Source organism: Lissotriton vulgaris, chromosome 2_1 (genome assembly GCF_964263255.1).
Source record: "Lissotriton vulgaris chromosome 2_1, aLisVul1.2, whole genome shotgun sequence".
NCBI lineage: Eukaryota > Metazoa > Chordata > Amphibia > Caudata > Salamandridae > Lissotriton > Lissotriton vulgaris.
In genome coordinates, this window is record NC_141687.1 from 2,011,591,026 (window position 1) to 2,011,879,383 (window position 288,358).

Here is a 288,358-nt window from a genome sequence, read left to right on the forward strand (position 1 = left end):
TCTAACATATAAATAATTCCCTCTTTGCCAGTTTTGCACTGTTTTTCTCCCACTTTTGAAAATTGCAACAGTAGAAATATTTGGCACTGTCAGGCCCAGGTGTTAGACTACATTGTAATCAGCGCGCACCGGACTTAGTATCCTTACATACTGTGAGGGGCCCATTTGGTTAGCGACAGTGTAAACGGCACGTACCATCTGAGCCCATTCTAAGATGGCCGCGCCGCGTTACGTGGGAGGCGGATTCACGCCCCCCCGGCTACTTCCAGTTCCTCCGAGCTATGCTGTGTGAGGACCGTCGGAAGTGCCGGAGGGACTCTGCAGCAGTAAGAGAGTGTGTTGGACCGAGTGATAGAGTGAATGAGGGACCCTCTTCCACTAGCTTATATAAGAATGAATGGTGTCCGAGTTGGAAGTCGACGGAGATACTTTTCATAAGCGACATGGGTGTATGCTGAACCGCGGTCTACGCGGTCTTTTACAGAAACGGCTGACAATAACTAGCTCCATATTGACTTCACTTTGGGGTCACAGGCAGTATTACATTTGCTCAAGCTTGTGCCCTGGTGAGTGAGAGCGAGCACTCGAAACTTGTTGAGAGCAAACATGACTGCATTCTGTAATTTGCAGTTAACGGAATGAGTGAGAGGGAGCATTGTCGTGTCCTGACTCGCAGGCTGGCGCAGGGGGCCACAGGTGTTTAAGAATGAGTGTGAGCCATGGTACATTTCGAAATCATCCTGACCATGTGATTTCCTGCCCTACTTTTACCAATATGTGCATGTAGGTGGCTGAGACAACTTCTAGCCATTACCGGACACGTGATCATGCGACACGGGGTCCAACAGAGGGGTGCCGGTACGTGCAGACTTGGCACCCTTAAGGTAAATACCACCTATTGGCATGTTGAAATGTGTGGTACACTGGTTACGTCCTTGAGATACCATTCATTTGAAGGGGTGCAGCTCAACCTCTACAGTGCTCTGGGTTTTTATTCACACAGGTCCTTGTTCTATTGAGAAGACTGAGGATAGATAACCCCTCGAATACCCTGATGAAATCGCTGAAAGTTGGAGCGATGAAACATGTCGGCTTGAGGATAAAATAACTATGGTATATAATTACCCATTTTTAAATGGCAGGTTTTGCAGCAACAGAATAAAAACGAAAAGCCAGCAAAACCTTGCCTTGTTTTACCAGTTTTTCTGGTTAGGGGTTTGTTTATGTATACAATATTTTACATCAGTGTTTATATGTTTGTCACTGGTCTCTTTTCACCACTATTCTCACGTGTGCACGACTATATGTTTTTGTGCACTTCTGTCTTTTCACATAGAGAGAGTGACCAGTGATGAGAAATGGGTATACCGGTAAATGCTAGCCGGGAACCCCCTCGGTGTGACTACCGTGAGGCACTCTCTCTATTTTCTACACCTTTTCTGGTTGTAGTGAATGTGGACCTGTGTGTTTTTACAGTGAACAATTACACATCTTGACCATAGGACTAGTGTTATTTGACACATCCAGGGGACTTATATTGAGAATAAGATATCGTACCCTGGTTTCTGGTTGTATATGTGGATGCGTCTCCGATTAGGTGAGGCTTTGGTTGATTAATCGTTACCGACCGGTATTAGGCTTCCGACATCTGGCCCTAACTCCCTAACTCTTGGCCAAAATGCTGCCTGCCCAAGGCCCAAAAATATTCTCCCACTAGGTAACGTTCGCACACTTTTCTCCTGAACATATTTAAGCTGCACAACATTCACAACACAATGTTATCTCGCAGATGTCAAAAATACAATATTTGAAGCCGTTTTAGCAGGTTGCTGAAGCGTCACGTAATTTTACTCGAGGGGCAGCCATGAAGAGGGCAGGGTAGCATAGTTGGTACACGCTGAAAAAGTGTGGGTGCAGTCTTCAGGTCAGATAGAGGTAGATGCTTAATGCATCATGGAGCGTCATGGTGGGCCGCAGTTGCCGAGTACATGCAAACCTGCTTTAGCATCATTATTAGGGTAATCTTAGGCAAAACACTTCACTCTTTTTGCTGCCTTTCGTTAACTGTCGATTTTTTAGAGCTACATATAAACTGGACATATCGGGCAAGATGTCGCCCATGGCGAGAGAACTTAAATACAGGAAAGAGTTAAAGCCGCTGTGAGATCGCGGGCGGGCAATGCTCAACGTCAGACTGGGAAGGTGGGCAGTAGGACGATCATGTGCCGGTGCTCGCGCAACACCCATTAGGCTCAAAGGGCTTCGCCCCCCTCCCTCCCCAACTCTTGTGTGTATCCTCCTGGGCTGAGACCGCTTCCGGGACACACAGAGACAGTTTTTGAGTACTTCACAGGTCTTTAAAAGACCATTTAATTGTTAACAAGGCTTTGTTGTTTTTTGACCCCTTCTTAGAGCCCCTGAATCTCCACTCTGCATATTGCTGGAAGAACTACCGCCCCCTCGTCCCTCTTAATTTTTGCCTGGACAGTGCACTGAGGCTGTTAGGCTGAGAAGTGGGTTGTTAAGAAAAGAAGCCTAGCTGGGAGCCAGGTGTGGTCACCTCTGCCCCAGTACCTTTCAGGCCTTGGTGGAGGGGTGTGTATGTATCCATAAGACTCGCTGTGAGTCTTATGGATACTTGATACAACTTTTATTGTTGCAAAAAAAAAAACAGAGAGGATGTGGCCTTAGGGTCATAGCTGCCGACTTTGAAACAAGGGAACTAGGTTGGAGTCCCAGCGTCCTCTTAACATCCTGTGATTCTGGGCAACTTATCTCTCTGTGCCTAAAATAACAAGCATTGGCATAGCTAATGGGTCTCGCCTTTGAGGCCTTATAAGTGTTTAATCATGCAACAGTAAATGTTGTTGCAACAAGGATATTGTGCTGCATACCTAATTACTTAGAAGGTCCCAAAAGCAAGACCTATTGGCTATGCCAATGCTTGTTTAGATACGCTATGGTGGATATGCTGCAAAAGATCTGCACATCAATATGTCTCCTACATGATATACACAGCAATATAGAAATGTCCTTATATTCAATTTTGGGTGCTCCCTTGGTGCCAAATAGTGCTTATCCTGTGTTGTGCTGTAATTTTCACCCCTGAAGCTTTGCCACGTTAACTCTCTCCCTCCCTTGCCTGAGGTGGGCCCCTGCACACGAAGACAAGCTGCACACACCCACCTTATCTTTCCTCATCCCCCTCTGTTGACGAGGTCACGAAGACGAGCTGCGCGCACCCACCTTATCTTCCCTCGTCCCTCTCTGTTGACTAGAACAACATGTGCGGGCAATCGATCTGTGGCTCCATGTGCGCCATAAGAAACGACCTCCAGCTTATTGCATTATCTGGACATTGCAGAGGCTCCTGAGTCATCTGCCTTACAGCCTTGAGAGACCACCCCCGGTTGATTGCATTATCTGGACAATGTCAGGAGCCCCTGAGTTATCTGCCTTGCAGCCTTGGCCCAACACAGCCAAAGACACAGTGACGCCTCAAACCTGATAAGGAGAACTCCACATCCTATAAAGACTGCTGCACCCCATGGAGAAAAAAACAGCTTCCGTAGACTCACCTAGGTGACTCTGGGACTCTGTCCGATAACTCGAGTTATACTCTGTATATTAAAATATCTTGTTTCCCTCCTCACTCTAGCGTCTGCCTCCCTTGTTTGGTAAAAGAAACTCCTGTGGACCCGTAGATTTTAGGTGAAGCCCTCCACTGCTGGGGGTCCCTTTGAAACCCAGTTCTACACTTGGCGCCCGAACCGGAACTCCATCAGAGGTCCGTGTGCAGCCCGGGAGGCTTCATGGAGGCAGCGAGTGGAACCACAAAGAGAGTGCACCTATGTAAATTTGAAGACCCTCGTCTGTATAGCCCGACTGACTTCTGAAGCTATTCCTCCTCCTGCTTCTGGGCCCTTCGATGCTGACCCTGACTGGAGTTCCAAGTTCTGGTTTCTAGATTCCTGTTATACAGAGGCAGATCTCCGTGTGAGAACGGACACGAATTATCTGGTAAGGTCGAACTTTCTACACCCATTTTTCTGTTAGCAGTAGTCAGTAATTCTGTATATTCGTTCTTTGCAAAGACCGAAGGTGGGTATATAGAATCAGTACTAAATTGTACATAGAATTATAAAGGTGCGATATTTCTCTGATGGTTTTCTGTCTTCAAAATGCCCGCTTTCAGTAAATTTAGAATGCTTTGTTGTTGTTGCTGTCGACCCGACCTCTATGCCTTGGCAGAAAGTCAGCCGGCTCCTCCGGAAGGTACCCCTTCTAAACAAATGTATGTTAAATATGGCCTGACAGCAGTAATGTTCAATTCCTAATGGCACCATTACACAAAAAAGGAAAAGGAACGGCAGTGGCCTGAGTGGGGCTCTTTTGAGCCCGCTAAACTCAAAGCCCTTGAGCGTAAATTAGACAAACATCATCCTCATGCTTCCATGTGGGAGGCTTTCAGTCTCTGGAAAAAAGAAATACAACAGAGAAAAAAAAGGAGGAAGCTAGGGAAAAAAAGCCTTAAAAACACTACCCACTCTGAAAAAAACGCATGAACTTCACCTCCAGGCCCACAAAACAAATGTAGAACGAGCTGATCGACAACATCATCTAAAAACGACGGGCCAGTATCCTGTCCTTCCTCCGAAAGACCCCCATGACTATCTAGATGATGAGCTACCCCTTTCCCGACCTAATTCACCACCTCCTTATCCATAGATGCTCTTATTACCCACCCCCGATCTAGACACCGGCTTCGAAGCATTTCCACTTCCTCCACCTCCAATCCCTGATCCATTTGAAGCGGCACCAGCCCAGGCTTCGGTCCCAACACTGACTGATAGCCAAACCCTCCACGCGTTACCTAGTTTTTCTCCCGAAGGCAGACTGCCCCGTCTAACGTCCACCGAAAAAACCCGTCTAGACCTAAAAGCCCAAACATTGACCATACCAAGTTTTACCAGAGCGGCCCTAATTAAGGCTTTAGGTAAGCAACCCATGCACCTCCACCACCATCTTCTTCAACAGGTTGCCTACCACACACTAGCCCGACTGGAAAAAGAAAGACCAGACCTTAGTAGACAGCGCCTTCAGACCCTTTTCACTAAATCGACACAGGATTCCTCCACTACAGTTGAACTAGAAAGCCTGTGTACATACTGTATCGACCAACTGCACCTTTTAGAACAGGATTCTCATCCTGGCCACGAGTCAGAGGATTCTGAAGACACAAAAAAGGGTTGTTCAGCAGCACTAACATGCCTGTACGCAAAGCTGCCCCTATCTATGTTCCGGCCAGGGGGGACGGTACGGGGACTGATGACGCTAATGCCCACGAAAAATGACAAAATAACTGGGTATATACCCCATGGACTCACGCTGAGGTCATGACCCTAAAGTCAGGGATCCCTGACCTCCGTACGAATCCAACAGGATTTTATAAAGAGATGCAACAAATACTGGACACCTACGACCTAACACTACAAGACACCCTACAGATATTTGGCAGTGTAATACCCCCCGAGATATGGAACTCAATTAGACACACAGACGATGCCCTAAACCTAGGAGATTCATGGACTAACTTGCGCACCCACAACACTGAGCGTAAACCAGGGGAAAAACCACACGCATTGGTTTTAGAATTACCAAACAAATTATTGACTAAATTAAAAAACAATTGTCCCTGAATGCAAGGTTGATTGGCATATGTTGACATCTTGCAAACAAAAGAGTGACGAGACTGTAGCCGTTTTTTTCTCTCGGTTAAATAAAGCTTTCTCTGATTACAGTGGCCAAGACATAATATCTGACACAAGTCGACATATTGTTAGTTCAAACCTTTGTTGACAACCTTTTGCCGACTATTCCAAATAAACTCCGGGCTAGCGAAAGTACCTGGCAGGCAGCAACTCCCCAGACTATTTTATTGACAGCCCAGTATTACGAGACCCTTAAGGACAAGGTCAAGGAAAATAAGGAAAAGCGCAGACAGGAGCTTAAGGAATCTGTTCTTCTCAGCCAAGCGGCAGACGCAAGGTACACTAATACCCGTGCCCCGCCCCATGTGCGCAGACCTGACCCTGGCCCAACACCGCCTCCCCAACACACTCGTCAGCAGTATGGAGATAACTGCAATTATTGTAAAAAGCCCGGCCACTACAAAAATGAGTGCCCTGTGCTAGCAGACAATATCTGTTCAGGAAAAACAATTCCCAGAGACAATTACAGGGGCCCCCAGAATCGCCCGGCACAACCATTCCAGCCCTGCTCTGCTAATACTTTTGATAATAGGCAACAGAATGTTCAAGACTTCACATCTGACTTCTCAGAGACCACGGACCGATTCTTTTCGTAAGGCTGTCAAGGGATGGGTTCCGGGCCACTTGAAGTACCTGTCGATCCTCTGGGTCCCTACGTATCCGCCTACTTGGCGGGCACCATGGTGACTTTCCTGGTTGACACTGGGCCTCTAGGAGCACCCTAGCGGGTAATTTGGTCCATCGGGCAGCTCCTTCTGGCAAAAGAATAACATCGACCGGTTTCGATGGTAAGCCCTCACTTTACGCTTTATCACTTCCAACTACGTTCACTCTGGGGGGAGACAGCACTGAATCTTCATTTCTCTTGCCCCCTGCCTGCCCCAACAATCTTCAAGGTATTGACCTTCTGAAACATTTTAGGGCCACTATTCGTTGTTCCCCTGATAATATTCAAGTGATTCTTTTTGACAATACAACGGGTACTAATCAACTGCCCGTCACCATCCAAGACTCCATTGACCATTCTGGCCTCCCGTCCTCCCTTTGGTCCCAAAGCGACACTGATGTTGGCACCATGAACATTGAACCGGTCCACATCACTGTCCGTCAAAACGCTCCCTTACCTCGCCTTCCACAATATAAAATATCCCATGAAGGAGAACAAGCACTATTGAACATCATAAATGACCTGATTGCAGTCGGAGTGGTTTAGCACTCCTCTAGCAACATCTATAACAGCCCTATCCTTCCTGTCCACAAGAAGGGTGCAAAGGGAGAAAAGATCTATCGATTTGTTATTGACCTTCGAGAAATTAACAAAATAGTTGTTCCCCAGTACCCAGAGGTCCCAGACATTACTACCATACTGACTATGATCCCACAAACGGCCTGTGTGTTTACAGTCAACAACTTGAAAATGCTTCCTTTTCTATCCCCATCCATCAGGACTCACGTTCCCTTTTCGGATTTACTATCCGGAATAAATCGTATCAATTCTGTCGGGCTCCTCAAGGTTACACCGAGAGCCCTAGCATCTACAGTCAGGCCCTCAAGAAAGAACTAGATGAGCACACTTTTCCCCTGGTGTGGCCCTTATCCAGTATGTAGATGATCTCCTCCTGGCCGCGGGTTCTATGCCTCTCTGTACCTCTGCCACTTTGTCCCTGCTACATTTCTTGGCCCTCAAGGGCCACAAGGTCTCCCGTTCTAAACTACAATGTTGTAGACCGCAGGTGACCTATTTGGGCCACCTGCTGTCTAAGGAAGGGCGATACTTGACACCTGACAGAATACACACTTTGCGCACTTCCCCTATATCACGCACACAGAAGGATGTCTGGGCTTTGGTGGGTCTCACTTCTTTTTACAGGCAATGGATCCCCGCCTTCTCCCAGCTCATCAAACCCCTCCTTTCTCTTCTCACAAATGGTACTCCCTACCCTCTCCCGTGGACAGGCTTGCACACCACGATTTTTCACACCCTCATTCAAGCCCTGTGCTCCGCCCCTGTTTAAGGAACCCCTGATTACACGAAACCCTTTTTTCTTTTTTGCCACGAACAAGGTGGTTGTGCCTCTTCCGTCCTTTGCCAGACGCACGGGCTCTCGAAAAGACCAGTGTGCCTACTTCTCTGCCATCCTTGACCCAGTCGCATGTGGTTTACCACCTTGTTTGCGCGCTGTGGCAGCTGCTGCTGTCTCCATTCGTTCCCCACTCTGTCGATATTCTACTTAACAGAACATGCACTCAACACCTCACTAGTGCCCGACTTACTGGATATGAGTTGACCCTCCTCTCTTCCCACATTACTATCAAACGATGCACTACCCTTAACCCTGCCACTCTGTTGCCACAACCTTCTGGGGAGAGTGACCCGCCCTTACAAGACTGCATTTTGCAAACTGAAGCTGACACCAAAAGCAGGGTTGATCTCACAGACACAGCCTTATCAGACACTGACGGCCAGCTCTGGGTCGACGGGTCCTGCTTGAAGAGACTGGACGGCACCGCTTCTGCTGCTTATGCTGTAACTACAACCACCAGAGTGATTGAAACGGCCCGGATTATACAGACTTCTACGCAAGCCACAGAACTTGTGGCTCTCACTAGAGCCTGCATCCTCGCTACAGATCTCAAGGTAAACATTTATATTGACAGTCAGTATGCTTTCAGAGTGGTCCACAGTTTTGGTAAACTGTGGAAGGAGAGAGGATTTCTTACTTCCCATGGTACGGCCATAAAACATGCTCCTCTTATATCTCAACTGTTGGAAGCCATTATACTCCCAAGCAAATTGGCAGTGATTAAGTGCGCCGCCCATAAACGAATTACTGATGATGTGAGCAAGGGCAATACTTTAGCAGACGAAACAGCCAGGCTCACCGCCATGACGGCTGAAGCCACTGTCTACGTCACCAGGTCACAGGCAGAAAATGGAGCGACAGCAGGTCACAGATTCGGGAGATGCAGAGCATGGCCACGAATGAGGAAAAACAAAGGTGGGAAAAGGAGGGGTTGAGAGACGAGGAGGGCTGCTGGCAGTCAAAGGACGGAACAAAATGGAAGTTACCAGCCACCTACTTCCTCCTGGTGGTACAATCAGTCCATTTGCCGGCCCATTTAGGTCCAGGTGCCATGATCTAAATTTTAACACCTGTGTGGGACAACCGTAAGTTACGATCAACAATGGAGCATTACACCGTAAACTGCCTGGTCTGCTTCCAACATAACATTGGAAAGGGAGTGAAATGTCCCCAGGCTGGTTTCACCACTCATGTGGCACCTTTTGAAGTCCTCCAAAAGGACTACATCCAGATGGAGAGGTGTTGAGGGATAAAGTACGTACTAGTGGTGGTATGTGCTTTCTCTCGTTGGATAGAAGCTTACCCTGTCAAAAACAATACTACCATCACCACAGCAAAAGTATTACTTGAGGAATTCTTTCCCCGGTTCGGGTTCTGCAAACTTCTGTGGAGCGACAGTGGGAGTCATTTTATCGGACAGGTCATCAAACACATTCTGGAAGGCCTGGGAGTTAAACAAAAATTCCATGCAGTTTTCCACCCACAGTCTGCCGGGTTGGTGGAACGCTACAATGGCATCCTCAAGAATAAAATAGCAAAAATAACTGATCACACTGGCCTCAAGTGGCCGGATGCCCTCCATCTAGCCCTGCTGTCAATCAGATCAGTTCCACATTCCCGAACTCAGCTTACTCCCTATGAGATAGTGTTCAGACGACCTATGAACATATGGCCTGAGAAATTAACAGATGTCCCAGAAGTTGTATTGAGCGATTATCTGAATGTTTTAACTCATACTCTTGCTTCTCTCCACGATCAGGTCTCTGCCGCCATCCCTGACAAATCAAATGGAGAAGTGTGGCTCAAATGGTTGGAGCGGCAGACCCTGATGCAGAGGTCTGGCCCGGGCCAGGGTTCAATTCCCCGCCTCGGCGGGTCTTGGGCTCAAATTTCCCCGGACCTGACAATTCTCGCCTCGGGGCCTATTCCAATCATGGAGTCCCACTCTGTAACTCTGGGCAATAGCTTGCTTAATCTCCACAACGGCCCCTCGCAGTGGGATGCCTGGCTTTCACCTTGGGGATGCCCAGTAATGGGTTATCTCGCAGGGGAATACCAGGACGGGTTCCCTAAGCAAGCACTGGGACGCTTCTGGGCAGCCATGCGCTCTACAAATCCAATTTCATTTCATTTCATTTCATCCGAAGGTCCGGGCCATGCCATCAGAGCCGGTCACTATGTCTTTGTGAAAAACTTCTCCAGGTGAGCGACACTCGAGCCAAGGTGGAAAGGGCCAGCTCTGGTGTTATTGATGACCCGCACTGCAGTTCGTGTGGAGGGAAGGAAGAATTGGATCCACATCCTGCACTGCAAAAGACCGTCCAAACTGAATGAAGATCAACTAAAAAGACATTCTGACCCTGGACAGGCCGGTCAAAGAGGAGGTGGATCCTGAACCACAACTGGACCTGATCAACGAACCAGAAAGGGTTTACAATCTCCGTCCCCGATTGAAGAAATAAACCTGACACTTTATCTTTAACCAACTCTTGGGACCCCCCATATTTTTTTCTTTTTTCGGCTGTAGGGCTGTGATATTGTCTGGACCAGCAGACCAGTGAAATGCCAATAGGGGTGCTGGAATCACTGGCCAGTGAAGCAACCACCAATCACAGACAGCACCTAGGGAGGGGGGTTCTCGTGGAGTACACAAACATGAGCACAATCAACAAGAAAATGGGACCAGCCGAAACACACAAGACACTTTGTGGTGGGCGGACCGTCCTGCTGCTCGTACTTTTGACAATTTCTTTCCTATCCACTATCATTTTTTGGACAATTGAGTTGACATCCCATGGGGCAATGCCACCTACAGTCTCCCCTATTGAACATGAATTTACTTCACTACCCCCGTATGTGCAGAATAGACGTAGGGAATTTTGGAACAATACCTTTGTGCAGCTGTTGCCTCAGCATCACCTGGCAATAAACACAACAAACTGTTGCATATGTGGCCTCATGCCTCATTCTGGGGAAAAAGCAATTCCTTTCATCCCCGTTCCATTTTCTGTTCACGGGTCATGCCTGGTCTGGAAGATGTTGATAACACAAGCACTCAATGACAATACCATTTCCGATGCCACTCACTCCAAATTTAATAACGAATTTTGGCGTAACAAGAGTGGAAATAACACTTATGCTTTCTGTCCACACGTGCTTATCAATGACACGTTAGAGCTAGACAACCCTGAGCAAGAACGAGAAAAAATGAGAACTTACAAAAAAAGTGGAAAAACCATATTCTCTCCACTAAAGACAAGAGTGACCGAAAGTGTCAGTCGTCAATGTCCATGGGCATGTCTGTGTGGAAGGTGAAGGTAGAAAGGACGTGGGCATCAGCCACTGCACCATCATCCGTGCTCTGAATAGCACCAGTCCACCGTCCCTTGTGGCCTCACTTAACACTTATTTTGTGTGTGGAACAAACGCCTATACTTGGTTACCAGCAGGATGGAGCGGGGTCTGCTACCTTGCCCTTATCTTGCCACTCACCTACACTGCTCACCCAAGGTCATCATCGAAGCAAAAGGTCACTGGAAGTGGACCAAGTAGACACTTTCACTGAGCAATTTCTGGACGCTATGAAGGGCGTAATTCCTCTGTGGAGCTCAATGATCAACAGCTGGGCTATCAGACACCTGTCCCGGGCTGTGGAAGCTACAATTAACATCTCCGCTGGCGTACTGACCAATAACACGGCTGAACTTCAAGCGGTCCGGTTGGTGATGCTCCAAAACCGGATGGTGCTGGACGTTGTCTTGGCAGACCGTGGAGGAGTGTGCCTGCCTGATCGGGGCCAGCTGCTGCATCTACATTCCTGACTATGCCCCGCAGTCTTCAAGGCTATCGAGCGCTTACACGAGTGTCCTCCGAGATCCACGAAGAAACAAGCAACTGGTCGCTTACCAACTGGTTTTGGGGCATGATGGCCACCTGGGGCTGGAAGATACTGGCTGGCCTCTGCATCATCACTGGTCTACTGTTCTCGTGCTGCCTTTGCATCCAATGTGGCCTGGCCCTCTGCTCCATGTGCCTGTCAGCCATTAGGCCAGTCTCAGTGACCCAACAGTTCGAGAACGAGAAAATAATGTTGCAAATAGAAATAGACTATATGATGAACATTGACATTGACTAAAAGAAACTGAGAAAGTTGCCATGGCAAAAGAAGGGACTGTTGTGCTGTAATTTTCACCCCTAAAGCCTTGCCACGTCAACTCTCTTCCTCCCTTGCCTGAGGTGGCCCCCTGCACACGAAGACAAGCTGCACACACCCACTTAATCTTCCCTCATGTGCGGACAATCGATCTGTGGCTCCATGTGTGTCATAAGAAACGATCTCCAGCTGATTGCATTATCTGGACATTGCAGAGGCTCCTGAGTCATCTGCCTTACAGCCTTGAGAGACCACCCCCAGTTTATTGCATTATCTGTACAATGTCAGAAGCCCCTGAGTCATCTGCCTTGCAGCCTTGGCCCACCACAGCCCAAGACACAGTGACGCCTCAAACCTGATTAGGAGAACTCCACATCCTATAAAGACTGCTGCTTGCCCTGGAGAAACAGACAGCCTCCGTAGACTCACCTAGGTGACTCTGGGACTCTGTCCGATAACTCGAGTTATACTCTGTATATTAAAATATCTTGTTTCCCTCCTCACTCTAGAGTCTGCCTCCCTTCTTTGGTAAGAGAAACTCCTGTGGACCCGTAGATTTTAGGTGAAGCCCTCAACTGCTGGGGGTCCCTTTGAAACCCAGTTCTACACCTGTCGTCTCCGATTTAAAAATAAGGTCCCAAACGCTAAATATATGATGTGTGTCATCTCTTCCGGTTTTGTTTACTTTTACTGAACATATTAAATTCCATCGTGTATCTCCGTAAGACCCACAAATGTGTCCACTCAACTGCTCCCTATTTCTCGAAATAGGGAGCGGTTGGCTCCACAGCTAACGGAACGACTGAGAGGGCAGGTCCCGCTCAGGAGTTTTGTTTCAATTATGCTGGCCTGGCAGATAGATTGTAACATTGTAGCACTATCTGAGCATGATAGGACCTTTAAAGTGTCTTCTGCTGGCAAGTCTGCGGGGAGCTGAGCAGCAGGCACACAGGTGTCAGAGGCCCCGTAGCGCGCGCTAGCACCCTGGCGTTACGTTGCCAGTTTCAACCGGCGCTGTCAGCAGAGTGCATTCAGTAACATTAAAATGCGTAACAATGCATTTCAGTGCGGTGATGCGGAACACCGCACTGAAATACGTTAGTGTCACATCAGTTGCGTGATACTTGGCAGTACTGCAATAGGCTTCACTAATGTGAAATCTATTAGCTTTGTCAAAAAAAATGTAATGTCGCACAGCAGGTGAGCTGCTGTGGAACATGGCTTAAAGTAAGTAAAAAACGCTATGTAGAATATGCACAAAGTACACCAACACGTTTTGCTTTGAATAAACTCTTTTATTCCCGGAGCGCCGGGAGCCGTGACTCTTTCCCTAGCGGTAGGCGCCACTGACAAGATGGCCGCCTTCTGCTTCCTGTCTACGCATTTCCTGTTCCGCGAGCGGAACACTAGAGCGTCACCACATATCTCCCCCCTTTTAATGCAATAACAAACCAATAACCGTAAAGTTCTTACTTCCAGTTCATGTCAAAGTCCTTGAACTTCTCAGGTACCTTTACCGTTCTTCCCACTCTGGTTTTCACCACTTCAATACCTCCTTCTTCTTCCGGTTCCTTTCTATCCAGCCTTCTCCCAGCGCCTTCTCTCTCTCTGTCCATCACTTCCTCGCTACTCTCTTCCTTGCACCAGGTCCTCGTTCCTCCGCTCGTACCTTCCTCTCCATCACTGTCTTCTACTTTCTGCGCTCCATCTTCTACCGTCTCGTTTCGCCTTCCACTACATTCTTCTTCACCTTCATCTCCTACATACTCTGCTCCTTCTTCTGTTTCATCTCCCCACTTCAGGATCTTGCTGCATTTGGCCATTCTGTCCTGTGACCACACTTTCCCATCGCTGAGCAGGGTAGACCGGGCATTGGGCTCCAGCACTTGCAAGGGTGGTGAGAATTTGCTTTCTCCCTTTTTCTTGAGGATAGCCAGCTTCACTCTTACCCAGTCGCCTTTCTCCAATTCTGCTCCTTGCACGTTGCGTCTCTTGTCGAAGTGTGTTGTGTATGTTTCTTGTGCTTTTTCCAGATTTCTTCTGACCACAGCTGGTGACCATTTGCTCTGCACCACTAGTTTTCTCCACGCTAAGTTGTCTCTAGTGAAGGCTTCTCTTCCTCTTAAAACTTTAAATGGGCTGTAACCCGTGCTCCCCGGGGTGATCCGATAGGCCCAGATCATCTTCTCCAGTTCTTTCTCCCAGTCCAATCCATCATTAATCGCCGCTTGGATGGTGCCCATGATCACCCGATTGAAATGCTCCACCTGACCGTTTCCTGCAGGGTGGTAGATGGGCGTATGTTTGACTTCTATTCCATTCCTGGCTGTGAAGGCAACCCATTTAGCGGAGGTGAATTGCGGCCCATTATCGCACGTGATGATCTTTGGGATTCCATCTCTGATAAATGTGGAGCGTAAGAAGTTCACCACTGCCTCCGTGTCAGCGTTCTCCGTCACCTCTCCCTCCGGCCACTTGGAATATCTATCGATGAGAACCATGGCATACTTCTGTGTTCCTGCTTTGTTGAGGATGGGGCCCATAATGTCTACTGATAGCATTTCCCACGGTCCATCCGGGACAGGGAATCTTCCCAGTGGTGGTCTTAGCATGCTCTGTGACTTGTCTGCCCTGGCACATGATTCGCATTGACGTACATATCGTTCTATCTGAGCATCAATGGCTGGCCACCAGTACGCTTGCCTAGCAAGGGCCTTGGTCTTTGTGATGCCCTGGTGCCCCTCATGCAGTAAAGACATCAAATGATCTAGTATGCCACGTGGTGGGATCACTTTGTCACCTCTCAATAGGAATGTTGGATTCTCTGCCAACGACAGTTCATCTCTTACTTCCCAGTATCTCCTAAGTTCTTCCTTGAGGTGCCTCTTTTCCGGCCACCCGTGGACCACGTACCCCTTGATGGCCTCCAAGTCACTGTCCTCTTTGTAGGCTTCTTCCCATTCCTGGGCACTGATTACGTTCTCGGCCTCCTGGATGGTGGCTACCACGTATCCTTCCCATCTATGGTTCTCGTGGTTATCTGCCTCTTCCATGGCTGCCGCTCTGCTGAGGAAGTCTTCCACCTTGTTCTGCGGTCCCGGGATGTGTTCCACATCATACACGAAGTCTAGTAGCCTAAGTGTCATTTTCGCGATTCTAGGGGTCGCATGAGCGTGGCCACTGGAAGTCAGCACTCTGACTAAAGGCTTGTGGTCCGTCCTCAGCAGGAATTTCGCTCCCCACAAGTACTGCCTGAATCTTTCCATGACCCAAACCACTGCCAGCATTTCTTTTTCTATTACGCTGAACTTTTCCTCGTTGGGAGCGAGTGACCTTGAGGCAAAGCTGACTGTCGACGTGTCACTGCTCAGACTGCTGCATAAGTACCGCTCCCAAGCCACGGTCACTGGCATCTGTTGTTAGGATTGATGCTGCTGTTGGGTCAAATCCTTTCAGCGTAATGGTGGCACCCATTTCCCGTTTGAGGGTGTCGAATTCTGTCTGTTCATCCTGGCTCCATATGAACTTGTTCTTTTCTTTCAGTAGCTGGCGCAGGAGATGTGTTTTTGTGGCGAAGTGAAGAATGAACTTGCTGTAGTACTCGGCCATTCCCAGGAATGACCGAACATCCTCTTTCTTGCTCAGAGTGGGGGCTTCCAGAATGGCTTTCATGTTGGCCCTCTTCGGTTCTATCCCTTTTTCGCTCACCTCGTGACCCAGGTAAGTGACGGACTGCACTCTGAACTTGCATTTTGTCCACTCCGCCGTCAGACCATTGTCCTGTAGTGTGCGCAGCACCTTGTGTAATTTCTCGTTGTGGTCCTGCTTGGTTCTTCCCATGACTAAAATGTCGTCTTGGAAGAACTGTACATCCTCAACGTTCTTCAGAATCCTGTGCATCATCTTCTGAAAGACTGCCGCCGCTGAGGCCAGGCCAAACGGCATTCTCACGAACTCGTAGCAGCCGAAAGGCGTGATGAAAGACGTGAGGTGGCAACATGATGGATGCAGTTTCACTTGGTGGTAGGCTGACGAAAAGTCCACTGTGGAGAACCACTTGATGTTTTTAGTTTTTGCCAGCATCTCATTTATGCGGGGCAGAGGGAATTTGTCGATCACGATGTTCTTGTTCAATTCCCTGAGATCGACGCACAGCCGCACCTTGCCATTGGGTTTCTGGGCTACCACCAGAGGTGAAAGCCATTCTGCACTCTCTATGGCTCTGATCACTCCTTCTTTCTCTAGACTGTCCAGCTCCTTCTGCACTGCTTCTCTGCAACGGAACGGAATGTTCCTCACCTTATGAACTATGGGTTTTGCTCCTTCTTTCAGTTTAATGAGGTGCTTGTACTTTGATAGTTCTCCGATTTGTCAGTTGAAGACTTTGGGGTATGCTCTGTGCCATGACTCTGCATCATCTTTCTCTTCCATGTCCATTAGTAGGATTTTTTCAATGCCACCTGGGATGAGTTGTATTCCCAACGCTCCTTGGTCCTTCCAGCTTAGCACTGAGGGGCCTCTCTCTGCGATGTATAGCTTGCAATTTGCGTGGCGGCCCCTGAACTCAAACAGGAGGGGGCAGTATCCCAACATGGGAATCTTCTGTCCAGTGTATGTGACCGGTCTTAAGTCCATTGGACGTAGTACCTCCTCAATGTTGGAGACAAATTTTTCCTCTCACACTTGTCTCTGTATGATGGAGATGGGAGCACCGCTGTCCGCAATCATCTCTATGGGTATCCCACCAATGTGCATGTCTAGTCTTGGCTTGTCTGACTCAGAACCATCCATCTCTAACACTTGAACATCGATGTAGAGGACCTCTTCTAGGTCATCATCTTCCTCTTGGTTGTCCACATTCTCTTGTTACTCTTGGTCGACATATCTGACCATCGCCCCTTTTGGCTTCCGCGGCACACTTTCTCGTAGTGCCCGAACACGTTGCAGTATGAGCATCTCGCCCTGAACGCCGGACACGCTTTGTCATTACCGAGATCCGATGTACTACCACACCTGTAGCAGCCTAGTCGCCCACCTTTGCTCGTTCTCTGGTCCGTTTGATTGGTTTGGGCTGGTCTTCGTCCATCTTGATTCTTCGGTTGGTCTCTCTTCCTCGGCCATTCACCTCTCCCCGGCGTCATAATCTTGCACACTGTTTGTGTTCCCCCTGTTTCCTTCTTGGCAGCTTGTGCACATCGTTTGGATAATTCAGCCTTTTTCACCATCGCCCAGATTTCTTTGAGGGGGCGTCCCCATTCACCCACAGTTTTTCCTGGACGTGGGTGCTGGATGTGTGCATGATGATTTGGTCCCTGATTAGGTCATCGTGTAGCGCGCCAAACTTACACGTGAGGGCTAACTTTTGTAGGGCCACAACATACTCGTACACCGACTCTCCGCTCTTCTGCTTCCTTTGAAAGAAGTTGTATCTGTCTATGGCGACGCACACAACCGGCCTGTAATGTGCATCAAGGTCCGCAATGGCGTGGCTGAAGACGTCTGTATCTGTGTCGTCCCTCACGCCCTTGACTATGGTATCGTACACTCTTAATCCTTCTGGGCCCAAGTTGTGTAACAGTATTTTCTTTCTTCTCTTGCTAGAGAACGGAGTATCACCTTCCTCTTCCAATGCATCGAGGTAGTTAAGGAAGTACCTTTTCCAGTCTTCCCATTGCATCTCCGGTTCTCCGCTCTTCGTCAGGAATGGCACTAGCTGAGTGAGGGAGGAGGACTGGGCCGCCATCTTGGGTCCACCTCTCTGGTTCATAGGAACCGGGATCGCTCGACTGGGTGGACTCCCTGGCGTGGGCTGCTCGGCTGCGTCCCCTTTGCCGCGATCACTGTCGCTTTCTTCACCTCCTTCCACCTCAGAGGGATCGGGCAACGCCTGCAGGCTGTTCCCCTTGGCTGGGTCTATAGAGCCAGGCACCTCTTAGCCCGATCGCCGCTCCGCCAGCTTTCCGGGCACACCTTCGCTTATGCCAGGGGTGAGGTGCCCTACTAGATGGGGCTAAGCTCCTCCTGCTGTTGCCCACTATGCTGCTCTGTGCCTGAGCTTGCTTGGCCCACCTTTGTTTATGCCAGGGATACGGTGCACCACTGCACTGCACTGTGCTTTCTTTGTTCCCTCCAAGCCTCTCCCCATAGAAAGGGTACAACCAGCTTACTTCTGGGACACTGTGTCTTGCTGGAGCGCTGGCTTGGTTTCGCGCTCTTTTTGCCGGTGCTCGTCGGGTCCTCTGCCACGCTCCGGGTATGGGCGGCGTTTCGTTGCGCCGTTGGTGCTGCACGCGTCGCTGGTGGTGCGCGGGTCTAAAGACCATCACTCGTCGCCATTGTAGAATATGCACAAAGTACACCAACACGTTTTGCTTTGAATAAACTCTTTTATTCCCGGAGCGCCGGGAGCCGTGACTCTTTCCCTAGCGGTAGGCGCCACTGACAAGATGGCTGCCTTCCGCTTCCTGTCTACGCATTTCCTGTTCCGCGAGCGGAACACTAGAGCATCACCACACGCTATAACAAAGTCAAAGCTGGCCACGTTAAAACCTTTTTTTTTTAAGCCATTCTGCAAAGCAGTAACATCACAAATATATAGCATTTCTCAATAAACAAATCTTAACAATTTAACGAAGTTTCCGTAACCTATATTGCACAACTGCTCACCGAGCTACAACTTATATAAAAAAAAGCTTACAATTAATCTCATAGGCGAAACCTATTGCATTTACCAACGCTTGCTGATTTATATATGATGGGCTTTTGGTTGTTAATATTACTGCATGGCTTATTCTTATGCAATCTTAAAGATATCTGTACTGTCAAAACTTCTTTGGCAGCGATGATTGTGGAATGTAGTAACTTGTATATTCGTCAGCATTAGAGTGATAAAAGAAGGACTAACGTGACTGACGTTTGCTGTCAATCTGAGACATTCCTGGGGGCCACCACAAACGGGTAATGCTGGTTCCGATTTTCATAACATTTTGAACTGTAACAAAAATTAACATACTAAAGCAGCGTTATCTCTTGTAAAATACATAGGTTTTAAATGAAGCGGTTAGATAGATGTTGTATTGTAACTAATACTGTGTAACAATATCTGCATATTTATTACATTTGGAAAATGGTCGAGAACCGCTTATGGTTTGCCCAATAGTACTCTTTTTTAAACGAAGCTATTTACTTTGCTTTCGTTATACAACAAGAATGCCACACCAATATGACCGCTGAGTTTGCGCAGCGCACAGGTCTGCTTGCTCTTTTCCAAGTATTTATTTGGTCGCGGTCGCCGAGCGTGTATCAATCTGCGACGCTCGACGTCACGTCCGGAGCGGTAGGTTTCCCTCATCCTGTCTTGACATATTGTAAACAGCAGCGAGAGTTGCTTTATACGTGGTGAGATGGGGGCTTTGCGGCTATCCTCCCGCGGCCAGGCATAGTTCAACTCTGCCATGGCCTCAGCGGGAGGGGCTGACGCTGCCTCCAATGCTGCCTCGGACGAGGAGGCGGCTAAGGGAGGTGGAGGAGGCGCCGCCGAGCCTCCCGGGCCCTACCACCGGCAGCCCATGTACAACTGGCAGGCTACCAAGAGTTCCCTGCAGGAGCGTTTCACCTTCCTGTTCAATAACGAGCTTTTGAGCGACGTGCGGTTCGTAGTGGGCAAGGATCGCACGGCTCAGCGCATCCCGGCGCACAGGTTCGTGTTGGCTGCTGGCAGTGCTGTTTTTGATGCCATGTTCAATGGGGGCATGGCCACCACCTCCGCTGAGATCGAACTGCCTGATGTGGAGCCCGCTGCCTTCCTTGCGCTGCTCAGGTATATGAATGTATAAGTGATTATAAAAAAAATCTATGTTTCGAGTATGATTTCCGAGTATCCATAGCCTTAATTAGTTAAATGGTAAAACAGTTACTTGAAGTGGCTCCCAGTATTCTGTTCTCTAAACGTGTGTAAACAAGTTGGTCTGGTGAGTTAATGCTTGTCACTGACATCTAATGTGATCAGCAAGTCTCAAGGATGCCTCCCTACAAGGCGAACTCCGTCTACCATCAGTTATCACAATTTAGATGCAAGGCAGGAACTGGTTGTTAGGTACACATTTAGAAATGGACAGAACATAGTCTTTTTTTGTTGTTGCTGTGGAGACGTGTGGCTCAATAGTTAGAGTGGCAGACCCTGATTCATAAGTCTGGCCCGGGACCAGGGTTCAATTCCCGCCTTGGCGGGTGTTGGGCTCAATTTCCTCGGACCTGGTGCCTATTCTAATCATGAGTCCCACTCTACAACTCTGGGCAATAGCTTGCTTAATCTCCACAACGGCCCCAACAACGCTAGGATGCCTGGCTTCACCTTGGGGGTGCCCAGGAGTGGGCACTTCACAGAGAAAGGCCAGGAAGGGTTCCTTAGCGGTATTCGTGCGCTATACAAATATGTAATTATCATTATTTTAAATTTATAAAGCTTTATATAGTGCGAACATGATCCCGAGGGATATCGGAGCGCATCACAATTACAGATGGTCAGGGTTAGGCAGGCGTCAAATACATATCAGAGGAGACCGTTACAAATGGTGCAACACAGCATCATAATGGTTGAAAAATAATAGCAGGACTGGGAGGGGAAGAAAAGATTAGGTAAGGGGATATAATACACCTGTTAAAGAGATAAGGGTGTACGTCCAGTATCTTCAAGCAAATGATTGGAGCCCAATTAGGATAAGAACTTGCATATAAGGAATAGTTTTACTTCCATTTTGAAGGCAACCGTGGAGGTGAGTCTGAGAATTTCAAGAGGGAGAGAGTTCCAGATCCGTGGAGCAGAGCAGGAGAAAGCTCTTTGACAAGTTCTCTTTTTGCAAAATATCTGTGGTTTCAGAAGGAAGGTGTTATCACTTCTTGAGGGTCTACCACCTCCAGATAGTTCCAGCTTTTTGCATAGGCACTTGGGGGTTTTGAGATGGAGAGCTTTGTGAGTCAGGCAGGCGATCTTTAGCTGTATTCTTGCTTCAAAAGGCAGCCAAATTAGAGATTTTAAAACTGGGTAAATGTGCTCAGATCCTTTTTGTGCCCGTGGTCAGACTGGCCGCCGCATTCATTACAGCCTTAAGTGGTATATTTCGGGAGGCCACATAGTGTAGCACTGCCATAGGCTACCCTTGGCAAAACCAGTTCTTGAACCTCCTGCTTGAAGTCACCTTGTGGGAGGAAAGGTTTGGGATTCCTGAGTAGTCTCATCTGGTAATTCGCTCCCTTGCAACCCTTACTAATGTGGTTCTTCAAATGTGTTTTGTCCAGGGTGATTCTGAGCGAATTGGCTGAATGAATAATGACTGGGGCAGTTGAAGACAGTGAGATGGTTCATCCAGAGGTCTACCTTCGGGTTATGTTTTGGACGAGAAATGAGCAAGAATTCGGTTTTGGAAGTGTTGAGTAGGAGGTGGTTCTCCGTTAGGCAGTTTTGAGTGTTCATGAGGGTAGTGTTGAGTGATGTGAGATTGTCCAGGGAGGAGATTTTCAGGTAAAGTTGCGTGTCTGCATACATGTGGAAGAGCATGTTTATTGAGTTTAGTGCATTTGCAAGTGGTTCCAAAAATAGGTTGAATAGTATGGGGGATAAGGCGGACCCTTGTGGGACCCCCATGGATACAGGAGTGGGCTGGGTTAGGGAGTGGTTCACCTTTATTCTTTGGGATCTGTGGTGGAGGAAGGACGAGAACCGTTGCAGCACCAAACCAGAGAGGCCCATCCTGTGTTCCAGAACTGTTAATAGGGTGTGTGATTTACAGTGTCAAATGCAGAGGAAAGGTCAAGGAGGATCAGGAGGCAGGATTCGTTGTGGTCGAGCATTTTTAAAATGTCATCGAAAACCTGAATGAGAGCAGATTAATTGCTGTGTCCGCTCCGAAAGCCAAATTGGTGATGGTCTAGGAGTTTGAAATTTTCAATGTCAGCACAAAGTTGAAATTGGACAAATTTTTCAAGGAGTTTGGCCTGAGTAGTGATGTTGGAGATAGGGCATTAGGTTTTTTTTAAAATAGGGGAAACCTGAGCTGCTTCTAGGTAGTCAGGGATCATACCTTGAGACAGCGAGACCGTGACCATCTTTGTCCAGAGGGGGGGGGGTGACTTACTTAATTTTATTGAAGACGGAGGGTGGTAGTGGGTCATTGAAGGGATTGGATGGGTTGAAACTCTGAAGAATTTTGTTAATGTCTCTTTCCCTAAAAGGGATTAAGGTGTCCCATGAGTCATTGTTTTTGGTGCTCAGACTAGCTGGTTCGGGCTTTTCAGTGGGGTATGGACCCCAAGCCAATAGAATGGTAGAGAGACCTTTTTAGATTCCAGTTCGATATGGATGAGTCGATTTCTTAGAGAAAAACGTAGCCAAAGCGTCTCATAGAGTGGGCTGTGTCCTTGGTCACACCGAGTGGGTGCGTCACACGATTGTTGTTTTACAATTTCAAAAAGTTTCCTGGGACGATTAGAAGCTTGGTTAAGTTGAGATCTGAAGTAGTTGGTCTTGGCGTTCTTGATTTGTTTGTTATAGGAGCTCCTTACGGTTCTGAGGACTTTTAGCTAATCCGAGGAAGGATTGGATTTCCAAGATCGTTCAGTTTCCCTTAGGTTGCTTCGCTCGAAGTTTAGGTTGTAGTGAAACCCTGATTTAGAGGTTTTTGTTGATGCATTTTTTTTGGATATGCATTGTAGTTTAACAGTCCTGAAGTGGTGTCTTGTAATGAATGGCTTCATTCGTATTAAGGGCATGATATTATTTGAAGAGCTCCAATTACTAGAACGGTGGTTGTCATTGCAGTATAGCTACATTTTTTAATCATCTTAGTCAATCTGCAAATGGTGGTTTTTAGATGCAGCGCTTAAGTGCTGTTTTCTCGACATGCTGTATTCACTCTGTGGGCTTAGACCCTGCCTCCGTCTTTTGATTGGCTTTTGTCAGTATCCTCTAAGAAACATTGCTTCTAATTCGATAATGTTTTGTCCTTGTCCCTTTCTGCAACTCATTGACTCCTTTTGCGATCTGTTCAGGAACTTTTAAAATATATTCTGAACAGCTCTTTACACATGTGATCCTATTTACTTGTGTGCCTTTATTTTGTTGTTTTTGTTTATTTCTGCTTGAACGCACTTTCCGTACAAATCAGGTTCACAGGACATGCGTTTTTTAAAAACGTTTTTCTGGTTTTGTATTTGCAGTCGCACTCTGTTACACTTGCCCCAGTGCGGCACCTTTACCCTTCTCCGCAACCTGCCTTCAATATCCCTCCCAGGTCACTGCTTGCCCATATATATAAATATGCAATGTTATTCATGCACAGTTTTCGTAAGACCTTACTATTCCGTTCAGGCAATCGCTACATATGAAGACTAGTATTCTGACAAAATACAATGCTCCTGTTTTTGCTAACTGTTCATATTCAAATATTTAAAATTAGTGTGTTGTATATTTAATGTATTGACATCAGTGGTTCTAATGTCCTGTTGCGCCCGAGTATGTAACGCAGATACAGTACTACTTTCATTACAGTTAAAGAGGAGGCTTTTGCAGCTGCCAGGCTCGTCTCCTGCTGCAGTAACCGCATCCCAACACTCAATCGGCCTCTCTTTCTGGAACCACCCAGCACTTGGTACAACCAAAATATGGTAAATATAGAGCTGGTGCTGGAGCAGCTAAAATTCAGCGATAAGAATGGAGGGCTGTGCTGAGGACTGCCTGAGCCAGGCCAGGGGTGACAGCCATGTTTATAGAGCCCATGTCCGGCTGTATATACTGCCCGTTGAACAGACTGTAACTGCTCCGATGTGCCACTTGCTTTAAAGTAATTCTAGGTTTGTCGAAGTATAAGAGGGGAGAGTTGTGCCCAAGAATTCAGTCACAATGTCTGGTAATAACATAATCCAAAATACATTCCCTGATTTGAATGTCCTTTATTTGCAGCAGATCCAAAGAACTTAAATCAAAAAGAAAGAACATGTTCTTTCTTTTTAAGTTCTTTGGTGAAGAGAACGAAGCGGGTTCATGTTTATTTCCATAACCAAAATTACTTGTGGCCAGTCAAGGTCAGCGGTAGCGAGTGTGAGTCTGAATACGGCAGCACCTTTTTCTGACCGCAGCTTCTTCCATAAGGTATCCTTGATGGCCACAGGGGTGTGGAATTTAATCAAATATCTACTTGTCCATGGGGCAGGTTGCTTTATTAATCTTCTAGTCCTAAAACAAAATTCACTTGTCCCTTTTGTGCATTGTAATGCAAAGAAAAATTATGGTAGCAATCTCATTATATAAGATCTCTGAAATAGCCTCTCTGATTATGCCAGGGCTCCTTCCAAAGTATGGTTTGAATACTGACAATTTCCTTATGTTTATATTTAACAAGGTTGGAGAGTTAAGGGATTTTATCCACTGGCGTGGATGGAAGGGTACTCCCAATCCCCTGGTAAGGTAACTATATAACAAAATTAAGGAGTATCACCAAAGATAATGCTGGACAGCCAATAATGGTGGAATGAGACACTAGTGTAAAAGAAGAAGTCCTCCTTTGTTTTTAAGGAACCCCTCACTCACCGACCTGGTCGGTGACATGCTTCATCATCGGGGCCACCTTGACAGCCGAGTGCCGCCAAGGTGTGCTGCGACACCTGAAATACAGTGGAGCGGGTATGTGGGTGATGAATGTGAAAAAAGAAAAAAAGTCAGTGAGTTAAAAAATTGTCCTGGTATGACTTATCCAAACATTATTTATTCTAAGACTACTGGACAATATTAAAAACAGTGTATGATACAATAAAGGCTTTAATAGGACCTAATGTATCTGTGGTATGTGTTGGGTCTACATGTTTCAAACCAAAATGGGAGTTACCGGTTTTTCTTCAGGACCAAAATGATGTAAAAGGAGTTGGGTGGTCAGGGTACACTAACACCCTGCCATACCTGCAACCCTTTCAGGACCCAAAAATAGCAAAATTGCTATGTGGGTAAAAATATTTGTAACACAAATGTGGTTACAAAAAATGCAAAAACTCCTCAATGGAGAAATGTTTGCTGCACGGGGATTGAAGGGAGGCTATACAGTTCAAAACGTATTAGTTTTCCTGATAGGAAGTCGGCAGATTACCTACTCCACTCCCATCAGGAAAACTAATACGTTTTGAACTGTATAGCCTCCCTTCAATCCCCGTGCGGCAAACATTTCTCCATTGAGGAGTTTTTGCATTTTTTGTAACCACATTTGTGTTACAAATATTTTTACCCACATAGCAATTTTGCTATTTTTGGGTCCTGAAAGGGTTGCAGGTATGGCAGGGTGTTAGTGTACCCTGACCACCCAACTCCTTTTACATCATTTTGGTCCTGAAGAAAAACCGGTAACTCCCATTTTGGTTTGAAACATGTAGACCCAACACATACCACAGATACATTAGGTCCTATTAAAGCCTTTATTGTATCATACACTGTTTTTAATATTGTCCAGTAGTCTTAGAATAAATAATGTTTGGATAAGTCGTACCAGGACAATTTTTTAACTCACTGACTTTTTTTCTTTTTTCACATTCATCACCCACATACCCGCTCCACTGTATTTCAGGTGTCGCAGCACACCTTGGCGGCACTCGGCTGTCAAGGTGGCCCCGATGATGAAGCATGTCACCGACCAGGTCGGTGAGTGAGGGGTTCCTTAAAAACAAAGGAGGACTTCTTCTTTTACACTAGTGTCTCATTCCACCATTATTGAATTTCCTTATGTTGCCACGTTTCAGTAGATCTACATACTGGGTCTGAAGGTAATTGTAAGCAATAGTTCCAGGGTTGGAAAGCACTTTTAAGTGTGTGCAAACCTACTAACTTGCATGTTTTAAGGGTTTTCACCAACTCTTCTCTAATCTTTTCCCATACTGAGAGAGTTTGGAAATTTACTCCTGACAGTGGCAGACATGCAGCTTCCTCCGGGGTTGGAAAAAAGTGGTTGGAGGGAAAGTGAACTTGCAAACACTCAGATTTTCGCATGAGCAAATCTGCGCCTCTCCTATATTTTCTAAGTACTATTTTTTGCCCTACTTCTCTAAAGTCTTGGGTGCATATTTGAGTCTTTATTTAGTAATTGGTCCACTAATTAGGTCTGGCGTTAACCATGACCTTTATTGTGTTTATTAAAATTCTCTCTCCCCCCCACCCCCCCCTCACCTCCTCTGCCCTCCCCTCCGCCTCCCTTTGCCAATGTTTGTTATTATGGTGATGGCCCGGCAGCCCCTACAACAAGCATCGGAAATGCAATAGGTCTCGCATTTGCTTGTGTTAGAGCTATTGGCGTTGTAAGTGGCAATGTCTTCTACCCTATAAATACACTTTTAATAACGTTTGTTTGAAAAACTACAGACATACATAGAAAAAGAAAATAAAGTTATGCTGTTTTGTATATGGGAGTAAAGCATTTTGCAACCCAAGAAAACAAAAGCTCAAAGGAGGGCTGGCAAGGAGATTGAATAGTGTTCACACCTGTTTTTATTTGTGAAAGACGAGCAAAGGGAGTGCAAAGGACAGGGGAGGGGTACAGTGAATACAAACCATGTGCAGAGTTTGGAGTAGTTGTCGGAAAAGCAGTGCTCGCAGGAGCCCACCGTGTGTGAGATGTAACCCCTGTGCGAAACATCAGCAGTGGGGAGAAGGACTATGGAAGTGGGGTTCACAGTAATGGGAGTTTAGCATCCCTATGGGCTTACGCAGAATAGGACACGGACAGCTCTGTTTCCAGGTGGGGGCGTGGGTGCATGGAGTAGAGAGGGATGCTGCGAGACTCTGCGTCCCCTCACTTCGTGGCTTAGCTGCTGCAGGAAGTGTGTGGGGCTGAAAATGACACATGGAACCTTTAGGAGCAACAAACCCGAGGCAGCAGCAGAGAGGGTGGTGCAGGTAGCTATGGCTTGGATTCCCATCTCTGACGCCTGTGCAAACTTAACCCCAATCCTGTGCAGTCCCCACGAGCTCCCCTAGTTCTGGCAATGTGAGCAATCAATAACAAGGTGTTTAAGTAATTACCACACACATACTGTACGGCTGCGCTTGGTCTGAAAGCAGGGTGGTTGAGAGGCCGGGGAGGGGGGTGGAACAAACTGAGTGAGAAGTTAAATGAAGGTGTGCAAAACAAAAGAAAGGTCGGCCGCCATAGTTGAAGATACAGTTGGGCATGCCCGCGATGCAATAAAAAATAATGCACACCCTCGTTTAAGAAATGTGTATGCACTCTGGTGCAGCACTGACCGAGTGCAGGCGGGTACATTAGTGCCATGGTGGGGTGGGGAGACCCCGTGGAGAGGAAGGAGGGCAGGCGGTGCAGCAAAAGCTGCGGGAGGAATGAGGATTTAAAAAGTGTTGGCGCTTCATTAAGGGAAAGGCTGTGGCCATTTGGAAGTAAAGCATGGCATTCTGCAAATAAGCAGCTCAAGTGGCGTGGCGTGGTGGGGAGCGGTGCAGGGGAGGCAAGGGGGAGAGGTGCAGAGGACGCCCCGCTGCTCGCTCCCACGGCAAAACACCAGGGGAGTGAACCTCTTAGAAGAGGTGGGACATGCACCCACCTTTATTCCTTTGCAGGCTTCGATTACAAAAAAAAAGCCAACCTAATGTGTGGGAGGAGTCAGACCCACACAGTAATTAAAAGAAGCCACGCGCGCTGCGCAAGGCTCAACCTAAACAGTACATCTTGACTTTGCTTTCCTATTTATGAAAACTGAAAAAAAAGTTTAATTTGTTGATGAAGACTGTCAATCACCTCTTTACTATAAACCATTCTCTGTCCGTGTGCTGCATTTAACACTTTTGATTACCCCCAAACTATCTTTAGATCACAGACTGGAGGGTGGGAACTAGTTTTCATGCGCTTTGTTTTCCAGACTCTAAACTCTACCAGCGGTTTTTGATAGCTTCCCAATATCTCTTTGGCTCACAGGTCTGCCAAATGAACACTCCCCTCAGCTTTCAATCTTCTAGACTTACGCACTAGATTTAGCACTGCAATGTTAGGCGCGAGGCCTAAAAACCATGCCAAAACAACTCGCACATTGACAAAAGAATACGGCTGACCAACAATTTCAGAGCTACCTGCTTTACTAATATTTTTGGGAAATACTGGCATACATAAACACATTTTACTAAATGATGCTGCAAAGAAATGGTACATAAAACTTTCCAGTAGTTAATTGAAATTTTTGCGTGAACATTTTATTTTGAAAGCAAAGCATCATCAATCTTGATTTCAAGCTTCTGCGAATATTTGCATCTAATCAGAGAGCATTCTGAGAATATTAGTCATAACCTCATATTGATAAACATTGAAAAACGTGTGTACACATTTTTATACTGGAACCACTGTCTGTAGTACAGTCTGAGCTTACAACATTTACTTAGAGTGCTCAGCTTAATAATAAAGACATTGCATTAATGAACCATGAATACAAGTTTGAACAGTATTAACACATGGATACAAATATTACCTTAACTGAAGGCAATGTTTTTCCCTTATCCATAATGTGGTACCGTAAACTGGCAGCCAAAGGGTTTGTGCTGTAGGGGGTTGGGCCTACTTGTCCCAAAAACAAATTACACATGAAAACTTGTTGCCCTTGACCCCAAACAATATGTCCCGGGCATCGGGCTATGGGAATTCCACATCCCTGCGGCCATTACCTTAGTTTTCTGAAAAAATGTAGTCTTCATTTGTGGGTTTATTTTCTAGATGAGCAAGACATTTTTCAGTACACTTGTAATAGAGAGTTTACTCTTATTTCATAAATTAGAAATGCCTTCTGCTTTACTGTCCTCAGTCTATGCACCCTCTTAGCACCTTGGAAAATTCCTTTCTTGTAGAACACTGACACCTCTCTTCTCTCTTGAAAGTTTGAAGACGTGAAAGGGAATCCTAAACATGCCTGATTAACTTCTGTATGATAAACCGAAGCCTGCAATAATCGTATATGTCGTTAATCACTATGTTACAACTTAACTGTCATCACTCCGGGTGTGACTTAAAAAATGACTTTGCCATTTACAAGGCCAATAGCGCTACCTTTCACAAATGCGAGACTGATTGAATTGAAAATGCTTCTTTAAAATATATCTTAATCTATAGGTTCATGAATTAGCTGTTGGCTGATTTCTGGACTCAAAAGCAACCATTTAAAGTTAGCCACCTCTAGCAAATAGTGGTGACTCTTGATTGGATCTTTTTTGTTACCTGCTTTGAGGAATAATAACTTATTTTTATGCAACCCTTCATGCTGCACGCCTGCCATTTCAAAGCACTGCATGTAAAATGTTACTCCAAAGGAAGAAAAGACACTTCCCTTAGTAAAGTTATAGCTTTTTGTCCTGATTTAATTCCGTTCAGGACTTTTTAGGTCGAGTGCAGCGCACATTCGCTGCTCTGCGAGGCTTCTTGTATCTACTCCGTGTGGGTCTTACTCCTCCAATGCGTTGGATTGGCTTTTGTGTGCGTCTTTTTAGAATCAAAGCCTGCAAATGGCTAAAGGTGGCTGCATGTACCACCTCTTCTGAAAGGTTCACTCCCACAGCGTTTTGCAGTGAGCAGCGGCTGGTAGGGCAGCAGCTGCAGTGCCTCCTTGTCTCGGCGTGCCCGCCCCCACCCCTTCTCTTTGTGTCCCTGTGCCCACCCCCACCCCTTCTCTTTGGCGGCAGAGGTCTGCGTGTGACCTTTAGGCTGCACGTGCCAATGTATGTAGGCTCACTCAGCCTGTGGTTCATAAATGGTTGTTTGCTCTCATTTGGCCAAAATCTCCTGTTCTTCTGAATGGTAAATTGGAGTTGTGGGTGTCTCAGATGACTGAGTTGTAAGCTATAGTGTGCTTTGGAGAATATGTTATCTTAAGTGTGTTACGTTGTGACATTTTAGGAGTATATACATTGTTTTCCGAGATCTAGTTTTGAAAGCAATATAGTTTGATGTTGGGTTGGTTTTTTGACTCAATGTTGGGTAGAGTTTGTTAGGTGTATTATGGTATTGGCTATTCGGGTAGAGTACTTTCCAGTGGTGTGATGAAGTACGATTCATTTTTGAAGTGAAGGTTGTGAGGGGTCTGGTGTTCTGTGGTATATCCTGTACAATGTTTTGTATGTGATTTGGTCCGCTTTAGTTGGAAAGTCCTTGGCGTGGAATTTACCCTTTGTAAGTCCATGTGGAGGCGCTCTTCTACAGATTAATTGGCCATCTGTTTGTTCCCATGGGGTTCAGTACTTTGTTAGCCAAGCATCATTCCTAATCTGAAACATTTAGAAGCGTCTTTGAGGGCCTGAGGTCTTTACTTGGTGGTTCATTTGTAATGTTGATTGGCGATGATGCATGTGATTACAGGCTGCTTTTTGCGCCTGCATAGAGACCACGTGTGGCTTTCATTGACAATGTCAAGGCAAAGCGTTACTGGCGCAATGACTTCTGATGTAGTAGTAGGTTAAGTGTTGCTGGGACAACAGTCGTTTTTATGATCCTTGGATGTGTGTTGCTGATTGGGTGAAGCATCAGTAAAATGTGTTTGCCTTGAGATTTGATGTGTATCTTGATGTAAGAGGTAGAGTATGCATTCCTGGGGTTTGCCAATACTGTAGAAGATTTGGTTGTGTAGGTGAATGAACAAGTGCCAGTTTGTATTGCCTTCTTTATATGGCCACTTCTAGGTTTGCGTTGATATTTATCTTTATGTGGTTGTTACTGGAATACTCTGAGTGAGTAGTGATTGAAGTACATGGTAGCCAGATCTCCCTTGAAGTCCTCCACCCCAAGGAGCCTGATTGCAGAGAGTAGTATTGATGGGCATTGTGGAGGTGATTTTTGGCTGGTCTGAACATTAGGTTTGTGGGTTGCAGGTGTGAACCTCCTGCAACTCATGCAAGAGGCTTGGAGGGATGAGTTGCAAGGAACAATGTGGCCTTGTAAGCAGCATGTTGAGAAACAAGAGTAGGGTTCGGAGGGAGGCTCTTGAAAGCAATAGTAGTTTTATCACTCAGGATGTATGATTTTTCATCGAAGACAATATGTTTAGTCTCTTTTTTAGGTCGAGCTGGAGAAAGCATGCAAAGCATGCTGGAGTCCAGCTCGACAACTATAGCCGCCCGTCTCCTGGGAATCTGAGACCGGGGTCGGGCACGAGCGTCGACTTCACCTCGTTGGCGCGCACGCCCAGCCCGGCGCCGTGCCCATCCCCTGCCTCAGATTCCCTGAGGTCCGCAAACACAGCCACACTCACGCACACACTGCATACACACACGCACCCCCCCTTAAACAGACACACACGCGCACACAGACAGACACACGCACAGGCACACTCAAACACACACAGACACATGCGCGTACACCCAACCCCCACCTTTCCCCCCCCCCCCCCCCCCCCCTCCCGCCCCCATTTACCGGGCTCTTTCCGCTTGTCCCTCGGCATCCAGCATTCAGCGTGCAGTGTTCCAGGACGTTCTCCCGGCAGTTCCTTCCTGTTTCTTTGCAGGCCCCGCCCACGTCCCAACGAAGGCTGCTTGACTTCCACTAGCACTCCTTGGCATGTTGCAAGGGACGGGTGCACTGCGCAATAATAGTGCAACTTTGTTTTAGATAGCACGTCATGCTACCGTTTCTGTGCGCTAATAAATTACAAGTGTCACCATTATTCATTTCCGTTCTTACTCCACCTAATCACTGCTTGGCGTGTTTAATGGGTGTAGTTCCATGTGTAGAGTATTTTCGATGGCCTTTTCCTTCGGTGAAAGTACCTCAGTTCTTGGTACTCCACGGAATCAATCTGTGTGCTCTGCGACAATGGTGCCGCAAACCAGGGCTCCCTCATCCGCAACTCCTGCACACACAGTGGGCCCTGCGGGACGCCTCTGCAGCCAGTGGCAGAGCGAGGATGCTATGGTCCCTTATGCAAGCAAATACAACGGGCATCCACCCACTGTTTAAATAGTGCAGCACAGATATATGTGGGTGCAGAGGGCCCTTCTGATCTCTCATCCCGGTGCAACTGTACTTGCTGCGCTATCAATAGCTACGCTTCTGTCTTCACTTATGGCTGACAGCTGTCGAGCTGCGATACGGGAGGCAGGATTAGTACTAACAAAGCTGCAATAACTTTACTTGTAGCATGACTGTCTTACACCGTATTTTCTAATGTTTACATTTTCAATGCAAGCCGCTTCTAAATGGAAGGTTCGGCACATGCTGCCAGTGCACTAACTGCGCTGGTGCACAAAAGACATTCCAATGAGTGTTTTAGTGTCCGCTTGTTTTTAGATTGCTTTGGTGCCACTGCATGGTGAGCACAAGGACACTGGCATCTGTGCGGCGATATCTCAGAGCTTTCTTCTCCGGTGTGTGTGTAGCTTTTGGTGGTGCAGCGAAAATACTTCACTTTATCACAAAGAAAATTCGAGCGCATGGAAAACAACATCTTACCCCTATAGGCATTGAATTTTTAAAGCTGCGCCAGTTATTGCCCCATCCCCACACACCTTAGTATAACAATAAACACACTTGCAAGAACAAGTTATAATGTAAAGATGTAAGGCGCAAGATACAGACTCGTATATGTGCATGCCGACTGGGTTGGTCATCCTTCAAATGTTACTAAAATTATGGGGATTTATTAAATACGGCAGTTTGTACCACTCTTTCACTTCGCTTTCGTTCTGTCTTTCCTTATGCTACACGTACAGTGTATCTTGATTTAATTATTGGGATATCGCTGATCACTTTCCCTCGACATATAGATCTGTCGTAGCTTTGTTTCACTGGACACTGCTATGCTTTTTACGGCCCCTTCTTTTCTAGCTTTAATTTTTCTTATGTGCATATGCAAGTGTCTCTTGATTTCATTACACTTGCAAGCACAAGTTGGAATGTAAATATGTACGGTGCAAGGCACAGGCTCATATACAAGTGTGCCCACTGGGTTGTTCAGCCTTCAAATGTTGGTAAAATTATGGGGATTTATAAAATACGGCAGCTTGTGCCACTCTCTCACTTCTTCCATTAATTCTCCCCTTCTGCTACACATACAGTTGCACACCCCTACATCTTCCTTTTTGTCCATTTGGGCGCCCACTCTGTGTATCAGCCTTCCAATGTCGATAAATATTTCACTTTGGCCCAAACAAAGTTCTAGCGTACAGAAAATAATCACTTTTCCCCTATAGGCAATGCATTTTTTAAAGCTGCGCGAGTTACTGCCCCATCGCAAGTATATCTCTTTTAAATTTTTTACTCATCTCATTTCCCGCACATTCTGTAATTTCATTCTTCCTTATCATTCTTCAGTTTCCCTCATCTCTCTGTCTTCTTGTCTCATTACGGCCCTCAAAATCTCACTCGCCTCTCATTGTTGATCACCTTTAACTCCCTCTTTCTCTCTCCATTTATCGTAATAATTCTGTTTTCTCGTTTTCTCGATCTGTTTATCTTTCATTTTTCTGTGCGTTTATCTTTCATTCCTCCTTTTTGTCTGTTTCGGCCTTTTTCGTTCTTTTATTTGCTTTTATTATAAAATAATCAATTCCAGTTTATCGTAGTATCCTTCTATTTATTTTTTTCAGCAGGGTGAATTGCAAATGTTAATTTCAAAATATGAAGATGCGGTGTTAGAAATACCGAAATATAGGTACTTGGCAACATGCTCGAAGTGCACACCGCACCAGTTAAGTGTGCAGACGAAAAGTTTTAGTGGATAGGTGAATGTATGGGTAGGTCAAACATAGTCTAGCACTCATAGCCTTTCAACTCAAGCCACGCTGCACCTCTACCCCCTTCTGCTCTCCGGCCCTCCCGTTCCCTGATTGCTCCTGTATATTCTTCTTCTTGAAGTTTTTCTTCTGCTTGCCCCTCCCCCACTGTATTCTTCCATTGCTTCACGTTCCTTCCCTTTGCGTCGCTCTTTGCTCATGTTCTGCCCACTCTCTACCACCACAGCACCACCACAGCACCACTCAGCACCACCACAGCACCACTCAGCACCACCACAGCATCACTCAGCGCAACCCCAGGTTATAGGTGTCAGATTTGCGAAAGTTAGAACTATTGACATTGTAAATGACAAAGCTATTAATTTAGCTATTTTCAAAACCAACACATAAATAAAAAAATTGTCATTTACAAGACCAATAGCTCAAACTTTCCTAATGCGAGACCTATTGCATTGCAAATGCTTGTTTTCTCTACTGTACAAGTAGACTCTAGCCTGGTTACAAATGGGCTGGAATACATCTTGTAAATTCTGCATGTTTTGATTTTTGTCAGGGTTCCCTGGCCGAAATGGAATCAGGGTCTTAGAAACCTATTCTATTCTCTAGCCACTTTTATAAAGGTAGTATGATCTCACAATTCAGCTCGGTAGCTGGCAACAGCAACTGACTTAGCATCATAAACAAATAGTGTTCGCTACCAAACAAAGGTCAAATTGTACTGCTGTAAGGGTCAAAGTCAGTTGATTTTTGACATTTGGGATTTACAACAGCCTGACACAGCAGTTCAGCGTATCAAAAAAGAATAGTCCAGTCTCTGCTATCAATTTGAAAAAGGCACCTTAGGATTATATTGGGTCCCATGGCTATTACTTTACATTTTTTTGAATTATTGACAAGTAATTTCTTTCAGAAGTCCTTTTCTTTTGATGAAATGGCTTCCAACAGTATATGCAAAGCATCGTCTGTGCTTCCAGTTTATATTGTAAAACCTACAAAGAGTTGGGTGGCAACTAGTGTATAGCTAACTATTGAAACGTCCATTTAAACTACTGCCAAAATCTCATAGAGGTCATTCATAAATACATTTACCAGCATCAGCAAAGCCAATAGGTTAAGCCTTTGAAAACTATTGGCTTTGCCAGCACATTTTAGCAATCCACTATGCTGTACAGCATGGTTAAATAAGAAAGAAAATTCCCCAAAACTTACGTGTGATTTTGTTGGTGCACTCACTGCCTGTGTGGTCCGCCTGCAAATTGACACGGCTACTTTGTTTTTTAGTTTTTTATTTGCCAATCCAACTCTGCTTCAAACATTAAACAAGCATTGGCATAGCCAATAGGTCTCGCTTTTGGGATCTTATAAGTATTTATTTATGAAGCACAATATCCTTGGTGCAACAACATTAACTGTTGCATGGTTAAACACTTATAAGGCCCCAAAGGCGAGACCTATTGGCTATGCCAATGCTTGTTTCTTTAGACATGGGTATATTAAGTGATTTGCCCAGAATGACAGGCTGTTGAGCTGATGCTGAAACTCAAACCTGGTTCCCCAGTTCCAAAGTGGGCAGCTTTATCCATAATGCCGCAACCTGGGTACAGCTTGGTTAGTTATAGGCTTGAGAATTCAACCGGTCATAGAACTCACCCAGAGCCAGACTTCAGACTCAAGTCTGGCTCGAACTTTCAATGGCTTGCTTACTTCTATTTGTTACTATTTGTCTACTTAAGGATTTTGGGGCACCAGGCAAGACATATTTTAGGGACCCATTATGTAAAAATTTGAATTTCATTACCCATTTACTAATTCATGAACACCCTATGCCAAACAATATTATATGTTAAACTTCAACTGAGTTACACAAACCTGCTGAAATATGTATGCCCATGAGCCCAAAATTCCTTAAGATGATGCTGGGTAGAGGTCTTTGCAGGAAGGTTTAGACAAAGAAACCGAATAGAGAGAAAGTTGTCATCTGTGCTCCTTGGAAGGAACGGGCCATGGGCAATTGTCCTTTTTCCCCATGCTTTAAATGTCTCTAATGATGCTCCACTGCCTGTTCTAATTTCTCATCAGTTATTCATGCTCTGCTTGCCAAGTATGTCTCTTTCTCTCTCTCTGTCTTTCTCTTCTCTGCTATCTGCCTACCCTCCATCTCTCTGCTGGTTCAGTAAGTTTAGTGGCTTGCAAGAAGGAACTGCCCTTAACACACAGTCATGCAATGCCTTTACTAAACAGATGCCTTTAACACGCTTGGTAAGGGTATAAGGTAAGTATGTACATGGATTCATTGAGTAAAAAAAAGTTAAAGTGACAGCTATAGTTAGGCATTCAAAGAAACCTTAAAAATTCACTGAACAATGCAAAGGTTAAAGGGACGTTATAAATAGGTGAACATGTCAGTTAAATAATACTATTTTAAAACAAAGAAAACCACTGAATTTCACCACTTACATTTATCTCAAGTAAATATAACTCACGCCCTAAATAACTTGGGCCCCGCCATGCAGAGTTGTTATCATTTATGTAATTTCGGACGTTGCAGTGATGCCAATCGTGACATAGAACATATAATTAGAGATTTTATAGAACATTATGTGAATACATGCTACATGGCAGTCAACCTCCTACCACACACCGTTCACCACCAATGTTGTGCCACACCATTTCAGACTTACTCCTACATGTTTCACTTCTTGCTAGCTTATATGCTATGCTTCAAATCTACCAGAAACACCAGGTTGTGGATAACACCTAGCGCTTTAAATGCAACTCCACTGCTTAATTTGAGCCAGTGGTTTCATGTTCTCCGCTCCAGCACTTAATTGTCAACACCGGTACTTGTGACCGTCTGCCACAGGGTGGGGCCTGATGTCTAATTTAGAGATCCGAACAACAACAGTTGTTTATTATTTCAATATACATAAAAATGACTAATACCGCCCACCCAAACCATTCTTATACTTTTTGGGGCCTGGAATGGTTTACAATGTTACACTTTTATGATGATTAGTAGTTGTGTTGGTACTGTCACAGGCAGCGCTGGTAGGGGCAATGGGTGGTGCAAGCTGCAGTGGCCTCCTGACAAGGGCCCTAGCACTTATTTGTTTACAAATTAAGCACTGTCAGTAAGTCACATTTCAGTTGGAGCATGGCATTGTACGAAGTTGTCGATTTGTGTTTAAAATGATTGGTTGATGGTACAGAGTCAAAGCAATTCTGAGCCATTGATGCAGAGCTCATGATAATACTCACTGATGGGAAGATAACAAGAGAAAGGATTTTCCCTGAGTATATAATAGTTAACGACATGCATCAAGTGGCTGCTGTTACATAGCACTATAGCACCCACGTTTAAAATGTAGAAATTGCAAAACACTATTATTTAAAAAAGAAAAACACCTTACCTGTATAATATTTGGTTAATAGTAAATGTAGTTTTCTTTAAACCCAAAGTAGTTTTATTCAACTGTACATTTAGCACATATTCTGGTGTCCGGATGTGACAGCATCATTGTGAATGCTGGTTAAAGGCTGGGTCACTGCTAAACATTGAACCACTACTAAAGGTGTTGTTGAACCACTCTTTATACTAAGCTTCATTATTATTATTATGAGCTTATGCAATAATTTATTTGACTGTCCTAGATGATACTAAGCTGTTCACGACATTTAGACGCAGATAATTTTGGCAATAATATTATCAAACAGAGTAACCATTATATCGCCCTAAGAGTATGGTTGAGCAGTGAACACGACACAATTTCCCCTGTTTCGGACAGCCGCTCTTGTGGGCAGACAAAAAGATACTGGGGCGCTATTACATACCCCTTTTATATCACACAGAGTGATCTCAAAACAGGGAACACAGAGGAGGTTGCAATGGAGGGTGAGCAGACCCTATGTATGCATTATATGAGTTGTTCTATATTGTTTGTAACAACTGAAGTAGATAGGAGGACAGACTTACTTGAACAACATGAGATCCTGGGGCATCACTTGCAGCCCTGACCAAATCCCTGGACCCTATGGGCTTATAAATAAGGACTGAAACATGTCGACTGAAAAGAGAGAGCAAGGTCATTATACCCCAACAAACATCCACTCAATGTTCTTTTTAGTCATACCATGAACACAGAACACTCCTTATTAAAAGGGATACCCGGTTGACTCGAGGTATTTTACCTTTTGAAAGACCCCAAAAGGGAAAATTATAAAAAATGTTGTCCCTACTTTACAGTTGGGCTCATCCTGGTTGTTAGGGACCAGAATGAGATCTGATGAAGAAGCATTCCACTGATATAGTGGGCGAGGGTCTAACAAAACAATCATTGGGGTTTCCCACGTGGGTCGCATTTTCCTTTCACACTGTTTGATCGGGCATGCAAAACATGTTCATGGACTTTAGGTTGTAGGATACCCACTTGTCTGGAAGAAACTGAGAGCTCAACAGAGCAAGTTCCCCATCATTTTCTGACAGCTGAGGAGGCTGAAAGGCATGTCCCCCCCCCCCCCCCCCCTCCCATTACGTTATATTGCATGTTAATAATATTGCGTATAGTACATTGAACTAACCGTTACATAGCAAGGTGTTCATAGGTGATGGTAAGAAAAGTAATTTACATACGTACTTCCCACATTAAGAACAGGTGATAAGAATAGTATTTACATACTTAATCTTTCAAGGTTAAGTATAGGTGGAGGTAAAAAGAGTAAGTATATACCTGCATTGAGAAGCAGTGGTAGTCGACACAGTGGATGAGATGATATTATGGTTCGATATTATCGACCTTGATAAAGTGTCATAGAACCTATTGGAGTTTTCTCCTACAAATAACTCTTCACTCCATTGAGTACAAAGAGTGAGGATCCCAAAGGGCCAAGACAGCGTGCTACCATACTAACAGCAGGCAGCCCTTTAGTAAAAGCATTGCAGGAGGCCTTCAAGATTCTGTTAAGCTTCAGGGGACGCGTGATCACATATACAGACATCACTGTTAACTGAAACAGGGAGGAGAATTAAAAGGCATCAAGTGAGCGGGAGTGCATAGAATGGAGGCCTCGAGTAGGAATTTAAAAGTGGGAACAAATGATTTGATTCTAAATTTACTGTAGCGTGTGCAAGTGGAGAGAAGTAAATAATTCATGGGACCGGAATTGAAACTGGCTGGCTTGGGGGTTCGAAGGTTTGTGGAGCACAGCCCTTGTGCTGTGACATAGACGTTTTTGAAGAGGTAGGGAGTGAGAGGCCAAATACAGCCTTGAGCCTTCCAGGCCCTGATTGTCCACCTAATGTCTAGTAGATGTTCACCAGCACTGACTGACCGTGGGTTTGGACGGTATGCACATGCGCAGCTTGCCGGGTTCCAAGAGGCCTTCCAGAAGCCTCTCTTTGGGTGACCCTTGCTCTAGGCAACCTTGGTGTCCTCTGCTTGGGTGGCCTTTGTTACTGTTTTGTCACAAGGCACGCAACCAGGCTCTACACCTACAAGCCCCTTGGCAGGCACACCTACCGCCTTTGGCTGTGCATCTTCCCAGGAGGAAAGGCTCTCTCATCTACTGACCAGTGAGTCTGGGAAAGGTCTACGAGATCGCACCCTCACCAGGAGCAAGGCACGATTCACAAATTCATTGTTGAATCCTCCACTGCCATTTGAGCAATATTCCACTGGTAGTAACACAGTCCAGGCCCAAGTACAGATGTCAGGTTTGTCCTTGCCAGCAGGAAACTTGTACTGAATTCTGCAAGTCACAACCCATGTGGCATTTGCCCCGCCTCGATAAGAAAACCCGAGGGAGTTGTGATAAAGTTTGTACTTTTTGAGCAACCTCAAAGAGGAGGGGCATGAGCTTTCTTTCTTCCAGATAGCAGGTTGCCGGTCTCATAATAGCCTTCAAATTTCCCAGTTCCATGCAAGAGTAGTATATCTACTAAAGAGGTTTTCTTTGAGTTCTTGGGCTAGTCATCTAGGTGCAATGATGGGTTGCATTGACTATAGAACCCAGAATGCATAAAAAAACTGGACTGGATGTTTTACACGTGGATCTGGGTAACTTGGGAGCTGTGAGTCAAGAGATGTGGTTGGAGTAATGTAATAATTAAGGATATGGACAGTAGGGTAACATTCTAATGATCGAGGCAAGTCTTTCTGTGGCAAGCATGTCACTTTTAGCCAGTCCTTCGTCCTACATCATTTGGCAAGCTGGGATTTATGAAAAGTTATTTAAAATGTTAAAAGTGAAACCACAAGTGTCAGACTGTAAGGGGCTGTGGCATAAGAAGGCAGGATTCGCTGAAGCTGTCACGTAATGCAGATTAAAAAATGGCAGTAAAATATAAATCCTAGGCAGAGTCTAATGATCCCTAAAATAGAAGACAAAGATAATGATTGAAGGTGAGCGCACGCCTTCCCTCCGCGTGCGGGCACCATTCCGCCTTGTTAATTTGATATCCGATAACTGCGTGAGAGTGCAGGAGGGAGCCTCGTCGGAGGGGAGTGCACATAAAAGGCACCTCAGCCAGGTCACGTGACAGGTGTCACTTCAGCGATGGCGCAGATGAAAGTCCCAGCTCCCTGGTCATGTGACGCAGCTTCATTATTGGCACAGCAGGTGGCCCGAGAGCCTGTCTCCCGCTTTCTGAACACCCCCACATGCCTCGACTGCAGCTGGGTGGCCCTTGATCAGATGTCTGACCAGAAAGTGGCATTTTATATCTGGAGAGTAAACGGCATGATGGCCTGTTGAAAATCATTTTCTGTTGCTGTTAACATTTCTTCCGGGGGTCGATTGAGCCATGTCGGGAAAGGTGCAGAAGACTGGAAGGAGAATTGTGGAAACCTGCGAATCTTAAAATGTCGCCATTGCTGCAATAACTAACGAGGGGAGGGACGTCAGTGTCTCAGTAGCGGTCGCGAAAGTGGAAAAAAAACAAGCACACGAGTCGTGCGTGCGTGCGTGCCCATAACGAGAGAGGAAAGCCAGATGGCGCCTCTGCTCGTGCCTGTACCGCACGCAGATTGCCACACAAAAAGCTGTGGTAGGACTTTTAAAAGCCCGCTAACTAAACGTCTTGCTAGTGCAGCGCATGCGCTGGCTAAGGCGAGACCTAAAAAAAACACAATAATGCATTTGTTTGGAAAGATAGGGGGAAGTAACTCTGACAAGGGTATGGAAACAACATGGGGACAAAGTGGGTGGGGGAAGCAACACCGGGTCCAGGTGGGTGCTGATTATAATGGGGGTTCAGTTGAGAGAATCAACAAGAAGGGAGGGGGAATCAAACGGATAAGAGCAAGAGCAATGTGGAATACGTGAGAAGAGCAAGATGGGCAGGAGGACGCACAAGGGCAAGCGCATCACAGCGGGTTGGGGGCTCACTGGGGAGAGAGGGAGTAGCTTGGAGCGGGAAGAGAATCACACTAGGAAGACAGCTGGTAAACGCATGCGGTATCTTAAAATGCTTTAAAAAAAAGGTTATGCCTAAGAAAACAAACAGGGCTAGGACACAGTAATGCATTCCTGCTGCAGGAGTGGGACAAAAACAAGAAAGAAAGCCCACACACACGAACGAATAACTAAAAAAATGAGCAACTAGCCAACCATTGCTATCTTCATGAATAACTGCTAGCAACCAAACCACATGCTTACTATTTCCGGCATTACAAAGTGAGTTGAATAAAAGTGGCCTGTTGGCAAAGTCAAAAGCCACTCTTAATTCAACAGATCCTTATAACCTTTCTTCAACTTACCATATTTCTGTGGGAATTTTTTTTTATAAGCGGTCTAGAATGTTTCCCCAGAATGACCTATCATTGAAAAGTCTTCTTTTCAAGCAGAAAAGTTGACAAGTCACATTCAGATTGTTCTGAATGTGACTTGTCAGCGTTTCCTATATACTTTTACCACAGCGTTTAGATATTGACCTGGAGTTGATTGGGAGACCTGGAACCTTTTTTTGAAAATTGCACTGGCATAGGGATTGTGATCCCGCTGTTATTAAATGCTGATCTGTATCTTTAAATCTAAACCCTATAAAGTCCTTTTTTAGGTCCAGCCTGTAGCAGCGCGCATGCGCTGCTCTGCCAGTCTTTATGTCGGGGATTCTGAAAGCTGACCACAGGCTCGTGCATGTGCTTTTGTTTTCGTCGGCTGCAATTGGCTTTTGCGCGCGTGTTTTCAAAAAAGACAGCACACAATTGGTGAAAGGCGGGTGTGCATGTCCCAGCTTCCTTTAGTAATGTAACCGCCCATGGCCTATTGGTGTCTGTTACACTCAGCAGTGGCATCTGGTTTTAATTATAAACATGTGTTTATAATTAACCTGCGTTTGCTTTGCTGCCGTGCTCCCCTGTGGTGCGCGCGCACCACTGGGTTCGATTTTGTGCTTTTTTTTTTTATATATATATGCCTCGGATTGCAGCAAACCTGAGCCTGGGAAGAGCGTAAGACACTGTGAAATCTGTTTTTTGTTTATTACTCGCATTATTTGCGCATACAGCTACAATAAATGGATTACGATAAATGTGGCGTTTTATAGTACGTTATAGTAAGAGATTGTGTATATTTTAATCTTTTGTTCAGGCGCCTTTATGTTCTCGTAGCCAGAGGCAGAATTGCCTGTCAGCTGTTAGCATAATCTAGCAGGCTACTAACCTCTATGGTCTGTAACTAAAGAGTACACCAGCTCGTTGCAATTTCTGCAGGCTCCTCCCAATATCACTCACCTTTAAACAGTAAGGAACACAATACTCTGTCAACAGACCACAAGAACTCCAGTCAACGACATTCCAGAACCACATATGATGCCCAGCTTCCAAAAGTACCGCGGAGCAATACAAGTGGCATGCCTGGGTACTTGAAATATTTTGGTGCAGAACATTTAGAGAAAAAGAACACATATAGCCCTTGCTTCGGGATTTTTCTATCATTTTGACACCTTATTAGGCTCCTATTGCTGAGTTAATTATTTCATGTGTTGATTTTGCCTCACGTGTGTTAAAACATTGACTCTTCCCAGCGCTTAGAGACAGCAACTGTGGGTTCATCACTTGCCAGCAACGCTAAATAAATAAAATGCCAGTTTTTCTAATGGAAGTGTTGGTTTGATACCAGACTGCTATGACGTTACATCTTAGTTTATCGAAGCCTTGACTGTTCGAGGCTGTTAGCTTGAATGGTTTTCTTAATGCTGACAGCGTAAGAGATGAGGAGAGGCTTTACACACAGATCATGTTTTCACTCACCTGGCGCTAACTGCATCGGATGAAGTGGACCGAGCTCTGGGATGCCCTCATGATGCTGATGTATTTAGTCCTAGGTTGAACCTGACACCTGAAAGGGTGAACTTGAAATTGAGTGTCGTTGATCCCTAAGTGATATTGGCAATTAAGCACGAAGGCACAAGACATTAAAAGGTCTGTCTTGCAATTTTCCACATGTTTAAAAGAAGCCGACCTTTATAATGTGCTGTTCCCCAACTTAAACGTACTCTCAATCTTGTGTAATTTCAACCTTTGTTCTGCAAACGATTGCTATTATGCCCCCTTGTTAATCTACTTGGGCCGCAAAATAACAAGCCCTTTTTGGTGTTTAGTATCTTGAGTCCTACTTAACTTTAGCAAAAGACTAAGCTAAGGATGGACACAACTGGAATTTCTCGATGCTAGGCAATCAGGTGATAGATGGGAATATTCTCCCTGACTTGAAACAGTGCTGTTATTTGTTCCTTCATCAAATGGGAAATGCTGCAGGGGATCAGACCTGTCTACATAGAAAAATACGCAGCTCCCATACTTACAACTTGAACATTAGATGAATTGATGAGACATAGCCTTCCTCAAGTAGGAGGTTGGGCCTTAAAGACCCCAAAACAACAGGAGAGAGTTGTTTCTGTGTTCAATTACAGTAACATCTATTCCTACACTCACTTCATACTTCTGTACCCACCTTTTTAACAAAGCTTATCTCACCCCTCTTCTCCTCCACTAATTTCTTCATCTGATAATCTTTCTTATCTCTGTGGTACTGCAGTTCAATTACTCCACTCTGCCCCGTTTTTACTGCCTACTTTTTTCTTCGCCACTTTGCCTATATAACTTTTGTGTGCGACCATGAAAATATTCACTATACAAATGCAAAATACATTTGCTTTGTCAGTGCTTGTTTAATAGTATCAAGATTGATGTAAAATAATATGCAGTTTCTAGTGGTGGTTTAAGGTTTGTGTACTTATGTGTTCATGCATTTTAGTTGAATGATTACTTGCCTCGCTTGGCTTGTTCATTTGTTTTCTTTTTCTCAAAGTAATTTAATTTGCTGTTTTTGTGGGACCTCTTTTTAAAAACGTTAGAGCTAACATTTTCTTTCAATATGGTAAAAATGTAAATAAAAAGTTGTGTACGTTGATCTGCGATTTTTGATAGTTCACCCCTGTTGTGATGGTGGCATTTTTTGTCTTGATAACTTGAGTTCCTCAACACCAGACTATCACTGGTAAAGACAATAGAGGTGCATTTTTAGGTTTCGCCTATGCAGCACGCCTGCACTGCACATGAGACCTTTAGCCGCCGTGCAGCTCTTTTTAGAAGCACATACTCGTGCTTGTGGCCGCATACACCTTGCAGGAGCACGCAGGGGCGCGCCAAAGCACGAGTATGTACTTCTAAAAAGAGCACGCACGCACCAACCACTTGCGGGCTTGTTCCTAAGGGGATTTTATTTGTTTTCTCTCACTCTGCATGTGCATTTCCTGTGACTTCTCGCCCAGTTTCGCGTTGTTCTCCTGGGTCTGCTGAAGCTTGTGGGTGGTGCTGAGGAGAACGTGGAACAGTTTGCGCTTCAGCCCCAAGCGTTCCTCCGTATCCCCCTTGTTAATTTCATTACAATTTGCATTTTTTATGTATTTCATTAGTTGAAAACTGCACGCATTGTTTGTTTTAATCACGACATGCACCCGTTTAAGAACAATGTTGGCTTGTGTGTTCGAATTATCACGTAGGTTGGCCGAATTTAATGCTTTCCCTCTTCTCCTCCACAGTGATTTTACGGTTTAGTAGGGGTCAGTCCCTCTCCATCACAAAAGTGCAGCCACAAATAGCTGACTCCGAGAGACTCGCTCACATTCTCACGAAAAAAGAAGTTCCATGATAAATCGAGAACACAAGCCAACATTGTTCTTAAACGGCTGCATGGCAGTTAAGCTCCGACTCAATCGTAAGCTATACATATTGAAAAGCACATGCACCACTCCACCTTCGAAATTAGATTGACTGCAAGCGTCTGACCTGAGACCACCAGTGCTCAAGGCGCTACTTCAAAATTCACCACACACCACTCAGCCATTTCTGCGGCAACTGTGTGTTCCTGCATTCTCTGCCGATATGTACTTAGGCTGTGCTCACTCAAGCCCTACCAGGTTGTTTAATGGCCACTCTTAAGAGGGAGGAACTTGACCAAAGCCAGCGCCTGGAAGTCTGTTCTGAAGAAAGGCGTGTGCATGCACTGCTGGCTGCTCTGCGGCTGCTTCCGACATTAAAGTAGTGTTGTTCTCAGATGTCTGCTAGGCTTCTCGTGCCAGCATCCTTGAAGGCAGTACGGAAAGCGCATAGCACACAAGAGTGTCCTGGTGCAAAGTTCATCAGGGCGATGTCAGAGGGAATATTGGGAAACAAACAGGGAGCTTTGCTTCATGCATTGAGGTACTCCGCTTTACTTGAAACCCCTAAATACAGCAGTCCTTAAGTCAGGGCTGAGTTCCCCTCAAAAACCAGCACACCGGGTGGGTCCAGCTCTAAAGTCCCCTCCTGGAAATTCAACTCCTTCAATGTTAGGTTTGTCAATTGTGCGGCTGGAATATTCATGATTCTGGAAATTGTAAGTACAACATGGTTTTGCGCCTCATCTTGTGATGTGTTTTGCTATGTTCGAGTGATCTAGGCTGAAAATATGTATTATTAAATTAATAGTAAAACATGTATGTGTTCAGACAACATTAGGACTCAGCCAGCCGTGTACAACAAGTATTTGCAATGCAATAGTTCTCGCATTCACGCAAGTTTGAGCTATTAATATTGTTATTGTCCATGCCTTTTATTTAAGTTTTAAAACCCAAAACCTAAATAAAAGGCATTGTCCTTTACAATGCTAACAACTTAAACTCGTGTGAATGCGAGACCTATTACATTGCAAATGCGTGTTCTGATTTGAAGAGCAAACTTCTGATGTCCGAAGGTATGCTTGAGCTACAATCTTTGGATGCACGCAAATGGATGCGTTTAGGTACTTTTATTTGTTTTACTTCTGTTTAGATACCATAGTATGACCCTGTATGCACAAACTTCAGAAGAAGACGTACTCTAAATTTTTAATAGAAACGTTTGTAATTGCATGGAATTATCTATTAGTATCTGTAAAAACAATGGTTCATTTCTAATTCTCAAAAAAAGACAAAGAAAAATCAACACAGAGGGCTACGGGGGAGACATTGCTAGGTATATTATGTTTCTCTCTATTGTTTTGCTTCCAAATTCTCAAATGTGAATAAACGTACAGTTTCATCACATCTTTTGGCACACTGACCTACACGCCATTAAAAAATTAACTATTTGTATATGACTGCTTTTTAGGTTTCTTTATTCTGATGAAGTACAGATTGGTCCTGAGACGGTGATGACAACTCTTTACACTGCTAAAAAATATGCAGTTCCGGCTCTAGAAGCACATTGTGTGGAGTTTCTGACAAAACATCTTCGAGCTGATAATGCCTTCATGCTTCTTACTCAGGTGAAAAAGAAAAATACTTTAATAGTGTAAAGGTTTGTGGCAGAGTAAAAAGGAAGAAACCACTCCTGAGTTTTATGTTTTTATTTTAACTATAATGTTTGTGAACATGTTTGCTATAATACATATTTTAAGTGACCAAAACATTTTTAACTAGCTCAGCTTAAAATGGAGAGAATGGCAATTCACCAATTGGCATACAGAGAGAAAGAATCTTGATTTCATGAAAGACAACGGAGACTACCATTATGCTTTTATTGCTGCCTCAACATGCAGTACTTTACATAAAATACACCGTAAACAAATAATTCCGGTTTCAGAACTTTCAAAACAATATATAACTCCATGTCTCGAAGCATAGTCTTTTTTTTAGGCTGTGACGAAAACAAAAGATGCTCTTTGGCTTGACTGACAGCTCATTGCATTAAGAAATGTATCTGAAAGACAGAAGAAACCAAGTGGTACCTTAAAACATTCTCAATGAAGGAAAACACTTCCTCTGTAAAATAATAACACATTAATGATCCAGTTACAATAAACCTGAGACTATTCCAACCAAACAAATTGGGAGTGGCGGGTGGGATAGTGTTAGCCTCTGTTGTCTTTAATGAAATCCAGATTCTCTCTGTTAGCTTATTGGAGTATCGGCATTACATTACAAGACCGGAGGCTATTATGATGAATGTTTCCAGCTCCCCAGCACCAGACTATTCTCATGCTCCACTGATTTAAGATAAAAGTTTACAAAAGTGCTAGCTCTTGACCAGTCTGCCACTTTAAGAATGTCTGCAAAAGTACCTCCTTCCCAAAACACCTTACTAGCCATCACGCCCCTAGAAGAGTGTGCCCTGAATCTGGACAAATCAATTCCTGCCTCGGACATCACTGCCCTTACCCTGCGAGAAATATTAATTGTTAAAACTACTTTATAGGGGTTTTACGTAGGAATATAACAACGGATCCTCACTATCTAGTCTACATTCCAGCATTCCTTCTCCATAAACTCTCATGCACCCCACCACGCAAATTTAATGCGTTCATTGAAAAATGGATTTACGTTTTTCAGGCATGGTTTTAGTCCTTTTCCAAATTTCAAAGTGCACCCCATCCGGGGTATATAATCTAATGCATACCTATAATGCTGTAGCGTCTGGTACTCTTCTAAAGGGGATTAGACAGAGCAAAGTCACTAACTTACGTGATTTGTGTCCAAGAAAGATAGGTATTTTTCAGGATAGGAGACAAAAAGGTCAAAAACAAAATTAGCCTTCCATAAGGAATCTTAACGAGCCCTAGGTAGTCTTATCCCCTTCATCACTCTGCGCATCAAAGGATCGCTGTCAACAGGAAAGTTATTCACCAAGGAATGTCCTTGTAATAGTTAACAGTTCTATAGGATAAGCCTGATTTGAACAACTTCTCAAGGTAATTTGTCACTTCTACTGCAGGAGCCTTCATGGATCCAAACTCCTCTTCAAGCACCCACTACACTACTTTCCCCATACTCTGCCTCACCCGAAAGGACAGACTATCTACCAGACCTCCTGAAATCCTCCATACAATAAGGTTTCAATTTCCTTCTATCATCTAAGGATTCTCCTCTACTTTCTACCCTTCCAAAAGGCCTAGACTACCTAGTAGTAAACTGGGAACCTCTACTGCTAGTTCCATTACTCCAGGGAGCCAAACTTGCAAATTCTAAAATGCAGCTTCGTTCTGGCAACTCCATCGTTCCCTTCGGACCTTTAATAACACCCTCTGGATTAGTGCAAATGGAGGGAACTCATAGCAATTCTCTCATTACAAGTCTACACAAAAGCGTCCACTGCCAATTCCCTGGGATCTTTCCTACAGCTGTAATACTGTTCTACCTGAAATGTCAATCTGCTGGCAAATAGGGCTACCTGAAGGGTCCCCCACAAATCCTGAATCTTCCTGAAATACACTGGACTCCACTTCTAGTTGCTGGTGTCCTGAACTTTGAGTTCCAGTCTGCTCTTGTTGTGATGACCTGGGATAAACTCTGTTTTCAAGAACATTTTCTGATCCCTACAAAAATACCAAATTTCCCTGGCTAGATCTGCAAGTTGTTTCGATCTATTTCTCCTCCTACACGATTGATGTAAGATACTGCCGTTCAATTGGTCCACTTGGCTCAACCGGCAATACTGTATGTGCGCTGGGCATGTCTATAAAAGTGGGCTTACAGCCCAAGGGAAAATGTCCATCTTTTAAAAGACACGCAGGCCCTTGATAAAGTGTTCGCAGGCCGCGGGGAACGCTCCGGGTCTGCGTTATGATAGCCTGGCAATAATGGATCCAGGCTATAGGAAACTAAGCTTTTTCCTGGTAGCTGTTCTGTCAAGCCAATCGTTAGCAAAGGGAAAGACGCCACATACTCCAGGAACTTAAAGACACAAAAACACAACCATAAATTTTACGGGTGATATGAAATACGGACATTCCTAAAGTAAGTAAAGGTGAATCCAAACCTGAAAAATGTTATACACATGATTTAAACAACATTGAAAGACCATACTTATCTTGTCAAGGAGCCGTGAATAAATAATATTCTAGGTGACCAACACATTTTTAACTATCTCATCTTAACATGGATAGAATTCATAACCACTTGCCAGGAGAGAGATTTTCAAAACCCAGTGTCAGTCACTTTTTTCTTTCTTAGTTTCTTTTTAAAGATGCCCAAGCCAAATTTACCAAAGGTACCCAGAGTCGTTTACCTTGATCTCGTTCTTTATAATAGACAAAACGTGTTTAAAAAAAAATGTTGAGCAGAGTTCTTTCCTTTCAAAGGGCTAAAAAAAATCTCCAAAATGCTGATCTCTGAACATTGAAATATACAGGTTACTTGGCTAACTTTTTAAGGTTTATTGTTACTTTCTATGGCTTCCACTTAGTTACTGAAAAGTGTAAGAAACAATGAATCTATAAGTGTACCCATTTCTAAGAGCTTGACAAAATTCTGAATTTAAGAAGTTGTGAATTAAGATTGCCTATACTCTCTTCCTACATTATTCCTATTACTGCCAAAAATAGAGCAAGTAAATTGAGAGTGATTATGGAAAGTGTCTTAATCTATTACCTACTCACTTCAAATTGTCCCTATAAAAACATTTACAGGGGTGGTTGTTTATCTACAAAAATAACACTATCCGAGTCTGGATTAAGACTATATTTCCTTTGCATGCCCATGCCATTCATCAGCTGTAATGAAAAATTTCCTAGCTATCGTAACAGAAAGTTTCAATTCTTTTAAGGACTCCGAAGCGAGGATTATGCTTTGCTTTTCTTTCCTCACTTTTATTTTCAGCAGCCACCTTAAAACCATACAAAAACACCATGGGAATTGGAAGAAACAAGGAACAGACAAAGTCCATGGCAGTCTTTGACCAGTCAGGAGCCAGGATGCAGCATATAGCCCTTTCTCAGTGTCCAGGTCCTCGTCTTACGTCGCGCCATTCGTCTTCTCCTACGACTCCTGTTTCCCCGAATCCCCTCGTGGAATCAAAGAAGTGCAATCAGTATCGTAAATACGACAATCAAACCATGCAAAATCAAGCACTTATTATTTAACTCCGAGGCAAGCATGCCTACGCATGAAACCAACAGTTGTTTTGAATAACCTTAGATTACCATATCCAAACATAACACATGTCATTACCTCAGGAACACTTTACTTACTCTCTACAGGCAGGCCATCCGGAGCACCTCCGTGGGCAGGATAATCCTCGCCTCCAAGTCCTTAATAGAATTTATTTATTTTTAAAGTTTTATATAGCGCGAACAAGATCTTTGCAGATATCAGAGCGCTTTACAGAAACAGTAGGTAGGATAAACAAGCCTCTTGAATCAATATGAGATTCCGTAGACAGTGAGTTGCAAAAATAGGGTATCAATCATACAAGAGTATACAGAGTAATAACAATCAAGAAACAATAATAATAATAATTTAAACTTTCTGTTTTCTGTTACGATAGCTAGGAAATTTTTCATTCTATGTCAGGACCGAAGGCTTCGGATTGTGCTAGTTTAAAAGTTACCACCAAATGATCCATGTCAATAATGGGCTTGAAGTCTGGCAATCTGCCTGAGAGGTACTCACTGTTTGACCCGCATGCTGCGAAGCTCGTGTCGTTTTTTAAACCTCTTGCTCGAAAGCAGACTGAGCGTAACCTCAATGGAGTCTGTAACGAACCCCCTAGAAAGTAGCCTTCTGAGCCGGGACCAGAAGGGATTTTTTGACATCGATGACAAAACCAAGCCCTTCTAACAGGTCGACCGCCTGTTGCAACCTCAGCCGTAACTGCTGTGGATCCTGCGCCAACAGAAGCATTTAGTTGAGGTAAACAATGAGGCGGCTTCCCCACGCTCTGAAGTGTTCTACATCCGTTCTGAGCACCTTTGTGAAACACCACGGAGTGGAATAAAGTTCGAAAGGCAGAGTGGTGAAATGGTATGTCTGGCGGCGCCAAAGAAACTGCAGTATCTTCCTGTGCGGTGGAAAAATTGGAATGGCCAAATATGCGTCTTTTAGGTGCAGACTGACCATCCAGTCATTTGTGCGTAACAAGTCCCGCAAGCGGTGAATCGCCTCCTTTTTGAAGTGGCGGCAGACCAACCACTCGTTGAACTCGCGCAGGTTCAACACCAGGCGTTCCCTCCATCCGCCTTGTCCACCAAAAACATATTGCTTAAAAAACCTGCAGGTGCAGCGTCGTGGGGCAGATGGCCCTTATCTCGAGGAGGGAGGCCATCTCTGCATCGATAAGCTCGATCTCCCGCTGTGTGAACTGGATGGGTCAGAGTCTTGCCCACTGGCGCAGGGAGCCACAGAACTCTGTTAAAACCTTGCACAGTTTGCAACACCCAAGCATCACTGGTAATCGTCTTCCTCCCATTCGTGCACATAACTGGCCAAACAGTCGCCCACTTGCAGAAGGGAAGCAGTAGACACCCTTACCGGAGTTTGAGGCATTGTCGCTTCCTCGGAAATCATGCCCTTTTCCTCGTCTGCCATGGGATGGGTTGAAGTTATTTTAGCGGGCCTGGTCTTGTCTGCTCCTGTTGCCTTGCCCTCTGGAGTTCTGGAAGGACTGGCCTACCTCGACTGGCCCCATGGAAAACCCGGGAGTAGAAAACCCGTTTCATGGATGACTGTGCTTTATCTAGGGATGTGAAAGTATTCTCAAATTTCCTGAGTTCCTTGATAAAAGGCATGCCGAACAGGCCACCTTGGGCGACCGCTCCAGCTTCCGAGACAGCCAGGTCCCCCAACTTTGGGTCCACCTTGATTGGTAAGAAGTGCCTACGCTCCGTAGAGAGCATGCAGTTGGCGTTGACTAAAAACACCACCGCTCGCTGAGCCCAACCAGATAGGGCCTCTGGAGATATGCCCCGAGGCTTTGGCCTCCTTCGCCTTGTCGAGAATCATTGTTATCGGGCCTAGAGCGTCCAGGAGCTCATCCTGGCATGCTCACCAGGATCTGTCTATCTTTTTTTGGGATCTTTCATAAACTTTGCCAGGAAGAGGGTCATTCTAGCATCTACGGGTCCAACATATCCGACGTGTCCTCCGACCCCTGAGGGCCAGTACACAGAGCTGGGGTCGTAATGCGCCATGGCCGAGAGGGGCAGGGCTCCTCAGCGGTGTCTCCATGTGCATCATCATCCCCCAGCTGAGCTGGGGTTGCCGGACGCAGAGTACTGGATACTGGGCGGGGGCCTGCGGCAATAGTCCAAGACTGGCTCTAGGCCAAGAAAGCCTCCCGCAGCAGCGCAAAGGCATCCTGATCCGCCCCATCTATCCTGGGGCGCGTAAATGGGGTGAGTTGCATATCCCCCTGCTCTGGCTGAGCTTTGCTAGGGTTCTTACCCGGTGTAGGGGCCCACTTAGTGCATTCACACGCTATCTGCTGTGCTAGTCTCTCCTCCATGGGTGTCATAACCTGTTCAACTGCCCTGTAGATAGACACATCCACAGCGTCATAAAGTTCATCATCCCAGGGGAGCTGGTCTAAGGGGTCCTCCTCCCTTTGCATATCTACCTGATCCTTCATATCACCTATGGTGAACTAGAGCTTCTGCCAGGGCTTTCCCTGCGCAATTTAAGCAGGACGGCGCAGGACCTCTCAGCAGCCTCCAAGAGCTGCAACGTAGGCGTTTGGGACCATCGAAAGGGTTTAAGATAGGGTGCAGCCCTACAATCAGGAGGGGTCTGGGCCCCAGGGAACACCACCCTGCCGCCTTGCAAGTTTATAGGCTTTCCCTATCCCCAGGAGCGTGTCCCCTGCAGGTTCTCACTGCCAACTGGCTTAATACAGACCCAGAGGGCGTCTTGGCACTCATTCGTGACTCCTACCCCAAGAGCCACAGGGTTTCTGATTCCAAGTAGGCTTCTCAGCCTGTACAGACCCTCGAGGAGGGTGTCGCACTCTAGGGGCTGGTAGAGGCTCTTGCAGGTGATGGGTGAAATCTGGATTCTGTCACGGCCATAGAGTATTTGCGCTCCCGCAGCGCCACCTAGTGGTCCAAGGTTCGCACTAAACTCTGCCACCAAGCAGGGATAAACATTACTCATGTAAAATCGCATAGGAATACAAAAGTGGTCCCGCGAGTCTTCTCACACCACCTACACCACACCGGTATACCAGTCCGTTAACAATTGAGAAAAAAACTGGAAAAGTGCTCCTCAGTGGATGCGATCAACGAAGAAAGAGGAGGACCTGGACACTGAGAAAGGGCTATATGCTGCATCCTGGCTCCGGATTGGTCAAAGACTGCCATGGACTTTGTTGTCCTTTGTTTCTTCCAATTTCCCTGGTGTTCTGGGAATTTTTTTATTTTATATGGTTTTAAAATGGCGGTTTAAAATAAGTGAGGAAAAAAAGCAAAGCATAATTCGAAGCCTCCGGTCCTGACCTTAGAATTGAGTTAGGCAGCATTATATTACAATTAAGCAGTATTTCCCAGGGAGTAGGCCACTTCCAGATAGTTGTCTTTGGTGGAGTTAGAGGGCCCAAGGTGAAACCAATGGCCCTCCTCCACCCACGTCAGTAACTCCCTGGAAGTGCTCTCCCCATTAGACAGTTTCTGTCATTGTAAATCCGATCCCTAAAATGTTGAGTGAAATTCACAAACCTATTTGTTGTATACAGTGTTTTTCGTTTTACCCTTTGGGGAGAATGTTACTTGAAGCATACATGTTGGAGTTTTTTTGCTAATCAGCCCCCACTATTTTGAGCATACAATAAGAGTGAAAACATATTTAAGTAGCATTATAAAGCTTTGGAGCTGTTAAACGAAATTCAGGAAGTTTGGTAAGTTCTATGGTGCTGGCACTCTGTCAAAAATGCTAATCTAATGCTGGGATTCAATGAACCAGCCTTAAGAGTGTTATTTAAAAAAATTATTTTTATTGCATGATTTCCAAGAAACCATACAACTAAGTTGAAAAGACACCTTGCTATGGTCCAAGAACAACTGGCCAGGCACAAAATTATGTCAAATAGATTACATTTCTCTGACAGTCAATCAGCGCAAAAAAGAAAAACAAAAAGCAAAAGAAAGCAGCAAGAGAGAAGGAAAAAGCAGTTTACTGGAGCAGCAGTTCAATAACCGAGGAAACTAGCAACAAATACAACCCAACGACCACTTAGTTGACCTCCGCAATACATTACTGGTGTACATTTATGCTTATTTCCTATAGCTACCGTGCCCAACAGCAAATTACTAGTCTCCGGTCCGGCTAAAGGTAATACACTACCTATATAGGGGGGATAATCATATCAATCGCCGTCAGTGAAGTTGGTTTGTAAATAATTTGTGAGTGGTTGCCAATAGTCACATGGACGGGAAGTGATAGTTAGAAGTGTGGCATATGTGTCCGCCATGGTATCACAGTAAGTGAGATCCCGGACCCAGTCTCGTATCTTGGTGCTCGCACTTAGCCCCCCCCCCCCCCCCCCCCCGCCCCCCACCACCCACCACCCCACCTTCCACATTTGTTGGAAACTGTAGGGTTCATTTTTGCTAGCAACTTAGGAGTGACGTACGCTCTTTGAAGATATTTAAAATGTTGTAATTTATGTCTGTAGTTTCCAGAAATGTAACGTGTTTGGGAACAACAATAATGCCAAATATTATCAGTAATGGGGAGTTCCAAGTCTCGCTCCCAGGTAATTTGTGCTTTAGCGCCCACTGGCGAACTAAGCGAACGCGATAAATGGTAGATACGAGCCACCAAATGAGTACTATCAGGTGATGTTATTAGTAATGTAAGTGGGGGAAATTTTTCTTTTTCAGTCAAGGCGTCCGGGAGAGTCTTCAACAAAGAACTACGTTTTCTATGTAATAAGAAACTATCCATGTATGTTGCAGTACCACATGAAGTCAGCTCAGCTATCGAGCAGGGTCTAGTATCATGGAATAAATCTCCTAGGTTGGTAAGTCTACGTGATTGCAGCATCCGATTAGTAAGCGCTTTCATGCAGGGGGAATCCATGGATTATCCTCTAAGGGTATATGTGGTGAATAGAAGGCCTTGTACTGCCAGTATCTCGGAAGTTTAGACCACGCCCAACATGTCGTGGAAACTGTTTGAATGTCCGCAAGGCAACGTGGAAGGCCCAATGGCAACGGCGACAACAACGGTCGGGGATGTACCTGTGAACCGTCAGGTTTGAGATATTGTAACCGGGTGTCGGGGTGGAACCAATAATACGTAAAGTGGACTTGGGCCACCAGAGGGTATAAATAAAAGTCGGGGACTCCAAATCCTCCCTGTTCAAATGGCATGGTCAGTGTGGTCCAATTCCCCTGCGGTTGTTTGCCGCCCAGACCAGTCGTATCAAGAGGGAGTAGAGTGTATTAAAAAAATATAGAATTAAAGGAATGGGGAAATTTAAAAAAAGATATAAAATTCATGGTAATATTACCTTTTTAATGATGGCAATTCTACCAGCGATGTATAGCGTAAGTTTTGTCCACTTATCAATTTGTGTCTCCAATCGACTAATTGCGGGTCCGTAATTAAGACTGATAACCTCTGGGGCACTGCAGTGTAAGTAGATGCCTAGATATTTAGGTGGGTCAGCGCACCACCTCAATGGGAATTCAAGGCCATTCGGAACCGTGGTAGGCGTCAATAGGAATATTTCAGACTTGGTCCAGTTCATGACCAGTCCAGAGTGTACTCCAAAGTGGACCACCTCTCGCAGGAGCGGGGATAAGTTGTCTTCCGGCTTACGGACAAATAGCATCACATCATCTGCATAGAATGATGCAACAAGTGGACCCGGGTGCCATTGCAGTCCACGATTCAAATGATGCTCCTGAATATGGCAAAACAATGGGTCCATTGCTTTACAAATAACAGGACTGACAGCGGGCACCCCTTCCTAGTCCCACGTGTTAGAGTAAATTGGGATGTAATCGTATCCTTTAATTTGAGGCGACCGGATTGGAATATAGTAAGCGGACAAGCTTCAGGAATCCAATAGGAGAGAGCGGTTTTTGTTAGGAGTTTTTCTTGGGAAGTATACTTATTGGTACAGAATCTAAAATAGGAACATATTGTCTTTACATTTGCAAATACATTTCTCATTCATGTGAGAAAAAAGTCTGACATGCTAAGTAAAATGTCGCAGAAGTCTGTCATTCAATTCCTGTGTTGTACCTCAACTTCACCAGCTTCTAATGATTAGTTGGAACAGATGGAAATGTGTGGTGGTGGCGGTTGCGGGGACAGCTGGGCTCAGATATACACAATCTTGTGGTTACGGAGGACTGCTCCTCAAACTCCCTTTTATGTAACCAGAATATTTCTTGTGATTGAAGCATCTGTTGTCTCCATAGTGTGTATGATTCCAGGGTAAATAGCGCCATCTCCCTGGGAGCTAAAACTGGCTAATGGAGCTGCCCAGAAGCATCTCAGCCTCCCTTTTCTGGTGTTTAGTGTTAGACACTTCCGTCAAGCATAGTTGGGGATAATCCCCTTCCCTTTCACCTTAGTGAATTTTAAATTGCGTACATCATTTACAGCTGTGTCATTGTCAAACTTTACCCCTTGACATGCATTTTCTTAAGTACAACATCCAGGGACCTCAGAAATTATTGTGGCATCATTGTCATCATAGATGTTTTAAGGTGTTGGGGTTAAGGGATCTGTTTGTGCGTAAACCATTGTCCGTATTAAGCTACCAATTACACTTGAATTCCGTCCTAAATGTCTTTTTGATTATGAGATATCCTCAGAACCTGCTTTTGCAGTCGGATACTGTTTTTCTTGTCTCCACCTAAAAAGAAATACATTTTAAAACCCTGTTAATTCAACTGGGATCTGGAGGAAAAGGACTAGAAAAGATAAGTTGTGTACCGCAAGTGCAATACATTGATCAAATACAGAACCTCATCCATGTAAGATGAGGTACAGCACCTCCAACATTGTCTACAGCCTCAGTCTCTTATGGTCTACACAAGGCCTTACATTGAGTTGGGCATCCCAGCTGAGATTGGAATTGAGCGAATACGTTTTATATTTCCATAAAAAAACCTGTTGCATTCCTCCTACGTTTTACACTATAAAACCTGTTCCATCTTCAGTGTACGCCCGTGGCATCATGTTACTGACTGCTGCCGATCATCACATTACATGCCAAGCTATAGCTGTCTGTACCTAGACCTAAAAACTGAATACTACTGTTTATGAACCTTCTGGGAGGACATGTGCCCTTTCTCAGCAATAAGTAATCATTAACACTTCAAGAGAGTACCCAAATCATGCATATGTTTCTTGCACATCAAAACAACATGAGTGAGCAGCAAGCAGACGGCCTGTTTCTCTTCCCAAGTAATCAGTACAATAACATTATGAGAATGGGTCTCAAAATCGATTTCACTCTTATACCTGTAACCTCCTATTTGTGTTTTTTTGGTTAGGTATACTGCCTAGGTACCCATTGGGTTTTTAACCCTTTCGATGCTGATGACGAGCTCAGCTCGTCATCACCCACGGGTGTCGTGTGCTGATGACGAGCTGAGCTCGTCATGATGCCACTAAAATTGCATTTTCCAGCACAGGGGGGGGAAAACGCCCAGCAGCCATGTGGTTAAAAGAACCCTCCCTCACCTACCTTGTAGATACCGTGCTTCAACATAGGGTTCCCACCCTGATAACCAAATGTTTCCAGGGTGTGCTATGACACCTGATTACAGTGGAGCTGGTTTTTGATTTTCCTAGGGTGAGATAGTGATGGTGTTTTAATTAGTGAAAATGGTGAAGTATTTAAAATTGGCTGAAGATCTCCAGTCCTTAGGGCATACATTTATTTTATTCAGGGAATGTAAATGTAAGTCCTGGTCCATATTAAAAATAAAAAGTGGAGGATATATGTCTGATATTAATTGGATCCAACTTATCCTAAAAACGGTCTTCATGTTTCAGCCTTCTTGCAATAGTGCATCAGGGTCAGAATGGCTTTCGTCAGGACCAAAAACAGCTCAGCATTCACGCAAAGGCAAGCAGAGATAGTGTGGGTGGATTGTATTTACAATCTACTGTTATGGCTGGAAAGTCACCGTTGTGTATTCCTTCCTGCAATAAGATTGTGAAAGGAAAAAATAAACAGAAAATACAGACAGTAGTCGTGAATAAGTGGAGTGAATAATGAGCCAGATGGTTACCTTCCCCTCTGATTTTTGTTTTTCCGTGACCATGTTGTCACCTTGTGTATCACATTTTTGTTTTCTAAGACAGACCACACAGACCGGTAGTATCATGATTTTGCATACGGATCTGGATCTGGACGTACCATCCATGCGTATTGTCCAATAAACCAGACAACCTGGTGGTATCACAAATCTACATAAAAAGTAGTCCTTTGACAGAAAGGACATACAGGCATTTACTACTTTTAAATTGGGCTTATTTTTGCTAATTCCGTTAGGGCTAATCACTGATTCAACCATGGATCTTATCGGAAACCGGTTAAATGCACCATGTTACATCTCTATGCTGTTAAAATCAAGTTACATGCTTTAATCCGTTACGTTTGTGCTCGTAAATGTTGTCGGTGTTCGGCGCTAGCGTACACAATTCGTCCGACAGCGCTTGACACCTCAATGTTATTAGGTGTTTCTCAAGATAATTACTTAGTGATTAAAAAGAATGGTGTTGCAAAGTAATCCTGTGCCCTGGGCACCCTCTTCCCCCCCCCCCCCCCCCCCCCAACGTTTTGCTAACGGATACTGTTGGTAACTGACTCTGACTGTCCCTGAGCTCTGCCCAACAACCCAGGGCCAGTGCTATGCTGAAAAACTCTTAGAATACAGTGAAAACACCTACATACACTAGGGTACACTATGGGTGAGGTACCCCTGTGATTGGCATGACCTGCCCTATAAGTTCATAGTGCATAATCGGTCAGGGGGATTGAAACTACCTCTCAGTCCCTAGTATATAATAGGGCATGGCAGTTTAGAGGCCAACAGCCCTCTCTGCATTTGCATAAGTGCACTACTGAGCTTGAGGTCAGTTTAAAAGTAGCCCTGTGTTCCAGGACTGCTTTTAAAAAGTAAATTGTGCCCAAACTTGACTTTGGTGTTTGGGGCACGTAAAAATTGATAACCTACAATGTTTGGGCATATTAGGTGCCCCCATGGTGTCCCCTAGGTGTCCCCGGAGTAAGGAGGGGTGGGGGGTTAGGTATCTATAAGGAGGTCCCTTATAAAATTAGTCTTCTATTCCGGGGTTAAGTGAAATTGCACATTCAGTCCCACATTGTGATAACATGCTTCACAAACTCGACTTTGGTGCTAGGAGCACTGTGGAGGGAGGATCTGCGATATTTCTGCATATTTAGAACCCCTAGGTATGCCAGGGGCCCTGTAGATAAAAGGCAGAGTACCCTCCACATAGGTTAACATGGCAAGAGGTTATTAACTAATAACTCTTGATAGAAGGCTAAAAGTACCATTCAAAGACTTCCCAGAATGGTATTAATAAACTCAACAATATGATATTGTTGAATGTCTCCTAAAATGTACATAACCTGTCCAGATTCAGCCTTTCAGTAGTCTGTCCAGATTGGTCAGAGTTAAGTGGATTAGCCAGGCTTCTTTGAAGAGGTGATAAAGAGCCCCTGGGGTTGACTAGCTCTGCTGGGAGATCAGTGTTCTGTTACACAGGAATGTCAGAGCAGGGGGAGGAGTTGTAAACAATGGACTTCAAGGGAAGGGGAAGCACCCGTGTCATTTACAACTCTACTCTTTTGAACCGAGCCAGATGCTAGGATTAAAGAAGGAATGAGCAGATGCAAGGGGGAGAGACTATGGAGATTAGCCATCCTAGGGTTGTGTTTAGCCAGCCCTTCTCTGAAAATCAGCCATTATGAATTTGGAAGAATTTGTGAACCCTGGGACAAAATAGTGCCACACTTGCAGGAAGTGTGTTAGACCTTTTGTGGTACCATGCAGCCCATCAGATAGGAGTGACCTCCTGCTTGACCCAGAGAACTTGGAATACGTATCTGAGTGGGGCAGAGCCTCTCAGATCTGCTGCTTGAAGTCTAAGAAAGCAAGACGGGCCATGCTGAGAAGTTTGATGTGCATTTTCTAAGGTTCTGCACTCTGAAGATTGCACCTTCTGCACCATCTGAAACTACAGCCAGTGGATTACCTTGCTGTAAAAGGGCTAAAGAGTGGACTCCCTGCAAGCTACAGGTTAACAGAGCTCACCTGGAACATTGCTACCAAGGATCCTCAACCTGGAGAGCTACCAGTGGATTTGTAAGGCTTTTGTCCAAGTGGATTGTGGGAACTGAAGTCCTCAACTTTCAACGACCATCTTGGAGATTCCAGATGCTTGAAGTGAGTTTGAGACACTTTGGGACCCTTTAGGGAACTTCAGTAAGAAGTTCCAGGAGTATGGAGAACTTTGGAGCAACTTTGGAAGAAAAGCTCCATAAGGGGACCGACACAACCTACTCTTTTGAACCGAGCCAGATGCTAGCACACGGGGTACAGATGTACAGAATACGAGCAAGCCACTGGTCACTTCATTAAACCGCAGTGCTATGTGTGCGCAATTATGTTCGCGCTATAGTATAGATATATACAAAATTTACAATACCACGCAGAGAACAGCCAGAGGCCACATCTGCCCGATAGTTCCCGGACGCTTCTGCAATGTTTTAGAGGCAGCAATGTAAAGAGGTGTGTGTTTATGTGCACCTGGTACGTGACTTTTTACATCTCCTTGGCTCTTTCACTTTACCAAACCGCGGCGCTAGCTGTGCGCAAAGATGTACATTGCGGCGCTTTATATTCTGGTTTGATAGCTGAGCTTACTAGGGTGCCTACCAACTGCAGGAATATGTGCCACACCCAATAGTCCCAGGCTCAAATTTGTGCTAGTCCTCTTGGTTTATTAGCCTCCCAATGTTGATAAATCATTTGTAATTAATTGGACACAGCACTTAATCTTCCAGTGCTCAACGCACATATATATCCTTTACACTTGCCATCTCGCCATTGTGTGTTTGTGTGCACCTCGTAAGTGACTTTTTACATCTCCTTGGCGCTTTCACTTTACGAAACCGCGGCGCTATGTGTGCGCAATGAACACTGCACTCAATGCAACATACACTCCAAACAGTACCACTCAGTGCCACATAATTACACACCAAACTATTACACTCTACTGAATACAACATACACTCCACACAATACCACTCAGTGCCACATAATTATATGCTACATAATTACACTGCGCTCATATGCAACATACACTCCAAATACCACTCAGCGCCACATAATTACATGCCACATAATTACAGTGCACTCAATGCAACATACACTCCAAATACCACTCTGTGTCACATAATTACACGTCACATAATTACATGCCACATAATTACACTGCACTCAATGCAACATTCACTCCAAATACCACTCAGTGCCACATAATTACACACCACATAATTACACTGCACTCAATGCAACATACACTCCAAATACCACTCAGTGCCACATAATTACATGCCACATAATTTCACTGCACTCAATGCAACATACACTCCAAATACCTCTCAGTGCCACATAATTACACACCACATAATTACACTGAACTCAATGCAACATACACTCCAAATACCACTCAGTGCCACATAATTAAATGCCACATAATTATACTCTACTGAATGCAACACACACTCCACACAATACCACTCAGTGCCACATATTTATATGCTACATAATTACACTGCACTCATTGCAACATACACTCCAAACAATACCACTCAGTGCCACATAATTACACATCACACAATTACACTCTACTGAATACAACATACACTCCACACAATACCGCTCAGTGCCACATAATTTTATGCTACATAATTACACTGCACTCAATGCAAAATACACTCCAAATACCACTCAGTGCCACATAATTAAATGCCACATAATTACTCCTGTCTATCGCCCTCCCTCTGTCTATCGCCCTCACTCGATCTGTCTATCTATCACTCTCACTCGATCTGTCTATCTATCGCCCTCACTCGATCTGTCTATCTATCTATCGCCCTCACTCGATCTGTCTATCTATCTATCGCCCTCACTCAATCTGTCTATCTATCGCCCTCACTCAATCTGTCTATCTATCGCCCTCACTCAATCTGTCTATGTATCTCCCTCACTCTATCTATCGCCCTCACTCGATCTATCTATCGCATCACCACAGCATCACTCGTCGCCACCACAACATCACTCGTCGCCACCACCACATCACTCGTCGCCACCACATCACTCGTCGCCACCACAACATCACTCGTCGCCACCACAACATCACTCGTCGCCACCACATCACTCGTCGCCACCACAACATCACTCGTCGCCACCACAACATAGCATCAATCTGTGCAACCATTCAACAACAACTGGTTCAAATATGTTCTCTCAATGTTTCAAGCTTTATTACAAATGTCACAAAAAGATGTTATATTTTACTTCTGTTCTTGGATTTTCTTCACAATAAAATATACTGAACATAATCTTCACAAAAGTTATTTACAGAAGTTTTTAAGCTATTGCCATTATAAATTACAATAACTTTTATGTATGTATTAATTATTTAAAAAAATTTAAAGCCATTGTTATTTGTAATATCAATACATCCGAGTCACATAAATGCAACACATATTGCATTGCAAACGCTATAGATTTCACATTTGCAAAAGTTATAACTATTGGCATTGTACATGACAAAGCTATTAATTTTGCTATTTTCAAAACCAACACATTAATAAAAAAAATTGTAATTTACAATACCAATAGCTCAAAGTTTCCTAATGCAAGATCTATTACATTGCAAATGCTTGTTTGATATAGGGACTATTACAGTGGTGAAACTAGTGTTGACACAGTGTTTCCAGAGCACGTCAAGGGAAAAACTTCAGGTTCAGGTACATTTAAGTTATATGTGTTGCCATAATGGCATGAATGTACTGTGAAACCTGAATCTGCTAAGTTGCCATGTGCCCCACCATCTTTGTGACTGAAACGTCCATTTCACCTCTGTTCCACTGACCACATACAGGTCGACCTGCACTCGAGCTGACCTTTTCCCCACACCCATGCTAAAAATGTTCCAGGAATTTTGAGATGCCAGATGACCTCACCCGGGTGTTTAATTCCTGTTCCAACTACTCGGCAAGAGGCAGGTGATGTGCCTAAGGCTTAGACTCCCCCATTCCTGCATCAAGCTCCGTGACAAAGGGCAAGTGATCTGCATCTCCATCTACGCAGCCACCTACTTAGGTGTTGAAATATGCTCAGATATTGATTCCATCACAGGATTAAATTACGAACCTTTATTAAAAGAAACTGCCATGCAACTTAAGAAATGGCATAAACTTCCTATTAATTTGATTGGTCGAATAAACTTAATAAAAATGAAAATTCTGCCTAAATTCTTGTATTTGTTTCGAACAATCCCTTTGCGGGTCAATAATTCCTTCTTCACCAGACTAGAAGGTATCATTGGCAGCTTTGTATGGGGATATAAAAAAGCTCGGCGTGCTGTATCACTGCTTAAACTTCCATTTAGTCAAGGAGGACTGCTTTTTCCGGACTTTAAATTTTACTACTGGTCAGCATTTATGACTCGGATCTGCAGTTTGGCAGTTCTGGATAAATGTTTATATTTTCACAAGTTTCTACTAGGATTAGATGTCAATATGTTTTTGTATAGGATGAATGACCCCAACTATTTTAAAAGGGTTAAATTTAAGACCATAAGGGACACTGTGAGTATCTGGCGATCTATTATGGCTAAATGCAATACATCTCTTTTTCACAGTCGAACACCTTTATGGGGCAATCCCGGCTTTCCTACTATTTTTCATGACACAGCCTGTCAAATGTTTTTAAACTCTGGTATTAGATTTCTGGGGGATTTATATGATCATCTTGGCTTTATGGCATTTGATAAAATGAAACTTTGCTACAACTTACCAGAAACAGCTAGGTTTAAATACTATCAGATTAGAGATTACTTAGTGAAAAAATTAGAACTCACTACAGTCTCAGAATCTGAGATATGGGACTGCATCTATAGGGATGCTGATAAATCTATCATAAGCCTGGGTTATAAGCTCTTTTCTGATCTCAAGACCGGGGATGTTACTATTTTAACAGAGAAATGGAATAGGAAACTGGCAATGAGTATTCCTAAAGATTTAATTGTTACTTCATTTAAAAGCCTAAATACATCAGTTCAATCCTCCAGCTTAAAATTGCAGATGTTTAAAACAATCTGCCAATTATATTACACGCCTGAAAGGATACTTAAATGGGCAACGAACAACATTCATTCAGATAAAACAAAATGCCCTAAATGTGATTTGAGTGGTGCGGACATTGTCCACATGTTTTTTACTTGCCCTCACCTCCAGGAATACTGGGAAGGAATAACTAAGGTTATCACTGAGAGGTTGGAGCAACCTTTCGTATTCTCAAATATTGATGTTTGCGTAGGCGTCAATGGGGGTGAAAGGTTTAAAGATCTGCTGAATATCCTAATCACTTGTGGAAGGTTAATTGTTGCCAGAGCATGGATTCAAAAGAACCCACCAATAGTTTTAGAATGGTGGAGTTTAGTAAAGGAGATCCATAGTATGGAAGCCGCTATTGCAGATTCAAGGGGATTGCAGGCCAGACGAAAAATCGACAGAATATGGGGGTTATTCATGTCTTAGCAAATATTTTTCAAAATACATGTTTATTGATTCTTAATTTTATGCTTTGCACTGTTTAAATAATGCTATTTATTTGTCTAAATGCAATTATGAAATACTGTCATTTTTGTTTCTTTTTTTTTTTTTTTTCTTGAAAAAATGATTTGTTTATTGCCTATGTGATTCTTTGATGCAAATAAAAAAACTTTGTAAAAAAAAAAAAGGTACATTTAAGTTATATGTGTTGCCATAATGGCATGAATGTACTGTGAAACCTGAATCTGCTAAGTTGCCATGTGCCCCACCATCTTTGTGACTGAAACGTCCATTTCACCTCTGTTCCACTGACCACATACAGGTCGACCTGCACTCGAGCTGACCTTTTCCCCACACCCATGCTAGAAATGTTCCAGGAATTTTGAGATGCCAGATGACCTCACCCGGGTGTTTAATTCCTGTTCCAACTACTCGGCAAGAGGCAGGTGATGTGCCTAAGGCTTAGACTCCCCCATTCCTGCATCAAGCTCCGTGACAAAGGGCAAGTGATCTGCATCTCCATCTACGCAGGCTATATGGACTTTGCAAGGGGAGTGACCACATCCTATAAAGGATGCTGCGTGCTCCTTGCAAGTCGAACAGTCTCCCATTACCTACCTCCAGTGGGTCACGGACACTTTTCCATCTCTAGAGATTCCTGTGTAAGATTAATAAACCTGTGTTTCTTCACTCCCAGTGGTGTGGTCTCCCATTTTCGAACGTACTTGGAGGAAGCTGTGGACTTGGGTGTTTCCTGCACCGGTGGGTGGTCTACTTCTAAGCCTCCCTGGTTCTACAATTGGCGCATCAACGCGGGGCACCATCAGAGACTCTGTGGTCTCAGCTTGACGACCCAGAGAGGAAAGGAAGATTGGTAACTGAGGAGTGCACCTGCGGAAAGCAGACTTGAGTCTCCGCAGCCAACGTTGCCTGGATCTTTTTCCCTCGACGATGTCCTTGACTACAGTGGCTCCAGTCCTGACTGGAATCCCTTTCTGGTCTGTCTAGCCTGTCTGGAGAATAAGGAGGAAAACCACCCGGGAGTGGAGAAACATTACCCACCTCCAGTGGGTCACTGACACTTTTCCATCTCTAGAGATTACTGTGTAAGATAAATAAACCTGTGTTTCTTCACTCCCAGTGGTGTGGTCTCCCATTTATTAACGTACTTGGAGGAAGCTGTGGACTTGGGTGTTTCCGGCACCGCTGGGTGGTCTACTTCTAAGACCTCCTGGTTCTACAGTACTTCAACGGAGAAATTAGTGCATTGTAATTATGTAGCTGTCTTGTATTGTTGTTGCACTTATATAACACTTCATCCCCCTGACACGGTGCCAAAGTGCATACTATAGTAAAGTCAAGCGTTCAATTCTTTGCTTGACCAATGACTGAGGTTGTTTTGCTGCAGTTCTTCTGGCGACCAACTTTCCACAATGAGTACCACAGGATCACATTTGCAGTCATTCTTCAGTACCCCATCAGAGTGTAATCAAGTTTGAGACTTCCAAGTGCCTTTATGTGGACACTTTACAATGTAGGGACACCATGCTGGGCCCATACACTCCCATGAACCACTGATGTCTATTACATACATACCAGCCCTGATGATGACCCAGGGATTCATTCAACTGAGTTGAAACATTGACATACCAAGGTTTAGGATTTTGCTCTTCAGTCTCATGTCATCAACAATTGTTTGTACCAACAATTTGCCAACTGTTTCCAACTCTGGATTGAAAACTGTCCCCTTGTTAAATGTGTCCCTGCACTATTGATTCTGTGTTTTCCCACACATGTGCACTGAGTACCTCACCGTTTAAATCCCTCAGCATGTTACACTATGTTATTATTTCCTTTTAATATATTCATTTGCTTAATGTTATGGGCTGTGCCATATGTTTCTATTAATCAATCTAAGCTTCCATGCTACTTTACTTGCAGTTTATATTATTCAACAAAATTAACCATTGTTGTCTATTACGTATAATCCAAGCCCACTGGAATTACGGGACAGAGAAGGACCAAATTACACCGCAGGGTTGGCAAAATGTAGCAAATATTTGTTATAATATTACTTCATTATAGTGCCATTTTTGCACTTTTTCACAATATCTAGCCAAGGTTTCACCTCATTAACACGAGTTTCCCACCTAAATACAGTAATAAGCAACTGAACACCGACTGCTCAATCTTTGCAGAGTGCCTTCCACAGTGTTGGAACACTTGTCTGTGTGTTTTTAGTAGTTCTTGATCCATTTGAGCTAGCAACATTTTTTGTTACAACCTGCATAGAAATGCATCGGATGTTGAATTATGTGGCAATGAGGCAATCAATAACTATGCGGAATACGCTGCAGCATCACATAATTCCAGGAGCCCTGATGTAATCACACAGGTTCCTTTATTACTGGGTTGTTGTTATACATTATTCTTGTATTGCAGTCTTTGCATAACACCCATCAAACCCCCGATGAGGATGGAAGTAGGAATAGCGGTGGGATTAGGGTAAGAAATGGGGTTATTTAGGGAGACATTTTAGATCAGCATTAGATTTACAGTGAGGGCTAAACCTTAGCAGTATTTAAACAGAATAGTTGAAACAGAAATATCGCGGGACAAATATTATGCCAAGAATATTGAGGACATAAATATCGTGAAGGTCGCCAGTAGGTAGTTATAGTTAGGAATGTTTTCTATAGGGAATCCGCAACATTCTATTGGGAATAACTTTGGCGTCGATTTGAGGGATCTGCCTGTAATTTTCCTTAAATTTGCCTCGCTGCGCTCCGCTCCTTCCCTGAAAGTTTGGGGGGATTCGTCAAGCGGGGGCCGAGATAAAAGGGGGGTCCCAAAACGTGTTTTCCACATGTTACTTTCCATAGGGCGGTTGGACTCACTTTTAGCCCGAACGGCTGAATGGATTTTCACCAAACTTGGCAAAATTGTAGGGACTGGTAGCCCGATGTGCCTTTGCTATGTCTCAAGATATGTGCTCCAATGGATTTTGAGTAATTTAGGTTAAAAAAAATATATATATCTATAAGCGCGCCCCGGTACGCGCGCTCCAGTGCGCTACGCAAGTTCGCGAGCGGAAAGCTGATTGGCTCTCGGGTGTCTGTCAACATTCCAAACAGTCCGGAGTGGCCGCCATCTTGTGTCTCGGTAGGATCGAGACACAAGAGGTGGCAAAAACAAAGGGGGAAATGACCAAAAGGGGGCAGGATAGACCCCCCCCTCCTGACCCCCTAGGTTTGATGTGGGGGCCATAAAAGGGCCCCGCGGGGCAAAAAATTTTTTTTTTTCGATTTGTGCGGTGGGAGTGCCCGGTACGCGCACAGCGGAGCATACCGGGGAGCGTACCATGGGGAAAAAAGAATGACAGAGTTTTTTAAAAATGTAGCCTTTTTTTATAAATAGGAGGTAGTTCTAAAAAGAACTGTTTGTTTTAATTCCTTTTGTTGTTTTATATTTTTTTATTGTTTTTTGGAACATTTTTTACTTTTTTTGGCTTTTATGAACAATTTTATATATTTTTTGTAGTTTTTATGGGGACAAACAAAAAACAAGGAATTGTAAACGGCTCAACTGGAGCAAAAAAAAAACAGGAAAAAATTAAGGTTTCTTTTTTACAGTTGTGGTTGTCTCCAGCACGGTTGATGAGTTTAACTTTGCTCTCCATAGTAAATTGTAGTCCCGCAAAATTTACAAACTATTTTAAAATCTCCAAACTGGGGTTGGATGTTTGGGACTATCTCCCTTGTCTCTGGACCCGATGGAGTGGGTTGTTTACTTTGGGAGGTGCTGGGAGAAGATTGGGGAGGGGTTCTGGTCAGTTCTCTGACCTCTGCCGCAGCATAGTTGTTTGGGTGCCGGCGTTGCATGTGGCGAATCATAGTGTTGTTGCCAAAAGAATACTTTTTGGCAGGGTTCCCCTTGGAAAGTACAGTGCCACAGATCAGACAAGTAACCTTTGGCGCATTAACTTTCTTGAGGCCCCTTGGGATTTTAAAAAACTCCCAGACAATGTGCTCCTTTGGATTATAGGGGGTAGTATCTTCAGGCAGGAACCACCTCTCCTCCTCCTCCTCCTCCTCCACCTCCTCCTCCTCCTCCTCTTCTCCACCACTGTGGTGTTGTGGTGGTCCTTGTAGTGGTGGTGGTGGTGGTGGTTGAGATGCTCCTGCTGCTGCTGCTACTGTAGCCATTTCTCAGTACAATAGGAACAAATAGATCTGCAAACAGGTCTTCCTCAGTCAAAGTACAAAGTGAGAATGAGGAAAAAAGATGGGGGCTTTCATCATTTGGAAAACAAAACTGTCCTGAACCAATGAAAAGTGTTATTTTCAGGTCACATGACCCGACGCGCTTACGCTACGCGCCCCGGGGCGCTTACGTAGCGCGATCATATGCGCTCGGGTGCGCTTACGCCGTGCGTATCACGCGGAAGCGGCTACGCGATACGTCACAATGATGTTTTCGTTCGCGGCAATAGCGCAAATGGGACGCTCACCGGGGCGCGCCGCAAAACTGCGCTTTCCGGTGCGCACACCGGTACGTGCACCGGGAGCGCTCTAGGGCAAAAAAAAATATATACATATAAAAAATAGTATTACATAAATATACAATATAGGATTCATTATAAAAAATATTATATTTGATAGCCATAGAAATTTGCTACTTAAAAAACCTTTGAAATTCACTGAAAAAAACATAGGTTTGAGGCCCTATATATAGTTAGGAATTAGCATTTAAAAAAACCTATGAAATTCACTGAAAAAAACATACGTTTCACACCAGTTATAGTTAGGAATTAGCACTTAAAAAAACCTAAGAAATTCACTGAAAAAAGCATGGGTTTGACACCAGTTATAGTTAGCTGGAAATTTTACTGACATAAAACCATTGAAATTCCCACGTTAAAGTTAGTTGGACTCACTGTAACTTGCGCGCCTGCAATGCACTGCTGATGACGTCACATATTACATCACTCATGACATGGTCAGTGACATCACTCATGACATCACTGATGACACCATCCTTGTGACAGAGCGACAGACCTCCTTTCAGTGTAATGTAATCCTTGAAACACATATTCAAAAATAGAAACTAACATTTTCAAAAAAATGGAGATACCCATACCAGTTACAACAACCAATTCAGTAAATCCACCATCTATATACACATCCACTCATTCACCAACAGTTCTATATAGTCACTCATACATATACACTCATCATATGTAGTGATACACCTATACATCATGTTACACACCGTCAGTCATCCAAAAGTTACTCACACATGCAAATAAACTATTGAACATCCATTTATTTGCATATACAGCTATACACACACTACCACCTTACTTCTAAGGAAACTTACACATACTTACTCTCTTAAACAATCACTTATAGAAACGCATACTTATTTAAACAGGAACTCTTACAATCTCTCACACATACACACTTGTATACATTAATACTCACATATACTAGATTAAAACATATGTAGTTACTGATAAAGACACTAGTGAGACAGTCATTCACTCACTAACACACACATATACACACTCATCCACCCATACAGTCCTGCACATATGCTGTCTTCAAAACACATACAAGCAGTGAGTCAGTCATTGATGCATCTATATGCTAAGTAATACCCCCACCAAACCATACAGACACTCATACTGATACTAAAACAAGCATTTACAATGCAATGGTCTCGGCATTATTAAAGGTAGAGCTATTGGCATTGCTCATGACCTTTTTTTATTTTTTTAAATCATAAATAAATGGCATTGTCATTTACACTGCCAATAGCTTAATCGCTCGCATATGCATGACCTTTTGCATTTACACACACAGTCACCCACACACACATACAGAGCCACCCACACAGTCATTCACATAGAGCCACCCACACACACAGAGCCACTTACACAGGGCCACCCTCACACAGACAGAGCCAGCCACACATAGAGCCACCTACAAAAAAAGCTATCTACACAGGAGGAAAAAGTAAGATGGGCAGCCCCTTATGCAGACCCCTGCCTATCAGTGGCTGTTCTGCTGGAACATCCGAATGCATAATTTACACACAAGTTATTTTTGAGCACATCTCTCACGCCTTCCTGCCCCCTGTTTCCACAGCATGGCTTCCTTTCCAAATGCAGTGTATTCCTACCCTTTGTTTGGGAATATTTACCAGCGCCCTCCAAAGCTTTCCACGACTCACAGGCAGTAAATACGAAGCACCTCGAGACGCCGCAAGTTTGGAGTGTCACTGCATCCAAGACTAATGTAGAGACTCTTTCCCTGACCCTGGGTTGTGGCTTTGTCAATAAGTTGGTTGCATATGGTAATAAGCAGCAACTGTAGCTTGTGAGTAAATTGGAAACTTTCCCTTGCAGCTCATTGACACACGACGCCTTACAGGCAAGCTGTCCGCCGTTTAAAACCACATTCCATTTCAATTATGAAGGCGGCTCGCCTGATGCTGTTACACCCAATATTGACAGGCTGGCCTGCAGCCTGCCTACCAGCTGCCTTAACAGTATAGGCTGCTCCGTGTCAATGTGACTTTACCATTTGTGTTGACAGGGCTCTATGTTCCTTGGCGACCTCACATACACTGCCCCATAAGTATAACAGCAGCAGGGGGGGAGCAGAACTCACAGAGTTGTACCTCAACCTGAGCGCATGCCGGAATATCAATCAACCGTCGCCAGACCCTTCTAACTATTACCAGAAATGTGAAACAACCCCCTGCCAGCTGGCCTCTGATCCTATTAAGACGCACGCTGTCTCTGCTAGGTAGCAAAAGACGCCTGTTTACTACCCAAAAGAAGAGAACATGTTTGATAACTCCAGGACCTTGTACTGAGTGACCTTCCGACGTGATCCCATGCTCACTCTGGGGCATTAAATTGAGTTAATTAAACTTCTGGCAAACAAACATGTCCCAGCTAACTCCTTGGCCGGCCCTGAAATGTTGCTGGGCCAGTATTCCCAAACACCCCAGCCTAGGCCGAAAGCGCCCGGCCTCCAATGTTGACGTGGAAGGGCGCGCTCCTGGCCCTGAGGCTGGTATGGTAACATCTTTAAAATGCACACCGAACGCCTTTTTTAGCATTGTGTTCCTCTGTCTCTCGACACTTTGCATAACCGGCCCCAACGCGCACTGTGCACTGCAAGGTCGGGGCCTAGCCTGTGCATGCTGTCCCGGTGTACGTGGCCTCCATTTACCCATAACCTTCTCCCCTGGTTGCTGAATGCTGTCCCCCACCAGAGTGGACAAACGGCGTGACGGGAAGGAGCAAAGGGGGGGTTGCGAAACTGCAGGCGATATTTGCAGCAGTCCACACGTGACAACTGTGGGGGGAGAGGGGGTAGGTGAGGCCCGGATGCCTCCTGTACATTTTGAAGGTCCTGCTCCTCCGTAGGCTGCCTGCGGTCTATCTAAATCGTGTGTCCTGCGACATATCTGGTCGATATGTCGCAGCCCTATTGAGGCAAAGTGAAAACCGCATCTACCCTTTATGCATGCTGCCCCACTTCTAATGTTGTGCAGTCAGTATGCCTCTTGGGAGTTTGATCGTCCCCGAGTCTGCCTCTGAATTCCTGCATGACCGGAGGGGCATATATTACACCCGCATTCTGTATTCTGACCCGTGCATGGATTCCATTGTCAAAATCATTAAAATGTGGAATGGACCAGCAGCGCTCATGTTTAAAAGAAAAACGCAGTTTCCCTAAGTAAATTAAAGTGACTGATGCTGCCAGACGTGCCTATCGCCCGGCCATAAACGCGTTCGGAATGCCTTGGCTTCCGCCAGAATCTTGGCACCTTTTTAACATCCAAGGGTTTGTGCCCCTTGCCACGAATGATACACATAAGCAGAAAGGTTACCCACGCCTGTAAATTCACTGATGGTAAAAGCACTCACTGACCCGGTCCCCAGTACCATTGCACTCGGGATTGCGCACTGTGCACTGCAAAGTCGGGGCCTAGCCGGTGCAAGCTGTCCCGGTGTACATGGCCTCCATTTACCCATAGCCCTCTCCCCTGGTTGCTGAATGCTGTCCCCCACCAGAGTGGACAAACGGCGTGACGGGAAGGAGCAAAGGGGGGGTTGCGAAACTGCAGGCGATATTTGCAGCAGTCCACACGTGACAACTGTGGGGGGAGAGGGGGTAGGTGAGGCCCGGATGCCTCCTGTACATTTTGAAGGTCCTGCTCCTCCGTAGGCTGCCTGCGGTCTATCTAAATCGTGTGTCCTGCGACATATCTGGTCGATATGTCGCAGCCCTGTGGAAGCAAAGTGAAAACCGTAACTACCCTTTATGCATGCTGCCCCACTTCTAATGTTGTGCAGTCAGTATGCCTCTTGGGAGTTTGATCGTCCCCGAGCCTGCCTCTGAATTCCTGCATGACCGGAGGGGCATATATTACACCCTCATTCTGTATTCTGGCCCGTGCATGGATTCCATTGTCAAAATCATTAAAATCTGGAATGGACCAGCAGCGCTCATGTTTAAAAGAAAAACACAGTTTCCCTGGCCATAAACGCGTTCGGAATGCTTTGGCTTCCACCAGAATCTTGGCACCTTTTTAACATCCAAGGGTTTGTGCCCCTTGCCACGAATGATACACATAAGCAGAAAGGTTACCCACGCCTGTAAATTCACTGATGGTAAAAGCACTCACTGACCTGGTCCCCAGTACCATTGCACTCGGGATCCCCGTTCCTGTGCATTGCGTCATAGCGCTTGTTCTACCACCGGAACACAATTGTAGAGTCTGCGGGAGGCAGAGGTGGGACATGCGACGCGAACTCCCTCTCCGAAGGGAGGCAGCACTGTTCTTATTGGCGCTAACCTCTAGACACTTGAACCCAGCACGGCAGAGTATGCCACAGGCTAGAGTTAAGAGCTCTCCAGAGACGCACTTTTACAAAGACATGCCACCTATATATTACCCCTGCTCCGGAAACTGCACTGAGCCTGCGTGACCGCAAGGATCTCCAAAAAACAGCCCGGGCTGAAATAACGAGTGACTGGAGGGAGGGAGGGGGAGGCAGAGGTGGGACATGCAACGCGAACTCCCTCTCCAAAGGGAGGCAGCACTGTGCAAGCTCAGTCTTTTTTTCCGGATTTGGGGGCGTGTTCGGTGGGCGTGGCTAAAAAGTGGAAAGAAGAACACCGAACACACCTCCAAATCCGAAAAGGACGGAGCCTATTTGAAGTGACGGCTCTCTCCTCCAACGGCAGGCCTCCGTTTAGGAAGCCAGCCAATGGGAGAGAGCCAAAATTAGAGGCGGGATAAAGAGCCCCTCTAAGAAACATAAGATCTCGCTACTTCTGGTTCTGCCTTCGGCAGAACCGGATAGTACCTCGACCTAAAAAACATCTAATAACCAATCAATTTTTTTTTTAAAAACATCCATTTAGACTTTTATTTAAACATTTATTCTTCCATCGACCTTTACATATACATATATAAAACATATTTATTTTTTCAGAAAGACACACATTCACTGGATGGTGTCATCAGTGATGTCATGAGTGATGTCACTGACCATGTCATGAGTGATGTAATATGTGACGTCATCAGCAGTGCATTGCAGGCGCGCAAGTTATAGTGAGTCCAACTAACTATAACGTGGGAATTTCAATGGTTTTATGTCAGTAAAATTTCCAGCTAACTATAACTGGTGTCAAACCTATGGTTTTTTATATATATATATATTCACAAAGCACCAAAGCGCCGCACTCCCAGGCGGGTGCAAATCAAATACTGCTCCACTTCCCCAAAAGCTAAATCTCCCGCAGGAAGAAGGGAGGCACTCACGGAGGTACATTTTCAGAATGTATTTACACAGCAAACTGACGCGTTTCGGTCGGAACCTTTCTCTAAGTTTACCGAACCGGCAGAGGCGTCGGCATTTAAATGAAACAGGGTCAAAAGCGCCATATTGGAGTGTATAAAATCACAGTCAATGACTGAGTCATTGACTGTGATTTTATACACTCCAATATGGCGCTTTTGTTCCTTGCCCCTCCCTTGAGGTATGTCCTATGTTTATTTTCATGACCCTGTTTCATTTAAATGCCGACGCCTCTGCCGGTTCGGTAAACTTAGAGAAAGGTTCCGACCGAAACGCGTCATATATATATATATATATATATCTCGCCGCTCCGTTGCACCAAAATTAACCGGGGCACTCGCAGACGGGTGCCTCTCGTGGTGGCGCTCCACGTCACAAATTACCCCTCCGATTGTCTCTCGTTTCCCAAGAAAGAAAATCCGGCACTCACAGGGGAAGTGTTCAGTTCAGTTTAATTCAAACACTCCGCTGTCTGCTGAGTGTTTGAATTAAACTGAACTGAACACTTCCCCTGTGAGTGCCGGATTTTCTTTCTTGGGAAACGAGAGACAATCGGAGCGGTAATATATCTATATATATATAATTGACTGTGATTTTATACACTCCAATATGGCGCTTTTGTTCCTTTCCCCTCCCTTGAGGTATGTCCTATGTTTATTTTCATGACCCTGTTTCATTTAAATGCCGACGCCTCTGCCGATTCGGTAAACTTAGAGAAAGGTTCCGACCGAAACGCGTCAGTATATATGTGTATGTGTATATGTGTGTATATATATATATATATATATATATATATATATATATATATATATATTCATCAAGGAACGTACTTGTGAAGTTAAGAATAGTAAATCTATTCTTGCCTACTTGCACTTGCCTTCTCTCTGATTTGGTCCTCAATATATTTGTCACGATATTCTGTTCACAAGATATTTTTGTTAACTATATTCAGTCAATGAGCAAACCTAGGGTCAAGAATCTGAATCTGGATCATTTCTGGTGACGTTATCATTTTGGCATTCATGATGACGATGGTTTGTCCTCACTGTCCATCTGACGTGAAAAAAATGGTTCTGGTGGGGGTCTTCACTCGTTTTCTCTTCACCACTCTCCTATTTTACCATCTTCATGCTTGTGATATTACAGCTTGGACTTCACAGGTGAAAGTCCCTATGGGGCTGGCTCAATGTTTCTTCTTTGAGAGGTGTGTATGCTGCATTGTCCAAGATAATAATTTCAGTTGGCAGTGCGCTAAAAGAGAATTCAGTTTGTGGGGTGTGCTGTATTAATTTTCAATAATTTAACCTGCAAATGCCATTGCAATAATACTAATTTTTGTCCACGCACCAAAACATTAAGCATGACCATGGCCCATGCAAGTGTTACTTGTAATATAGGTGCAGCACCGTTTTCTGAACTCTGTCCGCTGTCAGTGGGGCTATATGGCAACCCATTGCTAATAGCACCCTAGGCTGTGTGCCTACTATTGTCTTGTTGTAGAGTTAAGACTGGCCAAGATTTTTATCTTATGTTAGCAGAAACCTTCTAAAGTGCACATATACATTCAGAGTTTCTTGGCACCGGGCAGAAGACTGAAAAAGGTAAACATGACATCAGAGTTATCAATGGATTGTACAAAGTGTAATTGTGAGTATTAAAGTGTCCTAGTAACACAAGCATCTGTCTGGCTTGTATTTAGAGTAACCCTGGGCGGGTAACTCTGCTCGGCCAGACGCTTTTGCATCCTTCATTGAAAAAACCCGCTACGTTGTATGTCTTGCGAGTGCACTCGCAAGACTCCCAACGTAGTGTTTTTTTCAATGGAGGAGTCAGGAGGACGCAAGGCAGCTAGGAGCAGGGAGGAGAACTTGGCAGGGGAGGTGGCAGAAACACAGGTAAGTGCCTTCTTTTTATAATTTTAAAGCTTTTGGGAGGGGGGAGGGAGCGGAGTGGAGCGATGCGTAGCTCCACTGAGTTTTTTCAAACTCTGTGGAGCTAACCGTAGAGGCACTATGCCAGCTCTCCCGACTCTTACTTGAGAGTCCTGACTAAAATACTCTTTAAAAGCCTGCTGGATAGAACAAAAACAAAACCAACATGGACTACTTCCTCTATATAGTGTATGAGGTGAAGAATGTAATGTGCGATGATACAGTTCACTTACTTTGTAGAATAGCCTTGCATGCACTGCAATGTACGGTTGAACCATACTCCAAACAGCCAGTAGCATGAGGTGAGAGGATATTACTCATGTGGCACACAGAAAAAGCACACTCTATGTATGTGTTAAAGAACTGTTAACAATAGGTCATGAAGGCGGCTGAACTGTTATGCAAGACCTAAAGTAGGATTGCCAGCATCCATCGAATAGCAGCCTCGGATACTGGTGGTGGTTTCCGACAGATAATACAAATACGTGTAACACTGCTACTATTATGCACGTGGATCATGATGATAGACACAGATGGAAACAGTAGCGGCTGGAATGCTAGCGGGTGGGGTGGGAGCGTGAGGGGGTCGTGGGGAAATAATAAAAAAAGTATGAATTAAACTTACCTTTCCTCACTTACTGAAATTGTAAGTCGGCCTCAGCTGCAGGATCTCCTAAAGGTCTGTATCCTGGGAATGCGTGAGCTCGGGTAGAACCTGGAGCTGGCCTTTGTCTGACCAGGGATCCCGACATAACTAATTGATTATTTTTTTCACTGTGGAGGGTCGAACTCCTCCGTCCAAAGAGAAGGAAGTCCACCTGACTCCCCATACAAACCCTGGGTCCGGGGTGCTCCCCTGTGGCGGCCTGCAGCTGGCTGGCATACTGGCTACAGAACTGGGTGCAGCAGATTTTTCAATTTCAGAATGTCTAGAAATCAAGATTGATTTCAAGACAAGCTGTGCCTCGCGCCACTCTGCCACCCGGAAAGCAAAACCAGTCCAGTCCTTGGAGCCTCCCACACTGTCAAATCGCTGCCCCTGTGCAATACCAAAACAAATGCATTCATATATATGCTATGCCAATAAGGCTCCCACGCTATCTACTTCCGTATGGACATACTTTCATGGCCATACCTCTATCAATGCCTAGACTGCTGGCATGTTTGTAACTTGGTGTGCATAGTGACTATTCAAATGTTCCTCCGAGCACTCAATCAATAGAAAAAGTCTTATATGTAGTTTTCACTTGATAGTTTAATGTCCAAGCTTCCAAGATCATTCACATCATAGTTCCACCAATCTTTATGACGCAGCCAACACGTGTTTCGTCAAGTCCGTAAGACCAATGACTTCTTCAGGGCTGCAACCCAAATATGTACAGTCAATTACTAATCTACTATCCAGTAATCTCACTTAACACAGTAATCTTTCTCATTACATTTGTTGAGAAAAGAAAAGAAAAGGGATACACCCTCAAACCAATCAGTGTTGATAAGTTCAGCACCAGAAACTACATTGTAGGCATTAGAAAGAAGAAACATATTACACCAAATTTGTGTACACGTCTAAACTGCGTAGTAAAAAAACCTGTGTAAAATTAAATTTAATATAGAAATGTCTTTCTATATTTATTCACATAATGTGGCCATGGGTCAACACCAACCCCACAAGTATCCGAGTCGCGCACATGAAGTATTACTAACCATAGTAATTAACTCACCAATATAAATTAGAACTGTTGTCCTATTTGTTCCTGCAGGTCACTATATGTTATTCTGTAAATAAATAACATCCATATGTAGTACCATGTACTCATAATCCACTTCTCACTTAACTTAAATTCCATTAGACCTCACCTCAAAATCCAGTTGTCCAAACAGAGTTTAATTTGCATCTGGTCAGATCGTATATGCAGTATTCCTACAAATAAAATTCAAGTAGTGCTTATTACTCTGAGTGACTAGCGTCTGTAAAGTGCAGAGTAACATTCTGTCACTAAAGGTAATTATCTTAAGTCATTTCAACTCCTGTTTCCTGTTATCACCCCTTTACTGTTCCTCACCTTATAATCAGTCACAGTGGTTGAAATTCCATCAACCCTTTCGTTCTGTAAATCCTCGTATCATCTACCACGAGTACGTGTCTGTAAATCAATAAACGCACATTAGTGCTGAGCGTCACGTAACTAACAGCGTTTAGCTTTTAATTTAGTAAAGAGCGGAGCTCCCAAACGCATATCCGTGCTTACCGTAGACAGCAGGTCCACGAGTGTAGATTGGCGTTCTGCACCCGCGCCATCTTGTAATGGCTATTTATAGCGGGACTGCGTGCTGGTTCATTTTTACACCCGCGCCATCTTGTAATGGCTTTTCAAAGCGGGACCGCGTACCAATTCATTATGATAAGATGTGACCCGCACCTATATCTTCATGGGCTGAATATCTTTACTAAGGAAATTTATTTGCTATGCCAGTACAGACCTATGTCTACTAGTCATGATCGGTATTTAAACCGGAATCCCTAACAATCCTGTATCGCCGATTCTCAAAACATAAACCAGCGCCATCTTGAAACGGTCAAGGTGCTTGTGTATATCGAGTATACAAATAACGTTCTATTCTCTCCAATAAACTCTGTAATTCTGCAAAAGTTATTATGTCTAGTTATTTGTATTTAAGGAACAGATTAAAGGGGTGTTCACATAGTATAAATTTAGACAGACAGTCTAAACAGGCGCCATCTTGGGTGAGTTGCAAGTGGTCAGATCCTCCACTTGAATCTATAGAACATATTTCTCATTTCTGTTCACTGTGCATGAATACGGACACCCGCAGCGTCACCATTGAATCCATAACCAAATCCTGGCATTGTATCCCACTAATTCGCAAATTGATTCGAATAGGCAGTTATGCGGTGAAATGCAAGATCCAATACCATAATTCTATTGGGTATACTAGTATACATACATTGTACAATTGTAAACATTTCAAAGTTACTTTAACCTCTGTAGCAGCTATACAAGACATCTCTTCCTTAGTGCTGCTCACACAGGGAGACAAAACATTGTTTTATAAATTGTCAAATCCAATCTAGTTTCTCTTCAGAAAGGAGGAGAAGAGTGGGAGAGCAGGTCAAAAGAAGGGACAGAGGATATATATAATACAGCATGATCATCCGTCTATCTACAACAATCCTACTGGGAATAACATATATAGAGATGTTGTTACTGACCTAAATAATACTCATATTCATGATCAACATTAAGGCCACATTCCAGAGCTTTTAATTTAATCAGCCAAAGTACTTCCCTTTGCCTAAGTGCCAAAAGTCTGTTACCCCCACGGGGGTCAGGTTTAATATGGTCAATCCCATGATAGGAGAAAATATGCTGTCCTCTGTGCTCATCATTCTGTATCGAGTGTGATGCTATTGGATAACGTGTATCTCCATTTTTTAAGGCTCTGAAGTGCTCGGCCATTCTATCTCTAAGTCTCCTGATCGTGCTCCCCACATAGATCTTACCACAGGAACAAGCAATTTCATAGATCACATATGTCGCGTCACAATTTATAAACATTCCAATAGTATAATCAACTGAGTTATTGTAGTTGAACTGCAATACCTTGTTTTTTGCCCATCTACATGAAATGCATCTTCCACATTTGTAAAAGCCTTTGAAACTACTCGACCAATCAGTCCTGCTCGGTTTACCAGGGTAACTAGGACTCACTAAATTCCTCAGTGTAGTTCCTCTCTTGAAAGTCAGGCTCGGTCTGTTACATAAGTACGGTCTAAGATCCTCATCCATCAGTAGGAGGTGCCAGTGTTTATTCAGAATAGAAAATAGTCTAGAGCTACCTATCCCATAGTTGGTTATCAGTCTAATCTTGTTATCTCTTACTCTTGCGTCTTTGTCATTTCTAATTAGAGTAGATTTCCTTTTGACTTTCTTAACTCTAGATACTGCAGCTCCAACTACATCCTGGTTGTACCCTCGTTGCAAAAATCTGTCAGACATATCCATAAGGTTATGCTCGAAGTCACTATCTAGGGCGCAATTACATCGTGCCCTGATTAGCTCCCCATATGGTATAGCATTCTTCTGGCTGCTGGGGTGGCAGCTCCCCGCATGTAAAATCGCATTACAACTCGTAGGTTTCCTGTACATTCTGCTCCTAATCTTATCTCCCTCTATGAACAGCTCCACGTCCAAGAACGTGATGCACTGACTGTCATAGTAAGTAGTAAATTTAAGGTTATATGCATTGTCATTTAAGTAGTCAAAGAAACCTTTCAGTCTCTCTACCGTTCCTGTCCAGATTAATAGGCAGTCGTCAATAAATCTACCCCAATAGTGTATATAGGGTGTCCATTCTCCCCCATCGGGTCCCCAGATCCGCTCCGCCTCGAACCAACCCATAAATAGGTTAGCGAAAGACGGAGCAAATCGTGAACCCATAGCGGTTCCAAGACGCTGCCTGAACCAATGTCCATCAAATAGGAAGACATTATTCTTAAGAACCAATTCGGTCATTTGTAAAATCATCTGGGTATGGTCATAAAGTTCCGCCGGTCTACGGCTAAGAAAGTGATCTAGAGCATGTATACCAAGGTTGTGATCAATAACAGTATACAAAGACACGTCTAATGTAACCAGTATCATTCCATCTTCCCATACTATATCTTCCAGTAAATTTAAGACATGTTTTGTGTCCTCAATAAATGAGGGCAAATTGTATACATATTGCCTAAGAAAACAGTCAATGAACTCTGATAAGCGTTCTGTTGGACCACCTATGCCGGAGACGATTGGTCGCCCCGGCGGTTTGTCCCGGCATTTATGAACCTTGGGAAGAGTATACAAGCATGGTGATCTAGGTGTATTCAGTGACAGGTACAGATATTCATCATGATCTAAAAGAGACTGTTCATACCATGCTTTGATTTTGTCATTAATTTTAGTAATCAACTCATTCATTGGATTGGAAGTAAGTTTCTCATAGTATAAGGTATTGTTAAGCTGGGAGTGGACTTCATTGTTATAATCTGTTGTATTTAATACCACTATATTGCCACCTTTATCCGCACTGCGTATTATGATGGATTTATTGTTAGTAAGTTCATGTAAGGCCTCCCTCTCACCATTAGTTAGATTGTCCTGCCGTCTATTGAGCCTAGTCTTATGAGAGTTATCCATTTCTCTGTCTATGTCTCTGTTAACCATCTTATAGAACACATCAATCGTATTACCAGCAATCAATTGTGGAGTCCATTTTGATTTAACTCTGAGTCCACTCCCCTCCCTCTGAAATCTTTCAATTTCCAAATCATCAATGAGTTTTGACATAGTCACTGGATCATCTTCTCTCTGTCAGTGATAACAGAAGTTGTGTATCTTTCAATTCTTGAATTGTCATTTCACTCAACGTTTTATTCAAGGACTGTTTATTTTTATCTGGTACATGTGCAAAGTGTTTTTTCAACTTAAGATTTCTCACAAATTTAAACAGGTCTATTTTAGTCATACACCAATCTTGCTGTTTAGCAGGACAAAAGCCCAAGCCTTTCTTAAGTACAGAAATCATATTCGCAGATAATTTACATGAAGATAAATTGATCACTTCAATGTCACATGTAATAGAATCACCACTCATTGTTGTTGTTTCCATGACCTCAGGCTCCTTATCCTTGCGCCTGGATCGCTTTCCACCTCTCCTGCCTCTTCTTGTCTTTTTGCATTCATATCGCGATTCCTCATTTCTGAGTCTCGATTCCCTCTTCTCAATCTCTGAACCTCCTCTAAAAAATTGTTCTCAATAGTCGGGTCTATTTCTGGAGCATCTTCATTATCACTACTCGAGATAACTGAGGATGCATCAGTATCACTCACATGTGGGGTGCCGCCTCTCTTTTTGGGGACTGGGCTTTTCTTCACTAAATAATCGAATCTTTTAGCAAATGTATATACACGACCTGCACGATAGTCATTCTCATCACGTCTAAGTTTACGCGCCTTTCTTTTCTTAATATCCATTTGAAGTTCATTCAATTTTTCATCAAGAACAGTGTAATTCTTGACTGTTAGTTCAGGTAAGTTCATCTCTTTAGTCTCATCTTCTACCTTATTAATCTCAATGAGTAGTTTGGCTATCTTCCTTTCAGCATTGTCAATCAAAATCTGTATAAGGTTACGGGAGCTAGAATTTAATTCTTTTTCCCATGTAATGTACAGGTCAGGTTCAAGGTCTTCGTAAGTCGGTATTATCTGAGACCTCAGCCCACGTGGTATTCTATTCAAAACTAAGTATTGTTTAAGAGTGGCAGCATCCCACCATTTGTTCAACTCCAATCGTTTAAGCGATTCTAGCTTCACGAATTTGGCTCTCAGCCCTTCTTTCTTAGTCTCCTTAGGGGGACCAACAGCTGTTCCTATGGTTCCTCCTGCCACTAATTTGCTAAATAACATTTCAGCCTCTTTATCTCTATTCATTTTACAACCTCAGCGGCAGCTCACTTAACACAATAATTAGACAGAAACTGGTAACAGTCAATCGGAGCGCTCCGATTGACTGTTACCAGTTTCTGTCTATGCATAGTGACTATGCATTCCCTTTCTGGCTGCTAATTACTGATAGAACCGTACCCTTACATGTTTGCATATTTTGATCAAACTACACTTGCCGTCAGCTAGCAGTCACCTAGATCTTTTGCTGTTGTTTTTCAATGGCCTTACTTATGCCAATATGTATATTGTTTACAAAACATCACAAAAGGGTATCCTATGCCAGTATACCACCTGTGCTTGTGACTTTGAGGCTATAGTGTTTCATAAAAATAAAATACCTCTGGGACACCACCGTTTCCTTTTATATTGCATGTAGGAACAAAGCAGTGCCTAATAGGTAGAACGATAACACGCTACCCTTGGACTAAGTGTGACGACAGGGACACATTTTCCCCGTGCTTTCCTAAGATACAGCACCCTGAGACCAGCATTAAAAATGCAATAGGTCTCGCCTTTCATTAAGTTAAAGCCATTTGCTTTGCTGTACAATACCATTTAGCAAAGCAAATTGCTTTAACTTAATTAAAGGCGAGACCTATTGCATTTTCAATGCTTGTTTTCAGTTCCGGATAGGCACACTAACGACAAAAGTTTCCACCAAAACCTGGCTCCACTCTCAAAACAGCAAATGCTCATTTTGCCAGATAGCGGACGAAATAATTCCTCATATCCTGTTAGTTTGTCCTGCGTATAGCTCTCCACACAGCAAATGGCTCAAACCAATCTGTATGAATATGAGTAACAGGTCGAGTGCTACTGCTTTGTGAATATTAAAAACTAGCACCCAGGAGGTAATAGTGAGTGCCCTAGAAACGTTTTTAGGATGGCTGTGGAGAATTCGGCGCAAGACTGAAAGCAAGTAGACTGCGACAGTGACTATTCAAAGCACAGTCTTCGACTTAGCATTTTTCCGCAATGTTTTGTATTATATTTTTTTAGTAAGCATTAGGATACACGGGTCTAGGATTTTTAATTGAACTGCTATTAAATTTTATTCATTTTTCAAAAAAATTATTTCAAGTTAGAGAGCGCACATAGCTCATTTTATAGAATTATAAACTTGCTTGTATTTTTAAATATGGTTTACTATTCAGATCATGTATAGATTTGTTAAGTACTGGAGCCCATGTTTTATTATGGTAATTTTATTATTTATTATCTTTTATGATCAAATTGTCCGAAATAAAGACTTAATAAAGTGAATTGAATTTTTTGATTGAATTCATATATACATCTACAAAAAGAATAGAAGTAAATAAAGATGTTTTCATTAATATTCCATGACTCCTTTGTATTGCTAATGTACACTCCTGTAATTCGGGTTGAATAATTTATATATTTGGTCTATATTAATTATGATGTCTGGGCATCATCAATGATGGAAATGTGAAGTTTCTAAAAAAAGATTAATGATATTATCAATGATAACATGTGTAGATAATAGACACTCCTGTGTCCTATATGTGCTAAGTAGTTTTGTGTATTGATTCGTTGGCGGTAGAATCGCAAACAGTTGAGTGTCTGGGTTTAACTAATGAACTAATACAGATAAATACTAATGCGGCTGTCCTCTAGCCCTACTGCCTTTCTTTGTCTTATAAAACCTAGCAAATCGTCATTGCGTGCCCTCAACTTCTCTAATTATTTTTCTGGTCCTTGGAGAATTTAACAAGGAACACCACCATCCTTTGATCCAGACCTGGCATCTAGGAGACATTGCCATTCATCACGGGTCTAGGGCACTCTGCCCTTAGACAGTTTCTAACCTCCCTGTCCATTGGTTTCCTTAGTTTAGACTGCATGTATTGGCCCAGCTTCTAACACAGAAACTATTCAGTTGACTTCGAATGATACTGGTCATCTGGAATAAAGAGACAAAAATGCTTCTCAAAGAAATCTTCCTAATTTAAACTGTGTTTGGGAGAATCGGATTCATGGCCATTCTTCCTACTTTGATATTGAGGCCTCCTGTAGCAGAGACCGAATGAAAGCCTCCTACCTGATAAAGCTGTACTCTAATGTTTTACTATACTAATAGAGCCATCACCCTATATCTGTTTCACTAGCCAACACACTCCTCTTTCATTTACGGAGTACTTAAATAGATATGCCACATGTGCTGCTCTCCCTGAAGCCTCTCAAATCACTTCTGCACAAAATACTCCCAGAGCTACCCCTCATCCCCCCCGCCACCCCCATTCATGGGAGAGAAACGAATTCACTTCAGCACCCTCTCCAATAGTAGGTCTCACCCTTGTGATGTAATGTATTGTGAGATTGCATGTTCCAAATGAATAATTGTTTGGTTGTAAGTTGTAACATTCATATTCTAGTGTTCTCTGATATCGGATTGCTGATTCAGCAGAACCTGTTGGACAACCAGTAATGCCAAACCAGATTTCCGGAACAATTTAGTCTACATTTGAAATGCAGTTTGAAATTCATCAACTATATCTGATAATAGATTTCTCTCTTAGAGGTTGGGTGTATCATTATAGAAGGTTCTTGGTTTTCTCTCTGATGGAAAGTTTCTGCTTGAATCAAGAACATTAACATTAGAACTCGCTTTTTTCCATTTTGGTAGCAGGGAAGAATGTTCAGGTCAAAATGGGCAGTTTGATAACTTTGTTTACATTCAAACACAATAATGATCTCAATTCAGCAGTTCGTTGAAGGACTTAAGCCATCACATATTGATTGTATTTAACAATCACTTGCTGAATGTTTAGATTGTTAGAATAGATGCTTTCCACAAATAACTGCAGAATGATCGTGAGTGGAAGTTAAATTAAGAAGCGGTAGATTTGTTTTCTCAAAGTAGGAGCTGACTCTTATAAGGTTGTTCACAACAGAAAAAACAGCCTGTCAAAGCTTCACATATAGATCTGTGAGTGGACAATTGGGGATTAATTTGCTACAGAAAATGTTCGGACCTACCCAGTCTTTCCTTGGTACAAATATACAGCCTGATTCATGAACGGGCCGTTTTGCGAGGCTCAAATAGCGAATCATAAGGAATCGCTATTTGAGACTCGCAAAACGGTATTCATGTAGGAATCGCAATATTAATTGCGATTCCCACTGATTCCTTATTTGCGATTAGCTAATTGCTAATCGCAAATAAGGAATAACTCCCCATGCATTCCTATGGGCCAAAGGGCCATAGGAATGCATGGGGAGTCATTCCTCATTTGCGATTAGCAATTAGCTAATCGCAAATGAGATTGCGAGTACACGGGTGCCAGGGGTGTCCAAAGGACACCCTGTAGCACCCCTGCAATGGAAATTAACACAGGTGTTGCACACACACATGTCCAAAGGACATGTGTGTGTGTAACGTGCAACTCAGAAAAATGCATTTAAATGCATTTTTCTGAGTTTTCGCAATTTACCACGAGGTTTGACCTCGCGGTAAATTGCGGCCCGAAATTGCGATTTCGCAATTGTAAAATGGATGATGATTTACATTTAAGGAATCTCAAATGGAGATTCCTTAAATGTAAATCCTAGCAAATATGCGAATTAGCAAATAGCGATTTTTGCATTTGGGATGTTGAATCCCAAATGCAAAAATCGCACTCGCAAAGGGCCAGATTCTCAGAATCTGGCCCCTTGCGAGCGCTATTTTCATTGATGAATCGGGCGGATAGTTTGTTATGTTTGGGACAGAGTTCTTAACGCAACTCATCTTTTACATTAGTGAGATTGGAAGTCGTCGAACTTGGCAGTTAAGTGGTTCCTAAATTCAAAGACATGACCGATTATTGGGACTTAATAATTAGTGGTTATTTACCCCTTTCATTTGTAAAAGATATCCGTTTGGTGTATAGATAGAGTCTGATTCCCCTGAAAGTACGTCTGCATATGGTAATATTACCCAATTACTGACTTTAGCATCTTCGGAACTATATTCTAAAATTCAGATAAGTTTTCCAACTATTCAAAGATATTTTATGTTCTGTAGTCCACGTCCTTTCCAGTATGTTACAGCTATTGATGCGCCGCCTTAATACTAATTTATCAACATTGAAGGAAGCTTTTATTATGAAGCTTCCTCTTTCTTGGTCAAATAAGGTGTCTGGTTTTTGGGAGCCAGGCCTTCGCTTAAAATTGCTAGGCCCACAGTTTGAATCCGGGCATACTTGTTATGTTCATTATCTCTCTTCATATAGTGTTTAGGACTTCAACTAGAAAGGATAGAAATATTTTGGCTCTGTTCATTTATAGGCTTGTTATTTAAATACACTAGGATTGTTTCTGGCACTCATGCCCGTTTTCCTTGTGGTATATTCATGTGAACTAGATGATTATGCTTCCCGCTGTCTTTCTTATATCTGTTATGCAGAACTCTCACTACACTGTATCCTAAGGACACACTTTGATTAATGAGAGCCTACCAGTCAAGGATTGTGTGAAAGAAAAGCACTTGAGAAAAGAAAATCCTCTCCGTGGCCTAGGGCCTGGGAATGAAATGTTTGTTGACTTAAAGCAACCCGAAGGGCTGTGAACATTTGCCAGCAAAGACTGCCTAAATTAGAGCGAACTGTGTTCTAAATTCTAGTGGATTGAGATGCCTGGCCGGGGCAGGCAACCTGGAACCCCCTCCTGAACAAAGTGAGCATCCTCGGAGGGAAAGTAGTAAATGTATTCCAAGATGCTGATAGGTCCTCCCACTCCTCATTCCTAATTTCGATACAATTATTTCAAAATAAGTTTGATTGAATCGTGGTCTACTGCTTCAAAATCAGTTGAGGGATCGGGAAACCCACAGCTATCTTTCTAGCATGCTCATGGAATTGTTCACCACCCACCTTAAGTTATTGCTGCAACAGACTTGTGAGAATGGGTGATGGTTGGAAGTCAAATGTGCTTATGTTGTACACTGGACAGTGAGACAGAAAAGAAGTCCTAGGAATCTGGTAGAAACTTGCCAAGACACTTTAACTGGTTGATTTGGACTGACATATTGCGTTACTCGTAGACAAATGCTCAGGTTGCTACTTCAGTTTGTGCGACTAGAGTTTAAATAAATTTGCCTGGTCGGATAGGTTTAGAATGTTTTCTATTAAACATTGGTGAATAGCGACCCTCTGAATCCCACTTGCTGTATACCTAATTGCCACCAATGCCACAGAGAGAAGACTACCTATGCAATGTTCCTGAAGAATATTCTACTGATAGATTTGTGAGGCTGCTGTTGGATTATCACTACACACATTTGAAAATCACATTTAACTTCTTGCGTGCTGCTCACATTCCCCTGCTGTGCGGGCAAATTAATGAGTGGGCGGGGTTCAGAGAACCCCCGGTCGTCCTCCGCACAGGCACACTGTGACATCGGACGGCCAGGGGCCGTCCGAAGCACGCAAGGGGTTAAGTGATGCAAATCTGGAGCTGAAGCTTGGCCACAAGTGAAACGATTCAGGTAGGGCTGACCTAGTGTTTCATCTTAATATGCTCTGATGGCCTAGTAGTGGTTGTTTTCATTTGCTATCAAATGTTTAAATGATCCAGTGGTGCAGAAAAAAAGTTCTTTGCCGGAAGTGGGTCACTTTTAATAGATCCAATCTGCTAACAGAGAAGTGAAAACTGCTTTATCCACGGTAATGCCATTGCAGCACATTTCAACCTTGTTTTGATGATTTGTGGGTAATGTAAGTTTTTATGTTTATAGTCTTCCACAGTACTTATTTTAGCCAGATGGAAACATTTGTAGCTTGTTAAAACTACGTAAAATAACAAAAGAGAATTATTTTCATGTAGAATGGCTTATCTCTCGGACCATATAATGTTAAGAATGATTTAGGAGAACTGTATGGACATCAGATAATCCCTCAACCGCCCTGCTTGACATTCCTGGGTCAATGTGATTGTATATACATATAATATAGATAACTGTGTATATAATATTGCCATCAAGGGGTTCTGGTGACCGAAGCCATAAGGTTGCGGGCCGGGTGGTTTGTAAATGTTTCCATAAAACCAAAATCATCACTATAGTACAATGTTACACGGTACCCCTTATGTATATTTATATTACATGTTGATTTTGGCGTAGTTTGATTTTCTCTTCCTCAAACAGGGAAATGTTTACTGAAAACAGTAACTGAGTATAATGTGTGATTGACTGCAGTAAAAAAAAAAAAGAGAACCATACTTAATTTTGTAGTTGCGATGATAGAATTTTATTTTTTTTAAAACACCCTTACTAATTGTAATAAAATAGAGTGCATTAATGCTAAATGTACATTTTATAGGCACGAAGTACGAATGTGAAGTAACCCGCCCCCATTTTTTACCTTTTTCTTCACAATCTGTGCAAACATTGGAGAACATTTTTGACACAGAAATACATAGACACGACAGCAGTCAAAAAGTTATTATTCCAGCATATCATGCTTTTCTATTGTTTTATATTGATTTTACTGTACACTTAAACTTGTTAACAGGATGGTCATTGACAAGTAAGCAAGTTTCTCCTTTATCCTTAGGCTCGACTCTTTGATGAACCTCAACTGGCTACTCTTTGTCTAGAGACAATAGACAAAAGCACTTTGGATGCAATCAGTGCAGAAGGTTTTACTGATATTGACATAGGTATGCTTCTCATTTTAGTTTGAATGTTTACAGCTGCTTTGTAAGTAGTCTGCTGGCGTACGATAGCTATACTCCTCTCAAGCTTTCTGATTATGTTGGACTTCATTTAAGACAAAACATACAAACGTATGTCCTCAATGGAACAGGATTTGGGAAAAGATCTCTTAAAATCAACTATGTAAAGGGGTGCCCATTATTGACCTCAAGGGACAAGCATTGCCACATTGGCTGGATATCTAATGCAGATAAATTATTGTTCAGTGGTTCTAAATGGCCATAACTTAACCTAGATATTTGGCACAGGAATGACCCTCCTGGACAAATGTTTGACACCCCTGCTGTAACACTTTGTACTGTAGAAATCTGCACAGAGATTGTAGAGAGGAATTTATATTTTTGTGTTCACAGTAGATGGGGGTTTTGGACAGCAGCTATTTGCAACTAGAGTAGTTTTTCCACACGTGCATAACTTTACTGGTATAAAATCAAGATGGAACTTGTTGCGGATTTAACTGGCACTTGAAAACTATACTGTCTCTGTTTTCAGTTTTTGGCCAAGAGTACTGAAACCTGTTTGTGTTTCTCTGTATGTAATGTATGTAATTGTACCAAGGTGGAACTGGGATTCATGAGGTTTTGTTCACACTACATAAAACAATGAATGTTATTTAAAAAAAAGTTTGGGAACTGTATACTAAAGCGCTTACAAACATGTGCTTTTCAAAGTTAATAGATTATCCCATACATGTATGGAAATGATTGACAATGAGTTTTTTCCTGGCAGGAAAGGGGCACAGACTGGATGTGGTAGGCGACGAAGGTTTCAAGCTCTGATTTGAACTGGTTAAACATTCTTCTCTTGCCATTTATTATAATGGAAGTGAGAATGGGGTCTCCAAGCATTTTCCACACTGTGTTTATTATAAGAAGCTCTTTAGCTAATCCTTGGAGGTTCTTGTACATGCTTGGTTTAGACTTTCTTTCTAAATGGTTTTTTAGAAGCAGTGGACTTATTTCACACACAAGATTGAAAGTGGTAAAGACTCAACCAAAGTAACTGAGTTAACAACCAATCAAAACACCAAAAATACAAATGCCAATTAGCCCTTCTGTAATGCGCTACCAGGTTTCTTCTTCGAGAAAGTAGAAAAATTAACAAAAACTTTCCGGACTATCAAGCATGCAGAGAACCAACACTTGGAACAGAGGGATATTATGATCTTAATTTAACCAAGCCTCTGAGGAAATTTAGTCCACCATCAACAGAATACATTATAAAGCTAGTAAAAAGTTCCACCTCAGGCTCACCAGACGATCCATGCCTGCCTAATATAATAAAATTAGCAGCGGAAACCACTGCACCCAAACTAACGTCTATTTTCTAAAATATGTGTGAGGCAGGAACGCTTCCTAAAATACGAAAAAAACAGTTGCATCCCTCTCTTAAAGAAAGCTTCCCCTGATCAAAAGGATCCAGGCAATTACAGACCGATCTCCCGTCTTCCACTACCTGCGAAAAAAGCTGAAAAATTCTTGAATGAACAATTGGTCTCCTTTGTTGAGACAGACAAACTCTTAGATAACACACAGTTTAGCTCCAGCAGAGGCCACAGCACAGAAAAAGCATTGCTCAAGGCAACCGAAGAGATCAGGCAGGTTTTAGATCAGGGAAAAAGTGGTGCCCTGATCCTGCTTGATCTCTTGGTGGCTTTTGACACCGTCAACCACCAACTACTATTAAACTGCCTAAAGATGTGTAGAATCACAGGACAGGTGTGGAGACTGCTAAAATCCTACTTGGCAGATCAAGAACAAGTAGTGAAACAAGAGAACTTCACATCCCACTCTTTCTCCCTGCCTTGTGGAGTCCCACAGGGATCTTCACCGAGCCCCACCCTTTTTAATCTTAGTCTGTCCACTAGCAGAACTTTTAAGGAAGTTTGGTTTTAAACTCAAATCCTATGCTGACGACACTCAAATTGTCGTCTCCATAGAGAAAAATGATGAGAGTACTGGAAATAGATACCAGAACTGCATGATAGCTGTCCATAGCTGGATGCAGGGCAATTGCCTTAAGCTAAATGCTAAAAAAAAACGAGGTGATGCTGTAAGGTCCTGAATTACATTTTGGGGGCCCTGATATATGGCCAAACACGAAGTGCCAGGCCCACCTCCTCCCCCAGTAGATAAAGCACGAAACCTAGGAGTGATTATAGATTCACAACTCAACTTCACAAGACAAGTAAAGCTGTGGCTTCCTCCGCTTTTAATACCCACAGAATAATCAAGAAAGACCTACCTTTCATGCAAAATACACTAATTACAGCATTAGTCCTCTCTAAAAATAGATACTGCAAAAGTCTGCTTCTGACAACTCCAAAATATAATTTGAATAAACTCCAGGTACTACAGAATGCTGCAGCAAGACTCCTTCTAGAAATCCCTAAACATTGCTTAGCGGATCAGAGGCTAAAAGAACTACCTACATTGGATCCCCATTAAACAAACAATAAACTTTAAGTTACTTTGCCTAACCCATAATGCAATTCACAACTTGGGCCCAGCCTTTCTGAACCACAGTCTCAGGTAGTATGTTCGAGATAGGAAACTTAGTTTCGGCTAATTTATTGATACAGGCCAGTTTTAAGAAAGCTAGATGGGGTGAAAAGAGCATTGTGATGGAAGCGACCAAAATATGGAACACACTCCACCTAACCATTAAAAGTGAACCCAACCTTTTATCTTTTAGGAAAGCTTCAAAGACCTGGCTGTTTAAATCATGGTAACTCGGCTGGAAGTTGTGATCAAACTCGCAATCTGAAACAATCAGCGCTTAGACAACCCTGGGCATTAACAAGTTATATAAATAAAATTAACATAACGTAACAATCAAAGATTCATCAATCTAATGTGAATCTCATGACTTGAAAATAAAAAACATACATATTTGTGCCTTTTCTGAGGTAAAATAAAAGTATGTAGTAATCCCCATCCGCCATCAATAACACATCACTGACCTGCTAAGTCTGAGTTTCTTTCTCCTGGAAGTCCCCTCAAAACGTATTTTGGCAGGTGGATAGAGACTATCTTGCAGACCGTTAATGTCTGTTTCTATGTTTCTGATAGGGTTCTCCCTTTATGCATTTCCATATTCCATCACTATCACCTTTTACCCTCTGCTACTTGGTACAAAGCTCTGCCATCCATCTTCCCACTCCAAACATATTGGGCAAGAGAGCCACTGCTCTCTTTATGTCCTGAAACAAATAGTCCCGCTCACTCACTTATACTTAGTTTTACAGGTTAAAGTAAATATCATTCATGCCCCTTTTGGTGATAGTGTGGATGAACAGTTGAAGTTCTCGAGAAACACTAAATTCTTTCCTGTGGCTTTTTCTTCTTACAATATTGTTGTTGATTTTCACTGACTTAAGTTTAAAGAAAACTACAATACAAAACAAACACTTTACTTCAACGGATGTTACAATATGCCAAAAATGTTCGCATTTAACAAAGGTTGCTATTGTTATATTAAGAAACTACTCTTACCTGAATGTTAAATTCATCTTCAAGCACTCCTACTATGTTTTAAGGGAAAATCTGCACCAATGCTGATTTATTATCTTCATTATCGTAGTATAGTAAGATTATAATATGGTGTTCTATTTCTTTTCCATTTATTATACATGATTTAAAGTGCTAACATTTCTTATGAAGTTTCATAAATCTTATTTCATATGTTTATGTTGATAGAATTGTCAGTGCTAAAGTGTACTGTGTCAAATGGAGCAATAGCCTGGATAATAACTGTGAAAATGGTGATTTGTAACACCTAACACACTGAATAGCGCATAAAGTCTTCTGTGCCACAAAGTAGGCTAAGTCAGTATTCTAAATGTTCACACTGACTAAAGTACCAAGTCCTTTTACTGTGAAATCAAACACACATTAGATCTCCATGAAGGAGGGATATATTTTATTGGATATTGTTTACTTGACTGCTGTTGTCAAAATGAATCTGGGATGTTAATAAAGGATATTGAACAAAGCATTTATCAATGGTTTAAACCCTAGCATTATGCATGTAATGATAACATAGGAGTAGTGTTTTATTTACCAGGCCCCATGTGGGTATGTATGGGTTTATTAAAGTAACGAACGAGACCTCCAAGGTGCTGGACATCTATATATTGTTTCTCCCATTGACTTAAATGGTTTGTATTAATTTAAAACATATTTCATTTAATTTGGTAGAAAAAAGTATGTATGTGAAAAATGTTCCCATTGAAAATAAGTTTGCGCTGTGCTGTACCTGTTGTGAAAATATTTAGAAGTAGATTAAAACTGTCCCAAATCTTTAAAAATATTCTAATCATGAAAAAGGTAGTATGTTACAATACGTGCTTAACTGAAGCAGTTCAGTCAAAAATACAAATAGCTGATCCATTTTTAAAAGTACTAAATGTAGAACTATGTTGTTTTGTATATGTTTTGCAAAACACAGGACTCTTGGTAATCTCTATTTCTCTGGTATCATTTAGACACACTCTGTGCAGTTCTGGAAAGAGATACTCTTAGCATTCGAGAAAGCCGTCTCTTTGGAGCTGTTGTTCGATGGGCTGAAGCAGAGTGCCAAAGACAGCAACTCGTCGTAACTGTTGACAACAAACAGAAGGTGCTTGGGAAAGCTGTTTCCTTAATTCGTTTTCCTCTAATGACCATTGAGGAGTTTGCAGCTGGTATGTTGATAAACCAATTTCACTCTTCTATTGTGTACATAAAACATGCAAAATATAACAATTGAATACATTTTAGTGTTGTTGATATAGTTTGTTGCCTAAGATCTAGAAGGGAATGCACATTTAAACACAGGTTGTGAATACTTTTACAGAAACTACAGAAATTAACTCCAGGAAAGCAAAACATGAAAACCTATGTCACCACCTATGGGAACATGTAGGTCTCCTACATTGTGTTCCTTGACTGATACTAAGTTGGCAGACATTCTTAAGTGGTCTTCTTTTGACAAGGACCATCAAGCAGTTCAGACCTCTGTCCAAATCCTAAAATATATTGTAGGGCATTGGATTTTGTCCGTATCTCTAAGATTATGCATAAGAGTGTCCGTGACCTCTCTGGAGGGATTCCAGTCGTGTTGCAAACTAGTCAAGAAATCAAATTTAGGCTGTTCCCTTTAACCATGTAAAGAATATACTGCACAATGCCATGGCACCCTTTGTCATTTTTAGTTTGCATATGCGCACAATTTCTTATGTAGGACGCCAGTGACCTGAATGCAGTGTATTTTATATGCATTTTTCAGTATCCAAATTGAAATAAATCTCTAAATAACACTTTTATTTAATTATATATCCAAATGAAAACAATGCAAGAAATGCCCAAAATCTTTCAGCACTGTTGACAGTGTGTGGCTCTGGAAACATCTGTATCCAATATTGCTTTTGAAAAAAGTTTATTTTTCTAATGTGACAAAGCGGTTGGCAACAGAAACACTTGACAAAATAATGAATTAGTCACAAACATCCTAATTAAACTTGAACAGGAAGATACCTGAAGTCAAATTATCAACACAAATGATTACCTTGTTAAACCTCAGCTAGACCCTGGAGGTCTAGTACATTTTTAGAAGTTGTCCGATAGGGAACTAACATAGAGGTAGATCTTACTTTGCTTTGAAATGTACATGAGTCGCCACTGATAGCTCAACCAATCGAATGTCTTTTAGGAGACACTGGTTACTTACTGTATTTTAATACAACCTTTGTCACTATGCTCCTTGTCAAAAAGGTTTGGACCCTAGAACCTTGCCACACATTGGCCATATTGGATATTTATCTGGATCGCGGAAATTGTTATTAGACATTTTGTTTGAAGTGACACAAAACTAAATGTATTTAGAGGACCCTTTTTTAATATTGCTCATATTCGCATATTTCTCATAACTCAATCTAGGATGCTTATGTTTGCTCACATTTCATATATCCTAGAACCCATGAAGACCTGATCAATATCAAATCCTGTGTTCTCTGTCCTCTTTCTCCATACAGTTTAAATTGACTAACTTTATACCTCCCTCCCTTAAAAAAAAGTAAATACTCTCTACTGAAAGGTATTGCAACACTTTTGTGCTATTTATTGTTTTTCTTATAGTGCAGCAACTTGTCAACAATCATACTTTGCATCAAATACAGACCTTTATTTATGACCAATGGGAACATGTTAACTAACTTTGCAAGCTACACACCTAGAAACTCCATTTGCTGGTTTAAACTGCTTCACTAGATATAGCCTGAAGTAAAAGCAGACCTCCGCCCTCTTTATACGGGCCAGATTAAATTTCTTTTGCAGGTCCCAAATGCTGCCAGTAGATGAACAATGGAGCAAACCCATGGCACTGGCCTCCTTTCATCATACCTATGCACGCCCAGTTGGGTAATTTTTGACTTTATGCAATATCATCAGCAGATAAGCCAATGGCCATTTCACTACTTCTATAATTTTACTAACGTAATGTAAATCGCAAATAAAAATAGGTGACAAAAGCATACTTTGAGGACAGATTTAAAATGGTGTTGAGATCTTCCAGGAAGTAATGAATCATAGAGATTAGTCTGTGTATAATGGACTTTATAGTACATTTTCAAGTCACATTTGTCACTAACTGATTAGTTCAGTGGCTGTTCTGATAGTTGCCTAGTGCCACTGTTCATTTTAGAAGTACTTCTTTAATGTATCCATGATTTTAGTACAATTGCACTTCTGTATAATGTGGCACATTTATATTGGTCTCGATATCTTACCCTTGCGTTAGGGAGGTAGATATTTATTATGCTTGCACTAAATAGAAATCATTGTATGTATATTACATATTATGTACATGTATAGCTGGTGATTCGGAATTCTGTGAGTGAACTTGATGTGATAACTTTGGACTGTGCAGAACAGGAGCAGGTTTGTATTATTTTGCAATGGTTTCCTTGGAGGGGGTGAAAGGTTACAGAAAAGCCAATTTTGCTTACATGTTTTTTTTTAAAAATACAATTGCTATTTTTAATGATTGCTCCGTAAATCCTCTGCACGCACATCACTTTCACAGAAACTTGCCTTTCTCTCTGTCGTGGCAGGTCCTGCTCAGTCTGGAATTTTATCAGATCGGGAAGTGGTAAATCTCTTTCTACATTTTACAGTAAATCCTAAACCTCGTGTTGAATACATTGACCGGCCTCGGTGCTGCCTGAGAGGAAAAGAATGCAGCATTAACAGATTCCAACAAGTGGAGAGCCGCTGGGGTTACAGTGGAACGAGTGACCGAATCAGGTACTTGGATGCTGTGCTGCATACCCTCAATCAGAAAAGAGACCTCAAAGTGAACATAAGTTTGTTATGTTGTGCTTGAGTTTGCAAGTATGAGTTTACTCATGTTATATCCATACATAGTCCTCTAGTCATTTCCCCGTTCAAATTTATCAGTACTTCATATTTTCTAACATATTATGTTGGTATAAAATGCATCAAATGAGTTACACATGTCAACCTATGGAATACCTAATCAGTGAAATCATATGGATTGATAATGAAACCACAACACCCTTCTACTTTCTAACAATCCACAGAAATATCTCGACAGAGCCTATCGATTAACTGTTTTCTATAAATGCAACACAAACCAAGCCAATAAATACGACTGGGCTAGAACAACAACAAAATAAGATTTATTTTTTCTATATGTAACCATGCCCCACTACATTTCTGTCATACAGCTTGTTAAATTCTGACAGTATTTCCTCATGCCTCCTTACATATTTTTATTCCTGATCCTGTATTTGTTCTTATTTAGAAAATAGTACAAATCCAAAATGCAATTCTCTCAGCCTGTGGCTTCCTTCTTGACTTCCTGACCTTTGATGTATATGTTTTACTGAAAAAACAAAGTAATGTTCTAGCTAGGTGAAAATTCTGTGACAATCTAAAGTTTTAAATGAACAAAAACACCTAAATTAACCAGAAAGTGTATCTCAAATAGCTGTAACGTGTGCCCTAAGGTAACTATAACTCGTTAGGGCTGTAGCTGTGTCTAAAGTTTCTATGGAAAAATAAATGGGAAAAACACATTTTAGGAACACTGTCCCGCCACACTCCCTTTTTTTTTTGCCCCCGCTTGACAGATCACCCGGAAGCTTTCCATGCACGAACTAGGCAAAAAAGAACATGTTTTTGGGGAGTTGTGTCTAACGGCACTAAGTTTATTAGCAACACAACAAATGCATTTTCTATTGAAACCCAATCCTAACTATAACTACCCAGTGGCGACGACTTCTGGATTTTTTTTATTTATTACATTTCCCTTAAAGGTTTCTCAGTTGAAGAGCCAGCATGGTTACACTGAAATTCACCAGTTCTGTTGCGAAGCACAGCTAGAACACCTGCCTGTCTCTTCTACGACCATGCAGTTATCATTACCTCACCCAAGATATCACAGATTTAAACACAAATAACTCCATCCATCAATTACAGCATAGATGCTGTTATGGCCCATCACATAGTCCGTTATGTTATAAACAGTTGGGTTGGACCCATGTAGTCGGTGGGACCTGGGTAAGTAGTCGATATACATGTAAAGGGGTCCCAGACCAAGCACAGAATGAATTCTTAATGATCACAATATTTAGTTAGAATGATCCAAAACAAATGAGGGTGCACAGTGTTTTTATTTTCACCGCACCGTTATAACCATTCAATGGACAAAGAGTTGATAATGATACACACAAATTCAATGCACCCACAGGGAGAAGGGGGAAAGTGTAGGGAAAAAGGAACACATTTTTGATAGTTGTACATCACTAATCAAATTTACATATGCATAAATCCATAGATCAAAATCATAAATGTCGTTGATCCCCATATGAGAGGTCAAATAAAAAATGCATACATCAAAAACACTTTATGACAGAAGCTCCTAATCTGCTGTATATTTCAAGCTAATGTTAGGAGTTCGAAGTTGTAGATAAAAGTCTACGTTTCGACCCAGAAAATGTAGGACAGTAGATCCTTACTACGCGGGTCTTCGTCAGGACGTGAAGGGAGGTGGAGGGTAAGGTGGGGCTGATTCCTAAGCAAAAATAGAAGTGAAAGCTAATTACTTAATCCAGTCTCAAAAGAGTCCCGACACAGTAAATAACGGAAAGGCCCGTTACATTCAAGATTAAGGATTAGATTAGGTTAAATCTAGTAAAAGGTGGGAGGTTATACTGAGGATGGAGCCACATAATACATACTGAACATTGTTGTAATTACCTGGCGGGAAGACAGAAGCGGCCCGAAAAGACGTGGTCCGTGACCAGGCAGTGCCTTGTTCTGCACTGGATGCTATCCGTATCTAAAGGACCGTGATAAAGATATTGGTGCCAATCATTTATGTGATTGCCACAGGTATCACTTAGACCGTATACATTGTAAATACTATTATACAGCCTACCTTTTAGTGTCAGGATAGTGGGATTAACTGGTTATTGCTCCTCCGTCAGAACGGGTTTTTTTTCAAAAATCCTTAAAGTGAAAGGATCACTCATACACATCTGCAAAACCAAGGAGTAAAACGAGTCAGTTCTAGGGCCATCCCCTGGCGGCTAAATCAAAAAGGAACGCCCGCCGGTGCTGCCTACTCAGGACTTACCCGAAGGGATTGTCATTGTCAAGGGAGCGTGCGAGCCGGCGTCTCACCGCGTCTCCTGAAACCAGGAAGTGCTGCCCGGGTAACCTGAGAGGTTTACAAACCTCGGTGAAGAAAGACTGACTACCGTTGCTATGGTTACAGGGAAGCAAATGTCGCGAGTATTTTCACTAAACGGGGGAAGAAAGACTTACGGTGTCATAGTTAACAGAGAAGTATTATTAGATAAGGAAAATAGGTATTGCGGACCTGGTTAAACCCGCAGCCTCTATCTGTTTGGAAAACCTGGTATAGCTATTTTAAAACACCATTTAAACCACAGGGGCCTGCATCATGGGTGGCGCGGACCTGCTGAAACAAGGCGGTCTAGGCGCACAATGAATCCTGACAAGGCCAAGGTTGCATTTGAAAACCTTTTGGTACCGCCAGATATGCAAACGTTGGGCGAACGTCCCATTATTCAACAAAATAATAATGGGACGTTCGCCCATAAAATAGCTATACCAGGTTTTCCAAACAGATAGAGGCTGCGGGTTTAACCAGGTCCGCAATAACTATTTTCCTTATCTAATAATGCTTCTCTGTTAACTATGACACCGTAAGTCTTTCTTCCCCCGTTTAGTGAAAATACTCGCGACATTTGCTTCCCTGTAACCATAGCAACGGTAGTCAGTCTTTCTTCACCGGGGTTTGTAAACCTCTCAGGTTACCCGGGCAGCACTTCCTGGTTTCAGGAGACGCGGTGAGACGCCGGCTCGCACGCTCCCTTGACAATCACAATCCCTTCGGGTAAGTCCTGAGTAGGCGGCACCGGCGGGCGTTCCTTTTTGATTTAGCCGCCAGGGGATGGCCCTAGAACTGACTCGTTTTACTCCTTGGTTTTGCAGATGTGTATGAGTGATCCTTTCACTTTAAGGATTTTTGAAAAAAACCCCGTTCTGACGGAGGAGCAATAACCAGTTAATCCCACTATCCTGACACTAAAAGGTAGGCTGTATAATAGTATTTACAATGTATACGGTCTAAGTGATACCTGTGGCAATCACATAAATGATTGGCGCCAATATCTTTATCACGGTCCTTTAGATACGGATAGCATCCAGTGCAGAACAAGGCACTGCCTGGTCACGGACCACGTCTTTTCGGGCCGCTTCTGTCTTCCCGCCAGGTAATTACAACAATGTTCAGTATGTATTATGTGGCTCCATCCTCAGTATAACCTCCCACCTTTTACTAGATTTAACCTAATCTAATCCTTAATCTTGAATGTAACGGGCCTTTCCGTTATTTACTGTGTCGGGACTCTTTTGAGACTGGTTTAAGTAGTTAGCTTTCACTTCTATTTTTGCTTAGGAATCAGCCCCACCTTACCCTCCACCTCCCTTCACGTCCTGACGAAGACCCGCGTAGTAAGGATCTACTGTCCTACATTTTCTGGGTCGAAACGTAGACTTTTATCTACAACTTCGAACTCCTAACATTAGCTTGAAATATACAGCAGATTAGGAGCTTCTGTCATAAAGTGTTTTTGATGTATGCATTTTTTATTTGACCTCTCATATGGGGATCAACGACATTTATGATTTTGATCTATGACTTTATGCATATGTAAATTTGATTAGTGATGTACAACTATCAAAAATGTGTTCCTTTTTCCCTACACTTTCCCCCTTCTCCCTGTGGGTGCATTGAATTTGTGTGTATCATTATCAACTCTTTGTCCATTGAATGGTTCTAACGGTGAGGTGAAAATAAAAACACTGTGCACCCTCATTTGTTTTGGATCATTCTAACTAAATATTGTGATCATTAAGAATTCATTCTGTGCTTGGTCTGGGACCCCTTTACATGTATATCAACATCGCATAGTCCGGCAGAAAGTTAGGACCGATTATTAAAATGTACTGTTCACAGCTAAAGGATGGTTGTGGGGAAAGTTTTGCTAAGCATAGACTTGAGTGTAATACCTTCAACTTTGGCCCAGTGGGCATTGAAAGAATGATCTTAATTGCAGGGGATTGTAAGCACAATAGAAAATGATGTCCAGTAGATGTAGGGGTTGTAGTTTATTCATATTGACTGGCCAGAGTCAATACCCTGTGCCCAGAGTTTATTGGCCAGGGGTGCCGTGGACTCTAGGCCCAGCAATTGTTCACACCAACTAGTGCATGGTCAGTTCCTGCTCTGAGATTGTGCAGGGCACAGCCAAAGATTAACCCGGTAACCACATTTTCCATTCTGAGTCTCAAAGGAATGCTGTCCCCTACTGTTCAAACTGCTGGATGGAATTTTACCAGACTTGTCATGAAGTTCGAGCTTTACTGTCCTGGGTCCCTGTGGTTGTGTGGTTCTAATCCAAGGACCCGCCAAATTGTTCTTAGTCCACATGAGGCTTATGAGGTCTGCAAAATGGTTTGGGGTCTTTGAACCTGGCAAAAAAGGCTAGTTGTGATTTTGAGTCTTAGAGGTCCTTTTGTGCCAAAAGACAACTTGTCCTGTGGCTGCTGAGTCCCCAAAGCCCGGAAGACCCAACAGCACTTCACCCAGGAACCAAGAACTCCAGTGAAGCAGGAGACCTGCTTGCCTGCATCCTGCAGGCACCTAAAGAGACCTGGGAGGACTTCAAGATCAAGAAAACCAGACTCCTAAGGACACCACTGCACCCGTTGCTCCAGTCCAGAGTTGAAGTTGGCCAATGGTGCCAGCGTGGCCCTCCAGATCTTCAGATACAGTGTCCACTGTGGTTTCGCCTCTCGTGGACTCCCCAACTTTACCTACAACCTTCACACAGGTCCCATCTACAGCAACTGCTCCTGGTAAGAAAAAGCTAATGCCTAAAGACCCCTCTGCACCCTTTGCCCCTGGTCTGTGAAGAAGCGCACTGAAGGTGACCCTACGTCTCCGAGCATCGTGAGGCCCGAGTCCCCCATTGGTTCACCCCAACAATCCTGCAGCCTCTTAACATGTAGACTTATCTACATAGAACAACATTGGGCACCCAATAAATCTTATTTTTTTGCAGTTTTGCATCTGCTTCCGGCCACCTTAGTTCCGCTTCTGGTGTTTTGCTGGTCCTGCCTTGGACCTTGCCCACCACTCAACTTAACTCCTGGAGATTGATCCCGTAAGTTGCTGTACCTTACCTCAATGCCTTACTTGTTCTTCCTCCCATAGTATAACATTGCAGCTTCTGAAAATTGCACCATGTCTACTTTTTAAATGCGAAAGTATTTCTATTAAAAAGCACACTTCGATCGAACTGGTTCTAGTGCCTAAATATAACTAAAGATGCATGTTATTTTCATAAATGGTGTCTATCTCCTTTTTGAGTCATATGCATAATTTATTGACTATTGTGTGTATTTGCAGATGTCTTACACACCTCTCTGATAAGCCTAAGGCTGCTTGATCACACTACCCACTAGAAGACGCCTTGGGATTGCTAAAGCAAGCCCCGGTCCACTCACAAGGGACCCCAGGACTCTTTGCACAATATATCTCATTTTGATACATCCTTTAAAGAACCATCTTCCTACACTCGGTCGCTGTGAAAGATGTTTTTGGGAGATGAGCCAAATGTTTTAGGTTGAGGTACCAAATGTTAAGTGACACAACCTCCCAGAAGAGCTAAATGAAATTCACCTGTGGCAAATCAGATCTGTTCGTAAAATTAATTTGCACCCTAATTCCTCTGGGATATTCCTAGTTCCTTTTATCTGGTCTGAAGTAGGGCGGACTGTGAAGGATTCTGACCTTCCACTTCTCCAGGTGATACATTTTGGACATGCCGGAAGCTGATGAGTGGCAGAAGCAGAAACTTTAAAGGTTGGAAAACTATATAGGTATGTGTGCATGTATGGTTTGGTAGCTGTAGATGACGAGTCAAGCTTGAGAGCAACAGATCACTGAACAGGAGGCATGTCATCCGGGAAAAATAAATTATTGAATGGAAGGCCAGTGGTAAACTATCGGGTATGGGGCTCATACTTCTTAAAGAGGTGTCTTGAGCTTTTTTCTGAATTGTAGAAGGTTCAGTGCTGATCTAATGTCAATAGGGATACTGCTCCAGGTCAGGAGCATGAATAAAGTATGCTTTCCTTCTGGTTTTCTCTTCTTGTAATGTTTTGTCTCCAGTCTGATGGTGGCCAGGTTTGTGGTCTGGCATTATTCTCACCAGTTGTGTGTACTTTGTTTGCCAGGTAAGTTGTTGTATTGTTGAGGATTTAATAAGTTATGCAGCTGATTTAGAAGAGAATCTGTATTGGTAGGAAGTAGTCATTGTAGGTGTTTTGATGTGGAGGCAAAGTGGTTGAATTTCTTGGCTGCTGATTGTAGTATACATTTGAGGGGCGCTAAGGTGGCATTGGGAAGACCACTTAGTGCATTGCCTCCCTCCATATAGGAGAGGACTAAGGCTTGTGCAGTTTTTTCTGGTATTGTTTCTCAGGAGAAAGTGCTTCACTTTCTTCAAGCTGTCTCGTTCTCTCTAGCGGCATGTTGTATGAGGGGACTGCATTTAGGGTGAATCCCAGAGATTTTGCATGGTGTCAGCTGGAGAGTGAGGGGGTGAAGCCTGGAATGTTTACATTTGAGAGCTAAGCTTAAATCTGGAGTTTGCTGATGCTCTTTGCAAACGCGTAATTCAGTTTTTGTAGCATTTTGGCTTCAGAAAGTCAGTTGACATCCATTGTTGAATGAGGTTGAGGCAGGATTTGAGTCTCTGTATGTTGTTGGATGACAATTTTTTTGTTTTTAGGTAGACTTCATCATCATCTGCATATTGCTGGATCTTAATGCTGCTCTGTTCACGAATGGATCCAAGGGGTTCCATGTAAATGTCTTGACGATGAAACTACAAGGCTCAATCATATCTGAGATAGGTTTCCCAGAAGAGGAAGACATTACTGATCTAGTGTTGTGTAGTTCCACTAATTGTTTGATCTGCACATTGTTTGGACAAAATAAACTAAGGTGCTGGTGCCAAGACTGATTCCGGATACCCCTGCAGCATATGTTGGCCTGTAGACGAGCTAGCACACAGTGCCATCGTAAGCCCCCCTAACCTATCAGGGAGCGAATGGTTTCTGGCAAACACTGAATGTGACAACCCTGTTACCTCCGGCATCGTGGAATCAGTACAGAATTTTGCGCTCAGTCATTCGTGCTCACTTATTCTCAGAGGAATATACAGAGAATACACAATGGGCCATTTTCAATGTATTTATTGAACCAATGTAATTCTTTTTTAGGTCTTGCGACCTATCGATGTGCGCAAGCGCATCGAGCGGAGCGAGAATTCAAGTGGCGAAAACATCGTCAAACTAAGGGCTTTCAGCCCCGCGGTTTTCATGCAGTTCACGTGTACATGCACGCGCATCGCATGCAAGCCCAGCCTCTCGCATTCCCAGGCTTTCCCGCCCCCATCCGGCATCAGGCTTCTCCTCCCCTAGCAGCACTCCTCCCACACCAGCAACTCCCCCCTCCCACACCAGCACCTCCCCTCTCTCTCCACGCAATCACAGCCTTTCCCTAGCAGCACTCCTCCCACACCAGCACCTCCCCCTCCCACACCAGCACCTCCCCCCTCCCACACCAGCACTTCCCCTCTCTCTCCACGCAATCTCAGCCTTGCCGCACTGCCGAGCCTGTCCCAACAACACAACCCAGCTCCGTCACATGGCTTCTGCTTTGCTCTTCTTCCACCACCTCTCCTAACCACTGCTTCTTGGCGCTCGATACATCTCGCCACCCGACCTCCTCTCCTACCATTCCTAGCTACCCCACTTTCGCTCTCCTCGCACACCCCAACACTTCTCCAAACCCTGCCCCAAAACCACCGCTCCCACTTTCCACTAACCCCGCTCTCGTCTTCTCCTGCCCCCAGCGTCTCCCCACCACCGAAGCTCAAGTTCTCCCCTCACCCTCCAACGCTACTACTCACAGCCTACCAACGACCACCACAGCCATCTCAACAGCGCCACAGTCTCTGCCCCTAATCTCCAAAGGTCCTCGCACCTCAACTCGCACCTCCACCCACGGCACGCGCCGGCGCCATGTCAAGTGCCATACTCATGCCCGATTTATCAAAAGTCTCAAATTATCGACCGGGCATATCACTTTCCCCAGCAAAAGCATACCCCCCCCCCCAAACAGCCTTCATCACGCTCCAGGCTCCCCCCAACATAGCCAAAACCCAGGAGGTTAAACTAGGCCCGGGGGTGAGGCCGGCCGAGGAAGGGGCAAACAGTAAGGGGCCCCCACGCAGCACACACGCAATTAACACTGTGAGAAACGGAAGACTCAGTGGCCCCTCATCATAGTCAGCAGTGGGGGCAACGTTGTGCGTCATGCCACAGCCCCGCTTAATGCCGCCAGAATGTCTCTCGCCATCGCCACAGTGTTTGTCATCACCGCCTCCCTCGCCGACTCCCTACCTCCTCCACCCACAGTCTCTCGGGTCACTTTCGACAGCACCTCCCCCCTCCCACACCAGCACCTCCCCTCTCTCTCCACGCAATCACAGCCTTGCCCTAGTAGCACTCCTCCCACACCAGCACCTCCCCCTCCCACACCAGCACCTCCCCTCTCTCTCCACGCAATCACAGCCTTGCCGTCTGGTTTACTTCCATTTTATTTGCTTCGCAAACACAGGCTTGCCCTATCAGCACTCCTCCCACACCAGCACCTCCCCCCTCCCACACCAGCACCTCCCCTCTCTCTCCCCGCAAACACAGCCTTGTTTTCATTCTGTGCTATTCAAACAATGCACTGCAGCAGCCTCTCCCATTCCAACCCCGACCTCTCCTCTCATACACTGCCGAGCCTGTCCCAACAACACAACCCAGCTCCGTCACATGGCTTCTGCTTTGCTCTTCTTCCACCACCTCTCCTAACCACTGCTTCTTGGCGCTCGATACATCTCGCCACCCGACCCCCTCCCCTACCATTCCTAGCTACCCCACTTTCGCTCTTCTCGCACACCCCACCACTTCTCCAACCCCTGCCCCAAAACCACCGCTCCCACTTTCCACTAACCCCGCTCTAGTCTTCTCCTGCCCCCAGCGTCTCCCCACCACCGAAGCCCAAGTTCTCCCCTCACCCTTCAACGCTACTACTCACAGCCTACCCACGACCACCACAGCCATCTCAACAGCGCCACAGTCTCTGCCCCCAATCTCCAAAGGTCCTCGCACCTCAACTCGCACCTCCACCCATGCCGCCAGAATGTCTCTCGCCATCGCCACAGTGTTTGTCATCACAGCCTCCCTTGCCGACGCCCTACCTCCTCCACCCACAGTCTCTCGGGGTCACTTTCGAAAGCCTCTGTTCCACCAGCAATTTTGCAGCGCGATACAGCGCCCTGAATGGGACCTCTTGGTGCTATGGACCCCAACTAAGAAACAGGAGGGCAAACAAGAGTTGATTTAAGGTTGTTCGAAAATCTGAATTTTCACTTTCCTTTTTACATTTTGACAACCTCTCACCTTTTCAAATCCCGAGAGCCCCTCCCCGTCTGTGGCTGCTTTCAGCTAGAGTGGCCATTTACTCCAGCGTCAGAGTCAGACATCACTCACACCATCCATCTTTTCAAAGGCCACGCCCTCTCCGCACCATGCTACCCCTTGCCCTCTTTTCTAGAAGAACTGCCGAATTCCCACGACCCTCATCACGATGCACCACTGCCTCTGCAGTCACAGGGCTGAACCGCACCCACTGCGGACAGATGCACCCTTCCCAAACGCCCTCACGCCCCTTCCAAACCAGCTGTCTCCTTGCACAATCAGCAACCCGCTGAAAAAAACACAACCGGAGAAAAATCACACATTCCGTTCAAACGCGACTGTCCCCTTGAGATATAACACACTATACACACAAACATACACCATCTCTGCACTACAGTGGCGTATCAAATGTGCTATGGGCCCTGGTGCAAGGAAAGAAGGTATACAACTATCGCCATGGTTCAGCTAGGGTATAGCTATGGTTCAGTGGTCCCTTGGGTATCGGTGCCACAGCACCTGCTGCACTATTTGTAGCTACACCCCTGCTTCCCTATGCACAATAAATCAGTCTGTTCAAAAGCGATTAGAATGAAAAAAGGTTACCAGATGGGTAATATCACCATGGATGCCCGCTTCAAGTCCCGAGCCACCAGTAGTTTCAATTGGTTCAGTTGAAATTAACCAGCATTACAATGCCCAGAAACGCATTAGGTTGCTGGAGAAAAGCCCACACCCTGCAAATTGTGTCTTGATGACTAAGGACACACAACGCCACTCACACCCACGCAAACCCACTCTCACACACGCAACGCCACTCTCACACACGCAACGCCACTCTCACACACGCAACGCCACTCTCACCCATGCAACGCTACTCACCCACGCAACGCAACTCACACACGCAACGCAACTCACACACGCAACGCCACTCACACATGCAACGCCACTCACCCACGCAACTCACTCAAAGCCACTCACACACACGCAGTGCCACTTTCACCCACAATGTGCAGTGCACAATAGGTCTCGCAGTAGGAAAGTCGGAGCTATTGGTTTTGTAAATGACCAAGCCCTTTATGTTTTTAAAATGAAAAAAAAATAAAAGGCATTGTTATTTGCAATTGTAATAGCTCCAACTTTTCTACTGCGAGACCTATTGGCAACGCCAGTGCTTGTCAATCTTTTTTTTTATTAGCGCAGGAATAAAAACAGAGAAAAAACAATATACATTACATACTAATGCATTAAAAAAAAAATAGTACTCTAGATTAGCATCGAGGGTTTAAGAAATATGGGAAGGTGCATGCAAACTGTATTTTACAGTAACTTGTAATCCTTAATACCCTGTTTCTGCATGGTTGGCCCCCACAGCTCTAAAAATACCAAACACTATTGGCAACATTTTTAAAGTGCATGTGCAACTAGGAGTGATTATTTTAAAAATATAAAGGAAAACATTGCAGAGGAAGATAAAAAAGAATCACTGAAAACCATGCCAGTGCGAAAACAATACAAATATCCCAAAAAGTCTTTAAGGTGCAAATGCGACTGTCAACGTCGGTTTTTACTAAATAAAGTGCAAAAATTGATTACCAACTACAGAGAGGTCTTCAAACCTACTCTAACTCAGCTATACAGAATTTTTGCCAGATAGCTCTAATTCTTGCCGCTGCTCCTACGCTTTTTGCATAGGCCTCCTTGAATCTATAAGTCCTGCACATTTTACTGACCCATTGGTTAATCTTAGGTTGTTTACTAGTTTTCCAGTTTTGCGGAACTAGCAACAGATATAAAGATTATTACAACGTACTGTTGATTTTTTGTAAAACATTTCACCTCTGGCGATAACCCAAATAATACCAGCCTAGGTGATGGATCAATGGTTGACGACAAAAATTGAGAACTCATAATAAAAACATCCTTCCAAAATTGCTGCAATTTACTACATTCATAAAATGTGTGTACCCAGCCCCCTTCATCCTGTTTGTTGCATCTAAAACATTCATTCGAACTAGTAGGAAACATTTTATGCAATCTCGGGGGAGTATAATATGCTAGCGATTTGGATAAAAAATTAATTCTTTCATATTGAACTTGCAACCTGTCTGAGTAAATTTTCTGGAGTTCTTTAACAATAATCTCTTCACTATGAGCTTGCTGATGTAACAGCCAACACCAAACTCCCACTCCCATTATTTTGTACGACATTTGCTTAGTTATTTGACACTCTGCCTCGCTCAGCATGGTATGTTATGCTTAAGAAAATGCACGAGCTGAAGATAACTTAATGAAAAAGCAGTATTTAAATTGCCGAACTGCAGCCTTATCATTTCCCAAGTAATTAACGTATGATGATTATAAAAATCATCGAGCTGACCAAATCCTAATACTTGCCATTCATGGTAGAGCCATCTTGGCAGCATTAGACCTCCTACTCCACAATATTGGATGGGGGTATAATCATGATATGCTGGAATATTTTGGGATTTAAAAAAAAAACAATCCTAGTTGCCAATTCCAAAATGACCTTATACCTGGTCTTTTTAAGGAGTTTTGCTGATTGTAAAACAAATGGAAAGTTTTAGGACCCACTCCTTTAGCATTTGTGTTCAAACAAATTTTTGTCTCCTAGTTGTGATAGCAAATTAAGCAAAGAAGCCTGATAATAAGTTGGAAAATATGGGTGCGCTAAACCCCCCCCCCCCTCAATGCTACAGCCAGTTGTAATGTGGCTAGCTTAAGCCTGGGGTGTTTATTATTCTACACAAACTTCCGGATCATTTCGTCCATTTCCTTAAAATAGGCACTTGGAATTTTCAAGGGAAGATTGCTAAAGAGAAACTGAAACAGCGGCAGCACTGATATTTTAACCATCGACATCCGACCTAACAATGATAAATTCAGCAAAGTCCACTTTTCTAATAATTTTTTCTCTTGCCCTAGCATGGTGGTATAATTTGGAGAAAAGAATTGGCCATAAATGTTTGTAACATAAATACCTAGAGATCTGATTGGATGTGGCACTCTGGTCTGTAAGGATGCTGGAAGGTCAGAAGGGTTTGAATTGAATGTAAAAATTTCAGTTTTTGCTTAGTTACCTTTATATCCCCCTACTTTAGTAAATTTATGGATTTCCTCAATAGCATTCTGTATGCTAGACTTCAGCTTTAAGATATAGAATTATATCGTCTGCATACAACTTTATTTTGGGCATACTTTCTATAGGGGCACAATCAAAAAATATTACGGATTTTGACAACAAGGAGTTCTATAAACGGAAAACAAAAGAGGGGATAAAGGACAACCCTAACACGTGCCTCGTTTAATAATCTCCCTCCCGGCTTCAGCCCCATTGATGACAGTTTTAGCTTCTGCCTGTCTATATTACTTTTTTAACATTTATATCAACTGAACTGGAAAACCTAACTTATCCAAAATCGCAAATAAAGCACACCAATCCACCAAATCAAAAGCCTTTTCCGCGTCCATCAAGATGGCCACTTTAGTTTTATTAACTAAAAAATAATCGACTGCTTGCGTGCTTAAGTATGTTTTGGTGGCCATTAGCCCTCTCGGAAGGAAACCAATTTTCTGAATGGACTACTTGTTGGGCGAATGGAGCAATCCTTCTAGCCCAGATCTTCATGAACAGGTTGTAGTCTGTATTTATCAAACTGATAGGGCGATAGGTATTTGCATCGCGAGGATCTTTACCCTTTTTAAGGAAGATTGAGAGTACTGACTCATTAAAACTATTAGGGATATCCATCCCATCCTTGATTTGATTAAACATTTTAGTTAAAAAACGGGAGTAGTTCTTGAAATACCTTAAATACTTCAGCTGGTACTAGCCTTTGCATTGGGCATACTTTTTAATACTTCACAGATTTCTGACGTTTCTATTGTTCTATTGAGCGTCTCGGCAGGCTGCTGGAATATCTGGGGTATTCGAGATAGGATTGCAATTCTGATTCCTCGACTGCCAATGTATCTGCATACATTTGTTTTAAATGAGAAAGTAATACCTCTGATATTGCCTGTTTATCCTCTTCTAGCAAACTAGTAGAAGGATTTCTAACACGGCTGGTAGTTTGCGCCGCTTTCTTACTTATTGTAGTCCAGGCCTGGAATCTGCCAATATGCTTTCCTCATAATCCTTTTGTTGGTACGCCCTGCTTCCTGTGATCTTCTCTAGCAGAGAGAAATCTTTCAAGCGATCTTTTGCTTTTGACAGATCTTGTTGTAATGCTTTAAAGGTATGTTCTACAATTGCTATAGATTCTAGGTTTTGTCTAGCTTACTCTACTGCGGACTGTAACTCCGAGATCTTTTGCCTGCATTATTTATTTAACCTAAGCTTATAGGCTATCATCTGTCCTCTAAAGTTGGCTTTGAATGCCTCCCAAACCACAAATATTGGGGCAGTATTTACATTAAACTGAAAAAATACCCTGATAAAAATGTTAGATTCGGACACCTAGGTATTATCTTCCAGTTGGGATTTATCGAACTGCCATCTTGCTCGCTCTTTCAACTTATCGCTCAACCTTAACATAAAAGAAATTACAGAGTGATCAGAAAAGGAATTGGTCACTAGCTCTGATTTACCATTGACCAGCAGCTTATCTACAAGAAAAAAGTCCAAACGAAATTACGATCTATGTCTTGAGGAGTAACATGTAAATTGAGAGAAACCGGGGTAACCAATGTCATTCTTGCATAAAATATATATGCTGCAATATTTAATAGACCGAAGCAGATAAACGTGATTACGAGCACCAAATGCATAAATAGTGCCTATAGTTCTATCATGGTGCTAAAACAATGTATATATGCCGGCATATAAAACACGGCATTAATCAAGAGTACTCTTGCAATGCGAACCCTACTCTAAGTGTACCTAGAGTGTGCATATGTGTAGAGCCAAGAATTCCCCCAAGGGACGATCAAAACCCATTACCTGATGGGATGGAATGAAGGACCCCGTCTCGGTCAGAAACTGAACACCCCTTACGAGGTGCCAGACCGGAGTCTCCTGACTTGGGCGGACGAAGTTGACTGGGCTCTACACAGCTGATGGGGTGGGGCCACGTGGATGCAGGCTCCCTCCCTTCCTTCCACAACTAAAGGCCTGCTGTGTGCTGCTCGGTTCGGGGGCAGCCCATACAGGTTTCCTGACTCCTGCCACAACACTGGGAAGTACAACCTGTGGAAGAGTGACCAGCATTGGACTGCTAAGGGCTGGCAGCAGCGGCCTCGCACTGCTTGGAGGCCAGCGATGTGCTGCCATGGCTGGGGCCTGTGACTACTCTGTGGTATTTTCCTGTGGCCTGACGTGCAGGTGAGTGGTCCCCGGCTGGACAGCTGGGACTGGGGATCGGGCCGAAGCCTGCTGCGTACTGCTCAGCAGTGTCCAAGCCTAGGATGGGCCACAACAGACAGGGCTGTCCGCCTTTATCTGGCTGCAAGTAAGGCTGATCCCCGGATGAAGACTTGCCACAGAATCTGCCTTCCTCGCACTGCTGTCCAGGGGCGGAAGTGACGGCGCCTGGCCCCCCCAACACTGTACTGCAGAGTGTGGCCACCTGCCGGGAGACACAGTGAACCTGGACACATAGATGACGCCGTGCCCTTGGGGGGGGTCCTAATGCATGCAGCCACGATATTTGGACCGAGGGGGGAACACCCCCTCTCTTGAACTGCTGAAGGTCCGGCCTGCGGCTTCTCGGGGGTTGGGGGGGGCCTCCAGGGGGAAACTGTCTGCTGATCGACTCTTTTGATCACCAACGGGGTTTCCATTGACCTATTACAGTTGGCTCACCCTGCATGAGTTGGGCCTGCTTTTCCAGTGGCTGTAAAGCAGCGTTCCTATGACCCTGCACCCCTGTAGCCTGACTGCTGTTGGGTGGCCCGCTCGTCCAGATGTACTTAGCCTGGTCGCTGCTCTGGTCCACTGAACCCTGCTTGATCGTGGACCCTGCGGTTACGAGCCTTCACCACTGAAGTTACCCTACCACAGTGAGGGTGGAGCATCACAATGTCCTGTTATGCTTGTTGCCGTGGCTGGCCCTGCCAGGTGGGATTTGATATGATTTGGGGCTACTCCTCCCACTTTCCCGGGGGGTGGGGGGCCCATCTGCACTGAGCACCGGCACCGGTCTTGCCTCTCCTGCTTCCTTGGCCATCTCACGGCAGTGTGCTGGGTGAAGGCGGGGCCTGCTACGGCTACTGGGACCCCCTGCGGCCATCCTGGCACCTCTGTTGGACTGGACTATCATTCTTGGCGACCTCGGTGGCTGGGGGAACTACTGTTGTCCTCCTCCTGTCGGCTATGATAATGCTTGAAGGAAGCCCTCCTTGCGGCTGGCCTGGCCCGAGCCGTGGGCATTTGAGATGGGACTGGGGAAGGTCTTGCCGCAGTCATCTGGTCAGACAAAAGTGGACCGGTCCACTAACCCTCTAACCCACCAACACCCAAACCCCCCCCCCCCCGGCTTCCTCCTTTGACTGCACCTTGCGGCTCGGTAGAGAGCTTGCTGGACCAGAGACTTGGCGTGACGCAGCAGGGGGCCTACGGACCTAACCATGGTCCTCAAAGCCATACAGGATTTGAGGGTGTGGCTGTGGAGTCTAAAATTGACAGTCTCTGCATAGATTTAACGTTGCTATGGCAAGACCTGCGCAACGTGGTGGATAGGACCACGGAAGTTGAAAACTGGGTCTCCACCACTGAAGATGGCCTCTCCTCCCTCAAGACCCAAATGTTCAAATTGTCTGCCCTGACCGAGAGAGCTGAAGATGCAGAAAGCAGGGCACAGCGGAACAATCTTTGGGTATTCGGCCTGCCCGAATCCTTGTCGCAAAGGGGTCTGGCCAGGGTGTTTGAAGACTGTTTCAAAGTGTGGATAACGCACGACAAACTGTCTCCCTTTTTTGCTATTGAGCAGGCGCACCATTCTCTGGTTCCAAGACCTCCCCCTTGTGATCCCCTGCAGCCTGTGATCCTTAAGCTGCTCAACTTTAAAGACAGATAAATGATACTGTAGGAGACCCAGGCCCACCTTGACTTTCGGTTTGATAACTCAAAACTACTTTTGTTTGCAGACTACACCAAAGCGGTGCAGCAGCAGAGGCGCTCCTTCACCAAGGTGAAATGGAAGCTGCATGCTCTGGACTTGCGGTACATGCTCCTGTTCCGCGCCTACCTTAACATTTTCTCCCAGTCCCATACCCTCTTCTTGGATATGCCTGACCAGGCCTGCGAGTGAGCCACTGAAATCAGACTGTTACAGTGCCCCACCGCCCCTGAGAAGGGCCGACCACCAAGATGCAAGTGAGATTGCTTCCCTGTCACTGGAGGTTCCGAAGGAGCTCCCTGGGGGCCAGGCTGTGCATGGAGCCAGCAACAAGGGCCCTGACCGGAAGGCTCTGAAAGTGGTATTGCCTGCCTAGGGAGACACCGAGGACCTGTTGGTCACCCGACTGGTCTACAGATCCACAGATGATGGCCTGAGTTCTTTATTCCAGCTGTTGAATGTATCATGATCAAGCTGATCCTGCCATGCTTCTCTGACATTGGTTTTTGGTGGGAGATTTCAAAACTTGCTGGAGAGGGGTGACTGTGCCTCCGTTGGCTGAGGCAGGCATCAGCAATGTATGACATGCTTTTGTGTTTACTACTGCCTATGTGGAAGCCTAAGAGATGAATGTTCGAGGCATATGAGCTATAGATTGTATACTCTAGCATAGATCGCCATCTGGTGTTGGGCCTGGATGTTTGCAGTTTGTTTTTATCGAAGAAGTCTTTGTTAGTCATGAGACAGGTGACTCCTTCTTATGGTGACAGTGTGCATGGGCATCAACTCCATCCCCAGATTGTTTCTTTCTGCATTGGGTTCGGATGTGGCTTGCTGCACTCCGAGTCGGTGTCGTTATCGAAACCCCTTTTGGCGCGCAATTACTTACCACTCAACGGTATTGTCTCATTCGCGTTTCCCTTTTTTGACTAGCATCTTCTACAATCAAAAAACTTCAATAAACTTCGACGCGGGCCGTTGGGCCTACGCCGATCTCGACGGAAGTCAATGGAATGGACTCCCTTCAAGAATGTCCCCAGTATGGTGCTAAATTCCCACACTCGGACCTACACCCAGTGTGTGTGATCTTTGCCTCTCTCCAGAACACCGAGAGGATACCTGTGAGGCTTGTCTATCTTTCAAGTCCAAGAAAACCATTTGTGATCGTCAGGCTTGACGCCACAAAATGTCCTGAGGAAGCGGCTCCATTCCGGACATCTTCCATTCAGGCCCCGACAGCCTTCGGGAACAAGCCCAGGGGGAATAGGTCCCGCTCTCCGAAGCAGATGACTCCGACGTCTAAGGCGCAGTCACTCCAGCTCAGCGGACAGTGAGTACTGAGACCCTTGCCCCACCCAAGCCCATACTAATGACTCTGGTAACACCTTCGCCACAGGGCCCAGGTCCACACCGGTCGAACATTTCAAATGCCCCGCCCTCTGGTCCTGCTATGAAAATCAAAGGCAAGCCTTCAGGCTCAAGCCAACCACACTCTGGTCCCGAGAAAACACCTCCAGCATCGAAGTCCAAGCCCTCCAATATACCAAGCCCTCTTCCATCTGCACCGGAAAAACCTCTGGCGCCGAAACAGTTAAAGGATAAACCCTCTGAGTCGAAGAAAAAAGATAAAACTTTGACACCGAAAACCTCGGAGCCGAACCAATCCAAGAATGCACCTTCAACTCCTAAACAACCAAAACAAGATACTCCAGAGCCCAGACAACCAAATCTTCCAAACCAGACATTGTCCCTATACCTAAACAGTCTAAGACCTCCTCATAGGGAAAAAATCTTCGGCACCGAAAAAGAACACAGAATCCGTAGAACTTTTTATACCGGATCCAAACCAGAAACAATTTATATTCATCCGAAGACAGGTCATATCCTTTCCGCACAACCTAAAAAGAGGAAACTGGACCATTTGCAAAACTCGCCACTTCCTGCAAAAAAATGGACATGGGCACTAACACCTCTCCACCCCCTACACCTTCTCCTCCACTTATTGATCCCAATCTACTGATCTCTCCAGTACACTCTCCAGAACACACTTTTCCACGTTCACAACCAGAGGATAGTGATGATCGAGATGGGGACGGACAAGGGGATGATAATATAGTCCCACAAAAATATAATAATGATAATGATGATCCCCCACAGGAGCCAGATCCATGGTGAGACTAAAATACAGATCCTGACTTAACAGCCCCATATCTTCATCCCTCTAAGCCATCCCCACCACACAAGTACATTTACATTCAGACCCTGTAGAGGAGGATTTTCTCTTAGACACTTTAACTCAGCCACAAAAAACCTCACGTCCTACCAATGTTAAAACGTCTAATTAAACATGCACCTGAAGTGTTTAAAGACCCTGTTAGGACTAGGGTTCTTAACCCAAGGATAGACAAAAAATACAAAGCAGCTCTCCCAGTGACCCCATATACATTAAGGGTCAGCTTCCTTTGGATTCCTGTGTGGTAGCTAATGCACGTAAAACGGCCAACTCTCAGAGTTCAGGTGATACCCCGCCCCAGATAAAGAATCCAAATTATTAGACGCATCAGGCAAATGTATGGCGTCTCAAGCTGCAAACTATTGGAAAATAGCCAAAACACAAGCTCTCTTGGCAAGGTAGGATAGGGCACACTATGATGAGCTGGATAGCTCATTCAACACTACAAAGACAAGGCCAATGTCCTCATACAGGAAGGCAAATTAATCACGAACACATCAATCAAATGTGCTCTAGACGCAGCGAACACCGTGTCCCGCACAGTCAATACTAAGGTATTGTATGCAGGCATGCTTGGCTCAGGATATCTGAATTTAAACAAGAGGTGCAAACCAGTATCCTTAATCAGCACTTTGACCAAGAGCACCTCTCTTTGGCCCTGCAGTGGACACATCTTTAGAAAAGATGAAAAAAGAAACAAACTGCCAAGTCTCTGGGAGCCTTGCAGTTATCTTCTTCTAGAGGCTCATTTCGACGCTTCTTTTATAGGGCTGGCTCTAAAACCAACACACCAGAGCACCCATCCTCATCCTACAAAAGCCCCAATCAAAGCTCCTTTTCTAAAGGCTACTTTAGGGGAGGTTACAGAGGTAACAACAACAAGGGTAAAGGCCTGGGTAATAACACCAGCAGCTCCCGTACCACCAAGCAGTGACTTCCTTGCGCTTCCCCAGACCATTCCACACCTGTCAGGGGACTCCTTTCACAGCTCCTACCTGTCTGGAATTCCACCACTACAGACAGATGGGTAAGACAAATTTTCCAGCTTGGTTACTGCCTGGTACTCCCATCCAGTCCCCCACAAATCCTCCCAAACACCGTCCAATGTCGCAAAACATTTGACTCTCCTCAAACAGGAAATGATATCTCTACTGCACAAAAATACAAAAGAACCAGTCACCTTACCCCAACAGAGCACAGTGGTTTATTCACTCTACTTTCTGATTCCAAAAAAGGACGGCTTTCTCAGGCCAATATTAGACCTCAGACCCCTAAACTTCTACATCCAATCAGACCACTTCCACATGGGTACTCTCCAACAGGTTCTCCCTCTACTTCAACAAGGCAACTTCCTCTCCACTCTGGATCTGAAGGATGCCTACTTTCATATTCCTTTTCACCCCTCTCACAGAGAGTATCTCAGGTTCATGGTGGACGGACAACATTATCAGTTCAAAGTCCTTCCATTCGGAGTAACCATGAAACCCAGAGTCTTCACCAAATACCTTGCAGTGGTAGTAGCTCACTTAAGAAGGCAACACAATCATGTATTCCTTTATCTAGACGACTGTCTCATAAAAGCCAAATCTCACAACAGTTGTGCACAGCACACACACACAAACCTATCCATCTACATCATGACTCAGGTTTCACATTAAACCTCAACAGGTCTCACCTTCAACCATCCAACAGTATCTAGGGGCTACTCTAGACACCTCAAAAGCTCTAGCGTACCCCAATCCGGGCAGAATTCACTCTATGCAGGCTCTAATATTACAATTTCGGCCTCAACACTCGTTGCCAGCTCGAGTGTTTGTGAAGTTAATCGGGATGATGGCTTCTTGCATCCTCACCGTCTCTTATGCAGGACTCCAGATGCGTCCCTTGCAGTAATGCTTAGCACATCAGTGGAACCTTGCTCAAGGTCAGCTGACAGATAAGGTGTTGGAGGGACGGCCACACACATCGCTTCCTGCAGTGGTGGAATGCAGAAAACCTTTCCAAAGTGTGGCCGTTCCTCGACCCGGTTCCACAGATAGTGCTAACAGCAGACACGTCGCTCACAAGCTGGGGAGCTCATCTACAAAATTAAAGCAATCTTTTCAGCACTAAAGTCTTTCCAACTTTTGCTACTAGGCAAAGCTGTCCTAATACGTACAGACAACATGACCGCAATGTATTACATTCAAAAGCAGGGAGGGGTCCCTCTCTCCAACTTTCATACTGGAGGTGGGCTATTCCTCAAAAGAGATATACCTTCTTCGCGGAACATCTCCTGGGAAAACTGAATCAGATTGCGGATCTGCTCAGTCGGCAAACACAACATATCCACAAATGGGAACTTCATCCTCCCGTTCTTCTTTCAAATGTGGGGACACCCAAACATAGATATGTTCACCACACGTCCCAATGCAAAATGCCCAAAGTTCGCCTCTAGGTATCCACACCCATTGTCCAAAGACAATGTGCTATGGATGAACTGGTCAGAAAAATTTACTTACCCTTTTCCGCCTCTTCCGCTCATTCTATTAGTGGTTTGGAAACTCGAACAGCATTCCCTCACAATTATCCTAGTTGCTCCAACATGGGCCCGACAACCATGGTTCACAACCCTCTTGGTACTATCAGTAGTTTTGCATCAAAAGCTACGCCTCTCACCCAAACTTCTTACACAGAACCATGGAGAGATAAGACCTCTAGATCCCAAATAACTCAATCTTGCAATCTGGCTCCTGAGGTCCTAGAGGTTGGCTACCTCAATCTCCCACCAGATTGTATGAATGTCATCAAAAAGACTAGACGTCCTACCACAAAAGCATGCTATGCAGCAAAGTGGAAGCGATTTGTTGTTTATTGTACAAATAACAAAATCAACCGACTAGATGCTTCCACTCAAAACATTATCTGTTATCTCTTGCATCTACAACAATGTAACTTGGCATATACATCTATACGGCTACATCTAGCTGCAATAGCCGCTTACCTCCAAAACAAACAACACTTGCCTTTATTTTGAGTTTCTGCTATCAAAGCGTTGATGGAAGGACTTAAAAGAATAATTTCCCTTAGAGTTACACCTTCCCCAGCCTGGGACCTCAATATTGTCCTTACCAGGCTCATGGGTTCCCGATTTGAACCTCTACACAAATGACGATGGGCTGGACCCAGACACGATCAAAATGATTGATGTTACGGCTCCTCTAGGCCTTTCTCCGTATCTCTTTGGACTGACGCATGGAAAAAGGCCATACCCTGGATCAGGTCTTCTCTACTACTTTTATAGAGATGCTGGTACCTTTGCAGGTGCTTTGGTCGGATCACAGGCTGGTCAAATACTATGTGTTGGAGGCAAAAAAAACATCTAGTGCTGCTCCTCGGCAGTTATGTCAAGTATCGAGGGCGTATCATCGGGTGACTCCGGAATTGCTGGCACAGGCATGCCTGGATCACCCTTGTCCTATGACAGGAGACCTGGAAAGGGATTTAGAATTGCTGCAAGCGTGGCTGACGGACAGGCTGGACGATCTTGCCCCTGTGATGCCCCCCCGCAAAACAGCTAAACGGGTTTCTGCCCCTTGGTTTACCGAAGCGCTGGCGGCATCGTGTCGGCAGTGCAAGGTGGCAGAGAGGGCTTGGCGCTCGCAGTATGGTTCCGCGGCAAGGCTTGCTTACAGGACTTCTGTCAAAGCCTACCATCGTGACATCTTCTTTGAAAAAAGAGGCTATTTTGCGAGGAGGATTGAGACTGCCTCTAATTCGTGCAAAGAGATATTCGCTATCGTGAGGGAATTTACGGCCCCACGCACTCTTTCGACCCAGGCACCCCCTTCTGAGGCGTGGTTTAGCGCCCTTGACAACTTTTTTACCACCAAGATTAAATCAATCCAGGACTCTTTCCCCCTGAGGGTGGCTGTATCATCTCCCTGCACTGAGGGTGTCTCAGATTTAACAGCATGTTCGGATCCGGTTCTGGCAGACTTTCCGCCACTCTCAGTTCTCTCGTCCATGAAACTTATGGCCAACCTTAAATCTAGATCGCCTCTTGACCCGTGCCCTGCCAAATTTCTGGCGAAGGTGGCGGGCGTCATTAATCCCATTGTGAATCCCATTCTGAACCGCTCCTTGAGTGGGGGGTGGTCCCGCAGGCCTGGAAGCAGGCGATGATCATTTCTCTACTTAAGAAGCCTGGCTTAGATCCTGAGGTTCTGGCCAATTACAGGCCCATTTCTCTCCTGCCCGATCTTGGAGAAGCATGCGCATATTGTGCTCTTTAATTTTTTGGAATCCCATAATTGGCTACATTCCACCCAATCCGGCTTCCGTACCAACTTGAGCACCAAAACGGCGCTCTTGGAAGTTTCGGAGGCAATTAAGGAGGTACTGGATTCAGGAGGCAAAGCGATGCTTGTGATGCTCGATCTGTCGGCGGCTTTCGACACCGTCCCCCATGAGGGTCTCCTCGCCAGACTTTGAGATCAGTCTGAGGGGGACTGTGTTCAGCTGGTTTAGATCTTTTTTGGCTGGCTGCCGACAAACGGTCTGGGCCTCTCCCTGCTCTGCCGAGATGCCGCCATTGGGAGTCGGAGTCCCACAGGGCTCAGTGTTGAGCTCGACTCTTTTTAACATCTTCATGACCCCTCTGGCGGCACTGGCGGATTCCATCGGGCCCAGATCGTTTCCTATGCCGATGATACCCAGCTCCTCTTTACTTGTGGGAAAGGAGCAGATTGTGACGGAGAGAGTATCCGCGGGTGCCTTGGGGCTGTTTTTAACTGGTTCCAGCTTAACAGCCTCAAGTGCAACTCTGATAAATCTGAGGTACTCTTCTTCGGCTGCCGATCGGACCCAGATTGGCAGGAATGGTGGCCTGTCAATATGTTTCCTCCAGCAGGCTCTTCCCAGTTGGCCAAGAATCTGGGGATCAAGATCGATAATGGCCTGACGTTGAGATCACAGATCCTGGGCCTAACTGGTACTTGCTTCGGCCTCCTCAGGATGCTCCGCAAGTTTCTTCCTCTGCTCCCGGAGGATCATAGGAAGATCACGGCCATAATTGGCTCGAGAATGGACTACTTTAACGTCCTTTATCTCGGCTTGCCGGAGTATCTTTTGCAACGGCTGCAGGTGGTCCAGAATTCGGCAGCACAGGCCATTTTTGGCCTACCCGGGTGAGCTAGAACTTCAGGCCTCCTGCAGTCACTTCATTGGCTGCCCATCCGGAAGCGGATAGTTTTTAAGGCCTTGACCTTGGCCCATAAGGCTCTTCACGCTTCTGGAGCGAAATATCTCCAAAAGACGCTAGCTTTCTATCGTCCTGCCCGTTCCCTGAGATCGGAGTCTCTGTTCCTCGCCGTGGTCCCCGAGTAAAAAGGGCACGTACCGGGGGCCGGTCCTTCAGGTTGCTGGCACCACAGCTTTGAAATACTTTGCCAGTGGCATTGCGCAGTACCTCCAATTTGCTGGCTTTCAGGAAGGGCCTGAAAACCTGGCTCTTTACTCTTTAGATATGAGTCTTGGCTTTCTGTTTCTTGGTCTTTTTTTCCTGCTATTCTCCTTGTTATGTTTTTCTGGTACAGGTTTGCAATAAAGCGCCGGGACACTCTTTGGAGTAGCCGTTGCGCTATAAAAGACAAATATAACATAACATAACATAACATGTGAGCTACAGTTCCTCACTTGGAAGGTAGACTTCCTGGTAGCTATCACCTCCCTCAGAAGAGTTTGTGAACTCCAGGCATTAACCATACAAGAACCATTTTTGCAAATGCATCATAGTAAAGTGGTTCTTAGACCTAACCCAAAATTTCTACCAAAGATAATTTCTGCCTTCCACCTTAATCAGTCTGTTGAACTCAGTTTCTTTCCCTCAATTAGACTCTGTGGCAGAACGTGCTCTTCCCACACTAGACACCAAAAGGGCGTTACTATACTACATAGAAAGAATTAAACCTTTTAGAGAGACTAAACAACTCTTTCTATCTTTCTGCCCACCTCTTAAGGCCAATCCCATTCCAAAAACAGGAATTGCAAGATGGATTGTTAAGTGCATCCAAATATGCTATCTCAAAGCAAAATGCACGCTAACCATTCCCCGTAAAGCTCATTCCATACGCAAACTAGGGGCCTCTGGCTTTCTTAGGGAACATTCCCCTAGATGACATTTGCAAAGCAGCAACTTGGTCTACACCACACACTTTCACTAAACACTATTGTGTAGATGTGCAAGCAAAGCAACAAGCGAGTGTGGGCCAGGCTGTATGTATTGAGAACACTTTTTCAGACCACAGGATACAGGTTGCCACCGCCAAGGAGGAAAACTGCTATATAGTCAATGCTAAAGTATACAATCTACAGCTCATATGCCTCAAATGGAAAATGCTACTTACCATTATGCATCTCTTCTTGGCATGTAGAATTGTATGCACAGGACATAGTGGGTTTCTGGGGATGCACTCTCCCTCCAGGCTGGTTGTGAGCGGCTCCCTTTCAAGAGCGCTATGGCTTCCCCTAAAATTACAGTGCTCTCCTGTACCGGCCTCCTTGACAGTATTAAACTGTCCACAGTGCTGAGATATATTAAGCACCACAAACCACTGCTCGTTCTATTGCTGGATACGCATTTACTTGCTACGAAGTGTCCTCTTTTAGTCCTCTTCGGCTATGATGGGGTTAAACATTCGGGGTTCGCTCGTATTTCCAGCAGGGTTGCCATACTGCTTAAAAAAGCCTTTTCCCTGACAGTTATTGCACAACATATGGACCCACAGGGTTTTTATGTGGGTGTTGGAGGCAAGACATTTTAACTTCATATCTTGCTACAATCCACCACACCAGTTGCAGCCATCACTGCACACCTTGAGATCCTTTCTTCTGTCTCTCCACCAGGGTGTCCCTATAGTTAGGAGGGACTTCAATGCGCTTCCAGACTCTGTCCTTGACGCTTCTTCTGCTTCGTATCCTGCCAGACGTTCCCGATCAGCTTGTTTATCTTCCTGGGCTGACACACTGGGCTTTTGCGACGTGTGGCGCTCCTGGGACTCCGGTCTGCGGGCCTACACCCATCAATCCACTGCCCATGCAGTGGACTCCCTTATAGACCTCATGTGGGTTCCAGCCACTGACCTGCTCTTGATTCATTCAATACGCATACTGCCGCACTGGATCTCGGATCATGCTCCGTTTTTACTGCTGTGGCGTGCACAGCCTATGGCGCTGCGCCCGACTTGAAGGTTTAGCTCCTGGTATTTGCAGGACTCTGAATGTGAGGCCTTTGTTGAATAGGAAATCCGTCAGTATTTTGAGCTTAATGTGGCACAGTGGAGTCTGAAGCGACACTATGGGCAACCGTCCCTTAGAGGTCAAATTAAAGGCTATATATTCGCCAGCCTGTGGCCCGCCAAGCTGCACGCCTGACCAACTTTGAAGTCCAGATTCTCCAAGAGGAGGCTGGTCTCCAGTGTCGAGTTAGTGAGCGATCCTGTCGTCTTATGGCTAAGGCTCGTAGGAAATTGCAGCAGGTTTTTGTAGAGGAGGCCAGGTAGTGCTGGAAGTCCTCAATGCAGAGAGTCTATGCCTCAGGGGACAAATCTGGTAAATTACTTTATTGGTTGGCGACCACCGGAATATCAAACCAAGTGGCACCTGTGATTTGGACTCCTCTGGTTTGGACTCCTCTGGTTGTCCCCGGGAGGAGATCCCGGTGATTGCCGCGACCTTCGTGGAATTTCACAGGGGGGTTGTACTCGAGATGTTCTCCACCACTTGAGGAAACTGCTAATCCCCTTCTTGATAGTAAGTGTTGCTCACCATTTGAAAGTATGAAACCGCCTAGCAGCCAAGGCATTGTACATGAATAGATATGACTAGAGGAGGGTGGAAGGCATGTTTACAGCTATATATTAAGTCCAGTTCAAAACAACTATCTGCGGGTTCTTATAAAAAAAAATTGGATTTTGCTGTTTTAGTGGTGTTAGGAAGGAAATATTCCAAACATGAGACCATAAATGTGACATTACATTTATTATGGAATTATCTATTTCGGCAAATGTAGAATGCCTTATCAGGACCACACTAAAACATATGAAGAGCCAAGCGAACTGAAGACATTTTTTGTAAGCATTTTGAAGCAGCACAACCAACTCAACCCCGTTGAACCACCCTAGCTCCAACTGACTCAAGATTCCAATAAACTCATAACCATATACACAGGCTGGCTGGCTCAACCTCTGCCATGACAGTCACTGCTGATGTGAGTCTGCCAAATCCTCAAATACCCGTTATTACATTTGCTGCCATTAACTGTGGTACGAAGAAGTGTGAAGGCAAATGGGGGAATCCCAAACAAGGAACAAATAGCTAGAAAGGCTATAACATCTCACATTAAATAGGACTACAAATGAATAACGAAAAGGGAAATAATCAGTTGCATTTCCTGGAATATGAAGGGAATAATTCAATAAGACAAGAAGTTGTATCCCATCTGAACATCTGCATTCCATTTATACAAGAGATGAATCTGATTCCATTAAGTTGAAGCAGAAATGGGTAGACGGCATATGTACTCAAAGGAAATACATAGTGGAAGTCCTGATGCATAAAATGTCTTAAAATAGCAATAATCGCATCTTCGCCAGACTACCATGGAAGATGGACCATAGATATCAACAATGAAACCAGTCCATCATTGAGATCAACAATGAAACAAGGCCACCATCGAGATCTACAACGAAACATACATACTCATTAACATCTACACCACCTTTTCAGGAGATCCAGTCTTTTGAAAACTGATGCAAGACCTTATAAATCCTCCCACAAAATGCGAACTTGACTCTGGGTGGAGACTGCAAAACTTTTGTAGACTCAATACAACAGCGCTCAATCACATACTAGAGATATACTCAGCAATTTTTTTTTAAAACCTTTAGTTACCGAAAATAATGACTTTAACACTGTATAGAGAATCTCTTAACCCGAGTCCAAAAGCATACACTTTTTTCCCACCAACATATTTTTGAGAATTTACTTTTTTTCAACAAAAGATTGTTTAATTCAACATCTAATGCAGAGATTACTCCGATGGGACTATATGATCACGCGTCAGTAAAAATCTCTTTTGACTCCAACACTATCCAAAATAAAATTTCACCTTGACGACTAAATTCAAACTTGCTCCACTCCAAGGTATTTGTAGATCAAATCTTTCACAAAAACAAATACTTCTATGAAATCAATAAATGTCCTGAAATGTCCACTGAAATGATTTGGTAAATTTACTAATCTGTCCTCTGAGGCAAAATCAAAAATATTGGACACCAAGAAAAGAAAAATTCAACAAAAAGCTAGCAAAACTCTGTAAGGAATAAAATTGAGGAAATGTATACGCTTATAATAATGAAAACCTTACTCTCTAACACTTGCTAACATTAAACGTAGCACGCAACCATTGCTGTACCTAGCGGACTTGAGTGGACTAATGCTTGCTTGCAATCAAAGCAAAATGCCATACATCCAGCAATAGAGGCAGAAAACATGAACAGGCTTTACAAAAATAAAAGAGAAAAATCAAAGATAAGGGTTATCCTGATTCAAGACCGGCTAATCGAAACTAAACACACTAATATTCTTTACATATTCCATACAATGACTATGCTAAGGTGAAGTCTCAACACTGCAGGAAGTAGTCAAAATACCTACAAGTATTGGCAAGGATATAGTAGACCTCGAGGCAGAGATAACAAAGCTCTATCAATGCTTGTTGCAAGAAATTATACAAAAACGCAGTCAACCAAAAACTACAGACCAATCTCTCTCATAAACACGGACAGCTACATTTTCACAAGAATCTTGCCACACATCTGCAAGGAAATATTCCAAGTCTCATAAACTTAGATAACAGTTTCTTTGTTAAAGTAAGAGTATCAGTCTCAAACACATGACCTTCACACTTCACCAGTGGTGTAAAATAAAAAGGAATGGTTATGTTTGCCGGATAGCATACACTGCTGACAAATTATTATAGATAGTACAGAATGGCAGTATCTCTTTAACACACAAAAATGTTGTTGCATCCCTCAAAAATTCACCAATATACGTAAAATCCTATATTCACAACCAAAGGTCAATGTACTAGTAAATGGAACCTTATTGCCTACAGTTATTTTAGAAAGGGGATCAAGACAAGGTTGCCTATGTCCCCACTTCCTTTCATTCGAACTACGGAACTTGTGCTCTATGAAATAAGGAATAGCAGCTGAATACAAGGCATCCACATTGAAAATAAGGAATATGACAGGGCTGCAGATCATGTCCTCATCTTTCTGAAGGAACTGGAAACGGCCATCCTGAATCTTTTGAAAGAAAATTAAACAATACTCCATAACATCTGAATATAAACTACATGAAGACAAAACAGAAGTTAACTGTGTATGAATGACCATATCACAAACTCCAAATTCAAATGGAGCCCAACCAGTATGTTGTAACTTGGTAAAACTCTTCGAAAGCAGCATATCCATCACACTTAAGTAAATACAAGCCGAAACTTCAGAAGTCCCAAACAAAATGAGTTTAGTACGGTTGCTTTTGAACCTCTCATTGTGCTGTGAACCGGTAATTATTAAATCGATGCTAACATCCAAAATTCCACACCCCAACAATAGGATCCCAATGTAATTGCTGCAATCATTATTCAGGGAACTCACAAAATACTATCGAACTTCCTCTAAGAATGTAAACCTGTTAGAATATCAAAAAAACAAAGCAAGCAAGAAAAAGGAATCTATTTTCCAAATTTCGGTCTCTACTAACATGCAATAAGGATATCCCAAGTATTGAATGGCGGAAAAGTTCGAACCAAGTACAATACAACAACATGGGTCAAACTAGAAGCTTCTGTGACAGAACTCATTCCTGTTACTACATTCACCACTGCTGATAACGTAGGCTCTCACACTTTTTAACTTTAGTGGCAGGCACCCAGAAGACAGTAAACCAAGTTGGGATGCCAAACAAAACTAAGATGGCTCAGTAATTGAAACTGCTATTGCATCACCTGTTCTGGGATAAATGGATCAGAAGCAGAACCATGACCTTAAATCACTTTCATGAAAGTATTTCGGTAGCACATTTTTAGAAGGAATTAAACAACTTAATGTTCTGCAAGCTGCATTAAAAGTCTATTAAAAAAATTATCTGAAAATAATGCTTAACCAATGTTGTATTCCATATAGGTACTATAATATAGGCCTCTGTAAACTTGTTACCATACACCTACTTTCTCTCCCTACATTACACTTGTCACGATTTACTGGGACTGACCTTTTACCTAGATATTACACTGCATTCAGAACGCAAGTTTTCCCTAATTCGAAATCTCATACATTATCCATGAGGGTTCTTGGAAGCACTCCAGTATAAAATCTATGTATAAAGTTCATGCCCACCGTCATTCTTAGGCCAACACAGTAATACAGCAAGGTAGGACGCCTGGGGAGACCTATGGATATATACATCACATCTTGCTATGAAAGATAGAGGAGATCGAGACTTCCCGGCCTACACACTGACCAGAGATGCTGAGGCTCCTGCATGCAGATAATCCAGCTCTCAGTGGTCTGACATCCCTCACGGGGTGTCCATCTCGAGACATAGTCTCACTTCAGGTAATGGGGGCGACTGAATACTAGAGGAATTCTTGGCTTAACACCTACACCCATGCTAGGTACACTTGGGTACATCTAGCTAGGGAGACATCGCAGGAGTACGCATATTTTTATCATATGTTTTATATACTTTAATATATTCATGATTTTAGTAAGATGGTAGAACTATACCATCTTTTCACCTTTATCGTACTGTTATTAGTACTGTTAATCATTTATATCTTATACTGTCTAATGGTTGTTGCAGCACATCTATTCTACACCAGAATAACAACTGTTCAATAAATGATTATTGAAAACGCCCAGCTTGTTTTATTAGGTGTAGCTCTCTAAGACAGACTAAGTAAGCAAGAGTGACTGAGCGAAAGGTAGTATATTGTTTCCACAGTCCTGAGGGATCAGGGTTGTCATGTTCGATTGTTGCCAAGAACTATTTCCTCCTTGGTAAGACGGGAGTATAGTGGCACTGTGAGCAAGTTGGTACAAAAAGGGCCAACATACCCAGTGTGGGAAATCCGAGTTCGTCTGACACCAATCCTACAGTGTATGTTGTCTAAATGCGCAGATCATGTATATTTTCTATAGGAACTACACAACACCACAGTGCAATGACAAAACAATAATTCACAAGAGAAACCTTATACAACTGTATGCAGGTGAATCAACCAAATGTATCAAAACATCTAAACCAACCATGCCTGCCCACTCCTTTATAAAAACTTGGGGAGTAAAATGTACATTCCAATAAATGAAAAAACATTGGAGAAAATATGGAAAGGGTTTGCATTGTGTACCTAAACTGTCTCCTGAGAATATGGCAACACTGTTCAACATGTGCTCTTCTCATGCAACGAACAATATTGGTGCAAGGTTGTTGAAATGATAACCCAGAATATTCCAACTCATCTGTATCATTTCCTTTCAGTACTGATAAATATGCCATCTCTAAGCAGTCCAAAAATCAAGTTACTCAATATCGTACTGATAATTGCACTAAAGAAAATAAAATGTGCATGGAAATGCCCTGACTAGTGTTGGAACACAGTATGCCAGACCCAGAGACTTGAATTTAAAAATCCATTACTACATCCGAAATGATCGGGCAGAGACCATCCATGGCCTATTTTCACAGTCCTCCCCAACAGACAATCTTCAAGAACCAGCCAGTGGAGAGAACCCACAGACTGACATTCAGTAAACGACCACGATCTTTGGTAGATATATAATGCTGCATAATGAACACCTCAAATCCCATACCCGGCCTTCTTTTTCTGCAAACACTAATAAGCTACATAACTGATCTATTCTAAGTTATCAGACCACTTCACTTTTTCTTCTAATCCATTTGCTCATAGTCCTGTAAAAAAACGATGTGCAGCTGTAGCTGAAACTGTAAAAACTCTAAAACCCAAAGGAAGGAAACATTCCTGTTTCTACATGGAGTTCACAAACGTCTGATATGTCACGTTTAACCAATTTTGAACTTAATGTTATTATTGTGAAACTAATTGACCTCATTTTGTTTTTAAAATGAGAGTAAAAGCTACTTCTTAATTTCTAGATGAGTAATTATTTTCGGACCCTTTCTGTTCTCTCCAGGAATCTATTGCAGATATCTCAAAAGAAAAATATTCAACAAATATTTTAATGTGCAGGGTCTCACGTGTAGGACAATGACAAATGCATATATTTAATGAATTATTTGTTCATGGTGAATGTAGTGTGCATTTAAAGGCCAGTCATGCTGACATATAACAATAAAATGCTATTTGAATAATCATTGCTGATGTGTTTAGTCCCATGTTTTTGACTATGTAACATGTGTCTTTAAGGTTTACAGTAAACAGAAGGATATCCATTGTGGGGTTTGGACTGTATGGATCAATACATGGGCCCACAGATTATCAAGTCAATATACAGGTAAATGTATTTCTTAAATTACTGTTACCATTTTGAAAGGGGCACATTTATGTATTTAGTGTGCGTGTGAGGAAGCAATAACTTTGAGGGAGTGGATTATAAATGCATTAATCTGGAAAGTGTTTGTTTCCTTCACACATTTGAGTAGTAAAAGTCTAAATAGAGTGTTCCATTCTATTGCTACCACCACTGAAAAAGATTGTGATTCAATTTTTTGTATGCAGCAATATATCCGAGCAGTTATGAGAGAGTCGGGCTTTCTGCACTATGTATGTTTGCCTTCTAATTAGGAGGCAGTGGCATGGTTAGCAACATTTGTAAGCAATCCAGAAATTCTAATTTGTCTAATTTAAGGGATGAGAGGATTCAGTCAACAGAGGCTGGAGTTGATCTGGTAACATTCTTGTTACAGGTAATCAGTTTGGCTTTAACCATATCTTTTAGTGAAGCTCTTGTGGACTTCGGGATACCTGTAAGGACAATTCATAGTGCAGGCTTAAGTACTTGGACTGCTGATTTCAGTAGTATTGTGGTAACACTGATCGGCTAACCGTTCATATTAATGCTCACATTGTTTCTAATATTCAAGCACATTTATGGCCATGTGTAAGCCAGGGTTAATGTGAGGACCATTGGAGCTGCTTTACTCTGAGAATTCAAGTACAGCACCTGGTAATGAAAACCCTAAACAGTAGATTGCTCTTCAAACGCCAAACTTACACTAGAGTTTCAAATACCAGAGACCAATTGGAGGAAATGAAAAATCTCAATTTTAGAGTGTCTAAGATTCTGTTTTTTAAGTAGTGTTATTCAGATGTGCCGTCTTCAGACATTGTGTTATCACTTCGTTATGTATGGAGGAATTTTTAATAACCATCGTGTGTGGAAGCAAAGTCTTTGGTACTTCTTTGACAGGAGATAACAGGATGTGATCATCTGCAATATGTAGAAAGTTTGGCGTCTAAGAAAACTGAGGTTGCAGCTTATAGGGAATGTGGTCATTTAGAGGCATTTTTAATAACCATCGTGTGTGGAAGCAAAGAATCCTAGTAGACTGGTTTGAAAACAGAGATTTCCATTTTCAGAGGCTGGAGTTGATCTGGTAACATGAAGGTGACGTAGTTCTTCACCCAACCAGAATAAACATGTCAGTATATTTACTGCATACGAGATCACAAACTACTACATGACTATTCCACTTAACATGAATACAGCTTTCCAAACATTACAGGACCTTTCCCTTTCGCAAATATGAATTAAAAACAACAAAAACATTATCATATAAAAGATCAAAAGAAAAGAGAAATCGATAAAAAAGGAAAGAGCTACACAAAACATAAACGTAACTCAATCAAATGAACATACAGATCAGTTAAAATTGCAAGGTTTAACGGAATCTAATGAGTATGTGACTGTTAGGGATACTTTTGTGAACAGAGTGTGTTACACCTTTTTCCTTCTCCTAAGACGACTTGCTAATAGGAATGACCCAGGTTTAAATGCTTTTACAACTCTAAATGTTACACCAATAGTATCCATTGACTCTTACAGTGTTCCCACACACTTCGTCAGCCACTGTTGTCTCTCCAAATTTAGCTTTGCCTCTTCTATTGTGAACAGGAATTGTGATCTGGACAATATGTCCTGACTTAAAGTAAGGCGTAACGTCATTCTTGCTTGCATCAAAATACATTTTTGTTCTCCTTGCACCTCAGCCATATTTCTCCATTAAGAATACAGTGTAATTTATTACATCCTGTTTCACCCACTTAAACCATCTTCTAAAGTTTGCCAAGAATGGGTGTCCAAGTGTTCTCAACAATTTGAAAGGGGATACCGTAGTAGTAGAATGAGGTTTTGTGCCATATAACCATAACATTGAATCCACAGCATTGAGGACTACACAATTGATAGCCAGAACCCACTAGCACACTTAGCCAACACACACAGTTCATGGGTTCAACTAAACCATTACTTTGAGGACGATAAACGGAACTTTTGAGATATTTAGCAAACCAAGATTAATGCCAACTTTTTCCGAGGGTTTAGACTGGAAATCATTAGGTTGTAATTATGGATTTTTAACTTTCAATCTTTTCTCACAACTATTACATATTACACTGTCATTACATATTCTTCTACATATCGATCTATACCAGGCCATCAGAACACCTCACACAACCTGTGTTTAGTGACCGTTCTTTCAAGGTGACCTTCAAGGGCACCCCTGAATATTCGATATCTTATATTCTCTAAGGGCAGGTATATCTCACCACGCATGAGTCACCTTTAATTAAAAGCTCATTTGCAATTTTCACAAGTGTTTGACAAGAATATGGAGCTCTTCCCTCGTTCAACCAAACCTTTTTAACTAAACTCAAAATCTGGGATAACAATAAATCTTTGTTTGACTCTGTCCTCCATTCACTCTCACTAGCAGTACACATGTTTTTCCAAATCAGCTGCAGCAGTGAGACCACTCTAATTATCTTCTTCCTACTTGTCCTCCACACCCACAACTTTCGGATGGAAACCTTGACAAATAATCAGCTCTGACATTCTTACCACCGGGTAAATATGAAATGTCATAATTGTGCTGCAATAGTTTAGTGAAAAGGAATTATAACAAGGATTATGGTCATTTTTCATTATGAACTTCCTTCCCCATATATACAGATTGAATTTCATTATGGCCCACTAACATGCTAGGAATTTATTCTCAATTACAGCAATTACAGAAAAGGCATTCTGCAGTATTGCAATGTGCCAGTAAGAGGCGAAAGTTGTGAGTGGTCGAGAAGCAGGTTCAGGTACTGCCTGGTGGTAAGCAGTAGCCAAATTAAGTTTATAGAACCACCTGGAATCCCATATCCTGATCAGCAGTTCAGTAATCTTCGGAAGAGCGTGGGAATGGACCTAAATGTATTTATTTAAACGAGATCAAAACACATTCTTAAATTACCATTTGTTTTGCATGCGACTACCAACAGTGACAATCTTAAGAGACTCTATAGGTTCAACAATCCCCCTTTCACAAAGATTCATTAATTCCCTTCTTATATCATTATCATTTGTGACACAAAGTGGTACACTTCTCAATATATGTTTAACTGGTATTGTTCCCTCCAAACTTTATTCTTGTGTGCAAGGCTTTTGATGGTACCTAGTTCTTTCGAAAACGAATAGGGATATTGTTTTACTAGTTCCTGAGTGAGTGAATGAATGAATGAATAAATGAATAAACACATATTATAAAGTGCAAACAAATGCCCGAAAGTGTCAAGGCGCTGATAGCGGTTAGTCTTAGGAAGGAAGTGTTACTTTACCTCCAGGCCCGAGAACATCTATTACAGAGTACAAAGCCAGGTTTTTAATGCCTTACTAAAAGGAGCATGATCTTGCCGACTGGAGCTAGAATAAAGAAGAGAATTCCAAAGTTTAGATGCAGTCACTGAAAAGTGTCTGCCTCCCTAGCTAGTCTTTCGATACTTAGAAATAATCAAGAGACTTTCCCCTGCACATCGTAGCTGACTGGATGGAGTGTGCCATTGGAACACATTTTTAATAGCATCAAGCCTGATGTTATGCAGTGCCTTATGGACAATGCATGCAGCCTTAAAGATGATTTATTTGTTTACTGGCAGCCACTGCAGTTTCCAAATCCCTGCAGATGCAGGGTGAAATTTGGGAAAATCCAGAATCAATCTTGCCACTGCATTTTGGACAAGCTGTAGTTTGGCTATGACTGTCTTATTTATTTATTTATTTATTAAAAAAAACATTTTGTCCTCATTTGTAATCAGCCAGTGTATATTTGAGAGTTAAAGTAAGAAAGCAGAGAAAAGGCAACCAGAGGAAGAGGCCCAAAGTCTTTCAGCTTTAGTTTCGCCAGAATGAGGGCTACCGATCACTCCTTTTACAGAGCGTATGCTCTAGACATTTCGGGCCCTCACCTGTCCCAAACCTTTAACCTGATAGTTTGCTTCTCCCCCTCCCATTCTCCCTCTCCATTATAACAGGTCCCACAGAATACTCTGCACCAGGATTATCAGTCCAGACTGTTTGGACTTTTCCTGGCCTGCGCGGCTATACATAATCATAGTACTAAATTAACCGTCATACCAACTGATTTAAGAGTAGCCTATCTCAGAAGGCCCTGCTTTCGAAACCTTCACAAAAAAATAGCTACCAACTAGAAAAAGAAAATGGAAATGCATTAAGTAAGCCATTACTGTTTTAGCCTGTCTTCTACCCTTATCTAGATTTACAATAGTCGTCCCATATATCCCAAAATCTTGTTTTTTTTGTTACACGTATTACCCAGTCTAATTTAGCAACCCTATGTATCGAATCCATTCACACTCTAACGGAGGGACAGGCAAGATCCACTTGATGCACAGTTCCCTACGTGCCAATAAAATTAACAAAAACATTACGGTTTTATGATTTTTTGAAATATTGATTGTTATATCCTCGTCTGGGATTACCCCAAAGATTACCTGTGGGAGACTCACCTTGACTTCGAACCCAACAATGCTGGAGGTCGTCTCACCTACTTTTTCCCAAAACGATTGTATGGCGGGATATTGCCAGAATATGTGGGCTTCGTCCGCGTCTACTTCCCCACACTTTTGGCACTTCACTCTTTTGGAACCAAATTTTGATAATCTTCTCTGGGTCCAATATGCTTTATGAACAGTAAATAAATGATTTTTTCTTGGTGCAGCTTTAACACTGTGCCATAAAATAGATAGAGATACTTGCCATAAGGTATCCCGATCGTAGCTCGGCAGCTCTTTCCTCCAGATGGATCCGGGCCACTGCTGCGAGTCTTCATGAGATTGAATCACCTGCCAATACCATATAGCAATTTCTTTCTGTCCCACCGGGAAAGTAGCTGCCTTCCGTTCAAAGAATTCATTCCCATTCTGAGTTTTTTTAACAGATTTAGCCCAACTTGCTAATTGAAGGTATTTAAATTTAGAGACAGCCCCCTTTGTTAAATCCTGAAGTTTTTGCCATGAGATTAATACAGCATACTCCAACAGCTCTCCCAATCTTTCTATTCCATTTTCTTGAATTACTTTTGCACGAGAGTCTTGTAAACAGGTTGGAGTTCCCGGTGAATTCCATATTGGGGCCAATGTACTGTAGTAGGGAATACGTAGTTGTACTCTTATTTGGTGCCACCCCTACAAGCTGCTGATAGAACTTTTAATTTCACTTTCTTGTAATATTTTGAGTCGCAGAATTTAAACAAGAAAAACCTAGCTTGGGGCTTAAAAACTGATGTTAAAGCCTGAAATAATGGTGAAAATACAGGTGTATCATCCAGTAGTTACCTGACATTTTTTTAATGAAATGCCCTTTGGTACTGCAAAAGGTGTTTATCTATCGATTTCTGCCTCTTTCAAAACCCTATCTTTTATTTTCTCCTGCCCTATGTCCTGTGCGTCTTGCACTTTCTCCTCTTTTTCCTCCTCTTTTTTTTTTTTTGCCACCTCTCCCTTTTTTCCTGGTATCTTACCTAATACTCCAGCCCCCTTTCCTTCTTCACCCTCTTTTAAGTCTTTTAAATCTCCCCTCCTCAGTTTCCTTACCTGGGCCATGGAAGTCTGTTTCTTTATTGCATTCTCCTGGCCTCTCTGTACTTCGAACTCACCAAGCGGGGGTGAATCCAGCCGCGGCGAATACGCTGTTTCTGCTCCCTCGTGGAGATTGCGTCGACCAGGGTTCATCGAGAGTGCCCTTGTTCAAACCCCCTCGAGGGAAAAGCTGAGGAAAGAGCCCGACTCTTGCCGCTGCGGAGCGGCTCCTCCCGAGCCGTACAGATGCCTCACACCAAACACTCCCCAGCGCCGTTGTTGCCTGCTCCGTTTCCGCCCACACTGAAAGGACGCCAACACGCTGTTACTCCCGCGCCCATCCGGTAGGTGAAAAGCTCCCGACCGCTTCTACTCAGCGGCCGCCATGTTACCCCTGGAATCTGACTATGACGGTCTTATTAATATTCAGGTAGAGCACATAGCAATCGTCCCACCTGGATGTAATCCAGGCCAATGCCACTTGCTTACGTGCTGGAAAGGAAATGAAAAGTAACACTTTCCTAAAAGTCTTGATCACCCACAAACAAATTGAAACTATCTGGTTAACCTGAAGATCGAAGAATAGATTCTTGTCAACCAGAACTCCAAGGTTTTTTGCTGAGTCTGTAGGGGTGGGTAATTTACCCAGCATATCGGGCCACTACAACTGGGTCCGTATAGATGGTTGGCTACCAGAGATAAAGACCTCAGTCTTGTCTCTGTTAAGTCTATGGCCACTGACTGCATACAGTTTTTGAAGTTGGTAGCAGTTGCCTCTGTGTCCTTAGTGATAAACTCAATTATGTGTGTCATCGGCATAGGACAAAACCTGAAGCCCAAAGGACTTTAAAGGAAGTTTTGGCAGTGGGGAATCATATAAGTTAAATAATGTAGGGCTCAGGGAGGAGCCCTGAAGAACCCAACATGGGGAAGTTGTGGACTCTGAGCAGAACTGATATAATAACCGTCTGAGACTTATTATTCTGAAAAGATGCTAGGAGCTACAGTGCTAATTCTGTGACCCCCATTTCCGACAGCTGATCAACAAGCCGGGTAGGAGAGATGGTATCATAAGCTGCAGATAGATCCAAAAGGATCAGTGACTCAGCCTGCCCTTTATCTACCATGGAGCGGATATTGTTGACTGCTGAGAGGTGTGGGCACTGTTGCCATTTCTGTCTCCAGGCAGGACTCAAGCAGCAAAGGATCTTACCTGGGATTTGTCCCCCCCCCCCCCGCCTCCCTCCCTGCCACCAGCGCGTGATCTGGACACGAAGTTCTGCGGTCTTGCTCTGCACCATTTGCCTGCTGTTCCCATTCACTCGCCACTGCGCCTGTTCCACCCACAAAGGTGGGTAGATTTGGGTGTTAGGCAGGACAAGGCATTTGGGCACAGCTGCAGGCTTGGAGAAGCCTCGGAGGAAATAATGCGTTGGGGCGGGGAGCATATGCCATAAGAGGAAACTTGGGCCTGGGCTTGGGCCAGGGGCACTAGACGTCTGGATGTTTGGGTCCTGAGAAAATATAGAGACTAAAGCCCCAGGAGCTCCTTGCCCGGCCTAGCACCAATCGCTACTGTGTACTTGCTCCTTCTCTCTCAATCCGCTTGCTCAATCCATTTGTTTATCCACCTGATACAATAACTATTACAACCTACAATCTACTGATTACAGACTATAGACTGGAGGCAGTGCCAGCAAGACCAGGGCAAGGAGGTAAGTGGATACCTGCTGTTCATCTGCTGTTTCACCTGTTCCCTTACCGTCGTTCTACCACTACAATGCTCTGCTTACTGTCTTAGCAAAATTTAGTTTGCCTCATTGACATTCACCTTTCCCCTTGCCTCTGAATCGTTCCTGTATCGTCCTAGGACCATGGTTGGGTGCAAACTAACAGTGGGGAAGGTGAAGAAGAAGTAGGTTATAGAGATGAGCCCGCTCTCGCCCGGACCTGGTATTGGTCCTGGTTTCCGCCCTGGTACTCGTACTTGCACCACTTTAGTTGGTTTCTTATCCTGGGCAGTTAGCATAGTCTCATAGGAGATAGAGCTGTCCGAGAAGCCATTCTCCTTGTACATGGGGGAACACCAGAGTTTTATTACTGACTGCATAAATTCTACACACCAAGGCTCTGCGCAAGAGGCGTTAGTTCATCAACTTGCAGGAGTTGGGTGTGGCCCAGACACTGGTTCTAAGGCATCACCTAAGGATATGTCTGATCTCACCACCTGGCTAGGAGGAGAAGGAAGTTGCACTCTGCCCGTGCTAGCCAAAACAACTAGCGTCCTAAATCTAACAGGAACATGGCTAATTCCAGCATCCAGATGCCGTCCAGATCCACCCCCTGCCGAACCAGCTGGCTTGACTCTTAAAGACTTGAATCGTGCGATGCAGACGGATAATGGACCAAGTTAAAGATGTGAAAACCAGGACGGCTCCTCCATTAGGGGATGGAGCTCCGCCTTCACCATCAGCGGCAAAAAAATATAATAAATAGGGTTATCAACTAGTTTTATTATCGTTGTTTTAATGCCCCTGTACCCGCCCCCAGCACTCTGATGAGTCTTGGGGGCGAGACAATGGGGGATAACACTGTGGTGGGGGAGTGCACTGCGCATGAGGTGTTTAGGCCAGCCAAACACATCATGTGCGGTGTAGCTTTCTCCATCTCCAACTGTGTAGCTGGGGCTGGAGAAAGCAGGCACAGGCTCCTTGTCTGCCTGGGAGCGCACAGTTGAAGCACTCCGATCAATCAAGACGCTGCTTTCCTGCAGCGTCATGATTGGCCCAGTGCAGTCTGTTGTCCCAGAATCAGGAATAGTGGGACGGAGCTGACTGCGGCGGCGATCATCAGGTAAGTTTATTTCCTTTTTTTTTTTTGTTCCCCTGATTCTCCCCTCCCCTTCACTCCTCCGGCCCGCCCGCCACTTTGGCTGGGGATGGGCTGCGACTGGCGCTTACTGTTGCTATTGTGCCTATTTTGGCATGATTAGTGTCTCTTGAGAAATTAGTGAGGGATGCTGTCCCTGTATCAAAACCTTCCATCTTACCTTCTCCATCTGCTTCTCCTCCCTCTCTTCCTTCTCCCTCTTCCCTTCCGGCAGCAGACCCGAATGATGAGGGAACTCCTAACCCTTACCCAGTTAGCAACCAAACCCAAGCCCAAATTAAATTCACTAGCTCTATATTGACCAAGGAACCCCTTTTTAGGTCTTGGCTAGCGTAGGCTGCACACATGCGTAGTCTCTCTGGCGAGATTTAATGAAAGAGAGAATATCACTAGCGAGGTTAAGCCCAGCCCCTCTTCTCCATTGGCTGGCCTCCTAAACGGTGGCCAGCCATTGGAAAAGAGGTCCTAGTGACATTCTTCTTTCTCGCTAGGCCCTGTCCTTTTCAGACTGGGTTACTTGACTTCCTGCTGGCAAAAAAGGTTTCTTATCTTCTTTATGGGTTCTGATGGTCCCATGAAGAAGATAAGGAACCTTTTATGCCAGCTGGAAGTCCGGGCGCACAGTCTGAAAAGGACGGGGCTTACAGAAAAAAGGCTGAGTCATGGCGAGCGCTTGTTGTATTACATCCATTCCTCTGTGTGCGTTAAAATGGACCAAATTGAAAACCCTTCTTTTACGTGCTCCTTCGTCTGCCATTTCGGAATTATATCAATGTCAAGTAACTATATCCGAAACAACACTCCTACTACTCATTCAAGACAAATGTTTTCAATATTCAGACTTTATCATTTCCACGTAGTTTTCTAGAAAAATCAATCTTAACAGCTTACATCCCAACAAGTTATTACTTTGAAAGCTTCACGTGAAACATTGTTACATCATTAAAAATATTAAACTGCTTTTCTAGTTTCTTGAAAGAATACCACTTCAGGTATTGCAACACGTTGCTGTTCCTTGAACAGGAGCCCTTATCATATTAAACTTGGCGTCGCACGTACGCGCGGCCGAGCAGGGGCTCCATGGCGAGTTGTCATCCGTGTCCTTCTTCTGTTTCTGTGATGAGTGCTGTCTGCACAGCAGTCAGGCAGCGCGCAGGGCAGCCCCGCCTATGGTGCTATATCGAGGGTTCTTCGGTCTGGACCTGCTTGGTCGGAGAGGAGACAGCAATGGCGGATTACGATACTTACGATGACCGGGCCTACAGCAGCTTTGGAGGCGGTCGAAGGTGAGCTGGACTTGCAAGAATAACACCTGTGGTACAGGAGGGAAAGGCAAGGCGCGGCTGGACGCGAGCAGGAAGTGCTGGAAAGGCACCAGGGGGATATCTGGTCTCACAAGCATGAGCATGAAGCCCCAGGAATTTGGATCAGCAGATCTTTCTGACCTCGCCCCTCATGTACTTTCAGGCAGCCGATATTACCCGAGATTAGTGTAGGCTTCCCCCTGACCTATAAGACGCCGCCTCTATGGGCTCAGCCAGGTCCTCATAGTTTCTATCTGGACATTAGTAGATGCAGTGCTGAGGTGGTGTGTGTGTACGGCTCTGTGTGTGTACGGCTCTGTGTGTGTGTGTGTGGCTCTGTGTGTGTGGCTCTGTGTGTGTGGCTCTGTGTGTGTGGCTCTGTGTGTGTGTGTGGCTCTGTGTGTGTGTGGCTCTGTGTGTGTGTGTGGCTCTGTGTGTGTGTGTGGCTCTGTGTGTGTGTGTGGCTCTGTGTGTGTGTGTGGCTCTGTGTGTGTGTGTGTGTGGCTCTGTGTGTGTGTGTGTGGGGCTCTGTGTGTGTGTGTGTGTGGCTCTGTGTGTATGTGTGTGGCTCTGTGTGTGTGTGGCTCTGTGTGTGTGTGTGGCTCTGTGTGTGTGTGTGTGGCTCTGTGTGTGTGTGTGGCTCTGTGTGTGTGGCTCTGTGTGTGTGTGTGTGTGGCTCTGTGTGTGTGGCTCTGTGTGTGTGTGTGTGGCTCTGTGTGTGTGTGTGGCTCTGTGTGTGTGGCTCTGTGTGTGTGTGTGTAGCTCTGTGTGTGTGGCTCTGTGTGTGTGTGTGGCTCTGTGTGTGTGTGTGGCTCTGTGTGTGTGGCTGTGGCTCTGTGTGTGTGGCTGTGGCTCTGTGTATGTGTGGCTCTGTGTATGTGTGGCTCTGTGGCTCTGTGTGTGTGTGGCCGTGTGTGTGTGTGTGTGGCTGTGTGTATGTGTGTGGGGGGGCTCTGTGTGTGTGGGGCACTGTGTGTTTATTGGGGGGGAAGTGTGTGTGTGTGGGGGGGTCTCTGTGTGTGTGTGGGGAGGCTCTGTGTGTGGGGGCTCTGTGTGGCTCTGTGTGTGTGTGGCTCTGTGTGTGTGTGTGGCTCTGTGTGTGTGTGTGGCTCTGTGTGTGTGTGTGTGGCTCTGTGTGTGTGTAGCTCTGTGTGTGTGGCTCTGTGTGTGTGGCTCTGTGTGTGGGTTTGTGTGTGTGTGTGGCTCTGTGTGTGGCTCTGTGTGTGTGTGGCTCTGTGTGTGTGGCTCTGTGTGTGGCTCTGTGTGTGTGTGGCTCTGTGTGTGTGTGTGTGTGTGTGGCTCTGTGTGTGTGTGTGTGGCTCTGTGTGTGTGTGGCTCTGTGTGTGTGTGTGTGTAGCCCTGTGTGTGTGTGTGTGTGTGTGTGTGTGTGTGTGTGTGTGTGTGTGTGTGTGTGTGTGTGTGTGTGTGTGTGGCTCTGTGTGTGTGGCTCTGTGTGTATGTGTGTGGGGGGCTCTGTGTGTGTTTTTGGTCTCTGTGTTTATGGGGGGATGTGTGTGTGGGGAGGCTCTGTGTGTGGGGGCTCTGTCTGGCTCTGTATGTGTGGCTCTGTGTGCGTGTGTGGCTCTGTGTGTGTGTGTGGCTCTGTGTGTGTGTGGCCGTGTGTGTGTGTGTGGCTGTGTGTATGTGTGTGGGGTGGCTCTGTGTGTGTGGGGCACTGTGTGTTTATTGGGGGGAAGTGTGTGTGTGTGGGGGTCTCTGTGTGTGTGGGGAGGCTCTGTGTGTGGGGGCTCTGTGCGGCTCTGTGTGTGTGTGTGTGGCTCTGTGTGTGTGTGTGTGGCTCTGTGTGTGTGTGTGGCTCTGTGTGTGGCTCTGTGTGTATGTGTGTGTGGCTCTGTGTGTATGTGTGTGTGGCTCTGTGTGTATGTGTGTGTGGCTCTGTGTGTATGTGTGTGTGGCTCTGTGTGTGTGTGGCTCTGTGTGTGTGTGTGTGTGGCTCTGTGTGTGTGTGTGGCTCTGTGTGTGGCTCTGTGTGTGTGTGGGGCTCTGTGTGTGTGTGGGGGGGCTCTGTGTGTGTGGGGGGGGGGCTCTGTGTGTGTGTGGCTCTGTGTGTGTGTGTGGCTCTGTGTGTGTGTGTGGCTCTGTGTGTGTGGCTCTGTGTGTGTGTGTGTGTGTGGCTCTGTGTGTGTGTGTGTGTGGCTCTGTGGCTCTGTGTGTGTGTGTGTGGCTCTGTGTGTGTGTGTGGCTCTGTGTGTGTGTGTGTGGCTGTGTGTGTGGCTCTGTGTGTGTGTGTGGCTCTGTGTGTATGTGTGTGTGGCTCTCTGTGTATGTGTGTGTGGCTCTCTGTGTGTGTGAGTGTGTGTGGGGGGGGCCTGTGTGTGTGTGTGTGTGTGTGTGTGTGTGTGTGTGTGTGTGTGTGTGGGGCCCTGTGTGTGTGTGTGTGGCCCTGTGTGTGTGTGGGGGAGGCTGTGTGTGTGTGTGTGGGGGGGGGGGGGCTATGTGTGTGTGGGGGGCCTGTGTGTGTGTGGGGGGGCTTGTGTGTGTGTGTGGGGGGCCTGTGTGTGTGGGGGGGGGGCCTGTGTGTGTGGGGGGACCTGTGTGTGGGGGGGCCTGTGTGTGGGGGGCCCTGTGTGTGTGGGGGGGCCCTGTGTGTGTGGGGGGGGGGCCTGTGTGTGGGGGGGGCCCTGTGTGTGGGGGGGGGCCCTGTGTGTGTGGGGGTCCTGTGTGTGGGGGGGGGCCTGTGTGTGTGGGGGGGGGCCTGTGTGTGTGGGGGGGGCCTGTGTGTGTGTGGGGGGGGCCTGTGTGTGTGTGGGGGGCCCTGTGTGTGTGTGTGGGGCTCTGTGTGGGGCTCTGTGTATGGCTCTGTATGTGTGTGGCTCTGTGTCTGTGTGGCTCTGTGTCTGTGTGGCTCTGTGTGTGTGTGTGTGTGTGTGTGTGTGTGTGTGTGTGGCTTTGTGTGTGTGTGTGGCTTTGTGTGTGTGTTTGTGGCGTTGTGTGTGTGTGTGGCTTTGTGTGTGTGTGTGGCTCTGTGTGTGTGTGGCTCTGTGTGTGTGTGTGGCTCTGTGTGTGTGTGTGTGGCTCTGTGTGTGTGTGTGTGGCTCTGTGTGTGTGTGTGTGGCTCTGTGTGTGTTTGTGGCTCTGTGTGTGTGTGGCTGTGTGTATGTGTGGCTCTCTGTGTGTGTGGCTCTCTGTGTGTGTGGGGCTCTGTGTGTTTGTGTGTGGCATTTGCGAGAGCTTAAGCTATTGGCATTGTAAATGACTGCCATTTATTCATCTGTTTTCAAAACTAACACATAAATAAAAATGTTGTCATTTACAATGCCAATAGCTCTAACTTTTGCAAAGGTGAGACCGTTGCATTGTAAATGCTTGTTCTTTAGGGTGGACTGTCTGAAAGATCATGTGGTAAATTAGGTAGCACGGACAACAACGGCACTCTTCCAGAAATCCCCCAGGAACTAGTTACCGGTAGTGACAAAAAACAGCCAATCCATCAACCCCCATACTACCCAGCCCTTTCCATCACAGGAGACTCTCTCTCCCACCGGCTTGTTGTCCTTATGTCTCAGGGAGGAGAATGTTTGGGTACTATAAAACAAACTATGCCACTGGCTTACTAGAAACACTTTTTTCCATCAATGAATATGATGAAATTCTCATGGTGAGGAGAGTGGGGTGGGTAGGTCCCTCCTGCAAATTTATTGAAGGGGATTGTATAGTAGTAAACTGTTGTAGCCCTGGGCTGGATAATCGTCTGTTTATCTCAGGCATCAGGGCTAGCCTAAGGGCTACACTACTCCTTTATCAATTGTTCCACTTGGTCATTCTTACCACCCCGAATTCTGGGAAGATATGAGACGAGGTCGGTCCCCCGTTACACCTGCAAGTTTTAGCAAGGGGCCCGTACACAACTTCAACTTCCTTTTAAACCCCACTCTTCTAGCAACAAGCCCAAGAGCTATCCTGGGGAGCACATTGCAATTCATACCCAAGGCAATTCTACCATCCCAACACATAAATTCTTCGAGCCCTTAGCAACTCTAGACACGCACGACTGATGGTGGCACTAGACGCTACCCATGGGTGCAGGACCATGCTTACTAACGAGGGCTAAAAAAACTCTTGTTACTCCTGCCCACTTAAGTCGCCCCAACCTATAACACCTCAAAGACCGGGCATAACCCCCTGCATGGTGCCATCTCTCCAGACAACCTAGTATCGAGCAGACCCGGCAAAATTTTGTGGCCAGGTGACCTGGATCCTTCCAGAACTCCTCCATGCCCCCCAGTTGCTTCAGAGGTGGATTCTTCTTGTTCTGGCTCTTTGCCTATGCTGGCCCATTGAGTATCACTCTTGGACTATTGCAGACATCAAGCCCAATCTGATAGACCCAGACTGGATGCAATACCTAGAAGACTTAGATATCTGCATGTTCCAAGAAAACTGGGCCACAAATAAGGTTATACCGCCTACCATGCTAATACCCTACCCTCTACCCATGGAAGGTCCTCTGGGGGGGCTATTGATTTGGATAAAAATACACCTAAACCTCCGTATTTTGATCTTGGCCATAGTCTCCCCAGATGTTCTGTGTTTAAAAATTACTCTTCCTAAGAGGAGTTACACATACTTATACAACGTGTATTGCAGGCCTTGAAGCAGGAGCAATGGATCACTGACTCTAGCCATCTTGCAACATTCTGTTCACTCAATAGTTCATAGCAATCAGATAGTGATGGGTGCAACCGCAATATAAATTTTGAACCCATATATGGCTATGACAAGATTTTAGAAGAGGATGAGAGTTGGGGCATTCCATACCTTAATACAAAGCATCTAGTGCTCCGTTCAGTCACAGCTTTGCAGGTTGTACTCTTTACTATGGCAACCTGGTTAAGAGCCTGCCTGCAATGGCAGGTGTACATCAGATAAACAGGGAACTCCCACGTTATACAGACATAATATCGACAACAAAAATATCGAGGTAGTTAAATATCGAGTTTAAAATATCGAGTAGACAGAATATCGATAAGACAGAATATGGACTACAAAAATATCGAGTAAGACAATAATATTGAATCAAAAATATAGAATGGATAGAATATCGAAAGGACAGAATATAGATAACAGAAATATCGAGGGACAGAATATAGACAACAAAAATATAGTTGGATAGAATATAGACAACAAAAATATCGAATTTTAGGTAAGTAAGTCAATTTATGGTATTTAATTTTTGCGTAATATAATTCTGGAGCGGGTTGTGGGTTTATAGGGGAATAGGGTGGGAAGTAATTTAATTATATTTAAATATTTTAATTTATTGGTATTTATGTACAATTAATTGTTAACTATTAATTGGCAATTAATTAAAATATAATTGGTAATTAATGTTTATTAATTGATAATTATGTGATTTTTATTTATTTTCTGGAGCGGGTTGTGGGTTTATAGGGGAATAGGGTGGGAAGTAATTTAATTATAATTAAATATATTAATTTATTTGTATTTATTTACAATTAATTGTTTTTAAATTGGCAATTAATTAAAATATAATTGGTAATTAAATTTTATTAATTGATAATTATGTTAATTTTATTCATTTATTTTCTGGAGTGGGTTGTGGGTTTATAGGGGAATAGGGTGGGAATTAATTTAATTATAAATGATGTAATACTTTTTTTTGTATAGGTATTTATTTAGATTTAATTGTAATTTAATTTGAAATTGGTAATTATTTAATTTTAGTTGGTAATTCATTTTTATTAATTGATTAATTGATAATTGTTAATTTTATGTGTAATGTTTGTAGTGGGTTGTGGGTTTGTAGGGGAATTGGGTGGGACGTCATTTAATTGTAATTAATTAAATTTATTAATATATAAATTGGTATTTATTTTGAATTAATTAATTATTTTTAAATGTTTTAATAATGAATTGTTGTTTGTAAATATTTTGTATTAATAGGTAATTATTTTTTAGTAATTAAATTAATTTTATTATTTTAAATTAACTATTATAATATCTTAAATTGGGAATTAATTTTAATTAATTTGTAAATGGTATTAATATTTAAATGATTTTCAAATATATATGAAGTATTTACTTTCCCTACTGTAGCACTCACTGGAGTGGGAATAGTAATTTTTTCCTCTACACTATCCAACGCTTTCCCTACTGTTGCACTTTCTGGAGTGGGAATAGTAATTATTACCCTCCCACTATCCAACGCTTTCCCTACTGTTGCACTCTCTGGAGTTGGAATAGTAATTTTTACCCGTACGCTATCCAAAGTTTTCCCTACTGTTGCACTCACTGGAGTGGGAATAGTAATTTTCACCCCTACGCTATCCAACCCTTTCCCTACTGTTGCACTCACTGGAGTGGGAATAGTAATTTTTTCTCCTACACTATCCAACGCTTACCCTACTGCTGCACTCTCTGGAGTGGGAATAGTAATTTTTACTCGTACGCTATCCAACGCTTTCTCTATTGTTGCACTCTCTGGAGTGGGAATAGTAATTTTTACCCCTACGCTATCCAACGCTTTCCATACTGTTGCACTCACTGGAGTGGAAATAGTAATTTAAATTTCTATGCTATCCAACTCTTTCCCTACAGTTGCACTCTGTGTAGTTGGAATAGTAATTTTTACCCCTATGCTATCCAATGTTTTCCCTACTGTTGCACTCTCTGGAGTGGGAATAGTAATTTTTACCCTCCCACTATCCAACCCTTTCCCTACTGTTGCACTCTGTGTAGTTGGAATAGTAATTTTTACCCCTATGCTATCCAATGTTTTCCCTACTGTTGTACTCTCTGGAGTGGGAATAGTAAGTTTTACCCCTGCGCTATCCAACACTTCCCCTACTGTTGCACTCACTGAAGTGGGAATAGTAATTTTTACCCCTACGCTATCCAACACTTTCCCTACTGTTGCACTCACTGGAGTGGGAATAGTAATTGTTACCCCTACGCTATCCAACCCTTTCCCTACTGTTGCACTCACTGGAGTGGGAATAGTACTTTTTTACCCCTACGCTATCCAACGCTTTCCCTACTGTTGCGCTCTCTGGAGTGGGAATAGTAATTCTTACCCTCCCACTATCCAACGCTTTCCCTACTGTTGCACTCTCTGGAGTGGGAATAGTAATTTTTAACCTCCCACTGTCCAACGCTTTCCCTACTGTTACACTCTCTGGAGTGGGAATATTAATTTTCTACCCCTACGCTATCCAACGTTTTCCCTACTGTTGCACACTCTGGAGTGGGAATAGTAATTTTTACCCCTACGCTATCCAACGCTTTCCCTACTGTTGCACTCTCTGGAGTGTGAATAGTAATTTTTACCCTCCCACTATCCAACGCTTTCCCTACTGTTGCACTCCCTGGAGTTGGAATAGTAATTTTTACCCCTACGCTATCCAACACTTTCCCTACTGTTGCACACTCTGGAGTGGGAATAGTAATTTTTACCCCTATTGCTATCCAACGCTTTCCCTACTGTTGCACTCTCTGGAGTGGGAATAGTAATTTTTACCATCCCACTATCCAACGCTTTCCCTACTGTTGCTCTCACTGGAGTGGGAATAGTAATTTTTACGCCTACACTATCCAATGTTTTCCCTACTGTTGCTCTCTTTGGTGTTGGAATAGTAATTTTTACCTGTACGCTATCTAATATTTTCCCTACTGTTGCACTCACTGGAGTGGGTATATTAAATTTAACCCTCTCGCTATCCTACGGTAAAAATATTGTATATGTTTTTTGTTAATAATATGTATATATGTATTATATATATGTATTCATTTTTATTTTTATTTTAAAGTTACATTAATTATTTAATAATTTTACATGTCTTTAATTATTTTAAGTATCTTTAAATTAATTATATTTATTATTATATTACTTTTAAATTAATTTTAAGACATTTAAAAAATTCGATATTTTGACAGTCTATATTTTTTACAATCGAAATTTTGGAGTCGATATTTTTGTACTTACCTGTTTGTAGATAGGCAGTTGATATTCTGTCATTCTATATTTTTACCTCGATATTTTGGTAGGTCGAAATTTTGTCTGTCGATATTATGTCAGTGATTCGCTCCCAAATATTGGAAGGGCCTATATTGTTAAAAAATAGATTGTATCATAATCGGGGCTTCTATGTGGGATATGCTGGATTATTTCCACATAGGCTCCAGGGAGGAAAGGGATCATTACCCCTTATGTCTTAAATTAGAGTACCATGACTGTAAATCTCTTCCTATAGTTGCTTCTCTACCTATTGCCCCAACATTGGCGAATAACCGCAGGTTCGTTAAATGGCCTGCTGTACTAAATAACCAAGGATCCCTCACAGAAATATATAAAGCCTTCCTAGAGGTGTTCCCTGAAGTGTCCGCCCAAGTCTCTCTATGGGCTCCCACCACAGATGTACATACTAAACTGGTACTAGCCTTGAAATCAATCCTGACAAGGCCCCCTATGAAGAAAATACACCAAAGACCAACAACGTTGAAAATAACCCATGGTACACAAAAATGTGCTGCAATGCCAAAAAGGCTTTAATAGATGCTCTAAAAAATAATAATTTGCAAGAGGTGCGAGCTCTAAGATGCCTTCATAAGAAGACAATTAGGGAGGCCTGGTCAGCCTGGGAAGAAGCATCCAAGAAGCATCCGGGGGGAGGTGGTGGGAGGGGGTTAGGGGGGCCTAGCAATGGCTGCCAAAATGGGGGGTAATTCCATCTTTCGGAAAATTACCGTTAACGGGAGTAGGACTGAAACATCCGATTTAGACTTCCATCTGAACCCAGGAGTCTGGGTAGATCATTTCTCCCATTTATATGAGCAGCCCCTGATGGACACCCAGGCACAACCCACTCCTTTTATTAACCACATTTAGTCCAGATCCATATTTTACACCTGAGGAGACTAGGATAGCCATTATCTCAATTCAACTGGGCAAGGCTCCAGGTTCAGATAAAATCCCTGGAGATTTGTTCCGTCATGACTTTGCAGTCTGGTTTCCCTATGTTAATAGGTTGACTAATGCTGTAGCAGCAGGAGCCCCTATCCTGACTCTTGGAACAGGGCAGAAATCATACCCATATTTAAAAAGGGGGAGCAGGGAAACCCGGCAAACTAATAACCTATTAGCCTATTGGATGTCCTGCGGAAAATCTATGCTTGACAATTGATAAATAAACTTTATGATCAAATTGAGGATTTAGAGATTGTGTCCCCATACCAAGCAGGGTTTCTGCCAAAAGTTAGCACAATTGACCAAGTCCTAAGGCTGCTGATCATTCGCTTGAAATATACAAGACTCCGAGAGGGACACATATATATTGCATTTGTTGACCACAGAGCAGCCTTTGACCAGGTTCCAGAATCTTACCTTGTGCAGATAGCAATGAAATAGGCCTATTGTTGTTTAGATGCCTATTTATTTTTTTCCTCAGGGGGAGGAGTGTGGCGTGTTTCCATATGACGGGAAAAATGCCGGACGTCCGGGATAAATTCCAAATGTGCAACAGCACATGCTTAACAGAGTGTGTCATAGCTTTCCCTAGTTTCTTGGGGCATAGGTCGTCGGGAGGCCCTCTCTTACACCCCTGGATTTCCGCCACCACTTCCTGTATTGGAATCGGGCTAAAATTTGTAAATGAGGGCTCAAGTGCGCCTCCCTCCTTACTGTCTGATTTTACTGTTTCACGAATCTCGGAGAAAGTCTGGTAGACCTTCTTGATTTTGTTGTCAAAGAAGTCAGATGTTTTTGCACAGAGAGATAGATGGTTGTACACCGGTCTCTAGTTCTTTTGGCTTAAACGAATTAACCACCTTAAATACCTCTTTAGTAGAGTTTTCAGCTTTAAGTATACAGCTAGCTATGTAGTCCCTCCTGGCTGCTCTAGTTAATGTATTCAGATCTTTCAATGTTTTTTTATAGATAGTTTTGGCTGCCACACAGTAGTTTGCCCTCCACTGCCGTTCGAGGCATTTACATCTACTCTTGGCCGCTCTAAGAGTCTGAGAACCAGGGACCGTGTACATGAGGTGTGGGGATTTCTGTGACACTCTGGTATCGTTAAAACAAGCATTTACAATGCAATGGTCTCTGCATTATTAAAGGTAGAGCTATTGGCATTGCTCATGACATTTTTTTAATTATTTTTTTTTTAACGTAAATAAATGGTATTGTCATTTACAATGGCAATAGGTGAGCATTAGAGAGTAGTAGAGAGTATTCATGGACACAGAGCCACACACACACAGAGCCCCAAACACACACGCACACAGAGCCCCACACACACACACACACACACAGCGAGCCACACACACACAGCGAGCCCCACACACACAGCGAGCCCCACACACACACACACACACACAGCGAGCCCCCCACACACACACACACACACACACACAGCGAGCCCCCCACACACACACAGCGAGCCCCACACAGACACACACACACAGCGAGCCCCCCCACACACACACACACAGCGAGCCCCACACACACAGAGCCCCACACACAAACACACAGCCCCCCCCACACTTACAGAGCCCCCCCACACACACAGAGCCCCCCACACGCACACAGAGCCCCCCCCAAACACAGAGCCCCCCCCAAACACAGAGCCCCCCCCAAACACAGAGCCCCCCCAAACACACACAGAGCCCCCCCACACACACAGAGCCCCCCCCACACACACAGAGCCCCCCCCACACACACAGAGCCCCCCCCACACACACAGAGCCCCCCACACACACACAGAGCCCCCCCCACACACACAGAGCCCCCCACAAACACACAGAGCCCCCCACACACACACACAGAGCCCCCCACACACACACAGAGCCCCCCCACACACACAGAGCCCCCCCACACACACAGAGCCCCCCCCCACACACACAGAGCCCCCCCCCCACACACACAGAGCCCCCCCCACACACACACAGAGCCCCCCCCACACACACACAGAGCCCCCCCCACAAACACACAGAGCCCCCCCCCACACACACAGAGCCCCCCACACACACAGAGCCCCCCCCACACACACAGAGCCCCCCCCACACACACAGAGCCCCCCCCACACACACAGAGCCACCCCCACACACACAGAGCCCCCCCACACACACAGAGCCCCCCCCACACACACACAGAGCCCCCCCCACACACACAGAGCCCCCCCCACACACACAGAGCCCCCCCCACACACACACAGAGCCCCCCCCACACACACACAGAGCCCCCCCCACAAACACACAGAGCCCCCCCCACACACACAGAGCCCCCCACACACACAGAGCCCCCCACACACACACAGAGCCCCCCACACACACACAGAGCCCCCCACACACACACAGAGCCCCCCCACACACACACAGAGCCCCCACACACACACACAGAGCCCCCACACACACACACACAGAGCCCACACACACACACACAGAGCCCACACACACACACACAGAGCCCACACACACACACACAGAGCCCACACACACACACACACATAGCCCACACACACACACACACACACATAGCCCACACACACACAGAGCCCCACACACACACACAGAGCCCACACACACACACACAGAGCCCCCCCCCCACACACACACACAGAGCCCCCCCCACACACACACACAGAGCCCCCCCCACACACACACACAGAGCCCCCCCCACACACACACACAGAGCGCCCCACACAGACACACACACAGAGCGCCCCACACAGACACACACACAGAACGCCCCACACAGACACACACACAGAGCGCCCCACACAGACACACACACAGAGCGCCCCACACAGACAGAGCCCCCCCATACACACACACACACACACAGAGCCCACACACACACAGAGCCCCCCACACACACACAGAGCACACACACACACAGAGCCCCCCCCACACACACAGAGCCCCCCCCCCACACACACACACACAGAGCCCCCCCACACACACACACACACAGAGCCCCCCCACACACACACACACACAGAGCCCGCCCCACACAGACACACACACAGAGCGCCCCACACAGACACACACACAGAGCGCCCCACACAGACACACACACAGAGCGCCCCACACAGACACACACACAGAGCGCCCCACACAGACACACACACAGAGCGCCCCACACAGACACACACACAGAGCGCCCCACACAGACACACACACAGAGCGCCCCACACAGACACACACAGAGCCACACACACACACAGAGCCCCCCCCATACACACACACAGAGCCCCCACACACACAGAGCCCCCCACACACACACAGAGCCCCCCACAAACACACAGAGCCCCCCACAAACACACAGAGCCCCCCACAAACACACAGTGAGCCATACACAGAGCGAGCCCCACACATACACAGAGCGAGCCCCACACATACACAGAGCGAGCCCCACACATACACAGAGCGAGCCCCACACATACACACACAGAGCCACACACACACACAGAGCCCCCCCCATACACACACACAGAGCCCCCACACACACAGAGCCCCCCACACACACACAGAGCCCCCCACACACACACAGAGCCCCCCACAAACACACAGAGCCCCCCACAAACACACAGAGCCCCCCACAAACACACAGTGAGCCATACACAGAGCGAGCCCCACACATACACAGAGCGAGCCCCACACATACACAGAGCGAGCCCCACACATACAGAGCGAGCCCCACACACACACAGAGCGCCACACACACACAGAGCGCCACACACACACACACACACACACACACAGCCCCATACACGTTTTTTCAGCCATAACTGCTTTCTAGGAGCTACTTATTGAGGGGAAAAAAAGTTTATTTTGGTGAGATCAAAAGTCCGCATGGCCACCATCCCTTTACATGACTTTCTGTAAAGTTTTAGTCCGAGGTGTATCTTTAGAATCCAAGCCATTCTCACATTAATTATTGATAAACATTGATCAGACGGTGGTCATGCCGGAGTGCTCTTGCATGCGAGGGAAGCAAGTGTCGAGAAATCATGTCATCCGAGAGTTTTGTATAGTGCTTTTTTTAGCCACAGTTTTGGAACTCGCCAAAAAAAAAAAACCAAGTCTGATCAAACCCCCATTTTGTTTGGGATATTTGCGACGCATGCCGCAAACAAGTAGCACCAGTGGCCAAGTGTAGTAGAAGATAGCCAGGCTGTGTTGTTCGAACGTGGTAGACAGAGGGGTGAAGAGAACCAGGCCAGTGTAAAAGACCCCGTCCAGAGAGGCTGCTTCAGCACTGGAGTCTCTGGTACAACGAGGAGCCTGCCTGGTTTGAGAGCTGCAAAGGATCTGTGTTGTGCTGCAGCAAGACGATCTATGTAGACCTGCACCAGCCCTTCCCCTGCAGCTTTTCAGTCAAAGATAACTACCCCGATGCGGGATCCTGGGGTAGTCAGGCGCTGCAGTCATGGAGGGAATGGATCGCGCCGCGTAGCTTAGCTGGGTGCTGCGTCACCTCGGCTTGCCTCATCAGTAACCGTTTACCCCACTATGCCTCTTGCAGCCCAGTAGTCGCGGGTGCACAGTCCAAACCATCCGGCCGCACCGAGGGTCTACTGTAGTGCGATAGGCATGGGCCACATCCCAGCGGCCCCTGCATGGAACTGTTCCCGGCCATAAAGCAGTCAGGGCTGCAGCTGGCACGGTTTTCTGATGAAAGCTGGAGCCAGGCATCTGCGGGTCAGCTACACTGGGATGCTGAATCGCGCGAGCGGCGGTTGTGTCTTCCCCCCCACCACCCCTCCAACCCCCCGGTTCTTCACACTTTCCAACTCGCGCCCCACTTGTCCAGGTGGGCGCCGCTGATGTTTGCAGATAGACCCTGACACTGCCCGTGTTCTGGAAGCCGAGGCGCGCGAATAGCTGGCCCGGAGCTGCAAAGCAAGGCCGCTTGATGCACAAGTAAGGTGGGGCCGGGGAGGCGGGCGGATCAAGGCGCCGCCGGTCTGCTATTGCCAGTGACTCACCGCCATCTCGGGCCCGGCACTTCGTAGGCTGATGTGCCATAGCATTGCGTCCCCGGGTCAGGAAGCTGGAAAATTGCGCTGGGTCTCCCCGCCGCAGGCTCCTCCCTGTGTTCGCTCCCGGAGCTGTAACTAAATCGCTGGCTCCCCTAATGGCCTCGCGTTTGTCATCTGGTACAATATGTGCTCTGCATGTCGGCGCTGTAGTTTATTGGCCATTGTCGCGGCTGATAACGGAGGGAACGGGTGGGTGCAAAAAAGGACGCACAGCGACGAACGGGGCAGAAAAGCACGCCACTCACACTCTGTACGTGCACGCTCACCCGCTGCGGGACATACCTCCACTCCACACGGCCCTCCTTAGGGACGCACTGCGGGCCTTTTCAAACAGCTCAGAGCGACGGAAAATCGCTAAACAAGCAGCTTCACTTTAACAAGCAGCAGAGGTCCGTGGCGGAGGTTGGACCACGCCATGAACAGAACCACGTTTCTCCGAAGCGAAGCAAGAATGCCTCGGAGAAACGCATGTCATTTTTGGGATTGAAGGGCGTGTTTTTCGTTCTCTCCTCTTCCCATTGGATGGCATGTAAAATTCCAGCCAATGGGAAGTGGAGAGAACGAACACAAGAAAGAAGAGAAAAAACACGCCCCTGAATCTGGAAAAGACGGGGCTTGAACCGAGTGACGCCCCTCTCCTCCAATGGCTGTCCTCAGTTTAGGAAGCCAGCCAATGGAGAAGAGGGGCGGGTGCAAGCCCCCTACTAAGAAACATTAAGTCTCGGACTGCGCGAGCACTGCTTGCCAGTGCAACGCTAGTCAATCTCGGGCTGCGCGAGCACTGCTGCGCAGTGCAACGCTAGTCCGAGACCTAAAAAGACGAGCGCATCACAGTGTTGTGCAGATGCCATGCAATGTACCTCATCAGTTGAGCTGATTCATTGATTTCCCATGCATTATTCACTCAACAAAAATGGCGGCATGCATGCGTGTGCGATAAGCGTCTGTATGCCCTCCAGCTTCCTCTCGGTACTACAAGACGGCCTTTGCATTCCACAGAGTTTCTCCGTACACTGCTCCGTGGTACAGCAAGACCCGTTTTCGGCTCGGTGTCACAGCTGACTCCCTTTGCGCTAAATGGCCAAGGCAACCAATTATTTCAGAAGGTACCTTGAAAAGAAGAGTATGTGGATTCTTAACAGAGTTGGCCTCATATGTACTCGTACAATTCGTTGCCAACAAATTTGTAGTATAATGACAGGAATACAAAGTGGGCGTGGAAGATTTAATGAGTTCCAGGAGAAAGCAGAGGACACCCAGCAAACTGCAGGTAATTGCCAGCTTTAGAACTCTCACATACATATTCTTAAGTTTCTAATAGTGACAACAGGAGCTAAGAACTTACCCTAACTCAACCAGAATAAACATGATCGGTAGTATACATATTACTGTTTAACAGACAACAAACTGCTACATTTTTAATTATTTATTTACACAATCGTTCTAGTGCAACTGTATCCTTGTGCTGATGGAAGAAATTAGCTATGAGGATAGTAAAAGAAAGGCAGAAAAAAAAGAAGCAACATGAGCTAATATAAAGATAAAAAAGATGTAAAGATAATAAAGATGTAAAATGATTACAGAAAGCGAAGTATAAAGACGAGGTGAAGACCAAGCATTGGCAAAGCCGATAAGTCTTGCCTTTCTCTAAGAGGGAGTATTTACAAGGTGTGGTTGTTCATAGTAAGTGTGCATTGAGACCAAACAGGAATACGGTGACTGAAGTGCTGAGCCTCACCGTTGTATGGATTTTCAACACTGCTTTGTTCAAGCTTTTTCAAACAATTTGTTTAAAACTTTGAGCTGAGCGAAAAAGGAACAATTCCAACATTGTAATGTTCAGCAAGGGATAAGTAAAACGTTGCTGAGGTGCATTTCATATGTATTATTTCTTGCTCGTGTACATGTTTGTGATTTTACACCTTTACTTCTCGTTGGCGATGGGGCGAGCTCAGCCCACTCAAATATCTAACACCGAGGTGGCAGCAAGCACTGGACCGGTAACCGCACCTTCCCAAGCAGTGGCAGTGATCCAACTGCTGCTCCTCCACTGCCGCAGTATTCCTTCTAAGGAAACCTGTGGCTTAAACACACCCTTTCATGACTCCATGTGGGATTGTGGGATTAAGGAGAGGTGGAGCTTAGAACATGGAGCGCAGGCCACATTCCACGCTTCATCACTACCTGTCTCCGGTCAAGTAATTTCCTTTTTGAGTGTCTTTGACTGCTGGTATTTCAAAGCATAACAGATTGTGTCCATTTGAAACTGTTCTTTATCAACCCCTCTCCGCGGGGCTGGGCATGGTGCGCGTATACTCACGACGACTCCCGGCATCATGAGTCACAGTAGGCGTGTGCTCATGACTGCCGGGAACCGTCCGAACTCCGCCCACTGATTAATTCTCCCGCACATACGGGCAATAATCACGAGTGGGCGGAGAGGCAATGTTCGGATGGCTCCTGGCCATCTTGAGCACATGCCCACTGTGACTCATGATGGCCGGGAGCCGTCCTTAGCATGGAAAGAGTTAAGTTATTCTCTTTTTGCTGTGCATGCAGTACACAAACTGAAAGCTTCAATATTATACAAGTGAATTCATTTGCAGGATTTTCTTCAGAACACGTTTATTCTGGACTCCGTTTCACCAACGGTTTGTTAATAGAATTTGTGCAGGAATTTATTAAGCCTTTATCCTGTTAAATTTGCAGCAGTTGTAACCATTTGTTAATTTCCTTTTTCCTTCTTTCTTTGTTTCCTTGTTCCTCCTTTCTTCCTTGCTTTCTTTCTTGCCTTCTTTTTTCCCTTCTTAAGTCCTGCTTTTCATTTTCTTTCTTTCTTTCTTTTTTTTTCTCGCTACTTTTTCATTGTTTTTCTTTCATTTTTACTTTCCATCTTTACTTGATATTTACGAACTATCTTTCTTGCCCTATTTCTATTTTTTTGGCTTTATTTCCAGCTTGCCTTCTTTCTTTCCATTTCCCTTTTGCACTTTCTTTCCTTCCTGCCTTCTTGCTTGCTCTTTCTTCCCCTTTCCTCTGTCTTTCTTCCTATCCTTTTTATTCTTTCTTCCTTTCTTCCTTTCCTTCATTCCTTTTTTCTTAATTTCCTTCCTTTTTTTCTTATCCTTTCTTTTTTCTTTCTTTCCTTCAATCTTTCTTTTCTCTTATTTTCTTTCTCTCATTTCTTTCTCTTCTTTCCTTCCTTACTTATTTCAGTCTCATGGTCTTTTCATTTATTCTTCCTTGCTTTCCTTTTCTTGTATTCTTACTTGCTTTCTTTCCTCCTTTCTTGTGTTTTCTTCCTTTCTTTTCTTTTTTCTTTACTTTTCTTACCTCTATCCCTCTTCCCTTGTTTTCTTGCTTTCCTTTTATCTTACTTGCCTTCTTTCTTGCCTGCCTTATCAGGTTTTAGCTGCACCGTGCTTGTGCATTCCTGGTGAAATCTTTTGTATTTAATATTTGTTAAAAAGGTGCTCTTACTAATACCGAATTACTGTGTTCATTCGTTTTTTTGTGAAACCTTTTTCTTTTTAACATCCCCTAGCTGCATGTATTTATGATACTTATACTAAATCTGTTCACACTGTTTACGCCCGATTAACTGTCAAGATAAGATCTCTTCCCACTGGAAAGGCAGACAGCTTCTAACAGTATGCTGGAATGCTTGCTATTTATTATTTAGTTGTGTAAAGCAGATACTTTAGCCTTACAACTGTTGTGGCATTTCCTATTCATGCCTCAGTATGTTTGTTTGCACTTTGTAGTCATTATCGGATTGATTTGTTTTCAACTTTATCAATTTGGTCATTATGATCAAATAATAAATGTTGTAATAAACATTGTGTGTTAAAAATAAAATTCTATAGTCAAGTTATATGTGACTACTAAACAGGCAGTCACAATTGCAGTTAAAAGGGACTTGATTTGAATGGTGCAGCATGTGAAGTGGCACAGGGGCAAAAAGCTCTAAGGACCCCACCAAACCCTGATTATTGCTCAAATATAAAACTAAACAGGTAGTCACAAGTGCAGTTACCTTGCATACAACAAGGCCATGATGTCAATGGTGCAGCAGGTGCAGTGGCACAGAGGCCAGAAGTTGTCTTAACTCCTTTAAACACCAAATACTGCTGTATTTTAATACTAAGCAGGCAGTCACAAGTGCAGTTATCTTGCAGGCAACAGGGTCATTATTTGAATTGTGCAGCAGGTGCTGTGGCGCCGGGACCAAACGCTCCAGGCACCCCACTAAACACCATAATATTGCTATATTTTATTCCCAAATAGGCAACCACAAGTGCCGTTACCTTGCAGATAACACTGTCCTGATTTGAATAGTGAAGCTGGTGCAGTAGCGCCAGACCCCAAAGTTGTCAGGACTACTCTAAACACATAATATTTCTATATTTGACTACTAAACAAGCAGTCACAATTACAGTTATCTTACAGTTAAAAAAATTTGATTTGAGTAGCGCAGCGGGTGCAGTGGGTTTGGGACCAAAATCTCTAGGTACCCCACTAAACCGAGATTATTGCAAAATTTTACAGCTAAACAAAACCATCACTAGTGCATTTATCTAGCAATAGGGTCATGTTTTGAATGGTGTGGCAGGTGCAGAAGCACCAGGACTTGATGCTCTGAACTAAACACTAACTAAACATCCAACTAAACACCTAATATTGCTGTATTTTACCACTAAACAGGCAGTCGCTAGTGCAGTTCCCTTGCAGACAGCAGGGCGGTGATATGAATGGTGCAGCAGGTGCAGTGGCACCAGGACCAAAAGCTCTATGCACCCCACTAAACACTTAATATTGCTATATTTTAACACTAAATAGGCAGTCACAAGTGCAGTTACCTGACAGAGAACAGGGCCATTATTTGAATAGTGCAGCAGGTGCAGTGGCACCAGGCTCAAATACAAAAGAGAAGTATCATGTCATACTGAATAAAACCAATTTACAAGAGCCAGCTCAATCAACTTTTTTTTTATTTCAAAATGTTTTATTGGAAATTTCAGGTATTAGTAGTATACAAATCAGAAGTAGCAATGTACATATAGTCAGTATGTGTCATTCTACAGTATTCAAAGAGGATATACTGTGAATATTCGCATAGAAAGGCTATAGGTCCCTCGGTGGTGTTCATGGCGATGGAGTCGGTCTCTATGATAATGTGGCAATCAACCGTGAAGCCTTTCTAGGCCGGGCACCTGAGATTTTAGAATTCAATAGGGAATGAAAGGAAATGAAGTAGATAGGGGGAAGAAGAGCAGAATAGAGAGAGAGAGCAAAGGATAGATGTAAGAGGACGGAGGGGAAATACACAATATAAGATGTGAGAAGTAGGGTGGGACACCACGATGCGGCAAAGCAGTACAGGGTATGGGTAATCACGAAGGTTTATGGGTTTTGAAGTATATATCCAGTGAGTTCCAGAGTTTCCTTTGTGAAGGGCGTCCTGGTGTGTTTTGTAGAGAGATGTTGTCTGCCCCTCGTAGGTTAATCACCCAGTTTAGTCAGCAGGCAAAGCTTGCCTTTTTTGTGTTTTTCCAATTGTTTAGAATGACTTTCACGGCTGCCGTGAGGAGGAGGTCTAGGAGGGCCCTGTCAGTTTCTGGGATTTGGGTCTCCTTTGTGAAGCCAAAAACAAGATAGGGGAGTTCTTTGGCAGGTGATATATTAAATACTTTGTGGATGAAGTCAAATACCCTATCCCAGAACGTTGCGACGCAGTCGCATTGGAGGATGAGGTGGTCCAGGTCTCCTTCAGCCCTCTTGCAGTTCCAGCAAAATGCGTCAGGGCTGAGTTTGTGTGCGTATAGGCGGGACGGTGTCCAGAAGACTTTATGTATGAGCCAGAATTTGGCTTGTGATAATGTAGGGCTAATTTTATGGCTCGTGCAAGATTTCCACGCCGCGGACCACTCCAGCTCTGAGATGGAGAAGGAGGCGATTGACAACCAGAACTGTGTTGTTTTGGTATTTAGCATGGATGATTGTGGACTCAACAATTTGTACAGCCTGAAGACCTGGTGGCCGATTTTATTTAAGGAGGAGAGGAGTGATGGAAGAGCCGGTTGTTTGGGTGTCAATCCTGCCTTTGTAAGAGCAGTTTTGATGTTAAGGAATATGTAAAAGTCGGAACTATCTATCCCAAAGTTCGATTGGATTTTTGTAAAGGGCAGAGGGTAGCCATTATCATAGAGTTGGTGGGGGAAAATAATTCCTTTCTCAATCCAGGTTAAGTTGAATAATGGTTTACTTTTGTAAGTGATTGAGGGGTTTTTCCAAATCACTTCCCACCTAGATTTTCTTATCGATGATTCTAGCAGTTTATCTATTCTTAGTAAAGCCATTTTGGTGTTAGTGAATATGGGTGTAGAGCACAGGAGTTGATTCGCATTCATTGATAAGATCGAGATGGGGGGAATGCCATCCATGAGCGCTTTTTCGATGTCCAGCCACACCGGTGTATAATCCACTGGGGGGGACAGCCAATAGGATCCCTGTTTCACTAGAAAGGCTATTTGATATCTCTTAAAATCTGGGAGATTGACTCCACCGATGGATTTATCTAATCTCAGTTTTTGCAGGCGGATACGTGCTTTTTTCCCTTTCCAAATGAAATTGGTAATCATTTTGTCCAACCTATTATGAAAGTCTTGGGATAGCATCAAGGGGAGCATGGTAATTAAGTAATTTACTAGTGGTGTAATCATCATCTTGATGGTCTCTAGTCTGCCCCACCAAGTGATGAATCGGGGCAACCATCCGTCTAGTTGAGTTTTTATTTTCTCTAGAGTGAGTTTTTCATTGTGTTGGAGGGTCTCCAAGATGGAACTTCCAAATTCTATACCTAGGTATTTAATGTGATCGTTTTGTCTGACTAATCCTGATGTACCTAAAGATTCCTTATTAGTGAATATGTTGAGGGGTTTTACCTCAGATTTATCGTGATTCAGTTTATAGCTTGACTGCTTAGCGTAGGATTCTATCGAGTTCATCAGTGCGGCTATAGAGGTTTCAGGATTCTCACGTGACTATCAGGATATCGTCTGCGTAAGCAGCAATTTAAAGACTTTTATCTCCAAAGGTGATGCCACTAATATCTGCATTCTGTGGTATGTCGCGGAGGAGAGGTTCCAGTGCTAGAAGGAATAGAGCGGGAGATGAGGGACAACCCTGCCTGGTTCCTTGTTCAAGATGGAATGGTTCTGAAAGCGAACTGTTAATGGCAATTCTAGCCGAAGGGGAGGCATACAATGCCATTACCATGTTGATAAAAGTGTCACCCATGTTGAATATGTGCATGCATTGACGGAGGAAGGGCCACGACACCCTATCAAACGCCTTCTCTGCGTCCAGGGTGATTGCTACTGCGGGGGCATTTGATGCTTTCGACTTCTCCAGAACATGGCATAGGAGTCTCGTGTTATCATTAGAAAGGCGGTGTTTCAGGTACCCCACCTGTGAGTTATTTATTAAGGATGGTAGAACGGCGTTTAGTCTGCCTGCTAAGGCTTTCGCGTAGATCTCGCAGTCCAAGTTTATGAGGGATATCGGCCTATAGTTCTTAGGGAGTAAAGGGTCCTTCCCCCTCCTTAGGTATCACTATTATTGTTGCTTCACTCATTGTGGGGGTGGTTCTGTTTGATGTTGAAAAGGATTGGAACAATTTGAGGAGACGTGGGTTGAGTTGTTCCTCAAAGGTCTTATAAAAATTCGCCGTGAAGCCGTCAGGCCCCGGAGCTTTATTGTTTTTCAATGTTTTAACGGCGCTCGAAATTTCTGATATGGTCAGTGGTGCCCCAAGTTTTGCTTTGTCAGGGTCGGATAAGCGTGGGAGTTGGATTGAATTTAGATAATTGTTACATTCTTCCATGTTGAATTGGTTGTTATTCTTGTTAAGATCCTCGTAAAAGGACTGGAATGTGTGGAGAATGTCCCTCTGTTTGGTTTTGGTGGTATTGAACTGGTCCCTAATAGATGCCATATGGAATTGCTTCCTTTTGTGTTTAAGATAGGAAGCGAGGAGTTTCCCTGCTTTGATATCCCCACATAGCCTTAAGGCCTTGAATTTATTAATCCATACTCCTGCCCTTTTGCTAAGGGTGGCGTTGTATTTGTATTTCAAGTTGGTCAAACGGTCGATGGTAGCTTTATTATTCAGATCAAGGGAGTGTTGCAACTCTAGCTGCTTGATTGTTTTCTCTAAAGAGTCTAGTTCGGAATTTAATTCTTTATTCATACGAGCCCCGATACCTATCAGCGTACCCCTTAATGTGGCCTTAAACGCGTCCCATATTAAGGCGGGATCTGTTTCCGGCTGTGAGTTTATCAGGAAGTATTCTTCTATGTATTGTTCTATGCTTTTCTTGTTCTCTGGCACTGATAATATCTCATCGTAAGTGAATGTGAGCCTTCCAATTTCATATGGATAGCTGCATGATCTGATACCAATATGGGGGCTATGTCCGTTTTGTCGATGAGGTGTGTATGTGAGTCAGATATCAATAAATAATCTATTCTTGAGTAGGAGTTGTGGGGAGGGGAGTAGAAAGTATAGTCACGGCCATCCGGGTGTTGGAGGCGCCATGAGTCATGAAGGTGGAACTTAACACATTCTCTTCAATGCTTCATGTGCGCGTGGGGGGTGGTATGTACTCTTGGATTGCCTATCTAGCAAGGGATCTAGTGGTAGATTAAGATCTCCCCCAACCACTATGAGCTCATCTTGTGGAATATTCTCAAGTTCTTTCGATACATATTCCCAAAATTCCGGCAGGTCAGTATTAGGGCCATAGATATTTGCTATATAGATGTGGTCCTCGTCTCTTTGCAGATGTGCAATGCTCAGTCTACCTTCGGAGTCTGTTGAGTGTGATATCAGGGCTAAGTTGGATTTTTTAGCAATCAGGGGGATCACCCCTCTTTTCTTTTGGGTCGAAGGGGAGCAAAGTGTCTGCGAGATCCAGTATTGTTTAAGGTTGTCGGCGTCAGTCTGGGATCATTTGGTTTCTTGCATGAGAATTATGTCTCCTTTAGTCTTGGCCAAGTAATCTAGATTTTTTTTGCGCTTGACTGGGTGATTAAGCCCTTTAACGTTTAGTGAAACAATATGTAGAGAAGTTGCTAAGTTCTTATCCGAAGCCATGGATATAGATTTAGTTTAATGTGGTCGTGGGTTGTAGCGTGTATCCCCGCACACACAGATACATAGCATTTACTAATACTGTAATTCTCATCAATGGGCGCCAGGGAACGACCTGGAATACGTGGCACGCATCGTGGTAATGGAGAGTAATTAGTTAGTAAGAGATATCTATGAAGGTATGAGAGGAAAAAAGAAAGAAAGGAAAGAAAGAAGAGTAAAGAATAGGTCAGATAAAGTACATAGCTGAGATGAACCTGAAACATCCGTTTTTACAGCCCTACTGTCTCCCATCCCCCCCCCCCCGACTGAGTCAGCCCTTCTTTGTCCCCCCCCCCCCCCTCTCCCCTCGGAAGCTTTCCCCCCCTTGCCCTCCCACCCTCCCCAAAACTCGAACTGAAGAATTGCGACGGCAGTGCTGTTGACGCTCACACAGGGACATATATGTAACATTCTGACAACATTTGTGTGAAAAAACATTTAGATAACGTTTTGTTTAACATTATAAATAATATAAAAATATCACAAAGTAAATGCATATAGATTGATTAAAAAACACACAGAAAACCCCTTCTTTTCAATGGAACAATAGATGTTAGTCCCAGAAGATCAGATCCAAAAGCCTTATTATCATGTGTATGAGTATTCCAATGTCCAAGATTGGCGTATTTATGGAATCCACTCGGCTTTACTTGGATTCTATGAGCAAAAATGCGTCTACGCGTTTCTGTGTGTTTTTTAATCAATCTATATGTATTTACTTTGTGATATTTGTTGTTCATGCATACTGTAATAGCTTTTCTGTATTGATGTATGTTTCATGAATTTTTATTGTATTAAGAAAGATGTATATTCGTTGTTTTTCAGAAAAAGACTTTTTTCTGAAATTTTTATTTGTCTTTGGGTTCCTTATGTTAAGGATAATACCCTGTCAAGTGAGGAAAAAGATTTTTTAATAAAGAACGTATAACGTTACATTTTAGTTGGTGGCAAAAAAATCATTTTGCAGAATGTGTTTGTGTCATAGTAAAATGTTATTTAGAATATAAAATTGTTCTCCATAAAGTTAGTCCAGGGAAATTCTCTTTGACTTTGATTGTCGGTAGTACCCTGTTCCCTGGAACAAGTGGGGTCTTCTCTCTTTTGTCAATTCCAGGAAGGATAAACACGAGTCAGCGTCCTTTTCTGCATTTCCTGGAACCCTAAAGATTCGCACGTTCCCCTCCTATTGCGATCCTCCAATTCTGAGACTTGGTGTCTGAGATCGGTGGTGATATTTTGTAGTTGCTGTGTGATTTTAGCGCCGTTTCTAGACTTGTCTTCGATATCGCTAATTCCCTGCTCTACTTCGTATTGGCGGAGTGATAAGGAGTTCATGTCCGCTCTGATCGCGGTTAGTTCAAGCTGCATCGCGTCGGTGTTACTTTTAGTTGACTTGGCCAGGTCATGCACGTCCGCCAATTTCTTCAGGATCATGTCTAGAGTGCTAGCAACGTCACCCCTGTTAATAGGTGAGTCTGAGACGGAAGTTTCTGGTCGCACCTTCTTGGTGTTTTTGGAGTCTCTATCCGCCATTGTTTTGAGGTTTATGCGAACTGATTGATGGATTTGGTTTGTATTCGTCGGCTGGGAATACACTACTAGTCGCCTTGAAGTTCACAGCACGCAGTGTTGATCTCACCACGCAATGTTGGATTGGTTCCTATATAATAATAATACAGATTCTTGTATAGCGCTAACAGCTACCTCACAAGGTGGTGTCCCGGCGCTGGTTGTAGTAGGTCGCTGGTATTAGTGGTTAGCGATAAGGGAGCAGGGGTGTAGGTGTGTTTGATGCCAGGTAACACGTGTTCAGAGCTCTTTCGAAAACCAGTGGTAGTTCCTACGATTGGGTGTCAGCCCTAGCCTGTGTTCTTAGTTACTCCATATTTATGCAGCGTTGGTGTTTTCTACCATCCGGCTACTCAGGGGCAGGTGATCTGGGATGTTACTGCTGTTGGTGTTGGTGTCATTGAGAGGGTAACAGACGGTGCAGCAATAGTCGGCACATGCCTGTTCAGAGTACGGTTGGCTCATGTACCTATGTTCGAGGCGCAAATCACCTCGTCCTGCCTCAAGAAAGAAAAAACAGAACACATATAGGCGCTGAGAGTCATTTGAGCAGGGAAGCGCTCACCTCTATGCAGGAGGTGCATTGTTGGGATCTTTAGTTGCAGCACACTACTCCCCAGAGTTATTGGTCGTGCAGCAGCCTCACTTGGAGTCAAAGTATTGCCAAGCAGCTCTCGAGGTGATATGATCGTGCTCGCCAAAATCGCTGTTATGGGATCGTTCCGCGGCCCATACCGCTCCTCGCTATGTTCGAACTAATGTGTGGCACGGAGACAGATTAGGCGGCCATTTCCTTGCGCTTCGGTTTACAGTCATTGAGCGTGAGCTTTCCAGTGTAGGCGCACGGCGTGTATGGCTCTTTGCCTCGAGGTCTGTGTAGACGAGGGATTCACAATGATCTAGGCGCTATGCTGGGTAGTAGGGTGCGTGTTTACTTAACTCGAGTGAGGTGCTGTATGTTAACTCGCCATGTCGTCATCCGCCATTTTGAGGTCAGGCAAAATCGTGGGTGGATAAATTTAAGGCACTCTAGTGGCTCCATATTTGCTGTCAATGTATTGGGGCAAAAGTCGCTGCTTAACCATGGCGGATGCGCTCACCTCAGGCTGTTTTCGTATGTGGTAGCTGCTGGAGACCCTGCTGCTAACGGCCGAGTTCCGTGGACCCAAGATGGCGGCCGTGCCGCGCGTCTCCGGCATAAACTCAAAACATCAGCCTGGCCGTTGTAATAGAATAGTGGTTGTTTCTCGCAGTTACATCATGTGCGGGAGGTGTTGCGGTCGCTGAAAACACGTTTTCCGCCTGATTTCGAGGCCTGAATCACATCTTTTTTCACCTTAATTCTGGTTCCCGTGCAGCGCAAGACAAGCTAGCCGACCATTCTCCCTGCCGTCCTTTTTAATAGGAAATATGTGCACAGCTCTTTCTGATGCACGCATTACTCAGACTATTGGTACATTTGAAGGAATAATAAATTATATTACGTATTTAACACAAGAGTGAAAGAGAAACCTTGGATTACAAAATAAGCAACAACCGCTTCCAAATAAGTGCAGCCCACACAGTGACAGTGCAATTTTGGAATGCAGGGGCACTCTAGCAGCTGGTTGTCTCAATAAACAATATTGCGCAAACATTACTACAAGTTGCTGCTTTTCTCCATGAATATTGCACAAGCACTAAAGTGTTGTAAAAAAAAAAAAAAGACAAAAGAAAAAAATTGCCAAAAGGCCGCAGGCCAACGCTACACCTACTCACTTGGCCAATACGTATGTAAATAATTAGATGAAACACTAGCTGCTGGTTGTGACAACAAATAATGAATGTGCTACTTTGACCTCAAACATATCATGAATGCATGCTACCGTAGTCGAAGCTGAAAAACCAAATTGGCACCATCACATAAAGATAAAAAGAAAACGTTTTCTGAATGTGCACGCACGTGCAGGGTTCCTCCAATAGCATAAAGAAATTAGCTTGATGTGGAAAATCATTTATCTTTGTGTGCACTTAGCCAACTAATATTAATGTAAAACACGTTTAAATAACAGCTCCAACATGAGCACAGACAATACAAGTTTCAGCATGCAACAAAAAGGAGCATGCAAAACAGTCTCTAAGTGATTTCTTGCACGTATACTGAAAATGGTATTACGCTTAATATAAGTTATATAAGTTATAAGTTATGTTAGGCATAAGATGCCTAACATAACTTCCAATAAAATAGAAACGTGCAAACAATAAAATGACTAGATAAACATTTTGGTAAATAAGTGCAAGACATTCACTGTAGTGCAATATTAAGTGCACTTACAAAAATGCTGTCACTCAACAGAGCAAACACTTCAAATCCTAATCACAGTCTGGTAAAAAAAACTAAAGACAGCTGCCATTCAGGGGAATGCCAATGAAAACAAACAGCACACCGCTTATCAAGCTCTATCTATTCTAATAGGTGATACACTTTGCGAATGACAAGCAAGTTATGTACGTGTATGTATTATAATGTATATTTTTAACAAAATTTCGTCTGTCGCTTGACCTAAACTAAAAAATACCCGCAAGAGCCGTAGAGTAAATTGGCCTTTTTTTCATCAGTTAATTCACTGAGCTGAAAAAGCGTTTGGACGAAAGGAAAATGTATTAAGGCCTGCGCCTGAATATCAGACCGAAGTTTGTTGAAGCATTGCTTATGACTTCTGTTTTTCTCATCCTTCTTACTGCAAGTTATTTTGTTGTCACAAGAAGAGGAATTTATTTGTCAATCTCCAGTTCAAGCTGTTGGATTTATCCCAGGCATCCTATGTTGTGCAACAAATGATTTGTTGAATATTAGCAGTTAATTCTTTTACTTGTGAAAGGGGAAGGTTTGATAGTGCTTTGGCCTGAAGTCAAAATAGTGCCAACTTCTCATACTTGCTAACAGAGCCGCCTTCTCACAGGCTTCAGTGACGGTTTGTCAATGCCCCCGACGCATGCTTCTCACAGTGCCCTGCAGTGCCTGTTCTTCTCACTATCTTCCAATGACTGCTCCATAGTGCCAGATCAGTTCTGATCACCAATGCCTGTTTCACTTTGTCGGTCAGTGACTACTCCTCGGGCTACCCACGAGTGAGCGCTATTAACGGTGCCATCCGAGACCCTCTCATAGCACTGCCCACTAGTGCCATCTCCTTACACTTGTCAATTTGTCAAACCTTTCACCAGTGCCAGCTATTTAACAGTCTAATATTCTGATACTGCCACCCTGCGTTAGCATCCCACAGCCATCAATGTGTGCTCCTAACACTGAGGACAGACCTTTTTCGGAAGACCACCGATCGCAATAATGTTTTACTCTTCAGCAGCTTCCATCAAAACTCCTTAAAAAGACATCTACCTCACAGTCAGATGTTAAGAGTCACCAGGATCGTTTCTGGCCCTAACATTCGGGCAAACCAAATCCTATCCATGGCATCTAGATTCCGAGAGAGAGGTTACCCAGAGACAATCCTTAAGGAAGCCATTGATCGAACCTCAGCAACTCCTCGAACTGAAGCTCTACAGAGCAAACCTAAAACTAGTAATGAGAGAATGGTACTGGTCTCGCGGTATTCCACCTCTAGCAATAACTACAAAAGGATTATTTTGAAACACTGGCGCATCCTCTCATCCAAACCCTCATCCAAACCAGACTTCGGGGAGCTATTCAAGGATCCCCCCATCTTTGCTTACACCAGACCTATGAACTTTAAGGAGATCCTTTCAAGAAGTGCCGCTGAACCCATCTCAACACATCATACTGGCACACGACCGTGCCACCACTGCAGCAATTGCAACAATGTAATCATAGGTAATACTGTCAGTCATCCCATGAGAGGATTTAACATCAAGCTCAACGTCGACGCAACATGTGATTCCTCCAACTTGATCTACCTCCTGAAGTGCCCATGTGGCAAAACCTACGTGGGCAAAACCAGCCGGAAGATTAAGACAAGACTTAACGAACACAAGTCTAATATAAGAACCAAAAACACCAAATCCAACATCGCCATCCACTTCAACGAGGCCAACCACAACGTGGCCCAGCTCAAATATTTGGTGTTGGAGATTGTCCCCAAGATTGAAGGGAGAGACAATAACAAAACTCTCCTACAAAGAGAAACGTCATGGATGTATAGATTACAATCCCAGAAACCCTTCGGTCTCAATGACCGCACTGAACTAAGTTGCTACTTATAATGCCCTGCTGGGCACATCTTGATGCATTATAACCCTGTTTTGCTGCTTGCACACAGCCACTGCACGTTTACTTTCCCCTGTTTACTTCACTCTTTTTTAATCACACAACCCATTCCAAGATGGCCACTCCTTGCACACCCTCCGCCTTAACCCCTCTTCCATTTTTATCACCCCTTTACTCTTTTCAAAACTCCGCTTCCACTCCGCGGAGTTTGTTACGACTTGAACCGGAGCCTTACGCTTCCATACTAGCGTCTCACCAAGTAAGTCCTGCATGTACTTCATCCGCTCGCTTAACGCGCATTTGCTGATTGTTTAACCCCAGCCCAACTGCTCACGTTAGCCCCGCATGCTTCTACGAGCCGCCAACCACTTTGTTAAACTCGCTTACGTTGAACTCCGCATGTTTCCATGCGCCGCGAACCACGCCATTAAGCACCTCCATGTTAAGCTCTCACATTTGAGTCTCACGATTCTAGTAGTTCCATGCACTGTCACTACACCCATTTTTTTACCCTCAGCCTCACTCTTGGGTGAATCTTTCTTTATTTATTTTCTTTCTTTCAAGGGCGCATGAGGTTATTTCACGGACCCGTGTATTTAACCGCAGTTACCATGTTGTTTTACTGATGGTTTAAGCTTTTGCATTGATTTGGCTTCCTGTATATCCTTTGTTGCAGTGCTCCTTGAGAAAGGACGTCTTGTCCGAAATGCATTGGAGCTTCTTTCTTTCTCGATGACGATAAAAATGATTGTTAATCCATTCATATGAAGGAAATATGAAATACACCTATGGAAAATGCTAATTAAATTTTGAAAACTTTCAAATTTTGGAACTTTATTTGAACACCTTTGGAATTTACTGTGTTGTGTCGCAACACACAGTACCACACAAGTGTGCCCACCACAGGGATGCGCCTACATCCCAGTAGCGCACTCAACCCCTCAATCCTTTAGGACGTATCTGAACAGTTGCGTCACCTGTAAGGAGCACCTTAAATTGATTATCTTACCTACCTTCCCAGCGAACTATTGTATTTACCGAAAGCTGTGCGCCGTGCCCAATCACTTTTGCTCCTAACACTGCCCACCACTACCAGTCATTACCCCTTGTGGAGCCTGCTCATTGTTCTGAACACCGTTCGTCACCCTACAGTTTATATGGCCCTACCACTTCCCGCTAATGCCAGGAGCATGCTCTTGTTCCTGATTCTGCCTCACATGCCAGCTCTTCTCGCTGAATACTGGTAGAACAACCACTGTTCGCCAATGACTTTTCTTCACATTTACCGCTATTGTTGCTCCTCACATTATCCACCCATGCTAGCTGCTAATACTGCTCACCATTGCCTAAAACTACTTGATTTTCACTGGTCACGAGGGAAGGTTTTCACAGTGCCAACCACCACTGCCTGCTTCTTGCACATCCAACCAGTGGCAGCTCTACTCTTTGCTCAACAATTTCTGGTACATAGTCAGTTCACCATCACAGGTTCCTTGCACTCCCTGTCTGTGGTGGCACCTCCTACTAGTCTTGTATGCATCAGACTTGGGGGCCGATTAAGAGGACCGCTGCTACCACCAGGGATCCGCGATCCCTGGTAGTCTTGCAGCGGCCCGCAATATGCTGGCGGTGCCGCTGCTGCACGGCCAATCATATTACGAGTTTCCTCACTGCCAGAGTGTTCATGGCGGTGAGCCCGCCATGAAAAGTGTGGCAATGAGGAAACTAGTCACTGTGGTCGCAACCCCACCTCCATGGGGTGTCTCCTCGGGCACAGGTCAAATTGCTGCGTCTACAGCCAAAATGTGACGCCTTTGTTTGCTTGTTTTATAAATCCATTGTTACAAACCTCAGTTGGGATATTGTATTGAACGTTACTGAATCATGGTTGTGCTAGAGCGGTCATTTATTTTGTACGTCTTTATATTGTAAAACTCCCTGCATGTTTGAAAAGTTTACACAATGAACAATTACTAATGAACAAGTATAATCGAGATTAATAACATTTGCTCAGTAATAATTTTCCAGGCGGTAAGATGATCACTAGCAATAATCTTTGGTGCACGCTACTGCTCCACGTGCAGAAGTCAAAGTTGTTTGCGAGAAGGTTACTGCTTAATATCTGAATTTAGATACATTTCTAATCTATTATGTTTCCTATTGCAGATAATTGAATATGAAAAGAATCAAACACTAGGACAGAACGATACTGGATTTAGTTGTGATGGAACAGCTAATACATTTCGAGTGATGTTCAAAGAAGCTATAGAGATTTTGCCCAATATTTGCTATACAGCTTGTGCTACACTAAAAGTAAGAAGATTATTAAATAAATCTATAATCGATTTATGACAATCAGTATTATTATTCAAACATGCTCACCATTTGTTTTCCTACTCCAGGACTTGTAGTTGCATTCCTGTAGCATATCCTAGCATTTCGTGTCTTCGGCTCTCTCTAATTAACATTTGCAGGTATAGGGAATTTCAATCTTCAGAATAGTGTGTGTGGGTCCCACAATTATATTCCTGTAGGAGTTGATAGCATCTCCAGGAGCTGGACTCGGAGCTGCACAGGAGAACTCTTAGCTTGTGATCGGAAATCTAACATTCAGGGTGAATAAATCCATACTACAAGTTTTTTGCCTACTGCTTTTCTTTTGTTTTCCAATTATTACAAATTTGCATCTGTTGTACCCTCTACATTGAATATCCAATTTCTCAAATGTAGATATACTATAATTAGTGTTTCTCCATATCCATTTTGTTACCATGCTCCCCTCTTTTCTTTTCTTGTAAAAACCATCACTTTATATGACACTGCATTGTAGTAATCTTTCTTATCACATGCTCCTTCCCATGCCCTCTTCATGTTTCTTGCCTCTATCAAGTGACATTTAATTGTATTTCTGACTCCTTCACTGGAATTCAAAGTATGGTTTATTTTTACTCCATATTTTTACCAGTGTGTTTGGAATCCAAACTTAAATGGCGAAAGTAAAAGCAAAAAAAATCCAAAATGACCAAATACTCAGCATGCACTCGAGTCCCTTGATCAAAATTAAGACAAGATCAATGGAATTACAAACACACGAGGTAAAGGGGGAACACACAATGCAAATCAAATAAATACAAATGTTTTTTCAGTTTGTGTAACTGAAAAGTATGTAGACCCTATGAAGCTATTTGGCAACCATGCCAAACTATTGCTCCTGTGTACAGTTGTTTATAAATATTTTCTCGTTTTCATGTTAAAATTTTTCTCGGGCTGGCAAGAACTAATATTTGAAATCCAGCTGGAAATGTTTGGCTGTCAGTTGCTCTACAACTGTCTCCGTATCATAAACTTTTGTTACAACCGCAGCTCTCTAATCTTTCTTTTATTGTCATCATAAAACGTATAATAGACTGCAACTGAAGTTGTATCCTATCCTTTGCACTGTATTTGTATCTGTTTCTGTAATTTTTATAGTCCTGACTTTATGATTTCGGTCAAAATAAACTTGAATATTGTAATATAGCCTTCTATACCTTAAGTCCAGAAATGAGTGACAGTGATACAGGACCATGCATGGGATCTGAAAATTTCTTTTGAATAATGGGCTTGTGGGGTATTTATCATGATCTTTGAAACTTAGTTTCTGTAACCTCATTTAAGGCCAGTAAACTGAACACGTCTTGGATCAGTTTTCTAATTGCAGTCTAAATGTTTGTTGCCAACAGTTCAATCCACTGTTCCTCACATAGAGATTTAATCAGCTTTGTGAAGCCGGTTTCTCTTATTTGAAGACATTTTGGCAGTTGGTATTACAGGATCCGATTGATGTGCTCAATGCTGAGACATTTACATTATCCAAAAGGAGGAGGCAGTGGAGGACACAGACTTTGAGATTTAAATGTAAAGTCTAACTAACAGTAAACATTTGCACAGCTTTCAGGCTTTAATCTTTAGATTAAATGTAAGGTACTTTAAGTCAATCACAGATCTATTTTTACCCATGGATGTAAAATATCACACTCAATTTTTATCTAAGATAGATAGTATAATATGCTATTTATGTGTCTGTAGTTGGCCACAATTTATTAAATTGAGTGTTGTTCTGTTTCAAAAGAGACGGTGAGTTTTACCAGGCTCTCAAGTTAACTAGGAAAATTACCATGATTTATTTGTATTTTTTGATTATTTAAAATCAAAAGGCTTTAGCAAGTTCAGTTTTTTTGGGCACCTAATTTTACTGTCCCCTTAACACAAGAGCCAGCCACACTGACAATTGCGGCACTGGTTTCTTGTATAAGCAGAAATGCGGTAAACCAAAGCCCCTTCCTCCCTAACCCCCCCCACACACACTCTCTTTTCAGAACTGAAAATACCCCCAAGTTCCCAGTGCAGTTTGTCAAGCTGCTGCACATATTCTAGATAAGGAGGCATTGGAATTGCAGTTGCAGTTTAAAGCAAGCAGGGCTGATCACAGTGGTGCGAATAATTAACAGTCTGACCCAGTCATGGGTGTGTTGTTGTGGTAGCTGATTGTATGACTGAGAGCTGGGGCAATGCAACTCTGTAATGGCCCTCCTTTATTTATTTAGGGTTTTTTAAGGTTAAGAAGGAACTGGGAGGATATTAATTCCCATATATTTTATAATGTTCATGGGTTATTGAACCCCTAATACTGAATTTTGCAAGTTTTAGAAACTGGCATAGCCTTCTTTTTTCAGAATTAACGTATAACCCGACATTCTAATAGATATTTTTATTTTGCCTGAGTGATCAATGTCTCTAAATCGAAAGAAAAGCAACAAATTGTTTGCAAATTCTAGTACGTCGGATCCAGTAGATTGCATAGTTTTCATATGTGCACATTTTTTCATGAATCGAGACTAAATGAAATTCAAGTAAGTATCGTAATGTAAACTTGCAGAAGAGCACTAGTCCTATAAGCTTAGGTCCCTCGGTTAAGGAGCTCCACTTATAAAATAAGGTAAATAACAATGTTAATTTTTAATTAATTTCAGTGGGTAACCTTTCCACATAAGGTATGTATCTCCGTGTAGCTCTGGATACTTCTTGCATCTTTATTGGAGCTGATAATGTATTTGAATTCAAAATGAGGAGCTCTAAGTTGTATTAAGAAGTAGCCCAGCTCATCACTACGTATATTGTCTTGAGGATAGTTTTATATTGTCTAGCTAGATAAGCTCATGCTCCAAGGAGAGCATGTACAATATATTGAAATACACTCCTCATGACACTACACTGAATATATTGGAAATAAATATATCTAGTATGACCCCAGTCGATAACATCCCCACCTTAAATAATGTATTGGCAAAGTGTGCCAACAAACTTGCTCTCAGAAGACCAAAAAGTCAGTGATTTTTAAACTGTAAAAAAACGGAGTTTTAGCCCGACCACACCATCCCACTGACTTTGATGTTGGAGAAATGTGTGTGTGGGGAAGTATGTGATTCTTAGGTCACAGCTGTGACGACTGCTAGTTCTGTTGCTTTGCTGTGATAGTATGAAAAGGTCCCTTTGAAAAAAAATAATAATAATTATACCAGCATCACAACATTAAGTTAACATGGCCTTCTAGTGAAGGCTAGAGGCGTGTTCAGCAAGATCAGTTTGAAACTTTGGCCTTTGCTTTATTCACATTCCGTCCAGTGAGGCACAGGTTGGCTACAGCTTTTGTTTTCTTCAAATTGAAGGTATTTTTAAAAACAATTGCCTTTTATTATTTCTGTGCTAGAGTATCCATGTCTTAATCTAATTCTGGCTTCACTAATGAAACAGTTTATGCATAGCTTGTAGTACACTTAGGAATATTAGAACAATTGAAAGAGCATTCTTCTTAGCAGCTGCCAAGCTATGAAATTTATTTCCTTTTACACTTGACACCTGGGACCATACTTTTGAAATTCAGAAAACGACCCAAGGCTTGGTTCTACCCTTTTTATCCTCTACCTGTAGCTCAATTCAGTAGCAGTTTTATAAAGAAGTTGGCAATAGTGTTCTTAATGAACAACACATACCATCAGAGAGGTCAACCCGCTTCACGGTCCTCCTGCCATGCCGTGACGCTGTCGCCTTGCTGCTGACCCTTGTACCCTTGTGCACTTGTGCCCCATCCCTTGTTGCTCCCTGTGCCCCATCTCCCACTTTTGCCTGGTTTTCACCCCCTTGTTTATTCCACCGTTTTTCCCAGGACCGCCAAGAGGACCGCCTGGACAACAACGCATCCAACACCAAAGAGCTCTTCTGCATCGTGAAAGAACTCTCCAACCCCAGCTCAAACACCAACGACATCCCACCATCACAAGACCTGTGCGACTCACTGGCCACCTTCTTTCACCGCAAGATCGCTGACATCCACGACAGCTTCAACTCCGCCAAACCCGCACCCACCACCGAGTCCGCCACCCCTGCCCTTCGATCACCACCCGCACCAGCCGCCTGACCGCCTGGTCCCACTTCAGAGACGAAGACACCATCAAAACCATGAACTCCATTCACTCCGGAACCCCTTCCGACCCCTGTCCTCACCACGTCTTCAACAAAGCCAGCACAAGCATTGCCCCCCCCCTCCGGAAAACAATCAACAGTTCCTTCGAGACAGCAACCTTCCCGGAAAGCTGGAAGCACGCCGAGATCAACGCCCTGCTGAAGAAGCCCAAGGCGGAACCCTAAAGACCTCAAGAACGTCCGGCCCATCTCCCTGCTCCCGTTCCCGGCAAAAGTGACAGAGAAGATTGTCAAAAAAACGCTAACCCGCTACCTCTAAGACAACAACATCCTGGACCCTTCCCAATCCGGATTCCGCAGCAACCACAGCACCGAGACCGCCCTCATCGCTGCCACTGACAACATCAGGATCCTGATGGACAAAGGAGAAACAGCCGCCCTCATCCTCCTGGACCTAACAGCAGCCTTTGACACAGTCTGCCACCGAACTCTATCAGCACGCCTCCATGATGCCTTAATTCAAGAGAAGGCCCTGGCCTGGATCACATAGTTCCTCTCCGGCAGAACCCAAAGCGTCCGCCTCCCACCCTTCCGCTCAAAAACCAGATCATCTGCGGCGTCCCACAAGGATCCTCCCTCAGCCCAACACTGTTCAATATCTACATGGCACAGCCCGACCACGTCTCACGACAACATAACCTCAACATCATCTCCTACGCCGACGACACCCAGCTGATCATATCCCTCACCGAAGACCCCACACAGCCAAAGCTAACCTCCACAGAGGAATGAAGGCTGTAGCCGACTAGATGAAGGACAGCAGACTGAAGCTAAATTCAGACAAGACGGAGGTCCTCATCCACGGACCCACCCCATCAGCCTGGGACGACTCCTGGTGGCCCACATCGCTAGGCACAGCCCCGGAACCCACAGACCGCGCACGCAACCTGGGGGTGATGTTCGACTCCAACCTCTCCGCGTCCTGCTTCAACACCCTCCGAATGCACCGCAGGATCTTCAAATGGATCCCCCCTCCCTCCCCCCCCCCCCCCCGATACGAGAGAACCCGTCACCCAGGCCCTCATCACCAGCAGACTCGACTACGGGAACGCCCTCTACTCAGGAACAACAACCAAGCTCCTGAGATGACTACAATGAATCCAGAACGCCTCAGCACGACTGATCCTCGACGTCCCCCACGCAGCCACATCACACCCCACCTAAGAGGCCTGCACTGGCTCTCCATCAACAAGAGGATGACCTTCAAACTCCTCATCCAAACGCGCAAAGCACTACACAACACCGGACCCACATACCTCAACAACCGACTCAGCTTCTACACCCCCACCTAAAACCTCCGCTCAGCCAACCTCGCCCTCGCCACAGTTCCTCGTATCCGGAAAGCCAGCGGCAGATCCTTCTCCTACCTCGCCGCCAAGACCTGGAACGCTCTCCCTACCAGCCTACGACAGACTCAGGACCTGCTAGCCTTAAGGAAACTTCTCAAGACCTGGCTCTTCGATCAGTAGCAGCCCCCCCGCGCGCCTTGAGACCCTAACGGGTATGTAGCGCGCTTTAGAAATGCAGTGATTGATTGATTGATTGAAATGGCAACAACTCCAGCCTCAACAGAGAAGTGTCTTTCAACAATGGAAAAAGTCCCACAGCAAAGGTGTACAGCAGTCACCTGATCAGCAGGATAGACCCCCGCACATGGAATAACATTATTTTCTTCTACAGCCTCACATGTTTGCTGCTTCAGCTGAGACAATCATCTCTAATCACATGGCTTAGGGGAACAAATGACTGCACTCCAGTTATTGCGGAGTATTAGGGAAACAATGGTTTTGCTTTGAATTAAGACACATCTTCCTGCTGTTCCACACAAAAAAGCATCCCTTTAGCATCAGGATAGTCTTACTTTGATAGCGATTGCTTGAGCTGTTTCATTCAAACGGGGCCAGATTTGGGATTGGTGGCGTCTGGTGTGACAATCTTTATTAGTGCCCCCTCCTCCAGTGACCTCATTCTTCAAGAATTCCCTTACTATCACCCACTAGTACATATGTGTATTTTATAGTGCTACTCATCCCAATATAGATTGGTTGAGCACTTTACTTCACAAGCATATTATACAGAGATAGTGACCTTTACAAGTGTATAAATCAATGTATAGGAAATATTATATTAAATAGTTTTAATAATATATTTAGTAATTTTAAAAAGTTGCTGACTCGTCACTTCGACTTGGGTATCAGCGGGCTAGCACATCAACGGATAAAATCATTTCTGTCGGACCAGACTCGGAGGGTTTAGTTGGGTGAGCATACATCGGATTTGGGCATTCTTGCCTGCGGTGTACCCCAGTGTAACGAGCTATCCCCACTCCTTTTCAATTTTTTACTTGCAACCCCTATTGTAGACCCTGGCTGACATGGATTGCTGTGTCTTCAATTACGCAGATGATACCCAACTTCTCGTCCGGATTAGCAACTCTTGGCAGGCCCAGGAGTCGGCCAAAAAGTTGCTGAGATTTATAGTGAACTGGATGACTGCCAATTCGCTGAAATTAAACCCTGATAAGACGTAAGTGCTCGTAATTCCAGCAAATAATAGCCCTTGGAGTAACCTTTTCTGGCCACCGGAATTGGGTGCTGCCCCAGTACCAGTCCCGGCTGTAAAAAGCATGGGTTTGAAACTTGACTCCAAGCTGTCCATGTCCAGCTAGGTCACCGCGGTGGTAGGAACCTGTATAGGATTACTGGGGCATCTGCGGAAACTAGCTCCTCTTCTATCAACATCCTCATAACAGACAATTGTTTCCGCAATTCATGAAATGTGTTGGAAAGAAACCCCCAAAAGGACACTTTACGCCAGGTTTGCTTGAGTTTTGTGATGCAAACCAGGCGCAAATGGTTAGTAAATCCATCCCATAAATGTAACACTCTGATTGGAGTGTCAAACAAATAAAATTGTGTTGCTTCCCGATGGAACCTTTTTTTTTATCCACTTCGGGATAATGAGAAAAAATATAGTTATAAGCGTATTCCTTTCAATTTGCATGCAGCACTTTGTTTCTAGTTCATAGCTCAATGTGCTATATTAGGATTGTTACTTACAGGATTTCACAGATCTCTCCCTCAAGTGCATTAACCACCAGGTTTATCATACCGTTGTAATGATCCCCTTAAAAATGCCGAGCACACAGACCTTTGCAGGATATTCTTATTGCGGTGCAGTGTTGCAGAGGGTGCCCCCTTGGCACCTGGTCTGATGGCACCGGTCGCACCACTGTAAAGCCGGCACTGCATTTAAATCTGAAAGACAAATGCAGGAAATGAATTTTGTGCAAAAATGTGGAAGTTGCTGTATCACCATCTTGTATCCTTTTTCGATATCTAATGCTGCTGCTATTTATTACCCATTTTCTCTGTTCTGCTGCTCCATAAAATACTACAGTTGTCCTAGATTCAAACTATTGTTCCTGTGGCAGATAGATATATACTTGCTAAAAATGAAGCCAGTCGTAGATTAAACCACAATACAGTATAAATCATTACCGAATGTATGCTGCAGAAAAAAATGTATTAATTTTCTCTAATGGAATTTAATAAGACAAGTTGGAGGGTATATTTAAAATGCACATGATATTAAAATTCTCCTTTTATGTTGTTTTTGTACATTGGAGATTACAGCACAGTGTTTGATTAAAATGAAAATTCTCATGATAGAGGACTCGGACCGCAAGCACAATTTACATGAAGAACAGTTTCTTCTAAGTGTGAAGGCTATGACAATTGTGATACTTGAGGTGTATTGGTCCTTCGCTGCATTTATTCGTCAAACGTAATGTAGTGTATCGGCAAACTCAATAAAAGACCACCTAAGCAGCTGTTTTTGCAGGGACAAGAAAAATAGAGTCTTGCGACTGCAGGCACTGTAGGCAGTAACAGGGCAGGATAGTTTTATTGAACTGACCCAAGGTATCGGCTGGGGTGAAGTTTAGTGGGAAAGCAGATACTCTTATCTTCAAATAAGACTGAAGAAAACCTTCGCTCAAACCGTATTGAGTGTTGTGTTACCGGGATCTGAATGACATAAAAGGGATTCTGATGGATATTTCTACCTGCATATTCCTCACTTTTGAATATCCCAGGCAGAAGACCAGGTAGAGAAGCATCTAAATAGCTGGCAAGGGTGCTGGCTCCCAGTCGACTACGGAATTGGCACTGTAATGATGTAATTGAGGGACAAATCCTCCTGTCTGGCACCCTGACGTCTGGTCTTTTTTTCCCCCTTATGTACTATCCCTTACAACACGCAGAGTAATCTGTGTGGTGTGTAGTGCCAACGTGGAGGTAGAGGAGGACTGTATATTCCTACTTAAGTTGGCCCACTGCTTAGTGGTGCATTGTAACCTTAGGGGCTGCTCCCACTCTTTGTCTCCTAGTTTGGGGCATTTTCTGGCTGAGGGAGTTTCTGTATAGAGCATATGTCGGACCCATGGCTCCTATTAAAGTAGGAAACAGCGACTCGAAGCAGGTTTTAGCCCTAGTGGATGAGAAACCTAATGATTGATCTGGAAGTAACGGACCTTTTCGATTCCGTAGCGTGAATACCTCTTTAGATTGCAAAAAAGATCTAGATGCTCCATGGATATACATATCAGAGATCATTGTGCATCTCGCCTCCTGCCAGGCGAAGAAGGTTCTTCCCTCCAAGACGAGAGAGAACTCAGGGTTATAATGGATAGGCTTGTAGGGAGAGGGATACATGACATGATCACCTGTCTCCATGTATAGGTCCCAAGTCCTCAGGGCTGGGTGGTCTGCTCTGTCTATTAAGCTATACCAGATCCCAAAGAGGTCTCTGAACTCTCGTATGGTCCATATCCCTCGATTTCTTTTTTTCTGATTCTAAGTTGGACAGGTCCAACACCACATGGAGCTGGACTGCCACGTAATATTGAGGTATACTGGGGGTCCCCGAGCCCACCTCCATTTTGGGGTTGTGTCATCAATCTCTATGGGAGTCTCTGGGTTTATCCCTCCAAATGAAAGCCATAAGTCTGGGCTGTATGCTATTTAAGTAGGAAGAGTCTAGCCATATCTGGAGAGCATGAAATAAATAAAATAGTTGGGGAAGGATGTTAATCTTAATCGCATTGATACTGCCCAACCACGAGAGCATTAGCCTCCTCCATGCGTGTAGGTCCTTGTCGGTGGCTGCTAGCAAAGGAGGGTAAATAGCAGTGAACATGTCACCTATGCATCCCATGAGATCAATCCCCAAGTATGTCGAGGAAGATTTAGCCCATCTAAATGAAAGGCTCCTCTCAAGCTCTGCTTACTCCTTTTCTTTCAGAGTTCTGGTTTAGGTTGATTTTGCAGCTGGAGGCCCTCTCAAAAACCTGCAGAATCCCAACCTCTGCAGTAAGGCATCTGAGGAGCCTAGAGTGAGAAGGACATCGTCAGCGTAGAATGATATTTTAAATTCCCTTGGACTAAATGATATTCCAGTCCTTTCAGGGGACTGAAAAATCAGGCAGTCAGTGGTTCAATGACAAGGGCAAACAGCAGGGGGAGTGACAACCCTGCCTTGTGCTTCTGGTAAGGGAAAGCAGGATTAAAAATATCCGTTCACAGTGATCTTGGCCAGTGGATGGGCGTAGCTGTGTGAATTTGGGGCCAACCCCCATCTGTTGAAGAGTCCGACGCAAGATGGCCCATTCCACCCTGTCAAAGGCCTTCACAGCGTCCAGTGACAGGAGGACCACCGGAATATGTTTGAGAGCAGCTTTTTCTATCAAATGGATATCCGCTCTGATGTTGTCATGGGTGTGTCTCCCTTTGATTAAAACCCCACTGGTCCGGGTGGACCAGGGTAAATAGAACCCTGTTTAAGCCGTGTGGCCCCAATCTTCATATGGAGCTTTTCATCTATATTAAGGAGAGCTATAGGGCCCTAAGATGCACACATAGTCCTGTCCTTTCACGGTTTTGAAAGGCCGTCACCACTGCTTCACTATTTGTGTAACTCCCCCAGACTCCACACAGTGATTGAAAAGTTTAATTTTAGGAACAACCTTTGCCTGGTAGACTCTGTAAAATTGAGCTGTGGGGCCATCTGGCCCTGAAGATTAATTAGAGGGCAGGGATTTTATAGCTAGCCAGATCTTTGTGATAGGGTTTTCTAATGACTCCATTTGATCACCAGTCAACATTGAGATATGAATCGAGTCCAAGAAGGTTATTTGTGCTTTTTGTAGTAAAAATGGGCAAATTCATATTCTTTTCTGCCTCATCTAAGAGACGTGTGTCCTTATCAGCAAGAATCCTTTTATTAAGTAGCGCCCTTTAAACATGTCTCAGGTCTGCCATTGCCGAGCCTGTGTGGGCAGTTTTTAAACTGCCATTTTGACCTAGAAAAATAAACCTTTTGCCAGGCCTAAACCTTCTTTTTTAATACATATAAGCCACACATAGGGTAGGGCCTGATCAGCCGAGAGGGTAGGGTGCAATGTATTGAAAATGCAGGACACGTGCTTTTAAGTTTTACGTGTCCTGGTAGTAAAAAAACTCTTAAATTCATTTTACACCACAGCAAGGCCTAGCTCTCCTATCGGATAACATTGGAGTTGCCTTATATTTTATGTGTCATTTACAAATGGGAAGAGATAACCAATTCACGTTTGGTGTCTCTGCAATTACAATTTAAAATCCTAACTTATAGTAAAGTAGGATTATAAATAGCATTTCTGAAAAAGCCACTTTTAGTAAATTGTCATTTTCTTGCCTTAGCCATTTAGTGCCTGTAGCCTGTCCAGGGCTCGAAAAATCCACTCGCCCGCTCGCATTTGCGAGCCAGATTTAATTAGAGGGAGCTATGTTGAAGTCCTACTCGCCGTTTCTGGCGATTAGGAAGGAAGACTGACTTTTGACCACTGTCTCTAAAAAGCAGAGCAAATGTGACACAATAGCAAGATTTAAAGGCATCTTTATTGCTCACAAAGTTAATGAGCAATAAAAATGTCTTTAAATCTTAACTTGTCACATTTGCTTACAGAGATCAAGAGCACTAAAGTTGGGTCGAGTAGATTGTTGAAGTTATTAGACCTGAAGGTCTAGTAAGAATGTTTGGATTTTTCAAGCCCTGCTGTCTCTGGTCACATGACTGGGTGTAGCTGACAGTTGAGCTTTGTGTATTTCTCCTAGACAGCCACGGACAAAAGGGAGTGTAGGTGTGCCTGGATGAGCCATCACTGGCATGATAGGAGGGACTAGCTGGACACAGCCCCACTTAAACCCTTATAGACTGTGTCCTGCCTCTACACAAAGGGCTGCATACCTCCCGTAGTTAGTCTGGAGCCTGTATATTTTCAAAGGGAAACCTCTAGGGTCTTCTTCCCCTCTTTAAAGGCATAACTGAGTATAAATACTGGACCTCAAGCACTAAGTTTTCAGCACACTTCTAGACCTGTAGATACTCTGCCAGGAAGAAGGACTGCTGTGCTGCTGAAGGACTGCCCCTTTGCTGGACTGCTTTGCTGTGCTGACTTGCTGTCCTTTAGCCCGCGTGTGTAGGACTTGACCTGCATCTCTTGAACCCAGAGGCCAGAGTGACTCCAAGGGCTAGTTGACTTGCCACCTGATCTGAAGTTTCAGGGACATAACAGGCTTCCATCATCCTTGCTCCTGGACTCTGCCATCTGTGAGTCTACACTGCCAAGTGGTGCCATCCTAGTCCTGAACCCTTGGAATTGGGCCAGAGGTCTTTGCTAGCCTCTGTGGATCCAGTGGAACTGTTACATCTCCTCTGCTGCGTGGCGCAACCCCAAGCAGAACTGATGCATCTCTGCTGCTGCGTGGATTAGCCCATTGCAAAGGCCCCTAATGCCTTTGGAACGACCACTGCGCTAAGCATCCTCGCAACAGGTCCTCACATCCCCTATTGACAACAGCATCGACAACGAACTTCGGATCGTGGCCAGGCAGCTCTTTAAAACCATGAAATTGCACAAACTGTGCACTGTATCCTCGACGCAGGCCTTAGCATTGCAGCCACGTCGACAGGATCCTCGATGATGATGCAGGCCCTCACATTGCAACCCCGCCTCATCTCAGAACCGACTTATGTTCGACACAGATCTTCGCAACCCTCTGCAAGCCAGGATTGATGGTACTTTGTTCAGCGGGCCTAATTGAGGCCCTTTAGCCACCGCGGTCAGTCTGAACTTGTGACTTTGTCCTGGTCTGGCACGACCAGATATCCACCGTTGACACTTACGCTTATTGCCGCTATTTTCTCTTTCAAATTCAATTTTCTCCGGTTCTACTAATTGGATTTTTGTTGTTTTTATCCAGTCTTATTTATTAAATTAAACTCTATCTGTTAGAAACGGGGTCTCCAGCTTACAGGGGTATGCACCTTAATCCAGGAGGGGACCACCGCTTCAGACAGGGTAGCTTGGCACAGAGCAGGAAGGCGTAACTTAAAAGGCGATGTGTAAAGTACTTGTGCAACCTTCACCGACAGTGACACAGTAAAAACACTCATGAAAGGACACCACATCAGTTTTTAGATGGAAGTAAAGGTATATTTATCAAAAAGTATGCAAGATCTCAAAAATAGTAGATTCCTCATATAGAAAAACAAAGCCTTCCAGTAATAAGGTCTTTAAGGCAAGTAGCATCAAGGGAAATTAGTCTGTGGGCTCTATTCCAACAGTGTCCTTTGCAAGGGAAATATTATAGCTCTCCCTGGCAGTTCTTTTATAGGCAAACGATCATTTTAATTGTCAGGTTAGTTTGGACTTTCCAGCAAGGTAAGAAAATGTGCACAGGGACAATCAGGATTAGGGTTCTGGCAACTAGTTCCAGCCACTGAAGTCAGTACACTTGACCTGGTGCCAAAGGTGTTAAGCTCCCAGCATTAATGCTACCCCACCGTGCCCACAGTAAGTATGTGGTCTCAAACGAAGGCTGACACACCCCCTCTCCCCGGATGCTGCCTTCAACAGTTTCTGGCAGCCCCACCGAGGTCAGGCGGGCACGTAGTCTCTGACAGGAGGCCATGAGCACTTCCCTGCAGCCCCGCACCCTTGCCTCAAGCGGTCCTAACACTTGTTTTCCAAGCAGTTACCTAGAATAGAATAGAGAATAGAAGTAGCATTTATAAAGCGCATGGCTACCCATAGGCATTCCAGCGCTGAGGGCTGCAAGAAGCTTCTGAGATTTATCTGGGAAAGAGCCAGGTTTTCAACAGCTTGAGAAAGTTCAGATGGTTAGTTTCCTTCCGCAGCTAAAGCGGGAGGAAGTTGCAATGCTTGGCGGCATTGTAAGAAAAGAGGTGACCTCCGCTTCTGGCACTTTTAATCCTTGGTACACATGCTAAATGCAATTCATCCGATTGTAAATGCCTGTTGGCTTGATATAGTTTGGCTAAAGGGGAGATGATCTTAGGCCCATTCCCTCTAAGCAGTTTGTGAGTAATACCAAGCGCTTTGAAGTGGACTCTCTCCTGAATGGGCAGCCAATGCAGCTTTTATGGCAGGTTTGGCTGACGGTAGGGAATTCCCAAAAGATTTCTTGCCGCACAGTTCTGGATCAATTGAAGTTTAGAGAGCACCGCCTCTGGGGCACCCAAGTAAAGTACATTGCTAAAGTCCAGGCGTGATAGAATAAGCGCCTGGACTGCAAGTTTTCTGGCTTGAAAGGGAAGTAAAGGAAGTACTTTACGAAGCATTCTAAGCATGCTGACGCAAGCGGCAAATACCTTTCTGGTTTGGACTTTAAAGGTAAGCTCCGAGTCCAACCAGAACCCCAAACTTTTTATATGTGGTTTGGGGATGGGTGCTGATCCCATTACCGTCGGCCACATCTCAGTTGGTCTGAATAAGGACGAATTACCAAGGAGCATAAGCTCTGTCTTGTCTCCATTTAGCTTCAAATAGGAATGGTTCATCCATTTAGCCACGTCTTCAAGACAGTGCAAAGGCGGGGAGTAGCTGTATCAGGATGGTTAAGTGAAACCACCAGCTGACTATCATCAGCTTATGTTACAATGTTCACTCCATAGGGCTGTATGATCTCTGCCACTGGTGCCATATAGGCATTAAAAAGCGTTGGGCTCAACGAAGAACCCTGTGGGACTCCACATAAGAGGCCAGGGCTTGGAATTGGCTTCACCCTCAAATACCTGGAAGGATCGCCCCTCCAGGAAAGACGTCAACCAGGTTAAGGCTGTTCCCAAAACACCCAAATTTTTGAGGCGGTCAATTAAGATACGGCGATTCACTGTATCAAAGACCTGGGGTGGGGGCGCAGTCTCTCCCTCGCGTCTTTCTCCGTCGGCATCAGCAGGTCGCGGGAAGGAGTGGGAAGCCTCACGCTTCTTCGGCCTCAGCGCAGATTCCTTGGTGACGCTTCTCATTGCGAGGCAACCCCTGACGTCAGCACCAATCCCAGTGCTGCTCTCCCAATGACACGCCTGGAATCCCAAACTCAGCCCGGCTGCAGGCTCGCGGGCAACGGTGATTCCTGGCACACAGTGCTTTCTTCCCTGGAGATGAACACTCGGTCGCAGACTCGCGGCTGCGGCAGTGATAACTGGGGCAGATTTCTGGAGCTATTCAACTCGACCCGCTGCGGTGATGTCTCGGGCAATTAGACCAGGCAGCACTTTTCCGGTAGCACTCTCACATCCCCGGCCGGCGGCGGTGCAATTGACATTCGCAGCTCTGATTGGGGGTAAGACAGTGCTTACCTTCACAGCGCTACACGGCACAGCGCAATTAGGCTCTGGGCCAGAGGAGGTGATCCTCAGCCAGACAGTGCTTCAGTCTACAGCGCTTCTCCAGCTCAGCAAAGGTCCCAGGGCAACAGCGGTGAATACCAGGGCACATCGCTTCCTCTGCCACAGCTCTTTACCACACTGCGCAGCGCAGCCAGGCCCGAGGCATTGGTGGCGTTCTCTGTGTAAGTCAGCGCTTCCCTTCCCACCTCTTCACAGTCCAATTAGGTCCTGGGCAGCGATGGTGAGATTCAGGGCTACAGCGCTGCGGGGGCAGTCGATTAAAGTAGAAAGTTGTTGTCCTTATGAGTTCCTTTATGCAGCAAGGAGGGAAGAACCAGTCAAAGAGGGATGATAGGAGTGGAGACACAATGGAGATTGTATTCCTGGATCCCCTCTGGCAGGGCAAGATCAGCAGGCAGGTAGGAGCAGCTCAGCTAACTTGGAGGCAGCAGTTCCTAGGAGCAGTTTGCCTCAGTAGTGTAGCAGTCCTTTCAGCACAGCAGTCTTCACTCCCGCAGGCATGACAGCGACCAAGGTGCCTGCTGCCTGAAGGAAATGTAAATGTGGAATTGGTTATTCACCAAATGTAAGGGCTGCTTAGGACCCATTATAAGCCTTAATTGATGGAGTCACTATAAGTTTCATGATGACATGTGACATAATGGTGTTGAATTGTGGAAAGTGTCATTTTAATGGATATTTATAGAAATGTTTGCACATGGTACAGTCTGATTACCTATTACTAAAGACATGCTTTGAACGCACTTGTTTTATGTTAAACACTAAACCCAGATCCACTGGAATTATACCTTTCTGCGGATTTTTTCACATAATTAGCATAAATTATGGCAAAAAATGTTATCCTTAAGTGCCCCAGAAGATATAGGGCCCGATGTAGGTGGCCATTTACCAGCCGGTAACGGCCGATTTCGGCCGTTACCGACCGGTAAATGGGTTTTTGGGATGTAGGGGGCCAATTTTACAGATTCTGTAAATTTACCGAATCGGTATTTTTACCGATTCGGTAACTTCTAGATGTAGGTGGGACTCTTCTGAGTACCAAAGGCCTTTCAGATTCGATATTTTACCACCCAATCCAATTGGGTGGTAAAATACGGAATCCAGGTGTGCATGCACATGTGTGCATGCACACCTATGCCATGTGACGGACAGACATGCCCTTAGGGCATGTCTGTGTGCCACATGGCACACATGCCTGTATTTGGGGTGCTAGAGGGTGTCAAAGTGACACCACCTGCACCCTTGCTGGAATCGGTATTTACCGAATCGGTAAATACCGAATCTTAACGATTCGGTATTTACTGATTCTGTAATACCTACATTTCTCACCCCACACCCCCTCTATTTGACCACTTCTTGAATACTGAATCGGTAAAATTCGGTATTTAAGAAGTGGTAAAATAAAATTACCTACATCTAGGCCCTATTGGCACTCCTGGTACAAATGTTTGGAAATCTAACTTCAAAGGTTCGTTATGGCCCTAATGGGGAATGTACCACCCCTCCTTTAGGTAACAAGAGCGAGGGGCTAAACATGGTTGTGTTCCCTGCACAGATTCTCTGTTCCATATATATTAATGGAGAGTAGATGGAGAACTTTGAGCGCTTTAGTAAGACTATAGTGACAATAGGCCCAGTTGAAGGCAGAAGCCGAAACTGGTCGACCTGGGAGATTAATGCACTTTGCTATTGTTAGAAGGTGGTTCTGGCATCTGAACGCCTGGAATTTTTCACATTTTGAACACCTAATTTTTGAGCTTTTACTGTGGGAGAGCCTCGTGAACTGGGACTCACCACAGTGAACTCAAGATGAAACAGACAGCATGTGGATTGCACCGGTGTCCCCCTTGTGAGAGAAGGCCGCTGCACTGGAGCTGGGGTAAGGGTCACCGGACTGGTTACATGTAGACAAGTGTGCACCAGTTTAAGAGCTGCACGGGGGAGATTCCTGTTGTGCGCAGCCCAGAAGCAGGTACAGATAGAATGGTTTGGAAGAAATTATGCAGAGTTGGGTGGTGACATGGGGTAGGCTTTATAATGTGGGGAGACACATGTAAGGGAAAGTCAATGTGCCTAACTGTGTTCACTGTAGGATCAATCCATTACTCTCCTATGAAGATGGGGACCACATGGGGTAATTTCACTTCCCTAAGGCCGACAAATTCCAGACACACAACAAAGAACACTGTAAGTTGTGTAAAAAGAAGTATTCTGTTGAGTCCAAAGCCATATCTGTACTGCTTATGGGTCATCCAGAATTGTCATATTCCTCTGACTCTGCTCATAACCAGAGCCTGGCTGGGTGTGCCCTGCCAGGCTGGATTAATTACCTTCCTCCCCAAGCTTTAGCATCAGAGGCCTAGCCCTTCACTGCAAGCATTCCAAGAGTAAAGGTCCTCTCTCCAAGAGGGAGAGATGGGGGTGAAGCTTCAGGTTATCGATCAGCAGCTAGCACCCTGTGCCAGGCACCAGGCCTGCTCCAGGACTGGGCCATGAAGGCAGCAAGGGGGAAGGGGGCTTTTCAGAGATCATGTAACATGAGACCCCTGGACGACGCCATTTTGAAGTGTCCCAGAGGCCTGTGCAGGAAGGAAGGAGCTGGGGAAAGAGATGATGTGTCGCTGCACTAAAGGGCAGAAGGGCCTTCCTGCCAGCCCCCTCAAAATTATTTTTAAACAACTTGCACAGGAAGAGAAGCTCTCTCTGGGATGTGGTCTTGCTGAGGAAGACTGGCGCTGTGGAGGAACCCCCTGACTGTCCCAGAACCCTGGACTGCGCCTTGGAGGGAGTCCAGGGCCAGTGAGGAGAAGCCTAGGCCTCTGCGCAAGGAGAACAGGGCCCAAAAGGAAAGCCAGGTGAAAGGCTAGTGTAGGGAGCCAGTGAAGACCGTTCCTTGCCAAGACCCCCCTCCTGGAGGCCAGGAGGGTGGTGAAAAAGGCCCCGGGGGGCTAGGGCTGGCCACCAGGAGCAATAAGAGGCCAAAATCGCTGAGATATGCCTCCCAGAAGGTAGGCAACCTTTGACCTCTGATGGGACCAACGACGAAGCGCGTGGGGCTCCGCCGTCAGTCTTGGGTGGGCCCCCAGGGTGGGTCTGGTCCTATGGGCTGCCCCCTGAAGAAAGGAAAGTCGGGGAGCGCCATCACGCTCCCCGTGTATGAGACCCAAAGGGGGGGGTCAGGAGTCTACCCTGGCCCCGACGAAGTCTGGATGCAACGTCGCGCTCCCCGTGAAGCTGCCTAGGGGGTGGTAGGAGCTTACGCCAGCCCCTGAAGAAGCGAACTAAGGGGAGCACCGTCACGCTCCCTGAGAAGTAATCTCCAGGGGCCCGGGACCCCCAACTCTGGGCCCCAGTGGCTGTGGTGCGGAGGAGGGGAGTTCTGTCGCACCCCCCACCCCCTTCCCTGGCGGGAGAAGAGGAAGGCAAAGACCTCCATTGGGCCTGGGACCCCCAACTCTGGGCCCCAGTGACCGCTGCGAGCAAGGGGGAGTGCCGTCGCACTCCACTGTGGCCAGAGGGAGGGGGGGGGGGGGGGTACCACCTCACTCCCCCGTGGCCCCGCCCGACAAGCGGCAGCGGGCAGACCAGAATGGCAGTGTCGGCTCCCGCGGCAGCACAAAAGGGTGCTGGCCAGTCGGGGAGCTGGCGAGAGCAGCCGGGAGTGGGCTACCCGAGCTGCTCTCCAACTCACCAGAAGGAGAAGGGTGGGACCTGGCCCCCAGCGAAGTGGTGGAATGGCTACTACAGCAGACAGCATGGCTCTCCCCGGAGCAGCGGGGGAGCCGCTGCTCTGCTATTCATGTGCTGAGCGCAAAGCGCCCCATAATGCCTTGCCAGGCATAGGGCATCCGGCTTGTTTTGGTGTGTGGGGGGCCCCCAGAGGAGGGGCGTCATTGCCACTTGCTTGCAGAGGGAGCTCCAGGAGCAACGCAGACTCCCCTAGCACGAAAATAGAACCCTTAAGGGTTCATCTGTGTTTTTAAACCTACCTCATGCTGGAACTTTTATTCTACAGCCGGGAGCAGAAGCTTAGGGTTGCACTGAGGTGTGCAGGCTCAAACATGGATTGTCACTGAGGTGATATCCCCTAGAGGTGGGAAGGTGTAATTGCACAGGTGTTGCATTTACGAATGGTGTTCCTTTTGGGGGCTGGACAAATCATGTGTAAGGTGATATGATTAGCGAATTGGGGTTATGTTGCTGGACATTCCTGCTATGGTGTCTGGCTGTACATGCTTAATCCTGTCATTATATTTGTGATGCCTTTTAGGGGCTTTAATTGCAATGCATTATAACTGTTATCAGATATGATAAATGTTATAACTGGAGGTCCCTAGTTGGCTGAGGTAGGTGCCTTAGTCCAAATAGGGACCCTTGCTTCTAGTCTGGGAAAGGAGGAACACACTCTTGGATAACCCCTGCTCACCCCCTGGTAGTTTGGCACGAGCAGCCAGGCTAATCTCCAAATAAATATGTAAAGTATTTGCAACCACACTCCCAGTAACACAGTATCTGAAAGAAACAGGTTAGTATTAGATTCCTTAACTTAGAATATCCCTAGGCGTCGGACTGGATCCGGAAAACTTTGCGTAGCAGTACCCCTGCGCGTCGGTAGGCATCATCTGCAGCTCCGCGTCCGTAGTCGGCATTGTTGGCGCCGGGATGACGTCGTCGGAGTACTTAGACGCCGCCCTCGCGGGCTGACGTCAGTTCTTCTTTTTTCCGCGCCAGCAAGCGCAGGTCCGTAGAAAGTGGTACCCTTCAGTCACTTTGTGACTAAGCTTTTTCGATCCTTTTTGGATCCGCTTCGAGTTGTACGACTCCATCGGTGCCGGTAGGGATGCCCGGGTTCAAGCCTTGTGCCGACTGCAACTGACTGATATCGGTTACCGACCCCCATCGCCGGTGCCTACATTGCCTGGGGCCCGACAACGATGACAAGTCGTGCCCCGACTGTAGGGCCCCGACTGTCGGGCCTTGACGTCGAAGGCTAGGCGGGAGCAGTCCCGTAAGCGCCGTTTGAGGTCCCGTGCCGGAAGGAGGTCGAGGGACCTGTCGCGGGGCCGGAGTCATCACAGCTCGGCGAGTCGACACCACTCGTCGGGCTCCAAGTCCTCAGGTAAGAGGCACAAAAAGTCGAAGAGGAGACATCGCTCTTCTGACTCCCCCCGGACGATCGCGTGATGCGGTTGGGGGTTCGGGTGACACCGCCCAGGTGTCGCGGCCTGCTCCATACCCGCCGGTCCCTGGGCAGAACGCGACCCCGGAGGAGATCGAAGCCTTCCTCATGGCCATGAGGTCGCTCTCTCCTCTGTCGGGTTTTGCTGCGCCTTCGGGCCAAGCGGCCCCGACTGGGAGCCCAAGCGGTCTGGGTGCTTCGGCCCCGGCGCCGTAGGGTGCTTCGGCCCCGGCGCTGTCGGTGACTTTGGTCCCGGCGCAGCAAGACCCCACTGGATCTGGTTCCAGATCCGGGTCGCCGCTGGTCGACCTTATGACCCCGCCGGCGTCGGCCCCTAGGGTGTCGTCCCTGCACGCCACCGTCCCTGGTCCACCCCTCGGTCCGGATCGGGCGTCGGAGCATAGTCGCTCGACGCCGCATTCGGCGCCGGCCGAAGAGGAATTCATCGAAGATCTGGGTCTATCCTTTATCTCTGAATTTCAGGACATGGACGACGAGGGAGACTGGGGGGGATCTGAGGACCCCCTGGCACGTGAGTGCCTGTCATTTCAGGACTGGACAGAGGAACATGGGGAAGCCAGTGGCCTGGATAACTCCCCAGACACTGGTTTTGTCTCCCCTCCTACTGTGGCTACAGAGGAGGGGGCTGCTTCTAGTGTGGTGCTGATGAGGGCAGCCAAGGCCTTGGCTCTTGAGCTCCCCGTCGCAACGGTGAGGTCTAACATCCTCACGGAGGTCCTTAAAAAGCAGGTAAGCACCCCAGAGCCTCTACTGCCGTTTAATGAGGCTCTAACGGACGTCCTGTTGGGCACTTGGTCCAGGCCCACTAAAGGTCCCCCTGTAGATAGGAACGTCGCTAGGCGCCACCGCCCAGCCCCGGGCGACCCGAGTTTCTTGTCCACCCACCCCACCCCAGAGAGCCTGGTTATCCAGGCCTCTACTTCCCAATCCGCATTCCCGATTGCACCACCAGATCGGGAATCCAAGAGGTATGAACTATTCGGCAAGAAGATGTTCTCCTCCCTTAGTTTGGGGTTGCGGTCGGTCAACACCGCGTGCCTCTTGGGCCGTTACACCCACTCTCTGTGCAAAACTCGCTCAAGCCCTCGCGGAGGGAAGGGACGCAGCGCGGTATTCTATAAGATGTGGACTGGATACCATGGACTCGCTAGGAAGAGCGATTTCCACGTCCGTGTCGGTTCGCCGCCACGCCTGGCTGAGGTCTGTCAACTTTTCGACCGATGTCCAGAACACCCTTATGGACATGCCGTTCGATGGCAGCCACCTCATCGGTGGCAAGGCAGATCATGCGCTGGAACGCTTTAAGGACTCCAGGGCTACGGCCAAGTCCTTGGGCCTGACGGCCCCGCGCCAGCAATCTAATGCCCAGCGCTCCTTTTGTTGTGAACGTATGTAGGGCTCTAGTGTAATTTTCCTGATTCATGCCCTTATATAGGTATAACTTATCATATCCTTATATAGGCATTCTAATCATAACCATATTTAGACACAGTCAATGCAGTCCAAAACGGCATGGCTACTTCCACTAGGCACTACGAGTTCTTGAAGACAACCAGCCTTCAGCAGTACGGGAATTCCCCCTGCTTCAGTATTGATTTGTCCCAGAACTCCTGGAGCGTGTAAAGAACTTCGAGTTCTTAGTGACGTTATTATGTCCAGCCTTACGTCAAACTCGGCACCTTCCAGGTATAAATATGCCCACATCTGCCCTAGCAAACACACGGTGGTTTGGAGCAGATCGACTAACTACTTGCCCGGCACCCTGCTGTAGCGAGGGCCGAAGGAAGCCGACCCTCCCTGCTGACGCACTGAGAGAGACGCTGTCTTTTCCCCAGCCGAGAAATCCAGCTCCAGTGTTTCCCTGCTACCCTTGCTGGGAGATCCAGTCCTGAGAGAGCAGATACAAGACCTCCTTCATTCTATAACCAAGGTACATAGCTGATTAGACCCTTAGAGAATTCTTGGCAGAAACTATTTAACTCAAGCTACACCTCACTTACTTCTTCCCTTGTACTAGACTTAGGTTAGGTACACCGGGGTAGGCGTATTTTAGATGCACCAGTTGAGTACTTTTAGTCATTATTTATCATTGTATGTATTTTATCTATTTTATGTATCTTATGGCTTAGAAACCATATAATGCTTTTACAGTATTATTTCATAATACTCTTTTTACTGTACGCACTTTACTTCATAGCAAGTATTACGATTGTTGCAATTAACTTCTCTTGCATGAGAAAGAAGACTGCTCAATAAATAACCTTTTTATTGGAAACGCCCGTCTCTCTATTTCTCTGCAAAAACCCTGGTGAAACGAAGCATGCACGATTGACTGAGTTAAATAGCCATCTATTGTTTCCGTGACTCTGAAGATATATTTCTTATTCTTGGGGAACAAAGTTGTCATGTTATATGGTTGTCAGAAACTAATCCCTTCTTGTTTATTCGAGGAAGAATTTAGTGACCTCTGAGCTAGCTGGCATTCAGAATTAAGTTTAACATACTCAATCGAGACCTAGTCGACTTCAGTCCTACATCTAAACTATTGTTTGTTATTCCAATGCGCAGAGCCTATTGGGAATATAGGAACTACACTACATGGCGCCCAACGTTTGGTAAGGCGATAATTTGAAGCTAGATACTAGAGTAACTCAGTCGTGCTTTTCACTAAGACCCCTTTTTCCGTAAAAACTCCAATAGACGTCTGGAGTAGGTAAAAGGTTAGTATCCGCCAGAACTAAGTAGGACGAGAGTCCTATGTATTCGTTTTTGGTTTGTTCAACGTTGAAGGATACAATGTTCCAAAATATTGTGCATCTGATCTTTGTTTCCTTGAAAACATACTCTGCAAACTTTCTGTCAGCAAAATGACGGAGAGTGGCGACGAAAGGGAGAGAGCTAGAATAGCAACTCCACTATTAGCAGAGGACACAAGTCTTCAGCAAAATGACCCGGATGCAATAATCGTCCCGGTAAATGTAAGAAAGAGTATAACTTACAAACTAATAAATAGTGGTGTATCATCAAGAGGTGGTACAGTCATATTTATGGTAGAGGCACATGAGTATCGGCAGACAGAGGTATTCTATTCATGGATAACTTTTCCAGCAGCAAATGCCGTGACACACGAGTTCCACTACTACAAAGCAGAGGAACCTCAAGCGGAATACGTTCCTTTCGAGAACGTCGAAATTCAACTAGCTTACCAGAAGCATCAGCTCTGGTTTAATGGCACCCTAAAACATCAAAATCACATTACCAGGCTCGGTCCACTAGGTAGACCAGGAGCCACATGGCCGGTTCTAGCCAGCTATAACCACATCCTGACATTGAAGAAATGTCAGACAGAGAACTGTTAGTTCAGCTAAAAAAGTTAATTAAAATACATAGACAATTGGTCCAGTATGTCATGCAGACTTTTAACAGTCCAACCTACTATAAAAATTCCACAGCAAACCCCTCACCAGGGGAATACAAACAAAATTAGACCACAGACTATACAATCAGTCATTGGTAAATTACCCGCAAAACGGGAACAAATTCCGTACTGGCTGGCTCAAAAGATTACTCAAATAGAGGCAGTACTCCCTGATAGTACACCTCATGAAAAACACAGAATTCTGACAATCTGTTTACCAATGGGTATCGCACCACATGTGGAACACTGTGACACTTGGGGAACAGTCTTTGCTTCAATCTACACAAAAACACATGGTGTTCCGTCTATGGCGGTTATACCAGACGTACTAAGACAGATTCAAAATGAATACGGTCCAGAGCCTGCTTTAAATATAGGTATGAAATTACTGAAAGATTTTAAACAAGTCTCGGCTATACTACTAGCCAACATAAAAGGAGAAGCAGCATCAGTGGCGATCCGCCAAAAATTAAAGGAAACAGATATAACAGAACAACCTTTTGAACTTGCCAGAATAATTGAAAAACCCTATGAAGAATTAGGTAGAGATAGTTTGGGTGGAAAACCACTAAAACCACAACTAACAGAAAATCCTGAAAAAACTTTCATTAAAAATAGTTTAATTACTCCTAAAAAGAAATGGGAAACTATCAGACAGACTCTTCCTAAAGAGAAACAGTTTCAGTCCAGAGGAAGGTCTCCCCAACGGAGAGATAGATCACCAGAACGGGGGGGGGTAGGTCTCCACAACGGGAGCCCTCTGAGAAAAGATATAACCTCAGAAATAGGGATATTTTGAAAAAACCTGACATATCAAGATATTGATACACGTCCCTCTCGATCTTTTCAGACTTCCTCACAGAAAACGGAAAGAAGAGGACGGTCAGAACATAAAGAAGAGCGCGTCAAGTCCAAAGACAAGGAACCCGCTCACCAAAGTAAAAAATGTAAATTTCCAAAAAGAAAGTAGCAAGCATAAAGATATAACATGCCGAGGATCCTGAGGACACAACTCAAGAATGGAGAGTGGGCCCAAACAATGCTAGACAGCGCAGCAGAAGTGACTATAGCTCGCAAGATCCTGATGAATCTTCTGGAGACAGTGGACACGGATGAGTACATTCAGGTGGAAACTGCAGACACCAGAGTTGGTGTACCCCATAAATTATATGAAATAACATTGCGTATAGAAGGGGACATAACTAGGAAAATAAGAACTCTCTTTTGGGAGAAGCTATCTAAAGGCTATAATATTCTTCTAGCTGAGAAAGACTGGCCACCAGAATTTGTTAGGGAGTGCCCACATGGCGAAGAAATGATTATGCCTGCCTTCTCAAATCATATTCCAATTCATAAAAAATACACATATGCAAGAAAATGGGCAGTGGCCCAAGCCCCTGCATTATATAAAAATCATGTAGGATGGGATGAGGAATCCCCTCACCATAAAATCCAGTTAAAAAATTAACCTACTGCACAAAGGCAATATCCTGTTAAGCAAGAAGCTAAAAAACAAGTCAGGGAGATCTTAGATCAACTTGAGTACCAGGGGGTGATTGAAACATGCACCTCACAAATGAACAATCATTTGTTTCCTGCCTCCAAACCAGACAATTCATATTGTCTAGTATTGGAATACAGACACCTAAACTCTTGTTGCAAAACATTTGCAGTACAAAATTCACACAGTGCAGCACTGATGAATAACATTGTGCGCAAAAAATATAAAACAACATTAGATATTTCAAATGGTTTCTTCTGTCAAAACATAGCACCAGAAAGCAGGTATTTGACCGCTTTCTTAAGTATGGAGGCCCAGAGGCAATTTTGCCGTCTTCCCCAGGGATTCAAGAATAGCCCAGGATTATTTTCAGTCAGAGTAACAGAGTTACTACAAATGTATGATGATGAGGCATTATCTTATGTCAATGACTTCTATCTAACAGACGATGATTTGGACAGGCACTAGAAAAGAGTGAACACCATTATACTTGGGTTCGCATCTGAAGGGTACAAATTCAACTTGAAAAAATCACGGATTGCCCACCTCACTGTCCTATTTCTAGGATATGAGTTGTCAAGTGAAGGGAAAAGCCTAGCAGCCAATTTCTTAAAAAAATGTGCCCAGCTCCAAGCACCAAAAACGCTGAAAAACGTAAATCAATCCTAGGTTTCCTGAATTTTGGAAGAACTTACGTTCTGAATTATTATCCAACTAATTGGACTCAAATACACACGGCAATTTTACGTTTAATACAAACAGACATGTTAGCTAAAACAAAGCTGCAAACACGCGTAAACGTACGCAACCTTGTAATCCGAGTCATCCCAGGAAGATGCGGATTCACGTACCTGACCTATAACGAAGGTGAAACGGTTCCAATAGCTTACAAATCACACTTGTACACACAAGCTGAAATAAAATTCACTTCAACTGAGAAAATTCTGACAGCAGTTGAAACTGCTATAGCAAAAAAAAAGAGCCCTTGCACAGGGAAAACGCATATCGGTCGTTCACCTGTACCTGCCTTAGAGGCAGTGACAAGAGCGGGCATTCCAAATGCTAAAGCATCCAAGATGGATACAATGGGTTAATTCCCTTGCTGCAACAAGCATTGAATATGTTTTTGACCCTATCTTGAAAACACAAGAATTTCTCCAATACGAGTACGAATGTCCTCTGCCGACCGAAATTCTGCCTCTTGAACATTACGGCTGTATAATATATACAGACGGAGCAGCACAGCCTGCAATAGGGGGTAAACAAGCCTATAGTGCTGCGTGCACGATTGTAAAAGGTCGCTAGCGCGAAGGTAAATTCAGACCTATGGTCACAAAAACTCAATCACTCGGAGACTGTACAGCTCAGCGAGCTGAACTACAGGCTTTCAAGAAGGCGCTTGAGAATACTGATCGCGAATTCCCCACACTAATAGTGTGCGATTCATATTACTGCATCCAATCTTACAATGAATACTGCAAGAACTGGGTTCAAAACGGTTTCAAAGATGCGAAAGGTGGCACAATAAAGCAAAAAAAGGTTTGGGAACAAGTAGTTCTTTTACAGAAAGAACTACAAAGGACTCACGTGATCCATACACTGAGTCATCAACGTGATGGCATTCACGTTGCAGGGAATTCATTGGCTGATGAAGCCCCAAAGGCAGCTGTCCACACGGCTTCCGTAGCTACAATTAAGCATTCTGAAAAAAGAATAGACGGTGAAACGCTACTAGCAGTAAAAGCCTCAATGGAAGGCAATTATGCGGTGTTACCTCTAAACTATCCACTCGGAAATACATACATAATTGATGCAAACTCTGTTCCTTTTGGTCAAATCCCTGGAGTGGGGGACAGAGTAATCCCAAACAGGAAACTGAGAGTTTTCTTGATTCAAGAAGCACACATGGGAGAGGGTCTGAGGCACCAAGGGATCTTAAATTCTCTAATAGAACTAAAGTACTGGTGGCCGGGAATGAGCTTGCAAATTTATAACTTTGCAATGGATTGTCAGAATTGCAACAGAGATCGCAGTCATGAACCGGACCAGGTGACACAGTAGCACAGTCAGTCCAGCCCAGACACCTCTGTTAGATAGCATTAGACTGTCTACATGCAGGCGTCCCTACGGACGGATGCAGCCCCACAACTATTAAAACCAGATTCATTTGGATGTGGCCCCAGCGCTCGGCTGATGCCAGAACTGTTATAAAAGATTTGAGAGTCTGTATCGGCACATACGCAATCGGCACTCTACATTCTGACCAGGGTCCTGCGTTTAACTCTCGGGCTTACAAGGAGGCCATGGCCAGCTTGGGTGTTGCATTGCGGTACTCTGGTCCCTTCCATCGGGAGGGTAATGCGGTAGTGGAAAGAAAAAACTGTGACATAAAGCAATCTATAACAGCGAGGGTATTAGGTTCGGGTGATAGGTAGGTCAACCATCTAATAAGTGTCCAATGTAGTCTTAATAATCTGCCAAGAAATTCTCTGGGTGGAATCAGTCCGTATGAACTTTTGTTTGGTACTAGAATGAAAATCGAAGACCTCGATAGTCAGACTTCAGTGGTGGAACAAAAAACCTTTGATATCAAAGATCGTTTGGCTGTTTTACAGGACTTAAATGAAACAAGAAGTCTGAGTAACACAAAGCTAAAGCCAACGGCCACTGAAGAAAAACCACCTGTCCCAGCAAGACCTGCCTGGATTCCAAAGATTGGGGATCTGGTCAGAGAAAAGATCGCGGTGAACAAGGAATTTGGGCCTTACAGAAAAGCAGTACCTGTCCTAGCAATCAACGGAACAAGATCCGTAGTACTACCACCCCTTGCTGGTAAAAAGGAGAACAGAATTGTATCAATCGACCTGGTAAAACCACAACATGTGGCCAATAATAAGTAGTAGGCCCGGTGGACTCCCAAGATGTAGCAGAAGACCAAACCTTGCTACAATTCAAGAGGTTCAAACTGAAAGACTAATCACATTTGATAAACCTGCAGTGAATAAAAAAGGACTATGCAACAAAGCCATGGAACTTGTGCCTCTTGAAACCCAAATTGCAACAGTTTGTCAAACACCTGTCTACAATGATGTAGCCTCTGACTATACTAAAATTACAAAAGAAGAAGCAACTACAAAGATTAATAACAATCCTGATGCGATTCCAACAATTGACAGAACTGCCTCTGGCTATTTCATCAATTTTGATGACTTTTCTGAAGATCCCAGTGCACATGAAGAAAAGCCAGCAAACAAAACTTTCGAAGAAAAAATAACAGAACTCTTCCATCAACTTGGAGATCTGATTTCACCATGGGTTGAATTGTGGATTGTGTTAGGTGTACTTTTCCTCTTGCTCTGGCTCATTTTAGTTTTAAGCTTGGGAAGAATGATTGATGGAAAATACAGTACAATGGACACAGCAAGTCAGAACATCAACTTGGTCCTAAAACCTCATAAGTCATCTAATGTTGAAAAAAGGTACCTGTCATCAGTAAACATCACAGCCATTCCTATACCTGGTGGTGTAGCATGGGACGCTACTGATTACGACATCTATGGCCCGGTTGAACTCTTGAAGTATCCACACCAGTTCAAGGTTTCATTAAGTAACTTTGTCTCACCGAGCACTTTCTCTGATGATTGGGACTTTGAGACTATTAATAATATGATGTCTGATTTAGAAATGTCAGCAAAATTTACTGATCATGATTATTTAGAAGGTTCATCTGATTATAAAGAAATGTATTGCTTTAATCATTTTGGGCACCACTATTTGCATAAATCTGCAAAACCTAGAAATGTTTTAACTTACAATCAATGGGAACATTGTCCAACACCGCCAAAAGGCAGCTCGAAAACATTTTATGAGAAAAGTCCATACTTCTCAGGGTTTAATATCACAAATCCAGAAACGTTTTATTTAAAAAATGTGAATAAGACCGGAATGAAAAATATGTTGACCAATACAAAACAGATATATTCTGCACATTTTATGAACAATTGTCTACATTTGGTTATGAATTCTGGAAAGATAACATTGAAACAAAAACAATCTGGGGTTCAAAAGCTTGGCAAGTACAGGGAATAGAATCATTATTCAGAGCCTGCATGATCCCAGAACAAATAATGTTCCTGAATGATAAGATAAAAGATTTAAACAACCTGTCTATACCAAATCCTATGCCTGATAGAAATAACACTACAGATGAGGGGTTAGACATGTTCCATATTTTACACCAAAACAGAACTAATCCTCATTGAAAAAAATGGTTGACCTGGCCCACAGACACTAATAACTCTCAAGATTGATTCCTGGACAAAACACAGGAGTTCAAACAGAACAGGCCAGACCCAAGATATTCCCAGAGACAACATCCAGGGATAATAACATACAGTGTAGGAAAACTATGCCTCGAATGGCTACAGAAATCCACACTACCTGAAATTAAGCAACACTTGACCTTACTTAAAGAAGGTGCTGACTTGCGAGATTTCTTATTGGGACCTCGCAAACGACGACAAAAACGTTTTATATACGCCGGTATAACGCAAATTGAAACTGCTGAAAGAATACGAGAAATTGAATGTATTAATTTGGAAAAATCACTGTCTGTAGTGGACAATGAGTTAACGACTCTGTCCTCCAGAATTTATTCATTGGATAGCATTGTATCATCTGCTATTGATATAATAGAACAGGATATGCTAATGTTACAACATGGCCAGTCCTAATTACGTTCTATTGTACAGTTAGGCTGGACGTTACAAAATCTGCGTTCAGGCTACGTGCCTTGGCGTCTAATCAACACAACGTCATTATTTACTATCTTTAACCTTACAGATAAACAGATATCTTTGGCACAAAAAGGAGCAGACTATACGGTTCTGAGCATTGAAAAACTAGAAAGATTACCATTAACAGTTTCCGAGAGGCCTGTCATTGAATGGATAATACATGGTACCATAACAATACCAATAACGACATTTCAGTTTCAATACTGCCTACAGCATGTATCAGCGGGCCTTTATGAAAGGTTGGGTAAAGGATACATTAAGTCAACCTGGAATTTACCTTACACACATAGATGTTGGAGTGGGCGTAACAAAGAAGTATTTCTTAGTGGGAAAAATTGTGAAAACTCGCTAAGTGGTACACTTCTGTGTCAAGAAACTAATTTACATGGAGCCTGTGAGGGTTCATCTAATGACCTTTCTTGCCACTTGCACAGCACCCCAGCCACACAAATAGTACCTGTTTTCAGCCAGCTTTCCAACGGCAGCTACGTTATGTTAAGTGACAACAGATGTTGTGGCATGTTGCCAGGAACGGCCTATCTCGTCAGTGTTACATCCAGGGTCACTTGTTGTATGCAAGTATTGTATCCAAACAGCAAGCGGGGAAGGAGGCAACGATTTGGCCTTCGTTGAATATCTCTTCTATTCGAATTGATACATTAAGCAGAATGAAAGCCATTCTTTTCTTAAAAACTGTGCCTTTGACCTCGTCTAGAGAATCTTATGATCTGCAAGTTGCAAGGACCTCAGCAGAGATACATATATTATTATCAACAAACTGCCCCGTACATTTCGTAGAAATGTTAGGTCAAATTTTAAACATGTCAGATACCAATGGCATCACACATGTATTTAAGACACTTTTTTCAGGACTGTTAGCACCCTTTGAAGCAGTCCAGAGCATTTTTCCGGATTTTGGGTACTCTGTGTTCGGCGGCCTGCCTCTCATTTTGGGACTCGTAGCAGGAATTCTATTTTTGTTCCTTCTGCTCCGATATGGCAAGTCCAGTCACCAGCGATACCCAGGTTACCATGGAACAAGCGATCCAGGCACTGCGGTACCGAAATAGGATAACCGGTCCTCTGCTTGGCTCGTCTAAGAGATCTGAATACCACATGGTTTCTATCATTCAGACCAATCTGGCAAGATTGCATCTTACCTGTTCTACGATCCCTGCTCTGCGGAGAAGAATGCGTGTTAGACATCTGTCTCTCACTTCCATCAGCAGTACCTATGGATGTCGATACTTTGCTTCGTTCGGTAACGGCTCATGCAACGTGTTGTCCCCAGCGGCTACCAATTCTGATAACGGCATTCGTTGAGACCTCATCATTACGACGAGGTGGCGGTCAGGTACGAGATGAAAGCAGCACACAGGTACAACTTTCTGTGAACATTGCTGATCTAGATCACGCTGACGGTAATGCATCTCACATATGCACTATTTCTACTTTTTCGGAAATGGACCAACTTTGCCCTACTGTGGTAGGCAAATTCTTTGCCAGCCTATCTGAGTTAATGTTTTCTCCTAACAACGAGAATAACTCTTGAGAAACAAGCACACAGCGTTCCCTGAACTTTGATTTCGGCCTTCAGTTTTGATAAACAGAACTTCTAAAATTTGGAACTATTTTTTTACAACAACGAAATTATTTTTTCTGAATACCAAAATATTTACCTTTTTTTGGCACAGAGTAATCTGCTTAATGTAGAACTATTCTTAGAGAACAAGATTTCTATTTTTGAAACCTAGAGACAATATTTAAACTTAGCCTCTAGCACATGTAAAGTCTTATATAATTCTGTGATGAAATGGTCTCGACCTTCTCTTCTGTATTAAGAGCCATTTCATAAATGTGATTTCGTGATTCATTCAGTCGGCATTTCAAATGTAAAACTATATGCATTATTTGAATGATACCAATGCTTAGAAAACGTACAGTACAATACTCCTTTTTCGTGTACAAACCATTTCAAATGCATTTTTTTGTATTGTAGGGGTGGGATTGTAAACACATGCTTAGAAATGTTATAAATGCTTAGTATTTATTAAAGATGGACATTCTACGTGGAGTGGGTGTTGTGAACATATCTAGGGCTCTAGTGTAATTTTCCTGATTCATGCCCTTATATAGGTATAACTTATCATATCCTTATACAGGCATTAGAATCATAACCATATTTAGATACAGTCCAAATACGGCATGGCTACTTCCACTAAGCTCCTAAAGTACGAGTTCTTGAAGACAACCAGCCTTCAGCAGTACGGGAATTCCCCCTCCTTCAGTATTGATTCGTCCCAGAACTCCTAAAGCGTGTAAAGAACTTTGAGTTCTTGGTGACGTTATTATGTCCACCCTTACGTCAAACTCAGCACCTTCCAGGTATAAATATGCCCACATCTGCCCTAGCAAACACACGGTGGTCTGAGCTTTCAGGTCCATTTGAGGCCAGTGGGGGGCAGGGTTCGCCATCACCTCCTCCACTGGTGCACCATCACATCGGAAAGGTGGGTGCTGCAAATCGTCCGAAGGGACTACTCCCTCCCCTTCGAGGCGACCCCTCCAGCCATGCCACCGCAGTACCACCGCGTGTCAGGGGATCACTTGCAACTTCTGCATGAGGAAGTTTCGGCCCTCTTGGCCGATGGGCCATCGAGCGCATTCCTGGGCCAGAAGTAGGACGTGGTTGTTACTCCCACTCCCTTATCTTGGACCTACGGAACGTCAACAACTTTTTCCGGAAGGAGAAGTTCAAGATGCTGACTTTGGTTCAGGTCTTAGCTGCCCTGGACCCGGAAGACTGGATGGTAGCGTTGGACTTGCAGGACACATATTTTCACATCCCCGTCCTGCCGGCCCACCGGTGCTACCTGCGGTTCACGGTAGACCACGAGCACTTTCAGTTTACCGTGCTCTCCTTCGGCCTTACCAGTGCCCCACGGGTGTTCACGAAAGTGATGGCGGTGGTCGCAGCTCATCTGCGCAGATTAGGGGTTTCAGTCTTCCCGTACCTCGATGACTGGTTGTTGAAGGTGGGCTCGCCCCAGACAGTCGTCAGCCACCTCCAGACTACGTCCGACCTCCTGCACCAGCTGGGGTTCTCCATCAATGTGCCGAAGTCGCACCTGTGTCCCTCTCAGAAGCTTCTCTTCATCGGAGCGGTTCTAGACTCTGCGCAGTTTCAGGTTTATCCTCCTGAATGGCGGGTTCGGGATATTCAGGCTCTGATTCAGATCTTTCAGCCGTTATCCCGAGTTTCGGTCAGGTTGACGCTGCGGCTTCTGGGGCTGATGGCCGCCTGCATCCTTCTGGTGCTGATGGCCTCCTGCATCCTTCTGGTGCATCACGCCAGGTGGCGGATGCAGGCTCTGCAGTCCGACCTGAAGTTTCAGTGGGCCCAGTATCCGGACAACTTGTCCGACCATGTCTTGATCTCGGAGGGCACTGCAAGACAGTTGCAGTGGTGGCTCACGGACTGTGATTGGGTCAGCGGCAGATCCCTCTCCCTACCCCAACCGGAGCACATAGTTGTGACGGACGCGTCCCTCCAGGGCTGGGGGGGCCACATGGGAGAGGCGGAGGTCAGAGACCTCTGGTCTCTGGCGGAGTCCCGGCTCAACATCAACCTTCTGGAGCTGCAGGCGATCCGGCTTGCACTGAAGGCATTCCTCCCCTCTGTCCGGGAGAGTGTAGTGCAGGTGTTCACTGAAAACACCACTGCCATGTGGTACTCCAACAAACTGGGCGGGGTGGGGTTGTGGACCCTATGCTAGGAGGCTCAGTGCCTCTGGCAGTGGCTGGAACATCAGGGCGTGACCCTGGTGGTTCAACACCTGGCAGGTTCCCTGAACGCCAGGTCGGATGAACTCTGCAGTCTGTGCATGATGGCTCACGAATGGCGTCTGAACTCGGACGTGGTGCAAGGTCTCTTTCAGCAGTGGGGAGAGCCTTGGTTAGATCTATTCGCCACAGAAGAGAACGCGCAATGTCATCAGTTCTGCACGTTGGAATTTCGAAGGCAGCGCTCGCTTGGAGACTCTTTTCGTTGCGACTGGAGTTGCAGTCTGTTGTATGCCTTTCTGCCTCTAACACTTCTGCCCAGAGTGCTGAAGAAGATCAGGCGCGAACGGGCCCAAGTCATCCTTGTGGCTCCGGACTGGGCACGAATATACTGGTATCCCGAGCTACTCAGCATGCCAGTTGATCCCCCGATTCGTCTGCCTATTCAGGCGGACCTTCTGTCGCAGCAGCAGGGGACGGTCTTCCACCCGAACCTGTCCAGCCTCCACCTCCATGCGTGGAGATTGAGCGGCGACAGTTGAGGCCATTTGACTTGCCTCCTGAAGTTTGTGATGTGATTCTGGTAGCCAGGCGTCCCTCCACAATATCGGTATACGCCTGCAGGTGGAACAAATTTGTGGCACGGTGCACAGCAAAGGCTGTGGATCCGCTTTCTGCCCCCATTTCTGAGGTTCTCCTCTTTGTTCTTTCTCTTGCCCAGCAGGGCTCTTCTCTGGGCAATCTAAAGGGCTACCTCTCTGCCATTTCCGCCTTCTTAAGGCTCCCTGATCAGCCCTCTTTGTTCAAGTCCCCAGTTGTAAATAGGTTCTTGAAGGGCATCACTCATATGTTTCCTCCTGTTCCTTTCGTGATGCCTCAGTGGGACTTGAACCTTGTTCTAACTTATCTGATGTTCGAGCCACTTCATAACTGTCCTCTTCGCTCCTTACTCTTAAGACTGCATTCCTGGTTGCCATCACCTCTGCCAGGAGAGCGAGTGAGCTCCAGGCTCTTTCTTCTCAACCTCCTTTCCTTTCTGTCCATCTGGACAAAGTTGTGTTGCGGACGAGACCCTATTTCCTGCCCAAGGTAGTCACAGCCTTTCACATCGGGCAGTCCATCACCTTGCCCACCTTCTTTCTGCTTCCGCATCCCTCGAAAGAGGAAGAGAGGCTCCACCGCCTGGACCCAAAATGTGCGTTCTCATACTATCTGGATCACACACGCCAGTTCCAGGTGGATCACCAACTCTTTGTTGGTTACGTGGGCGCTAAGAAGGGGCGGGCGGTGCACAAACTGACCATTTCTCGATGGGTCGTCTTGTGCATTAAGGCTTGTTATTCTCTGGCTAAAAAGGAGCCTCCTGTGGGGCTACGTGCCCATTCCACTCAGGCCACGGCGGCTACTACTGCCCTGGGTCGGGGAGTCCCCTTGCAGGACATCTGTCAGGCAGCTACGTGGGCCTCGCTGCACACGTTCGCAAGACACTACTGCCTGGACAGCCAAGTCCGGAGAGATGGCTTTTTCGGCCGTTCTGTTCTCCAGGACTTTCTGGTGTGATCATTGGTTCGCTGACCCACCACCGGGGTTGGTATTGCTGGGGTATCTATTCAGGGGTAAGGAATCTAATACCTGTTTCTTTCAGATGCACAAGTTACTTACCTTCGGTAACGATGTATCTGTAAGAAACAGTAGTTAGTATTAGATTCCTTACCGCCACACGCATCCTCCCCGTTCTGTGGACCGATATCTAGGGTTAAGGTCATCCCCTTTCAGGGCCCTAGTTTCTTGGCACCAGTGTTGGTTTTTATCATGGCGCTGTGTTTCTGTCGCGGAAAAGCTGTGTATAAGAACTGATGTTAGCGACTGACACGGAGCCGCAGACCACGCCTACCGACGCCCAGGGGTACTGCTAAGCAAAATTTTATGGATCCAGTCTGACGCCTGGGGATATTCTAAGGTAAGGAATCTAATACTAACTACTGTTTCTTACAGATCTATCGTTACCGAAGGTAAGTAACTTGTGCGATAACACCACAAATGGACACCACACTGGTTTTTATAAAAATAGCAGTGTCTTTATCAAAAGGAATACAATGAGACCAAATGATAGACATCCAACATATGCGTATTCGTAATATATCACTCTGGCGGTTATTATGCCAGCAATCACTTATAGGTTCTTGCGGTATTAATGAGCGTTTTACAATGAACTAATGCAATGCAATGCTATGCAGTTTGTAATGTAGTAATAACACAGTCCTTAATGCACGTACTAATACAGTTCGTAATGCAGGAATAATGCAGGTCATAATGCAAGAATAATGCAGTTCGTAATGCAGGAATCATGCGGTTCGTCATGCAAAAATCAGGCAGTTTGTAATGCAAGGAATAATGTTGTACGCCAATCTGAGCGGTCAACACGGGCCCCCACTAGGCCTCAACACCAGAGACGGTCATAAGCTTAAAGGGGTGGCTCTAGTACTGCTGGGTAGGTACCGGCCGCTCAGTGACTCAGCGCGTCTAACGCAGTGCACTGGGAGAGAGCTCGGAGAACCCCTGTACTCCTCCTGCACGCCTCCCCAGGCCACACACGCTTGCGGCTCCCAACCGGATTCCAAGCCTTAACTGGAGGGAGGGTGGGGGTTGGGTGCACTGCCTCGCTCTTTCTCTCTTTTCCCGCTTGTCGGACGTATTGTTGGGCGGCCCCAATGACGTTCAGATCCATTGTTAGGAGATGCTGTAGCCGGACTGGTTACGGCGCTGCCATCTCCTTCGTTGACTATTTTGGGCAGATTCCTCTCGGTGAACAAGGATCACAATCCCTTTCACCTTACAGCTTTCTTAACTTCAAGAAATCCTTTAGCGCGTTGCGGCTCGGACATGTGGCGGTGATCCTCACTCAGCCTCCGCTACGATGACAGCTCGGGCCGCAAACGGCGATACAGCAGTGTGAACGATGTTTCACGCTGCGGGGGCAATGCAAACATTGGGCACCTCATACACAGTACCACAGATCACACGGCAGTCTCACATGTGCAAAGCACCACACACCAAGCGTCGCTGAGACACGGTTGGAAACTTTTATGTTCCTGAGTTTCTACAACAGGGGACCAGCTATCCTCTGGCCCTTGGAGACACGCTACTTCAGGACACAGCACACAGCAAAGTCCTCACAAGCAGGGGGACACAGCACACAGCAAAGTCCCTTGTCCTCTCCTTAGTCGAACCAGCAAACTGCAGGCCAGCCCCGGAACACACAGCAAGGGCAGTCCTTCTCTTCAGTTTTTTCAGCTGTTGTTCTTCGGCAGAGGTTCCTCTTGATCACGAAGTAGGTTCAATCCTTTTTCAATCTGGTGTTCAGAGATTTCAGCTCTCACACTTCTACCCCTAAATGCCTTTGAAGTCTTTGTGTTCAATGGGCTCTGACCTCAGTCCAAACCGGACCTGGGTGTCTTCCTGCCAGTGCACACCCTCTTCCTTTGATAGTGCAGGTGTGAGCCACTGACCCTCAGCAACACAGCCCTCTTCACATCCAGGGATGTCAAATGCAGGCCAGCCTATATCTGTCTCACCTACCCCTATCTGAGGTCCGGACACTCCCCAGACCCTGTCACCTCCAAACCCAGATGGTCAGTACACAAACAGGAAGAGGCACACAGGATGGTTTAATACAAGAAACCAGCCACTTCTAAAAGTGTGGTTTCTAAGCACACAATTCAAAAACCATCTTCACAAAAAGATGTGCTATTAAATTCTGAGTTCAGGCACACTAAACTCCATCGCTCCTTATGCCTATGGGAAGATATGCTGGAAACATGTGACACAGCATTCCCCATTCTGTCCTATGGGCAAGATAGCCTTGCAACAGTGAAAAAAGAATTTGGCGTTATTTCACTGTCAGGACATGGTACACACCTCAGTACATGTCCTACCTTTCCAGACTTTGCACCCTGCCCAGAGGGTACCTTAGGTGTATTATAGGGGTGTCTGATGTGCATAAAAAGGAAGGTAAGTCCTGGCAAGTGGATGCACTTGTCAAAGCAACAAGGCAGTTAAACTGCATGCAGGCACTGCAGTAGCAGGCCTGAAATCTCTGTTAAGGGCTACTTGTGTAGGAGGCACAATTAGTGCTGCAGGCCCACTAGTAGCATTTGCATTACCAGCCCTGGTACACTTAGTGCATTTTACAAGGGACTTTACATTTTACAAGGGACTTTACTAGAAAGACAAACATAACAATTATGGACAGCCAATTACCATAACACTATACAGGGAGCACTAACACTTTGATACTGATCAGCAGTGGCAACGTGGCCAAAGCATCTAAGCCTGCAAAACGAAATCCATTGCAGCATTTAAAATGGAGGAGGTAGAGGCAAAAAGTCAGGGGTAACCACGCCAAAAAATGCCAGGTCTAACAATAAGTACCTGCCATTCTAAAGGGATGCTAGACATGTATTCTTGCTACTGCGGTAAGTGATGAACAACCCAGACTGTTAGCCACTATGATTTAGGGGTGTATACTCTATGGTCCGTATGAGATGCTCAATCAGGGTTATGTGTCAATATGGCAGGCGCTCCTGTTATAAATACTTGTTGAGATACTAGAGTGGGTTGCCACTGGGATGGTGCCAATGGGCTGGGCCCTTACTCAAGTTATGGTCAACCCACTGCATTCGGGGACAAGATGATGTGCATACATGGGAGTGGTGGTACTAGGCCCGCCCCCCCCTTGCTGGAGGGGTGGCAATGTCATGCAGTGTCACAAAGTAATCCCAACTGCTTATGTATATCTGTAAATTGTTGCATGCTATTGAGTAGTGTGTGTTTAATAAATGTACTCTTCCTTTTATAAAGCGAAGTACAGACTAGAAAATCAATTATTGAGTGTTATCTCAGTGTACTTGTAAATGGAGATTACTAGCCCATACCACCTCCCTTGAGTACGCCTTGGACTGCTCTGCAGCGCTACCCTCTGAAAATCAAGCGCTACAATGGTGTGCTTTGTTCCCAGTGAAGGAAAAATGTAGACATGTTATTTGTGCAGGCCTTACAGATGCTGCCTCGTTTTCCAACAGCTATTTAATTTGCACTTTAAAATTATTGTTACCTGTTGGAACATTGGACTGGTGACAAATTGAAAAATAAAATAAAACGGATACAGCTAGCAAGCAAAGGTGTCTGAGGAGTTTGTGGTGTGGCGGCAACATCTTCGGTGTTCCCTTACCACAGATCATTATAAGAGTATTTTATAAATTAACTTTCACATCCCTTGCCTCAATATTTTTGACAAAATGTTCTAAGCAGTTTGCAGTCCACGATAAAGGGACTGCATTGTCTGCATATAATAGTTTTGGAGCAGACTGAGTTACTATTCTAAGAGAGTCTGACTAAAGCGCTCAAAGCTCTCTATCTACTTCACAAATTAGACGTTTAAACGTAATGTGCTCCGTTGGAGGTGTTTTCAGGTTTGTGTCAAAATTAGGTAGTAAACCAATCTGGGAAATGCTTGTCATTGGCCAAATATGGAGGTGGTTTATGGTGTTTTGGTAACTGTGATCTTGTAAACACAGGAAAACCATCTTCTACGGCTCCAACTTGTTGTCCCTAATCAACATACACATTTATTATGCATAAAGAGATGGGGGTCTCGTATAGTGAAGATGTTTTAAATGTAAATCCAGTACGCTGCAGTAGACCCAAGGAATAAGATGCTTAACATCCAACTGGTACAATTTCTGGACATTTTTGAATCCCATGCCAAAGAGAATTGTCAAATCCAGACTGGGGTCAAGGCAGATGGTCAAGAAAGGTTTTCCCAAGAATCAGTAGAACCCACCTGCTTCATGGCAGGCTTCTAAGGACAATCTTACAAGCTTACAAGATGGCCGCCTGGTAGGAGCTCCCCGAAGGAGCTCCCCGTGCTTGGGATCCCTTAACCGGGTATATCCCTGTTAGCAGCAGCTATCGACCTCTCCAGGAACAGGAGTATTGTTTAGGACACCGCCGTGACCCGCCAGCATCACAACGGAGAAGTCTGTGAAGGAACGGAGTGTTGTGATAGCGGAACAACAACAGCAGAGGAATCCAAGGGACAGCGTTAGGCGGAGTGAGGCTCGGGTCGGTGGTAATTGACACCCGATAACCTCCACAGCCAGCACCGGGGACAGAACAGAACGCACACCGGACTGTCCCCTCCCACCTCCGAACAGAAGGCAGACGCGGAGATCGGGAGCCAGGGAGTCACATCTCAGCGGACACCCCGGGACCGAAGGGGGCTGAGGCAACAACAACGGAACACCCGCCCGTCTGCAGCTGAGGACGCTGTTCGCAGCACCGGCATCGGCAGGAGGATCACCGAGAGCAGCAAAACCAGCGGGAGCAAGACAACAACGGAGCCCCCCCTCTCCCCCCACCCCCTTTGCACCACCGCCGCAGCAGAGGAATCAGAGCGGGGCAGAGGGCACCAGGACCAAAGCGGGAGGAGCACCGGACCCCTCTGCACCTACAGCTGCAGCAGAGGAATGAGAGCGGGGCAGCGGGCACCAGGACGAAAGCGGGAGAAGCACCGGACCCTTTGGTCCCGACGGCAGCAAAGGCAGCACTGGGTCACGACGACGCACCCCCCCCCCCCCCTTCCCCGCACACCGCAGCAGAGGAACACAAGCGGTCTGGAGAGCCGGGAGGGACGCTGGTCGCAGGTTGCTGGCTCACACGGCGGGGGTCACAAGATCTCGAAGCGGAGCCGGGAGAGCTAAACACAGCTCAAAGTCAAAAAGAGCGAGCGAGGAACGGTAGGGGCGGCGGAACACCGAAGACTGCCCCCATTGACATCGGTATATTGCTGTGATGCCTTTTTATAATCAGACACATACATCTACGAAGAGGAAGGAAGCCAATCATGGATTTATGTAATGCTTCTGTACAACTCTGCTGGCAATATTGACTGAATCACAAAAACTCAGGTATTTACTTCTCCCACCCGCCGGCTCTCTTTTTGAAAAACCTAACTCTTTTGAAAAAAAATTCTACTCCTTTGTACAAAATGGCTGGGGCCATAAAACTGTAACAATAAATCCCCCCATACCTCTGTCGTCCACGTGGCCCTTCAGCTCAACTCCCCCACATAGAGATAAGATTCCTCCCAGCTAGACTTGAGCTCTGTTTGCTTAAACAGAAAGTGGAATCTCTTCCCCTGTGCTCAGAGCAATAGCAGCAAACAGAGGACTATTCTCTCTTTCTCCCAGCCTGCTTAGCAACAAACAAAGGACTACTAGCCTGATCTGAACTATTTGGCGGCCATTTTAGTCTAGTCTCTAGTTTTTATTGGATTATAGTATTTTAGACTAGTAGAACAGAATGCCGGCCTATGCCTGTATTATTATACTCTTACTTATAGTTTTATCATTTGTTTAGGTCAGATTACTACCTCATATATGAATGAATGCCTACCTATTACTGTATTTTTGCAATATTGCTCTCCTAGCCTTTTCTGAATTTTTTTACCACAAAGACTGCTACCTCATATAGGAGAGAGTGTTTGCCATCACTGCATTAGTACTCTCTAGCTTTACTCTAAACATTTGTATTGCTCAGATTACTACCTTAAATATGACAGAGTGTTTACATACCATTGTAGTACTATACCTATATCGGTATTTTGAACACCTGTATGCACAGATTATTACCTCGTATATTAGGAGTCCTCACTAGAGCCACTTTTACTTGTATTTTGAACATTTGTAAATGCACAGATTGCTACCTCACACTATTTGGGTTGACAATCAGTGTCACCCTCGATTTTTGAATTTTGACTCATGTAAATTGTGTATCTGGATCCTTCCTCTATATTCTATCAATATTATCAACTATAGTGCATTAGTGCACTCTCCCATTGTACCCTACCCTTATATATTATCAGTATTATGCCTATTCTTACACCTTGTACCTCACAATTTACCGTATGTATTTGCCCTACTGCTCACTCTCATATCCTGGATAGGCTGGTTGATTACTAGTGTCACTTTGTAATTTATAACTTATTACTGTGTATCCTACTGTATGCACCTGTTTTTCTGCACACATGTCTTTCTGCACATTGGTACCACTATAGTCCACTACTGCATCCTCCCATACCCACCTAATCCTGCAACGCAACATGGACCCCATCGGCAAACACACATACAAAATCATCTACCCACCATCACTCGCCAAAAAAGCCGCCAAACGCTTTAAACACAACTTCCTCAGGTCACACTCGGAAACGCCCTTTGCTGACACCTACTTCTCACCGGTTAATGGATCCCTGAACACCGATATCATCTTCCACACCACACGCAGAGCTCAATGGAGAAAAGCGTTCTTCACCCTACTCACCGTCTCCTCCACTAGAAAATCCGCACACAGCCAAACTCTCTCCATCTCCCCATCCCAGGTCTTTCCAGGCAGAGCCACCATCACTATTTACAATAACGGGATTGTCCTATCACAATCCACAGACAGGAACCTGGAACTGCTAGACAACATGTTCCCCACCTTCAAAGAACACCTCTCCAATTCACGGACAAACACGCATATCTCCCCCAATCCCACCAACCATGACCTCTCAGCTACATACTTCTCAATCAGGGACACACCTACCACCCCCGACCTCCCATCCCCTACCCACAACCCCACTATCCCAACTCAGCACCCCATCACAGACATAGATCGCTCCCCCTCATTCACCGCTCTTTCCCCCGCCCCCTCTACCAACTTGCGGACCTCCACACATACCCTCAACACGCCTATCACACCTACAGCGGGCATTAACACCCCGCTCGTCGCTGACAGCACAGTCCCCACCCATAACACTCCCAACTTAGTCCAGCACCAGAATAACACGCATTCTGACAATTCCCCCCCTACATCCCCCCCCCATTCTCAGTCCTCATTACCCTCTAATCAACTTCGCAGAACGTACTCCCTCTCCTAATTTAACGCCCCCTCCCCTCAACAGGACCATCTCCAATCCCACTTCCCCTCCTACTCTCAGCCCCTACTATCGTCCTTACACCCCCACCACGGCTACCAGTCTCCCAGCCTACACCTTGTCCCCCCCGCCTACCGCCAATGCCCCCACCCATAACACCAACTTCCTCCCTACCTCATCCACTCCCCTCCCGTCCAGAACCTCTCGCCTCCCTAACCCCATCCCGCGCACCAACACAACGCAGACCTGCCCGAACACCAGCCCTCCCTCCCACCTGCACACGAATTCCCTGGCCAGCCACTCACCCCTGACTGCCACTCCCACCACCTACCCTACGATGGAATACATCACGGCCACCCTCACTCAGATCAAAGAAGACATTCACGTCATCAAAGAACTACTCTCCACACGCCCCATACACCGCCCACCCACCTCCACCCCCCCTCCCAACATGTCTCCTACTCCGCCGTCGGACCCCCACCCTCATCACGCCCCACACCAGGCGTCAATCCCTGCTCATAGGCGCAGCAACTGCCCTCGTCCCCAGCATCGCCCCTGCAACGCCTCACACATCCACACCTCTCCGCCAAACTTGTCCCCCACCCCTCAGACTAACTCTCGCACTCAGCTATCCCCCAATCTGACATCAATCCCAGCTCTTAATCGCAACAACCGCCCTCGCCGCACCCACAACTCTTCTTCTGACCTCGACACACTCACCCTTCTCCGCGCCTATGACCCAGCCCCCCAAACTCACACAAGCACCCCACACCGCAACATTCCCACGATACACCCAAATCCCCTTAGACCACCCACACTAAACAGCAGATCCTCCATCCCCAATAACCTTAGAAAAGTCCCTCTCTCGCTAGAACAATCTAACACCCTCTACACACCCCGTCTCAAATGCGCTCTTCTCAACTGCAGATCGGCCACGAAACACTCAGCAGCCATTGCTGAACTCCTCTTATCGCAGGACCTTGACCTAATCATCCTGACTGAAACGTGGCTAACTGAATCCTCGACACCCATAATGGACATTCTGGTTCCTCCCAACTACCACATTATCAGGCTCGACAGAACAGGCCAAATAGGTGGCGGAATCGCATGCATATACAAGAACAACCTCTCTGTTCAGAAAGTCAATTCCACATCCCTACCATCCCCAACATCCTGGGAATACATCTGCCTCGACATTATTAGTGAGGGTAAACCGATATGCTCTCTGCACAGCATTTACCACCCACCCATGGACAACCTCACCTTCTCCCAACAAATCATGGATATGATATCAACCAATTCCAGACGCCAGCTCACCCAAATATACCTTGGTGACTTCAACCTCCACTGGAATGACCGCAACGACGCGGTGGTAAATAGTCTTAAAAATTTCCTCGATGCCCTGAACCTCACCCAAATATGCAACAGCCCGACCCACGAGAAAGGCTCTACCATCGACCTGATCATCTCCAAAGAGCACTCTATCCAACTCGAATCCATCCAACCCTGTGACTGGTCAGATCATCATATTATCACATTCTTTATCAACGAAAAAGTCAAAGTCAACCAGGTGCAACTCTCCAAGCCCAAAGTCTGGAAAAGAGACTCGAAAAAGCTCAACCCTGGCTCTCTGCCCCCCAACAGCTGCAATCTCCTACTCCCTCCTGCAGGCGCCTCGGACGTTCAAACTCTGACTGAACACTATCTCAACACTATGATCTCTATAATTAATGAGGCTGCACCTATGCAACTAAAAAGAGTCTCTACTAAAATCTCCAAACCATGGTACGACGGGAGTCTCAACGAAGATAGAAGAGACATGCGAATGGCAGAACGGACCTGGAGATCAGCCCCCTCCGCAATGCACCTAAAAGATTTGAAGAAGAAGAGAAACGCCTACTTCAGGAAAATAAAACGCTCAAAATCGGACTTCTTCCGCCTCCAACTTAACCAAGCAAAGAACCGCCCGAGAAAACTGTTTGAGCTAATCAAATCGCAATCCAAGGAGCAACCACAACCACTCAACACTGGGCGTGAGGCACCCTCATGTGAAGACTTCGCTGCTTTCTTTATCCAAAAAACTGACAAAATAAAAAGCGATCTCCTCATTGACGCAAGCCTCTACTCCAAACCCAAATGCCCAGCACCCGCTGAACCAAAAAACAATGCTACATGGTCAACCTTTGACACATATTCGGAAGAAGAAATTGGCAAATTACTCAGCACCCTGAAACCATCCAATCACCTCACGGACCCCCTCCCTGCCTTCGCAGTAAAAGACTTTACCCCTTTGCTTCTCCCTCTCTGGACTAAAATCATCAACAGCTCTCTCCAACAAGGAAGCATACCTGACTCCCTCAAAGTTGGTCAGGTCACACCTCTACTAAAGAAACCAACAGCCGACCCCTCTGATCTCAACAACTACCGTCCCATCACCAATATCCCCACTCTCGCCAAACTGCTGGAAAAATGCGCACAACTACAATTGACTAAACACATTGAGCAATTCGATCTCCTCAACCCTCACCAGTCAGGCTTCCGAGCAGGACACAGCACAGAAACTGCTATGACTCACATAATTGACGACGCACTTCAAATGCTAGACCAAAACGACAGCTGCCTCCTCATCCTTCTTGATCTCTCCTCCGCATTCGACACCGTTAAACATGAGAATCTACTAGAACTACTAAACACAAGAATGGGCTTATCTGGAACTGTCCTCAAATGGTTCACTTCCTTTCTCCGCAACAGGTCGCAGAAATTCAAGAGCAACAACCTGATGTCCACGCCAGTACCTGTAACGCTAGGCGTCCCCCAAGGATCCTCTCTATCCCCAACTTTGTTCAACCTAGTCATGGAACCTCTCACCACCTTGCTACAAGCATCCAATGTACACTTTCACATGTATGCCGATGACACCCAACTTTACCTCAAACTACAATCACCCAATGACATCCTGCTCCTGAACTCAACGATCAGATGCACCCAATCCTGGCTTGCCGACAATCACCTCAAACTCAATGCCCTGAAAACAGAGTTCCTTCTGATCTCACCTCCAGCGAAGATATCCACCACTCAACATTGGCTTAAACTCCTAACCGCACTCAATGTCCAACCCACCATCGTGGACTCAGCAAAATCTTTAGGCATAACACTCGACACCAATCTCAACATGCAGCAACATATCAGCAAAGCAACAAAGGGAGCGAACTTCCAGATCAATACTCTGAGGAAACTTAAACCCTACCTCCCAGCCAAAGACTTCCAAACTGCGGTGCAAGCACTAGTCATCCCACTAATTGAATACGGCAGTACCGCCCTCTGCGGACTCCCACTAACTACAACCGCACCACTAAAAGCTTCTCTAAATGCTGCAGCGAGACTCATCACTGGGTCAAAAAAGCACTCCCACATTACCCCTGACTTGAAATCCCTGAATTGGTTGCCGTTTGAAGCCAGAATACATCTGAAAATCGCCTGCATGACACACAAGGCGGTACACCTAAACTCACCCGGCTACCTTGCTCAGAAATTGACAATCTCTGGGGGAATCAGAAACACGAGAGGCGCAAACAATCTTCTGCTGAAACCTCGAAGATTCCGGAAGGAAAAAACATACAAGCGCTCTTTCTCAGGAATGGCGCCTAGGATTTGGAACTCACTCCCTCCCGAAACCAGGCTTATCTCCTCCACTACACTCTTCAAAAAAGAAGTAAAAGCTATCCTCATGGCTAAATACACTTGAACTACTACCTCGAACCCTATTAACACCCTGCAATGATCTGTATTACTTGCTTGACCCCTTTACTTATTTGTACGAGTTGTCTTATCACCCACTTGATTGGCTTTGCAGTCACCCATTTGTATTATTTGTACTGTATGATCTACTGATTTACTTATTTGACTTTGTTCCCTCATGTACCCTTCTGTACTGTGTGAACTATTGATTTACCTATTTGACTTTGTTCCCTCATGTACCCGTCTATGTAAAGCGCTCTGATATCTGCGAAGATCTTGTTCGCGCTATATAAAACTCTGAAAATAAAATAAATAAATAAATCTATGCTTATTGGTTCCCTATGCTGCCATGTTGAATATTTGCCCTAGCACATCCCGCTATTCCCAACACCTATACTGTTGCACTTTACGCGCACTTTTGCACACAGCATAGGGCTTTGTTAATCTTACGCTGGCGCATCCCCATTATGGGATGCGAGGTAGAATCATGGCTCATCGGATTTCCATCTTATATTCGCTCCTGCTCTACCACGACACAAGACCTGCACAGTTGCGCTTTATTCATAATTTTGCACACAACTGTAATATGAAATGATTACATGTTGGATGCTTTTTTGTGTACATAGACCTCACATAACAGGTTGTCCTCCTTTCCTTCGGTTTTACAAATGTATTTGTGATGTTAACTGTATATTTTAAAAATGTTTATGGGTTTTGATAACTAAGAAATGTCAATCTCAAATCTAGTACTATTATGGCATGCCATTTGAAGTAGGTGAGAGACATTGTTCACTAAGGCTATTAAAAAGGATTGTTTGTATATTACTATAAGAACATTCTATGGCGTCCTTTATGATAGAAGTATGAAGGAGATTAAAGGACCCAGTTTTAGTGTACAATCTGTAGGAAGCTGGCTCTGCATATACTATGCCAAAGTGAGGTATAGTGTGCACAGAGTGCAGTGGAACCCCAAAGGTAGGCAGAGGTAAAGTTTCAGATAGCACCTCACTCTCTATTTGTGGTAGTGTGGTCGAGCAGTAAGGTAGTTTCTGATGGATACATCTGCCAATGGATTCCTCACCTTGTGAATATCCCCTGCGCAGCAGCCAATCGGAAACTTTTGTAGCTCTCCACGCTGGCGAAGTCATGGGCGACGTCACAGAGGGTACGACTCCGCTTGCGACCCTGCTGATGTCACTGGATCCATAATAGGGCCTCGTCGGCGTGATGACGTCCGTTCCCTTTTTTCCGCGCCGCCGACGCCAACAGTTTCTTTGAGACTCTCCGTAGTAACTTTGTATTGCTTGCTGTTTTCTTCTGTTTCTCTCGACAATGTCTGCGAGGAAGTCTGGTTTTAAGACATGCAGGGAGTGCAGTAAGCAGATGTCCATCACTGACCCGCACGAGAATTGTGTGTGGTGCTTGTCTTCCAACCATGACGTCGATGGATGTCCATGCTGCAGTAAGATGAACCCGAAGGAATTGAAAGAGAGAGAGGCAAAGTTATTTATGGCCAAGATGAGAAAGGATAAGAAAGCAGGTAGGAAAAGATCGAGGTCTTGTTCCGAATCCAGGTCGGGATCGAAGTCGTCGTCGGGACACTCGAAGCCCAGGAAGCATAAGAAAAAGAAGCATTCCTCAAGGTATCGATCTGAAAAAGAAGCAGCGCCGAAATCGACCTCGCCTCGGCGTCACAGAAGGGATCATGTCTCTCCATTGTCGAAACCAGCCTCTCCAGAGAAGTCAGCTTCATCCAAAGTCTCTCCGCGTCAATCACCGACGCTGGCTCCATCTCCGTTTCGGTCCATTCTCCAGATCCGAATGAAGATCATCCTGTGCCGGAAGAACAGGAGCAACCAGAAGATGTTCCGATGTCGGCGCCTGTTGGCCCGAATCCAGGAACACCGGCTTCGGAGACAGTACCAGGAGCTTACCCTCCATTCCCAGATCCGGGACAAGACCCATCGCATAACCTTAATGCCATGTATGGTGTCTTCGCAAGAGCAATGTTCTCCTCTGGTGCGCATGCGGGTCCCATGGGTCCATTAGCCTTTAATTTGGGGGTTCCTCAGGCCTATGCTCAGGACCCCTTCATTCCGTTCCTCCCGGCAGCTCAGTCTTGGAGTTTCCCAGCGCCGAGGGCTCCGACGCCGTTAGCATCTTCACCGGCGCCGTCTGTTCTGCCTCGTTTGCTGCAAGCGGTGCCGTCGGATCCGTGCACGACGCCGAATCCGACAGTCGGTTATGGATCCTTCGACGTCTGTTAAAAGGATTCGCTCCAAGAGAGCGGCCCAGAGGGTTTTAGAAGAGGAGCGTTATCGTGAGGAAGTTGAAGGTGAGCTGCTTGATTCAGAAGACTATTTTGCTGAATTGAGGGAGGCCAGTGGCCTGGACATTTCACCTAAATGGGAGTTTTCGGATATACAAAAACATAATTTAAGTCAGATATACAAAAACATAAATGGGAGTTTTCACCTGATCAAAGCACCATCAAAAGATGTAGCCCCATATCATGTGGTTGTAAGAAACGCTGCTGAATTGTTAGACATTCAACTCCCTACCACTGAGTTCAAGTCAAATTAGTTAACGGAGGTTCTCCATTCGCCTTCTTCAGTTGTTGAGCCTCTCTTGCCTTTCAATGAGGCAATACTTGAACCTATTTTAGAGGTCTGGCGAAAACCTAATTCTGCGCCTGCAGTTTCAAGGTCTATTGCACGAAGATATAGAGTGGCTCCTTGGGATCCGGAGTTTTTATCTTCTCATCCGTCACCTGAGAGCCTAGTGGTTCAGGCTGCATGCTCAAAGAGATCTTCGGGGGCTTTCCCTCAAGTTCAAGCTGACGGGGAATCTAAAAGAATTGATCAGTCTGCCAAGAAAGTTTTTTCCTCTGCAAGCATGGCGTTGAAATCTACGAATGCTACCTGTTTGATGGGAAGGTACATTCATGCTTTGATGGATTCATCTAAACACTTGCTGCCTAAACTGAATGAGAAAGATAGGAAAACTTTTCAGGAAGTTTTGAATGATACCCAGGCTGCTGCCCATCAAGTCATTCAAAGTGGCTTGGACACCACTGACTCTGTGGCAAGGATTATGGGTTCTGCAGTGGCTACTAGAAGGGGCGCGTGGTTGAAGTCAACAGACTTTTCAACAGATGTGCAGGCTACTCTGCTGGATTTACCATTTGATGGTTCAGGACTCTTTTGTAAAAAGGAGAAGTTTAAAGAAAGCAAGGCCACAGCTACATCACTTGGCTTGCAAGCGCAATCTAGAGTCTCCTTTCGTAGATACAGAGGATTTGGGAAGTCATCCTTTCGTTCCTTTGGCTAGCCTCGTCAGCAGCAACAACAACAACAACAGAACTCTCTATACAAGTCGTATAGAGGAGAGAGTAGAGGTCGTCCCAAGGGCGCCAGCCCTCCTCCTCCTCCTCTTCTTCCTCTACCTCCCCTCTTATCACCGCAGCAAAGCAGCCCTAGATTCCCCATTCCGGATCATGTTGGTCCTGTAGGGGGGTCGGCTTACTCATTTTCTGCAAGATTGAGAATCGGTTACTACAGACCTATGGGTTCTCAATCTTGTAGAAAATGGGTATGCTCTTCCCTTTCGGGAATTCCCTCCAAATTACCCTCCTTGTCAAGGGGCTCGCTCAGAAGAACATCTCCATCTCCTACGGGAGGAAGTTCTGACCTTGCTAAAGAAAGGTGCGATAGAGGTGGTTCCAGAGCAGGAAAGGAGTCAGGGATGCTACTCCCGGTATTTCCTGATTCCAAAGAAGGATGGCAGGTTACGTCCAATCCTGGATCTCAGGATCTTGAATCTTTATCTGAAACAAGAGAAGTTCAACATGCTTACCGTTGCGCAGATTCTTCAGGCGCTGCTGGAAGAAGACTGGATGGTGTCGATCGACTTGCAGAATGCATATTTTCACATTCCCTTCCTGAAGTCCCACAGGAAGTGTCTCCGTTTCACGGTGGGATCGCAACATTATCAGTTTGCGGTTCTCCTGTTTGGACTTATTTCTGCACCTCGAGTCTTCAGGTGATTGCAGTGGTGGCAGCCCATCTCAGAAGATCGGGGATTCCAGTTTTCCCCTATCTGGACGACTGGCTGATCAAGGCAGAGTCTCCAGAGAAGGTGCTTCATCCTTTGCAGTTGACAACTCAGCTGTTGTACAAATTGGGGTTTTCGATAAATGTACCCAAATCTCACCTGGTGCCCTCACAGCGCAACCTGTTCATAGGGGTGGTACTGGACACAACTGTCTGTCGAGCATTCCGTCCACCTCAAAGGATTCTCGACAATCAGGAAATGATTCCCTTGTTTTACAATAGAGCGGTCGTTCCAGTCCTGAAGGTCCTTCGCCTGCTCGGTCTGTTTGCTTCCTGCATTCTTTTGGTCAACCATGCACGCAGGCACATGAGGGCGCTCCAGTGGTGCCTCCGCAGGCAGTGGTATCAACACAACGGAGATCTCAGGGAGTCAGTCAAGATCTCCAGAGAAACTGCAGCGGATCTGTCTTGGTGGAGCGTGGAGGGCAATCTGTCTCCAGGAGAGCCCTTCCATCTGCCTCCATCGGTTGCCACAGTGATAACGGATGCATCCTCCACGGGGTGGTGTGCTCATCTGGGGGTTCTGGAGGTCAAGGGTCTTTGGTCTCCAGAGGAAAGATTGCTTCACATCAACCTTCTAGAGGTACGGGCGATATGTTTGGCGCCTTCCTTTCTTCCTTCCCTTCGCGGTCGGTCGGTTCAAGTCCTAAAGGACAACACGACCGCGATGTGGTATGTCAACAAACAGGGGGGAGTGGGGTCACAGTGTCTCTGTAGAGAGGCTCTGCATCTCTGGTCCTGGGTTCAGGACCACCAGATTTGTCTGGTGGCAAATCATCTGGCCGGAGTTCTGAACGTGCACGCAGACAGACTCAGTCGGCAGTGAAGGCTTCATCCAGAGGTAGTTTGTTTAGTCTTCCGGACATGGGGAACTCCTCGGGTGGACCAGTTTACTACTCGTGAGAATGCTCCATGCCTGTCATTCTGCAGTCTCCAGTATCTAGTGCAGAGAGCTTTGGGGGACGCGTTTCCTCCCATACCCTTGATTCCTCAGGTTCTGAGGAAGATTCGCCAAGACCGATCCCAAGTTATATTGATCGTCCCGGATTGGCCAAGAAGGGTGTGGTACACAAATCTTCTCCACCTCTCCTCGTGCCCGCCACTCCGTCTCCCTCTCGGGGCAGGTTCTACACCCCCACCTCCAGAGCTTACACCTTCATGCCTGGAGATTGAACAGGGCAATCTGAATTATTTTTCTCTCCCGCCTGATGTGGTGGATGTTATTCTTTCAGCCAGGCGTCTTTCCACCAAGTCAATCTATTCTTATAGATGGTCTAAATTTGTTTTGTGGTGTGGAGAGAAATCTATTGGCCCCTTAAGGCTAGTTTGTCCAACATACTTCAGTTTGCTCTTTCTTTTGGCCCAGCAGGGTTTTGCTGTTACGACTGTAAAAGGTTATTTATCGGCCGTGTCTGCATTTGTTTGCCGGACCAACCGTCTTTGTTTAAGTCATCTATTGTGTTACGTTTCATAAAAGGTCTTACCAACAAATTCCCTCCTACTCCATTTATTGTGCCTCAATGGGACTTGAATCTTGTTTTAAGCTATTTGATGGCTTCACCTTTTGAACCTTTACACAAGTGTCCCATGAGACTTCTGTCTTTTAAGACAGTTTTTCTTGTAGCAATTACCCCGGCAAGGAGTGTAAGTGAGCTTCAAGCTCTTAGTTCAAAGCCCCCATTCTTGACCATTCATGCTGAAAGAATGGTTCTCAGGACCAGGGCTGCTTTTCTGCCTAAGGTGGTAGCTCCTTTTCATCTGGGGCAGTCCATTACCCTTCCTACCTTCTATCCTCCCCCTCACCCTTCGAAGGAGGAGGAGCAGCTTCATCGTCTGGACCCTAAGAGGGCGGTGAGCTTTTATCTGGATAGAACTAAGGACTATCTTCTTCCTCTCGGATGACAGAGAGAGGTACCGACGGACAGAGCGGGGCCTCATATTCCCAAGCGGTTGCCGGGTAAGGTGAGGTCATCTCCCACGCAAAGCGCGGTTTAAGACACAATATACATCTTCCTTGTGAACATTGGGGGTCCAAGTTCCTGGTAGATATATGTATTCCTATAATTTAATTTAATAATTATTTTTGCACTCACGTTTATCATGTTACGTCAGGGCATACACACAGGGCAACCTTTGATTGGCTGCCTGTGACGAGCCCCCACATCCAGCATCTAGCGGCCGCACCGCGCGGACCGCATCTCCACAATCTTGGAGGACGCTACTCGAGCAGTCCGCCTTAGACCGATTACAGGTATGTGAGCCTTCCGAAGTGTCCAACTAAAAGATTACGAAAACCTGTATAACCAACACGGCCCCACCAGCTGTGCCGACCCTGCGGTGATACGTAATGCTCACGCGGGCTGTAACTTAATGACATGAAGCGCAGTACTGATAACCACGGACTGTTCGGTCAAATGGCATGAATGTATTTAACTGTTTCATCAATATGACGGTTCAAATAGAGTTCCGTATATATTTTTTACTAACTCGTGACTAACTACTGAGGCATAACAATTATACCTGCTTTTCAATGCTAATGCTATGAAGATAAAACTGTCTTACTAACACGGTGGTTTATTCAAATCCCCGTGTTTCTCTACCGGCTCTAAACTCATTATTCAGGCATAGAAATTACACCTCCATTTGTAAATGGTTTAAATGATTCGGTTTTACCGTTTTCTGACCCAGATCTCTCATGCCCCATTCTAGAAAGATGTGTGGCGTATGATGAAGACACACACGAAGAATTTCCAATGAGCTCCGCTACACTATAAGATGAAAATTTGAAGTAAGTGGAAATGAGTGAGTCTTACTTCCCTGCCAGTTGGTCTAATGAGGTGGTTAGCAATCCCGCCTAAAACCTCCCTCAATATATTTCAGAAACGATTAGAAGCACAACCAGGCCCCAGACGTGACGCGAGGATCGCCGTCCGCCATATTATATGTAGGTAATCTAAAAATAAGCCTACATTCTAGTGCTCATTCACCACATAGATCACTAATATAAGTTAATGCTATGTTTTCCAGGCTCTCTCTTCTGTCCTGATGAAGACCCCAACATGAGGGATAATTAACCCTTTTACGCTTCGGGGTAGAAACGTAGACTACGCCTAAAATCTACACACCATAGAGAAAAAAAGAATGATTGAATCTTATCTATGTGTGATGTATTGTGGGAACATTGTAATTACATTATTGGTAAAGGCGTTATGATTCAAATGTGATGTAACATTGGCACACCGCCTTTACCTTGTCCCTCACAAACCCCTCACTCCCTTTTCTCTGTGCACTGAGAGCACCTACAATGCAATGCTTTCATAATCCTATTGATGGAATACAGTTGACCTTGAAGTAAATATATGCAGTTAGAGGTATAACAAATGAACTTACATGTGGAATAAATATAGTTTAATTCTTTATACTGCATATCCTACTCTTATTATATCAAGCTAATTTGAAGAGAAATATGAAATGTGGTGTTCGTAATATATACTAAAACAAAATTATTGTAATAATACTTCTAATGAACTCGGACCATTTTCTTTTTTGTACTTGCATATTGACCCAGGTCCACGAGTTTAGAGGGCTCACCCCTTTTTGAACTCCTATCATGTTGCAGTAGCTTACCATCCAGATCCTGATGGAAGCCGGATAGATTCCAATTTGGCTGAAACATGTTGACCGTCCTGCACAGCGCCATAGTGTAGTTATATATTCAGGCTACCAGGCTTGGTTTTAAGTTTAACACTTAGACACTTTCCATTAAATATATTTTCTGTCCGAGTCGTTATTTTTAAATTTTTCACCACAGCACTGCACCACACACCCTGAGCACTACCCTTTGAGTAACATTCTGGCTAGAGTTTTCTATTAAACATCCATATCCGCACCATCAACTGATGGGTTGGGCGGCTGGTTGGTTGGATTAACAAACATCCCATATGATGAAACTCCGCCAGAAGGGTGGTCTGATGGGAATATCTCAGCCAGTTGTAACTCTTTCACTATTTGCATGAGTCCCGTTTTCTCAGTCTCTTGTACAGCAACACATAGAAGACCGGTCATTTCTTTGTTTTTTTGTTGTGTCTATGATGTAGGGAAATGAAATGATAGGTCGTTAAATATTTTCCCTTGACCCTCTTTAAATTTGGTTATTGCTATCCTGTGGATGACCAGCTCTTTGTTGGGTTTGCTGGCTGCAAGAAAGGAAGAGCGGTGCACAGGTGCACGCTATCGAGATGGATTATCCTGTGTATTAAGATCTGCTACACCCTGGCTGGTAGGGAACCTCCAGAGGGTATAAGAGCTCACTCTACTAGAGCAAAGTCTTCTACATCTGCTTTGTCTAGGGGTGTTCCTGTAGAGGACATTTGCAGAGCGGCAACTTGGGCCTCCCTCCACACTTTCGCAAAGCATTACTGCTTAGATTCCGAAGTGAGGAGGGACGTCCATTTTGCTCGTCTGTTCTTCAGGATTTTCTGGTATAGAAGAGTGGACACCCTCCTCCGGGAGTGGGACTCCTGTGGGATTCTATTCACAAGGTGAGGAATCCACTGGCAGATGTATCCATCAGAAGAACAAGTTACTTACCTTCGGTAACGCATTTTTTGGTGGATACAGTATCTGCCTGTGGATTCCTCACTGACCCACCCGCCTCCCAGTTGTCCACTCTTCTATACCTGAGAAGTGTATATTTGTAATTTTCAATGGAAGTGTTTAATTGTTCTTGCTTATTGCATTGATTTCACACTGTGTTGGTTTGAATACTGTGTACTATGTATACTGTGCCTATTTATGTCGGTCCGTCCATGTGCCTCGGGGACACAGAAAAAAGGGCAGAACTGAAGTCATCATGCCGACGAGGCCCTATTATGGATCCAGTGACGTCAGCGGGGTCGCGAGCAGAGTCGTGCCCTCTGTGATGTCGTCCATTACCTCCCCGGCGTGGAGAGCTACAAAAGTTTCCGATTGGCTGCTGCGCAGGGGATTCACAAGGTGAGGAATCCACAGGCAGATACTGTATCCACCTGAAAAAGCGTTACCGAAGGTAAGTAACTTGTTCATCAGAGGACAGTGTTAAACATTTGTTGTACACACTCCGTCAGCAAATGAATTCACGCACTCAAAGACTGAACTTCAGACCAATTGGTCTTGTATAAAAATATTCTTTTAGTTATTTTATTTTCTAGAACAAAGCAAGCCTGGCACAGGTAAACAATAAATACTTTACAGCAGTAATGCAGTTTGTAAACAGTTTGAATTGTAATTGCATTTGCACTTTGTTTTGGCTTACAGTATGGTTGTAGAGAAATGTAATACATAGTAAATACAGTATAGACTTGAATGGGCTTTTCAGTAAAGTATCGGGTAAGTTACTTTTTGGAATACTTTTCTTACACAACGTAGTATACCTAGATACTACTCTGGGACATTTCCTGTAAACAGGTAAGTAAAATCATGTTTGTTAAACAATTTTTAAGAATTTCCTTAGGTTTTCAAACTCCACACTTAGAAACTTTTCCAAGAAAAATAGTCAATGTTATCCAATAGAGGAAAATAGTGTTTCGGTTTTAAGGTAAGTATTTGGTAGTGGGAGTTGAGGTTCTGGGGTAGACTCGGGGGTCCCCCAGGGTCATGGATGCACTCTTGTTACACCCTCAGCTGCACTAGGGCGGCCTGGTGCAGAGTGCTGAGGCCCTGTGTTATCCAGGGGGCCTCCAGTTGGTGGCTGCTGACGAGCAGGCCACTTGGTTGTGGGAGCAAAGATCCTGGACTTTAGCTCAGGGCAAATGGAGAAACAGAGTAACACCAAAGGTGCACCCTCAGCGGCGCTAGGGTGGCCGGGTGCAGTGTGCTGTTTCGACGGTGAGCGCCCTGTTTGCAATGGGGAACCACCGGTTTGCTAAGGCACTGCAGGCTTATTTATTTATTTATTTGAAAGTTTTATATAGTGCGAACAGGATCTTTGCAGATAACAGAGCGCTTTACATAGGCGGGAGGTAGGAGGAAGGGTGGCTTGGGACGAAGGTCTTCTGGGTGCGACCACCACTTTGAGAGGGAAGTTGGCGATTGGTTGGGCACCGTTGGGTTGGCCACCCAAGGCTGTGGGGTGTCGGGTGCAGGGGTGCCTTTTGGGGTCGGGGGCCTTCCTGATTTAGTGTGCAGGCGTCATTAGGAGGCTTGAGGCAGGTCAGGGGTCGCTGTATCTCTGGTCAGGGTAGCCGGGGGGGGGGGACCTCCTTGTTGTGTTTGCCCACTCAAGCTCAGGCCATGGACGGCGGGTGCAGAGTGTTGCGGATTCATGGTGTCCGGCCGGAGACAGAGGTTGCAGATGAACAAATTCGGTGTTCATGGGAGACAAAGTCTTTGTGGTTGAAGGCAGGCTGGCCTCCAGGGTTTTCGAGGTTGCTGGCTGCAGGACACACCGGGATTTCGCATAAGCAGGTTCGAGGTGGAGACAGGCCATTAGAGCTGGGGCCAAGTCAGTAGGCGCCTCCCTCTTGTTAGCTCCGGCACAGTGGTTCAGTCCTTCTTATTTTCTTGTTGCTGGTTCTGGTCTGATGAAGCAAGGTTCAGTAGTGATCCTAATTATTAGATTTAGGGGCGTTACAGGTAGGTAAAAGGTAGGGACCAATGGGTCCCTTCCCTGGGTTGGGTACACCCCGTATTATGCCACCCTCCAATGGAAGGGGGGCATGGGCCTGTCCCTGGTTGGCTGAGCCCCCCCCCCATCTGCAAGATGGCGGGGACTGAGAGGTGTGCTTCACCTTGCCTCCCCCACCTGAGGGGTGGAGTTGGCAGAAGTGGGCACAGCGCTCCCTGCTCCAGAAGCGCTGTGATCCCTCTGTGCTTCTGCCCTGAGTGGTCGCTCCCCTGCCTCTCCACCTGAAGCGGTATCGTTATTTTGAGCTGCATTGTGTGACTGTACCCTGCTAAATACTTGTATTGACCTCGCCTGCTTGCCGGTATCTTTAAGTGCGCTGCACTGATTGATTGTGCCATATTCGACCTGTGCATTTTATCGAACAGCTAATTAAGCGCTTTAACTGCACCTCGCTTGCTTGCACCATTGTAGTATTGATTCAGAGTTAACTGCGCGATACCCCCCGGCGCCCTGCTCGACTCCCCCCTCCATTTTGGATCTGTTGTTGTTGTTGTGCTCCGTGGTGACCTGAGCCCGCCCTGCCTCCCAGCTGAGACGCCCTCCCACTAACTATTTACAGCGCTCCCTGCTCCAGAAGCGCTGTGATCCCTCTGTGCTTCTGCCCTGAGTGGTCGCTCCCCTGCCTCTCCACCTGAAGCGGTATCGTTATTTTGAGCTGCATTGTGTGACTGTACCCTGCTAAATACTTGTATTGACCTCGCCTGCTTGCCGGTATCTTTAAGTGCGCTGCACTGATTGATTGTGCCATATTCGACCTGTGCATTTTATCGAACAGCTAATTAAGTGCTTTAACTGCACTTCGCTTGCTTGCACCATTGTAGTATTGATTCAGAGTTAACTGCGCGATACCCCCCGGCGCCCTGCTCGACTCCCCCCTCCATTTTGGATCTGTTGTTGTTGTTGTGCTCCGTGGTGACCTGAGCCCGCCCCGCCTCCCAGCTGAGACGCCCTCGCCCCTCCCCCTCCACCATCCATATATGACAGTTGCCCCCGCGCGCAGCGTTCACGCGCAGCGACCGCGCCCAATCCGCACCGAAGGTGCGCCAAAGGTAAGCCCGTCTACGCCCGTCCGCGCCTGGACCGCGCCCAGCGCCAGACCCCCTGCCCCTCGCACTGCCCAGCCCCCCCGCGTTACCTACGATGCCGCCACCCTCCTAGCCCTCAACCCCTGTCGCGCCCCCAACTGCGTCCAAGCCGCTCCCGGACACACCCATGGACCTTTCTCCTGCTTCTCCTGCAAATTCAGCGCCACCGACATCATCTCCGCTACGACCACACCACTGACTCCCGACCCCAACCACCTACAATGCATCCTTCTCAACACCCGCTCGGTCCACAGACACGCCATTGACCTATGGAATCTACTAGACACCATTTCTCCAGACATCGCCTTCCTAACGGAAACATGGATGAACGCTTCCTCCGCACCAGACATCACCATTGCCATCCCTGAAGACTATAAGATCACCCGCAAAGACCGTACCAGCCACACAGGAGGAGGAATCGCTATCGTCCATAAGAAATCCATCCGCATCTCAACCAGCTCTGACGCCAACCTCGCCAACTCCGAACACCTTCACTTCCAGATCCACGTCGACCCCAAAACCACACTCAGAGGCACCCTCCTCTACAGACCACCAGGACCCCGCGCAAAATTCAGTGAAGACATCACGGACTTCATCACTCCACACGCGCTCCCCTCCAAAGAATACATCCTTCTGGGAGACCTCAACTTTCACCTTGAAAAGAACAACGACCGCAACACCACCACCCTCCTGGACAACCTCGCCAACCTCGGACTTAAACAACTGGTCACTTGCCCCACCCACATCGCAGGTCACACACTCGACCCCATCTTCACCTCCAGCAATCATGTCTCCTTCAGCCACACTACGGATCTCCTCTGGACTGACCACAGCTGCGTTCACTTCACCTACAACAAGCCCAAACCCACCAACCACCTCCAACCAACTCTGCAAAGAAACTGGAACAAAATCTCCACCGACCAGATCTCCTCATCGCTCCTTCAAAACACCCCAGCCCACTCCTCGGACCCAAACCTAGCCGCCGCCAACTTCACCCTATGGCTATACACCTTAGCACCACTGAAAAAACGTCAAAGCAAACCTGGCAACAAGAAGACCTCATGGTTCAACGATGATCTTAAGAAGTCCAAGAAACTCTGCCGCACCCTTGAAAAAGCGTGGAAAAAAGACCCAACCACCAGCACCAAGGACGCCTTCAAAAACGCCACCAGCACTCACCACCAACTAATCCGAAAGGCCAAGAAAACAGCATTCAAGGATCGACTTGACGACAACGCCCACAACAGCAAGGAACTTTTCAACATCGTCAAGGAGTTTTCCAATCCCTCGGCCAACTCCAACGACATCACCCCCTCTCAAGCCCTCTGCGACTCCCTAGCCTCATTCTTCCACAACAAGATTGCGGACATCCACAACAGCTTCGACAACCAACCTGGAGCCCAACCCACCCAACCACTCGCTGAACACTCTCCCCCCGCGAACACCCTTAACGACTGGAACCCAATCTCCACTGAGGACACCATCCGCCTGATGAACTCCATCCACTCAGGATCCCCCACAGACCCATGCCCTCACCACATCTTCAACAAAGCAGACTCCGTCATAGCACCGCACCTCCGAGACGTCATCAACTGCTCCTTTAACTCCGCCACCTTCCCGGAAAACTGGAAACACGCTGAACTCACCGCCCTTCTGAAAAAACCCACAGCGGACCCCACCGAACTCAAAAATTACCGCCCCATCTCACTCCTTCCTTTCCCGGCCAAAGTAATCGAGAAAGCTGTCAACAACCAGCTCGCCGCTTTCCTCGAAGCCAACAAATCCCTCGACTCCTCACAATCTGGCTTCCGAGCAAAACACAGCACTGAGACCGCCCTCATCGCAGCAACAGACGACATTCGAACTCTACTGGACAATGGAGACACAGTCGCCCTCATCCTCCTCGACCTCTCTGCAGCATTCGACACAGTCTGCCACAGCACCCTTCTACAACGCCTCAGCAACATCGGAATACATGGAAAAGCACTCGAATGGATCACCTCGTTCCTCACCGGAAGAACCCAGAGAGTCCGCCTTCCACCATTCAAGTCCGAGGCCACCGAAGTCATCTGTGGCGTACCACAAGGATCCTCTCTCAGCCCCACCCTCTTCAACGTATACATGAGCCCCCTCGCGACCATCGCCCGCCAACACAACCTCAACATCATCTCTTACGCGGATGACACTCAACTGATCCTTTCTCTCACCAAGGACCCCAGCACCACCAAAACTAACCTACACGAAGGAATGAAAGAAGTTGCTGAATGGATGAAACTCAGCCGTCTGAAACTGAACTCAGATAAAACAGAAGTCCTCATCCTAGGTACATCCCCCTCCGCATGGGACGACTCTTGGTGGCCGGAAGCCCTTGGAAAAGCACCCATCCCGACAGACCATGCACGGAACCTGGGCGTCATCCTGGATTCCTCACTTTCAATGTACAGACAAGTCAACGCTGTCTCCTCATCCTGCTTCAACATTCTTCGCATGCTCAAAAAAACATTTCGCTGGATCCCCAACGAAACCAGGAAAACAGTCACCCATGCTCTGGTCACGAGCCGACTGGACTACGGAAACACCCTCTACGCAGGCACTACCGCTAAACTCCAAAAGAAACTCCAACGAATCCAAAACGCCTCAGCCAGAATCATATTAGACATCCCACGCAACGAACACATCTCTGGTCACCTGAAAGACCTCCACTGGCTACCCGTCAATAAGAGAATCACTTTCCGACTGCTAACCCACGCACACAAATCACTCTACGACATTGGACCAGAATGCCTCAACTCAAGACTGTCCTTCTACACCCCCCCCCCCCCGCCAACTACGCTCCTCCAGCCAAGCCCTCGCCACTGTACCTCGCATCAACAAGACCACCATGGGAGGCAGATCCTTCTCTTACCTGGCCGCTAAAACATGGAACTCACTCCCCACTCACCTTCGCCTTACCCAGAACCACCTAGCTTTCAGAAAGCAACTTAAAACATGGATATTTGACAAGTAATCCTCCTCCCCCTCCTTAGCGCCTTGAGACCCTCTGGGTATGTAGTGCGCTATATAAATTCCTTGACTTGACTTGACTTGACTCTCTTCCTCACTTTTTTTCCCCGCTGGTTTTCCCGCCCAAAGTGAGGGTCAGAACCAGTGGGGACCAGTTGCTGAAAGCAGCAATTGGCCTGGGGAAGCTCACAAAGGCGGCAAGCCTTTGAAGCTTCCCCTTCGTGAACCCTACCCATCCTGGGGCAGAAGGCTTGGTACCTCATCCCATGGTGTGCATTGTTTCTGGGCCCAGAGAGCAGCAGGCTCTCGACCCGGAGGATCCAGAAACATGTCCGGTGGTGGCATCTGAAAGCAGCCACTCAGCCTGTACACTAGTGGTAGGTTAGTTTTCAGGGGGCATCTCTAAGATGCCCTCTGTGTGCATTTTACATTAAATCCGACACTGGCATCAATGTGGGTTTAATGTGCTGAAAAGTTTGATACCAAACCGTTTTCAGTGTAGCCATTATGGTGCTGTGGAGTTCGTAATGACCAACTCCCAGCACCATATACTCTTAATGACAGCACTGCACTTACAATGTATAAGAATGGACTTAGACGCTGTAGGGGTACAGAGCTCATGCAACTGTACCCTCACCACTGGTATAGTGTACTCAGCTAGAGGGGTGACTGACCTATGCCAGGATCGTGGTTTGTTGGCATGGCACACAAGGATGTGTGCCATGTCGACTCTTCACTTTGTTCTACACCAAAACACGCAGCCTGCAAACAGGTGGCATAATAAGTGCTGAAGCCCTTAGAGGCCTTCTCTGGTCACAGTGCCCTGGGTACCTGTAGTACCATTTACCAGGGGCTGACCTTTGGCCAGAGATGCCAATTGGGTTTAGGCATCAATGCAGTGTTAGGGAAAGAACATAGGCCCTGGGTATCTGATTAGCAGGAGCCCAGGCACGCTCAGTCAAAGCACATCAGCAATTCTGCAAAAAGTAGGGGCAATCCATGCAGAAAGAGGGCACTTTCTCACACAAGCCTGAGTCGATCACATATTACTCCAAGAGTTCATTAAAGCTGCTTCTTATTACGACTAGAGAGGAGTTGAGAACATCAAAGGAACTAACAAAATCATCAGTTAGATATTTTGTACTTGTACTGCAATATGAAGAAATACAAACCTATCTCCTCCTCCTCCTGTTTTCTTTTGGGTACTGTTTATAACATGGGACAGTGGAGTAAGGATACTTACCTAAATTGCCCATGTGATGGAAAATCAAAACAAACCACCCTGTATTTTGTTCTTTTGTGCACATTTCATAGGAAATGAAGGAAGCATCCCCTTAAGTTACTGTATGTAAATAGGAATGGTAATACTTTTAGTAAGGCATGTTTATATTCACACAACTTAACGGATGCCCAAATTTGCTCTGGTGTAACATACTTTATATTATTAGCATTGCATGAGGGAAAGTGATTAATGTTTTTAGAGAATTCAAATTAAATATACATGATATTCCTTAAGCAAACTGTTTTGTATGACTTATAAGTAGATTTGACGTATCGCTTTGTGATGCTATGTTTTGGGTACTTTTATGGTTTATTATGTGCTGAAACCGCATAAAGATTTTAACAGCTTCAGACCAACCAAGAAAATGTGCCTGGCAGATAAAAGAAAGAGAGGCAACAGCGCTGCTTCTATACAGCTGTTCTGAAACCCCCTCTATACTTGTTGTACCACCAATATTTTCCAGCTCTTAAAGAAGTGACACTTTACTTTCTGTCTTAAGATCTATACTACACCTCGCTAAAGTCAGAAAATGTCGGAAGGGATTCAGAGCACTGTACACAGTGCCATGTTTTCATAAAGCAGTAATATTAGCTACCCTCGAGCTATAGGGAGCATAGCTCCACATTTCCCATTCTTCCAGTATAAAAGACATTTCTTTCGTTTTTTTCCTTAATTGTTTTGCCAGCCATGAAAAATTGCAAATACCGTAATAGCTTGCTTACAGTACAAATGTTTTGCTTTCGTTGGTTGAATTGTTATCCTAGCTATAAAATTATTAAATATTGATCAAACCTTAACAGATAATCTCTTCTTGATGCTAATTGTAGGGACAATACTCTTTAAGCGCGGTATGCAGTGATCCTGAAATATTCCAATTTGCAGATTATGTGTAGTAGTTTTCTCCCATGACTTTAAAATTTGTTTAGTTAACCTTTTTTTTTCTTTCAAATTTCGAATTAGATTCATTACATTTCTCTATTACTTATGTTTTCCATCTGTTAGCCTTTCTTAGAAATATGTAGAAGACGCTTGAGAAAGAGTACAAAATTGACTGCATAAAGTTTCTGAACCGAAGTTAGACATCAAGAATACCCAAATATGTATAAACTGTCCAGAGATTACAGGTGTGGTAAACTTTGGTAAAAAATATTTTTACTTATTGTCAGGGCGGACTGTGTTTGATTCCAAACCAAATTTGTGGTCATTAGGCATTCAACTTTTTTCTGTCCTTCCTAACTGCACATTCTTCTAAAATGTCACATTTTTCTTTTCTAGGGACCAGATTCCCATTATGGTACAAAAGGATTGAAGAAAGTTCAGCATGAAACTCCCACAGCTTGCAAAACCTGTTTTTTCTTTTTTAGTTCGCCGGGTAATAACAATGGTACTTCTGTGGAAGATGGGCAAATACCAGAAATAATCTTCTACTCATAATTTGGGGTTGGCTTTCATCTCGGTTAATAGCAAAATAGAGCACGATGTGCAGCTAACAAGTGCCATACAAATACTGAAACCTTTCTCAGTATGCTGTTTAATAGCATGCGGAACATGCATATTCTGCTCGTTTTTATAAGAGTTTTCTTTACAGAACATGTTGATAATTGGCGGTATGTGTAAATTAAAAGGATCTTATGTAATGATGCTATATATGTAAGTAACAAAGTAGCTTTGGTCACTTTTTTACTTGCGTTGTGTAGCGTGTATTGGGGCATTCTAAACTGGAGTTTCTTCATGTATGGACTTTGAGTCGCTTTACGAATTTTAAGTTCAAATTGTCTATCTCATGTCCTTTAAATTGAATTTAAAACGATAAACATTTATTAACAACATGATGGGACAAGAGCAGCAATGCACCTGAAAGAGTAAAGGCAATGCATCTGAAGAGTACAGTATTTATTTTGTCTGTAAAGTATTTAGTTGCTTAAACGTTGTCCTATTTGCCATCTCGGAGTTTCAGTATTTATAAAGTCCTGCACATATAGATTCCAAGAAGAAAATGAGGCAAATGTAATCTCTCTGCAGTAATTTTGTATTGAAGCTTAGGAAATCTAGAATTTTCTAATGTTATTACAGAAAGTCTGCAATGTTTAGTGCAACCTGTAAACCTCAGTCATCCACAAGCTGTACATAAACATCTACCTATAAATATGTAAAGTTCACAAGCTGTGGTGTTCTGGAATTGCATCCGTTTGATATTGTATAAAGCTGAATGTGTTTTATTTCCAGGTTTGTTGTTTGTATTTTGTATTCGCCCTATCGTAACACTTCACAGGCACTAACACCAATGTAATTTCGTGGAGGCCTTATTAAGGAGCTTGAATTTTCTTTTTTTGAAAGCCAGATTTAATGTATTTTGCTTACTCCTGTTTTGGTGTTCAGCGTCCGTAGGGAATTAACAGTGCAAAATGGTAATCCAACCAATTTCTTAAATGAAAGGGATGTATTTGATCTCAAAGTCAATTTTGCAGAAAGTGAGGTCATAATTAATAATTGTTTGAAAAACGTTATGTAAATGTCCTCATATTTTTAAATAGTCTTATAATGTCAAATATTCGATCCCTTAAAAGCAGTTTCATCCTGGTGAAAGCTGTTCAGCACTGCCTTAAATGTATCCCACAGAATGCTAGATGAGATCTCTGCATCATCCTTACTCTTGAAGTATTCGAAAATATCCACCCTCAACTCTTAAATAATTAATTTATTCTTCAAGAGTGACTTGTTGAATCTCCAATTGTCCCTTTTGCTCAGCTTTAAACCCAAGTAGACTTAAGTGGCGGCTGGTAACATTTGAAAGTGGTGAGGTGTAAACATTGAGGATCAATGTCACGCAGCGAGCGAGCCTGACCATCATAAGGAGGGTTTGGACGGGGGTGGGAGGGCTATCCCTGGGAACATTTTGATAAGAGTGAGCAAATTGGCATTTTAAGGCAAATCTGAGACAGCAAAGTTTATAAAGCGCAGACATTACCCAAAAGATTTAGAGCGTTTTACAAAAAAAACGGTTTCATTACAGGGGGTACAATTTTTACAAACAGGCGCTAGTAATAATTTAGTTTTTAAAGTCTTTTTATAAAACAGAACTTGACAACACACTTGTACAGAATCATTTGATAAGTGTCATGAGGGCATGAGGTGCATTGCTCTTGATCAGTATAATCATTTTCAAACAGCGTAGATTTAACATGTTCCATCCCCACAAAATTCCATTACAATTTGTTGAGACTCCATACAGCCCTCTCCCTCATAGTCTCGTCCGCTGTGTAAACATTTCAGGCCCCTCTATACTTACCCCATCGACCCCTTATCTTGCCCCATTTACTCGGGGTAGCCATTACAGGTAAGGGGTAACCCGTTACGAGTTTGTGGACCTGGGTAGCATTCAATATAGAAGAACAATGGTCCTCAAACCAAACATTTACGATATCAGACTAAATCTCAAAATCTTATTTCATGAGCAAAACATCAATTTGCGCTCCTCATGAGTAGTAGTACTTCACTATAATTTTTTGATATGCATGAAAGGATGTGCAGAGATATGGGCTTCATATGTAACAAAATCAAATGTATTTACATCACTGGATTTAAATCACTATACATTAGATGGTTGCTCCAGGGGGAACGTGCAGAGAAAGTGGTGCTCGAAAATAAGTGAGTGGGGGAATTTTATTCTCAAGGTGAAGAAAAATAGTAAAAAAGTAGGTTTTTGATGAGATTGATCAAACGTATCAATCTTAGTTTCCTGTCCCAATACTATTTGACAGGGTCTATTTACAATGATTGGTACAAACACAGATTGTAATCATCTCTGGCTCGTGGCAGCGATCATAGGAATGGGTCCAGGTACATGAACATATAGTTGTCGACGTTTCGACTCGACTTGTGGGATGTTTAAACCTTGCCTGCGAGTCTTTCTCAGGACGGGATAGGTGGGGAATGCAGGGAGCAACCAACCCTTGGTTGAATGTATCTTATCCGTTTTTTTCTCTGTCCGCGGATAATGCCGTATTCCTAGGCTCAATTGAAGGAAAACGGAAGCCCATCCGGGGTCAGTCCGCTAATGCAACTTAATTGTATAATTTCTGGTACTCGACGGCGTCCGTGCGGTAATGGAGTTCTATAAAACAGAACTTGACAACACACTTTGATGTACAGAATCATTGGATAAATGTCATGAGGGCATGAGGTGCATTGCTCTTGATCAGTATAATCATTTTCATACAGCGTAGATTTAACATGTTCCATCCCCACAAAATTCCATTACAATTTGTTGAGACTCCATACAGCCCTCTCCCTCATAGTATTGTCCACCGTGTAAACATTTTAGGCCCCTCTATACTCCCCCCCCACCCCCCATCGAATCCTTATCTTGCCCCATTTAATCGGGCAGCCACATCCCTGATATACAATTCTTTCTGCTGCACAGCACCAATGAAGGTCCACCTTCAACTCTGCAACCCTGATAGGTTGAACCACACCCCATGTCCTTTCAATATTTCTTTTGGCCACTATATCTGCCACCATTAACCATATTTGTGTGTATTTTTGACACAGTCTCCCCTGTCGCATATAGTATATGCCATCAGGGTTCGAGTCCAACCTCATGACCCACTACCTTGGACGTGAATCACACGATTTCCCTCCACTTTTGCTGAATTTGAGGGCAGGTCCACAGTGAATGAAAGAAAGTGCCAACCTCCCAACAGCCTCTTGTACAGTGTGTATTATCACTATGACCCTTTCTGTGTAGCCACGCCCTGGAGGTATAGGATCTGTGTAGAATACGAAGTTGTATAAGGCGGAACCGTGCCCTTATTGCCCCCTCTAGGCAACTCCGGTTTGCCTCTGTCCAATCGGCATTCTCCAGTATGTCTACCTCGACCTCCCATGTTTCAGGGAGATGGCCTTATCTTGTATTGGATCTAGTAATACCCTATCTTAAAGCAGCGTATATTCTGGTAGTTGTTCATCACCGGAATGTGGGTTTGCAATGCATATTTCAATTGTGAATATCCGAACCGTTCTGATTCAGTCATCTGGTATTCAACCTGTAAGTCCGCAAATTCCACCATCGCTTGTCCTCTCCAAATATCCCCTAGGTGGTCTATCCCAAATAGCCCCCATGGCTGGAAACCCTTCAATCTGGCAACTTCCTGCAAGAGATCACTGTTCCACAAGGGAGTCCTTTTGGTTAGTCTCCCTTCCACGCCCAGGAATTTAGTTGCTCCTCTCCAAAAGCGCAGCACTATTTGTACGTGGAGGAAGACGTTTTTTCTATTTTTCTACTGTATGGAGCCGCAGGGTAACCCCCACTGTCCCATCGCAATGTGATCCACTCTGTAGGCCAGATTGTCCTGTCCTGTAAACACCCAGGCATTAACTGTGACTAACTGCCTCACCCAGTAGTATTTCTTATATTAGGAGTTGTTAAACCCACCCTCGAACTTCCCCTGTGCAGCTTGTGTAAGGCTATCCTGGAGCTTCTCCCATCCCACAGAATCTGTCGTATTTCATGGTCAATCTTCTGGACGAAGCACACAGATATCCTACTAGGGGTGTTCTGAAGGACATATTTCAATCGTGGCAATGCCATCGTTTTAAACAGGACTGCCCCTCACAATAGCGATAGTGGCAGTTTCCTCCAGGGCATCACATCCCTGCGCAAAACATATAATTTTGGGACCCTCCCTTTCCGACTTGAAGATTGTGATGCCCAGATATTTAAACTTGTCCTTGATCAGTAGCGCTTTCCCACAGCCAACACAAACACAAGAGACTTGTCCCAATTGATCTGATAACTAGAATACCTGCAGAACAACTGGAATATGTGTATTATACGATTGATCGAAGGACCGAGAGTTCATGGTATATAGCAAAACCTCATCGGCGTATGACAGTATTTTTTCATCCCACCCAGTCCATCCGGGAAATCCTTACATCCGTGGGTCACACCTAACCCATACCACTAGCTGTTTCAACGCTATGGCGAAGAGCATAGGGTAGAGTGGGCCTCCCTGCCTCATGCAGAGCTACCGGCCTAGATACCACCCAATTCACCCACACACTGGCCAGTTGGTTGGTGTAGAGTAGCTGACCTAGGCACAGATTTCTGGCCAAGCTCGAATCTTTCCAACACGGCAAACAAGTATGGCTATTCAATACTATCAAATGCAATATAGGCATCCAGTGATCACAATACTGCGTCGTCTTCCTGCCTATCCCATGTAAGATGCAGTACTTCATATAGGCGTCTCAAATTAAGCTTGATGCTACTGTAGGGCATAAAGCCAGATTGATCGGGATGAATTATAGATGTTATCACCCCAGTGAGTCTAATCGCTGCTACCTTGGCTAAAACGTTTGCCTCAATATTTAAGAGCGAGATGGTCGGGGTATGACATGCAGTCGTCGGCGTTTACTTTGTTTTGGGATGACCACAATTGTAGCCAGTTACTGATCCACTGGAAGGCCTCCTTGTTCTAGCGCTTCCTGAAAAATGCTAAGCATACGCAGCACCTCAACCAAAGCCACCCCCTTATACAATTCCGTCGGTAGACCGTTGGGTCCAGCCGCCTTACTCAACCGGAGATCTCAACCTGCTCCTAATATCTCTTCCACAGTGAGATCTTTATCCAGCACCTCCCAGGTCTCAGCTGTTAACTTGGGGCGGCGATCCTCCCGGAGGAAGTCAGTACAGTGCTACCCTGTTCTTCTCGATATGGATGTAAATCACTTCTCAGAGTAATCCGCAAATACTGCGGCTCTCTGCTCTCCCATTGTACAGGTTTCTCCCTGTGGAGACTGTATCTCTAGCACCCAGTTCTGTGCCCTGACCCGTCTCTCAAGCCGTGCCATGGTTGTAACCGTCCAAATGAAAGAGGATTCATGTTACATTACAGGCCTTCTCCACTAGCAGCTGGCGTTCCTGCTTCCGCCGCCTCTGATTGCAGTAATTTTTAGGTCTCGCTGAGCCAGCTCATGCACACCTCTACAAGACATTTAGTGTGTGGTTCCAGAAAGGCTACCACACGCTTTTGCTTGTGGCGGCCTAGAGCTTGCGGTTACGCGCAGAAGCGCATGCACGCCTCGCTCCGCCTCTCCAATGCTCGCTATGCCTCTCGTTCTTCCTATTTTCTTAATGCTGTAATGCAATTAGGCTCGAGAATACTTCTGAGGAGGGCAGGGGACAACATGTGTGAGCGTGGTTGCTTTTGTGGACGATCGGGGACCGGCAGAGAAGGACAAGGACTCTGTCTCTTCCTTACTGCCCAGAGAAGACCCAGACAATGTCCTCTACTTTTCTGTGCTGGCAGCTGACCTCTCCCCCCCCCCCCCCCCCCCACCCCCCTTCCTAATATTCCCTCTCTTTCTGTCTTGATCCTCACTTACTGAAAACCGAGACTTGAAGAAACGGTTCACAACCTCTTTCCTTCTTTCATTTAGTTGCTTCCCTGTGAAATCGATCCAGAAAAGAAAAACACCCTTGCGGGAAATGCCCTTTTTCTGACATTTACCTATTCCAAAGTACAGCCTCGGGATGGAAATAAACAAAAGGTTTTAAATATGAAAAATAAATACATAACTAAATAAAGCATGACAGAGTGGTGGCAAAGTGGCCAGCTTAGTTTTATTCACATCCAAACACATCAGCCTCACTTTACAGACTTTGTAGTGAAGTGCTACTTTTCTTTTCTCGTCTTTCTTTGAACAGCATTGTTGTTCCCAGGTGGGGAAGTGCACCCTTCCGGGATGTATTGCAATACCTGGTTGATGGGTGGATTGGAAAACAAAATGTGGACCTCTGTGTTTATGGATGTGGTCTTTTTAAACCATACTGTTATGTTTATTAAGGATGTAAGCAATGGACATTGAAACGGTTCCCTTCAGGGCCCTGTACTCATGTCCTTAACTTTTCATGTAAAACCACTCGCTGATTTCCGAATAGTGAGTGAGAGATCGTTAAGGTAACCATGTTTTTTCTGCCTACATTTCACATGCTTTCCTTAATCTTACACTCCCTATGAGTGTTTGCTTTTACTTTTTTTTTCAGGTAGCATAACACTCTTATCAAATGCATAATTTGAATTAAGTCGCATCCTGGTGTTTATAGCAGGGCACAATTGAGTTGTAGCTGAAGGCAGTGTGAGTTTTTCTCAGTGGGGCTGTATGGTGTTCAGTGGGGGAGGGGATGTGACACTATGGCCAGAGCTGTCGAATTTGGAACCGGGGTGATAGGTTCAGTCTTCATGACCAGTCCCCCAGACCATTCTCCTGAGGGAGCACATTCCCATGCTAGACCTTAGAAAGCCCCACTAGACCTTAGAAGCCCAGGTGTCTTAGCACCAGCAGGTGGACCTTTGCTGTGGCAAGTGTGGGTTAACCTTGAAGGCCTGTCCACCACAATCCATACTGAAGTTCACTTCCAGCCTTGCGGGCAGGCCTACGAAGCAGAACACCCTAGAGCAACAGTGATCCAGTCACTGTGACTCTGTCACTGAGGTCACATGAACCTTGAGCAGGTTAGGGTGGTGCAAACAGTGTGACCGCACTGGGTACCTATTTCGGGTGGGTGCGTAGTGTTTGCAAGTATATTATATATATTTTTTAAACTTGCTGCCTCCTTCCTTGCCCCCAGCAATTTTCAGAAACAATAGAAATGTCATGATAACTTCGGTGATTAATCTTCTTCCCAGAGAAAGATCGGAGTTTTGTCTAGGGGAAGGCTTGACTCCTGGAAAGGTGGCACAGAGGGTTAATGTGCCTACGGCAAAGAACATGTACCATGCAGATCACAAAGTGCACATAATGTTAACTAGGTTAGTAGGTAACTGCTTGTGTCAGAGAGATCCTTTTGTTACTTGCAGTTTATAAGTTAAAATCCTTACATAGAACAGTGAGCTATTAAACTTTACTGCCTACTAGTATGGTTGTCATGTGGTTTCTACACCTTGTAGTCCTTTGACTTATGTAACGTTTCCTATACAGTGATTTACACACATATAAATGATTCTCTGTGTAGTGTCCAAGGCGTAGGTGATCTTTGGGGGCACCAACAAACATTGTTGCACAGGGCGCCACCAGCACTAAACCCGGCCCTGCCATCGAGGCCAGCCTGCCTCACCCATTGGTACCTCCATTGGCCTTGTTTCAGCAGTAGTAGCTGCAACTCACCAATGATCGGCAATGCAGGATTCGCACACACACCAAAGTAAGTTTGCAAACTTCACACTCTCTGCTTCGTGCACAAGCACTTTTAACATGTGCTCCCTGCTCTGGAGCCACTGGAATTATGCAGCAATGGGGGACAAAATGAAGCCGCAGTGTTGACTAAATTATGCATTAAAAAAAAAAAGGCTGCAGCGTAATGCAATATATTGTTCAAGGCATGTGGGCTGCTGAATTCATATCTGTGCATAGATCGCCGCCTAGTGTTGGGTCCGGTTGATTGCACATTGTTGTCCTGGAAGAGTCTTCGAAGTATCACGAGATAGGTGGCTCCTCCCTTGGATTACAGTGCGCATGGGCATCCTCTCCATGCTCGGATTGTTTTTTTCCGCCATTGGGTTCGGATGTACTTTCCAGCACTCCAAGTTCGGAATCAAGATAACTTTTCAAAAGTCCAAAAGGCCTTCGGTTTCGTCGGTATTGTTTGCGATCGGCACCGATAACCTTCTTTAACATTAGTTTGCACTCCGGTCGTCGAATCGGGCCGTTAGACCTTCTCGACGCAATGTGGACCGACGGTCGATGGAACGAAGCCCATTCAAGTACTGCCCGCAGTGCAACTCTAAGTTCCCATACACCGATAAACATCCAGTGTGCAACAAATGCTTGTCTCCAGATCACAATGAAGACAGTTGCCTAGCTTGTGCCCAGTTCCGGTCCAAAAAGACTATCCGGAATCGACGGGCGGCAAGGCAAGAAATGCAGAGGTCGGCACCGGAGCCCGAGAATATCTTCGACGACGAGGAAGAACTGGTTGACGCCGAAGACTCTGATCAAGAGGAAGATCAATTCTCCGAGCACGACTCTGAATATTATGTTGACGATGAAGAAATCTTCTTTGTCGAAGAATACGACCAAGATATCGTAGCTGTCGAAGACGACTCCGATGACGACTAGGGGCGAACCGTGAGCACACTGCCCCATACAGACAATACACCAATATAAGAGACTCGGGTCGAGGCATCGCCAACAGGCCTTAGCCAAGATCAAGATACTGGTTCTACAGCCCCGCCCTACCGCCCGGCTAAGAACATACAAAAAGAGCCTTCTGAGACACTTATTCCAAGGCCAGGTCCATCAAAACCGAAACTCATCGACACAACAGTCTTTGGACCGAACGTCGTCGAACCGAAGGTGATAAAGCCAAAGGGCGCCGACCCGTAGGCTACCGTTCCATCAACACCTTCGAAGCCAACGGCCGTCAAATCGATCTTGAAGCCAAGGGCCGTCAAATCGACCTCAAAGCCAGTCGACTCAAGCAAATCGGGTTCGATGGTCGAAAAAGGAAAGAAGGGTGTCGACGAAGACAAAAGGGCTACACCCAAGGCGGTCGTCGAACCGAAACAGAAACCTAAAGTAGACCACACAAGGTCGGTCGAGCCGAAGCCCATCGATCCAAAAAGGGGCATCGAGCCAAAACAGGAGGCTCCGAAAACACCTCTAACACCTAAACAGGTTACCAAACCGCTCGGTCCGAAAACCGTGGTGAAACCTGTAAAAGACGTCGGACCGACAAAACCTGTCGGCAAGCCTCAAAACCGATCCAGGCACCAAAAGCGGTCAAACCGAGTAAAGGCATCTAACTGAAAAAGGGCAAACCAAAAACTACGGCGCCAAGGCAAACAACTGTGGAAGAGGAGATCATCCATCCAGACCCATCCACAGAAGATCAGTCAAAACAATATATTGACCCAAATACTGGGAAAGTGACTGTTTATACAAGGAAGAAAAGACCAGTGCCAAGTGAAGGCTTTTCTACAATTCCACTCAAAAAGAAGAGACTGTGCTACCTCTCCTATTCTTTTCCAACCTATCTCTCCAGTTAAATCCTGCTACTCCATACACACCACACTCACCTACACGCTCTGACTACAACCTAGGTGAAGATCAGGATGCAGATAATAAATAATAATAATAATAATAATAATAAAGGGGTTTATAAAGCGCCTGGTGACGCCATCCCGGCGTGTCCCCGCGCTGTGGAGAGAGCAGCAGGAGAAAGTGAAAGACCTATAGGGTATATAGGTGGGTTTTTAGAAGTTGGAGATATACAAAACCCATATGTAGACCCCAGTACACAACCATGGGGGGATGGAGGTGAGCCAGACAATGAGGGGGCTCCACCCATTACAGACCCTACTGTATCCCCAGCTAAGCCATCACCCACAGAAGACACAGTGGCTTTTAACTCCTTAATAGACAAAGCTGCATGCATGCATTCTGATGCTATAGAAGAGGACTTTCTATTTGACACACTGGCAACATCACAGAGAAGTGCCAAAACACTCCCCATGTTAAAGGGCGTCCTAAAGCACGCAAATGACATCTTCAAAGACACTGCTAGGGCACGTGTCATCAACCCTAGAATAGAGAAGAAGTATAGGGCTGCACCAGTAGACCCTATATACATCAGGGGACAACTGCCTTTAGACTCATTGGTAGTATCCAACGCACGAAAGCGTGCAAATTCACAAACCACTGGAGAGGCTCCTCCTCCTGACAAGGAGTCTTAAGATTTTAGAAGCATCCGGCAAAGGAGTAGCAGCTCAAGCAGCAAACTCATGGAGAATAGCCAATACACAAGCCTTGCTGGCCAGATATGACAGGGCACACTATGATACTTTAGAGGGACTTCCCCAACATTTACCCGAGCCTTACAAAGAGCAGGCAGATGAACTTATACAGGAGGGAAAGCTCATCACCAATGCCTCCATTAAGTGTGCTCTAGACGCGGCAGATACAGCTGCCACATCTATTAACACAGGCGTACTGCTTAGAAGGCACGCATGACTTCGCATATCTGGATTCAAAAATGAAGTACAGGCCACAATTCTTAACCAGCCTATAAATCCAGATTTTTTGTTTGGTCCAGCAGTTGACTCAATTCTGGACAAAATGAAAAAGGACAACGAAACGGCAAAGTCCATGGGAGCCCTTCAGTCTCAACAACACAGAGGCTCCTTTTGTTCCTCAAGTTATAGAGGAATGGCGCGAGGTAACACATCGCAGCAATCCTCTACTTATAAAACTAATACGCAATCCACGTACAATAAAAACACGAACAGGGGTGGATACAGAGGAAATAACACAAAGGGCAGCGGTCGTGGCGGCAATGCCAATAGATCCTCCACTAACACCAAACAGTGACTTCTTGGCAATACCCCCAAACCATATAACACCGGTCGGGGGAAGACTAGAACAATTCCTGCCAGTCTGGTTAAACATCACTACAGACAGGTGGGTAAGGCAAATTATCCAACATGGCTATTGCCTAGAACTCACGTCAACACCGCCCAACATACCACCCGTGCACCGTCCAATGTCGCAGGAACATATAACATTACTGCAGCAAGAGGTCATCAGTATGCTACAAAAGGGGGCCATAGAACCAGTCCCACTCCAACATCGAGGAACAGAAGTATACTCACTATACTTCCTCATTCCGTAAAAAGGACGGTTCGCTCAGACCGATATTAGACCTCAGGCCCCTCAACATGTACATTTTGTCGGAGCACTTTCATATGTTCACTCTCCAACAAGTCTTACCGCTGCTTCGCCAGGGAGACTTCCTAGCAACTCTAGACCTCAAAGACGCATACCTTCATATACCAATACACCCTGCTCACAGAAAGTATCTAAGGTTTACTATTCAAGGACAGCACTACCAGTTCAAAGTCCTACCATTCGGTGTAACAACAGCTCCAGGGGTGTTCACCAAATGCCTAGCAACAGTGGCAGCACATCTCAGGAGACAACACATTCATGTGTACCCATATCTGGACGATTGGCTAATACACACGGCATCAGCCGAGCAATGTGCCAGCCACGTTTCAAAGACCATTCATCTCCTGCACAGCCTAGGCTTCTCGCTAAACTACCCGAAGTCGCACCTGCAACCCTCCCACGTCCAACAGTACCTGGAAGCAACAATAGATACACTAGCAGCAAAGGCATATCCGAACGCAGCACGAATAAACTGAATGCAAATTTTAATCCAAAGGTTCACACCTCAACACTCCTTGCCAGCTCGAGTGTTTATGCAACTCATAGGCATGATGGCCTTGTGCATATTCATAGTCCCTCATGCCAGGTTACACATGCGTCCGCTTCAGGAATGCCTATCAAGACAGTGGAACCAGGCTCAAGTGCAATTACAGGACCTAGTGTTGGTGACCAGTCAAGCATACAACTCTCTGCATTGGTGGAATCCACAAAACCTTTGCAAAGGACGACTGTTCCAAGAGCCCGTCCCACAGATAGTGATGACAGCGGACGCATCCCTGCAAGGCTGGGGAGCCCATGTCCTGCATTACACAGTTCAGGGACTATGGACTATACAACAGAAAAAAATGCACTTCAACCTTCTGGAGTTGATGGCGATCTTCCTAGCACTAAAAGCATTCAAAAAACACTTATGCAACAAGACTGTGTTGATCCGGACGGACAACATGACAGTGATGTATTATATTCAAAAACAAGGAGGGACACACTCCCCACAGCTGTCGCATCTGGCTCAAAGCATGTGGAAATGGGCCATCCAAAGGAACATGTTTCTCATGGCAGAACATCTCCCAGGCAAAGACAATCAGATGGCCGACCTGCTCAGCAGGCACAGTCAACAGATGCACGAATGGGAGATTCACCCCAATGTGCTCCAACTATTCTTCCGGAAATGTGGACAACCGGAGATAGATCTGTTTGCCACAAGCGAAGACGCAAAATGCCAGTACTTTGCCGCCAGGTTCCCACATCCGCAGTCGCATGGCAATGCAATATGGATGAACTGGTCAGGCAAATTTGCGTACGCTTTTCCCCCAGCTCCACTAATACCGCTAGTGGCACGCAAAATGTGCCAACATTCACTGACGCTTATCCTAGTTGCTCACACATGGGCGAGACAACCATGGTACACGACGTTCCTAGAACTGTCAGTGGTGCCTCATCAAAGACTGCGACTAACACCCAGTCTTCTAACTCAGAAGCATGGCGAAATCCAACACCCAGACCCGCAACAGCTGAACCTGGCGATCTGGCTCCTGAGATCCTAGAGTTTGGATACCTAAACCTGCCTCCAGACTGCATGAATATAATCAAAGAGGCAAGAAGCCCTACTACCAGGGCATGTTATGCGGCTAAGTGGAAACGATTCGTCATTTACTGCAGTAACGACATAAACCCATTAGACGCTTCGACACAAAACATCATTTGCTATCTCTTTCACCTACAACATTGCAATTTAGCCTACTCATCCATTAGGATACATCTAGCTGCGTTAGCAGCATATCTCCAAAACAGGCAACACCTTTTACTATGTAGAGTGCCAGCAATTAAAGCATTTATGGAGGGACTTAAACAAGTCATTCCCCCAAAGCACCCACCTTCACCAGTCTGGAATCTGAACATCGTTTTAACCAGACTTATGGGACCACCGTTTGAACCACTACACTCATGCGAACTACAATTTCTTACTTGGAAAGTGGCTTTCCTTATTGCCATTACTTCACTTAGAAGACTTAGTGAACTGCAAGCCCTAACTATTCAGGAGCCATTCATTCAAGTACATGCAATTAGAGTAGTTCTCAGAACAAACCCTACATTCATGCCAAAAGTGGTATCCAAGTTCCATATAAATCAAACAATAGACCTGCCGGTGTTCTTTCAAAACCAACAGACAGTTGCTGAAAGGGCCTTGCATACTGATGTCAAAAGAGCTCTGCTATATTATATAGATAGAACTAAGGCATTTCGAAAAACAAAACAGTTGTTTGTTGCTTTCTCACCACAACACAAAGGCAGCCCTATTTCTAAATCGGGTATAGCCAGATGGATCGTTAAGTGCATTCAGATATGTTACTTAAAGGCAAAACGCACCTTAACAGTTCCCCCTAGGGCGCATTCTACACGCAAACTAGGGGCATCCATGGCTTTTCTAGGAAATATTCCTTTACACAAAATTTGTAGAGCAGCCACATGGACAACCATACATACATTTACCAAACACTACTGTGTAGATGTACATTCCAAACAGCAAGCTGCTGTAGGACAGGCTGTTCTCAAAACTCTTTTTCAGACTGCTGCAGCTGGCACAGGCAGCCACCGCTAGGGGAGATACTGCTATACATTCTATGCACAGATATGAATTCAGCAGCCCACATGCCTCGAACGGAATATGCTACTTACCAGTATGCATCTGTTCTTGACATGAAGGGCTGCTGACATTCATATCGCCCACCCGCCTCCCCGGTGCCTGTCGCAGCTGTAGCATTCACTCTTTGCATGGACATCTATTACTGTACTATACTCTATCTCTGCCACAATGGCGAAAAACAATCTGAGCATGGAGAGGATGCCCATGCGCACTGTAGTCCAAGGGCGGAGCCACCTATCTCGTGATACTTCGAAGACTCTTCCAGGACAACAATGTGCAATCATCCGGACCCAACACTAGGTGGCGATCTATGCACAGATATGAATGTCAGCAGCCCTACATGCCAAGAACAGATGCATACTGGTAAGTAGCATATTCCTTCTTGTACTTTATTATTTAGACATTTTTACACATGTTAAGTCTCTGCAAAGAATCTGCCTCATTAGTTTCAGTATAACTTACAAACGCAGCAGTGAGAAAGGTGATCAGTCAACCTTTGCAAAGGGCCGTCCCCTTTGCAGCAACTCAAGTCAAGTTTTTTAGTAACTTTTTATCCGTTTGAGCTACAAAAATGATTAGTTAAAACTGCAAGATTATGCAGTGGATGAACAATAGTTACCTGTAATCTGTGGTTCTCCAGTATTCGAGTCTTACATAGATTCACATGCCTGAATCATTCCCCGTCGTCTGAGTGGGAGTCCCGCGGTACATAAAAAAGCAATAACTGCACCTAATAACCAAAAACCTTGGTAGCAAGAAACCAGGAAGTAATGTAGCCCAAAGCTACAAAGAAAAAGTTCCACATCTATGACTATCATAGTCATTATACATAGTCCAAACTGCAGCCAATCAGGGGGCAGCACCCACCAGAATGTTCTCCTCAGAGGCTCAGGCTCTCAGATTTTCTCGCACTACAGTGTAACCAAGAGATAAAAACATAAACCAGCCTCTGAGGGGTTGCATGTGAATCTATGAAAGACACCAATACTGGAGAACCACAGATTACAGGTAAGTAACTATTGTTCTTCTCCAGTATTGGGGTGTCTTTAATAGATTCACATGCCTGAAACAGAGTAGATAGCAGTACACAAATAATGCTTGGAAGACGCTATTCGTAACATAAGATGTGTATAGAAAAACATATGCCATAACGTAATTAGAATGCTATAATTATGCCTGAAGACATGCGAGCTTGCAACCATAAGTCAATGCTATAATATATTAGGCATGATAGTAAGTGTCTGAAAAGCAGTACAGAGGAGGAGGGAAGAACAGAGGCTCACCTTATTTGAAAACATTACGGAGAACCGCTTGTCCCACTGTCGTATCAACATTGCTGGCAGCGTCCAAACAGTAGTGCTTGGTAATAGTGTGTCTGCTGGACCAAGTTTCTGCTCAGCAGATTTGTTGAAGAGGAACACCAGCCAAGAGAGCAGATGGGGAAGAGGCCGCCCTTGTAGAGTGTGCTCTTGGAGTTGCCTGCAAAGGTCTTCCAGCTTGTTGATGGCAGAAGTCAATAGCAGCAGAAATCCAACGAGCTATGGACTGTTTTAACCATGCATGTCCTTGCCGTATTTTTCCGATTGACCTGTTTTACGAATGGTAGAGGTCCTTTGCAAATAGAACTTGAGACATCTTCTGATGTCAAGGGTGTGCAAAGCCCTTTCCCCAGGGGATTGCAGATTAGGAAAAAATGTCCTTAAGATGACTGGTTTGTTGAGGTGAAAGTCCGAAGGCACCTTCGGCATAACATTGGGATTCGTGCGTAGCACCACAGAATTGGAAGTGAACTGCAGAAAAGGTGAATTTATTGTGAAAGCTTGAATGTCACGGACTCTTCTAGTTGAAATCAAGGTCAGTAGTAGAGACACCTTCCAAGATAGAAATTTGAAATCCACTCTATGAATAGGCTCAAAGGGGCGAGGCATGAGCTGCGCTAGTACCACATTGAAATGTCAGGATGGAGGCGGACGACGGACAGGAAGAAACATTCTAAATAGCCCTTTGAAGAATTGTTGTATCATCCTTGTGAAGTAAAGAGAATTGGAATCATCTTGTCGGAACCTTGAAATGGCTGCCAAAAACACCTTTAAAGATGGATGAGAAAGGCCTGATCTTGCTAAATGTAAGAAGAACGGTAATATCTGCTCAGGTATTGCGTGAATCGGGTGAATATTGGCAGATTGACGCCATATGCAGAATCTTTTCCATTTAAGTATGTAAGTCTTTATCGTGGCAGGCGCTCGAGCATTAGCCAGAACTTCTTTGCAATCTGCAGGGATATTAAGATGAGCGAATTCAAGGTGCTCAGGCGCCAGACCGCTAATTTCAGAGATGCAGGGTCCGGGTGGCAAATTTGCCCATTCTGAATGGACAGGAGGTTCGGTATTGGTCGAAACTGAATGGGATCGCATTCTGATAGGAGGAGAAGTTTGGTGAACCAGAACTGGCGAGTCCACCTGGGAGCAATGAATTAGGCGACAAGGTTCTCTCTTCATTTTCCAGAGAACTCTGGGAACCAACGCTATCGGAGGAAAAGCGTAAGCATATATTTGCGACCAATTTATCGAAAGCTCGTTCCCCTGAGATTCCTTGTGGGGAAGCCAGCTTGCAAAGAATAGGCATTTGCCGTTCTGTTTGGTCGCAAAGAGGTTTAGATCGTGATGACCCCACTCCTGAAAAACTCGATTCACCGTCGGCTGATGTAGTTCCCATTCGTGAGTGGATACCGTGGACCTGCTGAGGGAATCCGCCAGTGCATTGGAAACTCCTGGTACGTGAACTGCTGAAAGATTGGTCCTGTGCCGTATTGCCCAGTCCCAGATTTCTTGGGTTTGTTGAGAGAGAATAACAGATCTTGTGCCTCCCTGTTTGTTCAAGTAATGCATACTTGTAGTATTGTCAGTCCGAATCAGTACTGTGGCTCCTAGAATGACTATTCGAAATGATCTTGCGGCCAAGAAGATGGCTCGTAGTTCCAGCAGGTTGATATGCCCATTCCGTTCTCGAGGGCTCCATTTTCCTCTGACTGTCAGCCCTTGAAGATGTGCTCCCCAACCCTCGAGGGACGCATCTGTGATGATTGTAAAATGTGGCGCTTCTTGTAGAAATGCACATCCCTTGTTTACATTCCTTTTCTGGGTCTATCAGAGGAAGGCTTCTCGTATCCGAGGAGTGACCTGAACGACATCGTCGAACGACCCTGAAACTTGTAACCATTGATGGTTAAGTTCTTCTTGTAGGGGCCTCATCCTGAGGCGGCAGTTGGGTATTAAGGGGATGCAAGAAGAGATTATTCCTAAAAAGGACTTGAACTGCCGGACTGAAACAGACTTTTTTGATCTTAACTTATGAACTAGTTTGCAAATTTTGTGTTGCCTTTTGTTTGAGACAAAGGCCTGGGTTAGTTGTGTGTCCGATATTGCCCCTAAAAACGTTTGTTTTTGCGAAGGAACCAGATGAGACTTGTCGAGGTTGATAGAGAGACCCAGCGACTGAAATAGGGACGGACATCTCTAGACATGGATGTCAGTTTCCGAAAAGGAATTCAGCTTGATAAGGCAGTCGTCTAAATAAGGAAATATTTGAATGCCTTCCAGACGGAGGTGCGCTGCTTCTGGTGCTAGAACCTTCGTAAACACCCAGGCGGGTGACCGTAGTCCGAAGGGAAGGACTTTGAACTGGAAGTCCCTGCCAGCCACTCTGAATCACAAGTACTTTCTGTGTCTGGGAAGGATCGGAACATGGAAGTACGCATCTTGAAGATCGAGGGTGGCCATGTGATCCCCTGCCGACAGAAGTTGAAGGATGTTTTGAAGTGTCAACATCCGAAAGGAAAATTTCCTTAGATATTTGTTGAGGGAGTGAAGATCGAGAATGGGACGCAATTCTCCCGATTTTTTTTATTTTTTATTTATTTTGTTTTTTCTTTATTTGGAAAAATCTTGAATAAAATCCTGTTCCTCTCTGTAACTGAGGGACTCTTGATCGCTCCTTTTTTGTATCAACAGCTTTATCCGGGGAATCAGCTCCTTGAGATGAGCTGGAGGTGGGCCTTTTGGGGGGAAATTTGGAGGAAACTTTTCGAATTTTAGAGCATGGCCTCTGGCAATGATGTCCAAAAACCACTTGTCCAATGTTATTTAGGACCAGTTCGAGTAAAATTGGGAGATTCTTCCTCCAACCTCTACATGGGACTGCGGTAGAAGCGGTGGCAGGTGGCGGTTCTCATTGTTTCTTATTTAAATCTCTTCTGCGGTAGGAAGGCTTCCTTTTATTTTGCGAATTGGCAGTGTTATGTTGTCCATATGACTGCTGTCTCTGTGACTGGTATCGTGTATTTCCTTGATACGATTGATAAGATTTCTGTTGGCTGTAGCTCCCTCGATTGGAGAACGATCCACGTCCTTTCACACCTCGAAAGGGCTGCTTACGAAATTGTAAAGTACCGAGAGATCTGGCTGCCTCTGTGTCCTTCTTGATGGTTTGTAGGGCTTCTTCTATGAGTTGGTCCAACAATGCCTCTCCATCAAATGGCATGTCAATTATCTTAGCCTGAACCTCCTGGCGAAAAGATGTAGCCTTCAACCAGCTTTGCCTATGCAGAACGGCAGCACCCGCTAGCTGTCTGAATCCTCTGGATGCGACATCCACGGCCGAATCTATAATGTCCGCAAAGATACGTTCCCCTTCCTGTAAGATATTTAGAGCTTCAGCTTTTGAAGGTTCTGGTAACATGTTGATATATGGTGAGATGTCTGACCACATTTGCCGGTCGTACCGACCCAAGATGGCTAGTGAATTAGCTGCCCGGACTGTTGTTGCTGTCATGGTGGAGACTCTTTTCCCAATTGAGTCTAACCGTCTGCCATCCCTGTCAGGTGGGGTTGTGATTGGAGAAGGAGTATTCCTAGCCTGTCTTTGAGCAGCTTGTACAAATACGGAGTCAGCCTTCGGGTGACCTATGAGGCATGCAGATGAATTGTCTGGCGCTTTATACTTACCTTCAATCCCTCCTTCCAGATAAAATCTATATTTGGAATTGTTCGTATCTGCCTCCGTGGCTGATTTTTAAAATCGTACAGGAAGCATTCATCCTTCTTCGTTTCCATGGGAAGAAGGAATCTTTGAGTTGCCCTTTCCATGAGGAGGTGAAAGCCTCCGATATCCGCCAAAGGCGAATCAGTGGGAACTGGAGTTGAAGGAGATGGAGTTTAAATTTGGCATTCATCCCACTCCGACATAAGAGATTTTTAATATACTTCACTGTTGGATCTGGGGTCTCTAGTTGGCAATGGTTATCACCTTTGTCCAAATAGGGACCCTTACTTCTAAGTCAGGATAAGGGGATTACACTCCTTAATAACACCTGCTCACCCCCTTGGTAGCTTGGCACGATAGACAGGCTTATCTCAGAGGCAGTTTGTTAAGCATTTGTGAATATACACAGTAATAAAGTGAAAACACTACAGATGGACACAACACAGGTTTTATAAAAATAAGTATTCTTTATATAGACTTAGCACAAGACCACAAACGACAAAAATCCACAATAATACACTTACGATTGCTGCGGCAAAGTTCTCAACAAAGTACCTGGATGCGTGAAGCAAAGTAAACAAAAGGCTCGCAAAATGGGAGATGCGTTGGTTCCGTGATCCGGGGAAGATGGTGCGTCGTGCCTCAATGCTTCCGCAGAGTAGGTGATGCGTCGTGCTTCTTACCGGTGCGGAGTTCATGCGTAGATTATTGATCTGCGGACCCGTTGCGGTGCGCAAGATGGCGCCTTGATGTGATGCGACGATCCAGTTGCGATGTGAGAAGATGGCGCCCTTGATGCGGCGATGCGATGACGCCCTGGTAGCCTTGCAACAACTCTGTACTTTGGAGCCGCGACAGGCCCTGCGACACATTTCTCCGGTGATGCGACGGCGGCACTCTCAATGGCGTTGCGATTTTCCGGTGATGCGACAGCAGGCAGCTTTGATGAACACACGATTCCAGGGAGATGCTGCGAAGGCTCGCTTCTCCGGCGTTGAGATGATCTCAGCTGCGGCGGTGACACGCTTCTCTCGATGCATCGCGCTTCCAGCTCCCAGCGGCACGCAAGTGACTGGAGTCAGAATTCCCAGCAAGAAAATCCAGGAGAGAGCTGGAGGTGAAGTCTTTTGACCCTGAGACTTCAGCAGGAGGCAAGCACAGTTCAAGCCCTTGGAGAATATTCTGTAGATAAATGAAAGTCCTTAAAAGCTCCTTTCCCTTGGCAATGAAGCAACCACTGCAGGCCAACCCAGCAAACAGCAGACTGGCAGAGGGGCAGTCCAAACTCCTGCAGCTTCCTTGGTTCTTCTCCTTAGCAGAAAGGTTTCCTGTTCCAGAAGTGATCTAAAGTCTGTGGGACTGGGTCCCAATATTTATACCCCAATTCCTTTGTTTTCTGAAGGCAGAGAGTTCTCTGCCTAGTTCAAACCAGTTCCTGAGCACTTTGTTTACAGGACTCTTCTCTTCCTTTCACTGTGCAGGGCAGAAACATCAGACGCCCCACAGGAGGTGGAGCCAGCACAGGGGAGGGAGGATACAGCTTTCGAGCACTCTGTTGACATGATTCCCCTTCTCCTTTCACAGTGCAGGGCAGAGACATCCGACAAGCCACAGGAGTTGGAGCCAGCATTGTAGAGGGAAGGCCTAACCCTATTCAGGTCCCAGGTGCACACCTCCCTCCCAATAAGGTGCTTATGTCTCTATTCACAACTGGGCTGCCCCAGCTTGTCTCCTGAAAGTTCCCCAGCCCTGTCACACACAAACCCAGACAAGGAATACACAAGTCGGCAGAGGCGGGCTCAAATAGTTAGGCAAGCAAATACCTTCTTTCTAAAAGTGGTATTAGCAAACACAGGATATTATAATAAACTTTACTAAAAGATGTATTTTATTATTCTGAGTTCAGGCATACTAAATTCGAATTTCTACCATGTTTCCAGAGTCAGTTAGGATTGTAGGAATATAACAATCTTAACTGCCCATTCTGGCCTATGAGAACAGGTAGCCTTCAATAGTGAAAAACGAAAACGGCTGTAATTCACCATTAGGACATGTCCTACCATATACTTACAATGCACTCTGCCCTTGGGCCTACCATAGGGGTGTCTAATATGAAGCAAAGGGGAAGGTTTAGGAACTGGCAAGGGAGTGCCCTTGGCCAAGTCGACATGGTAGTCCCAGACTACCCATAGGCCTTGCAGTGGCAGGCCTGAGACACAGTTTACAAGCTGCTTCTGTGGGTGGCACAACCAGTGCTGCAAGCCCACCAGCAGATCTGATCTACAAGCCCTGGGCACACATGCTGCACTGTACTAGGGGCTGACAGTAGCTCAAATAAGCCAATCATGGAATAACCAATTAGTACATCAATTTAACATAGGAAGCACTTGCTCTGTGGCACTGATTAGCATTGGCACAGGGCCCAAAACCTACAACCAGCAAAAACAGAGGAGGCAATCCGTAAAAAATGGAAGGGCCAATGATGTCAGGTCTAACATGTGTCAGGCAAAATATAAGAAATACCTCTAAAGGGACCTATATTGCTTTTACATGGAATAAATCCTAACAATATTCACAAATAGAAGGATGCCAAAAAGGAAAGCTAAAACTTCAAAGTATTATCAATACATATTTTTATTTATTTTTTCAGATATATTGGTTTGAAAATATTTATACATCTGTGCATATCATTTTGTCATATAACATACTGGACAAGAATTCATCAACATTAATAATCCGGTTTTAGAATTAGGTAAAGTGCAAATTAAGACAAAAGAGAACGTGCCCCTAACAATCTATTATAATCCTGACATTCATACATACATCCTTACATATCAATCATACCATTGCAATTATTAAAAAACATACCTAACAACATAGATACACAGACTAAGCACAATGAGACAAAAAAGAACCCAAAGGTGTACTTGGTAGATTATAATAGGAACCTAGATGTAATAGTTCTGCCAGTTAGACTTTGGTTTGTATGGAATTGACCAATCTATATCCAAATTGTGGATGTTGGGCCGACGTACGTTTCGGTGATGATGTCACCTTCCTCAGGGCCAAGGAAAACACATAACAGAGTAACATATATACATGATCTCTACATAGGTTAAAAGAACAGGGGCATTGCAAAGTTTATTCTTTTTCTCTTAGGTAAGATGTGTGTGGACAGATATCAGTAGATACTGAGTCTAGCTGTTGCTAGTGAGGCGTAAGCTTGGCTGCACAGAGTGCATCACATAAGAAAGGTCCACAGGTTGTTGGCTGCTTGAATGAGTGGTTGTGTGTATGGGACTGCGGTATTTCATATGATGCTTCTGATCATTTTACATGTCATTCCCGAAGTTTGAGAGTTGAGATCGGCCAGCCTCTACATCTATTTAGGCGAGGGCTGATACCGTAGCATGGGGTTCCTGGGTCTGTCATTTTCAAATGACAGAAGGATCATATGAAATACCTCAGTCCCATACAAACGACCACTCATTCAAGCAGCAAACAACCTGTGGACCTTTCTTATGTGATGCACTCTGTGCAGCCAAGCTTACGCCTCACTAGCAACAGCTAGACTCAGTATCTACTGATATCTGTCCACACACATCTTACCTAAGAGAAAAAGAATAAACTTTGCAATGCCCCTGTTCTTTAAACCTATGTAGAGATCATGTATATATGTTACTCTGTTATGTGTTTTCCTTGGCCCTGAGGAAGGTGACATCATCACCGAAACGTACGTCGGCCCAACATCCACAATTTGGATATAGATTGGTCAATTCCATACAGACCAAAGTCTAACTGGCAGAACTATTACATCTAGGTTCCTATTGTAATCTACCAAGTACACCTTTGGGTTCTTTTTTGTCTCATTGTGCTTAGTCTGTGTATCTATGTTGTTAGGTATGTTTTTTAATAATTGCAATGGTATGATTGATATGTAAGGATGTATGTATGAATGTCAGGATTATAATAGATTGTTAGGGGCACGTTCTCTTTTGTCTTATTGTCTTAATTTGCACTTTACCTAATTCTAAAACCGGATTATTAATGTTGATGAATTCTTGTCCAGTATGTTATATGACAAAATGATATGCACAGATGTATAAATATTTTCAAACCAATATATCTGAAAAAATAAATAAAAATATGTATTGATAATACTTTGAAGTTTTAGCTTTCCTCTTTGGCATCCTTCTATTTGTGAATATTGTTAGGATTTATTCCATGTAAAAGCAATATAGGTCCCTTTAGAGGTATTTCTTATATTTTGCCTGTCTCTGTCTCCCCCCTCTGGACCTAAAACCAACTGGGAGAACTCTCTCTCTTTGCAGGTCTAACATGTGTCCCCTCCATCTGAAATGTGGGGAGAACTACCCTTCCCCGTGGGAGTTCTCTTCAATAAGGCGGAAAAATCTGGACAGACCATCAGCGTTGGCGTGTTCTGTACCAAGGCGGTGTTCCACCGCAAAGTCCATACCCTGTAGGGAGATGGTCCACATCAACAACTTTGGGTTCTCACCCCTCATCTGCATCAGCCATCGGAGGGGCCTGTGGTCGGTCTGAACCTTGAAGTGAGTCCCAAACAAGTATGGTCTCAACTTCTTCAGTGCCCAGACCACAGCAAATGCCTCGCGCTCAATTGCACTCCACCTCTGTTCCAGTGGAAGTAACCTCCTACTGATGAAGACTACAGGTTGGTCAAAGCCCTCTTCATTAATCTGTGATAGAACAGCCCCTCACCATGCTCTGAAGCGTCTGTCTGTACAATTAATTCTTTTGAGAAGTTGGGTGCCTGAAGTACGGGTGCTGTGCACATGGCAGTCTTCAGAGCATCAAAAGCTTTCAGACAGGTGTCAGTCCAGTTCACTTTCTTGGCCTCTTTCCTGAAAGTCAGCTCAGTCAAGGGTGCAACAATGTTGCCATACCCCTTGACAAACCTCCTGTAGTACCCTGTGAGTCCTAAAAATGCTCTCACCTGTGTCTGAGTCTTTGGGGGTTCCCATGCCAGGATGGTATCAATCTTGGGTTGTAGGGGTGCCACCTGGCCGCTTCCTACCTGGTGACCCAAGTACACAACGGAGCCCTGCCCGATCTGACACTTACTTGCCTTGATCGTGAGGCCTGCCTTGCGCAGTGCCATCAACACTTCCCAGAGGTGCTGCAAGTGTTCTTCCCAACTGGTGCTGAACACTGCAATGTCATCCAGGTATGCGGCACTGAAATCCTCCATCCAGCCAACACCTGGTTGACCAACCTCTGAAAGGTGGCAGGGGCATTCTTCATCCCAAAGGGCATAACCGGAATTGGTAGTGCCCATCTGGTGTGGAGAATGCTGACCTCTCCTTAGACCCATCAGTCAAGGCGATCTGCCAGTACCCAGACGTCAAATGAAACATGCTGAGGTACCGTGCAGTCTCTAACCGATCAATGAACTCATCAGCTCTGGGGATGGGGTGTGCATCAGTCTTGGTGACTGAATTGAGCCCTCTGTAGTCCACACAGAACCGGAGTTCAGGTGTGGCACCCGACGAGGCAGCCTTTGGGACCCAGACCACTGGGCTGGCTCAAGGACTGTTGGAGGACTCAATGACCCCTAAAGCAAACATCTTGGATATTTCATCCTTAATGTAAGCCCTAACCTTGTCAGTCACTCTGTAAGCCTTGTGCTTCACAGGAGGACTATCACTGGTGTCCACATCATGGACGCACCACTCTGTGACACCAGGAACCAAGGAACATAGATCAGAGAATTGCCCCAACATTTGGCGACAATCTTGCTGCTGATCAGGGGTCAGTGTGGTAGAGAGGCTGAGACCATCCACTGACCCATCTTGCTCAGGAGGTCAGGAAGAGACTCGGTCTCCTCCTCCCTTCCATCATCTGTCGCTAGGAGAATGCCCACTTTGGACCTTTCTAAGTGGGGCTTTCGGCGGTTAACATGAAGGACCCTCAAAGGGTTCCTTGGAGACCGCAAGTTCACCAGATAGGTGACATCACTCTTGCGCTCCACCACTTCATATGGACCAGTCCACCTGTCCTGGAGCGCACAAGGCTCCGCAGGGGCCTTGACCCAAACTTTCTGTCCAGGTTGAAGCTCAATCAGAGTGGCATTCTGATCGTACCACCACTTCATCTCTTCCTGGCTGGCTTCCAGATTCGCCTGAGTGAGATCCCTGAAACGCCTGGTCTGGTTTCTGAAGGCCAGCATGTAGCTATATACATCCTGGGGAGATTTCCTGGGAGATTGCTCCCAGCCTTCCTTTACCTATCTCAAAGGTCCTCTTAATGGGTGACCATACAAAAGCTCAAAGGGGCTAAACCCTAGAGACTTTTGTGGCACCTGTCGGTAGTCAAACAGAAGGCATGGCAAGAGGACGTCCCACTTACGCCTCATTGGTTCTTCAAGATCCATGATCATGCCCTTAAGGGTCCGGTTAAATTTTTCAACCAGCCCATTACCTTGGGGGTGGTAAGGAGTGGTGAACTTGTAGGTAACACCACACTCCTTCCACAGAGACTTCATATAATTAGACATGAAGTTTGTACCTCGGTCAGACACAACCTCTCTGGGTAACCCCACACGGGAGAAGATCCCCATCAGTGCACGTCCCACCATGGGGGCCGTCACTGTCCTGAGTGCAATGACTTCCGGGTACCATGGTCCACCAAGACCAGGATAAACCTGTTACCCATGGCTGTCTTGGGGTCCAGTGGCCCCACAATGTCAATGCCCACCCGTTCAAAGGGGGTACTGACTACAGGGAAAGGTTGGAGAGGGGCCTTGTGCCTCCTTCCACTTTTCCCACTTGCCTGGCAAGTTTGACAAGTCCTACAATGAGTATCTGAACTCTTTCGCATCTGGGGCCAATAAAAAGTGGGAGACAAGCCTTTCAAAGGTCTTGTTCTGCCCCAGATGACCAGCTAAAGGAACATCATGAGCCAAACCCAGTAGGAAGACTCTGAAGCACTGGGGTACTACCTGCACTCGGGCTGACCCAGGCTCAGCAACCTTAGGCTCGCTATACAGGAGACCATTCTCCCAGTAGAGCCAATGTGATCCAGACTGATCACCTGCTGCCTGGTTTATGGCCTGTTGCCTCAAACCCACAAGAGAAGGGCACTTCTTTTGCTCTTCACAAAATTCCTACCTGGAGGGACCCCCTTCTTGCTGCCAATGGGTCAGCTCAGGTAGGTTCCCCAGTTCAGAAACTTGCTCACCAGTGGGTTCCAGGGCATCCCCCTCAAGGTCTGCCTCCTCCTGGACCGTGGGAACAATGGGGGCTGGTTTCCCGCGCCCCTTACCTCTTCTCTTTAAGGCAGGTCCCTGGGCCATATTTTCAGGCTCCAAGGTCTCTAGAACACCCTTAGCTGCCATAGACAGAGTGGTCACACATGCCCACTCAGGCAGAAACAACATCTCTAAATGCGCCTTCCTCTCCACTTTAACCCAAGGGGAGCTTTCTAAATCTTTGCCTAACAGACAATCAACAAGCATGGAGGGCCTCACAGCCACTTGAAGAGTACCAGAGACCCCCCCGCCCCACTTAAAGGGAACTTGAGCCACTTTGCAATGGCTCTCTGTGTTGTCAGTGGCAACAACTTGGAAGAATGCATGAGGGACTACCTGCTCTTCAGAGACCAAGTGACACTTGACAGCTGTCACACTTGCTCCTTTGTCTCTGAGAGCTTCCACTCTACGGCCATTAATGGTCACCCACTGCCTGAATTTCTTAGTGTTATCAGGCAGCTGAGTTTAAGGGACCATCTTAAAGTCTCCTAATGAGACAAGGGACATTTCTGCTGGACCCACCCACCTTGGGCACCCATCTCCTCCCCACCCAGGGCTACACTGGCCATCTGACGGGGTGGTGCATGGGGTGGCACATACTGTCCTTTCTGAGTACACTGGGGATCATACCAACCATGTCCCACCTGCTTACACTGAGAGCTGGTAACAGACCCCCTATGAACAGGTTTACCTGTTGGGGGTTCTCACTTCTTTTCAGGGGGAGGCTGGGAATCCTTACCTTGGTTCCCGTGGTAATCCCTACCTTGGTTCCCTTGGGAATCCTTCCCTTGGTTCCCTTGGGAATCCTTCCCTTGGTTCCCTTGGGAATCCTTACCTTGGTTCCCTTGGGAATCCTTACCTTGGTTCCCTTGGGAATCCTTACCTTGGTTCCCTTGGGAATTACTATGATGACCTTGGAACTCCCTCTGTTTACCCTTGTCCCCCCCATTATTCTGCTGGGGAACCTGTCCACCTTTAGCGGAGTGTCCCACAATACATTTGTGGACCCTGGTACTGACCCAGCGGTCCGCCTCCTCAGCAACTTCTCTGGGGTTAGTCAACTTGCTATCAGCAAGGTGCTGGCGTAGGTCTGGAAAACAATTAGCAGATAAGTGCTCCCTGGCCATCAAATCATAGAGAGCTTGAAAATTATCAACATTGCTACCCCTCACCCAACCATCCATTGCTCTGCAACAGAAAGACACATATTCTACCCAAGTGGTTCCCTCCAGTTTCTTACAATTCCTGAACCTCTGGCTATAGAGCTCTGGAGTTAACCCATACATTGTCATCAGTGCTTCCTTCATGTGGTTATAAGACATCCTATGCTCCCTGGGTAAGTCTAACAAAGTGTCCCTACCTTCAGTGAGAAAGCGGCCCAACAACCCTGCTCCCCAATCCTTCTCAGGGAGCCGGTGGGCCAACATTGCTATCTCATAGGCTGCAAACCACTGACCAATATCTTCACCTTTGTGAAAATCTTTGATGACATCCTTGGAAATATGTACCCTGCCTTCTGAAGGCATTGATGGTGCACTGCCACCAGAGGAGCTGATCTCTAAGCCCTTGATCTCTAACTCCCTCAACATTCTCTCATGCTCCATTCTCATTCTGTCTCTTTCCAAAGATAACTTGTTATTCTCTGTTTCCCTCTGACCCTCCATCTTAAGCTTAGCCAACTCCAGTGCTCTATTTATCTCCCTGTCTTCCAGCTGTCTGGGGGACAGGTCTTTGGAAGAGATGCTGCTACCAGGTGGGGACGGCACCCCTCCCCTGGCTGGAAATTCTGGCCCATCAATTTGCCCATCTGCATCCCACACAGGCTCCACAACAAGATGAGGGACATTTCTGGCTTCTACCCAGGCCCTCAGCGCCTTTTGGTAGTCTTCCTTTTTAGAAATGCCTGGTGTAGCAACTTTCAATTTCCTGCAGAGATACTTGAGCTGTTTCACAGTGTAGGTTTCCAACCTCTCTTCCTCAAAATCAAGATCCATAGATGCAACAGAGGCTGCTTTACTCATGGTAGTAAGAATTGGGAATCTTCAGAAAAAATAACAGTTCCAAGGAAAAAGGATTCTATTTAAAAAAGTATGTGGCCGCGTTTGGTCTGCACTCACTAGTAGTGTACACCTATCACTGTATATGAAACACAAATGCAAAGTCCAAATCCTCACCGCTGACCACCAATGTTAGATCTGGGGGTCTCGGTCTCTAGTTGGCAATGGTTATCACCTTTGTCCAAATAGGGACCCTTACTTCTAAGTCAGGATAAGAGGATTACACTCCTTAATAACCCCTGCTCACCCCCTTGGTAGCTTGGCACGAGCTGACAGGCTTATCTCAGAGGCAGTGTGTTAAGCATATGTGAATATACACAGTAATAAAGTGAAAACACTACAGATGGACACAACACAGGTTTAATAAACATTTGTATTCTTTATATAGACTTAGCACAAGAGCACAAACGACAAAAATCCACATTACTACACTTAAGATTGCTGAAAAGATGATTCAAGTTCCTTAGTTCAAGTTGATAAATGCGGCAAAGTTCTCAACAAAATGCCTGGATGCGTAAAGCAAAGTTAACAAAAGGCTCGCAAAAGGGGAGATGCGTCGGTTCCGTGATCCGGGGTAGATGATGTGTCATGCCTCAATGCTTGCGCAGAGTAGGGGATGCGTTGTGCTTCTTACCGGTGCGGAGGTGATGCCAGATTCTCGGACTGTGGGCCCGTTGCGGTGCGCAAGATTGCGCCTTGATGTGATGCGACGATCCAGTTGCGATGTGAGAAGATGGCGCCCTTGATGCGGCGATGCGATAACGCCCTGGCAGCCTTGCGATGACTCTGTACTTTGGAGCCGCGACAGGCCCTGCGACACGCTTCTCCGGTGATGCGACGGCGGCACTCTCAATGGCGTTGCGCTTCTCCGGTGATGCGACAGCAGGCAGCTTTGATGAACACATGCTTCCAGGAAGATGCTGCGAAGGCCCGCTTCTCCGGCATTGCGATGATCTCCGCTGCGCCAGCGACACGCATCTATCGATGCGTCGGCCTTCCAGCGACACACAAGTGACTGGAGAAAGAATTCCCAGCAAGGAAATTCAGGAGGGAGCTGGAGGTGAAGTTGTTTGGCCTTGAGACTTCAGCAGGAGGCAAGCACAGTTCAAGCCCTTGGAAAATATTCTGTAGATAAATGAAAGTCCTTAAAAGTTCCTTCTCCTTTCCCTTGGCAATGAAGCAACCACTGCAGGCCAGCCCAGCAAACAGTGCACTGGCAGAGGGGCAGTCCAAACTCCTGCAGCTTCCTTGATTCTCCTTGGCAGAAAGGTTTCTTGTTTCAGAAGTGATCTAAAGTCTGTGGGACTGGATCCCAATATTTATAACCTAAAATCCTTTGTTTTCTGAAGGCAGAGAGGTCTCTGCCTAGTTCAAACCAGTTCCTGAGCACTTTGTTTACAGGACTCTTCTCTTCCTTTCACTGTGCAGGGCAGAAACATCAGACGCCCCACAGGAGGTGGAGCCAGCACAGGGGAGGGAAGATACAGCTCTGGAGCACTCTGTTAACATGATTCCCTTTCCACAGGGCAGAGACATCAGACAAGCCACAGGAGGTGGAGCCAGCATTGTGGAGGGAAGGCGTAGCCCTATTGAGGTCCCAGGTGCACACCTCCCTCCCAACTTGGTGCTGATCTCTCTATTCACAACTGGGCTGCCCCAGCCTGTCTCCTTAAATTTCCCCAGCCCTGTCACACACAAACCTAGACAAGGAATAAACAAGTCCGCAGAGGCGGGCTCAAATGGTTAGGCATGCAAATACCTACTTTCTAAAAGTGGTATTTGCAAACACAGGATATTAAAATAAACTTTACTAAAAGATGTATTTTATTATTCGGCGTTCAGGCATACTAAATTCGAATTTTCACCATGCTCCCTGAGTCAGTTAGGATTGTAGGAATGTAACAATCTTAACTGCCCATTCTGGCCTAAGAGAACAGGTAACCTTCAATAGTGAAAAACGAAAACGGCTGTAGTTCACTATTAGGACATGCTACACACATCAGAGCATGTCCTGCCTTATACTTAAAATGCACCCTGCCCTTGGGCCTACCATAGGGGTGTCTAATAAGAAGCAAAGGGAAGGTTTAGGGACCGGCAAGGATGGGTGCCCTTGGCCAAGTCGACATGGTAGTCGCAGACTACCCATAGGCCTTGCAGTGGCAGGCCTGAGACACAGTTTACAAGCTGCTTCTGTGGGTGGCACAACCAGTGCTGCAAGCCCATCAGCAGCATCTGATCTACAAGCCCTGGGCACACATGGTGCACTGTACTAGGGGCTGACAGTAGCTCAAATAAGCCAATCATGGAATAACCAATTAGTACATCAATTTAACATAGGGAGCACTTGCACTGTGGCACTAATTAGCAGTGGCACAGGGCCCAAAACATACAACCAGCAAAAACATAACAAAACAGAGGAGGCAATCCGTCAAAAATGGAAGGGAGACTCACGCCAATGATGTCAGGTCTAACATTCACCTTCCTCTCTTTCATCATTCGATGAATTTGCATCAGGAGAATGATGCGATGGTATCGGGGAAGGCGGTCTAGGAGACGTGAATGCTGAGGTGGAAGCTTGTGGAACAGGTGTCGGTGGAGAAGTCGGCTTTGAAGGTAGAGATTTCACTGTCTTTCTCAGGACCGTGGGAGCCTCTGTCCGGATAACCGGTTCATTGCGGGCCCAGCGACATCGCACAAGTGTACATGGTCCTGGCCCACGGTTGAGCTCCGTGCTGAGTTGTTCGCTAAAATCAGGTGTACAACTCGAGAGGAAACACCTCTTATACATATAAGCACCGTAGCATGTGCTTCACACACAGGGCACTGACAAACTCATACTAACCCCATGTTACACCCTACACATATAAGGTCCTGACGAAAGCCAGTTGAAGAAAAGACCTGGCTGAAACTAGTTGACCGCACAGGACGTCGGAGGCCATAAGCCTACCGTGCACGTCCGATAGCCTTTGTTTTTATTGACTGCCTGGGGCCCACCATTAAAACAGTCTGTGAGACACCCAGGACAGTATTTTAAACTTCACTTAGAGCACACTCATCAACCCAAAAAACCCGCTCCGCAGTAACCTGGCGTCGAAGCACATCTGAGGTACACTCGGTACCTCGGGTGGGGCCCGATGATGAAGCATGCCACCAACTAGGTTGGTGGGTGAGGGCCTTCAGAAAACCTAATGGTTTTCCTCCACCCGCAGACATACAAACAATTTAAACCAGAGCTAGTTCTCATTGATTGCTAACATATACGCTGGGGAAAGGGACTAGCCTCTCTAGTTCTCCTCTCTCTCTTTTTGATTATAACATAATGGCTATGATAGTCATAAATGTAGAACTTTTTCTTTGTAGCTTTGGGCTACTTCTTGGTTTCATGCTACCAAGGTTTTTGGTTATTAGGTGCATAGTTATTGCTTTTTTATGTACCGTGGGACTCCCACTCAGACGACTGGGAATGATTCAGGCATGTGAATCTATGAAAGACACTCCAATACTGGAGAAGATGTATTATGTGACAAATATGGCAGAGCCATAATTATATAGAAAACAATTGCAAACTAGGTTATTTTGCCATTCATGTTTGAACTGCTCTTGTGGAAGAAGGGCGGAGAAGTGCTAATGAGAGAAACTGCATGGCTTGGAGACAAATAGCTTGTGATTCCACTTTTAAGCGTATTTGGGACATTGTGTGATTGGAAATATATTCCACTTTGTGAATGTATTTAGATGCCAATAACTCCTATCAAACCTTAAATAATCAAGTGTATCCATTGGTTGAATTAAATTACACAATAAGCTGTAACTGGTCGGTGAAATGCCAAACAAATACTAAAAATTGGGATGTTTGGCACATTCTGCCCACACCTCTGACTCTTCCCGCTGATCCAATCCTTGGTTTATCCCCGCCCTCGGAGGGTCCGCCCACAGTTCCCCTACTTTTTTTTCCCCTACTTCGACCACTGGGTACAATCATGGACTTGAAACAGTGCAACAAGGTGATGTATATCTACTCTGTGTGGTAAGGAATTGTAAACCCCGGAAGTTTAACTCTTCATCACCCTGGGATTACGCTCTCTCGAGCGCATTCAGTCTCACGTTTTTATTTTCTCTCTCTCTCTCTCTCCTTCACTACCTCTCTCTCTCCTTCACTACCTCTCTCCCTCACTCTAGTTCTCTCCTCTGTCTCATGTTCTCATCCTTTCTTTATCTCACACTTTCTATCTCCATCTCTGTATCCTCTCCCCTTGTCTCTTTTCTTCTCTCTGTGGCATTGTCTGTCTGAAGCACACACACTCTTATTTCTCTGTTTATCTGTTTCCTCTGCCCACGCTGAAACGCTTGCCTTTTCTTTCCTATCAAATACTGTTTGAACGACGCAAAAAAATATGATCTCTTTATTTAAGGTGTTAAGAATATCGCAACATTTACATCCAGAAAGTCAGGTTATAAATATTTTTTCCTATAATGGGCAATAAAAAGTTTTAATTAAATGTTAATGTTTCTGATCAAAGCATGTATTTTCAACATGCAATGTGTGGAATTTTTAGCTCCATTTAGCTTTAGAGCCATATGGGTGCAATACAGATTCCATATGCTTTTCTCATCCGTTTCTGGCAGCCTGCTGTAAATCATGTAGATCACTTATCCCCAAATGGAGCTAATCACCCGGGGCGCCGACCCTTATTCCTTACAAACTTGCCACAGACAGTCTCAAAGCTCTCCCTGGAATGCCCCTTGACCGGTCTTGATGTTCTGCTCGCTTGGTAAAAAGACAACGATTCGAACCGCTAAACATGTCAAGACTGACTCTGGAACTACGGGCCATGTGTTTGCAAAGGACAACTGTCTTGCTTCTCAGGAGAGGATCAGTAACTCATTTGCCTGGCCAGTTTAGCATGATTTTCTTTTCTGATTTGCACTTCTTAGTGCTGCCTGTTGGGTACTGCTTTGAGACAATTTCTTAAGATTAGGTTTCTGGGGAAGAACTATCTCCTGTGCCCGATAACTCTTTTTATGGTGTATAATCTATCTTCTGCAGATTCTTCACCCTTTCCCCTTCTCTCCTTTTGAGATTCGGCCAGTACTAGAAAGGGTCCATTGTAGGTTCAGGTTAACATTTGCATCTGTCTAGTTTCCCCCTCCTTAAGTTTGTTCCTAGTCGCAACTTGTCATACAATTTGAGAACCTTGTTTGGAGTGGTGCAGAGATTGAATTCAGAAGTCAAAGCTGGGGCAGTATTTCTCGATGCAGAGAAAGCTTTTGACTCTGTTGAGTGGGGCTTCATGTTTGCAGTAATGCACAGGATAGGGGTTGGGAACGTTTTCCTGCATTTAGTGTCAGTGTTATACACATCGCCCACTGCCAGAGTGCGGATTGGGAATGATGTCTCCCAGTCATTCAATATTACACAGGTACAAGACTAGGAGGCTCCCTGTCCCCGCTGTTGTATGCAATAATTGCTGAACCACTGGCCTGTGCCATCCGCGAATATCACTCACCGAGAGATCTAGGGTTTATTCATTTATTTTTAGAGTTTTTTATAGAGCGAACCAGACCCAAGAGAAGGGTAACGGAGCGCTTTACAAAGTAAGCATGAAAACACACCAATCAAAATAAACGCAAGTCAAGTAACATGTACATAAAAAGAAATGTGAAATAAGTGACAAGTACAAAATACGGTAAGCTGGAAGATGGCCGAAATAGAGAACAACAATACAATAGGGAGTCAAATTGTGATTGAAGAAGCGTTCTCTTTGAGATGAGGTTTGATGCTGTCTTGATAAGAGTGGGGAGTTTACGGTAGGAGTTTGCTCATCAGGAAAGATTTAGCTTCCTTTTTGAAGATGTATGTTGAGGTGATTTTTCTGATGATTGGTGGAAGCGAGTTCCAGATTCTTGGCGCCGCTCCAGAGAAAGCTCTGTTGGAGGTTTTGGTCTTTATGAACCTTGCAGGTTTCAGGAGTAGGTTATCAGTGCACCTGGAATGTCTGTTTCCGCCAGATAAAGTACGTTTTTGGGCTAGGAACTGCGGGGTATTGTGGTGTAACGCCTTATGGGTAATACATGCAATCTTTAAGTGAATACGGGCTTCATAAGGGAGCTAGTTGAGTGCCTTCAGGTGTGGCGAAATGTGAATTTCCTTGTTCCAGAGATGAGTCTAGCTGTGGCGTTGAGACAGGCTTTTAACGGTGCGGTAGAGGTTTTTGGAAGGCCAGCGAGGGTGGAACAGCCATACTCCAGCCTTGAGATGACTAAGGCCTGAACTGCCGTTTTGAGTTTAGGGATCTCGATAAAAGGCTTCATTTTTCTTAGATAGTTGAGGTGAAAGCGGGCATTTTTATCAATCAAGTTGATGTGAGCTTGCATGTTAAGATTCTTATCCAGAGTGGCCCCAAGTGATAGTGTGGAGTCCACCAACGTTGGGGTGCAATTCAAGGCAGTGATCAATTTGGTCCATTCCTTAAGTTCTTGTGAATTAGTGGGGGGGTGGGGGGGGGGGGGGGAGATTACGTGAAATTCTGTTTTTGTTCATTTAACTTGAGGAAGTTGGTCGTTAGCCAGTGTACGTTTTTTTCCATAGCTAGATTCATTAGCTTTATCTCTTCAATGGAGGTGATTTTGATGTAAAGTTGTGTGTCGTCCGCGTACATGTGGTATGAAATACTTGCCTGCTGTAGTAGTTTCGTGAGTGGTTCAACATATAAATTGAATAGAGTGGGAGACAAGGTGAAGCCTTGGGGAACTCCTAGTAGGTTAGGCGAGGATGGGGAAAAGATCTTGTTGGTCAAGAATGATTGTGTTCTATTTTCCAGAAAGGATTTGAACCATAGAAGTACTGTGCCAGAGAAACCCATCCAGTCTTTATAGTTTGTCGTGGTTGACCGTATCGAAGGCTGAAGAGAGGTCAAGCAAGATTAGTAAACATGTTTCATTGTAGTCAAGAGATGAGAGGGTGTTGTATACTATATATAGGATGGCTGTTTCAGTGCTATGGCCAGGTCTGAAGCCAGATTGGTGTATATTCAGTAAGTTGAAATTTGTGATGTTAGAGTTCAGTTGTTGTTGTTATGTTGTTGAACACATTTTTCCAGGACCTTGGCAAGCATAGGGATGTTGGTTATTGGTCAGAAGTTGTTGGGGTCGGAGTTGCTAGCTATTGTTTTTTTAGGATAGGAGTAACTTGACCAGATTTTAGGCAGTCAGGGATGTGACCTTGTGAGAGCAAGGCATTTATGATTTTGGTCCATAGAGGTGATATGCTACAATAGACGTGGGGTAAGCACTTTGCTGGGACAGGGTTGTTGAAGTGGTTGTTGAGTTTAGTAGTTTTCAGAATTTTGATGATCTCATCGACATCATAAGATTTGAAATTGGACCAGTTAGTTGATTTGGGTAGAGATAGCTTGTTTAGTACCAAGTTAGTATGATTGATCATAGGGGTGGGTAGGTTGGTCGCAGCCATTTTGAGTTCAAGTTGGGGGGAATTTTTTTTGCCGTGAAGAATGAGGAAAATTCATCACTACTTAACTGTGAGGTTGAAGTTTTGGCCAGTTTGTTCGATTGTTGCTTCAGAATTTCAAAGAGCTTTTTAAGCCTATTTTTAGCCTTTTCTAGTTATGATTTGAAGAAGTCTTTTTTTGATCTTAGAATATTTTTATTGTAAGATGTTCTTGCTTTTCGAAGTAGTTTCAAATGGGGGGCGGAGGGGTGAAGCCTCCATTTCCGTTCTGTTGATCTGAGTTTGTGTCTCTCTTCGTTCAAGGCTTCACTAAACCATGGGTTTTTATCCTTGTGAGGTACTTTTTTTTTTTTTTTTTAGTTTTGGCGGTGCGGCTTGGTTGAAGATTTTGGTCATCGTGGAGTTATAATGATCCGTGAGGGCAATGACGTCACCTACGTTGTTGGGGGGGGGGGGGGGGGGGGGGAGATAAGAGCCTGCTCACATTGTGAGGCTAGCTTGATCCAGTTTATATTCTTAGTGTCTCTTATCCATTGTTTATGTTTAATTTGTTGTCGGAGGATTTTCTTGTTCCAAGAGGGGATTTGGAATGTGATAATGTGATGGTCTGACCAGTCACAGGGGGAAATCGAGATCGATTCGATAGTATTTGGTTTGGAGATGAGCCAGTCTAGCGTGGCACCTTTTAAGTGAGTGGGCTCTGAGATAGCTTGAACCATGGAGTGGTCGGCAAGGAAGGTTTTAAGGGCATTGACCTGCTTGTCCAGTTTGTTCTCCCAGTGGAGATTGAAGTCGCCCAGGAAGATGTCATTCGAGTGGGGGGACGAGTTTGTTGTGATGATTTCCATAAGTTGTTCCGTGAAATTTATGTTTTGCCCCGGAGGATGGTAAAATATATGTAATTTGAGGGGGTGGTTACTGGGTGAGTTCACAGAGATCCCAAGGTATTCACAGAGGTTCCGCGTGAGATTTTGAGACGGTGAGGGTAGAGCGATGAATGCAGGCTAAGTCTCCACCTATTTTGTGAGGTCTGTCTAGTCTAGTCTAGTGATGTTGAAGTCAGGAGGGACCAGAAGGTCAAGGCATGGAGAGGATGATTCCTTGAGCCATGTTTCTGTGAGGATAATTATGTCCATATTAGAGTTAAGGATGAGGTCAGCAATGTCAGAGTCGTGTTTAGGGGCTGAGCGGCAATTTAGTAGGAGGCAGGAAAACTGGTTTGTGGGATTCTTTGGACTAGGCTCCTGGTTCTCTTAGATAGGGGTTATAAAGTGAAGATTATTCCGATTTATTCCTCTCTGTATAGGCTGTGAGGTTCTGCTAGGGCTGATGAAAATAGGGTGGAGAGCGAATTCCTCTTTATCTGGGATATGGTCGGAAGGAGATTTGTATAGTCGGAACAGAGAAAGCAGTTCCTGGTCCGTAATAGAGTTGGAGAGATTGCGCATGCGTAACAATTGATTGTCTAGAGGCAGGGATGGTTTTTGCCAAGTTGTCAGCTGTTTTTAGCGAGTTGTGGAAATATTTTAGTGTAGTAAGCGCTTTTTCCGCAAGTTTTAGTATGGAATTGATTTCAAGGACAACCTTTTGAACGTTTCTAGATGTGTGGTCAGAGGTCTTTAGACAATCTTGTTCCATCTGTGGATAATGTGAGCGGGGCAAGACTTGGGGGGACAAGGGAGTATAATTAAGGTTGTATCTAATGGAACTTCTAGATGAGGGTGATACTGGGATGCGAACTGGAGGGGTTACGCTGTTTATCTTACTTTCACTGAGAGTGGGTACATGGTTGGGTCGAGTTTCTTCCGGGGAGGGACGAGAGGCAAATGACACTTTGCTATATATTCATAACCCGGAAGTAAACCTATCCTGCATACTACGAGAGGTGGTCCAATTTGGTGGCCATTCAGGAATATGATTAAATTGGGACAAGTCCATCATATTTCCCCTCACCCCTGCCACTGCAGAGCCGACTATGGACTTCCCGCTGCGCTGGAATACTGAGGCAGTATGGTACTTAGGCATCCAATTTCACACCGACCCAGCCTTAGTGATTTGGGAAAATTACGGTAGGGCTACACAAAAACTAACGGAAGATGTAGATAAGAGGATCAGGCTCCCACTCTTGTTAATGGGCAGAATCGCTGTTATGAAAATGATGAACCTTCCGTGATTTCTTTTTTTGTTCCAAAATATACCTATTCTCCTGCCACGAACACTATTTAAACACTGGCGTACGCCTGGTCTGGGCGGGTAAACAGCCTTGAATACGGTGGGATTCCTTCACTTTGCCCAATGAGTTGAGTGGGTGTCCTAGATTTAGAGAAATAGTACAGAGCGGCAAACAGTACATTTGCCGATCACTGGATACATGGCCCACCGGATACACCCTTTTTATACTTGGAAAGAAATGTGGCGGAACCACTCACGCTACCCCAGACACTTAACCAACCGGTCTCCAGGTGTCTGCACATCTTTGATTCATTAGCTGTCACAGCACAAGCCTGGCAGACGCTACTGCACATGCAAGCTGGGGCTTTTCTGTACTCTCCAGAGATGCCGCTTCATTGGTATTTGTGGTTCCCGCTGGGTCAGATTGTGGGGGCAAGGCAGGCACTACAAACTGGGTATTAACACAATGGTGATTTTTTTTAAAGATGGTACACTAGTTACTTGGAAGGCTTTGCAGCAACCGGGAATGCAGCTGGCAGGCACAGCATTGTTTCATTTCTTCAGGGCTAGACACACGTGGCGTGCCCTACTGGGCGAGGATCTGATGGAATCAAAAGCTATGGGGGCATTCACCTCCCAACTTAAATTCAATGAACCCCTTAAACTGTTCACTACATTTTACACTAGCCTGCAGGAAACCAGCCGGGCTGAAGTTCTAAAAGTCAGACTGGATTGACAACGTGATTTGAGCGCTCCACTAAGTGATAAAGAGTGGCAGTACTGCTGTTCCCGCACCAGGTCGCTCTCTCTTAATGGGAGACACAGTCTTATTCATTTCAAATCCATTTTGGTTGTGGGTTAGTAGAGAACTCCAGCTGTCGAAGATGCCGGATGGAAGGGGCGGGATTCTGGCATCTAGCTTGACAATATCCCAGGATTCAGCTATTCCGGGGCAAGGTGCTTCAGTGGCAGGGGACCATCATTAGTGCAAATCTCGAGCCGGAGCCTAAGATGGCATTGCTGGGGTGGGATCTATCCATGGATAAGACAGTGCGTCCTTTGCTAGCCATCTGACTTTTTCTAGCCAAACGCCGTGTGGCAATCCGCTAGATGGGCGGCTTGCTACAGCTGATAAAGGAATGGCATGCTGATATGTTATATATTGTAATACACAGGCCGATGTATATAACAAACTGCTCCCACCCAGAAGCAGTCCCAAGAGCTGTTGAGGACCATACCAAACAAATCGCTTAAGTAAAACTGCTAGTGCAAACTTAGACCCTCAGATTACCACTAACGAGGCTATGATGCAGGAGGTATGAACATAGAAGAGTATGTAGTCTACAGTATGTGGTAGGGTTGAATCAGCCGGGCCACTGGGCAGGAGTTGGACTTTACATAAGGCTCCAGTCAGCAAAACTGAATGGAAAAACTGGGTGCGCGATTTGTTCCAAGAGATGTAACTGTTTAAGCGGTGTCCCTCAACGCCTGATTCATGTTTTTGAGTGTTAAAAGCCATGTGTACTGGTATGCCTAGATATGATGTAACTGTGTCCTAAGTTATATGTATATTGTAATTCAATAAAACCAATAAAAAGAACATCATACAAGAAATCTTGCAAATGCATTGAAAGTCTAGTAATTCTAGCTGAAGCTCTTAATAGTCCTTCTGTGGTCAACATTTTCATTAACCACATGTGGTCAGATCTCAAAGAAAACTTCCTGCCCCACAAAAACTTCCAAAAATGCTCTAAAGCCTTCTCAAGCTAAAATTTCAGAATACTTTTCCTCTGTGTGTTCAGGAAGCTAATGCAATAACCACTTCCTTGTCAAGTTCAGTTATTTGTTTAAGTACACTCCCTAAACCTGTTCCATTAGCATCAGTGGTTGCAATGCTAAAGGCAGATGGATCAGAACCTTGCAAAGTGGGAGCTTTAGTAATTGCAGACTTAATATCCTCAAAAGACTTCTGACACTCAACAGGCCACTCCAATCTAGATTTGGCTTTCAGAAGCGAACACATAGCATGAGTTTTATTCGCACAATTATCCACAAACTTTGAATGAAACTGTGCCAAACTTAAAAACAATCCACGATCATCCTTGGATTGAGTTTAAGGAGCTTTAACTATGGGTTCAATATGTTTCTCTTTAGGTTTGATGCCTTGAGTACTTATCTCATAGCCCAGATAAGTAAATTTCCTTTCTGTGATTTTACATTTAATAATTTCACCCGTTGGGGGCGTGGTGTGGACGCCAGCGAAGATGGCGGTGTGAGGCTTCACCTCCTCCCTTTGTGTCGCTGAATCCTGCATTTCTATCTGCACTCCGTGGGAACTGATAACATCTTTGATGGGGAAAAGGCAGCGGACGGTGGCGTGAATTCACCGAGCTTGCCTGGGAGTTCCGACGAGAGTGCTATGCTGCATTGCACACCTCGGTTCTAACCTGACTGCGTCGGCCTTGACAGTGTGGCCAGAGCCCAGGCGAATCAGACAAGATTTGTCAGCTTGCTGGTGGTACCGCGGCCGTAATTACAGCATTTGAAGGGACCGGAGCTCACTTGTGTGCCGCGTGACCTTGACGAACAGCGGCAGAATGAAGGTGACACCAGCTCCAACAACGGCAGTTTGTTCTTTACTGTCTCCCGGTAAGGCTGCGCGCACTCGCGCACGAAATGGCGGGCGTTCCTCCTACCGGCGGAGTAAAGCATCATTAATTTCAAGAGCCTACATCATGAAGCCACACTAACATATGCCATTAACTGTCTCACTTGATGTACAGAGGCTATAACAAGCTTCACAGCGATCTGGCAGCAAATCTAGTCATTTAATCAATCCTTGCAAGCCACCAGGACTGCAGATGGCTCACCTAAAATGGCGGCGAATGGCGCCGAGTAGCAGCTGACCGGCCGAAACAAACAGGCAAGGTTACTGTTTTACACTGACAATGGCAAATATCTTTAAACACACATCAATGCCGAGCGGTTTGCTTAACTAGCGCACTATCTGCAAAATTGAAGCCGAAGGCAGTATTAAAACGACAGAAATAAGACAAGAATAGTGATAATCCAGTCTGCATGCGATATTAAGGGCAAGGAGGCGTCCTGCGCAGTTGAAGGAAAATAGTCTGCAATTCAGGGGAGATAAATAATATTAGTCTCCAGTCAGGTGACATTTATGTGGGAATTGCAAGATCCTGTGTAATACTTTGAATCTGCTCTCTGATGCCTGACTTCAAAATGGTCGCTACCATAGGTATAAATGATTCTGGCCTCAGTTTTGCCTGACCTTAAGATGGCCACTGCTGTAATGTGACCTTCAGAACATCACCCTGGTTTCTACTGTATCCTCAATATAATAACCCTCTGCCTACAGGCTACTACTTTCAGTAGACAATCGATGATCTGTGGCTAACAACAGACGACCTATAACTTGCAATCAGTAAGACGTTCAGCCTATAGTCAATTTACAAACAAGCATCCAACCTGCACACAACTTACTGCTCGCAACTTACCTCCAATCTACAAGCCACATAAGCACTACAATCACCCTATTGCAGAAAATATGGGTGAAAAAGAGGCCAAAAAAACCTTGAGACTTAAAGCCGAACCGCCAAATCCTGATTCTCCTACTAAAGGCAGGCGAGACATCATTGCAACAATGGACACTATAATGAGTAAATTGGCTGAAGTCCACGACCTTGCAAAGTCAACGAAGGAAGAAAACTCTGCAATTAGGCAGGACATCAGAGATACCAATGCAAGATTAGCCGATCATTTAAAGTTGGTAAATCCCTCAAAAACTTGACGATCACAACTGACTCTAACAAAACGGCTGTCGGAGTTGGAAGATAGAAATAGAAGAGGGAACCATAGGATTTTGGGAATTCCGAAAGGGGAAGAGGATTCCCTCTTGGAAACATGGTTCGCGCAGGCAACTAATCTATTCTTGAACAAACCCTGGGACTTCGATAGGGCCCATAGGGTCTCGACCAGAGCTAAATCACATCAGAAAGCACCAAGGCCTATTATTTGCAAACCTCTTCGCTATAAGCACGTGGAGCAGATCCTGACCTTCATGCGCAAGAACAACCATATCTTGTGGAAAAACAACAGAATCTATATCTTTCCAGACTACAGCAAAGAAACGGTGAACATCAGGAAAGGGTTTCTGGCACTCCGCCCTAGACTGTGCTCTTTGAATTACCAGCTAGATTCCGGGTGATGATCCAGGGGTCTCCTCAAATCTTCACAGACCCTCAACTTCTTAAGAAATTCCTTGATGGCCCAGATGACAACGTCATGGACATAGCGAAACCGAGCTCCTCCAACATAGGCTCTTAATCACCCTGCTCTTCTGTATCTGAAGGTCTATTGATTCCCTCATCTCTAGAGGTTTATATAGTCAGTACGTTTAGAGTTAAAATGTTCTGTCATTTCACTTAAACTAGTAAGTAGCTCAGGAATCTTTCTTGTGTTATATCAAGCTACTCGTAGTTAGGTAGAGTAATCTAGCGTGGACACTACTCCTACCATGTAATATTTTTGCCCCTAGGCCCTTGGGCTCTACACTGTGCCCACGAAGGCACGCTTTCAGACCAATAATCCAGGTTACATTACTGTTCAATTAAGTATGTTCTCATGTATTCAGTATGCTTGCATTGCTTGCATAAGTGCAACTCGCTAAGTATGTATGTTTCAGCTTCTTCCGAACATCACCTACTCAGTGTTGATAAGCAGTGATGTATCTCGTTGTGCTCTGTTCTGTCAATGGTTCCACTAGTTTAAGATGTTATTGGCGGCACCTGGGGAGTTGAGCCATCTCCCTTCGTCACCATGCCTATTGTACACTTTCAGGGTGGGATGGGAGGGTTTGTGACTGGGGTGGGATGGGATAGGGTTTTGGAACTTATGTTTCTTTTCTTACTTTTCAGTTTGTTATTCTGTTCACTCTGCATACCTGCTTCCTCTACTCAAGTTCCCGTATTCTCTTCTAAATCACAAACTCACGTAGTGTGTCTGGTAGGAAAGCTCATAAGAAGTGTATAGACATACATGGAAAGACAGATCCTAAGAAGTTCATACAACTGCTAATGTACTTTTTTCATAAACAGTTGCCTCTATTATCCTATTTAGGTCATTGCATATGACAGGGTCCTCATGATTAAGCTGACAGCCCAACTATAACGTTTTTACCCTCAACAGGTCCATTGGTACGTAACAGTTTTAAGGTATTATCATTGAATGTAAAAGGCATTAACCACCCTATCAAGCGGAAAAAGATACCCAACTATATCCAAAAACAAAAGGGAGATATTGTTCTCCTTCAAGAGACAAAGATTGATTCGAAACAATTCAACTCCCTTAGAAGTAAATCGTACGGCGAGGTCGCAGGTTCTGAAACTTTAGTTTAAAAAAATGGGGTCCTGACTTTAGTGGCAAGTAGATCCAATATCGATATACTGTCTAGCACATCTGGCACTATGGGTAGGTGGGTATCATCAAAAATGTCCAAGAACAATAATGAATTTTATGTCACTAACAACTATGCCTCTAACAAGGACGAACCAGACTTTTGGAATGAGCTAAGCAACTATTTCCAAACGATTCCAGATACTGCAATGCACATAGTTGCCGGTAATTTTCACTTACCCCTTGAACCGACATTAGACAGGGACTCCCGATGTTCTTTTCGACCCAATAACTCTCACAAAGCCCTTGTTAACCTCTGCTCACGCTTTTACCTGATAGATTCCTAGAGACTACACAACCTCTCTGAAAGAGACTACACTTTTTACTGAACGCCACATAACACCTATCAGCGAATTGATTATTGCCTCCTCTCTGGCAATGCCATCTCCAGAATTGAAGACACCTCGATTGAGCCGACAGTCATCTCGGACCACTCCTGCATCACTTTGTCTCTGTCTGTACTGAATTCTACCAAAAAGCAAAATATCTGGAGGTTTAATAATGAGTTATTAGAAAAAGAAGCCCCCAAACAGATTATTAAGAACAACAAAGATGGTGAAACCTCGCACCTTGCATGCTGGGAAGCTCTTAAGTGCACAGTCAGGGTAGAAATCATTAAAATCAGAACGGCAATGAATAGGGAATACAACAGCAGCCTTGAAAAACTAGAGCGAGAAATAGCCATACTTGAAGGAATACATATTATCTCTAGCTAGCGATACCTCACTCCTAAATGAAATGGTGCAAAAGAAATATGAATATAATAGGATAGTTAGCGACAGAGCTGGTGTATGGTTAAACAAACAAAAAAGCACCAAACTATGTGAGTCTAATAGGGCAGGGAAGAGCCTTGCTTTGTACCTAAAATTTAAACTGCAGAAAAATACAATTCAGAATATTACAGACCAGACGGGACTAGTTCACTCTGACCCAGATAAAATCGCAGACACTTTCAAAGACTTTCATAGCGCCCTATACAGAAGAACCCGAGATCTTAAAGGCTCCAAGACACAAGACTACTTAGACAAATGCACGCTTCCAGCACTATCAGACCAGGAACAGGCAGAGCTCAACAGACCGTTCGCTTCCCATGAAATAGACACTGCGATCAAGACTCTAACAGGCACATGCATCAAAGCATTTTGCGATCGCAAACGATGCGAATCACAAAAATCATCAGTTTGCGATCGCAAAAATTGCTTTTGGAATGCATGAAACAAGTAGCCCCTCGCAATTTAAGAAATCGCAAAATTTGCGATTTCTTAAATTGCGATTGCATTTAAGGAATCACAATTTGCGATTCCTTAAATTCAATGCAAGAAAGTAAAAAGATTTGCGATTTTGCAATTAAGAATCGCAATTTACCATTGCATGTAAGGTGATAGTAAATTGCGATTTTTTGGGAAAAAGCAGCAAAGTGCATTTTTCAAAGTCCTATGTTACGCACACACATGCCCCTGTGGCATGTGTGTGCGTAACATGGGTGCACATATCATTTCCAGGGGTGCAATAGGGTGTCCTTTGGACACCCCTGCAATCTTGAAATCGCATTCTCCATTTGCGAATCGCTAATGGCGATTCGCAAAATGAAAATGTCTTCCCATTTATTCCTATGGGCCTCTAGGCCCATAGGAATGAATGGGGAGGGATTCCTTAATTGCGACTCGCAATTTGCGAGTCGCAATTAAGGAATGTTTAGAAATCGCACATTTTTCAGTGATTTCTACATGCATAGGCATTTGCAATTTCTTCATTCCGATTCCTTAAAAATCGCAATTAAGAAATCGCAAATGACTACAATGATGCATGTGCCTGTTAAACTTGGGAAAGCCCCCGGCCCGGATGGGTTTAATGCAAAGTTTTACAAATGCTTTCCATCAGTCCTAACCCTTCCTTTATTAAGTTTATACCAAGAATTCTACACCTCTGGCCAAATTAACGGTACTCCGGCAGAAGCCATCATAGCTGTGATTCCTAAAGAAGGAAAAGATCCAAAACTTCCAAAAAATTACAGACCAATTTCCCTGATTAATCTAGACTGCAAAATATATGCTAAAACGGCTCAAAAAAATTCTACCTAAACTTATCCACCCCTCACAAGTTGGCTTTCTAAAGAATAGACTTTCCAGTGATAATACTTGTATACTATCTCATATTTTGGAGAAGGCTAAACTGACGAACTCCCCAATAGTTGCTATCACCTTACACGAGAAAAAGGCCTTCGATAAAGTAAACTGGCCCTATTTAGAAGCAGCCTTAGGCAAATTCAATCTGGGGAAGGACTTCACGTGCATGGTCATGGCACTATATCACAACCGTTCGGCTAAAGTTAGAGTGGGGGGATGCCTATCATCCTCCTTTAAACTAGAACAGGGAACTAGACAGGGTTGCCCTCTTTCCCCTTCTCTATTTTTACTTACAATCGAACCCTTTCTCTACCACCTTAGAAACAATGACCAGATCACAGGGGTTAGCGTTGATCACACTGTCAAAATCACAGTCTACGCTGACCACGTTTTGGTGGTATCTGAACATGCTGACTCTGCCATACCGGCACTAATGTCCTCAATAAGAGATTTTGCTAAGGTTTCGGAGTACAAATTAAATAAGGTCAAGACCGACGTAAAACTATTGAACAGCCACAGCAGCAAATAAATCATCGGTGATTCTGGTCTACTGTGGCAACCTAAATGCTTCAAGTACCTAGGCCTGGATTTTGAAAAAAATATTATCACCACCTTAAAAACTAACTAAAACTCCCTCTATAAGAAAATCTCTACTCTGCTTGACGGCTGGTCCCCTAAATTTCTGTCCTGGTGGGATGGGGCTGAGACAATTAAAAATGATGATCACCCCCCTGGTCAATTACTTAGCCAGCATGCTCCCTATGACGCTGTCCAATGATTTTTTGAACAAAATATATAAGCTTTTTAACACATTTCTGTGGCAAGGCAAAAAACCCAGGATATCACTATACAAGCTACAACTACCCAAAGATAAAGGTGGTTTGGGTCTACCGAACTTCAGAAACTACCAAGCGGCATATTTATGTAAACAAGGTTCCAATTGGCTAACGCCCCAGACAGACTACACCCCGGTCTGGTTAGAAATAGAAAGGACACTCTCAAATGGTATACCTCTGACCGTGCTCCTAATAATGGACGTCTCGACCTTTCCCCACTCAAAGTACATTATGCTCAACACTAAAAGGGCCCTGTTGCGCCTAGACAAGCTTTTCAAAACCAGAATCAATAAATCCAAGTTGACTTCCTTATGGCATAGCCCGAGCCTATTAATAGATGGAAGGTCACTGTATTGGGAACACTGGTATAAAAGTGGAATAAACCTAGTCAGAGATCTCTTCACAAACGAACTACCGTTGCCTTTCTCAGACCTCCAAAATCGTCATAATCTTACACCACAAGATTTTTACAAATTCTTAAAACTAAAGTCCCTCCTAACGCTACGCTCCATCAAACCCAGGGACCCCTCGATAATCCCCAAGATGATCCAACTAATGAAAGCAGGACACATTGTTTCACAGATATACAAGCTTCTTTCTCCCAATTCCCGCAAACAGCACAAGAAGTGTGAGGAGAAATGGGAATCTGTACTTAATTCCTGTAACATCCCATTTGAATGGGAGAAAACTCATTTGACACCATTCACGAACAAAATATCACCCATACTGTCGCACTAGGATCAAGGACTTGCAGGATCGCTACCTATTGGACCTTATGCTAACTCTAGCATGTAAAGTTATACTGAGTAATTGGAAAAACTCCAGTGCAGTATCTGTTAGAGCATGGCAGGAATGGCTCTCCTACCCAAGAGGAGCAGATAACGAATCCCTATATACTTCCCCCTGGCGTAAATTCCACAAGAAACTGTGGAAATCTCTTGATGCCTCCAATGCATTCTATAATCCCCAGTGAATACCTCAATTTTAGCCTCAAACTGGTATGCCTTCAGTACACCCCTTCTGTATTGTACCACTGCCAATACTCTGTGGAATATGTTCTTCATGCTTGGTAACCTGTTAGAGGAATGTGGGTGAGCCCTACCGTTGAACAATCTCCTGGACATTGATTATCTTCTATCATTGTTATTATCTTTACACTATTATTACTGTTTTTTTAATGTTTTCTTACTTTTATTGACTGCTGTATTATTATTATTATTTCATTGTAATTGCTTTCTTTATTCTTGTTTTTCCTTGACCATTTGTTTCATTGCTTTCTATAAAACTCAATAAAAATGATTTGAATTCAAAAAAATAATTTTACCCGTTAACACCTTTTTTCAACTATTTTCAGTACCCGTCTTAAATCTTCAATATGTTCTTTCTTGTTACGTCCCACTATCAGAATGTTATCCAGAAAGAATGCCACACCCGGCATATCACCAAAAAGCTCCATCATAACTTTAGAACACTGCAACTTCAGATGATAACCCAAAAGGCATGCTACAAAACTAGAACCTCCCAAACTGTGTGCAAAATGTGGTGAGATGTCTACAGGAAGGGGGTAATGAGATTAAGATATATGCAGATGATAAATCTAAAGTAGAAAACCTCTTCGTATTTTTGTAATTAAAAGCATTTCATCAATCCTAGGTAACCAAAATTGATCCACAATTATGTTGTTTTAGGATCTCAAATCAATACATAAACGGACCTTGGCACTTGAAGGTCTGACTACCACTAAATGAGAAATACACTCAGGCAATTCAAGGGGCTCAATAATAACTTAACTTCTGAAGCTCTTCACAGCATTCACTTTCATTCTTATCCGATGTGTAAAACTTCTTAGTTTGACAATTTGTCCACTAAAAACAGTAGGGCAATCTTTCAAAACTTACTCTACCATATCTTCACTATCACATGCAACTAATACTTCTTCTAAATTCTTAGGATCTAGAATTATATCTAAAGCTCTTTGTTCCTTCTACCCTAGAACAGATGGACCATCTTTAGCAACATATAATTTAAATGTACCGTGTTGATTCTTAAACTGGAGTGCTGGTTGTTTAAAACCTAACATATCTATTTTATCCACTGTGTGGCTTTCAGGATTAATATTGGGCAATTCCAAATAATTGCCAATGACAGGTACAAATTATTTTTCCCAAACAGATTGTGCAATATTTGTGAATGGAAAAATCCTGAGTCTATGGATATTTGTAAAGTAACAATGCCAAGGCGTGGCCAACCATGATGGCTGTCTAGTTGCCTTTCACGAGCTCCTGCTGACATCCATTAAAAGTCTGCACAATCCACCCTTTAATGGCCTGTCTACCCTCCCGCACCCTCATTCCAACCTGTACTAATTGGGGAAGCAGTGGGAATGCTCGCACTTGTTGCGATACGCGATTGTGGTGCTGGTGGCGGTGCCTGGGGTCTGCAGCAGCCGTGACTGGAAATCCCTGGAGTGATAGGGTGTGAGTGGTGCTCTGATGCCGGACTCCACTGGGGGTCTGAAGTCACACCAGCCTTGCGCCTGGTGCGGGTGGCTGGGCCTCTGATCAGCTGGTCGTATGACGTGCTGCGGCCTACCCATTCTGCTGCCGCAGATCCGATTGTGGAGTGAGGATAATGGCTGGAGGCTGCCGATCGAGCCCAGAAAACCCTGTCTGGGTGGCATGGCCATTTCTAAGGACTTTCATGGCCTGGGACCTGCCGGATTGCTCCAGTAAGAAGGCGCAGAGCGGAGGGCTGGAGGGACAAAATTGACCCGGCTGCTCTTCGGCCTACCGAGCATGGTTCATGATTTACTGCAGAGAAGTGACAGGGAGAACTCATCCAGGACTCTCTACAGGGCCCTGTCGGGCCGGGTGAGATTACAACACTCAGAACACAGGGTGGCTGGCCACGATCTCTGCCTGCTTGCTGGGGGGAGGTCCTAAAGGCTGAGGGACCCTAAAGCCAACAACCGGGAACAGGCAGCGGAGGATTGCATTGAGCAGCATCCCGATAGGTCCACTTGGGGGTGAAGACCTGACAGGGGGACACCGCTCCTGAGGCTCGGGGCCCTCCGACATCCAAGGCGGGAGGTGCTCCCACCCTCACTAGCCTTTATACCTTAACATTATGGTGTATGCATGATAGGACACACCAGCCTGATGCTTTGTACCCCCCCCTCCCACCGTGGTCCTGGTTTGCAGGGGTGTGGAGTACCAACTGACCTGGCAGAGAGTTACCCTCTGACAAAATGCCATTGACGGTGACCCCTGGAGAAGGCTTCTGAACACCCGCTGGACATCTTGGGGAAGCCCCCTGGCACCACTGGGAGGACAGGGGAGGCCCTGAGACCTAGTTTATCTGAGAGACAGCTGGCTCAGTGGAAGTCTGAAAGTGGGGCACAGACTGGTGGTGAGTTCTTGTGGCCCAGAGGTTGCAGTCATGGTGAAAGGCAAGGTGCCACGCCTGGGTCAGTCCAATAAAATCATCAATTACAACCACCCATTGTCGGCAGGTGATCTCTCTAAGAAAGGGGAACCCTGAGACACTGTGGCTGGTCTTGATCCTGCTGAACAAACCATGCCACTGTCGGATGGCATTGCTACCTTTAATGGCTTTCATGCTGAACTAGCCAACAAAATTGACTTGGTAGCCATAGATGTTAATTTTCTCCAAATGGATCTCCGGAAAGTGGCAGACCGGGTCACAATCACGGAAGACAATGTGGGTATGCTACAATGGGAAAATAGCTGTGCTACATGAGACAGTATCATCACTACAAAAGCTCACAGTGTACATGGAAGACTCCGAGGGAAGATCACAGAGAAATAACCTCTGATTTATAGGATTTCCATATAAAGAGTAGGGTCCATCTGCCCAACTGTTTCTGGTAGAATGCTCTGCTCCTTTGGAAGCTCTCCAAATTGTTTACCATAGAACTAGCCCCCCAGGTGTTGGTATCTCCCCCCAAACCGGGTGCACCCCCTTGAGCCTTTATGGCACGTCTATTCAACGTTAGAGACAGGGACACCATATTGCAACATGCCTTAGTCCATGGCCCCCTTCACTTTGAGGAACACCCAATTTCAATTTTCCTGAACTACACCCAAAAGGTACAAAACCAGAAGAAGTAATTTGCAGAGGTCAAGAAACGCCTCAGAGATCTTAATCTACGTTACGGTTTGATGTTTCCTCCAAAACTGAAGATGGTACATGAGGGGAAGGTCCTCTTCGTTTTCACCTCACATGAAACCTGTGAGTGGCTCGATGTGCTGCACGGGGGTTACAGTCAGGAGACTGCACAGAGGGTCATGTCTGGCACAAACCTGCTGAGACACTTAGCTCGGCTGAAAAAAATGGAAGAAACCTACAATGAACCATCACACTTCCAATCTACCAGGAAAGATTGTGGTCTGCCAAGACGGCACCCTCATGGATGCAGATGGGTTGTCAAGTCCTGGTGATCGGTTTCGCCATTGTCTGAGTGACCCGGGGAAGGGCAGTGACAGCACCATTGTAGGTCTCTCCTGATGGGCCTTTGTGAAACTGTGAGTACTGTCCAAGTGTGAGTAGGGTCTGGATGGTTGGCTGTAGCACAAAGGAGAGATGCTCCCATGCTCTGGGCTTCCCTGGAATTGGTAGTACTCAATCGTTTTAGGGGAAAAGATGGACATTGTATAATTGTTGTTTACATCAATTGCTTTATTGCTTTTTGATGATCTTATCCTTACAGATTGTAGATAATACTGTGTAAATGGGTATGGATTTACTGTGTAGGTAATGTTCCTTCAATCGGCAGGAGCAGGAGGGCATAAAAGGGTTTGAGTGCAAGGGGGGCTGCTTGAGTGTATATCCTTGTGAGACCCGCTGAGATTTGGCCTCCAGCAAGACTTGAAAGGGGAGTTTTCCTTTTCTTCATTACTTAATTTGTATTGATCTTTCTTTAATCTTCTGGGCATGGGACGCCAGATGCAAGTTGACGACCTGTCTAGTTCTGGAAAGGACGAGTTAGTGCTACTACACAAAGGGTTGGGGGAATAACGTTTATATGGTTTGACATGTGAACACAGGCCTCCGGAAAGACATTTCTTGCAAAAAAACCCTGAGATGGCCTGTCCTCACCGCCATACCTAGGGCAACCAAAGAAAGAACCGCCAGCAATCAAAAGCTTTTCACAACTGCTTACTGGTCAACTGCAGATCGGCCTCACTTCACGCAACGGAACTAGCGGAGGCTATCCTCTCAAATGACATAGACATTGCGTTCCCCACTGTAAGTAGCCAATCGCCGTTTCCGCAGGAGTGCCTGGAACCGAGGTCCGACCCAACCCGTCCCCCCTACACCTACTGTGTCTATCAAACACTAGAACACAATGGTGGTATGGAGGGAAAGGAGGGAACAAAACAAGGAAAGAAGGGGAAGAAACACTGGACTTATTGGACGGATCTCCCTCTCTGGTGGAAGCTGACACTAAAAGGAATGGTTTGATTAGTACAACAACAATGAACAAGCATGTAAAAACCTTTCTATACGTATTGTCTTAGTACCTGGTTCTGACTAGATGTGACCCATATTCGTATGAGAACAGTATATTCGAACCATCAATGCGTCTAGGTACCATAGAATGCCTGCTGGATGTAACGCTTCTATTAACCAGGTGTGCAATTCACAAATGAGTAAGTATAGGTATGTGCACCAGGCTTACCCCTAAGAGCTATAAGCTGAACTGCGTGGTAGGAGTGCAGAGTAATATGAACACAGCATTATAGGGTATCTGCAAATAACAATAGGCAAACGAATTAACACCCTCAGAATACACGAAGACAAAAGATAATTGATAACAGTGCGCTACAAGCGCTTTACACGGTCTTTTCTCCCCTTGCACTGTGACAACTGCCAGCGTTCAGGAATGTCCAGCAACACAAAAAATGAATAACTCAAAGAATAAGGGAATAGTCAAGTCTGGCGGACCGCAACTCCCACAATCCCACAGGAATCCCCAATAACCACTCCCTACAAGTCCGGCCGCTCAGCGGAACCTTGATCCGGCCGAAAGACGGAACCGCAGGAGAGTGGAACAGGAGCCCCTAGAGGAATCGAAGAGAAGACAGCCGGCCCCGACAAAGGACTATAAAACAAACAGGGAGCCTCTGAACTTCCCGCAAAAGGTTAAAAGATAGAAGGCCGAGGGTATTAGCCTCTAAGGGAAATGAGGCTCTGAATAGATGTCCAAGACCTGCAGACTAGCAGATCGAGTCGAAGTCTCTCAGGAAAAGCGTAGATAGTTTGGTCACCTCAGAAACCACATCTTTAGATTACGATTCATTTGAATGCCTCTCCTCCATCATCAAGATTAAAGATAGTGGCTCCATACTGTGTCACTTACTCTATCACCCCCCAGGCAGAAACGCCACATTTAGAGATCAATTATCCGACATGATAGCGCAAGGGGCACTCGGTGATTCCAATAACTTAATTCTCGGTGATCTGAATCTACGATGGAACAAGACCAACAATCCCCTAATCCAATCGCTTTACAGTCTCCTATGTGATAACAATCTTGCACAATTCTGTACAGAGGAAACCCATTACAAAGGAGCCACACTGGATGCCATCATTGCGCAAAAGAACTCAATCACGGTCAACCACATACTCCCCGTCGATTGGTCGGATCACTACATGATATTATTTCATATCAATCACCCCACCCTCTCCCAACAACACCCACAAGACCCTCCCAAATGGATGAGAAACCTTTCTCAAGTGCCCTTCGATATCCTGGAAGATCAGCTAAGCTCACTTCTCCCGGTCAACATAGCCCATCTCTCCACCAGTGACCTCACTGACCGGTATAATTCCAAACTAGTATCCTTACTTGACAAAGTAGCTCCACTTAAGCTCAAGAGGAGCAGAATCACTCCATCCAGAACATGGTTCAACTCTGACCTCAACTCAGAAAGACGAAAATTAAGGGCCAAAGAAAGAAAATGGAGAAACAACCCGACTGCCATTCTTCGTGATCA

At 45.0% G+C, this 288,358-nt stretch overlaps 1 protein-coding gene across 2 annotated transcripts; it reads left to right on the forward strand.

The window, feature by feature from the left end:
- The first annotated feature begins 19,334 nt into the window (after positions 1-19,334).
- BTBD1 (BTB domain containing 1) lies at positions 19,335-235,733 on the forward strand. Of its 2 annotated transcripts, none has more exons than XM_086958235.1 (8): positions 19,335-19,827; positions 46,383-46,539; positions 89,698-89,803; positions 94,345-94,542; positions 96,949-97,141; positions 129,801-129,888; positions 170,844-170,990; positions 234,786-235,733. In XM_086958235.1, the coding sequence occupies exons 1-8, from the start codon at positions 19,463-19,465 to the stop codon at positions 234,942-234,944; spliced, it is 1,413 nt and encodes a 470-aa protein (XP_086814361.1). In that variant the 5' UTR covers positions 19,335-19,462; the 3' UTR covers positions 234,945-235,733. The 2 variants fall into 2 exon arrangements, with proteins under 2 accessions (XP_086814361.1, XP_086814362.1); XM_086958236.1 differs by having other exon boundaries at positions 97,012-97,141.
- The last annotated feature ends 52,625 nt before the right edge of the window (positions 235,734-288,358 follow it).

Bases quoted from the DNA above. Each gene is read 5' to 3' on its own strand.
- BTBD1 (XM_086958235.1), top strand. From the start codon at position 19,463: ATGGCCTCAGCGGGAGGGGCTGACGCTGCCTCCAATGCTGCCTCGGAC. The intron at 46,540-89,697 runs GTGAAAAAGAAA...CTTTATCCTTAG, and splicing joins CCTTCATGCTTCTTACTCAG to GCTCGACTCTTTGATGAACC. The intron at 89,804-94,344 runs GTATGCTTCTCA...GGTATCATTTAG, and splicing joins TTTTACTGATATTGACATAG to ACACACTCTGTGCAGTTCTG.